At 43.3% G+C, this 229,231-nt stretch overlaps 3 protein-coding genes, 6 long non-coding RNA genes and 1 pseudogene across 12 annotated transcripts; 5 read left to right on the forward strand and 5 right to left on the reverse strand.

Annotated features, from left to right (window-relative positions):
* The first annotated feature begins 756 nt into the window (after window positions 1–756).
* On the forward strand, window positions 757–99,933 carry LOC131901316 (uncharacterized). The gene is made up of 4 exons (XR_009376496.1): window positions 757–842; window positions 57,633–57,749; window positions 98,866–98,966; window positions 99,125–99,933. It is a non-coding gene; the product is annotated as an uncharacterized LOC131901316 (long non-coding RNA).
* On the reverse strand, window positions 12,406–76,759 carry LOC131901317 (uncharacterized). 2 transcript variants are annotated; one of them, XR_009376498.1, is made up of 5 exons: window positions 76,493–76,759; window positions 75,551–75,710; window positions 14,820–14,935; window positions 12,900–13,000; window positions 12,406–12,740 (listed from the first exon to the last, which is right to left on the reverse strand). It is a non-coding gene; the product is annotated as an uncharacterized LOC131901317 (long non-coding RNA). The 2 variants fall into 2 exon arrangements; XR_009376497.1 differs by having other exon boundaries at window positions 76,395–76,759.
* On the forward strand, window positions 27,842–29,085 carry LOC131901308 (olfactory receptor 2L13-like; annotated as a pseudogene).
* Window positions 30,437–30,773, reverse strand: LOC131901311 (small ribosomal subunit protein eS21-like). The gene has a single exon (XM_059252510.1). The coding sequence runs from the start codon at window positions 30,733–30,735 to the stop codon at window positions 30,484–30,486; it is 252 nt and encodes an 83-aa protein (XP_059108493.1). The 5' UTR covers window positions 30,736–30,773; the 3' UTR covers window positions 30,437–30,483.
* LOC131901321 (uncharacterized) lies at window positions 63,900–69,173 on the reverse strand. The gene is made up of 2 exons (XR_009376502.1): window positions 67,656–69,173; window positions 63,900–64,841 (listed from the first exon to the last, which is right to left on the reverse strand). It is a non-coding gene; the product is annotated as an uncharacterized LOC131901321 (long non-coding RNA).
* LOC131901310 (disks large homolog 5-like) lies at window positions 76,757–85,616 on the forward strand. Of its 3 annotated transcripts, none has more exons than XR_009376471.1 (3): window positions 76,757–77,038; window positions 83,770–83,932; window positions 85,110–85,616. XR_009376471.1 is itself a non-coding variant. In XM_059252509.1 (3 exons), the coding sequence occupies exons 1-3, from the start codon at window positions 80,503–80,505 to the stop codon at window positions 85,243–85,245; spliced, it is 432 nt and encodes a 143-aa protein (XP_059108492.1). In that variant the 5' UTR covers window positions 79,544–80,502; the 3' UTR covers window positions 85,246–85,616. The 3 variants fall into 3 exon arrangements, 1 of the variants encoding a protein (XP_059108492.1); XM_059252509.1 differs by lacking the exon at window positions 76,757–77,038 and adding an exon at window positions 79,544–80,635; XR_009376470.1 differs by lacking the exon at window positions 76,757–77,038 and adding an exon at window positions 82,178–83,060.
* On the reverse strand, window positions 99,086–119,728 carry LOC131901319 (uncharacterized). The gene is made up of 5 exons (XR_009376500.1): window positions 119,524–119,728; window positions 118,086–118,246; window positions 113,793–114,026; window positions 110,787–110,919; window positions 99,086–99,318 (listed from the first exon to the last, which is right to left on the reverse strand). It is a non-coding gene; the product is annotated as an uncharacterized LOC131901319 (long non-coding RNA).
* A 6,339-nt stretch (window positions 119,729–126,067) lies between these two features.
* LOC131901318 (uncharacterized) lies at window positions 126,068–130,416 on the reverse strand. The gene is made up of 4 exons (XR_009376499.1): window positions 130,306–130,416; window positions 129,276–129,456; window positions 128,312–128,427; window positions 126,068–126,235 (listed from the first exon to the last, which is right to left on the reverse strand). It is a non-coding gene; the product is annotated as an uncharacterized LOC131901318 (long non-coding RNA).
* A 10,759-nt stretch (window positions 130,417–141,175) lies between these two features.
* On the forward strand, window positions 141,176–142,488 carry LOC131901309 (olfactory receptor 2L13-like). Its single transcript, XM_059252508.1, has one exon. It carries the CDS (start codon window positions 141,357–141,359, stop codon window positions 142,326–142,328), a length of 972 nt encoding a protein of 323 aa, XP_059108491.1. The 5' UTR covers window positions 141,176–141,356; the 3' UTR covers window positions 142,329–142,488.
* A 47,426-nt stretch (window positions 142,489–189,914) lies between these two features.
* Window positions 189,915–200,010, forward strand: LOC131901302 (uncharacterized). Its single transcript, XR_009376469.1, has 3 exons — window positions 189,915–190,082; window positions 197,911–198,073; window positions 199,540–200,010. It is a non-coding gene; the product is annotated as an uncharacterized LOC131901302 (long non-coding RNA).
* The last annotated feature ends 29,221 nt before the right edge of the window (window positions 200,011–229,231 follow it).

Here is a 229,231-nt window from a genome sequence, read left to right on the forward strand (position 1 = left end):
GTGGGCTCCACCCTGTTCTTAGGGGGACAGGACCCCTTTTGACATCAGGGTTTTCAGAAGTAGTTTGAATCTTTCTGGAATTTGGTTACTCTCTGGATTTGGCCTTCATCTAAGTGATGCTGGCTTGGCTACTGAGAGCTCCATTCTTGGGCTGTCTGGGAGTCTGGGACTTTTCAGCCCTGGTGGTACTTGGGCAAAGGAGGCTGGCTGGGGCTCACCATGTTTTGGCGCTTGTTCAGTTACCTCCACAGCCAGGTCCTTCGAGACTGAACTCAGCGGGAGGAAAATGTACATGTGTTGAGACTGAAGAACAGCCTGCTGTGGAAGGAGCAGATTGAACTGCAAGAGTACTGTGAGGAGATGAAGAGGCTCTTGAAGGAGGCCCATGAGATGATCAGTGACTCTTCTGCTGAGCAGCAGCAGGTAAGCTGTGGCAGCGGGGGCAGGTGCCCACCTTCCAACCATAAACATAGAGACACCCAAATAACCATCCTCCCATCCATCCAGACTCCCACCTACATACCATCTAATTGTTGATTTCTGTGATCACTCCTAAGTCGTTCTGGAGAGTTAGCCTCTTGCAAGAAACTGGATAATTGTCAAGCAAACCCTCTTGCTCTGCTAGAAGCTGCAGTACATTCAGAGAGAGCTGGGTCAGTCACAAATTACACACCTACATGTCATTATGATCAGAGGGCTGCTACGCAGGGAGGTACTTTGGGAACAACATAAAGCTTTCATTGATGATGTCAGTCGCCTGTGGCTCATTTGCTTTGCAAGGGTCATGTGAGATCACAGGGAAGAAGGAGCCTTCAAGGACTAGAGCCCAGTGCCAGTGCCAAGTGAGTGGTTCTCATTGTCAACGTTTTGGGTGGCATATGGTCTTCTCCTTTCTTCCTGAATCCCAATGTGTTCTCTTCCTCTTGACAAGTGCTGAATGGTCAGTTTCTCCACCTTGTTCATGTCCAGATCCTGTTCAGTGAATGGAGAGTAGAAATGATGCCTTCCCAGTCATTCATGGAGGTAGATTAAAAAACTGTATTTACATAATTGAATATCATAGGGCCAGGAGAGGTAATGTTAAGTTTAGGGTAAAAAGGCCAAGGAAAGAACTTGACCATGAAGGCTCTGAGACCAGGGCCAAAGAAAGAACATTTTGACCCTGACCTGGGCCAGGAATAAGAATCCTATCAATCTCTGAGCTTGTCCCCAAATCAGTTCACAAAAGTCTCATCAAATCCAGGCCAAACTGGAAAGCTCCACACACCCAAGAAACCCCTTGTATAGACTGCCTTCTGCTCAGTTCCCTGTGGCTTTTCACCAAAGCAGAGGAGCCACCTTCTTGGGGTTTCCATCTCAATAAGTATCTTGTGTGAGTTATGTTGTGTGGTGTGACTTTGTGGAATTTCTTGTCTCCTGATTTCCAGGATACCTTTCAGAGTAGAGCTGTAACACTTGCATTGGGAAACCTCCCCCTACCAGAGCAGAGCTGTTACATTTGCACTGGGGAAACCTTGCCTGCTGGGGCCGAGCTGTAACACTTCTGTTGGGGAAGCCATTCCCCATAAAGCTGTAATACTTACACTAAGTCCCAAGTGGAGGCCTTGAGAAGAAGAAGTGCTTGGAACCTTAGTAGCTCTGAAAGATCAGGGCAGCTATCTTCAAGCTGGGGCACATAAGCCACATCTGGGTCCCCCATCACAATGGCTAGATATGTGCCTCAACACCCACTGCAGTCCCATGGGCCCTGGAAGCCATGCTGGTTTGAAGTACAACCTCAGCTCATATCTGAGGTCGTGCAGGAAAGTCCTGGAGTCCATAGTGCTTAGCAGCACCAAGCCTTGACCATCTGTGTCTAGTACCAAGAGCAACTGAATGGCTGGAACCTTGGTGAATGCCCAAGGGAGTTAATATACCTGTTATTATAATTAGATATCCATGGAACATAAAGGAATCTGCTGAGGGTGAAGTTCAGTAACACTCTATCCTGACAGAGATTTCTCATCTATCATCCTGTGCCTCTTGATGCCCTGTTTCCACTCTGAATGAAATTAAGGAGCTCACCTAGCACAGTAGCTGCAGACTTGATAATTTCTAGATCTCTGCCAAACTAACCCCAGAAATCCTTCTCTGTGACTGCTATTTAGGAACCTAGAGAAGCAGCATAGCCCCATTGTTTCCCAAAGTATCCCAGGTGCTGAGCCCCATTACTGGAAGGCCCAGCTCAAGTCCTACCTCCTCCAGGAAGCTCCCCATCCCCTGCACAAAACTCACTGTACCTTCCCGGAACAGTTATTTCTTGATGTTTTACCCTGAGACAGTTGGCCAGCTTCCTTCTGCCTCTCTCTCTTCTCTAGACTGTCCATTCTCTCTCCCAAGTAGCTTTCTCAGTCTCACCAATGTGTCTTTGTGACTCCCAGAGGCACAGTAAAAACACCCCAAATGGCAGTTGGTGTTTCTTCAACAGTGGTGAAATCAAGAGGATGCTCAGGGCTCTCCAGGGTAGAATAGAATGTTCAGGGAAGGTACTGTTAGGGTCACTGCCAACAGCCTTCACCTACATGCCACTGAGCTCTTCCCTAAATAACCAATAGTTGCCCTTTCCAGGAGCATTCCCATGGGCACAGGGGATACCATTCTGCACCTCCTCCTCACAAAACCAGAGGTCTCTCTCTCTGCCTCATTAGAACCTTTTCATTACTTAACTATAGGGAGATCAAGACTCACTTTTCAAAAACAGCCCAGGGAATGGCTCTTCCCTTCCTAAGATCTCTAATCAATTAGATGAGAAATAAAAGTTTCTAGAAAATGAGGTTAGGAAGTGTACTTGTTTGAACCCAGAACAAATGAGTGACATGAGGTGTACTGTGTCCTTTTAGATGGTGTATTACACTGACAAGCCAAGATTAGCTCTCTCAGGAATACCCGATTCCAGAAGCCAAGGGACAGGACCTGCCCTACACACTGCTTCATCTCAGGCAACCCTGGCACACAGAAGCATACACATTCAGGAAGTGACTGGCAGAAGAGACTCTGCCCTAGCAGGATCTGAAAGCCCAGTGGAGTCTCACCCCACTCCGTGGCTATCAATTCACCCACCCCTTTATAGGTAGGGGGTGTCTCAGAGGTCAGCTGCTTCTTCTGCCTCCCTGCACAAAACAATCTCCTTGGGATGATTCACAGTTGCACAGAATGCAACTTGGCTTCAGAGTCTTCAGTCCTCTTTTGTCAGAGCCAGAGGAAAACTGGTACTATCCACAAGCACTTAGGGAATGCGGTGGGGGGTTTGCCCAAGTCACTTCCTGGATGCTGCAGACCTTCATATTGATGGAAATGTCATGCAGGACAAAACTTAGTCATCAGATTCACCAACACTTCCTCACCCTGTGCTGTCAGGAAAGGGACTGTCTCTGTCCTAATACACTGCCTCTAAAAGCTCTCAGGCTACACTGGAGATCTAGGTTGCCACCCATACAGCTGGGACCTCAGACACCTTAGTACTCACTGGCAGACAGCAATGCTTGGTGACTCTTGCCCTGCTAGTGGTTGTGATATAAAGTATGAGAACCTCAGGCTTTGCCAGGGCAGTTTCCCCTCCCTGTTTTTAGTGCAACAATCCCTAAAGGAATGGAGTGGGGATGAAGAGCAGTGATGGTACTAAAATAGTTCCCCTGATTCCTTCCTCACTCAGAGGGAAAGCAGAAGACCTCCAGCAGAGCAGTCTGTCAGCTCCTGGCTGTGCCAAACTAAACATCAGAAATCCTTGACTCTGGGTCTACTCTTTAGGAACCCAAAGAAGGATAGGCCTATTGCTTCCCAGAGGAGCTGCTGAGCTCTCTTCCTGGGAGGTCCATGTCAAGTCCAACTCCTCCAGGAAGCTCCCAACCCCCTGTCGAGGAATCACAGTGCCTTCCCCTGGAACATTGATTTCTTGCTGTTTTACACTGAGACCAAAGCACACCTTCCTTTGGTGTCTCTCTGATATCTCTGTGCTTTCCATTCTCTCTCTAGTAGCCTGCTCAGTCTTTTCAACATGTCTTCGGTTGAAACACATAGGACAAATGCCCCAAGGGTCTTTGGTATCTGCACAGCACTTGTAATATCAGAGATGATGCCAGAGCTCTCTAAGATACAAGAGACTGTCTGGGGAAGTAATTGCTAATGTCACACCTTACAGTCCTCACCTCCCTGCTAACTATCTCACACCAAACTGACCTGCAGCCAAGGTGCCCTTTCCAGGAGTCTCTCCATTATCATAGCAGAAGGATAAGAGAGAAAGTGTCACCAGCTAGACACAGATGGAGCACTGATTTCTACCAGATCCTGCCCCCTCAGTGAGCTGAAATGAGATGGAGGGCAGGAAGGCCGCAGGGGCTGCTGGGACTGCACTCACCTGTGCCCTCTGAGGACTCCTGAGGCCCGTGGTGCCTTTCAGGTAGAGAATGGGCATCAGGAAAGACTGTGTCTTCTCCAGCACAGCATCCAGGTACTAGAAGTGGTCCTAATGACCCCAGCTATAATCTTCTTTATTTTCCCGACCCCTGGCACCTCCACAGAAGTATCCTGTCAATGAAGAAGGAACTACTTCTGCAGTTTTATAAAGCAGCCAGAGGGAGGTTTACAAACTCTCTCTGATGCCCCTGAAAGTGGTGGCAGGTGGGAGCTTGCCATAGCACCAATAATTATGCTGGACTCAGTTCTGCAACCACTGGTGTGCAAGACAGAAGTTGCACTCCTCTTCCCTACAGATCCAAGCACAGAAATATGACTAGAATATTCTGCTAAAGGTCTAAGTCCCTATACTCTTGCTGTGAAGAGACACCATGACCAAGGCAACTCTGATAAAAGAAAGGATTTAATTGTGGGCTTGCTTACAGATTCAGAGATTTACTCCATTACCGTCATGGTGGCACCAATGCTACCGCAGCAGTAAATGAGAGCTACGTCCTGATCTGTCAAGAGAGAACTTGTCCACCCCTGGCTTCTGAAACCTCAAAGTCCAACCCCCAATGACACACTTCCTCGAAAAATGCCACACATCCTAATCCTTCTCAAATGATGCCACTCCCTGATGACTAAGCATTCAGATATGGGAGCCTATGGGGACCATTCTTATTTAAACCACCACAATATCCCTGTTCCCAATGCGAGATGGAGCTCATCCACAGCATAAGTCACTAGGCATCCCTGGATGGCTCAGATGTCCTATGCATAAAATAGAATGATAATCCTAAACACAAATCTTGTAGGAGAAAGATGCCATGAATTTTTTGGGAGCCACCTGGTACTTCCCCACTCCCTGCTCCCCTCTAACCTCAGTTCAGCTGCCATATAACACACTTCCTCTTACTTTGAGCATTCCAGAGGTCTGGGCACTTTCCTTTTTATTTCTGCAAGGAACCTGTCCTCCAGGCTGGTAATATGCTTACTATTGAAGGTGGTGCAATTGTTACAGCTCTGGAGGGAAAGGTATCCTGACTTGTAGGGTAGTCAGGCTATGCCTGCAAGTGTTATAGCTCTGGAGGGAAAGGTATGCTGACTCGTCAGGAAGTCAGGCCATACCTTCAAGTGTTACAGCTCTGGAGGGAAAGGTATCTTGACTTGTAGTAAGGCTATACTTACAGCTGGGAAGGAAGGAATCCTGTATAACTACAGCTGTGAGGAGAAAGTATACTGACTTGTTGGAAAGTCAAGGTATAATTGAAGCTGGGATGCAGTGGGAGATGGTCTTCTGATCGGATGTAGCAACGTTACTTCCTTCTGAGAGAGAGTCATTACAGATGAGCTCTGCTCTGCCCCTTCCCCCTCAAGAGAGCTTCCCAGCAGAGGTATCCTTTTCTTCTGCTGCTCTGCTCCCCTATATGGTGGTATTTTATTTGTACTGAAATGTGATTTTAATTGTATGTTAATAAATAAAGTTGCCTGGGGGTCAGAACTAAAAGCAAGCCATCACAGAAGCTGGGTGGTTATGGTGCATGACTTTAATCCCAGCACTTGGTAGGCAGAGCTAGGTAGATCTCTGTGTGTTCAAGGATACAGCCAGCATTGGAGACAACACACCTTTAATATCAATACCAAGCATAGAAGACCTCAAGGTCTGTACAGGCAGGCAGTGACTAGAAGGTCATGTGGTTGGGTTTACAACCAATGAGGAGGCAGAACAGAAACTCTATAAAAAAAGACAGACACAGGAAGTGGGTCTCTTTCAGAGAGGTAGGACCACCGCGACAGTGAAGGGTAAGGTGTTTAGCTCTTAGCTATATTGCTCTGACCTCTTGGCTTTTATCTCTGTATTGGCTCTGTGTTTCTTATTTAATAAGACGATTGGTTTCTTCTACACCGCTATGGAAATGTCCCAGCAGAGATATCCTTTTGTTTTCATCTCTGGCCCAAGGTGTTACTTCTGGTTTGCTCTGCCAAAGAAGAACCCGTCCCAGAAATGTAGCAATATGCTCGGGCTCTGACACAAAGTTGTTAATTCTGCCCACTACCAAGGGAGCTTCCCAGCAGAAGTATCTGCTTCTTCTTCTGCGCTGCTCTGCTCCCAAAGGAGCTTCCCAGCAATCAAAAGATCTTCACCTAAAAATCTTTTAAGAAAGAGATTTATTTTTGAAGGAGGAATCCAAGAGATTCCTCTGCAAGTTTGGAGAAGAACAGCTGATAAATGAACAGACATAGGTGCTTAGGGATGGAGTTTTTTTCAGGGAGAAGATATTTCTGCTCAGGGATTGGTTGATTTTCCTGCTCAGGGATTGGTTGCTTTAGTTGGTCAAGGACAGAGTTGGCTCTGGTTTCAGGGCCAAAGTGTGTTTCTTTAACTGACCCTTTTTAGACTTTTGGCTCTAATTTCAGGGCCAGGGTGTATTTCTTTGACTGGCTCTGGTTCCAGGGACAAAGTGTGTTTCTTTGGCTGTGGTTTCAGGGTCAGGGTGTGATTCCTTGGTTCTGGTTTCAGGACTAAAGTGATTATTTCACTGGCTTGGGTTTCAGGGCCAGGGTGTGTTTCTTTTACTGGCTCTGCTTTCAGGGCCAGGGTTGGTTTCTACAAGTGAGCTTCTCCAGAGGTCTCTACACAACAAGTCTTGGTCCTGGCACTCCTCTCTACTGATCAGAAAGAAAAACAAGCTCATAATGTTTGTGGGAAATTCTGACTGTTCCTGGTTATCCCTATGAGGAGAAGCAAAGGGTCTCAGAGCGGGCACACACACAGACATGAGTGATTCTGGAAGCTTTACAACTACAATCTAATACCAATTGCTTGGGAAAACAGTGCTGTCATCCCCTGTCATTTGATTTCTCTGATTTCAAGGATTGTGAACTGAACCTGCTGTCTATGCTTCCATTATTCATGCAGGCAGCTTCTCTCTCCCTGGAATGATGTCTACCTAAGACTGTCACAGCATTCAGAAGGTTGATAACTACTGCCAATGATGGTCTTGGTGACATGCAGATTCCTGAGCTTTGGCCTAGACACTTTGGCCAGGCCAATAATATAATAAGCCTTCTCTGCACACTGTTCACTTTATCAGTAAGACTCCAGAGAGCCAGGGCCACGTGAATCCCCTCTAGGAAGTATCCAAGATGCTTATGACTGCATGTACGCTTGGAGAACATCCCTGACTTACACCTAAGGCTTTCATGTCCAAAGGCCCAGCAATTGTCTCCAAGGCCTTGGCTCTGCTGGGTGGCTAGGGAGGGTTCTGCCTGCTGCAGGATCTCCAGGTTGGTCTATCAAATAAGAGGCTTCAGCTCCCCAACTGCTACATGTTCTGGGAGACAGAACCGGACAGCACACAGGGCCAAGTCAGGGATGTTTCCAAATATTGCTCTGTCAGCTCTCTCTCCACTGTGAAGACAGGCTGTTCTTCATTTTTATTTATATTATTGTCTTAGGGATTGCCTTAGGGAGGGTCTCTTGTAGCCCAAGGTTGCCTCAGACTCTTGATTGTTCTGTCAGTACTTCCCTGGTGCTGAGATCAGTGGCATGTCACCACACCACCATGCCTTTATTGGATGTTCCCTTCAGTGTTATCCTTTGTGCCTGCTGACGCTTATAACCTCCCATAAATGTCAGCTGAATGAAACTATTAAGGGAAGAAAAAGACAGATTGTTAACAGCTAACAATAGTATAAATAGAATGCAGTAAGTGCTAAATGGTAGTGGAATGTGACAGAGACAGCAGGGAAGGAAGGAGGAAGGACATTGTCTCCCCTCTACTGTCACAACATTGTCAATGTTTCCTCACTGAGGGTTGCTGTCCGTTTAGAAAACATCAGAGGTGTGTGTGTGTGTGTGTGTGTGTGCGCGCGCGCGCGCGCGCGCGCGCACTTATTGACATGCACAGATCCAAGTCTTCATCCTTGCTGTATGTGAAACAAACCTTCCAGAACATCCAAAGCCTTTAAGGTCCACTCCCTAGCATCATTCTGACAGCCTCATGTTCTTTCATCCAACATTTGTTTAGAAATCTGGACAGAAACATGGTTTTTCTTCATCATTTCCCCAGAAATGTCTGTGTCACTTGACAAGACTAGGTTGAGAGTTGCCTGGTATGGAATTCTGTTCTCAAAACTTTAATACATTTACTCATCTGTATATTTATATATGTGTTTGCACACATGTGCCAGAGCATTGTTGAGGTTCAATGGACAAGTTGCAGCCATTAGTTCTCTACTCTCACCATGTTCATCCCAGGGTCATACTCAGGAGTGCTAATTCTGTGAATTCCTTGGCTCTGGGTGGTGTATAGACTGCTCACAGCTAAGAGGAATGTGGATGACAACAGAAGGCAATGATAGTGACCTGGACCAAATTTGAATCATTCAGAACATGTCATCCTCATTAGAGGAGTCTGTCAGCGTCAGTGAGGCTCGGCAAGTCTTAGAGACGATCCTGACATTCAGCATAACATATGGGCTCTTGGAGAGAATAAGAGACAATAAATAATTGTTAGCCAGGCATCTATAGAGGATGTGTTGGGGCATTTGGGGAGTAATAAAGGTCTTAGCAAATCTACAAATTCAAGATGACCACATTCTCTTAATCTGTTTTTCTCATAATGATTTGATATTGGCCTTCTTTATTTCTATGGTTCCTTGTTGCCAAACTAAAATAAGAAAAAGTCCAAAATCACTCAAATGGAACACGTAGTAATATATTGATATGAGTGCATCAGATGGAGATATTCTAGCATAAATGAGAAAAGGGAAGACAGTTGTCTTAGTTTCAGTGGGTCAAGCCCTGGCACCCCCAACTACATGCAACTCAGAGAACAATTTCTGGCAGGTTTTTTATTCTTTCTATCAATAAGGTGGGTCCCAGGGATATAAATGCATGTCCCAGGCTTGTCTGCATTACCTTTACCTGCTTAGATATTTTCCAGTCCATCATCAAAGCCACAGATTTTAATAAGCTACATATCTCTGTATATGGTCTCTGTGTATATCTATCCTACTTTGGAAATATTTATCCTCAAAATGTATGTTTGTCACAGTTAACAAAGGGCAAGAATCAGAGATGGGCGAATTTTAAAGCTTCTACAATAACTAATAGTTTGATGTATTTCACTTCATAGGCTGTAACAGTGTGAATTTTCCATCCCTGTCATAAATAATGTACTAATTTTGAACCTAACATATTGCACGTGCTAGGGAAGTATTCTGTCTCCAAGTTGTATTCCTGGCTTGTAACTCCATTCATCTGCTAAGCTACTATAGGGCAGACATCAAGATGAGCTTTAACTGTCAATTTAGCCCTCATAAGAATGGCCATGTGAGTAGCTGACAGAATGCTTTGAAGACTAGGCATGTTTATCTGAGATAGAAGAAGAACCCCAGTCCACATTACACACTCTACACAGTTTAGTCTGAGAAAGGTTAATAGTAAACTGTTATCTCTCTCCACAAATTCAAGGAGAAAAAACAGTGTTAATCTATCTGTAGCATTTATCAAAAGAACCAAAGCTATGCTGAGGATTCACATGGAAGGCATGACTGAACATAGGCTCCTTCCCAATAATTGAAAGATGGACAGGGAGACACATGCCACAGTTCAGTGATTGGTAGTGTAGGATGAATGAAATCTCAGCTGGTTCCAGTGTGTCTACAGGTATTATGTCAGAGTCAGTGAAGAATGAGAAAGTGACCAATGAAAGGAAGGAACTGAAAAGAACCACCTGCTTCTCTGGCTTTAGAGATCTTAAAAGCTATGGTTTGAGAGAAATAGACTTGAATTTACAAGGATAATTGCTTCACATATTAACTCTCTGACTTTCATGAATCTCAGGTCAGATCCATTCCAGGAGAACTTCAGAAGAATAAAGCCCACATCTAAAAGAAACCTTTCCTCAATACACTGTGACTTCTGCTGTGGTGAAAGAGTAGCATCAACCATCCCTCTCCCTTTCAAGCCTTGCAGAGATACACTCTCCACCAGAGGCATGTGGCTTTTGCTGTAGATACCATCCACCCAGATAAATGTGAAGTTTCCACTTAACACTGCTTAGCTGGTGCATCACAGGTATATCTTACCCCATCTCCATCCCCAGGTGAGTCTTAAAAGTCTGCAATTCATCTGATGGGCCTACTCTGCATTGTCATCTAAATGAGAGGTGACATAACTGCTCCAATGCTGACTTAAGAGATGCTGAGTGATGATCCTGAACCCAGGACGACTCTGCTTGAATGCCTGGAATCCAAAGCAGTCTCCCATGCCTTCCTCATGGTTCTGTCCCTACAGTTCTCCAGAAAAATCCTCTTTGGTTAGGTGTAATCCAGTACAACTAATACACTAGAGGCTAGAACGACAAAAGTCAAGTGCAGGGACTAGAGAGATCACTCATCCTTTAAGAGGATGTGTAGCTCTCCCAGAGGACCCAGAAATCAGCTAACAATCTTCTGTGACTCCAGTTCCATGTGGAATCCATTGCCCTTTCTGGCTTCAGTGCAAATTGATTCCTTGTGGTGCATAGAAAACAGGCAAAATACCCATATTCATAAATACAAGTAAACAAATCTCAAAGATTTCCATGCAAAATGAATAGTCAAGGCAACAGCACATTAAAAAGACCACATCTCAATATGTCTTAGAAGGTTACTACCCCTGCATTGTCACTGTCACTGGTGCTGTATTTCAGGAAAAGAAAGGTAGATGTCTATAGATTTCCTGATTTCTTCTATACTCCTGTAACAAATGTTCTCACTTCCTGAGATGCATTAGAAAACATAGGTGTATTTCTAAAAAATCTGATATGAATGATCACGTCATGAACATGTGTGTATCTATTCTCCGTTTTTTGAAGTAGCTAGACATGTGAAGTTAGGTCTTTTATATGGATTTTTTTCCACCATGAAGTGGATATACATGAAGTAGGCCATGGAATTCACACCCAAGATACCATCTTGGTTTGTAACCCTGTCTAGCTGAGAACTCACAGTGTAGCCTAAGCTTCCTGGGACTTGCAGAGATCCACCTCTGTCTGTTGAGTTCTAATGTTACAGGAATGTGAAACCACACCTGACTACAAAGCTACTTTCAGAATGAAGAGAATGTACCACGTTAGCTGTCCCCTATGGGAGAACTTACCCTGTTGGAGCAGGGCAGGAGGGGTGGGGGGAATGTGGTAGGCAGGGGAGGGAGGAGCGATGAGAGTTGGATGTGTGGTTGGTAAGTAAATTCAATAAAAAGTTTAAAGGAAAGAATGAAGAGTTGGAAATTAGTTTTTATTTGTGAAATTACAGAAATTTGACAGAATAGGGCCTTAAAGGGGTGCTTAGTATATCCAGTGTAAAGCTTTAGCAAAATATAAAATCAAAGAGAGAACAAAGAACCAAAAAAGAAAAAAAACAGCAAAACAAAACAAAGAACAACAAAACCTAAATTCATGCAAACTCCAAAACAAACCAAACTATTTACATAAGAAGCTTTCTCTTCATGCAGATGTCCTACACTCTGTGGCTGGCTTTGGACACAAGTTGGAAGACAACCCTGAATTGAAATACCCTCCTCAAGACAAGTGTAGTCATGCCACTTTGGGGCTTCTAGGTTAAGTCCTTGCTAAAGTTGATCTTATGCCATGTTGGCCACTATATGATTCTGTCTGCCAACATGTGTCTGTGTGCCCATTCAAGAGCAAAAAATGACACAGAGAGCATCTGTTACCAAAAGACATAACAGCTCATGGTGACATCCTTCCTAAATCATCTCTCAGAACAATTCACTTCACCATCACATGTGCATGAAATTGAGTAGTTCCCGCACTGGACTGGAGCGTGTCTTTGTGTGGTCTGTCTGGATAGCAGCATGACATCAACACAGTCTCTGTTGACATATCTCCCTCCGCATATGAAGGGCTAATTACTCAGTCAGCTACCAAAAGTTTGTAGCAATAAACTTTCAGAGTAACTATGAGCGGAAACATATTCTCTCCATGTTGTTGTGGCCCTCACTGGGAACACTTGCTGGTAGATGTCAGCTTTCTCTGCATAACTCTTGGTGTTTATTTTTTGAATCTCAAGCATCTTCTTGATGGTTTCTTTATTCTATAACTAGGGAGTCAACAGTCACGTGGATCAGATTATTGATGGATGACCTTCAGGGCAGATGATATTTGCCTCACTGGTGATTTCACAACTAGTAGTACATGTCTTGTTCTGAGGAGGCCTTGATCATAGAGTGGAGAATGTCAGGGTTTCTAGTTGACTATGGATTCCTTCAGCCTCCTCAGTTCTCATAAAGGGTGCTGTGAGAGAAGAAAAGGCAATCAGATCTAAAAACAGCCTTGCTGGATCACTAGCTAGATAAATGCAGGGCCTATTCACACATAGGAAACCAGAATCAAGGAAGAACTCCACCCCCACAAATGCCTTATTGCTGGGGATGGGATGTCATGGTGGCTCACTTGCTTATGACACTTAGTGCTCCTGCTGCAGCAGCTCTGTCGGCAGGAGGCTCTCATCCTGAGCTGTGGAATGTTCCAGCTCATGTTGGAGATTTTCTGACCTAGAGGAGGAAGTTAGTAAGGGCAGAGTCCTGGTGGGAATCCAACACGTCACTTGTCATTCAGTGATATCACAAAAACTCAATTGTGCTGGACAGTCAACACTTATCTTTAGCAGCAGTCATTGTATGTACACCTAAGGAATAAGTGTCACAGAATAGTTGGGCCTTTAATTATTTTCTGCCCTTAACAAGTATCAGATGTTGATATGAGTACTGTATGTACTGTGCTCTAATGAGAAAGAACAGGATTTTTTCCTACAGTATAGAGACATCATCTAAATAAAAGGAGTAGCATATTAAAGTCATATATAATAGCACAGTGGAGATACACAGACTGTTCATGATGAGTTTTTCATCAACTACCTCATTTTTTTCTTGTTCAATTTCTGTTTATTTCTTTCTAGGCAGGGTTACAATATGCATCTCTGGCTGACTAGATACATATTCTAGGATGGCTACAAGAGGCCAGAGATTTCCTTCCTGTGCTCCCAAAGAGCTTGGATTAAAGACATGAACAATCACATACACCTGTCCTTAGTCCTGATTTTAACTGGTATTAATTTATTTTCCTCTCCATGTTGTACAATGCTGTCACAGGTTTGATAGAGAAAACCTTAAAATTCCAAGCTGTGTTCCTTCTTGTCTTTTTTTTGAGGGATTACATGAGTAAGAGTGGTAAAGATCATGATGGGGATATCTACAGAAACAACTGAACCAAGCTCAAAAGAACTCAGGAAATTTAGACTGACAGTTGTGACCTTCTGCATATGGGCGACAGTTGTGGAGCTGGTTGTGTCTGAGGGGCCCCTGGCAGTGTGATCAGGATCTCTTCCTGGTGTATGAACTGTCTTTCTGGATCTCATTACCTATGGTCGGACACATTGCTCTTGCTTGATAAAGTGGGGAGGGGCTTGGTCCTGCCTCAACAGAAAGTATCAGGCTTAACTGTCCTACCATGGGAGAACTTACCCTGTTGGAGGAGGGGGTGAAGGGTCAGGGAAGAAGGTGAGTGGGGTGTAGGAGGAGGGAAGAAAGGAGGATCTGTGGTTGGTATGTAAAATGAATAAAAAATAATTTTAAAAAGACCACCTCACTTTATATACATAGACTTAATACAACTTTGCACCCAGGTAATACACAAGATGGAGCCTGTCATGCTAGAGCAGTATTTCTTGAGCCATGTGTCTGAGAACATTGTCACTGCATGGTCTCTGGCAATAAACAAGAAGAGCTGTGTTATACTTAGGCCTACAGCTGGGAATCTACATCCTGGCACTCTAGAGGAGTCTGTTCCACAACACTCGGTGAAGGTTCAGAGACATCTACCTTGGTTCATCCTGCCAATGACTAAACGTACTATGTCCCCAGTACACTTTACATGGGAAATGCTCAAACAATGAGGACAGCCAGTGTGACATCAAATAGTGACAAGGGTGCAAATCTCATCCTACAGGTACTAATTCTGAATAAAAATGTAATTTCAGTCAGATATGGTGAGGCACACCTTTAAATCCCATCACTTGGGGGGCATAAGCAGTTGGAGCTCTGTGAGTTCAAGGAAAGCCTGCTGAGAACATTCCAGAGAGATCAGAAGGGAGAAATGGGACACAAGTGTACAGACCCAGGGAGTATCAAACATACTGTTTGCTGGACAGAAGTTCTTGTTGATGGGACCAGCATAATACTCTGAGTTCTGAGTTGCTCTACCCATGCTTGGAGCAGGGAGTCTTGCTGATATGCAAAAGCCCACAAAGGACATAGAGCCCAGGTAAAGGGGACCCAATTGGCTCCATACCCCAACTTCAGCCTGGGTTCCTACCTCATCTGGGAGACAGTCAAATGATGCTGCAGCTTTATTGCCAGGTGTTTTTGCTGTGTGACCAGCTCCCTCTGCTTCAGCAGGCTCTGGAGTCTCTCTTCCATTCTTTGCTGCTCCTGTTCAATACAAGTTTGTGTCCTTATTGGAGGGTTGAGTATAGTATAGTCAATACATTCTCACACACACAGAATCCCAAGAGCTTATTGGTCAGTCAGTCTCACAAAATTTCAAGCTCATGGGCACATGAGAAAGCATGCTTGAAGTTCCTAAGACAGAGACTGACAAAGAGAAACCCAGTGGTCTCCTCTAGCTGTCATCCACATGAAATATGCACTGCACTCCCACATGCCTCTATTACATACACACACACACATAAACACACCACGGAGAGACACAAAGAGACAGAGAAAGACGTGACAGGAAAACAACAAAGTGATAGAGGAGTAGTTGTCTTTAAAATAAGCACACCAGCCTTTAAGCAAACTCTCAAAACTCAGCTTTCCATTACTGGGAACTAAAATGGCCTAGGGGAACATACTCTTGAACTAGTGGAGGAGTACTCCACCTGTCCTAATCAGTCCACTGTCATGAGGAAGCACCAGCAGGTAATATGCAAGTACACTTGGGGAAGTAGGAGACTCAAAGGGTGATCCCATTGCAGTCAGCTCCTGTCTGACACCCCTCCGGAGAGGCTAATTGATCTTCTAACCAGTGGTTCTCAGTATGTGGGTTGTGAACCCTTTGGGATCTAAGGAGCCTTTCACAAGGGACACATATTAGATGTCCTATGTAGACATTTACATTAAAATTATTAACAGTGGCAAAATAAACTTAAGACAATGCTACAAAATAATTTTATGATTTGGGGTCATCAAAACAATGAAGCAATGTATTAAAGTATCACAGCATTAGGAAGGTTAATAACCACTGATCTGGAGGCTACTGAATGACAATATGGTGCTTCGAAGAGCTAATAGTCTCTTTAAACCTTAGCAAAACTGTGTAAAGGGGCATAAGTCCAAAGGCTGCTTGCTAATGCTGCTGGCTAAGAAGCAGAAAAACTAGAAGCACATCTACAGACCCTGTAGTTCAGAGACAAAGAAACTCAGAGTTGCCCATTGTACAAGAGTTGGGGTCCCTGCCAAGATAAGCACTTACCAAAGGAAGACTTTCTCTTTGGTCAGTTCAATGAGCTTCTGTGAGGCCTCCAAATTCTCATTCTCAAACTTCTGCAGGTGTGACATGACCTGCTGATGTTCCATCTTGAGCTTTTCCCAGAAAGGATTTGGCCTGTGGTAGGGCCTGGACCCAGAAACAAAGAATTCCATGAATACAGGCCTCAAGGATCACATGAATTCAGTGTGTGTTCTATATTACTGGAATTAATAAGATGCCACATAATGGCTCCTATGTACTGTGACCTCTGGCGGCTTATTACACTTGCTCTTCTGCCCCAGGCCAGCAGAGTCAGGGTGTTAAGAGGGATGCAGCTGGGACTGAATATGCTCCCTCAGGAGTCCTGCACAGCTTGTTATGGAGTTCCCACAAGTCTATCACAGGTCTGGGCCCACCAGAAACTGTGATGTTTCTGCTGTCTTCAAATAAGAGATACTCATTCCAGGGTGCTTATATTGACATGGCAGCTAAAATCACATCATGAGCACATTTCAGAGGATGGGACTCAATATTATGACAGCTTCATAAATTCCCCCAGGGCATTCCCAGTTGACACCAAGGTGAACACACTGCAAAGGGCTATGCTGCTCAAAATGGGGCTCCCAGTACACCATGTAGACAACACATAGATACTGAGACAAGCAACACTTCATGTGCAACCTTAGACCCTTGATTGCAGGGTGAAGAGGGACACATATGCACAAACACACAAACACATAGATACAGAAAGATGGAGGAGAGAGAGAGAGAGACAGAGACAGAGAGAGAGAGAGAGAGAGACGGAGAGAGAGAGAGAGAGAGGGAGAGGGAGAATGAGAGGGGGGAGAAAGAGAGAGAGAGAGAGAGAGAGAGAGAGAGAGAGAGAGAGAGAGAGAGAGAGAAACTGAAAGAGGGAAAGGTGATAAAATGCTCTCATTGAGATGACAAATTAATGCATGCAATTGTGTCATCTTAGAGAGGACCAAGAGCAGCAGACATCAGTACCAGGCCTTGCTGCCACATATTAAGATGTGGTACAAAAACTCTCTAGCCGCTACTAGAAGCATCCAGCACACAATGTCTTTCCAGCAAGTAAAAAAAAATTACAGCAGTCTCACACTAGCCACCACTTGACAGGATCTCTCCAAATGCATGCTTGGAATTCACACACTACTGCTTCAATTCCTGAGTGATTCAGGCCAAAGGCTCTGATTTTCCTTTGGAGGAAGCAGAACAGTCTAATGTCCCCATCTCACTCCTACCCATGTGTCAGGTTTGCTTCAGAGAAGCATTTAGAGAAACAGTGTTGGGCAAAGGGACACCCAACCTCCCAGAAGCCAATTTCTTAGACAAAATAAACTAAGGGTGAAATTGTGGAACCGAGACGGTCACCATAGATTTTGAAACAGTAAATACTTGTTGTCCAAGGATCCTTCGGCTACTAAGATGAGGCGATCTCTCAGATCATTCCATTGAGCGGTCATCTCCAGGAGCTGAGTGGTCAGACTCTCCACCTTCTGCTTCACTTGCTTCTTTGTGAGGCTGGTTAGAGTGGGTGGTGGCTCCTTGGAGGCCCCTGTGGGTAGATGAATGAACAAAAGTGAATATACATTGTGACAAGACATAGAGAATGAACAGGTCACCCTGAGACCTGAGAAGGTGTTTGAGAATGGATGTAAGCAAGCAATTCAGTGACACCCCAAAGAATTTTGTCCTGGACTGAGATGCCCCCGCTGGGCATCTTAGGTCTCCCATCTCTGTGACAGGAGATAGGTGTCTCAGCCAGCTGATTTCCTCTGCTCCTTTAGCACATATTTTAGGTAACTAAGGAGAGAGCTTCCTCAGGCTTATTAACAGCTCTGGACTCTGCATTCAACTTGGCTGCAGGGTTCACTAGTCTGTGGCTTTCAAATGCAAGTAAAATTGACACAGTCCACAAGCACTCAATTCATTAAAGATGCAAAAATATCCTAACAGGTCACACTAAGCACATGGCAAAAATGGAGAAGCCACACAGGGACTGAATATGGTCACCATCCTCACCAAGATGGCTCAGTGACAAAGGAGGGTGCATAGAGCTGGTGGGCTGTAAATAAATGAAGACACTGAGGTTGAAGTACATTGATTACCTGCTTTTTGCTGGGCACAGTTCACTTGAACTTCCTACCCTAATGCTGGCCTTTTTGTCCCCTCTCAACCCCTACCCTCCTGTAGGATTGAAAGACAAGAGCTCCCAGAACAACAGCTTTGGCCTTACTCGCTCCTGTTTTCTGGGACAGACAAATTACTCTTCTGAAATCCTTGAATTTCAGGAGCCATGACAAGCAGGGAAGTCCAGTTGGATCCCAGAGACTCCTACCTCCTGTGTTCCATTATTGGAAGATTCAGCTCAAGCCCAGGTCCTGCAGGGACATCCCAATTTCCTGCCCACAACTTACTGTACCATCTTCTGGACCATTTCTTTCTTGATCGTTCACATTGGAATGGCTGAAGGCCAGCTTGTGTCTGCCTCTCTCTGGTTTCTCTTCCCTCTCCTTTCTCTCCACCCAATAGAGACCTGAGTCTTCCCAACATGTTCATGGCTGAACTGTAAGGGCACTGAACCAACTGTCCAAAGGCAGTTGGTGTTGCTACAACACAGGTGACATCAGATAACATTCTAAAGTCTTCAGGATACAATAGAATGTCCAGGCATGACACACCCCTGATGTCATGGGGAACTGACATTGCCTCCCTGCTAACCAGATCTCCTCATAACTCTTCAGAAGTCAGGTTTCCCATTCTAGGAATCTCTCCTGGGACTCAAGAGAAATGCTTCAGTACCCTTTTGTTCCATAGCCAGAGATTTCTCTTTAATTTTTTTGGAAATGCATCAGTACTTCCATGTGGGAAAGAAAGTGAGTGTTCATCTCCTATTAAAGTATATATCCAGAAGGTAACAGTATTATAGACATTGATGTGAGGTATGATTCTCCACAAGTACCTGCATCTCCTTATAATCAAGAAATGATGGACTTAATGATAATGGAAAGGACACTTTTTAAACACCTTCCCGGTATGGAGCCTACAGAAATTACTGCCAGTAGAGAATATGCAGCTTATTTGATTTAAATTGATGACCAGGTCAGATTGCATTAGCATGTTACATGGGATCTATATATAATCACTACCCAGTACATCATCTTTTAATAGTTTCTGAAAATGCTCAATGGGTATGACCCAAAATTACATTTAAAAATCCTGTAGAGTTTGCTCTTAGTGATTTTACAGATTGTTCTTCAAAAAAACAAGGACCATATATTTTATGCACAAATTCTTCACACTCCTCAAAATGGTTAGTACCATCCCCTGACTGTACAGCTCAACAGTCAAAACTTACTATATTCCATTAGTTTTTATTAGACATTGCTCAGTAATAGGTTACTTTTAACTCACTTCATGTATATATTTGCACATGAAGGATAGAGTTATACTAAAAATGGAAACTGGCCAACACTGATAGAAAAGAATTGTTACAAAAGTATTTTAAATTTTAAAAAAATGTAATGAAGAGATGAAAATCTCTAAGCTCTATCTACTTTGTACTCTAACACATTTTATCTCTACATTTCTTTGCTTCCTAATCTCAAAAAATAATATCTTATGATATAATTTCTTTAACTTTGGATGTGTAAATTCCTGGGGAATGGTTAAAATTTGTAAAATGCATACCAAAAATTAGCTGAAAACTTGCAACAAAAGGTTATCACTTTTAAAATCTATATATAGGCAGCATGTATAAAAGTTATTATTCCTACTGTCCCCTTTGGTTATTATTGTATCTCCTTTATAGACTAAATAGGCAATCACTGCTCCTCAAAATATTTTGGAGAAAGGTAAAATTTAATATCATGAGATATTCCTAAGGAAATATAGGTCTACTCAGGATAGAAGAACCTGACTCAAAAGATGTATGTCTAACCACTTATGTATTTGCAAACTGTTCAACACCAGGAGTCTGGAAAATTTAAATAAGAATCAAATATGTGATTGATAAATTTGGTATATTTGATAAATAAGGCTCTTAAATACCTAAGGTCTATTTATGAGAGCAGAATGCACTTGAAAATAATATATCTAGTCTCTTTGTCTTTCCAAACTTTGTTAATCTTTAGCTCTTTGCATAAACTGAGTCATAGAAACTGTGATATTCTCTAATGGCATACCCTGAACGAGTGAAAAATAAAATAAAGTTCAATTCTGTGGACTGTATTTATTTAAGTTTATATTTGAAGCCGAAGGATCTTAAGTTCAATCCAAATTTTTAAAACTCAAACTCAACAGGGATAAAATTGTAAAATCCTAATCATAAACAAAAGCTTCCTTGTAAACTGTTAAACACAGTTAGGTCATAAAAGTTAATGATAATCACCTCGTAAATAATAAAATTCTTTAAAGTGTTCTAAAACTATGCTTGTAGTCATACAAATTACAAATCTATTTCATTTTACAGGGAAAAGCTTCAGTTAGAATGCTGTTCTTATTTTCAAGATTAGGCCAAAAGCAATGATTAAAAATGAATAAAGTTTGTTTACACAGACTGTTTACCTTGCTGACAGACTTTAGGTTGAAAGAAATAAACCCTCATAGTGTGTTTCAGTGGAACTTCTCTCTATTCCTTTATTTCAGGGAACTTGTTATGCAATCAGGTAAATAAAAAAAATAATAAATTCAATTCTATTAAAACATGGCAATAATAGTGAACTGCTCGATCATTTGTCACAGAAAACATAGAATAAAGAGCTTGCTCAGGAGAAAAGCTAGAAGCAGCCTTGACTCAGGTTGCTGGCAGGAGGCTTAACCAAAGGCTTGGTGCCATGAATTGTCTGTTACTGAGACTGTAGGAGCTTTCCCTGCTTATGCCTGGTCCAGTAATGAATGCATCCAATGTGTACAGTGCTGGCAAAAGAAATTTGGTCTTCTCTTTAACATAAACAATGGAGACAATTTCTTTGTATGTCTTTCAGAAATTAAAAGCAAGAACACCACCCATATTTCTTGTATTTGTGATTACTAAAACTTAATTCTTTTAAATTTTTATTTTTGTATATCATAAGAACTTAAAACAACGTAAACAGGTTTAGCCAGGTTTAAACATAAGAGTGAATTTTTTAAAAGAGTTTTAAAAATATTTCTACTAAATAATATAAATATAATGGCCAACAATTCCAAAATAATTTCATGTTGCTCTAATTCCCTTGGAGGCCAAAAATGGGTGAAACAAAAATGCAATCAGTAGAAGTTAGAGTATTTGGGAGTTTTCATCTAAAACTATTCTTTCTCAGCTGTCAGTATCTAGATGTCTATGCTCAGAATTGGCTCACTACAGGCATGCATGAAGCCTCTCTCTAGCTAATCAGATGCAGAGCACAACCTATGTTTAGCACGGGGCACTGGCACTTCCACAAAAACACAATAGTGTCTTATCTAAAACTTGACTTTGTCAAATAGCTCTTTATGGGTGTTCATTCTAGGAATCCTGTTACAACTTAAAACTGGTAATGGTCCTGATTATACTAGCCAACACCTTCAAGAATTTTACATTTTATGGAATATTAAACATGTTACTAAAATCCCTTACTATCCATAAGATCCAGATGTTGTAAAATGCTGTCTAATAATTAAATGGGCAAGTTTCAAAAATAAAAGGGCAATATTTCTGAACTTAGGTAAAACTACACACAATACTACATTTAGCCAAGTTAACCATTAATTTTTCCACTTTAAAGTATAATTGTTTTCTGCTTCCCTTAAAGCATTTTGCCTTAAAGTATACACCGCCTAAAGGAAATGTTAAGTCAAAAGATATACAAACTGATTGATGGAGAGGGATTAATAATCTAACTGTGAGGCAAGGATATGTTTATATTTTTCTGGGAAATTCATAAAATCCTAGATGGTTTTTGATCTGACCAGGATAGCATCCCTGAGACCACCTAATAACGAAACAACTCAATGTAGACAACAAACCTATGACTGTGGGATGGAGAGTAAACCTATTTTTAACTTGGAGCAAGAGACATCAAGATGGTTTCTGATCACTGATATTTTGGGGTGAAAACAAGGACACTTAAATTACTGAACCAAGAATGATGTTTTATTTCTTGACTTATTACATGTTAACAATAACCTTCTCAAAGAAAGACATATTTTGATAGGAGGGATAAAAGGCACACCTATAATTGGAAGCACTATGATGTTGTTTTGCCATGCTAAGGTTCGTTTGTAAGCATTTATAACCAATCCTAGGAATGGTTACTGGAATATAAAGAGAGGTGTCAAATATGGCCTCTATGATCTGTAAAAATACCATTACAGCAAAATATTAGCAGATACTAATCAAGAGACAGATGAAATGATCAATACCCAAGCAAGGGACCATGACTGGTAGAGTGTACTACTTTATTAAATCTGACTACTACTCACAGTCATGAACACTACACTAGACCTTACTTTGGGAAGCCTACATCAAAGGATTTTGCAGAGCTCTCACCGAGGCTAATTCATTTCAGAAGACACCAGGTAAACATTCCATCATTAAGATTTTAAGAAAAAATTGTAAGAAAACTTTTCCTGATAGAAGGAGCCCTAACTCTTCCTGTCTGGACCTGAGAAAACAGTAGCTGACATTCTGCTCAGCAGGGATCTGAATTCTTGCACATTTTACCTTGTTCACTGGAGTAATAACACTGCTCCTCTGACCAACACTATCATCTTTGTCTACACAGGGGACAACATCACCTCAGTACAGGATTTGGGAAGGCTCTGATCAGTCTGGAGGAGGCAGGAAGATCCTGAACACTCTGGATATCTACAGTTGCTGGTCTATAACCAGGAACAGTGTTTTTTCATTTGATGTCTTTCTTCCACAAGACTTAGTAACAGGTCAAATGATTTTTACCTGTGAAGCACTATGGTGTATCTTTAGTTCTTCTAGTATCAGGTATCCTGAATAGCTGGGTGAATCACTAGGGGCTTACAGAAAATGGCTATAAAGCAAGCAAGAGAAGTAGAAATCAGAGTTATTTGGATTGTAGGAAAGACACCAAATGGCTGAAATGTCTACTGAGGGTGTTCAATGTTCCTAGCTTATTTAAAATTTTCTCTTTCATGTTACTTATAACCATGAAGCATAACAATGATGCTGGGGCAGTGTGAGTATTACTTTTTTATTACTCATATAATTACTCAAACTAGAGTCCATGGGAAGAAGGAGCCTCAATAAGGAATTGTTTGGATTAAGTAGACTTTGAGCACATCTGTTGGAGATTTATAGATCGTTAATTAGATGGAGGTCTCACCCTATAGTATGCAGAACCACTTCATTGCTGGGACCTGAACTGTGTAACAGTGAAGAAGCTGGAGCATATGCAGAGGCAAGCAGGCTGCATGGCTGCATTTCCATCTCTCTGCTCTTGACTGTGGATGTGATGTGACTGAGTTCCTGCCTTGATATCCCCCAAAATGGACTACTACCTGGACCTGTGGGCTAAAATCAATTCTTGTCCTGCTGTGCTTGGGAAATTAATATAAAGAAGATGCTAAGAAACCACTATGTGACACAGGGGTTTGTACAAGTCAGGGAGATGTGAAAGTAATTCATGACATGCTCAACAGCAGCATATCTGTCCAAGAGCAGGAGATCCTGTTTTTTCCTGAACCCAAACCTATCACAGATTTATAAAGAGACACCCATTGACTCAAACAGCATCACCTTGTCAAACAATGGCTCTGGGTAGTGTCTTGCCCTCTCAATTGCTGTTCTAAATTTTTTTGGTTTGTTTCGTTTTTTCCGAGACAGGGTTTCTCCGTGTAGTTTTGTGCTTTTCCTGGAACTTGCTTTGGAGATCAGGCTGGCCTCGAACTCACAGAGATCAGCCTGCCTCTGCCTCCCAAGTACTGGGATTAAAGGCCTGCGCCATCACCGCCCGGCCTAAATTCTTTTCATCTATAAAATAATGCAACATTAATTTCAATATAATGTATTTTTCTATGGGTTTCCTGACTATTAAAATTTGGGGATATGGGGAAATGGATATGAAATCACAGTCCTAGAGATGAATCTCAACCTTATCTATGTCTTTCTTTGGAGGTCAGGAGAAGCTCCTTAAAGGCCAGATCAGGGAAGTACCTCAGCTGCCAGGTATGCTGAGTGTTAGTAATGAGTGGCAATGTGTCCACTAATTACCTTAGGCCAGAGATTAACCCTAGGGTTGATGCACACACATGCCTGTGAAGAACTCTTGGTTGCCCTCTAATTCTGAGCTTCTTCAGCAAGATTTCTGGAAACAGATCTTTGACAAACTTCCTTCTTCAGAAATAAATAGAACTACTTATAAGGGAAAAGTCATTTTGATTTTGTCCTTCTTATAGAACATGTGACAGCCCCTTCTGTGCAACTTCAAAGGACTATAGAGGAGGCTAAGGTCTCGGCCCAGGAACTGCAATAACCATAGTTACAGGGACAGAGTGCAGGTCTGAGGAACAGAGTGCAAAAGCCAGAAGTTCAAGGAGGAGACAGCAGGGACACTCATGAAATGCTCTGTTATCTGGTTGCCATTTTAGCCTCTCTTTATGTGAATTTCTTCCACCTAAAGAAAGGAGGGTGGAGATGGACCATGGAGATAGGTGCTGCAACCAGGAACAACTTGTAAAATAACGTCTTTCATCATTGGGACTTTTTAATGGACACAGAAATATGTCTTCTTAAACTATAGTCCACAAATTGCTAAAGGATTTTGGTTTTGTTTTGCTTTTGTTTTTGCTTTTTATTCTTTTTTTCCAGCTCCCTGCATTCTCTTTCCTTTACCAGCTTATGGCTATTGCTTTTGTTATGTGGATTAATTCACACTTAAGAAGGCAGGAATCACAGAAGTCTCACTCACATGCTCTTTCAATGGTTGCATGTATTAAATATGCAACACATGAAATTTCAAATCTTGGCATTAAATCCTTCTTGAGCAATTTAACCACAGCAGCCATAGTTTACTATTTTGTTAGAATATAAATAATAGAGAGAGCACATACAAATAATGGCATTTTGACGTGATAAGGTGAAGTTCCTGCAAGGATACACACCATGAGTGTGAGCTCTCCTCCTCCCTCTGCTCTATGCCTTCCACTCTCAGCTCAGTCAGGACAAGCCTATCATCAGGAACAAACTCCCAGAAGAATCCCTCACTGAATATACACTCATGAATCAGTCACTTCCACATCAAGAACATGGTTCCAAAGGACAGCAATCACATGAATCAGTCACCATCTCTCTTCCAGTGGGATCTCAGCCCTCAGGGAAGGAACTGAGCCTCATCAACCATTATAAGATTTTCACATGCTACCATGTAACTTCCTAAACTGGGCCATTACTTCCTAAAGCAAAGTGGGTATAGCATTGTGCATAATTCACAGGTAATCTGGACCAGAAAGGATATTGACCTCCAGGAAGCAGGAAGGAATAAAGCACAGAGAGAATAGACACTCGTGATACTTAAACGGATAGGCAGGATCAAAACTCAGGCTTTCTACCCTTAGTGTAGAATCTCTTCTTACTGATTTCAACTTCTGGTGAGGAGTTTGAAAAGAGGGCGAACCACATCTTTCCAAGGTGTTCTACCACCTCCACATGACACAGGACATCATGGCCCACTGAGGAAAACCAGGACAGGAAAGGAAAGGCTTATGCTATTGTTATCTTGTTATTGTTGCTTGAGAGAATCAGAACAGAGGCAGTAGGTATAAATTCATGTCCAGCCACAGGTCCCTTCCCCAAGGGCTAAGAGAGAAGGTGTCACCCTGGACATTCAGGTAGAGTAGTGGCCACTGCCAGATCCTAGACACACTGAGTGAGCTGCAGAGAGAAGAGGTGGGTGGCAGTCCAGGGGAGCCCCAAGGAACTACTACTCACCCATGCCCTCAGTGTGCTGTGGCAGTCTGAAGATGCCCTTCAGGCAGAGAATGGGCAGCAGTTGAGGCTGTATCAGCTTCAGTGAAGTAAGCAAGTCCTGCAATTCATCCTGCCTCTTAGGAGGGTGCACCTGGAGCAGCAGCTACTCTTTGGTGTCCCCAGCCTCCTCATCAAGCTGCTGCCACTTGCCTGGGCTCAGAGTGACCACTGCCTTGAAGCATGGCTTCCACCTTGGTCATGACCTGGGCCAGGGTCTGAGGCCAAATGCCTAGCAGTTCCTGGTGCTGAGTGTCTATACTGTCTGGCCAACCTGCCTCACCTTGTCCGGCTCTGTTGGATGGCACCAGGGCTATCAGAGACCTTGGTGCTGTGGGCTGAAATGGGTGGCTTCTTAGTGTACTGATAGGCCCGAGACAACAGGGGCCATGGGCTGGAGTCTGTGGGCCTGGGTCTCCAGAATTCCAGTGGTGCTCAACATGTACACCCTGGGATCCCAGGCATAGCCAAGATGACTGAAAAGGAAGGAAGATTGGAAGAGGAGGAGGAGGTGCAGAAGACAGAAGGGACCCTGGTGGGGATGGTAGCTAAGTGGGCCTTAATGTGCAAAATCTTACTTAAAAACATACGATAATGTATAATATAGAGCAGCAACAGCAAAATGATGTTTAGAATGATTTCATTTGAGTATAAGATGCAAGGGTCATCTCCTTATTTTCTTGGCTGCCTATAGTGGGTGAGGTTTAAACTCTGTTCATCCCAAATGTCAGCCTACTCCCTGGTTGAATTGGCATAGTTCTAACTATCACTATTCCCAGAACACTGTACAAATTAGGCAGGATTCTGTGTTAGACCTGTGCTTGACCAACACAGCTCTCCCTTACCACCCACAGCAATAATTTCATATATTGTCTTGTTGGAGAAAATGAGGTCTCTTCAATGATCTTGAATTATTGTCATGGTGTTTTTTTTATCATGACAACAGGAACTCCTTGACAACAATTTCCTATTTCCACAATAGCTTTTACTACATTTACTATTTATACTTATTATGCTAGTAACAATTAAATGACTTTCTGTGGGATGTTTTTTGTTCTAATTATTCATAGTTAATACTATCATAAATACTGACAGAAGAGGAAATACTGATAACTAAGAAATTGGTACTTCCTTTTAGCATGGAAACATGTCATTATGAAGGCTTTAAAAGATTGTCAGAGTTTTTGGCCAAACAGCCTATCTGTCATGATAGAACTCTCATCCAGTGACTGGTGGAAGCAGATGCAGAGATCCACAGCCAAGCCCCAGGTGGAGCTCCAGGAGTCCAACAGGCGATAGAGAGGAGGGATTATATGAGCGAGAGATATCAAGATCATGATGGAAAAATGCACAAGGACAAATAGCCCAACTAGTGGAAACACATAAACTGGGAACCAATAGCTGAGAAGCCCCCATGGAACTGGACCAGGCCATCTGGATAAGTGAGACAGTTGATGAGCTTGAACTGTTTAGGAGGCCTCCAGGCAGTGAGACTGGGACCTGTCCTTGGTGCATGAGCTGGCTTTTTGGAACCTGGGGCCTATGCTGCGACACTTTGCTCAGCCTTGGTGCAGGGAGGAGGGGCCTGGACCTACCTCAACTGAATCTACCAGGCTGGGCTGACTCCCTAGGGGAGACCTTGCTTGGAGGAGGTGGTAATAGGGGGTGGATTGGGTGGGGGGAAGGATGGGGGTTGGGAGAAGGGAGGACAGGGGAATTCGTGGCTGATATGTAAAATTAAATTAACTATAAAATAAAAATATTTATTAAAAAATAAAATAAAATGACCATACAGGTATCTCTGAACTGAGAACTTGGCCAGAGACAAGGGGAAGAAACATTCAGTTCAGATTTCAAAATCAATTCATCAGAAGGACGGTTTTGGTTGTAAGAACAATTCAATGCAAGCATTCATTCCAAGCCAGTTCCTCTTTATTCTCCTGTTCTACTTTATATAAGTGCATTTTACTTTCAGGTCACTTTTGAAGAAAGAGAAAGCAATACATTTTCATGGAGAAATGGAATCAGAGCTCACATGATTTCATTTTGTTAGGATTATTACCACAAAATCACACAGGCCTACTGCTTTTGTTGCTCATCATCTCCGTATTTTTTGTTGATTTGCTTGGCAACTTAGCAATGATCCACCTCATTCGTGTGGATCCCAAACTCCACACCCCCATGTACTTTCTGCTCAGTCAGCTCTCTCTCATGGACCTGATGCATATCTCTATCACTGTTCCCGAGCTGGCATTCAACTTCCTCTCTGGCCAGAAAAGCATTACCTTACTGGGCTGTAGAGTGCAATCCTTTTTCTTTCTGAACATGGCAGGTTCTGAGGGCTTGTTCCTGGCCTCCATGGCCTATGACCATTTCGTGGCCATCTGCCACCCTCTTCATTATCCTATTCCCATGAGCAAAATGATGTGTCTGGAGATGATCATAGGATCTTGGACACTGGGCTCCATTAACTCCTTATCACACACAGTCTATCTCCTTCACATTCCTTACTGCCATTCTAGGTCCATTAACCATTTCTTCTGGGATGTCCCTGCCATGTTGCCCCTGGCCTGTATGGACACTTGGGTTTATGAGTACATGGTATTTGTGAGTACAAGCCTGTTCTACTTCCTTTCCTTGGCATCACAGCTTCCTGCGGATGGGTCCTTTCTGTTGTCTTCTATATGCGCTCAAAAGAAGGAAAGAAAAAGGCCTTCACCACATGTTCAACTCACTTAACTGTGGTGACATTTTACTATGCACCATTTGTCTACACTTACCTCCATCCCAGGAGTCTCCGTTCCCCCACAGAAGATAAGATTCTGGCTGTCTTCTACACTATCCTCACCCCTATGCTCAACCCCATCATCCACAGCCTGAGGAATAAGGAGGTCCTGAGGGCCATGACAACAGTCTTTGCGACATTCTCTTCCACAAAAACTTTGTCATTTCCTCTCTACTCATATTTCAGTCCCTGGAGAATGACAGAGTAGTGTTGCCTATTGGAAATGTAATGTGTCCCCCACACATGTCATACCTTTCTGGTGACTTATTACTGGTTAAGATTAAATAGTATGTTCATTATTACACACTATAGCAATTATTCACATGTTTAATTCATAACATTATAGTCAATTATATCAATAACAGAAATTTGGCAATTACTACTCTAATATAATATGACACATTATACTTTATGAGTGTATAAATATTACTGTAAAATGATATTGTAGGCTGATATTGACTTGTTTCTACAAAATCAACATAATTAATTGCTTTGATTATATGTTTTGCTTTCATTCTTTTCATTATTAAAAGTTTATGTATATTGAATATTTAAAAAAGATTGTCAGAGTTTTAATGATTATGATTTGTAAAAAATATTCTGAGAATTGATCTATATCCAACTTTTAAAGTGACAATTAGTCTAATCTTTAAAACAACACTTGGGGTAAACTTCATTTACTCATTCAATAAATAGACTGTGAGTAGTCACTTTCTGCATGCTAGGCCATTACCTAACCAATGAGGTTACAGTGGTAAGTAGACAAACACCTACTGGAATTGAAGTATACATAAATTACAATAAATGAGACAGGCACACAGGTAGACGTGTAGTAGTTAGAGGACAAAAAGCAATTTTTCTGGAAGATGGAAGGAACTTAAACGAGTAGGACCAAGTGGGAGAAGCTAAGAGCATGGAATATCAGCAAAATCGAAGGGAATATAAGAAAAACCTTGTTTAGCCTTGATGCATGTGGGAGGGGCTTGGTCCTGCCTCAACTGAATGTGCCAGGCTCTGTTGACTCCCCATGGGAGGAGCCCTGACACTTTTGCAGGAGGGAATGGGAAGGGTGGGTCGAGGGAAAAACTGGGGGAGAAGCAGAAGGAGGGATGAGACAGGGATCTATGTTTGGCATGTAAAAGGAATAAAAAAAATGTCTTTAGAAAAATACTTTAAAAAAAAGAAATGCCAGACAAAAAAGATTCAAGAACAGGAAGATGCTGGGATATTCAGTGTCACTTCCCTCCAGGGAAAGGGACAGATAAATCCAAGTTCAAGTCAGAGATGAAACAGGAGCCAGATCTATCTGTGTTAGGAGACACTGGTAGGTACTGTGAGTGGAAGTGGAGGCAAGTGGGTTCTTGGTGAGGAACAACAGTTTGACTTCTGTGTGGATGAATTCCTTTAACCACACTCCAAGGCAATGGGCTTCCCTCACATTTGCCAGCTGTGATGATTGTATTTGCATAACACTGCTTTACATGTAAGTAGAAATGGGATCCAACTATGTAAATGATTGTGATACTGAGAAATGCCTGACTATGGCCTTGAGTATAAACCCATCACAATAAAATATGTTCATCATGAATATTATCTCAAAAGAGAATTTGTTTTGTAAGTCAAACATGATTATCTATTTTCAACACATATCACAGTCTTACTTATTCTTTTCTCCTGTCTCTTTTTTTTTTTTCAAGGTACTTTCTCACTTTTATTTATAACAAATATTCCCCGATCTCTTCTGGTCAAAAGTTCTTTGAGACAATTCCATCAGCCTTAGCCAATCGGAGAATAGAGTCATCTGATTCACCCATCCTTCGAATGGCCCCACAGATAGCATAGATTTTAAACTGGCCATTAAACCGGCCTGTGACCCTGTCAACCTCGGCCACATTCATCTGGATGGATGCGTGGTCCTTGGCAGCAATAATGCGGTTGCTCGCGGAGCATTTCCGCGGCACGTACAGGTCCACGAACTCACCGGCGTCGTTCTGCATGTCGAGGCCGTGCCTGCTCACTAGGCCAGCGGGAGCGCAGAAAGCTTCTCCTGTCTCCTTAATAACAGAATCCTAGCTGTGAGTATGCCCACTGTGTCTTTGTAGAGTGGGTTCATTTACCTTGTGCTACAGCAGCAGTAACAACAGCTGTAAACACATGCAGCAGAAGCAGCTTCAGCAGAGGCTGGAGCCTCTGGAGAGGAAGCAGAAGCATGAGAAGCAGAAACAGCAGAAGCAGGAGCAACAGCAACACATGTGGAAGTGGAAACAGAGTCATAAGCAACAGTTCAAGTGTTTCTGTGACCAGAGTTCTCCAGTGTGACCTCTGGTTCATGGAGTCTGTTCTTACTCACTTCTTGAGCCTTTAAGGACAATTTGAGATGTGTTATGTTTCATAAAAAGGGAATGTTACACTTTCATTCATTTTATCACTTGTCAATGCCATGGTCTTGATTTTAGTCCACAAATATCTGTGTATCCCTTTCAATTTTATCATTAGAGACCACTAACATTTTTCAACCTCTGCTTAATGTCTACTTGAGTAAAAGACCCATGGTTTCATAAATCTCAAAAGCAGATATGACCAACTGGTTTTAAAAAAAATCTGTACTTTTTTAACTAACACATTCATTTCCAGCATGATGGGAAGACATATACAGAAAAGGTCAAAATGTGTCCTCTCTAGTCTGCATGACCTGGTTGTTGAACAGCCAGATTGAGAGAATGTGACAATGAAGGGCTTCTAGAAGGAAAGGAACCTCTCCCTTCTGCATTCCATTTATCCTTTCCCATAGCCTTTCACAATTGCCCATTGGGATCCTGGGATAGCAAGAGTGAAGGTGAACTCAAAATGCATGAACAAAGTGTGTCACCAGCTGCTGAGCTGCAAGTATGGATTCTGCCGATGCCTTCTGGCTTCTCCCTCCTTTTCCATGACTGTTAAACTTGTGAGATGTAGACTAATGGCCTGCTCCAGCAATATCGTCTGCTTTGAGTAGGAATATTGTGAACAAAGCCTCAAGAATTCCTTCAAAGCTCTGAAATGGTGCTACCCATCCATTTATGTCACAAAACAGTTGATAGAATTTCCACAATGCTGACTCACATAGGTTACCCAAAAACCCATTCTACCTGCTAAATTGAAGAGGTGTGTTCTCGGGTCTTAGTGAGATCACTTGGTATTTAAGATTCCTTGAATTTGGTTCCTGACACCCAGCAGGGGGCTCATATCTGTCTAAAACTCCAGTCCTGGGGGATCCAGTTCTTTCTTCTGTCCTCAGTGACTTGCACTAGGCTTGCACAGGGTGCAGAGACATATATACAGGGAAATCATTCGCACACAAGCATGCACAACAGTACAATCAAGTGGGAGTTTTACAAACTGACTCAATGCTACTTGGTAGATGAGCAGTCTCCTCTGCTTTTACATAATGTCTCTAGATTTCTGTCAGTCTTCACAACTCAGTCAACATCAGAATTGAGGATCCTATTTTGGCATCAAATACCACATTTGCTCATTTTATATGCTACCTAAAGTTTAAAACAAATACAAAACTTGCCTAAATAATAGAGCCTAAAGTGGTTATAAAACAAAAAAAAGACAGATTACTCCTAAAATAAACACATGGAAGTGTATATACTTGTTAAAAGTACTTAAAGTGTCTTCATTTTCATTGATCTCTAGGAAGTCTTTAATTTCTTTCTTTATTTCTTCCTTAACCCATTGGTGATTCAGGTGGGTATTGTTCAGTTTCCATGAGATTGTAGGTTTTCTGTAGTTTTTGTTGTTGTTGAAATCCAACTTTAGACCATGGTGGTCTGATAGAACACAGGAGGTTATTCTAATTGTTTTGTATCTGTTTAGATTTGCTTTGTGACCAAGTATGTGGTCGATTTTAGAGAAGGTTCCATGGGGTGCTGAGAAGAAGGTATATTCTTTTTTGTTAGGATGGAATGTTCTGTAGATGTCGATTAAGTCCATTTGAGTCATGACATCAGTTAAGTCCTTTATTTCTCTGTTAAGTTTCGATTCGGTGGATCTGTCCAGTGGTGAAAGTGGGGTGTTGAGGTCTCCCACTATTAATGTGTGGGGTTTTATATGTGATTTAAGCTTTAATAATGTTTCTTTTACATATGTGGGTGCCCTTGTGTTTGGGGCATAAATGTTCAGAATTGAGACTTCATCTTGGTGGATCTTTCCTGTGATGAGTATGTAATGCCCTTCTTGATCTCTTTTGATTGATTTTAGTTTGAAGTCTATTTTGCTGGATATCAGGATGGCTACACCCGCTTGTTTCTTAAGACCGTTTGATTGGAAAGTCTTTTCCCAGCCTTTTATTTTTAGGTAGTGTCTATCTTTGAATTTGAGATGTGTTTCTTGTATGCAGCAGAAAGATGGGTCCTGCTTTCGTATCCATTCTGTAAGCCTATGTCTTTTTATAGGTGAATTAAGTCCATTGATATTGAGGGATATTAATGTCCAGTGATTGTTCATTCCTGCTATTTTTTGGTGGTGATGTGTGTGTACTTTTCTTCGTTGGGGTTTACTGCTGTGGCTTTATCTATTGCCTGCGTTTTCGAGGGTGTATCTGACTTCCTTAGGTTGGAATTGCCCCGACCCCATCCCTGGGCACCAGCCACTCCGGGGAAGACCTGCCCAACTTGGCCCCAGGTTCTGCTCACCGGGCAGGTTCCCTTCTAGCCCCACCAGGAAGGATCCCCTTCTCTAAGACCCCTGGCAGACCCTGCAATCTCCACGCCCTGCCCCCACTGGACTGCTACTCACATCACCAGGCAGGCTACCTGGAAAACAGGACCCCAAGAAAGACACAGGGATCGCCCAACGACAGAGAAATGGAATGAGATCTACATGAACAGCCTGGACATGAGTGGGGGTAGTGAAGGGCGAGGGTCCAGGGAAAGAGAGCTTGGGTGAGTGGGAGATCCCAGCTGGATCAACAACAGAGAGGGAGAACAAGGAATAGGAGACCATGGTAAATGAAGACCACATGAGAATAGGAAGAAACAAAGTGCTAGAGAGGCTCACAGAAATCCACAAAGATACCCCCACAACAGACTGCTGGCAATGGTCGAGAGACAGTCCGAACTGACCTACTCTGGTGATGGGATGGCCAAACACCCTAATTGTCGTGCTAGAAACCTCATCCAACTACTGAGGGATCTGGATGCAGAGATCCATGACTAGGCCCCAGGTGGATCTCTGGGAGTCCAATTAGCGAGAATGAGGAGGGTTTATATGAGCGAGAATTGTTGAGACCAAGGTCGGATAAAGCACAGAGACAAATAGCCAAACAAACGGAAACACATGAAATATGAACCAATGGCTGAGGGGTCACCAACTGGATCAGGCCCTCTGAGTGGGTGAGACAGTTGATTGGCCTGATCTGTTTGGGAGGCATCCAGGCAGTGGGACCGGGTCCTGTGCTCATTGCATGAGTTGGCTGTTTGAAACCTGGGGCCTATGCAGGGTCCCTTGGCTCGGCATGGGAGGAGGGCACTGGACCTACCTGGACTGAGTCCACCAGGTTGATCTCAGTCTGTGGGGAAGGCTTTGCCCTGGAGGAGAGTGGAATGGGGGGCAAGCTGGGGGGAAGGTGAGGGGGGCGGGAGGGGGGAGAACAAGGGAAACTGTGGCTGATATGTAGAACTGAATTGAATTGCAAAATAAAAATTAAAAAAAAAAGTACTTAAAGTGGTCATGGTGAATAATCTCAAAGGTCCTATTTAGAGATGAACTTAAAACACTATGGACACATGAATTTGATGGGAGGTTTGTCAACCTTAGATACATTTTTATAGTTCTCTGAGTCATTATTTTCTCTACATTATGCAGTTTATCATAAGACAATAAAAAGGAAACCCCTGTATTTATAACACTTTTTGCATCTCCCTCTAGTATTTAGACAGAAGAGACCACAGTACAGACCTCTAGTTACTTCACCATTCCATACACCAGTTGGAAAACAGAAACAATGAAGTCAATCAAGAAATATTTTCCTCAACTCCTGTGTGGAGGTCCATGACTTTAATGTTAATACTAGCAAGGCAGAGGCAGGTGGCAATTTGAGAGTTCAAGGACAGCCTATTCTACATAGCAAATTCCAGACTACTTAGGGCTATATAACAAAAGGATATTTCAAAAACAAAGAAATCTATATCTAGACATAATTTCTTGAACAGATAAAGTAGCTGATTTCTGTAAGCAGAATACACTTGACAGAGAAAATCTAGGACCAGCTGCTCCACCAATACAAGTGAACTTTCTCTTTTCCCAGAGCTAGGAACCATCCTTATAATCGTCCTGTGTCGTTGTCAACTTGGACTGTCTTGTTGTAATCTTTAATGAAGACAAACATTTGATGTCTTGTTAGAGTTCAGTGGAGAAGAACTGACAGTGTCTCTCTTGGTCCATCAGTTTACACTTTGCATGCTGCCTATACCAGGTAAACCTTACTACTCCAAATCTTGTATTGGTCTGGGCTTAAATGTGTTGAACTGCAGAAATATGGTTACTTTTATATCAGTGTCATGATATGTTTACAAAGTGTGTAAACCACTGCCATTTTGGTTTACTAGATTTACATATGTATTCACTATGACATTTTGTTAGCGATATTTTGGTATGCTGATTTATCATTTGGATAACTTTTTAAAAGAAAATTTTAGTGGGGGGAAAACCACCAAATATTAACAATACCTTGACTAGAGTCACAATTTGTAGTCAACTGATTCCACAAAGTATGTTAACTTTAACTGACTTACTTTGTTACATTCAAATCCTACTTCATTCAAAGTAGTGCAGACTCCACACAGGGTTCTCCAGCTGTTCGTACATACACACTAAGTGACTGCTCATTCATCCACCATCCAGTAAAGCCTTAGAGACACTCCTATCATTTTACATTGAAAGATGACAGGACAACTTTGGACTGTCATTCAACAAGACTTATTCATGTACTACAGACCATTTCAGCACTAGGAGATGGCCTCTTCATAACATGCAGTGTTATATAAAAAATGGTAAAAAATATTTTCCATTTGTACAGGCAAACCCCTTTGGCATTCCAATTATATCAAGCACTAATGAAAATCTTTTCTGGTTGAGAAAGATTTAAGTCAAGTTCCGGCCCTATGAAGGCACTGAGATGATTTCCCCATTATTGCTACATGTCTTTATACTCAATGTCACAATAGATCTGGTCGATTCAGCAACCATTTTTTTTCTGCTGGTTTATAAATCTGGAAGTAGAAAAGCAAGCCACATGTGAGCCAAACTGCAAAGTATGTGGTTGTTCTTTTTTCTCTTTAATTTCTGATGGGCTACAACCATTCTACATTCTAAGAAAAACTCAAAATGCTCCTCAAACTACTTCCAGAGATTCAAGATTGTATGATTTCCTTTCAATACCGGGGTGGTGACACATGCCTTCATTCCTAGCACTTGGGAGGCAGACAGGCAGATGTCTGTGTGTTCAAGACAATCTTGGTCTTCAGAGCCATGTTGGTGATAGTCAGGCCTACACAGAAAAACTCTGACTAAAAAAGCAAAACAAAAGGAAAACACAAACCACCACAACAAAACCTGAATGTGCTTGGTAGCTGCTGGTGTTTGGCTGATTTTTCTAACATTGTTTCAATCTAATCTGAGATCTGAGCAAGTGTTTGGTCTGTTTTCTTCTTCCTGCATCACAGCTGCCCTGTTCTGGAAATTTTGTTCATCCATACAAAAGGTTTGTTGGATTTTATGTGTACAATAACAAAACTTTGTAATTCCTACTGCTGTTGCTGTTGATATTAATGATGATGATGATGATGATGATGATGATGATAATAATAATAATACTGAAGGAGAAAACCCGAAAGGGAAGGAGTTGGGCCACTCCCAAGAGTGTTTGAGTCCAAGGCCTGCAAGTTGGCCTTCTTTGTGCCATCCCAGCCCAGTGCTGCCTGCAGCATGTCTCCCATCCTATAGAGGGCGCCCCCTTGCTTCAGTCCTTGGAGATGGAGAGGTGGGTGAAGATGGGGTGGCTGAGACCTGGGTCTAGGCTGGAGGAATCAGCCTGAGCAGCCTGAGCTCTGCAAGAGCTGTCTTGATCCCATAAATTCTGCATCTCTGGGCATCGCCTTGATCATGGGCAGATGGGACAGACAGGAAGGCAGCTGGAAACCAAAGTTAGGCCAGGGCATGCAGGTCAAGAGAGATTTAGCAGGGGGTAGCACCTTGCATGACATCCCTGCTGTCTGCTGTGGTAGTCAGTAGGACGTAACCATAGCCTCTAATCGTTGGGTCTAGTTGGTCTAGCATTTGATGAGATGCTTGGCCCTGGCCCGAGGCAAAGATTTATTGTCATGGGAGGCCACACATCTGGTTGCTGAAGGGGCACCATGGAGGCACAGCAGGCTGGGGGCACCCAGGGGGCCAAATTCACTGAAATGGAGCAGAAGGAAGAGGTAGATTTGAAACAGGATAAATCCAAGGAGGATGAGCTTGGCGGTGGCATGCATGAAGTAGGTCTAACTAGCAACATGGGCAATTCCAGATCCCTAGGCTGTTGGTGCTGGCTGGACTGGGAGCCTGAGAAACTGAGGCTGTGCTGCACACCAAATGCAGGCCAAAAGCTCACAGGTCTGTGGAGACGCCCCCACCCCACAACTTCCCACAATGGTTCGGGCTGCCACTTGTCTGCTGTCTGGATAATATGGCAGCCTGGACCAGAGGGCAGGAGGTGATCTGTGGAGGGTGTAGAATAGTCTTGAGCCCCATGACCATAACTGTAATAATGCCAAAGCCTCCCAGCACTGGTGTCATTGTGGGCTGTAGCTGATATTACCATCTTCAGCTCTTCTGATATTGGAGCCTCCATCTAACCTGGGTGTGTTTCATTTTGCTTGCTGTCCATCTCCCAGGGAGGTGGAAGCAGAGTGAGGTTTGATTTGTTGTCTAGTGCTCATCCTCAATGCTAGCACAGGACCCACTGAACAGTAAGCACTTTAAACATGCAAGTCAGAAGTAGGACATGGTGGCCCATGCCTTTGATCCCAGCACTCAGAAGGCAGAGGCAGGTAGATGTCTGTGAGTTTGAGGCCTGTTTGTCTACTGAGTCCAGGATAGCCAGAGCCTCATAGTAAGACACAATCTCCAAAAACACACAAACAAAGAAAAAGTGGGTTTGAGAGTTGTATCAGCAGTTAAGAGCACTGGCTGCTATTGTGAAGGATGAGTGTTTAGTTCCCAGCAACCATACAGAGGCTCAAACACACTCTTTCAGCCTCCTCAGGCACCAGGAACACATGCAGTGCTCACACATACCTGCAGGAAAAATATCCGTATACATAAAAAATGAAATAAACATTTAAAAGGGGGAAAATTAAAATGATAAAAATGCAAGTCAGGGCCTTAGGAAATGGCTCAGCATGTAAAGAGTAGCAAATCATCAGCTCTTCCAAATTCTTTTTTGAGCCAAGGATAACCTGGTTTTGAGAGATGATGACAGGTAGATAGATGGATGGATGGGTGGGTGGGTGGGTGGGTGGGTGGATGGATGGATGGATAGATAGTAGATAGATGGATAGATAGATAGAATTATAGGCCTATAATCATAATGAACATATAAACAGAAATTCTCAATAAAATACTTGCAAATAAAGTTCAGGATTACATTAAAAAAATCATCCACCGTGGTCAAGTTGTCTTCACCTCAAACATGCAAGAATAATTCAACATACACAAATCAACATATTTACTACACCACATAAAATGAGTAAAGGACAAAAACAATACAACCCTCTGAATATATGAAAAAAAGCCTTTGTAAAACCCAGCTTTCATCAATGATAAAAGTCCTGGAGAATCTAGGGATATAGAGGATATAATTCAACATAATAATTGTACAAGCCCACAGCATCATCATAGAAAATAGAGAAAAACTCAGAGCAATTCCAAAAAGGAGGAAGAAGAAAAGGATGTTCACTCCTTCCACTCCCATTCAATATAGAACTTGAACTCTTAGCAAGAGCAATAAGACAAGTGAAGGAGATAAAGGGGATACAAATGGAAAGGGAGAAGTCAAAATGTCCTTATTTGCATATGATATGATTCTAAACAAATAAAACTAAAAGTTTATCAGAAGTCCCCTAAGCCTAACAAATAGATTCATAAAAGTGAAAGATTGTAAAATGAACACAAAAAAGTTAGTGGCCTTCCTGTACACCAATCACAAACATACTGACAAAGAAATCAGGGAATCAGTTCCACTCACAAAGGCTTAAAAATGTATGATAAGACATTTTATATAAGCACACTTTAAAAGCATGCTATTAATAAAAAGTGCTATGAAGTACCCAAGAGCAATCCTAAATACATGCAAGACTTTCAAAGCTGATGTTCTGAAAGATGCTAAAGACTTAAATGAATGGAAGTTTTAAAAGTTTTGTGGATAAGTAGGTAATATAAAAGGTCAATTTTGCTAAATTAATAATACTAATGCAATAGATACTGAATTAGAAAATGTGAATACAATACATCACCATTTCTGTGGAACTTCATAATGTGACCATACATGTTCTATTATTGGACAAAGGATAATTTTTAAAGTGGAACAGGCAGGAACATCCAGAGATAATTTTAAAGGGTAAAGTAGGGAAACATGTCATATCAGAGAGAAACATGACATATGAGATTAAAAAAATAAAAACCACTTTAATGGAGATATGTAAGCAGTGGGTGTGATTGATGAAGTAGATATTGCAACAGATTGCAGTGTCCAGATGTTTGTAATTGCTGAAAAAAGTAGCTATAGGCTGGAAGGAGAAGCATGGATATGAGAGCATACCCCGAGAATATGGCAAGTATTCTAGCTAGCTTTCTATTGTTGTAATAAAAGTCCAAAGAGCTAAATTGGGAAAGTGAAGGGTTTATTCATCTCACAGGTTGCAGTCCATCATCAAGGGAAGCCAAGGCAAGATCCCATGGCAGGGGCTTGAAATCACAGAGAATTCTGTTTACTGCTCTGCTCAGCTAGGTTTCCTCTGAGGTTCAGGTTCACCTGCCTAGGAATGCACTACCCACATAGGGCTGAGCCATCCCCCACTGGTTACCAACAAGAAAATGCCAAAGAAGCATGCCTGCAAGGCAGTTTGATGGAGTCAAATCCTCAACTATGTGTCAAGTAGACAGCCAAGATTAGCCATCACAGCAAGTCAGAGGGGGAAAACATAAACCTCGCTTAGTGCAAAGAATGTTGACCCTCCATGGAAAGGATTCTAAGTCAATAGTAAAATTTCAACTGTAGGAAGGATAATTTAAAAAGATTTATGTCAGAAATGAAACAATAAGTCAAATAATTAGTGACAATAAGCCCAAGTCACAAAGGAAAAGTTGGTAAATTTGACTTCTTAAAGTCCCTTCTGGAGGCTGCAGGGTGGACATGGGGAGGAGCTGTTGGCTGACAGCACCTTTGACTATCCTTCCACTGTTTTGGTGGAGGAGTTCTTATCAGAAACCGTACCCTTTACTACAGAAGCTAGGTCCCAAATACAAGACTCAATTACCAACTGAATGCCAGAGCTTATGTTCTAGAGAAATGGAGTCCATTCTGCTTGATGATTTGGGGAAGGCTGCAAACCATTTTCAGAGCCATGGATGTTGAAAGCTTCTAAAGCTGCACCAGGCACATTGTCTATGGTCATTACTCTTGGTTACACATACTGCAGTGCCCATGCTCATCATGCTAGTGTCAGTGGTGAGATCTGTAACATGATTTAACTCTGGAATATGATTTGTTTCCTGTTGATGCTGTCTCCAATCCTGCCTCTTTGACCATCAAAGAAACTTCAAATATTAGTAAATCATTTTTGTTCTTAAAGCAGCTGGAGGCTTCTAGCTCCTGTTTACAATGAAGACCCCACAGAAGGCTTTCCTGGGTTATCCTTTTAAACTGGAGTTTTTCCTTTCTGAGAATGCATGGAGTAAGCAAGATGTGTTCTGGAGGAGTTCGAGTCCAAATTCATGTGGCTCTTCCTGACACCCCACTCTCGAACAGATTCAGTCTGTTATTCTTCTCTTTTTTTTAAAGACAACCCATTTTCTATCTCTTGGACCCTTTTTTATCACAGTTACTACCAGCCATAACATAATGATTTGAATTTCAAATCTAAAATTATAGAAAGAGTCCAGATTGTTTTGTATCTGTGTTTCTAGCTAATCCTCTCCTAAGACTGGTATTTCATCCTATTATAGCCAGACCAAAAAAAAAAAGGCCACTAAAAGTCATCATGACTATGAGATCTACAGGTGACTCAGATGTGATTTTTGATTATTGTCACTCCTTCCTTTCACTCTCTAAGTGAGCCTTTTTCTCATGAGTATTAGTGAAGGGGGAATAAGACTGTAATGATTATTCTTAGTTTTCAGCGTGACTGTATCTGGATTAACAAACAACAAAAAATAGAGGGCACACCTGTGGGAGAGGTCTGCTTATTTTGAAGTATGAAGATCTAATTCTAGTTTGGATCTTTGAGGGATGAATTCACAGCTTTAATTCAGATCTTTAATCCAGGTTTAATCTGGACTACTCTTTTGTTGGAAAGACTTGGAAGAATGGATCTCTTACTCTTTCTCTGAAGCATGAATCTTCAAAGTTCTTATTAGTAAAAACAAATCTGAGCTAGTTATTGGGGTAAATGCTGGAAGATCAGAGAAGCAGAACAAGCCGTAGCTACCTCACCTTGCCATTTCCTCAGCTGATCCTGTTTCCTCAAGCTGGAAGCCTTTGAATCCTCATCCAAATGGATCTCAGCTGAACTGATTCTCAAAATCTTAACGAGCTCAAGTTCCTGGTCCTCACGCCTTATATACCTTTCTGCTTTCTGGGATTAAAAGCTCACTTCCTGGGATTAAAGGCTTGAGTAACCATGGCTGGCTGTTTCTAGTGTGGCCTTCAACTCAAAGAGATCCAGAGGGATTTCTGCCTCTGGAATGCTAGGATTAAAGATGTGAGTGCCACCATTTTCTAGCCTCTGTATCTAGTGGCTGTTCCGTTCTCTAACCCTAGAGAAGTTTAATACAGTGCACAATATTTTGGGGAACACAATACCACCACATTTCCCCTTTTTTGTCTAAAATTAAAAAAGGTTATAACTAATACAAGAAAAACTATCCAATAAGTATATACAATATATACAGTCAAGAATTACATTAACAATATCTAGTTCACCAACATTTGACAGATTCAGACAAAACCTCCATTAATATATATTAACAATGTCCAGTCCAGTAACATTTGATAAACTCAGACAAAAAAATTTCATTACTTATCCTATTTAAAACAAGTAGTTCCTTTTTAAAAGTGGATTCAAAAATTGACCTTTTTATCTTATCATATTCATATCCTCTCTTTTTTCTTTTCATAATAGATTCAGTAATCTACCTTTTTGTCATTTTTATATCTTCCCCTTTTTCTTTTTAGTGTAGATTCAATGACCTACCAATTTATCCTATTATTTCTTCATCCTTTTCCTCAGAGTAGATTCAATGATATACCTCATATCTATATTCTCTTTTTCTTTTTCTTTCTCTTTCTTTTGGCTTTAAGCAGCACTGTTAAGCTGAGATTCATTCTGGATGAGGGCTGAGAGGCATCCATTCTGAGGAAACAGGATCAGCTGAGAAACTGGCAAGGTGAGGTGGCTGTGGCTTGTTCTGCTTCTCTGATCTTCCAGTGGTCACCCTCAATTCCTGGCTCCAGATTTGTTTTTATTAATAAGACCTTTTAAGATTCATACTATATATCACTGCTTGCTGTTAACTTGTTAGCAAAACCATTCCTTGACTGGCATTAAAGCCTACTTACTTCTTTAAGATTCCAGCATATACTGCAGATCAACTGAGTCATCCAGTCTTGAGGAGTGGGCATCTACTGGATTATTGGGCTTTCCATTCACAGCCAGATATTGTTGTATTAGATAGAGCACTGATTGTAAGCCATTTTAACAAATACACTTTCCATAGAGAATCATTGTATTACTTCTAGAGAATGCTGGTTAAGACACCAGGTATGTAGAGAAGACATTCTAGAACAGTTAGGGTCTCATAACAGTCTCAGCTCACTTAAAAATTCCCAATAGTTACCTAAACCATAGCCTTCCCCAGGTGCTTGCTCACTTCAGAGAACTCAACCCTCCTCCTCGATGATCACGACCGAATACCTTGGCATGCTTTATTTTTTCATATTATTGGGTATGGATATGAGGAGGGTAAGTGCCAATTTTAGGCAGTGTTTATAAAGTGAGTGTTCAACACCCCATGGGTGAATTACTGAAAAAATTCTTATGAAGCAGAGAGAAATGTCTAGCTTTGGAAGGAGGATATGCTGAATGACTTCCCCTGTGTCACAGGAGAGACTCCTGCAAAGGAAACCACAGCTTCTGGTCAGTTCATGGAGAAGTAATTAGTAAGGAGGCAAAGGCTTTGCCCCATGACATCAGCAGACCCTTTGCTGGGCATTCTATTATATCCTTGACAGCTCTTGGAATCCCCAGTGATGTCACTAGTGTTGTAGCAACACTGACTGCCTTGAGGTCATTTGTTCAGTGACCACAAGCTTGGCCTCTAGACATGCTGTCCGGACGTAGAAGTCTGTTTGGCAGAGGGAATGGACAGCATGGAGAGACCAGAGCGAGGCAGAAGGAATCTGGTCCAAGGTCTCCCTGGAAAACATGGAAAAAATGGTCCTGGGGAAGAGGCAGTGAGTTTTGGAAGGGGCTGGGGAGCTTTCTGGATATGGTGGGCTTCAGCTTTCCAGGGCTAGGGCTAAAGAATTGGGAACTTCTGGGATGGAGGCACAGAGAAATTAATGAGATTTCTGTACCATGACTGGATTTCACTGCCACTGAATTCCTTTATTTATGTGACAGTGATAATAGGGAAAGGAGAGAACCCTGGAAAACCCTGAGGTTCTCATACATGACATCATAGCCACTAGCAGGGCAGGAGCCCCCAAGTTCTGCTGTCTTCCAGTGACCCCTGAGGTTTCTGAATTACCAGCTGTTGATATCACACAGATCTCCAGTTCAGCCGGAAAGCTGTTAGATTCAGTGGACCTGGACTGAGACTGTCACCTTCTTGCCAGCTGTGGGTGTCCTGGAGTGTCAGTGAGGATGATTTTGTGAATCTGGTGACTATGTTTTACCCCTGCATGGCTTTTCCATTAACAGGAGACTCTGAAGCCTAGAGCAAGGGACTTGGGCCACCCTATACTACCCAAGTGATTATAACAGTAGCAATTTTCTCCATGCATCTGAAAGCACATGGCTGAGGGCTCTGTAGCCAAGGTGCATTCTCTACATTGTGAGTAAACCTGAAGAGGTTGTCCACTGGGTCCTCTTGTGCAGGGAGACAGAGGAGACCAGCTGACTTCTAAGACATCCACCTCCCTATAGAGAGATGGGAAACTGACATCCACAGAGGGGAGACTCAAGTCTGGGCTTTCAGAACCTGCGTGGGCAAAGACTCATCTGTCAGTAACTTTCTGTGCATCTTTCAATGTCTAGCATGACTTGTCAGTGTGATATAACATCTTAAAGGACACAGTTTTCCTCACATCACTCAATTGTTCTGGGGTCCACCAAGTACACTTCTGAAGCCACAGTCTAGACTTCTGGTGAATTGTCAATCCAGACCAAACAGGGTGCTAGTTCTTCATTTCAGGACTGTCAATAAATTCCAAAGTGTGGCTCTGGGAAAGGTCTATGGTAAAGGACCCCTAATAACCTGTCCTCTTGTGCCCTTTGCCGGCCTCTCTCATGCTCCGAAGGATGTTGTAATTTAAGCTGGCTGTGTCACCTTTCCTAAGGGCATGCGCATTGTCACAGGAGGCTCCAATCAAAGCATTTGGCTTTTGTGTACCTCTAGGGGTAGCACCACTGCAGTGACACACTACATATTATCACCATGACTATGACACATTTGATTTTCTGTGAATGCCTTTGTATATCTGTATGGAGCCTCTCACTAGCCATTCATCTTTCCTCAAACCCCAGTGCAGGAATGGAGCCTTACACTTGTGGGAGTGTTTGCTCTTACATCTGAGGGCTCCCTGGAGAACTCTGGTTCTTAGTATCCCCAGGCAGACATGTCACAAGTTGATAAGGTTTTGGTATTTTATGAGGGCTAGAATGTATTCTGCTGATGATTCGGCGTAATTTTCCTCATTGTTTATGAGACTTATCTTTGTTCTGACAGGACACCCACAATCTCCCACCACATCTGCATACTATAACAGCCTTGAGGTTTCTCCACAATGTGCTTGTTTACATCTGGAGACTGATCTTTCCTCCCCACTATCCTGACCTAATACCCTAGCAACCTTTATTTCTCATGTTATTAATTAGAGATCTGAAGAAGTGATGAGCCATTTCGCCATATGTATTTGGAATAGAGTCTTCTAATTCCCGTACTTGAAGTACTAAAAGTATTCTAATGAAGCAGAGACAGAATTATCCCTGGCTTTGTAAAGACGATGTATTGAAGTTCTTTCCTTATGTTTCTGGAAAGGCTCCTGAAAAGGTCAACATGGCTTTTTGTGCATTGCTGAAGAGCTAGTTAGTAGGTAGGTGAGGTCTGTGGAGGTGACCCGAGTAGTCCTTTCTCTAGAAATTCTATCTTATCCTGTAGAGACCTTGATATTCTCTGTGATGTTACCAGTGTTGTTGCAACACCTCATGCCTGTGGGGTATTCGTTCAGTGCCCATAGACATGTTAGCAAGACTGAGATGGCTGCTTGGGAGAGAGAATAGAGAACATGGAGTGACCAGAGGAAGGCAGAAGGAAGCTGGCCTTTGGTCTTAGTGTAAAGTCTGGAGAAAGAAATGGTTTTGGAGAAGGCATAGTGAGTCCTGAGCAGGGGATTGGGACCTTCATGGAGGAGGTGCAGTTAAGCTGGGCCTTCCAGTATGGGGCTCAGCATCTGGGAGCTTCTGGGAAACAATAGGCCTATCCTGCTTCTCCGGGCTTCTTAAGAACAGACCTATATTCAAGAGTCTCTCATGGTGAGTTTAGGAGAGCCATGAAGTATTCAGGCTGCAGCTGCCTTTCTGGGAACTCCTTCATTTCATTCAGACTGGGAAAGAGGGGCAGGAGAAACAGATTTTCTAATGATCTGTCCCTCTCTGGGTAGGGTGTTGCTGTACTTCATCCTAGTGGATTCCTACTGTTTCCATGGGAATCTGATGACAATAAGAAGGGAGGGAAACTCCCCTGGCCATCTACCACAACCTTAGACAGTCAGATGCTTTGGTCCTGGGGAAGTATGATCAGGACTTGGTGCTGCTAAGTTCTAGGCACAACAGGACTTAGCTGCATCACATCACATATGAGCTAACACTGTCATGGAATTCTACATGGCTGGGCTAGCTTACGCCTTCCAGAGTCAGGGGACTGCATTTGGGAGGGAGACACAAGCCTAGCCATGATTCTTGACACTGTAGTGGGGACATTTGGAGTAGCTGTTGGCTGCCAGCAGCTTTAACCTTCCTTGAAGTGTTGTGGTGGAAAAGTTCCCATCAGAGGTCCTTCCCCTTATTACAGAGGCAAGGTCCCAATAATAGCCTGTTACTCATCTGCATGCCAGAGATTATTTTCTAAAGAAATGGAGGAGTCAATTCTGCTTGATTTTGCGGAAGGCTCCATCCCATTTTCAGAATTATACATGTTGCAAGTTTCTGAAGTAGCACCAGGCACACTGTCCAATGCCAGTGTTCTTGGTGACACACACTGCAGTGCCCATGTTCATCATGGTGGTGTCAATGGTGTCAAATCTGGAGTAGTATTTGTATCCTGGTGCTGTCTCCTGAAATCCCACTTGTATGACCCTAGAGAAATTTCAAATCTAAAGGGACCCTTTTTGCTTTGAAAGCAATAGGAGGCATCTAGCTGTTGATGACAACGAAGACCACACAGTAGTCATCCCAGTCCTTTCTGTTTTAGGAAGGAGTTCTTTCCCATCACAGGATGTATGGAGTAAGCAATACACGGTCCGGAGGTGTTCAAGTCAAAATTCACATGGTCTGAGACACCCTCCTCTTTATGACAGATCCAATGTGCTGTTATTTTAGGCCTTTTTTCTTTTTCTTTAAAGAGCACCCCTTTTTTTATCTATGGACACTTTAAAAAAAACACAGTTACTATCAAACAAAACATAATTATCTGAATTTCAAATCTTCAATTATAGAGGAAGAACAGATTCTTAAAGTACTGGGTTTCTAGCTGCTCCCCTCTTACTCAAAAAAACACAAACTGGTATTTCATCCTATTTTAGCCATGCATGGCCATAAAGAGGCCACTGAAAATCATCATGACCATGAGATCTACAGCTGATTCCCATGTACCTGTTGATTATTACCACTCCTTCCTTTCAATCTCTGATGGAACCATTTGCTCAAGAATATTAGTAGATAGGATTAAGAATTTGATGTCTATTTTTAGATGTCAACATGATGGCATCTGGGAATAATATAACCCCAAAATAGAGGGAACACCTGTGGTCTATTTCTGCTTAATTTAATGTAGGAAGAACTACTTTATTGTGGAACTTTGAGGAATGAATTCACACCTTTAATTCAGATCTTTAATCTAGATGTAATCTGAACCGTTCCTTCTGCTGGAAGCCTATATATGTACATGGAAAAAGGAAGCTTTTACTCTTTCCCTGCTTGCTCTCTCCTTGTTAGCACATCCATTCCTTCACTGATATTAGAGCCTACTTCTTTAAGATTACAGCATAATATTGCAGACAGCTGAGACACCCAGTCTAAGGACTAACTACTAGATACTTGGACTTCCCATTCATTTCCAGCCATTGTTGGATTAGCTAGAGAACAGGCTGTAAACCATTCTAACAAATCCCCTTTTAATATAAAGATTCATTTTTATAACTTCTGTTACTCTAGATAATAGAGCAGGCACGGAAAGAGGACATTGTAGAAGAGTTCGGGTCTCATAACTGTCTCAGCTCACTTACAAATTCTCAATGGCCATCTTCCCTTAACCTTAGCCTTCCTCAGGTGCTTGCTCACTTCAGAGAATTCAACCCTCCTCCTCCACATCATCCTGATCTAATTCCTTGGCATGCTTTATTTCTCATATTATTGAGTATGGTTGTTAAGGAGAGGAAGGTCCATTCTTGGGTAGTGCTTATAAAGTGAGTGTTCAACTCTCCATGGGTAAAGTAGTGAAAAGATTCTAAGGAAGCAGAGAAAAATTCCCAGCATTAGAAAGAGGAGGTACTGAATGGCTTCACCTGTATCACAGGAGAGACTCCTGGAAAGAAATCTCAGCTTCAGGTCAGTTTAGGGAGAATTTATTAGCAAGGAGGCAAAGGCTGTTCCTTGTGACATCAGGAGTACCTTCTTTGGGAATTATAGTGTATCCTGGAGAGCAGAGGTCTTGGAATCCCCTGTGATGTCAATAGTGTTGTAGCAACACCAAGTGCCTTTAGGATGTTCATTCAATGCCTATACGGTTTGCCTATAGACATGTTGTCAAGACTTAGGCATCTACTTGGGAGAGAGAATGGATTTTTTGGAGATACCAGAGAAAGGCAGAAGTAAGCTGACCCTAGGTCTCACTGGAAAGAATGGAGAAATCAATTGTCCTGGGGAAGATGCAGTGAGTTCAGGAAAGAGTCTGGGGAGCTTTTTGGATGTGATGGGCTTGAGCCTTCCAGGGTCAATCAGGAACTGGGAGCTTCTGAGAAGCAATAGACCTATCCTGCATCTCTGGGTTCCTAAAAAGCAGATCCAGATCAACGGTTCATGATGGTTAATATGACATAGTCAGGAATTGACAAGACTGTAGCCTTTGTGCTGCGGACCCTCTGATCTCACTCTGAGTGGGGAAGGAGGCACAGAGGAATGTTTAGATTTCAGTACCATCATTGCACTTCACTCCCACTGGAGTTCTTAGGTTGTGTGGCAGCAATAACAAGGACAGGAGAGTGCCCTGGCAAAGCCTGAGCTTGTCTTACTTTACATTGTAGACACTACCAGGGCTGAGGTACCAAGTGCTGCTGTCTTTCACTGATCCCCTAAGATTACTGACTTCCCAGCTGTGGGTGGCACCCAGGTCTCCAGTTCAGCCTGAGAACTGTTAGATTCAGTGGATTTGGAATGACACTGTCCCCTTCTTACAGGATCTAGGTGTCCTGGGATGCCAGTGAAGATGGCTTTGTGAATCTGTTGACTATGTTCTACCGCTCATGGCTTCTCCATTAGCATGAGACTCTGAAGCATCATCCAAGTGATTTGGGCATCCCTATACTACTTGAGTGCTTGTGAGAGTAGCAATTATCTCCAGGATTATGTACAGGAAAGGACATGGCTGAGGGCTCTGAAGCTTGTACATCTTCTGTAGCTGTGAATAAGCCTTAGGAGGCTGTCCCCTAGGTCACCCTGTGCAGGGAGACAGGGGAAGCCAGGTAACTTCTGAGACACCCATCTCCCTATAGAAAGATGCGAGAACTGACATCCACAGAGGGAGAGACTCAAGTCTAGTCTTTCAGAACCAGCTAGGGCAAAGTCTCATCTGTCAGTCACTTCCTGATCACCCTTTAGTGTGTCAGGATTGACTGAGATGAGGTAGTGTGTAGGGCAGGTGGTGTCCATTGATTTCTAGAATTGGTGATTACTGAGATACCTAACCTTGCCTAACATGTTTGTCAGTATGATATAACATCTGAATGGACATAGTTTACCCCACATCACTCATTTCTTCTGGGGTCCACCAAGTACACTTCTGAAGCCACAGTCTAGACTTCTGGTGAATTTTCAATCCAGGCTGAACATGGTGCTAGTTCTTCATTTTAGGACTGTCAGTAAATTGAAAAGTGTGAATTGTGGCTCTGGGAAAGATCTATGACGAAGGACCCCTAATAATCTGTCCTCTTGTGCCCTTCGCCTGACTCTCTCATGCTCAGGTAGATGTTGTAATTTAAGCTGGCTGTGTCCCCTTTCCTAAGGGCATGCACATTGTTACAGGAGGCTCCAGATCAAGGAATTTGGCTTTCATGTAGCTCTAGTGGTAGCACCACAGCAGTGACACACTACATACTATCCCCATGACTATGACACATTTGATTTTCTGTAAATGGCATTGAATATCTGTGTGTGGCTCCTCAATAGCCATTCATCTTTCTTCAAACTTTCATGCAGGAATGTCCCACCATTCTTCATGGGAGTTTTTGCTCTTATGTCTGAGGGCTCCCGTGGGGAACCCTGGTTCTTGTATCTCCAGCCTGACATGTCACTAGTTAATCACACTTTTGGTAGCTATGATGGCTGCAATGAATTCTACTGAAGGTGAGGGGTAATTTTCATCAATTATGGAAGTTATCTTTGTACTGACATGAACCCCCCAATCTCCCACCACACTAACAGCCTTGTGCATCCTCCACAAGGTGCTTGTTGCTTTCAGGGGACTAAACTTTCCTCTCCACCATTCTTACTTAGTTGCCTAGAAACTATTTTTCTTGTGTTATTGACTAGAGGTTTCACGAGTTGGATGAGCCATTTCCTGGAATGTGTTTGGAAGTGAGTCTTCAACTTTCTGTACATGAAATAGTGAATATATTCTAATGAAGCAAAAAGAGATCCCTGGGTTTGTAATGAGGAGGTGATGAAGGTATTCCCTTACATTTTTCAGAAGGCTCCTGGGAAGGTCAGTATGGCTTCCAGTAAATTGCAGAAGATACACTTTGTAGGGAGGTGAGGGCTACTGCTTGTGAACCCAATAGTTCCTTCTTGGGGCGAGATATTGTATTCTGGAGAGCCCTTAGCATTCCCTTGATATCACCAGTGTTGTGGGAACACCAGGTGACTGTGGGGTGATCTTTCCCTGCCCATAGACATGTCAGCAAGACTGAGAAGGCTGCTTGGGAGAGAGAATGAAGAACATGGGAGACCAGAGAGAGGCAGAAGGAAGCTGGGCTTCAGTCTCAGTGTAAAACATTGAGAAATAAATGGTTGGTGAGGAAACAGTGAGTCCTAGGAGGGGGTGGCAGCTTTCTGGAGGAGGTGCAGTTGAGCAGGGCCTTCCAGTAGTGGGACTCAGTATCTGTGAATTTCTGGTAAGCAATGGACTTATCCTGCTTCTCTGGGTTCCCTAAGAGCAGACCCAGAGTCAACAATTTCTGATGGTTAGTTTCAGAGAGACATGAATATTCAAACCTTAAGTGGCTTTTCTGTGAGATCCTTAATCTCATTCTGAGTGGAAAGGAAGGCCAGCATGAGCAAAGTGGTAACTAATTAGGTGTCCTTCTCTGGGTAGGGTGTTGCTGCACTTCATCCTAGTGGATTCCCTCAGTTTCCATGGGAATCTGATGCCAATAAGAAGGGAGGGAAGCTCCTTTGATCATCCATCAAAGTCTCAGACTTTCAGATACTTTGGTCCTGGATACATGTGATGAGGACTTAGTACTGCTATGCTCTAGGGACAACAGGACTTACCTGCACCACATCAGATATGAGGTGACACTGTCCTCCAAATCTACATGGCTGGGCTATCTTATGTCTTCCAGGGCTGGGGGACTGCATTAGAGAGGGAAGCACATGCCTAGCCATGGTGGTTGAGGACAGATACATAAATCATGGGTACTAATTTGAGGATAATTGACCTATTGTGGTTCTCAGTGGGGCCCTAGCATTTCCTCTTCCTGGAGGTTCCTCTTGGGACTAGCATGGATTCTCCTGCCCCTATGCCATTCAAGTGTACAAGTTCACTTTGCTTTATCTTCCTGCAGGGACTACTGGGAAGTCACCAACTCAAACCTCCACCTCCACTGAGCAGGAGCAGCAGATGACAAAGTTGGAGAAACTCACCCTTCAGCTACAGAGTATAACATATGAGCAAATTGAACTGTATGGATTCCTGGCCAGTTATACAGACAAGGATTTGCAGAACAGATAGTCATTATGTGCACTTCTCTGCTGACAATCTTGATCCCACAGTGTGTAGCTAAGCTTTCCTGAGGAACAGGAGACTGAACCTCCAGGGTGTCCTGGTGCCTAAACTAATTTTCCTGAGTGCACAGAATTTGGAACCTGGGTAGGTGTGAGATGGAGACATAGGCTATTCTTATTCATCCAAATGAATAGCAGACCATGTGGCCTGAATCACAGTCTGAGGATAGGGACATTAGTGTGTGAGTTCTCAACATGCATTTCAAGAGGCCTTGGCAGGTGTTGGCTTGTGGGAGATGCTAGGTTCTGTGAGTTTGTGGTGAGTCTTTGTAGTTGACCAACAGATGATTATGTGCTGAAGGCTCCTGGCAGAGCTGGAGGGGCCTGGTCCCATTCATCCATCTCAGTTTGTGGCTAGAAGGTCTGATGTTTATCAGTGGTTCTCCCTTGTCCTCCTCCTTATACTTTGAGGCAATTCCACCTACCTGAATTTCATGGGCAACCTGACTGTATGTGGTGTTTTTGTTTGTGTAGGAAGTAATAGCCTGAAGCTTTTCTTGGCTCCTCCTTATACTCTGAGACAGTGCAAACTCTCTGTATTACATGTGCATTGTGAGTATATGTTGTGTGTGTGTGTGTGTGTGTGTTTGTGTGTGTGTGTGTGTGTTAATGTGTGTGTTTTAGAGGGCACGAGGGTATGTGTGTGTACTCCTTGGAGTCTAGGTTCTGTGGCACAGCCTGAGGATTTGCCATTTTCATGTTTTCCATGGGATGCCAGTGATAACACCAGAGAGCTTTATCTTGGCCACTGTTCTCACTTTGGTGGAACTTTGGAATCCCTTGTGGAGTTTATAAAGCCTTCCTGAAGTTGGGACTCCTCCCTGGAAATACTCAATGTATGCTCTGGTCCTCTGTGTATAAGGAGGAGTACCCAGGCACGGGAATCCCTGTGATAAAGACAGGAAAAATGTCACTATAGGTTTCCGGTGGCACCAGATATGTGGCACAGACTCCTGGGAACTTCTCAGGTAGATAATCTATAGCTCCAAGTTCACTGAGGGTGCTCATGCAGCCCTGGATAACTCTCTTGAACAACCTTCTTCTTCTGTCCTGAGGACATGATAGGAAGTTTAATAAGCACCAGGAGGTCCCAGTGTATAAGTGCCAGGCTGTGGCATCCATGGGGCTGAGGTGTCCAGAACATAGCCTGATTCCATATGATCCTTGTGGCCTGAATTCATGGGGTTCTTTTCTCCAGGGGCCATGCCCTACTACAGGCTGAATTCTTTTGGGATGCTAAAAACGGAGCATAAGCAGGTGATATCGGACTTGCAGAAATTGCCCATGGAGATCAGTGACAGTGTGAAAAAAATCAAACAGCTGATTGAGGAGAATGTATCCTACAGGTATGTGCGGGATTTATCTTGGGAGGGACTGATTCTACCATCTTTCACCCAAAGTGAGGGCTCTGGTTCTTGCCTGTGTGCCTCTTAACAAGCAGTCTGACATGTGGTCCTTGGCTTTGTGCCACTTGAACTCAGTTTTGCTAAGTGTGAAAAGACACTGAGTCCCTCCAAGAGATGTCCTGTCATTTTTGGGAGACCCTTAATAGAAAAATGGTTTGTACCATGAAGAGTGTCAGGTATCCTAGGACCTCTGGAGCTCTGACCAGGGCTTCACAGAGCTGTTTTCCATGTCAGCCATAGACAGAACTGATTCTGGTTGGGGCTTTTTCCCTCATTTTGAGAGTGTTTTCCCTCTACCTGCTGCTGCTTTTCCAATATCATGAACAGTTAAGAACAGGTGTGGACTGCACGCTGTTCTAGAGGCACTGGATACCTTTTGGCATCAGGGTTTTCAGAAGTAGTTTGAATCTTTTTGGAATTTGGTTATTCTCTGTATTTGACCTGCATCTAAGTGATGCTGGCTTGGCTACTGAGAGCTCCATTTGTGTGCTCACTGGGCATCTGGGACTTTTTAGCACTGGTGGTACTTGGACGTAGGTAGGGCAAATGGGGGCTGGCTGGGACACACCATGTTTTTGTGGATTTTCAGTTAAATCCATGGCCAGATCCTCCAAGATTGGACTCATCGGAAGGAGAATGTGCATGTGTTGAGACTCAAGAACAGACTGCTGTGGAAGGAGCAGACTGAACTGCAAGAGTCCTGTGAGGATCTGAAGAGGCTCCTGATGGAGGGTCATGAGATGATCTGTGACCCTCAGCAGGTAGGCAGAGACAGCGGGGGCAGGCTGCCCACCTGTTCAACCATAAACATAGAGACACCCATATAACCATCGACCCATCCATCCAGACTCCCACCTACAAACCATCAAATTGTTGATTTCTGTGATCATTCCCGAGTCTTTCTGGAGAGGTAGCCTCTTGCAAGAAACTGGATAATTGTCAAGCAAACCTTCCTGCTCTCCTAGAAGCTGCAGTACAGAGAGCTGGGTCAGCCACATATCACACACCTGCCTGTCATTATGATCAGAGGGCTGCTGTGCAGTGAGGTACTTTGGGAACAACACAAAGCTTTCATTGATGATGTCAGTGGCCTGTGGCTCATTTGATTTGCAGGGGTCTTGTGAGATCACAGGTAGGAAGCAAACTTCAAGGCCTAGAGTCCAGCCCCAGTGCCAAGTGAGTGGTTCTCATTGTCAACATTTTGGGTGGCATGTGGTCTTCTCCTTTTTTCCTGCACCCCAGTGTGCTCTCTTCCTCTTTCAAGCTCTTGGTTCATAGTGACAGAAGCCTGAGTACCACCTTTTCAGTCCTTTTTCTGTGTGTGGTGCTAGACAATTCTCCCATCCTGGAGCTTCCAGTCTGGAGCTGACTGGATGCCCATAGATGTGGGAGGACTTTGACAAGCTGATTGTTAGGGTGACTGATTTGAGGCTATATGAGTACATTTTCTGCTATCACCTCAACAGAGTCTGAATAACTTGTGTGCTCTCCTAGGAATTTTTAGTCCCCAAGGGATGGATAGCCATGTAGTGGGTGTCAGTTGAAACACCTGATGTGCATATTTTATTCAACTGTTCATACAGCATGATATCCTCTTTATTGTTTTCTGCTCATTCTGATTTCTGTGGTCTGTGTGAGATCTATGCAGGTATGTGTAAATATGTACTTTGGTGTGTGTGTTCTGAGGCTACATAATGAAATCCGTGTTGTCATCTGTTGCTCACTCCCTTATTCCTTTGAGCCCAGGTCTTTCACTGACCCTGAAATGTTCTCTTTGGGTTATTCTAGCTGGCCAGCACTCTTTGGATCTCCTGTCCTCCAAGGTAGACCTTCTGTCTTGTTTTGTCTAATCCAATGTTACACATTTAATTGCTCAGAAAGAGGAAGGACAAATTTGCTTTCTCTTTTGTCTCTTTACTTTAATGTTTTGATGCTAATGTGTTCTCTAACAACAAAAATCAAACAATACAGCTATTTTAAAAATAAACAGTAGGCTTCTTTCCTTTCAGTGCACAGAGCTAACACCACAGGAAATGTCTGGTTTGTCCCTGGCTTCTCAACAAAGAATCCTACAGTGCATCTCCTTGCTGACATTGTGTTGCTGACTATATCATGTGCATGGCTGTGTCTCAGAACATATTCCCTCTCATAGTTGTGCAGAGTGCTGTGTTCCTGAAAAGCACTGCAGGTGATGTCACTGGCCTCCTTCTGACTGACACTGGGCTGAATTCATATCATATGCACTGTCATCTGTTGAAAATTTCCTGGGTGTTGACTGTGGGTCACTTTATTTTTCTTGGGCTATCAAGGTCATCTGTGGAGGAGCAGGATAAGTTTAGTGAAAAGACTATGATGGGTCAACTTGGAACCTGTGGCGTCAGTGAGTTTTGTGATGGATAAAATTCATTCAAGGAAAAGTAAGAGCAGGCCGAGGTAGCAGTGCATTGCTGGGTGTAAGAGCCTTGTAGACAGCATAGAGGACCCACTACCTCACCCCACATCAGAACAGGTGCAGCAGTCTTCTCATTGACCATTTTAGGTTCAGCAAGTATTTTTTTTTTGTGTGTGTGTGTGTGTGTGTGTGTGTGTGTGTGTGTTGCTTTTCTGTGCATCTCTGTATGTATGTGTGTGTGAATTTCTCCTCTGTATGTGTGTTTGTGTGAATACTGTCTATTGCTTACACAGTAGTGTTCCTTTGTGTGTGTATGTGACCATGTGTGGATGAGTGTATATGTGTGTGTGTCCATGTTTCCTGTATGTATAGGGATAAGTATTTGTGAGTAGAGGTGCTAATAGGTCCAGGTGTGTGTTTGTACTGTGGATTTTAAACTCTCTTATTTGTTTTTATTTCTACATATTTATATATTCACTTACTCATCTTTAATGATGATGAAACCAACTTTGTTGAAAAAGTTCTGTGCCCCCTCACTTGTCATCCATCAAATAATATATGCTGCTGCCCATCTTTCCTCATGTCCTCCTAGCTCACTAGAACAAAGGGACAAAAACTACTGTACCTCAATGTTTTTCAGGTATTTTAGAGACAAAAATATTTATCTGCCCAGAAATCCTTGGAGCAAACCAAAGGAATGTGGTACATGAAGGTGAGGAGGAGGTCGCTGTGGCAAATCAAGGTGTCTGAGAGGCAGGATAGCCAGGCTGAGGGTTTTTGTCCTTGTCTGCTCTGGGTGAATGGTGACTGCACACTCAATGGTCAGGTGACTTGCTGTGTCTTCTCTGTATCCTGTTTTGTCCTCATCCACATTGCCTGCTACCACTTGCTTTACCCCTTTGTCTAACCTTGGCTCAGTTAACCTTGGCCTTGGAGCCTGGCCTGCATGTTAGTCCTTGAGAGATTCTGACTTGCAGTGTGCTTCCAGCTGCATCTCAGTCTGGCAGAAGTCCCCTAGCCATGCTGTGGTGTGAGAATGGGGCTGTCTCAGTACACCCCACTGAGGCTCCTGAGGGTCTAAAGCACTCACCATGTGCTGTGTCTGTAACATTCAGTAACTTATTTTCTCCAAAGTTGTTTACTCTGAGTTAAAATCAGCCTCATGGAGGGTTTGCAGAAATGAGAACCCTCAGACATTGCTGGTAATGTAAAATGGTATAGCACAGTGAGAAGCTACACACAAGTCTTCAGAAAGTTGAATTGCAATCCCCAGGTGACCCAGTGATTCCAGAACATGAAGTAGGTGTCCACATAGTCCCAACATAGCTAGGGGACATCAAGGTTTTATCAGCACTCCTTGGAGCAGCCTCCTGATGCCCATCATTCACTGAGTGGAATAGTACACTGTGGTTGAGCTTTTCATGGAATATTGTTCAGCATAAAGTAATACATACAACCATTTGGTACTGACTTAGTCAGCCATTTGTTACTCAAATAATTCCCTGGCACAAACATTTCACAGGAAGGAACTGTTTCTTTTGCATCCTGGCTATGGAGATTTTCTAGTTTCCTGAGATCTTTGCTTTGGGTCCAAAGTGAGGCAACCTGTGGTAAAGGGAGCCCCTTTTGAAGGAAGTTGCTCACTTTGCGGGCAACTGAGAAACAGTGAACAAGACCAGTGGGTTAGTCCATGACCATCCAGTAGTCCTTTGCTGGGGAACATTCCTATACTGCACAGCCTGGGGAACTTCTTAAGCAGACTTTGTTAATGGTCCAGGACCCCAGAGGGCCACCTGTCTGTGCATTAGATCGCAGGACAGACACTTCAGTGACTGAACTGCCTATCTCTCTTGCCTTCTGTGTTATTCTCTCATCCAACAGGTTTACCTTCTTCTCATTAGTATCCCTTGTGGTTGCTCCTTATGTTAGTATTAACTGTGAAGCTAAACATGTTAGTGCATTACAGTGTGCTTGTATGTTTGCATACATGTACTTGTGTGTGTTCATGAATTTGTGTGTGCATGTGAGTGAGCAAGCCTCCACTGAGAACACAATCTTCTAATGAACAGGAGCAAGAGAGCCTGGATGAAAGATTTGAAGGACCTGCTGAAGCAGAAGGAGCTGGTCACCCAGCAAGGGGACTTGGCAGAAAAGCTGCAGCATCACTTCAATGTCTTTGAGATGAGGTGGGAGCCCAGGCTGGGAGGAGTGGTTAGAACCATGTACATCACCTGTCCCTGGATCTCTGTCCTTTTAGGATTCCCACCACCTGAATAGTTCCCAGCCACAGCCAGAGAAAAACCACCTCAGGATATTGTACTGGCCCGGTCAACAAGAACTTCCTTCTCATGTAGCAGATCTTGAGAGAACTGAGGAGGCCAAAGAAGCCACAGATGCCTTGAACCCATGACATTCTATACTCTGAGATCAAGGCTTCATCCTCATGAGACCTTAATAGCTCTGAACTCCCCAGTGAGGAAAATACCAGCTGTCTTCCAGGTGATCCAGCCCCCATCAAAAACATGGGTCTGTTGACTCAGTACTCCTAAAGAAAAGAAAGCATCAAAAATGAGCTTGAGACACAGAAAACCTGAGCCAAGAATTACTTAGAACCCTGACATTCAATAGCAAGTGGCCCCTGTGAGGGGTACTACAACATGGAGGGAAGAGATGGAGTGAACAAGACATTTCCTAACAGTTTAATATCTATGGCTTTGGCAAGCTGACTGTGTTCTCAGCCCTCTCTATGTGGTGTGAAATGTGTCTAGAAAGATTGTTGATGTCAGGTTTTTCCAGACAGACCTCATCCAAAAGCATCATATTTCATTCTCCAGTCCATTGTTGAAGCTGACACCATGTCATGCACCAGTGTTGCTGAAGATAATGCACCAACGAGATCTCCACAGTCCCTCATTCCCCGGGTTAGACACTTTTCCCTCCATATGTAAAATGAGTGGTTATTCTTCAGTTTCACAGCCTGGCCTGAAGTGACTTGTCCTGAGAAAGGATTTACAGAAGGCATCTGAGTCATCTTTGATGTTCATGGGTTCTCAGATGCTGCCCATGGATTTGTTGGGTCTCCAGTAAGCACAGAAGTATCTGAAAGAATCAAATAGAGACCAAGACATTACAGGATCAGCAGTGGGTGATAATTTTTCAAATGCTTCCCAAGGAGCACAAATTTTGCTCTAGAAAATGTCTCATCCTTAGTCTTGGTGAAGGCTTGACCTACAAAGCCTGAAGGAGGCATGGCTATACTAGCTTTGAAAAGGCTTTTTACAATCATGGACTGCCTTCTTACCATGTTTCCAAGCCCAGCCACAGGCGTGGGTCTGTTTTGCTGAATGTACAGCAAGAGAATGCTGCTGACCTTAATTTTTTTTTTTTTTAGGTTTTTGGTTGGGTTTTGTTTGCTTTAGTTTTTTTTTTTTTGATGGGGGGTTCTATGTTATATATTGAGGTTTTGTTATTCATTTGTTCTTCCTTTTGTTCATTTGTTATTTGGGTATTTTGTTAAGGCTTTTCACTGTTTATTGACTGTTCCCTTTAAGCCCCTATTGAGTAATATTACTGTATTTTTATTAATAATAAAGTGATTTTGAACTCTTCTATCTTAGAACCGATTTCTTTGATCAGGTATGTTGTCTCACTCTAGTAGCCCCAGAACCTCCTGTAACATCAGAACTCTGTGTGCCCAGCTTGAGCTACAGAGTGGGTTCTCAGGCAGCCAGGGCTCCACAGGGCTTTGGAGGTGGATGGTGTTGTCATCTCCATGGATTCCCATTGCACGATGGAAAAAGTATCCATACTGTATCCTTGTGGTCATATATTTAGCTATCTCTAACTATAGCATTCTGTATACCCACTTCATGATGTGATCATGTGCACCACATTCATGAAAAGTACAACTGTATTGCTGTAAAGCCTCTCAGGAAATGAAAACATTTACTAAAGGAGTATGAAAGAATCCATGACCTGCTTGCCACCTGGAGCCATGATGATGTCCATGCCTGGTCTGCTGCTAAGGGCCATGTCCTGTCCATGACCCTGACACAGCTGTGGGAGTCTGTGTTGATACCCATGCATCCTCTGTCAGTGAGAGCCTGGCAACCACCTGCAGTTGGGCCACCACATGTGACCATGTTGTTGTCAAAGAGATTTCCCCTCCAATCCCAAGGGGACATTTGTGTCTTAGAAGCCTGTGCTGCCCACTAGGATCATAATGACATCAGGGCAATGGCTGTAACTGAGGGTCATGTCTGGGTTCATGGCCCTGTTGCAGCCAGGTTCTGTGTTGATATCTCAGGCCCCTGTTGCCATCAAAGACAGTGCCTGGAATCTGGGCTACCACCATGGAACATGGTGCTGCTGGGTCCCTGCCAATCTGTGTGACCGTCATTGCCAACCAGAGCCATGGTGACATCCAGGTCTGGGCTACAACTTTGGAACATATCTGGGTGCGTGTTACAAACACAGGCAGGATCTGTTTTCATATCCATGGCCTGTACAGCCTCCAAGGGTCACACAGAGGTACGTGAGGTGTGGGCTGTCACCTAGGACCATGATAATGTCTAAGGTGTGTGTTCCTGAAGGAGCCATACAGATCTGAGTGGCCTGTGCTGTCACAAGGGACCCTGGTGTCCTTCAGGCCTAGGCTGCTGTCAAAGGCCATGTCTGGATCTATGAACTAGCCACAGATCACTTGGTCTGAGTTGATGTCAATGGCTCCTGTTACTGCTGAAGACAGGATAGGGATGCAAAGAGTTAACCCCACCATTTACTGGCCTTAGCCCTAGTGAGAACTAGACCTGCCCCTCACCCACTGCAGTGCTGGGGAGAGTGGGTTCTGCACATGGACTGAGCAGCATAGTAGAGCCAACCCTGTTGGTTCTGGTGTCAGTGAGCTGGCCCTGAGACTGTGAGAGAAGACCTGAGTCTACCCTCTTCTTCTGCCTTATGTTGGCAAGGGTAAAGGAAAGATACCTGCCTCACCTGAGCAAATGCCACCTGCAGCTGGTGGGAGAGTGGGACTTTGGGCATGAGAACAGAAGAGCTGGGTCTGCAGCAACTGGGTTTGTGGGCCTGGTACATCACCTCAGCAAAGCACTAGAGCTGTCCCTTTACTCTGAGTGTGGGTGAGTCAGATTTGAGTGCATGAGAACAGGACAATTGGCCTCTCTCCATTCTGCCCATTGCATGGAGTGAGCTAGGTGAGGCAGTGCTGGAGAGCTTGCCTGGGTGGAGAAGATAAAGGAAAGCTGGCAGTCTGACCATCCCAGGTACCCCCAGCCCAGAACCATGGCTATGAATTATCCAACCCTAACATCGTCTTTATCCATGGAATCCTGGAGCATGTAAATGGCTCAGTTCTGAAGATCTAAAGCTGCAGGATCTCTATGACACAAGGCATCAACAGGATCTCCAAGAAGAGTACAAGTGAAGGTCCATTATCTATAGTGTAGAGAAGCCAGAGAGGCCTGGAACATTTACAAGAAAAGATGTATGGACTAAAGGGTATACTCTGTGACTCACTGGGCCACACTAAAACTTCCTTGCCAATGCTTTTGTTCATTTGTTTTTAATTTTGGGTTTTCAGTTTTTCTTTTAAAATTTCTTTTGTTTTGGGGGGAGTTTCAAAGGCAGAGCTCAGGTGTGTAGGAATAGATAAGGGGTAGAGATAGATTGGGATGCAAGATGTGAAACTATCAGGGAATAATAAAATGTTTAAAATAAAAAAAGAAATTAAGAAAACCAGAGATATCTGGGCATGGTTTCCTTGGAATATAGCATCAGTGATATGAAGACTGCAGAGAGAATGAATTCCAAGGTATGTTGGGACAGGTTTTTTTTTTGTTTGTTTTTTGTTTTTGTTTTTGACGCTTTTGGCTTTAACTAGGAATTTGTGCAATTTTTTTAAAAGATTTATTTCTTTTATTTGTATCTATGGGTGTTTTTCCTGCTGCAGGGCTAAACACCATGTGCATGTAATTCCACAAGCGGCCAGAAGAAGGCATCAGATTCCAACTGAACCTGGAGTTAAATAGGCTTTTTAGCTGTTCTCAAGAGAACCAACTTCTTTGGGAGGGAAACTGCTCAAAATGGAGGCGCCTTCTCTCCAGACCCTGCACTTGACTTTTTTCCTTTTAGTTATGTATGTTGTATTAATTTGAGTGAATCAGCCCCAATCAAAGAGAGAAATTTCAAGAGACCAGTAGGGACAAGCATATGTTGTAAGCATTGTAACTGTCTTAGGATACCAGGCATCCATGCAAGGCGTTGGTGGGTTCAAGATCCTGCTCCAGCATCACTTATTGTCAGAGTTGGAGCAGGTCTCTCACATCTCATCCTGGATGACAATGCAGATTAGGGCCATCTGATGAAATGCAGAATTGAGAAGACCCTCCGGGTGGTAGAGGTGTCGATAGGACTCCCTCTTGATGGTCCAGCTAAGCAGTGTTGGGAGGAAGCTTCACACCAGCCAGAGTGGATGGAGCCTGCAGCAAAAGTGACATGCCAGTCATGAGGAGAATGTCTGTACAAGGTTAGGAAAGGAGAGGGATGGTGGATGGTGCTTTTTAACCATAGCTGATCTCACTGTCCTGAGGAAGGGTTTCTTCCAAGGAGTGATTTATTTTTGTGAAGCTCCCCTGGACCAGATCTGCCTTCTGAGACTGACAGTGAATCAGAGAGTTAATATGTGGAGGAAGTAATCCTGTGGGGTCCCAGACTGGTGTTGTCAATCAAGCATAGAAATAATCTATTCTTTATGAATAAAAGGCATATATACACACACAACATCCATATAGATACAAACCCCATCAATTCCATGGATGATGTGATCAGCAGGAGAGATGGCTCAGTGGGCAAAGGCAACTGCTGCTAGGCCTACAGGCCTGAGTTACTTCCCTAGGACTCACATGATTGAAGGAGAGAACAAACCTCTGAGAAATTGTCCTCTGATCTTCATGTGAGTTGGCATGGCATGGTCATGGTCCACAAAAGCTAATACTTTCTGTTCCTAAGGCTTTCTATTTCTTAATTACCCTAGAATCTTTCCATCTGATGCACTCTTTTAATTATGTTACTCTGCATTCCATTTGGGAGATTTGGGACATTTGCTATTTTACTCTTGTTGCTGTGATGTTACAAGCTCTAAGAAGGCCAACACCAAAGCATCACCTGAAGAATGGTTAAGGAGAGATGGCCACTGAGAACTTGTGACATACCTGATATACAAACTACTCTAGAATGTCTTCTCTGCCTGCCTGGTGTATTAGTCAGGGCTCTCTAGAGTAACAGAAGTTATAAACTGAATATCTCTATATCTAGAAAGCAGATTTTTTTAGAATGACTTTCAGGCTTTGGTTCAGCCGATACAATGATGGCTGGCTATGATGGAAAGTCCAATAATCTAGTAGATGCTTAGTCCACTAGACTGGATGTCTCTACTGGTATGCAATATATGCTGAAATCTTAAAGAAGTAGGCTCTAATGCTAACAAGATGTGCTAACAAGGAGAGAGCAAGCAGAGAAAGAGGAAAAGTGTACTTCCTCCATGTACATCCACAGGCTTCCAGCAGGAGTGGTCCAGACTACATCTGGGTTAAAGATCTGAATTAAAATTGTAACTTCCTGCCTCAAAGATTCAGACTGGAAGTAGATCTTCCTACTTCAAATTAAGCAGAAATCTCCCATAGGTGCACCCTGTATGTTTTGGTCTTAGTCAATACCAGATGTATTCATGCTGACAACTAAGAATAGTCATCAAAGAAGTTTTTCCCTCTTCTCTAATAGTCATGAGCAAGTGACTCCCTTAGAGAGTGAAAGGAAGGAGTGACAATAATCAAAAGGCACATCTGAGTCAGTTGTAGATCCTATGGTCATGATGAATTTTATTGGCCTCTTTATGGCCATGGATGACTGAAATAGGAAAAAATACCTGTCTCTGGTTTCTTGGGTAGGAGGGGATGAGCTAGAAACCCAGTTACAAGTCTCTGGCCTTTCTATACAATTGGAGAATAGACACTGAAATAAGTATGATGTGTCTGGTAGTGACTGTGGTGGAAAGGGGTCTAGAGGGACAAATGGGTCTCTTTAAAGAGAACGGGCGAAAGGCCTCTCACAGCAAACATACTGGACCTGTCAGAAAGAGTGGCCACATGAGTTTGGACTTTAAGTCTTCCAGACCCCTTCTTGCTCACTCCATGTATCCTGAAAAGGAAAGAAAGACAAAAAGAAAAAAAAAACACAAAAAAGCCAAAAACTCTCTTAAACAGTGGGGCTCAGGGAAGACTTCCGTGGGGTCTTCATTGTATACAACAGGTAGAAATCATCAATTGTTTTCAAAGCAAAATGGTTTATTAGGATTTGAAGTTTACTGAGGGTCAAAGAGGCAGGATTTGAAGACAGAAGTAACAGGTAATAAATCATACTCGAGAACCAAGTCATATTCCAGAGCTCACCACTGACACTACCAAGATGAGCATGGGCACTGCAGTGTGTGCCACCAAGAATACTGGCTTTCTACAATGTGCCTGGTGCTGCTTTAGAAGACCGCAACATCCAGGGCTCCTAAAATGGGATGCCGCTTCCCCAAATCATCAAGCAGAATGGACTCCTTCATTTCTCTAGAACCTAAGCTCTGGCAAGCAGTTGCTGACTCAGGTTTGTATTTGGGTCCTGGTCTCTGTAGTAAGAAGTAGGTCTTCTGATGGAAACTCCTCCACCAAAACACTGGAAGGATGGTCAAAGGTGCTGTCAGCCAACAGCCCCTCCCCATGTCCACCTGCAGCCTCCAGAAGGGGTTTCAATAGTCAAAGATACCAACTTTTCCTTTGTGGCTAGGGCTTATTGTCACTCATTATTTTAAGTATTGCTTTGTTTTTCCTCCATAAATTGTATTAAATTACTCTTCCTACCATTGAATTTTCACTTTGGACATAGAATCCTATTCATAGAGGGTCAATTTTCTTTGCAGTAAGCTGAAGTTTATATTTTCTCCTTTCTGGCTTGCTGTTATGGCTGTTCTTGGCTGTTTACTTGAGACATAGTTAAGGAATTGACACCAAAAGACTGGCTTGCAGGCATGTTTCTTTGGCATTTTTTGATTGCTAATTGATGGATGAGGGCTCAGCCCTCTGTAGGTAGTGCCATCCTTAGGCAAGTGAGCCTGGGCCACAGAGAAACGGTAGCTGAGGTGACTAGTGAGCAGCGCTCCTCTGGTTTCAAGCCCCTGTCTTGAGATCTTGCCTTAGTTTCCCTTGATGATAGACTGTAAGCTGTGAGGTGAAAAAACTCATCACGTTCTCAAATTGGATTCTTTTTTTACTTTTATTAAAACAATGGAAATCTATCTAGAACTTGCCATATTCCCAGGACATGCTCTGACGGTCCATCCTTGTTCTGCCAGCCTCTATCCTCTTTTTTTTTCTCCTCTGTACAAAGTTTCTGGACACTGCAATCTGTTGCAATATCTACTCTGACAACCATACCCACTGCTTATGTAACTCTATTACAGTATTTTGTTAGTCAGTTATGACAAGTTTCTCTAATACAGTATGCTTCCCTAATTTTCCCTCTTTAAAATTATCTCTGGATTTTCCTTCTTTTTCCACTTTTAAATTAGTATCCTTTGGCCCACAATAGAACAGTTATGTCAGATTATTAAGTGGGTGATTTATTATTCACATTTTCCAATTCGAGATTTAGAAAAGCAAATTAGAACACTGTATATCTTGGTGTGTGTGTGTGTGTGTGTGTGTGTGTGTGTGTGTGTGTGTGAAGATGGGCATTCATATCATACAGCTGATATATTGTGAGGTCCAATTTTATGACAACCTGACAAAAGCTAGGGTTCCAAGAGGAGGGAGCCATATTTCTAAAATTTTTCACGTGATCAGGGTGTGGGAAAGCCTGTAGAGCATTTTCCTAAGTATTGATTAACATGGGAGGGACCAGCCCATTGTGAGTGGGGTCACCCCTGGTCTGTTGGCCCTGGGCTGTTTAAGAAAGTAGAGTGAGGTTGGGGATTTAGCTCAGTGGTAGAGCGCTTGCCTAGCAAGCACAAGGCCCTGGGTTCAATCTTCAGCTGAAAAAAAAAAAGAAAAGAGAAGAAAAGAAAAGAAAAGAAAAGAAAAGAAAAGAAAAGAAAAGAAAAGAAAGTATGGTGAACAAGCTGCAGTGAGCGAGCCAGTAAGCAGCACCATCCATGGGCTCTGCATCAGCTCCTGCCTCCAGGATCCTGTCCTGTTTGAGTTCTGGTCCTGACTTCCTTCAGTGAGGAACAGTGATGTGGAAGTGTAAGTCAGATAAACGCTTTCTTCCTCAATTTGCTTTAGTCATGGTTTTTCATTGTAGCAATAGAACCCTGACTAGGACACTGTGCATATCAGAGGACATCGTTCAGGATTTGGTTCTCCCCTTACACTGTGTTGAGGCAGGTCTCTCTTGTTTCTAGGATGTACTGTGTACTCTAGTCCAGCTGGCCTTCCAGCTTCCAGACAATTTCCAATCTCTGCCCTACATACCTCTGAGAGGAGTGAAGCAATCACAGATGTGTGCCACTGTTCTGACTTTTTAAGTGAATGCTGGTGTTGAACTCATCAGACTTGTACAGTTTCTTTCTCAATTAAGCCGTATCCCCCAACCCCAGGCCTTGCTGTATTTTAAAAGCAAACAGCTAAAACACCCAAGACAAATGCAGCATTAAGTGACTCATGATAAATGGATGTCTCACAATCAACACGCAGATTTAACAGAGAACTTTCTGGTCCCTCAGAAGCCCCTCAGGTGCCCCATCCAATGGCAATGTTCTTTCTCCCATCAGTAGCAACCACTTTGCTGAGTCTTATAGTCACCTAATATCTTGGCACGAATCTGCTACTGAATCCTCAGGCCAAATGGATGGTGAGATCCTATCTCCAGGAATCCTCTGACTAAAAGCCTTTGAGTCCTCAGCTTGAAAGGCTCTCCATCTGAAAAGCCTCAAGCTGAAAAAAGACTAGTTCCTGTCTCCTCATGCCTTATATACATTTCTTTGCCCAGCCATATTACTTCCTTCCTAGTGCTGGGGTTAAAGGCATGTGATTCCCAAGTACTGGCATTAAAGGTGTGTGCCACTACTGTCTAGCTCTGCTTCTCTCCTAGACTGAATCAATCTCATGTAGTCCAGGGTGACTTTGAACTCTCAGAGATCCAGAAGGATCTATGCCTCCGGAGTGCTCGGATTAAAGGTGTGTGTCACCACTGCCTGGCCTTGCTTTTTAATCTAGTGGCTTGTTCTGTTCTCTGATCTTCAGGCAAATTTTATTAGGGTACATAATATATCACCACACATGACTGTCTTTATTGTCATCAAACTCTAAATCCCGAGTCACTTTCTTATTCTTGAAGTTTACTGTTTTTGTTGTCATAATACTCAGAACCCACACATTTCCTTTCTGTCTCCTATGTCCTTGACAGTTTTCTGGGGTGTGGAGGAACTCTGACTATTTGGTATGTAGTTCCTCATGGTTTAGGTTTTGTGACTGCATGCCCTATCTATGAAGTCTAAAATGTCTGTCATATGTCCTGAGCACTGGCAGCTGAATGGGGATAGGGTTCATATTGCTGGTATAACTCAAGTCCATAACAAGGGTACATACAGGCTGGATGCTGTGCTTTTTTATGAGAAATCCCTGTAATTGCAGTTGGTGAACTTACTCAAAATTGACAAGATGAACAATAAAATTACTCAAATATTTAAACCTATAATTGACATAATTGACATCTGACATTTGGACTTGAACATTTTAAAGTCTTACAATGCTATTACATTTGAGATTTTTCTATATATAAAGAAGATAAAATCTCTTTGTGTTCACATTGATACTTGGAGTTCAAAGCCAGGGCTTTGAATTTTGAATTTTTGGTTCTCAGGGATAAAAGTGATAATAGTATCATAATATTAATATTTTTAGTTTTTAGGCACAGCATATGCATATAGTAACCAAGACAAGGTAAAGTATAAACAATCTGTGTTGTATATCTAATGAAATTACTATTACATCTGTAAAGTGATGTAAAATTGTATATGTGGAAATTAGTATACACACCAATGTCTTTGATTCATCTGTGACTAAAATCAGAATTAGCATCCAAGAAGAGGCCACACTGTTTCAAACAGGACTTACAGGAGATTGTTAGGAAGTTGGTCGTCCAAATGCTCTGTGAACTGAAAGAGTGTTACTGCCATTCAGCCTTTGTCTAGATGAGTAAGGAAGACCTTAAGTAAATATTTATAGTGCCATTTGCCACACAATATAACTTGGATCCATTATTCTGCCTCTTGTCATATTATTGCCCCTAAGCCATCAAAGTCTCTTCACTAAGGGGAGCAAGTACTTCCTCTAATATTTGAAACTGTTTTTAATAGTTTCATGATTACTCAAGAATGGATATTTGATAATAGTTTTGGAATGAGTACTATAGGGAACTGGGCTTGTTTATAGAAAGCTGTAAGGTATGTTTGCCATCTGAGGCTGTACTTGCCATGAATCTATTTTGCTTAGGTAACTGATTGACTCTGATCTCACTCACCTGACATTTTCAAGTAAAGTTAAAAGATGACCTTGTTCTGTACTCATAACAAATACTTATCTCTACCTCATCTTTTATATGAATTACACCAGGTAGCAAAATGTACATTAGCTTTTCCCATAGCAGATGCTACTACTGTGTATAAACTTGATGTTAACTATTATTCAAGCTTCTCTATAAAGACTTAAGAGGTAAAATGATATGCTGGTTTCCTATAGTAAATTACCTGACTTGACTTCTATCTACAATATTTTATCCTATTTTATAAAACAGTTATGCAAATCCAGAAAGCATGGCTTAAGGGAGAGGTTCTCAATTTGTGGGCTATGACCCCTTTGGGGCAGTGCAAGGACACTATCACATGGGTCAAGTGTCAGGCATCCTGTATATCAGATATTTTCAATACAATTCATAACAGCATCAAAATTACAGTTATGAAGTAGCAATGAAGTAATTTTATAGTTGGGGAGGGATCACCATGACATGAGGAACTGTATAAAGGGCTGCAGGGTTAGGAAGACTGAGAACAACTGGCCTAAGGAGAGACGTGTTTATCCTGGTGCAATTCCAGTGAGTTCAATCCCCTCCCTAGCCAACCATCCCCTGCAAAATCAGCAGCCCCTGGCAGCACAGCATCACCTGCACCTTTTGGAGGAAGAGTTGAGTGACTGGTCTTGCAGATGAACTGCCCCAGTCCCTAGGCCTTAGGCCCTGGGACACAACCCATGCCCCACTCCCATCTCAGCCCCAGCAATGAGCCAGCAAGGAAGAGTCCTGCAGCCAAGCCTCGCCACCACAGCTGCCACGCATTGGACCCTGCAACCTCCAAGACCCACTCGCACCCAAGCCCACTGAGTTCATCATCCTGTCCCTGGCCAACCATCCCCCTCAAAGTCAGCAACCCTTAGAGCATGAGCACCAACTGCCCCAACTGGAAGAAGAGCAGTGTGGGATGACTCATCCCTAAAGGGCTTGAGGGACAGCCAGCCCAAACCAGTAATAAAAGATACTTTCTGAGAGCCAACCTGGGTCTGCCTAAGGGCCTTAGCAACAGCAGCTGAAATGTGATCTGGGGATGACCTGGACCAATGAGAGGCAGCCATGTCACACCAGCAGCTGTATATTCATCAGACCTCCCCCCAGGATAGTATGGAGGGCAGATAAGGCTTGCCTCTTCCTGAATAAATTGAGCTTGTTGTTTCAACATCTGTGTCATAGATTCTGTGCCTACTTGGCCCCCTTTCCCAAAGGGATCAACAGCACAGGACCCTGTCACATCTGATGCTTGGCAGCAGGGACCGTTTGTCTCCCTTTCCTCATGAGTGGCGCTGGTTGAGCAGCCACCTTGAGTGGTGTATTTCAGTGAGGAGGCCCCCTACATATTGTGCTTTCAGTACCTTCTCTTTTTCCATCATGAAGTTGGATATTCATGTTGTAGGCCATGTGATTCACACCCAAGACACCATCCCTGTTTGCAACCCTGCCTGGCTGGGAACCCACTAGCCTAAGCCTCCTGGAACTTGCAGAGATCCATCTCTGCCTGTTGAGTTCTAAAGTTAGAGGAATGTAATACCACATCTGACTACTAAAGCTACTATAAGAATGAAGAGTTGGAAATTGCTTTTTTATTTATGAAATTACAGAAATTCGACTCAATAGGGGCTTTAAAAGGGCATTTAGTATATCCAGTGTATAGCCTTAGCAAAATATAAAATCAAAGAAAGAACAAAAGAACCAAAAAGTATCAAACACCAACAAAAACAAAGAACATCAAAACCTGAATGGAAACAAACACAACAGCAAACCAAAACTCTTTACACTAAGAAGAATTCTCTTCTTGCAGATTTAGTGGCACTATCCTATACACTGTGGTTGGATTTGGACACAAGTTGGAAGACAACCATAATTGGCATTATGGTCTCTTCAAGACAAGTGTAGTCATGCAACTTTGGGGCTTTTAGGTTAAGCCCTTGCCAAAGCTGAGCTTAAACTATGTTGACCACTATGTGATTCTGTCAGGCAACATGAGTTTCTGTGCCAATTTAAGACCAAATAAGGACATGGGGAGCATCTGATACCCAAAGACATAAAAGCTCATGATGGCATCCTTTCTAAATAATTTCTCAGAACAATTCACTTCACCATCACATGTGCATGAAGTTGAGTAGCTCCAGCACTCGACTGGAATGAGAATATGATGCTTCCTTTGTGTGGATTGTCTGGATAGCAGCAACACAGTCTCTGTGGACATATCTCCATCCACATATGAAGAGCTGAAGACTCTGTCAGCTAAAAAAAGTTCATAGCAATAAACTTCCAGAGCAACTATGAATGGAAACATATTCTCTCTCTATGTTGTTGTGGCCCTCACTGGGAACACTTGCGGGTAGATGTCAGCTTTTTCTGCACAATTCTTGCTTTTTTTATGTCAAACGTCTTCCCGATGGTTTCTTACTCCATAACTAGAGAGACACATGAATTAGATTATGGATGGACCACTTGCAGGGTGGTTGATATTTTCTTCATTTGTGATTCTACAGTTAGAAGTACATGTCTTGTTCTGAGGAGGCCTTGACTGTAGAGTGGAGAATGTCAGGGTTTCTGGTTGACTATGGCTTCCTTGAAACTCCTCAGTTCTTGCAAAGGATGCTGTGAGAGAAGAAAAGGCAATCAGATCTAAAACAGCTTTTCTTGGTCACTGGCTAGACAAATTGAGGGCCTATTCACACACAGGAAACCAGAATCAAGGATGAACATCCACCCTACAAATGCCATGTTGCTGGGGATGGGATGTCATGGTGGCTCACTTGCTTATGACACTTAGTGCTCCTGCTGCAACAGCTCTGTTGGCAGGAGGCTCTCATCCTGAGCTGTGGACTGTTCCAGCTCATGTAGGAGTTTTTCTGACCTGGATGAGGAAGGCAGTTAGGGCAGAGTACTGGTGGGGTCTGCCATGTGACCTGCCAATCTCTGACATCACAAAAACTCAATTGTGCTGGACAGTCAACATTGAACTTTGGCAGAAGTCATTGTTTGTATCCCTAAGAGATAAGTGTCACAGAATAGCTGGGCCTTGAATTATTTTCTGCCCATAAGTATCAGGTGTTTATATGAGTACTGTATGTTCTGTGCTCTATGAGAAAAACAGGACTTCTTTTGTACTGTCTAGGGACATCATTTAAACAAAAGGAATAGCATATTAATGTCATACATAACAACATAGTGGAGATACACAGACTGTTCATGATGAGTTTTTCATTGACCAACTCAATTTTATATATAGACTTAATACAGCTTTGCAAACTAGACAGCTGAATAAGGTCATGTGGAAAAATCAGCTCTCCTGCAAAATGGAGCCGGTCATGCTAGAGCAACATTTCTTGATTCATGTGTCTGAGAACATTGCCACTGTATGAACTCTGGGAATAAACAAAAACAGCTGTGTTATCCTTAGGCCTACAGCCTGGAATCTACATCCTGGTACTCCTGAGAAGTCTATTCTACAACATTCTGTGAAGGTTCTGAACAATTTTCAGCAGAGACATCTGCCTGACTTCATCCTGCCAATGACTAAACTTATTATATCCCCAGTACACATAACATGGGAAATGCTCAGACAATGAAGAGGGCCATTGTTACATCACATAATGACAAGGATGTGAATCTCAGCCGTACAGGTGATATTCCTGAATAAATATGTAATTTCAGATATGGTGAGACACACCTTTAAAGCCCATCACTTGGGAGGCATAAGCAGGTAGAGCTCTGTGAGTTCAAGGAAAGCCTGCTGAGAACATTCCAGAAAGATCAGAAGGGAGAGACGGGACACAAGTCTATAGACCCAGGGAGTATCAAACATATTGTTTGCTGGATATAAGTTCTTGTTGACAGGACCAGCATAATATTCTGAGTTCTGTATTGGTCTACCCGTACTTGATCAAGGAATCTTGCTGATAAGCAAAAGCCCACAAAGGACAGAGAGCCCAGGTACAGGGGACCCAATTTTTAATTTTCTCCATACCCCAAATTCAACCTGGGTTCCTACCTCATCTGGGAGACAGTCAAATGATGCTGCAGCTTTATTGCCAGGTGTTTTTGCTGCGTGACCATCTCCCTGTGCTACAGCAAGCTCTGAAGTCTCTCTTCCATTCTTTGCTGCTCCTTTTCATTAGAAGTTTGTGTCCTTAGTGGAGGATTGAGTATAATATAGTCAATAAATTCTCACACAAGTACAAGAACACACAGAGGATCCCAAGAGCTTGCTATTAAGTCAGACTCACCAAATTTCAATTTCATGGGCACATGAGAAAGCCTGTTTCAATTCATAAGACAAGAGACTGACAAAAGGAGAAACCTAGTAGTCTCCTCTAGCTGTCATCCACATGAAATATGCACTGCCCTCAAACGTGCCTCTATTTTACACACACACACACACACACACACACACACACACACACACACACACACACCACAGAGAGAGACAGAGAGAGAGAAAGGATGAGACGAAAACAACAAAGTGATAGAGGCGCAGTTATCTTTAGAATAAGCACACCAGCCTTTAGGAAAAGTCCCCAAACTCAGCTTTCCATCCCTGGGAACTAAAATGGCCTAAGGGAGCATACTCTGCTTACTCAGTCTGTGTGGAGGTGGTTAGAGAATTTTTTATTCTTGAACTCAAGTCTGTATACAGCAATCCTCCCATTATAATCACATGTAGCTGTGTGATGAGTGATTGGCCTGTTTCCTCCCTTTGACTACCAGTTCAAGAAGAGTATCAGGGATTGCATGGCAATGACAAAGATTCTCTGAGGAGACTCACTTCCCAGAAATACTAATGCACAGACACAGAATGAACAATTTTATGTCATGAAGTGGGTGGATGGATGGGTGTATAGATGAGGAAAGTGATGAGATAAAGCACAGGTGTCTGGATCGGTTAGGTAGACTGGGTAAGTTTAGGTAAGTAAATGATGCTGAACTTAACTATGACTCAGCTGCCTGTCCTACCTGCTGTTGCTGGTTCTCGAGTCCACGGGTCTCTTCTTGGACCTTACTGAGCACTTGAAAGTCACCCAAGTGGTGCTTGAGCAGGACCCAGTCTTCCAGTAGGTTCTCCTTCTCTTGCCTCAGCATGTCCAACTTCTTTTTCAACTGACTCTGCTCCATCAGGAGCCGGATCTGTAGATCACTGGAAACACACTCCAAATAGTAAGACTTTGCCAGCCTGCACTGTTCACCCCTGACTCCATGCCTCAACAACCCAACCCTATTCCAGGTTCACAGGAAGATGTAAACAAGAACCTTCAACAGTAATCAGAGTGGTACACAAGACCAAAAGCAGAGAACAGCTATTTCCTGCAAGAATCAAACTATTTCTGAAAACCCCTTAAAATAACAGAAAGCAATGCACTTCACAAACAAGAGGAGTACCCCACTTGTCCTAATCAGTCCACTGTCATGAGGAAACACCAGCAGGTAATGTGCAAGTACACTTGGGAAGTGGGAGACCTAAAGGGTTCATAGATCCTATAGCAGTCAGTCCCTGCCTGACAACCCTCTCATGAGGCCAATTGCTCTTCTACCTAACCAGAGGTTCTCACATGTGTGTTGTGAACCCTTTGGGATCTAAGGAGCCTTTCACAAGGGACACATATTAGATGTCCTAGGAAGACCTTTTGATTAAAGTTTATAACAGTAGTAGTTATGAAGTTGCTACAAAATAATTTTATGGTTCGAGGTCATCAAAACAATGAAGCATGTATTAAAGTGTCACAGCATTAAGAATGTTGATAACCACTGATCTAGAGGCTACTGAGTACGACAGTATTGTGCTTGGAGGAGCTAATAGTCTCTTTAACCCTTAGCAAAACTGAGTAAAGAGGCCTAAGACCAAAAGCTACTTGCTAATGCTGCTGGCTAAGAAGCCGAAAAACTAGAAGCAGATCTGTAGACCCTGCAGTCCAGAGACAAAGAAAATGAGAATTGGACATTGTACAACAGTTGGGGTCCCTGCCAAGACAAGCACTTACCAAAGGAATACTTTCTCCTTGGTCAGCTCACATAACTTCTGTGAGGCCTTCAAATTCTCATTCTTGAAATTCTGCAGGTCTGACATGACCTGGCTGATGTTCCATCTTGAGGTTTTCACAGAAAGGATTTGGCCTGTGGTAGGGTCTTGACCCAGAAGCAAAGAATTCAATTAACACAGGTCACATAGCACATGAATGTAGGGTGTGTTCTGTACTATTTCAACACATGAGATGTCACTTCCTGGCTCCTATGTACTCGAGCTCCTAGGTACCTCCAGCTGCTTCTGACATTTGCACTTCTGGCCACAAGCCAGCAAAGGCAGGGTGTTAAGAAGGATGCAGCTGTGACTGAATGAGCTCCCTCAGTAGTCATGCCAGCTAGCTTGCTATGGAGTTCCCACGAGTCTATCACAGGTCTTGACCCACCAGAAATTGTGATGTTTCTTCTGTTTTCAAATAAGAGATTCTCATTCCAGAGTGCCTATATTGACATGGAGGCTAAAAATCACATCATGAGCATTTCTGAGGATGGGATGCAATATCATGAGAGCTTCATAAATTCCCCCAGGGCATTCCTCATTGGCAGCAAGATGAACAGACTGGCAAAGGGCTATACTCCCCAAAATGGGGCTCTTAATACACAATAGAGAGCACATCTAGATACTGAGATAAGCAACTCTTCATGGTCAACCACAGACCCCTGATTGCAGGGTGAAGAGGGACACATATGCAGAAACACACAAACACATGCACAAGAAAGAGGGATGAGAGAGAGAGACATAGAGAGAGAAAGAGAGAGAGTCTGAGAGATACAGAGAGAGAGAGAGAGAGAGAAGAGAAAGAGAATCAGAGACTGAGAGAGGGAAGGGGGATAGAATGTTCTTAGTGAGATGCCAAATTCATGCATGCAGTTGTATCATCTAAGAGAGGACCAAGAGCAGCAGACATCAGTACCAGGCCTTGCTGCCACATATTAAGATGTGGGACCAGGCCTCTGCAGCTGCTACTAGGATCATCCAGCACACAATATCTTGCCAGGCAAGTAATACAAATTACAGCATTCTCACACTAGCCACCACTTGACAGGATCTCTCCAATTTTATGCTGGGAACTCACACACTACTGCCTCAATTCCTGGGTTATGTGATTCAGGCCACAGGCTCTGGTTTTCATTTGGAGGAAGCAGAAGAGTCTATGTCCCCATCTCACTCCTGACCAAGTGTCAGGTTTTGCTTCAGGGAAGCATTTAGAGAAATTGTGTTGGACAATGGGACACCCTAAAGGTGAACCCAGCCTCCCAGAAGCCAATATTTTAGACAAATGAGCTAAGGGTGAAATTGTTAAACCAAGACAGTCACCATGGATTTTGAAACAGTAAATACCTGTTGTCCAAGGTTCCTTCGGTTACTAAGATGAGGCGATCTCTCAGATCATTCCGTTGGGCGGTCATCACCTGAAGCTGACTGGTCAGGCTCTTCACCTTCTGCTTCACTTGTCTCTTTGTGAGGCTGGTTGGAGTGGGTGGTGGCTCCTTGGAGGGCCCTGTTGGTGGATGAATGAACACAAGTGAACTTGCATTGTGACAAGACATAGAGAATGAACAGGTCACCCTGAGACCTAAGAAGGTGTTTGAGAAAGGATATAAGCAAGCAATTCAGTGACACCCCAAAGAATTGTGCCCTGGATTGAGATGCCCCTGCCAGGGGTCTCAGGTCTTCCATCTCTCTGAAGGGAGATAGGTGTCTGAGCCAGCTGATTTCCTCTGTTCCTTTAACACATGCTCATGTAACTAAGGAGAGAGCCTCCTCAGGTTTATTAATATCCCCGGACTCTGCATTCAACTTGGCTGCAGAGTTTACTAGTCTGTTGCTATCAAAGCCAAGATAAAATTGACACAGTCCATAAGTACTAAGATCATTAAAGATGCATAAATAACCTGACAGGTTACCCTAAGCACATGGCAAAAATGAAGAAGCCACACAGGGGCAGAATATGGTCACCATCCTCACTAAGACTCCTCAGTGACAACAGAGGATGCATAGAGCTGGTGGGCCATAAATAAATGAAGCCAGTAGAATGAAGTACATTGATGATGTGTCTTTTTCTTCGCTCAGTTCACTTGAACCTCCTATCCTAATTCTGGCCTTTTTGTCCCCTCTCAACCCCTACCCCCCTGTAGGAATGAAAGGCAAGAGCTCCCAGCACAACAGCTTTGGCCTTACTCACTCTTGACTTCTGGGACAGACAAATTACTCTTCTAGAATCCTTGAATTTCAGGAGCCATGACAAGCAGGGAAGTCCAGTTGGTTCCCAGAGACTCCTACCTCCTATGTCCTGTTACTGGAAGATTCACCACACCCATGTCCTTCAGGAAGATGCCAATTTCCTGCCCTGAACTTACTATACCATCTTCTGGACCATTTTTTTCTTGATGTTTTACATTGAGGCTGAAGGGCAGTTTGTGTCTGCCTCTCTCTTGTCTCTCTTCCCTCTCTATTCTTTCTACCCAATAGACTCCTAAGTCTTCCCAACATGTTCAAGGCTGAAATGTAAGAGCACTGAACCAATTCCCCAAAGGCAGTTGGTGGCAATACAACAGAGATGACATCAGAAAACATTCTAAAGTTTTCAGGATACAATAGAATGTCCAGGAAAGAGACCCCTCATGTCATGGGGAACTGACATTGCCTCCCTGCTAACCAGATCTCCTAATAACTCTCCAGAAGTCAGGTTTCCCATTCCAGGAATCTCTCCTGGGACTCCAGGGAAATCCTTCAGCACCCTTGAATTCTCTGAATGTTTGGAATTGCCTCAGTACTTCCATGTGGGAAAGTGAGTGTTCATCTCCTAATAAAGTATATGTCCAGAAGGTAATTATTATAGAAATGTATGTGAGGTATGATTCTCTACAAGTACCTGCATCTCCTTACTACCAAGAAGTGATAGATTTAATGACAATGGGAAGGTCAGTTTTTATGAGGAAGGGACATCGAGGTCGTGATGGGGAAAAGTACAGAGATAATCAGCCAAACTAGTGGAAACGCATGAACTGTGGACCAATAGCTGAGGAGCCCCATGAGCCTTCACCCAGTGACTGATGGAAGCAATGCAAAGATGCACAGCTGAGGGTCAGGCCGAACTCCAGGAGTCCAATCGATGAGAGAGAGGAGAGATTCTATGAGCAAGGGACATTGAGATCATGGTGAAGAAATGTACAGAGACGGACAGCCAAACTAGAGGAAACACATGAACTGTGGACCAATAGCTGCAGAGCCCCCATGCTACAGGACTAGGCCCTCTGGATATGTGAGACAGTCGTTTAACTGTCTTGTGGGCCCCCAGGCAGTGCAATCATGATCCATCCCTGGTGCAGGAGTGGGCTTTTTGGAGCCCAGTGCCTATATTGGGACACTTTTTGCAGCCTTGGTGCAGGGAGGAGGGGCTTAGACCTGCCTCAACAGAGTGTACCAGGCTCTGTTGACTCCCCATGGGAGACTTTGCCTTGGAGGAGTTGGGAATGGGAGGTGAGTTGTTGGGGGTAATGCTAGGGGACGGGAGGATGGAGGATAGGAGTAATCTGTGGTTGGTAATAGAAAATTTAATAAAATAAAAAAATAAACAACTTCCCATTATGGAGCCTACAGAAATTACTGCCAGAAGATAATATTCAGCTTATTTGATTTAAATTGATGACCACTTTGTAGGGAATAGAGTGTGGGGTCTTACTGAGCTTTCACACCTTTTTGAACTTGGTCCGGGCTCTGTGAATGTCCAGGGAATACATAAAAGTGTTGGTCCCTAGTCCTCTTTCTCTGGCTAGGAATAGCACACCTGTACCCAGGGAAAGGTTCCTGGTCCGATGGGTCCCGTGCCTCTCCTACCAGATCACAGAGGTCAACATACAAGTCTGAAAACCAGGTGTCCTTGGGTTCTCTGGCTGAGGAGCTGGAGATGGCAATGACACCCATTTCTGCATCAAACTACCAGCCCAATCTGGTTCCACGGCATGTGAGGGTTGCTGGAGTGGCCCGCCCCCCTGGGGGGCTCTCATGAGCAGGACCAGCAGGAGCAGGTTGGGCTTCACTTTTGGTGGAGCTTCAGCTTCAGCAGGTTGGAGGGGTGTCTTGATGCCTCCCAGGTCTCGTCCCAGTGTCCTGTTGGAGGGGCAAGTGAGCCTGATGGTTGAGCGTGGGAGTGGTGGATCCAGGCTGCAATGCCATCCACCTTGAGAGCGGTGGGGATGGTCAGGATGACAACGTGGGGCCCCTTCCATCTTGGTTCCAAGGTCCTGGATGGGTGTCTGTGGATCAGGACCCAGTCCCCGGGCTGGTAGCTATGGGGCTTAGGAGAAGAGGAGGATGAATCGATGGCCCGCAATTGGGGCCATATGTCCGCTTGTACTTGGGACAGAAATTCAGACTCTTAATGAGGTCTGCATCCTCCATCTGCACCACCAGTTCTGTTTGTAGACTAGGTGTAAGAGGGGGTGGCTGGCTGTATATGATCTCAAAAGGGGTTAATCCTAGCTTGTAAGTGGAATTCCTTACCCGGAACAAGGCATAGTGGAGGAGAGCCACCCAGTCACTGCCAGTCTCTAAGGCTAATTCAGAAAGGGTCTCTTTTAGGGTCCAGTTCATCCTTTAGACATGTCCAGAACTTTGGGGCCGATATGCTCAGTGTAATTTCCACTCAGCCCCTAATGCAGTAGCTATCCCTGGCTTACTTGTGAGATGAAGGCCGGGCCATTGTCTGACCCAATCAGGTGGGGCAAACCAAACCTGGGGAGGATTTCTTCCAGTATCTTTTTGACCACCACGTGAGCCGCCTCATGTGTGGTTGGGTATGCTTCAGTCCATTCTGAAAAGGTGTCTAAAAAAACCAGCAGGTATCTATATCCATATTTACCTGGCTTAATTTCTGTGAAATCCACCTCTCAGTACGTACCTGGGCAAGTCCCTCTCATCTGAACACAGTTATTACCAGACATAACATAATTATTTGAATTTCAAATCTTCACTTATAGAGAGAGACCACATTGTTTTGTGTCTGGGTATCTATCTAATCTCCTCCTACCCAATAAAGCAAAGAATGGTATTTCATCCTATTTTAGCCACCAATGATAAAAAAGAGGCCACAAAAAGTCATCATGACCATGAAATCTACAGGTGATTTAGCTATGATTTATATTTATCTTCACTCCTTGTTATCACTCTCTAAGGGAGCCCTTTTCTCATGAATATTAGTGAACAGGGGAATAAGAATGTGATGACTATTCTTGGCTGTCAATGTGACTATATCTGGGATTAACTAACAACCAAAAATGGAGGGCACATCTGTGGGAGATTTCTGCTTATTTTGAAGCAGGAAGATCTACTTGTAGTCTGAACCTTTGAGGTAGGAAGTCACACCTATAATTCAGATCTTTAATCCAGATGTAATCTGGACCACTCTTTCTGTTGGAAGCATATAGAAGTCATGGAAGAAGGAAGCTCTTACTCTTTCTCTGCTTGCTCTCTCTTTGTTAGCACATCCATTCCTTCACTGACATTAAAGCCTACTTCTTTAAGATTCCAGCATATACTGGACCTGCTGAGACATCCAGTCTAGTGGAGTGAGCATCTACTGGATTCTTGGATTTTCCATTCCTAGCCAGATATTGTTGAATTAGCTAGAGCACAGCTTATAAGCCATTCTAACAAATACCCTTTCCATAGAGAGATTCATTTTGTAACTTCTGTTCTCTATAGAACCCTGGCTAATACACCAGACATGTAGAGAGGAAATTCTAGAACAGTTAGGATCTCATAACAGTCTCAGCTCACTTACAAATTCTCAGTGGCCATCTTCCCTTAACCTTAGCATTCCTCAGGTGCTGCTCACTTCAAAGAACTCAACCCTCCTCTTTCACATCATCCTGATCTAATTCCTTGACATGATTTATTTCTCATATTATTAGGTATGGATGTTAAGGAGGGGAAGAGTCATTCTTAGGAAGTGCTTATAAACTGAGTGTTCACCTACCCATGGGTAAAGTAGTGAAAAGATTCTAATGAGGCCGAAGAAATCTCTAGGTTTGGAAGGAGGAGGTGCTGAATAACTTCCCCTGTGTCAGAAGAGAGACTCCTGGAAAGGAAACCTCAGCTTCTGGTCAGTTCATGGAGAACTAATTAGCAAGGAGGCAAAGACTGTGCCCCATGACATCAGCAGACCCTTTGCTGGGCATTCTGTTGTATCCTGGACAGCTCTTGGAATCCCCAGTGATGTCACTAGTGTTGAAGCAGCACCAACATTCTTTAGGACATTGGTTCACTGACCACAAGTTTGGCCTCTAGACATGTTATCCAGACTCAGAGGTCTATTTGGGAGAGGAAATGGACAGCATGGAGAGACCAGAGTGAGGCAGAAGGAAGCTGGTCCTAGATCTCCCTGGAAAACATGGGGGAATAAGTTGTCCTGGGGAAGACTCAGTGAGTTCTGGGAATGGGCTGGGGAGTTTTCTGGATGTTTTTAGGCTTGAGCCTTCCAGGGCTAGGACTCAGGAACTGGGAGCTTCTGGGAAGCAAAAGGCCTATCCTGATTCTCTGGGTTCCTAAAGAGCAGACCCAGATCAAGGATCCATGATGATTCGTTTGGCAGAGTCAGGAATTGAAAGGCTGAAACTGCTTTGCTGGGTACCCTGTGCTTTCACTCTGAGTGGGAAAGGAGGCACAGAGGAACTAATGAGATTTCTGTACTACAACTGTGTTTCACTTTCACTGGAGTCCTTTCATTGTGTGCCAGTAATAATGGGGAAAGGGGAGTACCCTTGCAAAGCCATAGGTTCTGATACTTTACGTTATAACCAGTAGCAGGGCAGGATCCACCAAGTGCTACTGTCTTCCAGGGATCCCTAAAGTTTTGAGTTCCCTGTTGTGGGTGGTACACAGATCAGTTCAGCCTGAGAACTGTTAGATGCAGTGGACCTGGACTGAGACTCTCCCCTTCCTGGTAGCTCTGAATGTCCTGGAATGTCAGTGAGGATGGCTTTGTGAATCTAGTGACTATGTTCTGCCCCTGTATGGCTTCTCCATTAACATGAGACTCTGAAGCATAGAGCAAGTGACTTTGGCATCCCTATACTGCCTGAGTGCTTGTGGACAGTAACAATTTTCTCCAGGCTCTGAAAACACATGGCTGAGGGCTCTACAGCCAATGGGCATCCTCTGCAACTGTGAGTAAGCCTTAAGAAGCTGTCCACTGTGTCACACTGTCCAGGGAGACAGAGGAAACCAGCTGACTTCTAAGACATCCACCCCTCTATAGAGAGATGGGAGAACTGACATCCACAGAGGGGGAGACTCAAGTCTGGGCTTTCAGAGCCTGCCTGGGCAAAGTCTCATCTGTCAGTCACTTTCTGAGCATCCTTCAGTATGTAAGGATTAACTGAGATGAGGTAGCGTATAGGGCAGGTGCTGTGCTTTGACTTCTAGAATTGGGTATTACTGAGATAGCTCACCTTGTCTAGCATGACTTGTCAGTGTGATATAACATCTTAAAGGACATAATTTGCCTCATATCACTCATTTGTTCTGGGATCCACCAAGTACACTTCTGAACCCACAGACTAGACTTCTGGAGAATTTTCAATCCAGACCAAACATGGTGCTAGTTATTCATTTCAGAACTGTCAGTAAATTCCAAAGTGTGAAGTGTTTCTGTCGGAAAGGTCTATGGTGAAGGACCCCTAATAACCTGTCCTCTTGTGCGCTTTGCCTGCCTCTCTCATGCTGTGATGGATGTTGTAATTTAAGCTGACTGTGTCACCTTTCCTAAGGGCATGCGCATTGTCACAGGAGGCTCCAGTCAAAAAATTTGGCTCTTGTGTAGCTCTAGGTGAAACACCACAGCAGTGACACACTACATGCTATCCCCATGACTATGACACATTTGATTTTCTGTACATGCCTTTGCATGTCTGTGTGTAGCCTCTCACTAGCCATTTGTCTCTCTTCAAATTCCACAAGCACTCAGGCAAGAATGGAGACTTACACTTGTGGGAATGTTTGCTCCTGTGTCTCAGGGCTCACCTGAAGAGCCCCAGTCCTTATCATCTCCAGCCTGACATGTCACAAGTTGATCACACATTTGCTCACATCATGAGGGCTGGAATGTATTCTGCTGATGATTTAGGGAAATTTTCCTCATTAACTATGAGACTTTCCTTTGTTCTGACAAGGCACCCACAACCTTCAACACACCCACATACTATAACAGCCTTGGGGATTCTCCACAATTTGCTTGTTCACATCAGGGGACCGATTTTCTTCTCCACCATCCCACCTAATACCCTAGCAACCTTTATTTCTCATGTTATTGGTTAGAGATCTGAAGAATTGATGAGCCATTTCATCAGATGTGTTTGGAATAGAGACTTCAACTTCCCATACATGAAGTAGTAAAAATATTCAAATGAAGCATAGAGAAGAGATCTGTGGCTTTGTAAAGACAATGTACTGAAGTACTTTCCTTATGTTTCTGGAAAGGCTCCTGAGAAGGGCAACATGGCTTTTTGTGCATTGCAGAAGAGCTGGTTAGTTGATAGATGATGCCTCATGGAGATGGCCCTGGTAGTCCCTTCTCTGGAAATTCTGTTGTATCCTGGAGAGCCCTTGGTATTCTCTGTGATGTTACCAGTGTTGTGGCAACACCAAATGCCTGTAGGGTATTTGTTCAGTGTCCATAGACATGTGTGTAAGGCTGAGATGGCTGCTTGGGAGAGAGAATAGAGAACATGGACTGACCAGAGAGAGGCAAAGGAAGCTTGCCTTTGGTCTTAGTGTCAAACCTGGAGAAATAAATGGTTTGGTGAAGAAAATGAATCCTGAGCAGGGGATAGCGAGCTTCTTGGAGGAGGTGAACTTGAGCTGGGGCTCAGCATCTGGGAGCTTCTGGGAAGCAATGGGCCTATCCTGTTTCTCTGGCCTTCTTAAGAGCAGACCCAGAGTCAAGAGTCTTTTATGGTCAGATTAAGAAAGCCATGAATTATTCAGGCTGCAGCTGCTTTTCTGGAAACTCCTTCATTTCATTCAGACTGGCAAAGAGGGACAGAAGGAACTGATTGACTAATGAGCTGTCCCTCTCTGGGTAGGGTATTGCTTCACTTTATCCTAGTGGATTCCTACAGATTCCATGGGAATCTGATGCTAATATAAAGGGAGGGAAATTCCCCTGGCCATCTACCAGGACCTCAGACATTCGGATGCTTTGGTCCTGGGCACGTGTGATCAGGACTTGGTGCTGCTAAGCTTTAGGGACATCAAGACTTACCTGCATCACATCAGATATGAGCTGACACTATCCTACAAATCTACATGGCTGGGATACATTATGTCTTCCAGGGCCAGGGGACTGCACTAGGGAATGAGGCACAAGCCTAGCCTTGCTGGTTGAGGACAGAGATATAGATCATGGGTACCAGTTTGAGGATAGCTGCCCTGCTCTTTGAGAGTTTCACTGGGTCTTTAGCTTTTCTTCTTCCTCGGGCTTCTTGGGACTCATCATGGACTCTATTAACCTTAAGCCATTCAAGTATACAAGTTCACTTTTCTTTATCTACCTGCAGGGACTACAGAGGAGGCACCATTCCAAATCTCCACCTCCACTGTGCAGGAGGAGCAGATGAAAAAAATAGAGAAACTTACAAGCCGGCTACATAATATGACAAGAAAGAGAAATGAGCTGCGTGGAATCCTAGCCAATTACACCAACAAGGATTTGATCAACAGGTAGTCATTATGCCCAGTTCTCTGCTGACCATCTTGATACCACAGTATCAAGCCCAGGTTTCCTGAGGAACAGGAGACTGTACATCCAGGGTGTCCTGGTGCCTAAACTAAACTTCCTGAGTGCATTCAAGATGCAGAACATGGACCCTGGGTAGGAGTGAAATGGGGACACAGGCTGTACTGTTTCCTCCAAATGAAAAGCAGAGCCTGTGGCCTGAATCACAGTCTGGGGATAGGGACAGTAGTGTGTGAGCTCTCAACATGCATTTCAAGATGCCTTGACAAATGTTGACTTGGGGGGGGGGGTGCTAGGTCCTGTTAGTTTGTTGTGAGTCTTTGTACTTGACAAGTGGATGTTTGTGTCTGAAAGCTTCTAACAGCAGCTAGGCAGCTCCTAGCAACAGCTGGGGTGAGGGGCCTCGTCCCATTCATCCATCTCAGTTTGTAGCAGGAAGGCCTGGAGCTCCTCAGTGCTTCTTTCTGGTCTTCTGCCTTATACTCTGAAATAGTGACACCTCCCTATATTTATTGGGGATCTTGATTGTATGTGGTGTGTGTGTGTGTGTGTGTGTGTGTGTGTGTGTGTGTGTGTGTCTATGTGCTCCTGAGTGTCCTGGCTCTGTGGCATGGTCTGAGAATTTTACACAGTTTCCAGCAGATGGCACTGCTGAGGCCAGGGAAGCCCACTTTGAGCAGCACGCTTCTTGGGCACTGTGCTCATCTTGGTGGAACATTGGAATTGCCTGTGGAGTTTATAAAGCCATCCTGAAACTGGGACTCCTCCCTGCAAATTCTCATTGTGTGCTCTGGTCCTCTGTGCAGCAATAGACACCAAATATGTGAATCCCTGTTGTGAAGACAGGAGAAATGTCATCATAGTTTTCTGGTGGGCCCAGATATGTGGCACAGACTCCTGGGAAGTTCTTAGAGAGCTAATCTATAACTGTAGGCCCACTGAGGGAGCTCATGTATCCCTGGCACCCCTCTTTGGACCAGCTGCATCTTCTGGCTCGGGGACAGGATGGGAAATTTAGTAAGCAACAGGAGGTCCCAATTTGTAAGTGCCAGGCTGTGGCATCCATTGGGTTGGGGTAGTCCATGACCTACCCTTATTCATGTGATCCTTGTGGCCTGTGTTCATGAGGTTCTTTTCTCCTTGGGCCATGCCCTACCACAGGCTGAATTTTGAGCTTGAGATGCTCAAATTGGAGCATAAGCAGGTTATGTCTGACCTGCAGAAATTGCCCATAGAGATCACTGATGCTTTGGACAAGTGCATGGGGCTGATTGAGGAGACTGAATCCTTCAGGTAAGTGCCTGATTTATCTTGAGAGGAACTGTCTCTGCCCTTCTTTGTCCTTGACCCAAAGTGAGGGCTCTGGTTCCAGCCTGTCTGCCTCTTAGCAAGCAACCTGCCTTGTGGCCCTTGGACTTGTGCCTCTTGGACTCAGTTTTGCTAAGTGTGGAAAAACACTGAGGCCCTATCATCATTGTCCTGCCAGCCTTGGGAGCCTTAGACAGAAAAATGGTTTGCACCATGAAGGGCATGTCTGGCAGCACAGGTTCTCTGGGCACTGGCAGGGGCTTCACAGACCTGGTTTCCATGGGACCTGTAGGCTGAATTTATTCCTGTTGGGACTTCTTCCCTCCTTCTGAGAGTGTTTTCCCTCTACCTGCTGCTGCTTTCCCAATATCATGATCAGTTAAGTGACCCGTCCCGCGGGCCACGTTATTTGATGACACCCGAGGAGGCACCTCCTGGAAGATCAATGGGGGTGAGAGAGAAAGGAGACCAGGCGCGTAAAGGAAGACAAAGTCAGTCTGAGTTGCGTCAAAGTCTCGTTTATTGCAAGGGGAATCAGGCTTATATATGCTAGGAGCTAGGAGAAGTAGATAGGGGTATGGAAAGTTACTAGGAGGAAGTTAGGGTAAGGTAGGGTTCAGGAAAAGGTCTCTTTGTTCCAAGGCCTGATCAACGGACCATGCAGCAAACCATTATGTTTCAGGGAGTAGATCAAAAGGTACATACTGTGGTCTTGTTGAAAAATGGTTGCTATTGAAACTGTTAACGGAAGATTGGGTACACAGCTTTTTCCCATGGGAATCAGTTAGGCTACTTGGCTCCTGACAATTCCCCCTGCTTTCTATAAAAAGGCCAAAGCAGGCTTTGGTCATAAATCGAGAGGGCCCCTGTCTTAGGCTATATGGGGTGCAGTCCTGTCTGGCAACGTGCCATGTTGAGCCGGTCTCTGGCGACCTCTGTACGTTGTGCTCCCAGCACAGGTCCCATACTATTCCCGTCATTGAGTACCCTCTAGCTTTTAGTTATAGGGGTTTTTAGGTTCGTAGGCCACTGAACCTGAGCCTTTCACCTGTTTCAATAGTTTCCTCTCGAGTTTCTGTCCGATGGTTATGTACTGAAACAGTTTTTGATAGGGCCGAATCAATCTGATTTTTGATGAATTGTGTTAGTCGTTGAAAAGCCCAAGGACCAAAGGTGAGGAGGAGAAGGAAAATGATCAAGGGGGCCAGGAGTGTGGGGATCAGAGTAGAAAGCCAAGGGGACCCCTTTAGCCAACCCTCAAACCAATTGTTTTGATTTTCAAAATCATGTTTTCTTTATGCCAATCTTTCTCTTAGTTTATCCATTGATTCTCTAACTACCCCAGTGTGATTGGCATAAAAGCAGCATTCTTCCTTCAAGGCTGCACATAATCCCCCCTTCTTTAAAAATAGTAAATCCAGACCTCTTCTATTTTGTAACACAACCTCAGAGAGCAAGGTTAAAGACTTCTCCAGGGCAGAAATGGATCTTTCTATGGCCTCTAGGTCAGTAGTCATAGCCATTTGTAACTGCATAAGGTGGTTGCTCTGCACAAGGGCAGTAGTTCCTGTACCAACTCCTGCAGCGATGCCTCCAATACCTAACAATAGGGCAATAGTCATAGACACAGGTTCTCGAGTGTATCTGCCTCTCTGCTCAAAGAATTCCATCACTGAGCTTTCTTGATGATAAGTGACACGAGGCCATAACTGGACCATCACACAAAATTCATGGGAATCATTAAATATCTGAGCAGATATGCAAGGGGTCAATCCCGTGTTACAGGCCCAGTAGGACCCGTTGGGTGCTTCAAGATAATAGCTCCCTTTATAGGGTGTCAGAGTTTGTTTACAGAGGTGACAATGGGTCGATGGAATCTTGCCCAAACAAGAACCTTGTCCGGAGACTTCAGGGAGTGTTAGTTTATGTGGCTTAGTCTGACACCTATTGCTCAGGGAAGTGAGGTTATTGGCAGTAGTCTGAAAGGCGATTCCTTCATAATAAGGGGGACTGGAGATAAGGCAGAGTCAGCAACCCAAGGTTCTGTTTGGATTTGTGGCATTTAGGAACAGATAAGCTCCCTGGACCAAATTAAACAATCTGTCTCCTGTTCCTCCAAAAGGAGTAAGGGGAGTGCCATTGCTGGAGTCTACGATGGTAGTCACGGTGCTTGTATGGTAGAGAAAGGTACGAGGATGAGGTGAGGGGGAAGGAGGTGATGGCACCTTTTCATGATTGGAGGGAACTTTTTGGTCAGAGAGAACTACATTGGGTCCTACCGACTTTGGGTACAGGTTTTCTATTGTTAGCAAGATCTTGAAAATGACTCCTTTATCTGTGCCATCAAGATACCAGCAGAGTCCCCATGTTTTTCCTGAGGGCCATTCTCGATTCGCCCTACCCTGAGGGGTGAAGGTTATGTTTAAAGTTAATGATAGCCCGGGATTATAGGCTGTCCCAGTATAGGAGCTAAAGCAAAAATGTCTATTTGTGCTAGGCTTACTGTATCCCCTTGTAACTGAAATAAGGTCCCAAGATGAAGTTGGTTCCCAGTAAGCTGCCCCTGTAGTTTCACAACCCCATTGAGCACAAAAGAAGGTCTCGAATCCCCCACATCTAGCAGCTGTGGCTCGGCTTCTACCATCCTTAGGGCAGACATAAAAGTCAGATTGTGCTAACCTACAACGAGCTGTAGGACTAACACAGCCTGGGGCAGTCATCATAGCAGGGTCATTATCATGGAATGTCCCACAAGGGCTTGTCCAAGTGGTTTTAGGACTGTGAGGAAATTGATTGCAGTTTGGAATCGTTTGAACCCCTGTACCATTTAACTGGTGTTGGCCAATAATAGGTATATCCCAAGAATCCAATCCTGCAGCCAGATGACAGAAGTCAGGAGTGAGTGATGGTCACCAGGAATAGGGAGCATGGTTTGCAGTAACCTTCCAGACCTCCTCCTCCGTTACTGTGAAAATTTGCCAGGTAAGCTTTTTAATAGCATGGGGGCTTTCGTTGGAGATGCAGGAGAGGGGAAGGGGAAAGAGTAGTAAGCAAATGATGAAGCAGGGGTTGGTCTTCCAAGGCTCGTGACGAACAGGTCCTGCCATTGAGATGTCTGTGGCTTCCTTTATTTTCCAAGCTGGAGGCATTTCTGAAAGAAAAAGAGAGAATTTTCGTCTCAGGGTTGTGTCCTGGACATAACAGTTATTTTTTCCTTAGTCTAGGGAGGCAATCTGTGTAGAGTAAGGCTTAATCAGTCTTTCTGGTAGCCAACAAGCCCCATTTTCCTTGGAGTCATAAATACATGCAGATCCCTTTCCCCAGATTATAACTGGATCAGGACCACCCCATATTCCAGTTATTGGATCTTTCCAAAGGGCCTGAGCATATCCTTGTTTGGTTTCTGGGTGCCAGTGTCGCTCAACCGCAGATTTTCCAAAAGCGTCCAATGTCAGAAAATTTAATACAAATAGGGCGTGAGAAAGCAGAGCTTTGTGGTTTCCCTTAAGGGGAAATAGTGTCTCTTGTGAGCTAAGTTTATTAAGAGTATTTTTTAAAGTTTGGTGAGCTCTCTCCATGATACCTTGGCCTTGAGGGTTATAGGATATTCCAGTGATGTGTTTAATTCTTAATTGTAAACAAAATTGTCTAAATTTGCTACTAGTATATCCTGGACCATTATCATTTTTTATACATTTCGGCTGACCTAGCACTGTGAAGACATGTAACATATGATTGATAACATCTTTGGTGGCTTCTCCATTATGAGCGGAGGCACAAATAAATCCACTGAAGGTATCTACAGTAACATGTATAAACTTTAATTTGCCAAAAGAAGGAACATGGGTGACATCCATCTGCCATAGTTGTCCAGGTATAAGCCCTCTGGGGCTTACTCCATAATGAGGTTCAGGTAAGAGCATCAGGCAATTTTTACAGCTTTTTATAATTTCCCTAGCCTGTTCTCTAGTAATTGAGAACCTTAGTCTCAAAGTTTGAGCATTGAGGTGATGAAGGTGGTGCGCCTCACGAGCAGCTGCTACCTGATCATGTTCCAAGTGAGAAATCAAGATAGAACGTATAGCAGAATCAGCAAGTTCATTTCCCTGAGCTAGGGGTCCAGGTAGGCCTGTGTGGGCACGAATATGGCCAACATAAAAGGGTAGCGACCTTTGTCGGATTAATTTTTGTAATTCAGAAAACATTTGGAAGGTGGGAGTAATGGGTTGGATTATTGGGACCATTTCTAAAGCTTGTAAAGCCCCTACCACATATCTACTGTCTGAATACAAATTAAAGGAACCACCTTCAAAATTTTTAAAGACAGCAAGGGCAGCATACAGCTCCACCAGCTGAGCTGACTTAAAAAGGGTTGTCATAACATTCTTTTGGCCATTGAGGACATAAGCAGCTTTACCATTGCTTGACCCATCTATGAAAAACACAGGGGAGTCCGGGATGGGCTCCATTCGGGTATTTTTAAAAAAAACAAAAGAAGTAAGGGAGAAGAATTGTAGGAGTTTGTTACTGGGCATCTGTGTGTCAAGTTTCCCTTCATAGGTGCAGACAAGGATGGCCCAGTCAGGACTAAGGGTGCATAACCATTCAAGTTGCTCTTTATCATATGGCATAACAATAATATCAGGGTCATGCCCAAAGTATCAAGTGGAGGCTTTTATTCCTAACATTATTGATTGGAAAACCAGGGAAGGATAAGTAGGAAGGATTTTTCTTTTAGTAACAGGAAGATGTACCCACAGTAAAGGTACGGACTCTTGCCAAAGCAGGCCTGTAGGGGCAAAATCTGTAGAAAAAATGATCAAATACAATGGGAGAGTTGGGTCAAAATATCCCGTGTGTTGTTGAGTGATGGTCGTTTCAACCTTTTGTAACACCCTCTCTGCCTCCACAGTAAGGTATCTAGGGGATTGAGGGTCGGAGTCTCCTTTGAGGATATCCTCAAGGGGGCGTAACTCTCCCTAGGTTATTTTTAAATAGGGTCGCAGCCAATTGATATCCCCTAAAAGCTTTTGAAAATCATTGAGACAACGAAGTGTATCTTTTCTAATCTGGATTTTTTGTGTATAGAGGAGGTCCGGGTGTAACTCGAACCCTAAAAACAGGAAGGGGTATTGGGTTTGTATCTTCTCTGGAGCTATATGAAATCCTCGGTCCTGAAGTGTGATAATTATCTTTTGAGCTACATTTTGTGTTTTTTTCTACAGATTTCCCTGCTATTAACAAATCATCCATATAATGTATAATATAAACTTCGGGGTATTAGACCCTCACTGGATCGATAGACTGAGCTACATACTTTTGACATAGCATAGGGGAACTGGCCATTCCTTGGGAGTCATTGCTAGGAGCTGGGGAGCTTGGAGTCTCTGTTTGCTATAGTAAGCTTTTTATCAAATAATGTAAATGCCATATTTACCAGATCTTTGACAGGTTTGAGGACCATTATCTATTAAATGTATCTGAGCCAAACAAATCTAGGCCCAATCTTAAAAATATCTCTAAATTTGGTAACAATAATCAGGCCAATTTGTTTTCCTATAAATATATTAGTCAAATATACCTCTCAGTTTTTTTATTTAAATAGAACAGTTTATGTTTTAAACTAGTATCTGAATAGCCAGATGACCAGTATTAACTTGTATTTCTTAACACAAAGGACATGCAAACTCAGACATTCAAAACCAAACATACATGTGGCCACATTTTTCATTCATACCTGTAGAGTAGACAGACATTTTTACAGCTATGACCCTGTGGAGTCTCAATGTAACAGCAGAATAGCAAGACAAAGAAATCTGAAACATATTTCATTTTTTTTATATATCTTAAGTCATTTTTTTAAAATCATTATATAAGCCTTTTTATCCTCAGACCTTTATACCTTGTTTTTACGTATTCTAATAACTTGTATTTTATATATTTTTTAAACATTTTTTTTTATCTTAACCAACAATAATTTGAAACCAATTTTCTTAAGTGATGGCAAGTATTTGTAACCCATTGAACTCAAATGACCAAAACCCATGTAAATTTTTATTTTTCCTGTGGAAACAAAAGCATAATTTTCCCAGTATCTTGAACTGGTAATTTACCATTTCTTTTTAAGCAATACCAGGACAGAGAAGGGTTAACAAAAGAAGCTGCTGGCCGGCAGAAGAGACCTTAAAGTTATCACAGTAAAGGGAGGGAGGGGGAGCAGTGGGCATAGAGCGTGTCCTTGGCTGCCAGTGTTCCTAAAAAAAAGTTTCTGTTAACTCCTCTGACTAAAGTCAGATTCTCTGTTCAGTGTTCACACAGTTTTTGTCAATTGCAGGCAGTCCCCATTGTCCTGTCCAGAGCTCCTGTCTTTGCCCGCCTGTATGGAAAGCACGCACCCCCACCTTCATGAGAGCAGTCAGCTGGCTGCAGTCCTGATAGTAAGAGAGCTAGGGAGGGACAGAGGTGGCCTTTGTTATGCCTCTCTTTCCTCCTCTTCCTTTAGGAAAATAAGGGAGGTTAGTAGACAGAAACAAATAACATTTACACAGACAATCCAAGAACCGGAACATCAGCACTGAGAAGACGGCCTCATTCACAGCTAGTGAGCCCCTCTTGCAGTATGCAAGCCCCACCTGGCAGGAGCTACCTGTTTATCTCAGTTCAGTCGGGGAGTGGGAGTGGGGGACCCAGTTCCCTCTATTGTGGCTCGCACATCCTTTCAGTGGGCTAGGCAAAGGTCTAGTGGAGAAGAAGGGAACTGTCCCATAGCATCCGTCACAGTCAAGTCAACAATGAGAACAATTAATACATTACACACAAGACCAAGGGCACACGGAAAAACTTTGTCCCAACAAAACAACCAACAAAGCTCCAAGAACAGTGACAGCCTGATGTGCTCTGGGGGGGGGAGCGGATAACCCTCCAGGCTCAATCACACCAAAAACAATCCAGACTCGAGGATCTCTGTCCTTGATCATACAGACATCAGGGGCTTCCACATCCCTGTCAGTCAGACATGCACCTTTTTTCTTGGAAGAGAAGAAGAGAGTAAAGTAACAATGATCACAACAAAACATACCAAAAAAAAAACCACAAAATGGCTCTGACAAATTCCCAGGACAAAATACAAAGTGGCACTTCCTCCCACCATGGGGGAAGATACCCAAAGATGCTCCTAAACCAAATCGTCACCTCTGAGGTGGCTTTAGGGCTCTGGGACATCTCCCTTCGCTGCCAGGTTCACTGTCTGGACACGTCTGCCCCAGTGAGAGCCTGCAAAGTACAAATCAAGCCTGCAAAGTACAAAACAAAAGTAACAAGACAGAGAGACACAGACAAGACAGAGAGCGCTCTTACGGGTAGATGTCAATAAACCTCTGGACACTTGGGTGTCAGGCAGGGGGAGTTTGAGAGAAAATCCTCTGCAAGGGCTAGTAAATGTGAAACATGCCCATCTCCCTCTGCTTCCTTTAGAACATCTCTAATCACACCATAAAAACTAAAAAAGGCATCGGGGACATTTTCCCCATCTCTGATTAATTTGTTAATATCTTTTCCAACCTTGTTCCAAGTCAAAGGGTGAATTCCTGGTCCATCAATCACTAACCAGGGACACTTCTCCTCCACATATTGAAAGAACTTTACTAAATCCTTTTTTTTTTAACTCTTAGTCCTCTCTCCCTAAGATTACCTTTCATCTCTATTAAAAAAATAGCCTCTTTAGATAAATTTTTTCCCATTGATCGATTGGACGACACTTACCTCAAGACTCTCCCGTGTTGCACGAGTGATGCGGTCCGGGCGTCTCTACCCTAATTCTCTCCGGGGCCCCTTTTGTTATTCATCATCCGGTAGGTCACCGTGCCTCGAGCCCCACGTTTGGGCGACACTTGACCCGTCCCGCGGGCCACGTTATTTGATGAGACCCAAGGAGGCACCTCCTGAAAGATCAATGGGGGTGAGAGAGAAAGGAGACCAGGCGCATAAAGGAAGACAAAGTCAGTCTGAGTTGCGTCAAGGTCTCGTTTATTGCAAGGGGAATCAGGCTTATATATGCTAGGAGCTAGGAGAAGTAGATAGGGGTATGGAAAGTTACTAGGAGGAAGTTAGGGTAAGGTAGGGTTCAGGAAAAGGTCTCTTTGTTCCAAGGCCTGATCAATGGACCATACAGCAAACCATTATGTTTCAGGGAGTAGATCAAAAGGTACATACTGCGGTCTTGTTGAAAAATGGTTGCTATTGAAACTGTTAACGGAAGATTGGGTACACAGCTTTTTCCCATGGAAATCAGTTAGGCTACTTGGCTCCTGACAGTTAAGCACAGTTGTGGGCTGCACCTTGTTCTCAGAGGCACAGGATCCCTTTTGGCATCAGGGTTTTCCGAAGTAGTTTGAATCTCTCTGGAATTTGGTTATTCTCTGGATTTGGCCTGCCTCTAAGTGATGCTGGCTTGGCTACTGAGAGCTCCATTCTTGGGCTGTCTTGGGGTCTGTGACTTTTCACAGTTGGTGGTATTTGGGGGTAGGAATGGCAAATGAAGGTTCTCTGGGGCTCACCATATTTTGACAGTTTTACAGTTACCTCCACAGCCAGGTCCTCCGAGATTGGACTCAGCTGAAGGAGAGTGTACATGTGTTGAGACTGAAGAACGGACTGCTGTGGAAGGAGCAGATTGAACTGCAAGAGTCCTGTGAGGAGCTGAAGAGGCTCTTGAAGGAGGCCCATGAGATGATCTGTGACCCCTGTGCTGAGCCGCAGCAGGTAAGCTGAGGCAGCAGGGGCAGGTGCCCACCTTCCAACCATAAACATAGAGACACCCATATACCATCCACCCATCCATCCAGACTCCCACCTACATACCATCCAATTGTTAATTTTTGTGATCACTCCCAAGTCTTTCTGGAGAGTTAGCCTCTTGCAAGAATCTGCATAATTGGCAAGCAATCCCTCCTGCTCTGCCAGAAGCTGAAGTACATTGAGAGAGATGGGTCAGTCACAAATTACACACCTACATGTCATTATGATCAGAGGGCTGCTATGCAGGGAGCTACTTAGGGAACAGCACAAAGCTTTCATTGATGATGTCAGTGGCCTCTGGCTCATTTGCTTTGCAAAGGTCATGTGAGATCACAGGGAGGAAGTAGCCTTCAAGGACTAGAGCCCAGTGCCAGTGCAAAGTGCCAAGTGAGTGGTTTTCATTGTCAATGTTTTGGATGGCATGTGGTCTTCTCCTTTCTTTCTGCATCCCAATGTGTTCTCTTCCTTTTGCCAAGCTCTTGGTTCATAGTGACAGAAGCCTGAGTACCACCTTGTCAGTCCTTTTTCTGGGCATGGTGCTGGACAGTTCTCTGGGAGCATCCTGGAGTTTCCAGTCCGGAGCTGCCTAAATAACCATACATGTGGGAGGACTTTGACAGGCTGAGGGTTGGAGTGACAGATTTGAAGCTGCAAGAAAACATTTTCTCCAATCCCCTCAACATAGTCTGACTAAGCTGTGTGCTCCACTAGGAATTTTTAGTCCCTAAGGGATGGATAACCGTGTTGTAGGCCTCAGTAGAAACCCTGATGTGCATATTTTAAATTCAACTGTTCATACAGCATGATGTACTCTTCACTTTTTTCTGCTCACTTCTGAGTTTTGTGGTCTGTGTATAATCTATGCAGGCGTGTGTAAATGTGTACATTGGTGGGTGTGTTCAGAGACTACATAATGAAATTCTGTGTCATCATCTGTTGCTCACTCCATTGTTTCCTTGATCCCAGGTCTTTCACTGACCCTGAAATTTTCTCTTTGGGCTAATCTGGCTGGCCATCACTCTTTGGATCTCCTGTCCTCCAAAGTAGACCTTCTGTTCTGTTTTTTTTCTCATCCAATGTTAGAAGTTTCAATTGCTCAGAAATAGGAAGTATGTATTTGCTTTCTCTTTTGTTTATTTACTTTTACTGCTTTTATACTAATGAGTTTTCTAATAAGTAACAAAAAACAAACAATACAGCTCTTTTAAAAATAAACAGCAGATTTCTTTCCTTTCACTGCCCAGAGCTAACACCACAGGAAATGTCTGTTTTGTCTCTTACTTCTCAACAGAGAATCCCACAGTGCATCTCCTTGCTGACATTGTGTTGCTGACTATATCCTGTGCATGGCTGTGTCTCAGAACAGATTCCCTCTCATAGTTGTGCAGAGTGCTGCATTCTTGAAAGCACTGCAGGTGATGTCACTTGCTTCCTTCCGACTGACATTGGGCTGAATTCATATCATATTCACTGTCATCTGTTGAAAACTTCCTGGTGTTGACCATGGGTCACTTTCTTTCTCTTGGACTATCAAGGTCATCTGTGGAGGAGCCAGGATGAGTTTAGTGAAGAGACTGTGATGGGTGAACTTGGAACCTGTGGGGTCAGGGGGTTTTGTGATGGATAAAGTTTGTTCAAGGAAAAGTAAGTGCAGGCCGGAGTAGCAGAGCCTTGCTGAGTCTAAGAGCCTTGTAGACAGCATAGAGGACCCACTACCTCCACATGCATCAGAAAAGGTGATGCAAGGCAGCAGTCCTCTCACTGATCATTCTAGGTTCAGGAAGTGTGTGTGTGTGTGTGTGTGTGTGTGTGTGTGTGTGTGTGTGTGTGTTGGGGGTGTGATATGTGGTGTGTTGTGTTTTTCTGTGCATCTCTGTGTGTATGTGTGTGTGAACTTCTATGTGTGTGTTTGTATGTGAATACTGTCTATTGCTTGCACACTATTGTTCCTTTGTGTGTGTGTATGTGACCATGTGTGGGTGACTGTATATGTATGTGTGTGTGTGTGTGTGTCCATGTTTCCTGTATGTATAGGGGTAAGTATTTGTGTGTTTGTGAATACAGGTACTTATAGGTGCAAGCCTGTTTCTATGCGTGGAGTTTAACCTCCCTGAGTGTGTGCGTGCGTGTGTGTGTGTGTGTGTGTGTGTGTGTGTATTTCTGCATATTTGTATGTTCACTTACTCATCTTTAATGATGATGGGACCAACTTTGTTGAAAAAGTACTGTGCCCCCTCACTTGCCATCCATCAAATATTGCATGCTGCTGCCCATCTTTCTGCATGTCCACGTAGGTCACTAGAACAGAGGGACACAAGAACCACTGAAACTCAGTGGTATTCAGGTATTTGTAGAGGCAAAAATATTTATCTGCCCAGAAATTCTTGGAGCAAACCAAAGGAATGTGGTACATGAAGTTTGGGAGGAGGCCACTGTGGCATATCAAGGTGTCTGAGAGATAGGATAGCCTGGCTGAGGGTTTGTGTCCTTGTCTGCTCTGGGTGAATGGTGACTGCACACTCAATGGTCAGGTGACTTGCTGTGTCTTCTCTATATCCTGTTTTGTCCTCATCCACATTGCCTGCTACCACTTGCTTTCCCCCTTTGTCTAACCTTGGCTCAGTTAACCTTGGCCTTGGAGCTCAGCCTGCATGTTAGTCCTTGAGAGATTCTGACTTGCAGTGTGCTTCCAGCTGCATCTCAGTCTGGCAGAAGTCCCCTAGCCATGCTGTGGTGTGAGAATGGGGCTGTCTCAGTGAATCCCACTTAGGCTCCTGAGGGTCTAAAGCACTCGCCATGTGCTGTGTCTATAGCACTCAGTAACTGCTTTTCTTCAAAGTTGTTTACTCTGAGTTAAAATCAGCCTCATGGAGGGTTTGGAGAAATGAGGACCCTCAGACATTGCCTGTAGTGTAAAATAGTGTAGCACAGAGCAAAGCCACACACAGGTCTCAGAAAGTTAAACTGCAATCCCCAGGTGACACAGGGATTCCAGAACATGAAGTAGGTGTCTACAGAGAAGCTAGGGAACATCAGGGTTTTATCAGCACTCCTGGGAGCAGCCTCGTGATGCCCATCATTTACTGAGTGGAATAGGACACTGTGGTCAGGCTCTTCCATGGAATATTGTTCAGCATGAAATAATACATAAAATCATTTGGCACTGACTTAGTCAGCCATTTGTTACTCAAACATATCCCTGGCACAAACACCTCACAGGAAGGAACTTTTTCTTTTGGATCCTGGTTATGGAGATTTTCTAGTTTCCTGAGCTCTTTGCTTCCCAAAGTGAGGCAACCTGTGGTAAAGGGAGCCCCTTTAAAGGTAGTTGCTCACTTTGGGGGCAACTGGGAAACAGTGAACGAGACCAGTGGGGTAGTCCACGACCATCCAGTACTCCTTTGCTGGGGAACATTCCTATACTGCACAGTCTGGGGAACTTCTTAAGCAGGGTTAGTTAAAGAGCGAGGACCCCAGAGGGCCACCTGTCTATGCATTAGTTTATAGGATAGACACTTCAGTGACTGAACTGCCTATCTCTCATGCCCTCTGTGTTCTTCTCTCACCCAACAGGTTTACCTTCTTTTCGTTAGTATCCCTGGTGGTTGCTCCTTATGTTAATATTAACTGTGAAGCTAAACATGTTAGTGCATTAGTGTGTGCTTGTATGTGTGCACACATGTACTTGTGTGTGTTCATGAGTTTGTGTGCATATGGTGAGCAAGCCACCACTGAGAACACAGTCTTCTAATGAACAGGAGCAAGAGAGCCTGGATGAAAGACCGAAGGACCTGCTGAAGCAGAAGGAGCTGGTCACCCAGCAAGGGGACTTGGCAGAAAAGCTGCAACATCACTTCAGTGTCTCTGAGATGAGTTAGGAGCCCAAGCTGGCAGGAGTGGTTAGAACCATGTAGGTCACCTGTCCCCGGATCTCTGTCTCTTTGGGATTCCCACCATCTGAATAGCTCCCAGCCACAGCCAAGGAAAGAACATCTCAGGATATTGTACTGGCCCAGTCAACAAGAACATCTCCAGGAAACACTATGTTTGATCTTTAGTGTTTCTGGGGTTGTATACCCCTTACTCCTAACTGAGTTCTCTGGAATCTTCTCAGTTTCGCCTGTGTCTCCCCACAAATCTCCCTATGGCTGTCCTCAGCCTAGCAGGAGGAGGGTTAGTGATGGAGGACAGTGTGTGCTCCTACCACTTTATTTTCCTTCCAGAACATCACCTTTAGAGAGAAGGTATTACCTTTGCACAGATCTGCATGCAGCACACTCCTGCAGATTCCAGGTTCTCTGCAGTGTGTATCTGTTTCCTGTGAAAAGATTTTTCTGTTGTAAGAAGATTTAGGAGTTGAGGATTGAACTGAGGGAGGATTCTGTTCTTTAGTAATAATCAGATCCTTCCCTGCTTTTCTTTTGTAGGCTCACCTAGAGGGTCTACATTCAATTTCCAAGGTTGCTCACATTTACCTGTATCTAATCAGGGCCATGTATAGCTGCCCTGAACTGTTATTCAGTCATTACTACATTTTTTTCTCAAAGTAATATATCTAGACAACTGGAGAAATGTGCTGTATTTTCTTGCCCAGTACAGTGTATTTCTCAGCTCATCTTCTAGCAGATTTTAAAATCTGAGGAAACAATCAAGGCCCAGGAGCACTCTGATCCTTCTCCCTTGGGGAGTGCAGGAAATGACCTCAGCTGAAAGGTCATGCTGGATTGTCCAGCTGACTAGAGCTGGTTCAGGCTCAACAGCTAATATGGTAGGTCCCCACCAGGCCTGTTCCCTAACTGCCTTCCTCCTCTAGGTCAGAAAATCTCCAGTCTGAGTTTGAACAGGCCACAGCCCAGGATGAGAGCCTCCTGCAGACAGAGCTGCTGCAGCAGGAGCACTAAGTCTCACAGGCAAGTGAGCCACCCTTGCATCCCATCCCCAGAAAACATGGTGTTGGTGGGAGACTGGGGGCTCTTGACCTTGGCTTCTAGTGTGAATAGGCCTTGATTTTGTTCTGGCCTGTGGCCCAACCAGGCTGCTTCTGGGTCTGATTGCCTTTCCTTCTCATATAGCAGATATTGGGAAAACTGAGGAGGCCAAAAAACCACAGATGCCTTGAACCCATGACATTCTATACTCTGAGATCAAGGCCTCCTCCTCAGAAGACACTCCTTTAGAGCTGTGAACTCACCAGTGAAGAAAATACCAGCTGTCTTTCAGGTGATCCAGCCCCAATCAGATCTATGGGTCTGCTGACTTAGTCTTCCTAAAGAAAAGAAAGCATCAAAAATGAGCTTGAGATACAGAAAACATGAGCCAAGAATTACTGAGAACCCTGACATTCAATAGCAAGTGGCCACTGTGAGGGGTACTACAACATGGAGGGTAGAGATGTTGGTGAGCAAGACTATTTCTGTCAGTTTAATGTTGATGGCTTTGGCAAGCTTACTGACTTCACTAGCCCTCCCTATGCAGTGTGAAATGTGTCATGGATGATTGTGTTGATGTCAAGCTGTTCCTGACAGACCACACCCAAAAGCATCATGTTTCATTCTCCAGTTGAGTGTTGAAGTTGTCTGCCTTCCTACCATGTTTCCAAGCCCAGCCACAGGCTGTAGGTCTGTGCTTCTAAAATTGCAGCAAGAGAAGGCTGCTGACCTTAATTGTTTTGTTTGGTTTTTGGTTGGGTTTTCTTTGCTTTGGTCTTTTGGGTTTTCTTTGTTATAGATTGAGCTTTTGCTATTTATTTGTTCTTTCGTTTGTTCTTGTTGTTTTGATATTTTGCTAAGGCTGTTCACTTTTTATGTTGACTGATCTATTTAAGACCCTATTTAGTAAAATAACTGTATTTTTATTAATAATAAAGTGATTTTGAACTCTTTCGTCTTAGAAACAATTTCTTTGGTCAGGTTTGTTGTCTCACTCCAGCAGCCCCAAAAACTCCTGTATCATCAGAACACTCTTATGGGCCTTGCTTTTGCTATATACTGAGTTCCCAGTCAGCCAGGTCTACACAGGGTTTAGGATGTGGATATCCATTGTATGTTGGGAAAACTATTGATACTGTATCTTTGTGTCCATATATTTAGCTCTCCATCAAAGATATTATTCTGTATATACATTTCCTGAAATGATCATGAGTACCCAATTAATGAGAAACATAACAGTATTGCTCTAAAGCCTCTCAGGAAATGAAAACATTGATTAAGGGAGCGTTAAATAAATCCATGGCATGCTTGCCACCTGTGGGGCTATAATAATGTCCTTTCCTGGGCTACTGCCAAGGGCCATGTCCTGTCCATGGCCCTGAGGAAGCTGTGGAGGTCTATATTGATATCCATATCTCCTTTTACCAGTGAGGGCCTTGCAGCCACCTGCAGTCTGGGCCACCACCTATGAAAATGTTGTTGTCAAGAGGATATGCCCCCCAAAAGAGCACGTGTGTCTTAGAAGCCTGTGCTGCCACCTAGGACCATAATGACATCTGGGCCAGGGCTGCTGCTGAGGGGTGTGTCTGGGTCCATGGCCCTGGAACAGCCAGGGTCTGTTTGATGTCTCAGGCTCCTGTGGCCATCAAAGACAGTGCAGATGCCTGGAATCTGGGCCACTACCTGAGCTCATGGTGCTGCTGCGGCTAATCCATTCTGAGTGACCTACACTGCCAACCAGGCCCACGGTTACATCCAGGACTGGGCTGCAGTCTAGAATCATGTCTGGGTCGATGTTGCAAAGACACCCAGGATCTGTGTTCATGTCCATGGCCTGTGTTGCCAACAAAGACCACACACAGGGAGGTAGAAGTCTAGGCTTCCATCTAGGTCCATGTTAGTGTCCAAGGGCTGTGCTTATGCTGGGGCCATACAAATCTGAGTGGCCAATGCTGGCACTAGAGACCCTGGTTTCCTCCAGGCCTAGGTTGCTTTCAAAAGACATGCCTGTATCTGTTGCCCTGCAACAGCCTTGTCTGTGTTGATGTCAGTGGCTTCTGCTACCTCCAAAGACAGGGTAGGTTAACACAGAATTAACATCACCCTTCACAAGCTGCAGCACTGGAGGAGCTGGACCTGCCCCTCACCAACTGTAGCAGTCGGGTGAGTGGGTCCTGTACCTGGACCGAGCAGCACATTAGAGAGTACCTTGTTAGTGGTGGTCCAGTGAGCTGTCCCTGAGGTTGTGATAGCAAAAGAACTGAGTCCACCTCCTTCTTCCACCTTGTGTTGTTCAGGGTGAGAGGAAGATACCTGTCCCACCTAAGCATATGCTACCTGCAGCTGGTGGGAGAGTTGGCCTCTGGGGAATAAGAACAGGAGAGCTGGGGCAGCCTCTCACCAACTGCAGCAATTGGGATTGTGGGCTCGGCACCTCACCTGGACAAAACAGCAGAGCTGTGTCTTGTGGTCCAAGGGTGAGTAAGTCAGAAGGGAGGGCATGAGAGCAGGAAAACTGGCCTCTCTCTATTCTGCCTGCTGCATGGGATGAGCTAGCTGAGACAGTGCTGGAGAGCTTGCCTGGGTGGTGAGGTGAGGAAAGGAGGTGAGCTAACCAAACTGTTACCATCCAGACCAGAACCTGGGCTGAGTTATCCCACCCTAGCATCGTCTTCATCTATGAACTGCTGGAGTATGTGAAAGGCCGGGACACATCTATCCAAAGCTACAGGATGTCCATGACTCAAGGCATCAATAGGATATCCAAGAAGAGTACAAGTGAAGGTCCATTATCTATAGTGTAGAGAAGCCAGAGAGGCCAGGAGCACTTACATGAAAAGAAGTATGGACTAAAGAGTACACTGTGTGACTTACTGTGTGACTAAAGTCTCCTCTCCAAGACTTTTGTTTGTTTTTAATTTTGGGTTTTCAGTTTTTCTTTTAAATTTTCTTTTGTTTTCGGGGGAGTTTCAAGGGCAGAGCTCAGGTGTTAGGGAATGTGTTGGGGGAAAGTGGGATTGGGATGCATGATGTGAAGCCAACAGAGAATCAATAAAACGTTTAAAGTAAAGAAATTAGAAACACCAGAGCTATCTGCTGTAGACAGATTAATCCCTCCTGCCTGCCTGTACACAAATAACCTGAAGAGGCTTAATATTAATTACAAACTGTTTGATCTATGGATCAGGCTTCTTGCTAGTTAGCTCTTTCGACTTGAATGAACCTATTTCTGTTAATCTGTGTTTTGCCACATGGCTATGGATAGAACTAGAAAATACCATCCTGAGTGAGATAACCTAGACTCAGAAAGACAAACATGGTATGTACTCACTCATAAGTGGATACTAGATGTAAAGGATAATCAGACTAAAACCCACAGCTCCAGAGAAGCTAGGAAACAGGGAGGACCCTAAGAGGGATGAATGGATCACCTTGGGAAGGGGAAACAGAGGATATCTCAATGAGTAAACTGGGGTTGGGGGGATGATAAAGGATAGGGGATAGGTATTGGTGAAATTATTTAGGCCACTCCACGTAGTTAAAAGGAGATTTATTTAATGGCGTAACTTACAAATTAAGGGATAGGTAGGTCGCGGGGTCTGGGGAAGGTGTATCACAGTCCAGCGGTGTTCTCTGGAGCTCTCCTCTGTCTACCTCCACCATCCAGCGTCCTGGAACCAAGCGAGCGTTCGCCGATCCGGATCTCGGGTCCCCAGGCGCCTCCCTTGGCCCCGCCTTGTAGGCGTGACAGTTGCCGAAGTCTCAATGGGGGTTGGAACTTCCAGAACAAAGCTGGAATGGCTACCCACTACATCTCCCCCTTTTTGTCTAAATAAGAAAGTTCTAACCTAATACAAGACTATATACAAAGGAATGGTTATCAAATATTGTCCAGGAATAATGAGGGATAATGACCTATATAAGATGGAACTACAACCAATGCAAACAATATCAAGCAAGAAACACATATTAAAATCCAGAGAAGTATAGAGCATAGATAAATGGCATGTTACAAAGATCATTCCAAAAGGTGTCCTACCCTAAAGAACCTGAATCTAATACTTAATATGTTCTATCTACTAAGTTGTAACTATAACTGCTAGTCTTCAATCCCATCAAAGACCTGAGAAGGAATATAATGGTACCTGAGAAATGGTAGATGGATGCAAGCAACTTTCGGGAATCTTGCGAGAGTAGACCGAGACAGCTGGCAGCCTGGACAATCACCTAATGTTTCTCAGCATTGTTGGTGCATTCAAATTGGCTACAGGCCTAAAGTATCTGACAGACCATTTTCAGAAGCAGGAATTCTGAAAGACCATCTTACCCTGTCTTGGCAGAGTACAGTGGTCGCTTTCCTTGTGTCCCGCTTGTCCAGAAAGGATAGCATTGCATTTGTTCTGTCAGCTGTCGAGGCAAGGGCAGTTCTTTGCCCAGTAGGCCATTTTGTGCCAAGAAGACAAACTTCCAAATGGAAATGTCTAGAAGCCCAACATTCTCTCGGGATCAAATTGGTGCAGCCAGGAGCAATTGTGTCTCGCATCAACAGAATTCTAAGTTATTTAAATGCCATATTCTCTAGGTCTATGAAGTGTTTGAAGATTACCTGTCCATCTGACCTATGTATCTGTAAATCTGTATAACCTGACTAACGTAACTATAGAGATGACAAGCATAGGTGACTATAAATCTACAAGTCTTATCTACTGAAATAACCTAAGGACTAAGGCTTCCAGTTTTTCTTTTAAATTTTCTTTTGTTTTCGGGGGAGTTTCAAGGGCAGAGCTCAGGTGTTAGGGAATGTGTTGGGGGAAAGTGGGATTGGGATGCATGATGTGAAGCCAACAGAGAATCAATAAAACGTTTAAAGTAAAGAAATTAGAAACACCAGAGCTATCTGCTGTAGACAGATTAATCCCTCCTGCCTGCCTGTACACAAATAACCTGAAGAGGCTTAATATTAATTACAAACTGTTTGATCTATGGATCAGGCTTCTTGCTAGTTAGCTCTTTCGACTTGAATGAACCTATTTCTGTTAATCTGTGTTTTGCCACATGGCTATGGATAGAACTAGAAAATACCATCCTGAGTGAGATAACCTAGACTCAGAAAGACAAACATGGTATGTACTCACTCATAAGTGGATACTAGATGTAAAGGATAATCAGACTAAAACCCACAGCTCCAGAGAAGCTAGGAAACAGGGAGGACCCTAAGAGGGATGAATGGATCACCTTGGGAAGGGGAAACAGAGGATATCTCAATGAGTAAACTGGGGTTGGGGGGATGATAAAGGATAGGGGATAGGAGATGAGAACATAGGGAAACAGTTTGGTCAAGCTGGAAAAGGGATGGAGTGGGAGAGCAATGAAAGAGATACCTTGATAGAGGGAGACATCATGGGGATAGGGAGAAATTGGATGCTAGGGATGTTCCTAGTAATCTGCAAGGATGACCCCAGCTTAGACTACTAGCAATAGTGGAGAAGGTGCCTGAGCTGGCTTACTCAGGTAATCAGATTGGCAAACACCCTAACTGTCATCATAGAGCCTTCATCCAGTAACTAATGGAAGCAGATGCAGATATCCACAGTCCAGCACCAGGTGTAGCTCCAGGAGTCCAGTTGAATAGAGGGAAGGGATGCTCTGAGCAAGGGGCATCAAGATTGTGATGGGGAAAACTACAGAGACAACCGAACCAAGCTAGTGGGAACTCATGAACTTTAGACCAAAAGCTGTGGAACCTCCATGGGACTAGACTAGGCCCTCTACATAAGCAAGACAGTTGAGTAGCTTGGTCTGCTTAAGGGGCCCCCTGGCAATAGGATCAGGATCCATCCTTGGTGCATAAGCTGGCTTTTTGGAGTCTATTACCTATGGTGAGACACCTTGCACAGCCTTGATGCAGAGGGAGGGTCTTGGACCTGCCTCAACTGAATCTATCAGGCTTTGCTGACTTCCCATGTGAGGCCTTACTTTTTTGGAGGAGGGAATGGGGTGGTGGGGTGGTGGGGAGGCTGGGGGAAGGGGAGGAGAGAAGAGAAGAGGATCTGTGGTTGGTATGTAAAATGAATAAGAAATTTTTTTGTGTGTGTGGTTTTTCAAGACAGAGTTTCTCTGTGTAGTTTTGGTGCCTGTTCTGGATCTCGCTCTGTAGACCAAGCTGGCCTCAGACTCACAGAGATCTGCCTGGCTCTGCCTCCTGAATGCTGGGATTAAAGGCTTGTGCCACCACCAACCAAATAGAAATTTCTTAATAAAGTCCTTTAAAAAAGTTTTATGCCAGGGGTTGGTGGCCCATGCCGTTAATCCCAGCACTTGGAAGGCAGAGGCAGGTGGATATCTGCGAGTTTGAATCCAGCATAGTCTATAGAGCAAGTTCCAGGACAGCCAAAGCTACAGAAAAACCCTGCCTCAAAAAACAAACAAAAGAAAGTTCTATAGTTAATATGTAAAGAATATATGTCTTATAAAATGTTTTTAGATAAATTTTAGGCAAAATACGAGTAAGAAATAAACATGCAATGGTTTATGAAGGAAAGTTAAGATGTGATTTATTTGGATTGCAAATATAATAATAAATCTACCAAGTGATGTGCTCATTTAAGGCAAGAGAATAAAGGAAGGGATGAAATATGTTTGAGAGTAATGCATAACCTGCCTACTAGCACTATATGCTTTAATGGGAATATGATTATAGTACAAATGAAGTGCAAGAACTTTTTAAGTGTTGGATTCAAACCTACTGTCTCATACTAGGAAAGTATTCCAACACTGACCATATGAAAACGAAAAGCTTCTGTCAAGCAAAGGACACCATCATTGAAGAAAGAGGCAGGCTACCGAATGGGAAAAATCTTTACTAGCTATACAGCTGACAGAAGGTTGTTGCCTAGAATATTAAAACTAACAAACTAACTAACTAACTAACTAACTAACTATATAAACAAATATCAAGCAAAAGAGCAACCCAATTGGACATTGGTGGTGCATGCCTTTAAATCCAGCACGTGGGAGGCAGAGGCAGATGATCTCTGTGAGTTCGAGGTCAGCCTGGTATACAAAGCAAGTTCCAGGATAGCCAGGGCTACACAGAGAAACTGTGTCTAAAAAAAAGAAAAATGACAACCCAATTTAAAAAATGGGGCTTGGAATGTAGCCAGAAATTTTCCTGTGTCCACTGGGCTCCTGCAGCCACTCAGACCCAAGTAAATACACAGACGCCTATGTTAATTAAAACTGTTTGGACTAAAAGCTCAGGCTTCTTGTTAGCTAGATCTTAAAGTAAAATTAACCCATTTCTATAAATCTATACCTTGCCTTGTGGCTTGTGGCTTACTGGTATCTTTACATCTTTCTTCCTCTATGTCTGACTGGTGACTCATGACTCTTCCAGAATTCTTTTCTCTGCTTGTCCTGCCTATACTTCCTACCTGGCTACTGGCCCATCAGCACTTTATTTATTAACCAGTCAGAGCAACACATTCATAGCATACAGAGCGATATCCACAGCAATGGAACTAAACAGATAGTTCCCAAAACATGTAAACCTAATGGCAGATAAATTTTTTTAAATGTTTGATTATCCTTAGCCATCAGAAAAATACAAGGTAAAACTGTTCTGAGATTTTATCTTACCCTAGTCTGAATGGATAAGGTTTTAAAAATGAAAACAAATGCTGTCAGGGATATGTGGAAAGGTTTTCACAGCTGGTAGGAGTGCAAACTGGTACAGCCAACTGTAGAAATCAGTTGCAGCTGTTCCTTTGTCAAAAAGCTAGAAATAAATCTACCATGTGAACCAGCTATACTCCTCCTGGGAATAAACCCAAGGGTTCTCTATCTCACTACAGAGACACTCACTCATCCATGTTCATTTGCTGCCTTATTCCCAATTGCGAGAAGAAGGTAAACAACCTAGATGTTATCCATTAACTGGTGAAAAGGAAATGAAAATGTGGTATATTTACACAGGGGAATTTTAATTAGTTGATAAAAGTAAAGTCATAAGTTCACAGGTAAATGGATGGAGCTAGAAACAGCCATTCCAAGTGAGGTAACCAGACCCAAAAAGACAGTACTGCATGCTTTCTCTCATTTGTAGATACTAGTGATAAATATTTACATATGCATGTTTCATTTGGAATACCCATTGAGGTCAGTATTGAACTGACTCCTAAGGACTTGCCTGTCTCTTTCATTAGGTCCATAGATTTGTGTATCTATTAACTCTCATCAGAGCAACTTCTTTTTGTAGTAGATGGTAATTGACAGAGACCCACAACTGGCCTCTGCCAGAACGCTGAGTCCTAAACAAAACACCTATCTGCCATACTCCCTCCCAAGGCTCAGGTGTCACTGCAGAGGAAGAAACAGAAAGACTATAAGAGCCAGAAGCAGTGGATAACTACGAGGAAGCAGTGTTTTCTGGACAAAACAGGGTAGTGGCACAACTGACCTCAACAGCAGTCGTGTTAGCATGTGCAAGACCTGTGTGAGCTCAAGCCAGAGAGGAGCCCAGCATGAAGAGGGAGGTGAACCTGAAGTCCCATCCTAGCCAAGGAGTTACTGACAATCATTGCTGCTGGAAGAGGGTGAGCCAGTTTTCTTTAAGGGTGTATGTAGTCCCGCATAGGTAGACCAAATCCAGTTGGTGGCAACACAGATTTGACTGGATGGAATTTAAAGATAAAATGAGGACACAAAATCGAGTAGGCAGGGAAGAGCAGTAGGATATGATCAAAATACAGTGTATGAAATTCTCAATGCACTAAATAAAAGTGCAAACCTAGACAGATTTCTGAAACATTTAAAGTAAAATCAGAAGAGATGAAAAAAATTCCAAAATTCAGTTGTTCTTGTACACACATTTTTAGCTACAGAAATATGGTGTCTTTTTTATTTCAGTCACCTGACTCACTACTTTGAGGTGTGTAAACCACTGACTGAACTTTGGGTTTACTAGATTTAGAAATATGACTAATATCAAATTTCCAATTACTTGTATTTTTGTTTACATGCATCAAATATTATTTCCACCCTAAAGACACCCAGTGCCCTCATTACTACTGCTGTTGTTATTATAATTTTGTGTCACTGTTAGAATTCTCATTCCTGTTAAAACCATGGTTGGTTTAAGGTCTGTTATTTCCATTGTCTAAATTATTTGTGTGTGAAGCTTGGAAGACTACCAAGGGTATTCCTGAGACTAAGAGAACAGGAAGGTGAATGGGCATGTTCAAGACTGGGTTCTTCCATCTGGAAACTCTTGGCATCACCAGAGAGAGACTTTCCATGTTCATCTTTCTCCTCATCGTGACATAGAGCACTTTTCAAATTAGTGTTGTGTGTGTTGTTCCTCCAGAGGTACTAGGTAGTGGTTCTTCATCAGAAGCATCAGATTCAGAGTTTTCAGTATCTTCTTTCATCCTCTCCTTTAATCTTTCTCTGAAGTACTAATTAAGAAATGAATACTGTGTTACAACTAGATGGGTCAGTGTTTCTTTGAGTCCTCAGAGGGAAGCTGGAAATGGACAGTTTTATATTCTCAGTCAGGTTTAGTTTTGTCTTGGTTGAGTTACTTTCTGCAGATAGGAAAGGTAGAATGTACATTTGTTTGGTTATACTCTCAACATTTATTTTTGGTTCTGTTGTGGGGTACACGTCTTCAAGCCAATCTTTTTGTTTAGTAGTCACCAGATATTGACACAGAAAAAAGACAACAATAATTTAATAGTTACATGTTCTCATAAATGTTTAGCTACTCACAAATTACTGGCCTGTCATTAAGAAGTGGAAACAGTCACATCTAGTCCTCAAAGCTGTCATCTCCACATCAGAAGGCTTACTTTAGAAGCTCAGGCTGTGACTTTGTCTGGTGAGTTCCCCTCATCAACTCCACCTCTCCCCTCTGCCATATTCACACCCATAGGCACAGGTCAGACCATGGCTCACAGTTTCTTTGCTTGGTGTAGGTTCAGTCAAGAAGAAAATGCACCAGGGTTATCTGGCCTACCTCCTGTCCCAGAGCTCTGGCATTGTCCCTATCTCAGGGAGGCTAGAATCTTACAGCAGACACACCACCAAAGAGAGAAGTCTGCCTGCTCAGAGATTAATGAAATAGAAACAAATAAAAGAACAGAAAGAAACAATGAATCTAAGAACTGGTTCTTTAAGAAGATAAATTAATAAACCTTTGCCCAACGAACTGAAAGAACGAGAGAGATGAATAGGGAAACATTACAACAGACACCAAGAAATTCAGAGTAATAAAGGAATGCTTTCCAAAGCCTGTGTTCTGGAGATGGAGAGGTGCCTCAGCAGTTAAGAGCACTGGCTGCTCTTCCAGAAGTTATGGGCTTTCATTCCATTCCTAGTACCCGTATGGTTGCTCACAACAGTCTGTAATTCCAGTCCCGGGGTAATCGATGCCCTGGTCTGGCCTCCATGGGTACCGTATGGATGTGGTACACAGACACACCAGGCAGGTAAAACAAAAATACATGTAAAAATAACTAATAAATTAAATGGCCAAATTTATTTTTAAAACCTCTGCTCCACTAACTTGGAAAGTCTAATTTCCACATTCATTCAAACCACCAAAATTTTAAACCAAAATGAGATCAACAACCTAAACATAGCTAAACAAATGAAAAGATTCAAACAATGATTAAAAAACTTTCTGACAAAACAAAGTCCAGGCCCAGATGGAGTAACAGCAGAATCTCACCAGACTTCAAAAGACTTACAGTCAATCCTAATTAAATAATTTAAAAAAAAACAGACACAAAAAAGTCCTTTCAAATTGCTTCTGTGAAACCAGTAGTACTCTTATACTAAAAACCAGGAAAAAATACAACAAAAATAAGACTACAGAAATATAATAAGATAATACATATACAATAAACAGTAATCTTAGAAAATGAGTAGCCTTATATATATATATCATGCTCAGAAAGACATAATGGAAATACTCCTATTCACAATAACCTCAAGAAAATATGTCTAGGAACAAACCTAAGCAAGAGGCCTTGTTAATGAAAACATTAAGACACCGAAGAAAGAAAATGAGGAAGATATGAAAAGATACAAAGATCTCTCATGGTCATGGATGGAAAGAATTTAATATTGTGAGAAATGGCTATTTTACCAAAAGCAATCTACAGATTCAATGCAATTCCAGTTGAAATTCCAGTGGCATTCCTCACAGAAATTGGTGAGGCGGTCTTAAGACTCATATAGAAGCACAAAAAACACTGGACAGCAAAAGCAATCCCAAGTAAAAAGTACAGTGCTCGGGTGTCACAATACATGATTCCAAGTCATAGTGCAGAGGTATAGTAAAAAATCCTGCATGCTACTGTCACAACAGCAAGCTCATAGATCACTGGAATAGAAGAGAGAAAGTGGTTATAAGGCCATACAACTAAAGACACATGCTTTTAAAAAGACACCAATACTACACATTGATGTAAAATTGGTACAAAGATTATTGGGGAACCTGCCACTTTTGGATTGTATTTGAGGCCTGTTCCATAGGTGGGAATTCATGCCTGAAACTGTAAACCTGGCCAAAAGCCCATGGCTTGGGAGTCACGGGTCCTAAGGGAAATCTAGTCCTGTTATTTTGCTCAGTGGACATGTTCTCAACCTGCTTCCTAAATATTCATGAATATTCACATTGAAGAGTACTTTTCAAATTAGTGGGGATTTCCATGGAGTGTGTTTTTTCTTCAGAGGTACTAGGTAGTGGTTCTTTTACAAGACCAACATAAAATCCAGTTTTTCCAGAAAGCCCACAAACTACCTTTGTTGTTTCATGTTTGATGGGGCTGTCCAACCCAGTGTATACTTTTCCTCCATCAACATATAGTCACTCTTGTCCCCAGGAGGAAATCTTGGAAGTATAGATTCTCTATCAAGTATCTTTATTGCTGGGTCTGGAGATGAGAAGATGGTTGATTAGTTTGATTGGTTCATTACCAGACATTCTGTTGTTGCTTTTATTTGGAAGTACCTACCTTCAAAAAGACTTAATCCTTAAGAGTCACGCTGTATAGCCATAGTAAAAATATAAACAAATTAGTATTTGACAGTTAAATATCTCTACATATGCTTAGCTATTCACACAAGGCTCCCATTGAGAAGCAAGAATAATTTAAATTAGCCTGGAATAGGGACAAAGTGCATACTAACATAACAACAGATTTTGGATAGAAGTAAACACACCTAAGTATATGTTAAGTTTAATAAACAATAAATTAGATGATTTTTAACATGGCAAAGCAATCCTTGTGTTAAAAGATTTTACCCCACTCTATCTGAAATGTGAGGCAGAAGAAGCTCTTTGAACTTGGCAGGAGTCCCTAAACTGAGACTACATATTTAAGGCACCAGGAAGGAACGCCTCTTCCTCAAATCTAACACACTGGCCACCATGTCACAGTGCTCATAACTTAGACCATCCAGTTAGTGTCTCAAAGTTGATCACACCTTCATCTAATCAGGAAATTATACAAATGAAAGCAGAAAGGCTATGCAGAAAAAGAAATTGGCCTTGAGTTGAAACATATTTCTGAAAATAAAAATTTCCTTGAAGTTACTACAGATTTTAATAGTTTATGTTTATCAAATGTTTCTATGCTATAGGGTTTTTTTAACCTAACTAAGAAAAACTTTAAATCTGTATTGAAAATTTGAGGTAATATCAAATCTGCTTGTAGGATTGAAAAATGAAACAAAAATATGTCTTTGACATACATTTGCATTTTTAGGATTGATTTTTAAAAGTATGCATGTGGGTATGTGTGAATGAGTACAAGTGCCTTGGAGGCCTGAGGTGCTGCCTTCCCTGAACCTGGAGTTCCAGGAATTTGTGAGTCACCTGCCATGGGTGCAGGAAACAGAACTTGGGTCCTCTGCAAGAACAGTGTGTGCTCTTTCCCTGTGAGCCATCGCTCCAGCTTTTCACTTGATGTCTTTAATAACCTAAACACATGCTAAAACTTCCTTCTTCAGTCAGCAGGGATGGAGGACAAGATGGCTGCCAATGGACAGGTTGTTTGCTCTGTCCTTACCTAAGACATCATTGGCTCAGATGGTGGGTTTGATTTCTTTTCTTTTTAAAAGTCCTTGAGATCTATCTTCCTGCGAATTCTTCCCTTGGCCAACAATTACTAATTTGATCAGATATAGTAGCTAATATTAATTTGGAAACCAAATTGAATTGGGCATAAAAGAAAGAACATTTGAAGTTGACTTCTGACAATATAAAAGTCACAGTTAGTAACAGTTTCATTCATTAGGTGTGATAATTGTGTCTAATCTGCCCCTTTCTTTCCTAATGTTGAAGTTAGATGCTTCAACGCAATTAACTAGTTGCAGTGGAGATCAGAAACTGGAGTAAGAAAGGTCTGCAAACAAGGCAATCTCTTCTGCTTGCTCTATACCTTCTGAACAGAGTTTAAGACAGAAAAGATGGCTGTTTCTTTTCTAGTTGCTGTGACAAAAATGTGACAGAAATTAGTTAAATGAGGAAGGCTGATGGCTGCAGGGAATTTCAGTCAATTACAGTGTGGAGGGCAAACAGGGTAGCTTGGTCTGTGGCAGTGGTCTGTTGTTTCTCACGTTGTGTTAGACCAGGAAGCAGACCACTCAGAACTGGTACTAGAAGTGGTGATGGCCATTAAGACCCAACACAAGCAACCTTCTTCGGCTAGCTAGGTCATGTCCTAAAGGCTAAACCATCTCCCAAAGTCAGAACCAATTGTTAAAGCACATGAGCACCAAGCCCCTGTATGTTAGTGTAAAAATGTTTTTAGTCAAAGTGTATCAGAGGGCTAGTGAGACAGCTAAGTGGATAAAGGCACTTGCCAGAAAGATTGACAACCTGAATTTGATCCCTGAGACTGACAAGATGGGAGGAGAGAATTGACTCTCAAAAATTATCCTTTGACCTCCACACTTCTGCAATGATATAAATGTACATTTACTTCCCCCTTCTCCCAAATAAATTGAGACCAGAGTGTACTTGAACTCCCAAAGACCCACCATGTCTCCCGAGTGCTGGGATTAGCATGCCCAGCCTCCTTATTGCTGTTCTTACTACCTACATAGTCTCTGGACTTCAATTGTAAAACTAGCAAGCTGATGATGCCTGGGCCCCAGGAACTTAGCAAGCATCCTGAGACTGGCTACTTATTTCCACTTGTAATATCTTGGCTTGCACCCTAATCATTTGCATCTTCAGCATTCATTCTGGGAGCTGGATGGGTGGCTCAGCCTTGAGAACACTTGTTGTTCTTGCAGAAGACCCGGGATCGATTCACAGCACCCACATGGGAGATGACAACCATCTGTAAGTCCAGTTCAAGGAGATCTGATGTCCTCTTCTGACCTCTGTGGGCAGTGGGCACACACATGGTGCACAGACAGAATGCAGATAAAACATTCATCCACATAAAATGAACAAGTCTCCAAAAACACAAGCATGTTACTCACTTTCATGTTGACTGTAATTACTCCAGGAGTCTAATTGTTTATTCTCTATGCTTTAATGAGTTCTCCTGACTTGTGTTAAAAGTATGTTTACTTTCTGAGTTTTTATTTCTATGGTCTAACTTATTTTCACTTATACCATAGATGGTGACTGGCAAGAGTGTCCCTGGAAGTGAGGGTGTGAAGGAGGGACAGGATACGTTTGAGGCTGGACTCCTCTTTTCTGACACCATCTGCAATACTGCAGACATGGACACACAGATGCAGCTTTCCCCTCCCAAGCAAATATGTTACTTTTCAAGTCAGTGGGGATTACCTTTAGGGGTGTTTGCTCTTCAGAGGTATTAGGTAGAGGCTCTCCCTGAGGACAAACTTTAACTTCCGGACTTCCAAAAAGTTTTCGAACCCTCCTCTTTAACCTCTTCTGGCGAGCTGGCTCCGATCGATGTAAATACTGTGATGTAGTTTGATCAAGAAACAGACACTGTTTCTTGTCCACAGAAATATATTCTCTGTCATTTATCTTCATTTCTGGGTCTTTAGATATGTTCTGCAATGGAAAGGGTGAGGATTGACTTTTTGGTTTGGTTCTGAAATTAATATTTTAGTTTTGAGGTGTATGTTTTCAAAACTACTTTATTCTTTAGTAGTCACAGGGCATTGACATGCAAACAGTAGAAACTAATAATTAACAATGAAATATCTTCAAATATGCTTATCTATTCACAAATTACTGGGATATCAAGAAGTATAAAATGGTAGCTAGAATAAGATAAAGTCATGAAGTAAAAATCTTGGCCTTGCTATTGTCATTTAGACTAAAATTGATTCACTATGTTTTAACAATTCTAAATCTGTATAAGATGATTATTAATATTAATAGCCCCCTTCATCGATCTTTCTCTTCTTCCAAGGTTGAGAAGTAAAAATGCACCTTATTTTCACTTATATTTTCCTTTTATAAATAAACACTGATTGAAATATTAGTGTTATCCATATCATTGTACCTGTGAAATTTGTTTACAAAAACCCATTTGTCCATTTATTCACATTAAAAAAATCATTAAAATGCAACTTATAATTCATGCACACCCTCATGCTAGGACTCCAGGTTATACACTTCAGATATCCTAACCTTTATCAACTCATAGCTTTCAAATACCTTTAATATGCATATGCATGTGTCTAATTAAACCCTTCTAATGGGACAAATGTTAGAATATATACATAGATGACATGTAAGTGTATATTATTTTATAATGTAAAAAAAAGAAATTAAAATTTTAATATATGGTACTTGAATCTTCAGTTCCAGAACTAATGGCATGGGGAAACACATACTATTTAACTAGATGAAGACTTTTAAACATACATTTAGTGGAATCATATAAAAACCACAGTGCCACTTCTTCACGATGTAAATTTTGATGAATAGATTAAACGTGTCTAAATTTCCACAACTTCTTGTTATTCTAAATACAGAAGCAAAGACAGAAATAGAGGAGATGCTCTCATTTATGATCCTAAAATAGGAGTGTCCAAGGGAAGATAAGCTTTACCTGCTTTGAAGCTGAAGATAAAGGCACCTGGGAGATTCCCTGATCGCTAAAATAACTAACTGGACCCATTAAAACATATTTAGGTGTATTGCCACCATAATGTTTTAGAATCACTCTAATGTGTGTTTATTTCTGCAAATATCCTTGGTCAACCACCAGATATCTGCTCTTATGGGAAAATACTGCATTTAGTATTCCTCTCACTATTGCTTCCAGGTCATTTTCTTGTTCAGGCACCACTACCTACAAGGACTTACTGCTCACTTATAATTTACTTGAGGACAGTAAACAAACAATGTCCCAAATCAATCTGTGCAGAGGGGCAGGAGATGCACTTCAGATCCAGGACCATGGGGCCAAACAATCCAGCTCTCAGGACAGTAGTTGTCTAATTAGTTCTAAAGGGGTTATAATAACATAGACACTTTACAAAATGGCTGTGGTGACTCTAAGTCACAGCAGGCATTGAGCACATTGTATTGTGTCTGCTTCAAGGTACACTCAACACTATTACTTCCTTGTCTTGGGATTCACAATTACTTCCTGTATTTTTAAACTGTATTCTTACCTGGATAAAGACTTCTGTTTGGTAATGTTGTCCACTTCTAAAGGTAAATGAAAACTGTATAACAATTATAGAAAATTGTAACTATGAAAATGATAGCGTTAATGTTTGTTTTACTTCAGCTGTCAGTTTGGCCCTTTTTCAGGTATTGCTTCACTATGAAATGTGAAAATCCTTTTAACATTCATATGAAAAATCATTTACTAAATATTCTGAATCCTTATTATGACTTCCTGATGTACCTTACATTAGGAATTTTCAAAACATTTGTGCTTCAAGAGATGATTATGATTGGTGACTGCTTTCCTTACAACTTTTTCTCATGTTGAAGACATGGGGAGAGTTTAGCCCCTGATTAAAACAACAACACCCCAACACATTCACACAGGGAGAGGGAGAGAGGTAGTTCTTCTACATGCCTTGTTGTGATGACTGTAGTAATGGATGGTTTTCTATCTACATGCTCATGTAGTTAATAGTCCCATTTCATCTGTCCTCCTTGCTCTTAAAGCAACACAGCCTTGTCTTGTTCATGACAGTGTGTTGGCATTTCATTGAGACTGATGTTCTCTCCTAAGAGGTTGGTTTGGTAGACCATGAAATTGATTTCTGCCTCCAAGCATCCCTCTCTAGCATCCCAGAAGCCACCACATTTTTTTGTATTTTCAAACTACCTTTTAAATAATCCATTGACAAATAAATGCTGAAACCACCACCTGGCTGTTTTTGTGTTCAACAAGCATTTTTGTGTAATTCTGAGTCCTTGTAACTCAAAATCTGTCCCAAAATTTACAGGAGGACAATAATTTCCTTCAGTACCAGGCCTTCGTGAGTACAGTTAAGAGATCCAGATTCCAGGATCTGTTGTTAGTAAACTCCAAGACGACAGCTTCATTTTATCTTCCACTTTGGAATTCACTACTGCTGAGGATCTGGTACACTGGCCTTTGAACTTACTCTTCAGAATCATGTCGAAAAGGTTACTGTTGAATGAAAGCCCAAGAGAGCCTTGAACCTAGCCTTTCCTTTGCTCCCAGTCTTTTCAGCAGCTAACTCACCTCAAAATCATGAGTTCAGTGATGTCTAATGTTGTGTGTGTGTATGTGTATGTATGTACATGTGTATGTGTCTGTGTATGTGTTTGTGCCTCTATGTGCTGGTTGTGTGAGATTTCCAGCTTGTTCTTGTATGTGACCCACAGGCTAGCTCTCTGGGGGAACTTCCAGGGATTTCCTGTCTTCATCCCCAGTCTCTCAGTAGACTCCTTCAGACACAGATGCACCCTAGCATGAATATCAGGCCTTATGTTGCTTCCTGATACTCAAGCTTGCTTCCTTACAAACAAGTGGTAAATTTTCTAATGACTGAACCAAATCATAACCCTATATGTTTGTCATGATTTCACACTGTTTCAGGTGTTAGAAGTTTCCCCATATGCTTCAAAATTGTAGCCTCTACCAATTTTCATGAAGCTTGTAATTAAAAAAGAAATAAATGTAGACACAATTGGCTAAATAGGCCTGCCTCCCAACATGATGTCCTAAGTTCAAAATCCAGAACATAAATGGTAGAAGGAAAGAAGCAACTCCCTGAATAGGTCCTCTCATCTAAATACACACACACACACACACACACACACACACACACACACACACACACTGACACAGAACCACATACTGGTCTTCATAAAAGGAGTTCATCATTTCTGACACTGAAGCAAAGGGAATCCTCAACAGACTACCAACATTCTTGTACATAAACACTAAACCTTGACACAAGCTCCTTAATCCTCTTAACATCTGTCCAAACTGAGAACTAAATTACCCATTCTTTTAAAAACTGTCCTGTTGCAAGACTGTCTGTCTTCAAGGACATCTCAGCCTATTGCTTTCTCACTGACTCATCAGCTGAGGGGCACACTTACCTAGACAGAACCACAGCTTGGATATCACCATTGTGTCTAAGGACACATAATACAAATCACATTCACTCTCATTGCATCCACAGTATGGCTTTGACCTTGTTACCGTCTGATGTGTCCTTTTTCTTTTTCACTCTCTCCTATAATTCCCCCTTTACTATCCTAATACCCACCATCCCTACTATGAGACACTCTACCAAGAACCATCAGCACACAATCACCTGCTGTTCAAGTACAAAGACTCAACATAAACTCACAACACCCTGCATTTCTCACAAGTCAACACCTGTCAAGACATCTTGAAATGCATGATGAGCAATCACGCACTACTGCCCCTATACCCAGACTATGATTCAGGTCACATGCTCTGTTCTTCATGAAGCAGAACAGCCTGTGTCCCCATCTAACTCCCACCCAGGTATCAAGTTCTGCCTCTCAGATGCACTCAGAAAAGTTAGTTTGTGTGTGAGGACACCAAAGACGTCATCCTCCTGTCCCTGAGGAAAGCTGGGCTGGACACAGTGGTTTCAAGTCAGTTAACAGAGAACTAGGCATAATGACTACCTGCTGTTCAAATCATTATTAGTATAATGGTCCAGGATTCAATGCAGTTCATTCCTCTAACAGGTCATCATCTGTAGCTGATTGGTCATTTTCTCCACCTTGTTCATGTCCAGATCCTGCTCAGTGAGGGGAGAGTTGAAATGATGCCTTTCCAGTCATTCCTGGAGGTAGATTAAAAAAGAGTATTTACATAATTGAATGTCATAGTGCCAGGAGAGGTAATGCTAAGTTAATGGTAAAAGGGCCAAGGAAAGAACTTGACCATGAAGGCTCTGAGACCAGGGCCAAGGAAAGAACATTCTGACCCTGACTTGATTCCAAGCCCATGACCTGGGCCATGAATCAGAATCCTATCAATCTCTGAGCTTGCCCCCCAATCAGTTCACAAAAGTCTTATCAAATCCAGGCCAAACTGGAAAGCTCCACACTCCCAAGAAACCCCTTGTATAGACTGCCTTCTGCTCAGTTCCCTGTGGCTTTTCACCAAAGCAGAGGAGCCACATTCTTGGGGTTTCCATCTCAATAAGTATCTTGTGTGAGTTATGTTGTGTGCTGTGACTTTGTGGAATTTCTTGTCTCCTGATTTCCAGGATATCTTTCAGAGTAGAGCTGTAACACTTGCATTGGGAAACCTCCCCCTACCAGAACAGAGCTGTTAAATTTGTACTGAGGAAACTTTGCCTGCTGGGGCAGAGCTGTAACACTTCTGTTGGGGAAGCCATTCCCCCTAAAGCTGTAATACTTACACTAAGTACCAAGTAGAGGCCTGGGGAAGAAGTGCTTGGAACCTTAGTAGCTCTGAAAGAACAGGGCAGCTGTCTTCAAGCTGGAGCACATAAGCCACAGCTAGGTCCCCCACCACAATGGCTAGATATGTGCCTCAACACCCACTGTAGTACCATGGGCCCTGGAAGCCGTACCGGTTCGGGGTACAACTTCACCCCATATCTGATGTGGTACAGGAAAGTCCTGGGGTCCATAGTGCTTAGCACCACCAAGCCTTGACCATCTGTGTCTAGTTCCAAGAGGAATTGAATGGCTGGAAGCTTGGTGAATGCCCAAGGGAGTTAATCTACCTGTCAATAGCATCAGATATCCATGGAATATAAAGGAATCTACTGAGGGTGAAGTTCAGTAACACTCTATCCTGACAGGGATCCCTCATCTATCATTCTGTGCCTCTTGCTGCCCTGTTTCCACTCTGAATGAAATTAAGGAGCTCCCCCAGCACAGTAGCTGCAGACTTGATAATTTCTAGATCTCTGTCAAACTAACCCCAGAAATCCTTCTCTGTGTCTGCTATTTAGGACCCTAGAGAAGCAGCATAGACCCAATGTTTCCCAGAGGCTCCCAGCTGATGAGTCCCATTACTAAAGGCCCAGCTCAAGTCCTACCTCCTCCAAGAAGCTCCACATTCCCTACACAAAACTCACTGTACCTTTCCCTGGAACATTTATTTCTTGATGTTTTATCCTGAGACAGATGACCAGCTTCCTTCTGCCTCTCTCTCTTCTCTAGGCTGTCCATACTCTTTCCCAAGTAGCTTTCTCAGTCTCACCAATATGTCTTTGTGAATTCCAGAGGTACTGTACAAATGCCCCAAATGGCAGTTGGTGTTGCTTCAACAGTGGTGACATCAAAAGGATGCTCAGGGCTCTCCAGGGTAGAATAGAATGTTCAGGAAAGGTACTGTTAGGGTCACTGCCAACAGCCTTCACCCACATGCCACTGAGCTCTTCCCTAATTAACCAATAGTTGCCCTTTCCAGGAGCATTCCCATAGACACAGGGGATGCCATTCTGCACCTCCTCCTTACAAAACCAGAGGTCTCTCTCTCTGCCTCATTAGAACGTTTTCATTACTTATCTGTAGAGAGTTCAAGACTCACTTTTCAAAAACAGCCCAGGGAATGGCTCTTCCCTTCCTAAGATCTCTAGTCAATTAGATGAGAAATAAAAGTTTCTAGGAAATGAGGTTAGGAAGTGTACTTGTTGGACCCCAGAACAATTGAGTGACATGAGGTGTACTGTGTCCTTTTAGATGGTGTATTACACTGACAAGCCATATTAGCCAAGATTAGCTCTCTCAGGAATACCCGATTCCAAAAGCCAAGGGACAGGACCTGCCCTACACACTGCTTCATCTCAGGCAAACCTGACACACAGAAGCATACACATTCAGGAAGTGACTGGAAGATGAGACTCTGCCCTAGCAGGATCTAAAAGCCCAGTGGAGTTTCACCCCACTCCGTGGCTATCAATTCACCCACCCCTTTATAGGTAGGGGGTGTCTCAGAGGTCAGCTGCTTCTTCTGCCTCCCTGCACAAAACAATCTCCTTGGGCTGATTCACAGGTGCACAGAATGCACCTTGGCTTCAGAGTCTTCAGTCCTCTTTTGTCAGAGCCAGAGGAAAACCGGTACTATCCACAAGCACTTAGGGAATGGGGGGGGGGGCTGTGTGCCCAAGTCACTGCCTGGATGGTGCAGACCTTCATATTGATGGAAATGTCATGCAGGACAAAACTTAGTCATCAGATTCACCAACACTTCCTCACCCTGTGCTGTCAGGAAAGGGACTGTCTCTGTCCTAATACACTGCCTCTAAAAGCTCTCAGGCTACACTGGAGATCTGGGTGCCACCCATGCAGCTGGGACCTCAGACATCTTAGGACTCCCTGGCAGACAGCAATGCTTGGTGACTCCTGCCCTGCTAGTGGTTGTGATATAAAGTATGAGAACCTCAGGCTTTGCCAGGGCAGTTTCCCCTCCCTGTTTTTAGTGCAACAATCCCTAAAGGAATGGAGTGGGGATGAAGAGCAGTGATGGTACTAAAATAGTTCCCCTGATTCCTTCCTCACTCAGAGGGAAAGCAGAAGACCTCCAGCAGAGCAGTCTGTCAGCTCCTGGCTGTGCCAAACTAAACATCAGAAATCCTTGACTCTGGGTCTACTCTTTAGGAACCCAAAGAAGGATAGGCCCATTGCTTCCCAGAGGAGCTGCTGAGCTCTCTTCCTGGGAGGTCCATGTCAAGTCCAACTCCTCCGGAAGCTCCCAACCCCCTGTCGAGGAATCACAGTGCCTTCCCCTGGAACATTGATTTCTTGCTGTTTTACACTGAGACCAAAGCACACCTTCCTTTGGTGTCTCTCTGATATCTCTGTGCTTTCCATTCTCTCTCTAGTAGCCTGCTCAGTCTTTTCAACATGTCTTCGGTTGAAACACATAGGACAAATGCCCCAAGGGTCTTTGGTATCTGCACAGCACTGGTAATATCAGAGATGATGCCAGAGCTCTCTAAGATACAAGAGACTGTGAATTAGATACAATACAATAGATAATGGAATTATTTTCTCTGAATTTGTCAAATACAAATGAACTAGACATTGTTTAGGTATTTATTACTTGTATATATTGTATATAGTTATTGTACTTTTGTATATAGTTTTTCTTATGTTAGTTATAAGCTTTTTTTTCCTTTTTATTAAAATAGAAAAGGGGAAATATGGTGATATTTTACTTTTATTAAAATGTTATTTGTATGTTAATAAATAAAGTTGCCCAGGGGTCAGAGCTATTAGCAAGCCATAGGAAAGCAGGGCAGTGGTGGTGTATACTTGTAATCCCAGCACTTGGTATGCAGAGCTGGGTAAGTCTCTGTGTGTTCAGGGATACAGCCATTATTGGACACACATGCCTTTAATCTCAATACCATGCAAGGAAAACCTGGAGGCCTATACAGACAGGCCGTGATGAGGCGGTCATGTGGTTGGGTTTACAACCAATGAGAAGGCAGAACAGGAACACTATATAAAGACATTAAGACAGGGGTAGTGGGTTCGGAGAGGTAGGACCACTGCAGGAGGAAGGGTAAGGTTTTAGCTCTTAGCTCTGACCTCTTGGCTTTCTTCTTTGCATTGGTTCTGTGTTTCTTATTTAATAAGAAGGTTGGTTGCATCTACAAATGGCGTCCAACCTGGTGGCAAGAGTTTCCACCTAAAAACCTGAAGAAAAAAAAAGATTCTAAGACAGAGCTAAAAACAGTTCCTAATTGTCTCTCTCAAATGAGCAGCAGCTGCCAGTTTGAGCTACTGGTGGGTTCCTAGCACGTGTGCTTGACCTGCTGCCCCGTATGGCGGGAATGAAGCTTCTGCAAGTGGCACATTAAGCTGCATGGTGGATTTAGACTTTGCTAGCACAAAAAAAGAGGTTTCTGGGCTACCCACTGCTTGGCTAAAAGCATAGACCCCCGATAGCTCCCAGAGCTGGTGGTAAACGTAGCCATAATGGGAAGCTGAGGTGGGCGGAGCCAGCAGCCACAGCTGCTGCAGTTTAAGGCAATAGATTCACAATAAGACAGATTCAGATGTAATAGTTTACAATGTGTGTAAAAGATACGTAGGCTTGAAAGAGACAAAAAAGTTGATATATAGAGTTATAGAAACAAATACATAGTTTTAAAAAATAAAGTCATTAAAGAGTCAGTAAAGGTAGTATTAAAAATAAGCCACGTAAAAATGGATATTACACAGAGAATCTGGATTGTGTTGTCTTTGGGACTTTTAACTGCAGAAAAACATTTGATTGTAAAAGCTGTTGAGTTATGCCAAAATGTATATTTTAAAGGTACCTTGACTTCAAAATTTGGATATAAGGATATGTTGCTTTGGAAAAGAGTCTCTTTTGTTCCCACAGAAAGCCAAAGGCTATGGATTTGTTCCAGATTAAAATACATCAGGTTTGACCAGCCAAGACCCCCTGAAAGATCTCCGATGACACCATGGCCCAGATGATCCAACATCCAGAATGGTTTGAAGGCATCTGGCTCAGACAATACAGCCTCATGGACTATTCCATAATGTTAAAATTTTGTTTCCCCATAAGATACAGCGCCCCCCTCCAGCAGGAAGTAGTAAGAGAAGCTACGCCCAAATTCCCAAATGATATGTAATTTTACTTTGTTAAGGTTAAAAACCTTCCTTTTTGAAAAAAAAAAGGGGAAAGTGCTGTGTGATGTATGGCAAATGTGTTACTGATTAATCAATAAAACACTGATTGGCCATTGGCTAGGCAGGAAGTGTAGGTGGGGCAAGGAGGAGAATAAAGCTGGGAAGTGGAAGGCTGAGTCAGAGAGACACTGCCAGCCACCACGATAAGAAACAGCTTGTGAAGATACCGGTAAGCCACGAGCCATGTGGCAAGGTATAGATTAAAGGAAATGGATTAATTTAAGCTATAAGAACAGTTAGCAAGAAGCCTGCCATGGCCATACAGTTTGAAAGCAACATAAGTCTCTGTGTTTACTTGGTCGGGTCTGAGAGGCTGTGGGACTGGCAGGTGAAAGAGATTTGCCCTGACTGTGGGCAAGTCAGGAAAACTCTAGCTACACTTGTGGTGCATAGAAAGCAGGCAAAATACCCATATTCATAAATACAAGTAAATGAATCTCAAAGATTTCCATGCAAAATAAATAGTCAAGGCAACAGCACATTAAAAAGACCACATCTCAATATGTCTTAGAAGGTTACTACCCCTGCATTGCCACTGTCACTGGTGCTGTATTTCAGGAAAAGAAAGGCAGACAGCTATAGGTTTCCTCATTTCTTCTATACTCCTATAACAAATGTTCTCACTTCCTGAGATGCATTAGAAAACATAGGTGTATTTCTAAAAAATCTGATATGAATGATCACGTCATGAACATGTATATATCTATTCTCTGCTTTTCAGATTAGCTAGACATGTGAAGTCAGGTGTTTAACATGGATCTTTTTCCATCATGAAGTGGATATACATGGAGTAGGCCATGCAATTCACACCCAAGATACCATCTTGTTTTGTAACCCTGTCTAGCTGAGAACTCACAGTGTAGCCTAAGCTTCCTGGGACCTGCAAAGATCCACCTCTGTCTGTTAATTTCTAATGTTACAGGAGTGTGACACCACACCTGACTACAAAGCTACTTTCAGAATGAAGAGAATGTACCAGGTTTAGCTGTCCACCATGGGAGAATTACCCTGTTGGAGGAGGGCAGGAGGGGTGGGGGGAATGTGGTAGGCAGAAAAGGGAGGAGCAATGAGAGTTGGATCTGTGGTTGGTAAGTAAGTTTACTAAAAAAATTAAAGGAAAGAATGAAGAGTTGGAAATTATTTTTTATTTGTGAAATTACAGCAATTTGACAGAATAGGGCCTTAAAAGGGTGCTTAGTATATCCAGTGTATAGCTTTAGCAAAATATAAAATCAAAGAAAGAACAAAGAACCAAAAAAGAAAAAAAAAACAGCAAAACAAAAGAAAGAACAACAAAACCTAAGTTCATGCAAACCCCAAAACAAACAAAAACTATTTACATAAGAAGCTTTCTCTTCATGCAGATGTCCTACACTCTGGCTGGCTTTGGACACAAGTTGGAAGACAACACAGAATTGAAATACCCTTTTCAAGACAAGTGTGGTCATGCCACTTTGGGGCTTCTAGGTTAAGTCCTTGCCGAAGTTGATCTTATACCATGTTGGCCACTATATGATTCTGTCTGCCAACATGTGTCTGTGTGCCCATTCTAGAGCAAAAAATGACACAGGGAGCATCTGTTACCAAAATGCATAACAGCCCATGGTGACATCCTTCTTAAATCATCTCTCAGAACAATTCACTTCACCATCACATGTGCATGAAATTGAGTAGTTCCCACACTGGACTGGAGTGAGAATATGATGCTTCTTTTGTGTGGTCTGTGTGGATAGCAGCATGACATCAACACAGTCTCTGTTGACATATCTCCCTCCACATATGAAGGGCTGAGGACTCAGTCAGCTACCAAAAGTTTGTAGCAATAAACTTTCAGAGTAACGATGAGTGGAAACATATTCTCTCCACGTTGTTGTGGCCCTCACTGGAAACACTTGCTGGTAGATGTCAGCTTTTTCTGCATAACTCTTGGTGTTTATTTTTTTGAATCTCAAGCATCTTCTTGATGGTTTCTTTTTTTTTTAATTTTTATTTTGCAATACAATTCAGTTCTACATATCAGCCACAGATTCCCTTGTTCTCCCCCCTCCCACCCCCCTCACCTTCCCCCCAGCCCGCCCCACATTCCAATCTCCTCCAGGGCACAGCCTTCCCCACAGACTGATATCAACCTGGTGGAATCAGTCCAGGTAGGTCCAGTCCCCTCCTCCCAGCCAAGCCAAGGGACCCTGCATAGGCCCCAGGCTTCAAACAGCCGACTCATGCAATGAGCACAGGACCATGGTCCCACTGCCTGGATGCCTCCCAAACAGATCAGGCCAATCAACTGTCTCACCCACTCAGAGGGCCTGATCCAGTTGGTGACCCCTCAGCCATTGGTTCATATTTCATGTGTTTCCGTTTGTTTGGCTATTTGTCTCTGTGCTTTATCAGACCTTGGTCTCAACAATTCTCGCTCATAGAAACCCTCCTCATTCTCGCTAATTGGACTCCCAGAGATCCACCTGGGGCCTAGTCATGGATCTCTGCATCCAGATCCCTCAGTAGTTGGATGAGGTTTCTAGCACGACAATTAGGGTGTTTGGCCATCCCATCACCAGAGTAGGTCAGTTCGGACTGTCTCTCGACCATTGCCAGCAGTCTGTTGTGGGTGTGTCTTTGTGGATTTCTGTGGGCCTCTCTAGCACTTTGTTTCTTCCTATTCTCATGTGGTCTTCATTTACCATGGTCTCCTATTCCTTGTTCTCCCTCTCTGTTGTTGATCCAGCTGGGATCTCCCACTCACCCAAGCTCTCTTTCCCTGGACCCTCGCCCTTCACTACCCCCACTCATGTCCAGGCTGTTCATGTAGATCTCATTCCATTTCTCTGTCATTGGGCGATCCCTGTGTCTTTCTTGGGGTCCTGTTTTCCAGGTAGCCTGCCTGGTGATGTGAGTAGCAGTCCAGTCATCCTTGTTCCACATCTAGTATCCTGTTATGAGTGAGTACATACCATGTTTGTCTTTCTGAGAGTGAGTCAACAGACATGGATCAGACACAGGGCAGATGATATTTGCCTCACTGGTGATTTCACAACTAGTAGTACATGTCTTGTTCTGAGGAGGCCTTGATCATAGAGTGGAGAATGTCATGGTTTCTAGTTGACTATGGATTCCTTCGGCCTCCTCAGTTCTCATAGAGGGTGCTGTGAGAGAAGAAAAGGCAATCAGATCTAAAAACAGCCTTGCTGGATCACTAGCTAGATAAATTCAGGGCCTATTCACACATAGGAAACCAGAATCAAGGAAGAACTCCACCCCACAAATGCCATGTTGCTAGTGATGGGATGTCATGATGGCTCACTTGCTTATGACACTTAGTGCTCCTGCTGAAGCAGCTCTTTCGGCAGGAGGCTCTCATCCTGAGCTGTGGATTTTTCCAGCTCCTGTTGGAGATTTTCTGACCTAGAGGAGTAAGTTCGTAAGGGCAGAGTCCTGGTGGGGATCCACTATGTCACCTGTCATTCAGTGATATCACAAAAACTCAATTGTGCTGGACAGTCAACACTGATCTTTGGCAGTAGTCATTGTATATACACCTAAGGAATAAGTGTCACAGAATAGTTGGGCATTGAATTATTTTCTGCCCTTTACAAGTATCAGATGTTGATATGAGTACTATGTGTACTGTGCTCTAATGAGAAAGAACAGGACTTTATCCTACAGTATAGAGACATCATTTAAATAAAAGGAGTAGCATATTAAAGTCATTTATAATAGCACAATGGAGATACACAGACTGTTCATGATGAGTTTCTCATCAACTACCTCATTTTTTTTCTTGTCCAATTTCTGTTTATTTCTTTCTAGGCAGTGTTACAATATGCATCTCTGGCTGAATAGATACATATTCTAGGTTGGCTACAAGAGGCCAGAGATTTCCTGCCTTTGCTCCCAAAGTGCTTGGATTAAAGACATGAACAATCACATACACTTGTCCTTATTCCTGATTTCAATTGATATTATTTTATTTTCCTCTCCATGTTGTACAATGCTGTCACAGGTTTAACAGAGAAAACCTTAAAATTCCAAGCTGTGTTCCTTCTTGTCTTTTTTAGAGGGATTACATGAGTAAGGGTGGTAAAGATCATGATGGAGATATCTACAGAAACAACTGAACCAAGCTCAAAAGAACTCAGAAAATTCAGACTGACAGTTGTGTGCTTCTGCATATGGGGGACAGTTGTGGAGCTGGTTGTGTTTGAGAGGCCCCTGGCAGTGTGATCAGGATCTATTCCTGATGCATGAGCTGTCTCTCTGGATCCCATTACCTATGGTTGGACACCTTGCTCTTGCTTGATAAAGTGGGGAGGGGCTTGCTCCTGCTTCAAAAGAATGTATCAGGCTTAACTGTCCTACCATGGGAGAACTTACCCTGTTGGAGGAGGGGATGGATGGTCAGGGAAGAAGGTGAGTGGGGAGTGGGAGGAGGGAAGAAACGGGGATCTGTGGTTGGTATGTAAAATGAATAAAAATTAATTTTAAAAAGACCACCTCATTTTATATACATAGACTTAATAAAACTTTGTACCCTATAATACACAAGATGGAGCCTGTCATGCTAGAGCAGTATTTCTTGAGCCATGTGTCTGAGAACATTGTCACTGCATGGTCTCCGGCAATAAACAAGAAGACCTGTGTTATCCTTAGGCCTACAGCTGGGAATCTACATCCTGGCACTCTAGAGGAGTCTGTTCCACAACACTCGGTGAAGGTTCAGAGACATCTACCTGGTTCATCCTGCCAATGACTAAACGTATTATGTCCCCAGTACACTTTACATGGGAAATGCTCAAACAATGAAGACAGCCAGTGTGACATCAAATAGTGACAAGGGTGCAAATCTCATCCTACAGGTGCTAATCCTGAATAAAAATGTAATTTCAGTCAGATATATTGAGGCACACCTTTAAATCCCATCACCTGGGAGGCATAAGCAGGCAGAGCTCTTTGAGTTCAAGGAAAGCCTGCTGAGAACATTCCAGAAAGATCAGAAGGGAGGGATGTGACACAAGTGTACAGGCCCAGGGAGTATCAAACATACTGTTTGCTGGACAGAAGTTCTTGTTGACGGGACCAGCATAATACACTGAGTTCTGAGTTGGTCTACCCATGCTTGTAGCAGGGAGTCTTGCTGATAAGCAAAAGCCCACAAAGGACAGAGAGACCTGGTACAGGGGACCCAATTGGCTCCATACCTCAACTTCAGCCTGGGTTCCTACCTCATCTGGGAGACAGTCAAATGATGCTGCAGCTTTATTGCCAAGTGTTTTTGCTGTGTGACCAGCTCCCTTTGCTTCAGCAAGCTCTGGAGTCTCTCTTCCATTCTTTGCTGCTCCTGTTCATTACAAGTTTGTGTCCTTATTGGAGGGTTGAGTATAGTATAGTCAATACATTCTCACACAAGTGCAAGCACACACACAGAATCCCAAGAGCTTATTGGTCAGTCAATCTCACGAAATTTCAAGCTAATGGGCACATGAGGAAGCCTGCTTGAAGTTCATTAGACAGAGACTGACAAAGACAGAAACCCATTGCTCTCCTCTAGCTGTCATCCACATGCAATATGCACTGCACTCCCACATGCCTCTATTACACACACACACACACACACACACACACACACACACACACACATACACACACATACACATACACACACACACCACGGAGAGACAGAGAAAGGCGTGAAACGAAAACAACAAAGTGATAGAGGAGTAGTTATCTTTAAAATAAGCACACCAGCCTTTAAGCAAACTCCCAAAACTCAGCTTTCCATTCCTGGGAACTAAAATGGCCTAGGGGAGCATACTCTTGAACTAGTGGAGATGGTTAGAAAAATTTTTACTCTTGAACTCAGTTCTGTGTATAGCAATCCTCTCACCATAATGACATGTAGCTGTGTGATGAGTGATTGACCTGTTTCTCCCCATTGACTACAGGTTCAAGAAGAGTATCAAGGATTGCATGCCAATGACCAAGATTCTCAGAGGAGACTCACTTCTCAGAAATACTAATGCATAGACACAGAATGAACAATTTCATGTCAGAAGTGGGTGGATGGATGGGTGTACGGATGAGGAAAGTGATGAGATAGAGCACAGGTATGTCTGGATGGGTAGATTTTGTAAGGTTACATAAGTAAATGATGCTGGACCTAACTGTGACCCAGCTGCCTGTCCCTACCTGCTGTTGCTGGTTCTGGAGGTCACTGATCTCTTCTTGATCCTTACTGAGCACTTGCAAGTCACCCAAGTGGTGCTTCAGCATGACTCAATCCTCCAGTAGGTTCTCCTTCTGTTGCCTCAGCATATCCAATTTCTTTTTGAGCTGACTCTGCTCCATCAGGAGCCGGCTCTGCAGATCACTGGAAACACACTCAAAACAGTAAGAACATGTCAGCCATCTCTGATCACCCACAACACCATCCCTCAACAACCTAACCCTATCCCAGGTTCACAGCAAGATGTAAACAAGAACCTTCAACAGTAATGACAGTGGCACTCAAGGCCAAAAGCAGAGAACAGTTATTTCCTGCAAGAATCAAACTATTTCTGAAACCACCCCCCCAAAATAACAGAAATTCATGCACTTCCACAAACAGGAGGAGTACTCCACCTGTCCTAGTCAGTCCACTGTCATGAGGAAACACCAGCAGGTAATGTGCAAGTACACTTGGGGAAGTAGGAGACCCAAAGGGTGCATAGATCCCATAGCAGTCAGCTCCTGCCTGACAACCCTCTCGTGAGGCCAATTGTTCTTCTAACCAGTGGTTCTCAGTATGTGGGTTGTGAACCCTTTGGGATCTAAGGACCCTTTCACAAGGGACACATATTAGATGTCCTATGTAGACATTTACATTAAAATTATTAACAGTGGCAAAATAAGTGTAAGACAATGCTACAAAATAATTTTATGGTTTGGGTTCATCAAAACAATGAAGCAATGTATTAAAGTATCACAGCATTAGGAAGGTTAATAACCACTGATCTGGAGGTTACTGAATGACAATATGGTGCTTGGAAGAACTAATAGTCTCTTTAAACCTTAGCAAAACTGAGTAAAGGGGCATAAGTCCAAAGGCTGCTTGCTAATGCTGCTGGCTAAGAAGAAGAAAAACTAGAAGCAGATCTACACACCCTGCAGTTCAAACACAAAGAAAATTGGTGTTGGCTATTGTACAACAGTTGGGGTCCCTGTCAAGATAAACACTTACCAAAGGAAGACTTTCTCTTTGGTCAGCTCACTGAGCTTCTGTGAGGCCTCCAAACTCTCATTCTCAAACTTCTGCAGGTCTAACATGACCTGCTGATGTTTCATCTTGAGCTTTTCCCAGAAAGGATTTGGCCTTTGGTAGGGCCTGGACCCAGAAGCAAAGAATTCCATGAATACAGGCCTCAAGGATCACATGAATTCAGTGTGTGTTCTATATTACTGGAATTAATAAGATGCCACATAATGGCTCCTATGTACTGGAACCTCTGGCTGCTTATTAAACTTGCTCTTCTGGTCCCAGGCCAGCAGAGTCAGGGTGTTAAGAGGGGTGCAGCTGGGACTGAATATGTTCCCTCAGGAGTCCTGCACAGCTTGCTATGGAGTTCCCACGAGTCTATCACAGGTCTGGGCCCACCAGAAACTGTGATGTTTCTGCTGTCTTCAAATAAGAGATACTCATTCCAGGGTGCTTATATTTACATGGCAGCTAAAATCACATCATGAGCATTTCAGAGGATGGGACTCAATATTATGACAGCTTCATAAATTCCCCCAGGGCATTCCCAGTTGACACCAAGGTGAACACACTGCAAAGGGCTATGCTGCTCAAAATGGGGCTCCCAGTACACCATGTAGACAACATCTAGATACTGAGACAAGCAACACTTCATGTGCAACCATAGACCCTTGATTGCAGGGTGAAGAGGGACACGTATGCACAAACACACAAACACATAGATACAGAAAGATGGAAGAGAGAGAAAGAGAAAGAGAGAGAGAGAGAGAGAGAGAGAGAGAGAGAGAGAGAGAGAGAGAGAGAGACTGAGAGAGGGAAAGGTGATAAAATGCTCTCATTGAGATGACAAATTAATGCATGCAATTGTGTCATCTTAGAGAGGACCAATAGCAGCAGACATCTGTACCAGGCCTTCCTGCCACATAAGATGTGGTACAAAACTCTCCAGCTGCTACTAGAAGCATCCAGCACACAATGACTTTCCAGGCAAGTAAAAAAAAAAATAACAGCATTCTTACACTAGCCACCACTTGACAGGATCTCTCCAAATGCATGCTGGGAATTCACACACTACTGCTTCAATTCCTGAGTTATGTGATTCAGGCCACAGGCTCTGATTTTCATTTGGAGGAAGCAGAACAGTCTATGTCATAATCTCACTCCTGCCCATGTGTCAGGTTTTGATTCAGGGAAGCATTTAGAGAAATTGTGTTGGGCAAAGTGACACCCAACCTCCCAGAAGCCCATTCCTTAGACAAAATAAACTAAGGGTGAAATTGTGGAAACGAGACAGTCACCATGGAGTCTGAAACAGTAAATACCTGTTGTCCAAGGATCCTTCGGTAACTAAGATGAGGCGATCTCTCAGATCATTCCATTGGGCCGTCATCACCTGGAGCTGAGTGGTCAGGCTCTCCACCTTCTGTTTCACTTGCTTCTTTGTGAGGCTGGTTGGAGTGGGTGGTGGCTCCTTGGAGGCCCCTGTGGATTGATGAATGAACACAAGTGAACGTGCATTGTGACAAGACATAGAGAATGAACAGGTCACCCTGAGACCTGAGAAGGTGTTTGAGAAAGGATGTAAGCAAGCAATTCAGTGACACCCCAAAGAATTTTGCCCTGGACTGAGATGCCCCCGCTGGGCATCTTAGGTCTCCCATCTCTGTGACAGGAGATAGGTGTCTCAGCCAGCTGATTTCCTCTGCTCCTTTAGCACATGTTTTAGGTAACTAAGGAGAGAGCCTCCTCAGGCTTATTCACAGCACTGGACTCTGCATTCGACTTGGCTGCAGGGTTCACTAGTCTGTGGCTTTCAAATGCAAGATAAAATTGACACAGTCCACAAGCACTCAGGTCATTAAAGATGCAAAAATATCCTGACAGGTCACTCTAAGCACATGGCAAAAATGGAGAAGCCACACAGGGACCGAATATGGTCACCATCCTCACCAAGATGCCGCAGTGACAAAGGAGGGTGCATAGAGCTGGTGGACCATAAATAAATGAAGATACTGAGGTTGAAGTACATTGATGACATGCTTTTTGCTGAGCACAGTTCACTTGAACTTCCTACCCTAATGCTGGCCTTTTTGTCTCCTCTCAACCCCTACCCTCCTGTAGGATTGAAAGGCAAGAGCTCCCAGCACAACAGCTTTGGCCTTACTCGCTCCTGATTTCTGGGACAGACAAATTACTCTTCTGGAATCCTTGAATTTCAGGAGCCATGACAAGCAGGAAAGTCCAGTTGGTTCCCAGAAACTCCTACCTCCTGTGTCCCATTACTGGAAGATTCAGCTCAAGGCCAGATCCTGCAGGGACATCCCAATTTCCTGCCCACAACTTACTGTACCATCTTCTGGACCATTTCTTTCTTGATGGTTCACATTGGAATGGCTGAAGGCCAGCTTGTGTCTGCCTCTCTCTGGTTTCTCTTCCCCCTCCTTTCTCTCGACCCAACAGAGTCCTGAGTCTTCTCAACATGTTCATGGCTGAACTGTAAGGGCACTGAACCAACTGTCCAAAGGCAGTTGGTGTTGCTACAACACAGGTGACATCAGATAACATTCTAAAGTCTCCAGGATACAATAGAATGTCCAGGCATGAGACACCCCTAATGTCATGGGGAACTGACATTACCTCCTTGCTAACCAGATCTCCTCATCACTCTTCAGAAGTCAGGTTTCCCATTCTAGGAATCTCTCCTGGGACTCAAGAGAAATGCTTCAGTACCCTTTTGTTCCATTGCCAGAGGTTGCTCCCTGATTTTTTGGAAATTCCTCAGTACTTCCATGTGGGAATGAAAGTGAGTGTTCATCTCCTATTAAAGTATATGTCCAGAAGGTAACAGTATTATAGACATTGATGTGAGGTATGATTCTCCACAAGTACCTGCATCTCCTTATAATCAAGAAATAATAGACTTAATGATAATGGAAAGGACACTTTTTAAATAACTTCCCAGTATGGAGCCTACAGAAATTACTGCCAGTAGAGAATATGCAACTTAGTTGATTTAAATTGATGACCACGGCAGATTGCATTAGCCTATTACATGGGATCTATAGATAATCACTACCCAGTACATCAGCTTTTAAGAGTTTCTGAAAATGCTCAATGGGTATGACCCAAAATTACATCTAAAAATCCTGTGGAGTTTGCTCTTAGTGATTTTACAGATTGTTCTTCAAAAAGACAAGGACCATATATTTTATACACAAATTATTCACGCTTCTCAAAATGGTTAGTACCTTCCCCTGACTGTACAGCTCAATAGTCAAAACTTACTATATTACTTTAGTTTTTATTAGACATTGCTCAGTAATAGGTTACTTTTAACTTACTTCATGTATATATTTGCACATGAAGGATAGAGTTATGCTAAAAATGGAAACTGGCCAACACTGATAGAAAAGAATTGTTACAAAAGTATTTTAAATTTTAAAAAAATGTAATGAAGAGATGAAAATCTCTAAGCTCTATCTACTTTGTACTCTAACACATTTTATCTCTACATTTGTTTGCTTTCTAATCTCAAAAAATAATATCTTATGATGTAATTTCTTTAAGTTTGGATGTGTAAATTCCTGGGGCATGGTTAAAATTTGTAAAATGCATAACAATAATTAGCTGAAAACTTGTAACAAAAGGCTATCACTTTTAAAATCTATATATAGGCAGCATGTATAAAAGTTATTATTCCTACTGTGCCCTTTGGTTATTATTGTAGACTAAATAGGCAATCACTGCTCCTCAAAATATTTTGGAGAAAGATAGAATTTAATATCATGAGATATCCCTAAGGAAATATAGGTCTACTCAGGATAGAAGAATCTGACTCAAAAGATGTATGTCTAACCCCTTATGTATTTGCAAACTGTTCAACATCAGGATTCTGGAAAATTTAAATAAGAATCAAATATGTGATTGATAAATTTGGTATGTTTGAAAAATAAAGCTCTTAAATTCCTAAGGTCTATTTATGAGAGCAGAATGCACTTGAAAATAATATATCTAGTCTCTTTGTCTTTCTAAACTTTGTTAATCTTTAGCTCTTTGCATAAACTGAGTCACACAAACTGTGATATTCTCTAATGGCATACCCTGAAAGAGTAAAAAATAAAATAAAGTTCAATTCTGTGGATTGTATTTATTTAAGTTTTATATTTGAGGCTAACGGATCTTAAGTTAAATCTTCAATCCAAATTTTTAAAACTCAAACTCAATGGGGATAAAATTGTAAAATCCTAATCATAAACAAAAGCTTCCTTGTAAACTGTTAAACACAGTTAGGTCATACAAGTTCATGATAATCACCTTGTAAATAATAAAATTCTTTAAAGTGCTCTAATTCTATGCTTGTAGTCATAGTAATTACAAATCTATTTCATTTTACAGTGAAAAGCTTCAGTTAGAATGCTGTTCATATTTTCAAGATTAGGCCAAAAGCAATGATTAAAAATGAAGTTTGTTTATACAGACCATTTACCTTACTGACAGACTTTAGGTTGAAAGAAATAAACACTCATAGTGTGTTTCAGTGGAACTTCTCACTATTTCTTTATTTTAGGGAACTTGCTGTGCAATCAGGTAAATAAAAAAATAATAAATCCAATTCTATTAAAACACGGCAGTAATAGTAAACTGCTCGATCATTTGTCACAGAGAACACAGAACAAAGAGCTTGCTCAGGAGAAAAGCTAGAAGCAGCCTTGACTCAGGTTGCTGGCAGGAGCCTTAACAAAAGGCTTGGTGCCATGAATTGTCTGTTACTGAGACTGTAAGAGCTTTCCCTGCTTATGCCTGGTCCAGTAATGAATGCATCCAATGTGTACAGTGCTAGCAAAAGAAATTTGGTCTTGTCTTTAACATAAACAATGGAAACATTTTCATTGTATGTCTTTCAGAAATTGAAAGCCAAAACACCACCCATATTTCTTGTATTTGTGATTACTAAAACTTAATTCTTTAAATTTATATTTTTGTATATCATAAGAACTTAAAACAACGTAAACAGGTTTAGCCAGGTTTAAACATAAGAGTGAATTTTTTAAAAGAGTTTTAAAAATATTTCTTTTTTTTAAAGATTTATTTATTTATTATATATACAGTGTTATGTCTGCAGGCCAGAAGAGGGCACCAGATCTCATTATGGATAGTTGTGAGCGACCATGTGGTTGCTGGGAATTGAACGCAGGACCTCTGGAAGAGCAGTCAGTGCTCTTAACCTCTGAGCCACCTCTCCTTAAAAATATTTCTACTACTAATAATAATAACCTATAATTGGAAGCACTATGATGTTGTTTTGCCATACTAAGGTTCCTTTGTAAGCATTTATAACCAATCCTAGGAATGGTTACTGGAATATAAAGAGAGGTGTCAAATATGGCCTCTATGATCTGTAAAAATACTATTACAGCAAAATATTAGCAGATACTAATCAAGAGATAGATGAAATGATCAATACCCAAGCAAGGGACCATGACTGGTAGAGTGCACTACTTTATTAAATCTGACTACCATTCACAGTCATGAACACTATACTAGACCTTACTTTGGAAAGCCTATATCAAAGGATTTTGCAGAGCTCTCACCGAGGCTAATTCATTTCAGAAGACACCAGGTAAACATTCCATCATTTAGATTTTCAGAAAAAATTGTAAGAAAACTTTTCCTGATAGAAGGAGCCCTAACTCTTCCTGTCTGGACCTGAGAAAACAGTAGCTGACATTCTGCTCAGCAGCGATCTGAATTCTTGCACATTTTACCTTGTTCACTGGAGTAATAACACTGCTCCTCTGACCAGCACTATCATCTTTGTCTACACATGGGACAACATCACCTCAATACAGGATTTGGAAAGGCTCTGATCAGTCTGGAGGAGGCAGGAAGTTCCTGAACACTCTGGATATCTACAGTTGCTGGTCTATAACCAGGAACAGTGATTTTTCATTTGATGTCTTTCTTCCACAAGACTTAGTAACAGGTCAAATGATTTTTACCTGGGAAGCACTATGGTGTATCTTTAGTTCTTCTAGTATCAGGTATCCTGAATAGCTGGGTGAATCACTAGGGGCTTAGAGAAAATGGCTATAAAGCAAGCAAGAGAAATAGAAGTTAGAGTTATTTGGGTTTGTAGGAAAGACACCAAATGGCTGAAATGTCTACTGAGGGTGTTCAATGTTCCTAGCTTGTTTAAAATTTTCTCTTTCATGTTACTTATAACCATGAAGCATAACAATGATGCTGGGGCAGTGTGAGTATTAGTTTTTTATTACTCATATAATTACTCAAACTAGAGTCCATGGGAAGAAGGAGCCTCAATAAGGAATTGTTTGGATTAAGTTGACTTTGAGCACATCTGTTGGAGATTTATAGATTGTTAATTAGATGGAGGTCTCACCCTATAGTATGCAGAACCACTTCATTGCTGGGACCTGAACTGTGTAACAGTGAAGAAGCTGGAGCATATGCAGAGACAAGCAGGCTGCATGGCTGCATTTCCATCTCTGCTCTTGACAGTGGATGTGAAGTGACTGAGTTCCTGCCTTGATATCCCCCAAAATGGACTATTACCTGGACCTGTGGGCTAAAATCAATTCTTGTCCTGCTGTGCTTAGGAAATTAATATAAAGAAGATGCTAAGAAACCACTATGTGACACAGGGGTTTGCACAAGTCAGGGAGATGTGAAAGTAATTCATGACATGCTCAACAGCAGCATATCTGTCCAAGAGCAGGAGATCCTGTTTTTTCCTGAACCCAACATGTGTTTCCCTATCACAGATTTATAAAGAGACACCCATTGACTCAAACAGCATCACCTTGTCAACCAAAGGCTCTGGGTAGTGTTTGCCCTCTTAAGTGCTGTTCTAAAATTTGTTTTGCTTTGTTTTGTTTTTCCGAGACAGGGTTTCTCTGTGTAGTTTTGTGCTTTTCCTGGAACTTGCTTTGGAGATCAGGCTGGCCTCGAACTCACAGAGATCAGCCTGCCTGTGCCTCCCAAGTACTGGGATTAAAGGCCTGCGCCATCACCGCCCAGCCTAAATTCTTCTCATCTATAAAATAATGCAACATTAATTTCAATATAATGTATTGATCTATGGGTTTCCTGACTATTAAAATTTGGGGATATGGGGAAATGGATCAGAAATCACAGTTCTAGAGATGAATCTCAATCTTATTCTATGTCCTTCTTTGGAGGTCAGGAGAAGCTCCTTAAAGGCCAGATCAGGGAAGTACCTCAGCTGCCAGGTATGCTGAGTGTTAGTAATGAGTGGCAATGTGTCCACAAATTACCTTAGGCCAGAGATTAACCCTAGGGTTGATGCACACACATGCCTGTGAAGAACTCTTGGTTGCGCTCTAATTCTGTGCTTCTTCAGCAAGATTTCTGGAAATAGATCTTTGACAAACTTCCTTCTCCAGAAATAAATAGAACTACTTATAAGGGAAAAGTCATTTTGATTTTGTCCTTCTCCTTCTAGAACATGTGACAGCCCCTTCTGAGCAACTTCAAAGGGCTATAGAAGGAGGCTAAGGTCTCGGCCCAGGAACTGCAATAACCATAGATACAGGGACAGAGTGCAGGTCTGAGGAACAGAGTGCAAAAGCCAGAAGTTCAAGGAGGAGACAGCAGGGACACTCATGAAATGCTCTGTTATCTGGTTGCCATTTTAGCCTCTCTGTATGTGAATTTCTTCCACCTAAAGAAAGAAGGGTGGAGATGGACCATCAAAATAGGTGCTGCATCCAGGGACAACTTGTAAAATAACGTCTTTCATCATTGGGACTTTTAATGGACACAGAAACAGGTCTTCTTAAACTATAGTCCACAAATTGCTAAAGGATTTTGTTTTCGTTTTGTTTTTTGTTTTTGCTTTTTATTCTTTTTTCCAGCTCCCTGCATTCTCTTTCTTTTACCAGCTTATGGCTATTGCTTTTGTTATGTGGATTAATTCACACTTAACAAGGGAGGACCCACAGAAGACTCACTCACATGCTCTTTCAATGGTTGCATGTATTAAATATGCAACACATGATAATTCAAATCTTGGCATTAAATCCTTCTTGAGCAATTAAAACACAGCAGCCATAGTTTACTATTTTGTTAGAATATAAATAATAGATAGAGCACATACAAATAATGGCATTTCGACGTGATAAGGTAAAGTTCCTGCAAGGATACACACCATGAGTGTGAGCTCTCCTCCTTCCTCTGCTCTATGCTTTCCACTCTCAGCTCAGTCAGGACAAGCCTATCATCAGGAACAAACTGCCAGAAGAATCCCTCACTGAATATACACTCATGAATCAGTCACTTCCACATCAAGAACAGGGTTCCAAAGGACAGCACTCACAGGAATCAGTCACCATCTCTCTTCCAGTGGGAACTCAGACCTCAGGGAAGGAACTGAGCCTCACCAACCATTATAAGATTTTCACATGCTACCATGTAACATCCTAAACTGGGCCATTACTTCCTAAAGCAAAATGGGTATGGCATTGTGCATAATTCACAGGTAATCTGGACCAGAAAGGATACTGACCTCCAGGAAGCAGGAAGGAATAAAGCACAGAGAGAATAGACACTCGTTATACTTAAATGGATAGGCAGGATCAAAACGTAGGCTTTCTACCCTTAGTGTAGAATCTCTTCTTACTGATTTCAACTTCTGGTGAGGAGTTTAAAAAGAGTACGAAACACATCCAAGGTGTTCTACCACCTCCACATGACACAGGACATCATGTCCCACTGAGGACAACCAGGACAGGGAAGGAAAGGCTTCTGCTATTGTTGCTTGAGAGAATCAGAACAGAGGCAGTAGGTATAAATTCATGTCCAGCCACAGGTCCCTTCCCTGAGGGCTCATAGAGAAGGTGTCATCCTGGACATTCAGGTAGAGTAGTGGCCACTACCAGATCCTAGACACACTGAGTGAGCTGCAGAGAGAAGAGGTGGGTGGCAGTCCAGGGGATCCCCAAGGAACTACTACTCACCCATGCCCTCAGTGTGCTGTGGCAGTCCGAAGATGCCCTTCAGGCAGAGAATGGGCAGCAGTTGAGGCTGTATCTGCTTCAGTGAAGTAAGCAAGCCCTGGAATTCATCCTGCCTCTTAGGAGGGTGCACCTGGAGCAGCAGCTACTCTTTGCTGTCCCCAGCCTCCTGCTGCCACTCAGAGTGGACTCAGAGTGTCCACTGCCTTGAATCCTGGCCTCCACCTTGGTCATGACCTGGGCCAGGGTCTGAGGCCAAATGCCTAGCAGGTCCTGGTGCTGAGTCTCTATACTGTCTGACCAACCTGCCTCACCTTGTCTGGCTCTGTGGGATGGCACCAGGGCTATCAGAGACCTTGGTGCTGTGGGCTGAAATGGGTGGCTTCTTAGGGTACTGATAGGCCCCAGACAACAGGGGCCATGGGCTGGATTCTGTGGGCCTGGGTCTCCAGAATTCCAGTGGTGCTCATCACGTACACCCTGGGATCCCAGGCATAGCCAAGATGACTGAAAAGGCAGGAAGATTGGAAGAGTAGTTGGAGGTGGAGAAGACAGAAGGGACCCTGGTGGGCATGGTAGCCAGGTGGGCCTTAATGAGCAAAATCTTATTTAAAAACATACGATAATGTATAATATAGAGCAGCAACAGTAAAATGATGTTTAGAATGATTTCATTTGAGTATAAGATGCAAGGGTCATCTCCTTATTTTCTTGGCTGCCTATAGTGGGTGAGGTTTAAACTCTGTTCATCCCAAATGTCAACCTTCTCACTGGTTGAATTGGCACAGATCTAACTATTACTATTCCCAGAACACTGTACAAATTAGGCAGGATTCTGTGTTAGACCTGTGCTTGACCAACACAGCTCTCCCTTACCACACACAGCAATAACTTCATATATTGTCTCGTTGGAGAAAATGAAGTCTCTTCAATGATCTTGAATTATTGTCATGGTGTTATCTATCATGACAATAGGAACTCCTTGACAACAGATTTCCCATTTCCACAATAGCTTTTACTACATTTACTATTTATACTTATTATGCTAGTAACAATTAAATGACTTTTTGTGGGGTGTTTTTTGTTCTACTTATTCATCGTTAATACTATCATAAATACTGACAGAAGAGGAAATACTGATAACTACGAAGTTGGTACTTCCCTTTTGCATGGAAACTTGTCTTTATGAAGGCTTTAAAAGATTGTCAGAGTTTTTGGCCAAACACCCTAAGTGTCATGATAGAACTCTCATCCAGTGACTGGTGGAAGCAGATGCAGAGATCCACAGCCATGCCACAGGTGGAGCTCCAGGAGTGCAACAGGCGAGAGAGAAGAGAGATTGTATGACCAAGAGATATCAAGACCATGATGGAAAAAGCACAGTGACAAATAGCCAAACTAGTGGAAACACATGAACTGTGAACCAATAGCTGAGAAGCCCCCATGGAACTGGACCAGGCCCTCTAAATAAGTGAGACAGTTGATGAGCTTGAACTGTTTAGGGGGCCCCCAGGCAGTGGGACCAGGACCTGTCCTTAGTGCATGGGCTGGCTTTTTGGAACCTGGGGCCTATGCTGTGACACTTTACTCAGCCTTGGTGCAGCGAGGAGGAGACTGCACCTGCCTCAACTGAATCTACCAGGCTGGGTTGACTCCCCAGGGGAGAACCTGCCTTGGAGGAGGTGGTAATAGGGGGTGGATTGGGTGGGGGGAAGCCGGGGTGTTTGGAGAAGGGAGGACAGGGGAATCCGTGGCTGATATGTAAAATTAATTTAATTATAAAATAAAAATATTTATTGAAAAATAAAATAAAATGACCATACATGTATCTCTGAACTGAGAACTTGTTGGCCAGAGGCAAGGGGAAGAAACAGTCAGTTCAGATTTCAAAATAAATTCAACAGAAGGGTGGTACTGGTTGTAAGAACAATTCAGTGCAAGCATTCATTCCAAGCCAGTTCGTCTTTATTCTCCTGTTCTACTTTATATAAGTGCATTTTACTTTCAGGTCACTTTTGAAAAAAGAGAAAGCAATACATTTTCATGGAGAAATGGATTCAGAGCTCACGTGATTTCATTTTGTTAGGATTATTACCACAAAATCACACATGCCTACTGCTTTTACTGCTCATCATCTCCATATTCTCTGTGGCCTTGCTTGGCAACTCAGCAATGATCCACCTCATTCGTGTGGATCCCAAACTCCACACCCCCATGTACTTTCTGCTCAGTCAGCTCTCTCTCATGGACCTGATGCATATCTCTACCACTGTTCCCGAGCTGGCATTCAACTTCCTCTCTGGCCAGAAAAGCATTACCTTACGGGGCTGTAGAGTGCAATCCTTTTTCTTTCTGAACATAGAAGGTTCTGAGGGCTTGTTCCTGGCCTCCATTGCCTATGACCATTTCGTGGCCATCTGCCACCCTCTTCATTATCCTATTCGCATTAGCAAAATGATGTGTCTGGAGACGATCATAGGATCTTGGACACTGGGCTCCATTAACTCCTTATCACACACAGTCTATCTCCTTCACATTCCTTACTGCCATTCTAGGTCCATTAACCATTTCTTCTGGGATGTCCCTGCCATGTTGCCCCTGGCCTGTATGGACACTTGTGTTTTTGAGTACATGGTATTTGTGAGTACAAGCCTGTTTCTTCTCCTTCCTTTCCTTGGCATCACAGCTTCCTGTGGATGGGTCTTTTTTGCTGTCTTCCACATGTGCTCAAAAGAAAGAAAGAAAAAGGCCTTCACTACATGTTCAACTCACTTAACTGTGGTGACATTTTACTATGCACCTTTTGTCTACACTTACCTTCGTCCCAGGAGTCTCCGTTCCCCCACAGAAGATAAGATTCTGGCTGTCTTCTACACTATCCTCACCCCTATGCTCAACCCCATCATCTACAGCCTGAGGAATAAGGAGGTCCTCGGGGCCATGACAAGAGTCTCTGGGACATTCTCTTCCACAAAAACTTTATCATTTCCTCTCTACTCATATTTCAGTCCCTAGAGAATGACAGAATAGTGTTGCCTATTGGAAATGTAATGTGTCCCCCACACATGTCATACCTTTCTGGTGACTTATTACTGGTTAATATTAAATAGTATGTTCATTATTACATAGTATAGCAATTATTCACATGTTTAAATCACAACATTATAGTCAGTTATATCAACAGAAATTTGGCAATTACTATTCTAACATAATATGACACATTATACCTTATGAGTGTATAAATATTACTGTAAAATGATATTGTATGCTGACATTGACTTGTTTCTACAAAATTAACATAATTAATTGCTTTGATTATATGTTTTGCTTTCATTCTTTTCATTATTAAAAGTTTATGTATATTGAATATTTAAAAAAGATTGTCAGAGTTTTTAATGATTATGATTTTTAAAAAAAATTCTGAGAATTGATCTATATCAAACTAGTAAAGTGACAATTATTCTAATCTTTAAAACATTACTTGGGGTGAACTTCATTTTCTCATTCAATAAATAGACTGTGAGTAGTCACTTACTGCATGTTAGCCCATTATCTAACCAATGAGGTTACAGTGGTAAGTAGACAAACACCTACTGGAATTGAAGGATACATAAATTACAATAAATGAGACAGGCACACATATAGACGTATAGTAGTTAGAGGACAAAAAGCAAATTTTCTGGACTGTAGGGGAAGATGGAAGGAACTTAAGCGAGTAGGACCAAGTGGGAGAAGCTGAGAGCATGGCATATAAGGAAAATGGAAGGAAATATAAGAAAAGCCTTGTTCAGCCTTGCTGCATGGGGGAGGGGCTTAGTACTGCCTCAACTGAATGTGCGAGGCTCTGCTGACTCCCCATGGGAGGAGCCCTGACACTTTTGGAGGAGGGAATGGGGAGGGTGGGTCGAGGAGAACCTGAGGGAGAAGCAGAAGGAGGGATGAGACAGGGATCTATGGTTGGCATGTAAAAGGAATAAAAAAATGTCTTTAGAAAAAGACTTAAAAAAAAAGAAAAGAAAAGCCAGACAAAAAAGATTCAAGAACAGGAAGATGCTGGAGTGTTCAGTGTCACTTCCCTGCAGGGACAGGGACAGAAAAATCGAAGTTCAAGTCAGAGATGAAACAGGATCCAGATCTATCTGTGTTAGGAGACACTGGCAGGTACTGTGAGTGGAAGTGCAGGCCAGCGGGTTCTTGGTGAGGAACAGCAGTCTGAATTCTGTGTGGATGAATTTCTCTAACTACAGGCCAAGGCAATGCGCTTCCCTCACATTTGCCAGCTGTGATGATTGTATTTGTATAACACTGCTTTCCATGTAAGTAGAAATGGGATCCAACTAGGGAAATGATTGAGATACTGAGAAATACCTGCCTATGGCCTTGAGTATAAACCCATCACAATAAAATATGTTCATCATGCATGTTAGCCCAAAAGAGAATTTGTTTTGTAAGTCAAACATGATTATCTATTTTTAACAAATGTCACAGTCTTATTCTTTTCTCCTTTCTCCTTAATAACAGAATCCTAGCTCTTAGTATGCCCACTGTGTCTTTGTAGAGTGGGTTCATTTACCTTGTGCTACAGCAGCAGTAACAACAGCTGTAAACACATGCAGCAGAAGCAGGTGCAGCAGAGGTTGGAGCCTCTGGAGAGGAAGCAGAAGCATGAGAAGCAGAAACAGCAGAAGCAGGAGCAACAGCAACATATGTGGAAGTGGAAACAGAGTCAGAAGCAACATTTGAAGTGTTTCTGTGACCAGAGTTCTCCGGTGTGACCTCTGGTTCCTGGAGTCAGTACTTTTTCTGTTCTTGAGCCTTTAAGGACAATTTGAGATGTGTTATTTTTCATAAAAAGGAAATGTTACATTTTCATTCATTTTATCACTTGTCAATGCCATGGTCTTGATTTTAGTCCACAAATATCTGTGTATTCCTTTCAATTTTATTGTTAGAGACCATTAACATTTTTTAACCTCTGCTTCTGCACTCCATTTACCCTTTCCCATAGCCTTTCACAATTGCCCATTGGGATCCTGGGATAGCAAGAGTGAAGGTGAACTCAAAATGCATGAACAAAGTGTGCCACCAGCTGCTGAGCTGCAAGTGTGGAGTCTGCAGATGCCTTCTGGCTTCTCCCTCCTTTTCCATGACTGTTAAACTTGTGAGATGTAGACTAATGGCCTGTTCCAGCAACATCATCTGCTTTGAGTAGGAATATTGTGAACAAAGCCTCAAGAATTCATTCAAAGCTCTGAAATGGTGCTACCCATCCATTTATGTCACAAAACAGTTGATAGAATTTCCACAAGGCTGACTCACATAGGTTACCCAAAAACCCATTCTACCTGCTAATTTGAAGAGGTGTGTTCTCGGGTCTTAGTGAGATCATTTGGTATTTAAGATTCCTTGAATTCAGTTCCTGACACCCAGCAGGGGGCTCATATCTGTCTAAAACTCCAGTCCTAGGGGATCCAGTTCTTTCTTCTGTCCTCAGTGAATACTAGGCTTACATAGGGTGCACAGACATATATACAGGGAAATCATTCACACACAAGCATGCACAACAGTACAATCAAGTGGGAGCTTTACAAACTGACTCAATGCTACTTGGTAGATGAGCAGTCTCCTCTGCCTTTACATAATGTCTCTAGATTTTTGTCAGTCTTCACAACTCAGTCAACATCAGAATTCAGGATCCTATTTTTGCATCAAATACCAAATTTGCTCATTTTATATGCTACCTAAAGTTTAAAACAAATACAAAACTTGCCTAAATAATATAGCCAAAATTGGCTATAAAACAAAAAAATAAGACAGATTACTCTTAAAATAAACACATGGAAGTGTATATACTTGTTAAAATACTTAAAGTGGTCGTGGTGAATGATCACAAAGGTCCTAGTTAGAGATGAACTTAAACCACTGTGAACACATGAATTTGATGGGAGATTTGTCAACCTTAGATACATTTTTATAGTTCTCTGAGTCATTTTTTCCTCTTCATTATGCAGTTTATCATAAGACAATAAAAAGGAAACCCCTATATTTATAACACTTTCTGCATCTCCCTCTAGTATTTAGACAGAAGAGACCACAGTACAGACCTCTAGTTACTTCACCATTCCATACACCAGTTGGAAAACAGAAACGATGAAGTCAATCAAGAAATATTTTCCTCAACTCCTGTGCGGAGGTTCATGACTTTAATGTTTGTACTAGCAAGGCAGAGGATGGTGACAATTTGAGAGTTCAAGGACAGCCTATTCTACATAGCAAATTCCAGACTACTTAGGGCTATATAACAAAAGGATATTTCAAAAACAAAGAAATCTAAATCTAGACATAATTTCTTGAACAGATAAAGTCGCTGATTTCTGTAAGCAGAATAGAGTTGACAGAGAAAATCCAGGACCAGCTGCTCCACCAATACAAGTGAACTTTCTCTTTTCCCAGAGCTAGGAATCATCCTTACAATCGTCCTGTGTCCTTGTCAACTTAGCCTGTCTTGCTGTAATCTTTAATGAAGACATACATTTGATGACTTGTTAGAGTTCATGGAGAAGAACTGACAGTGTCTGTCTTGGTCCATCAGTTAACACTTTGCACGCTGCCTATACCACGTAAACCTTGCTACTCCAAATCTTGTATTGGTCTGGGCTTAAATGTGTTGAACTGCAGAAATATGGTTATTTTTATATCAGTGTCATGATACGTTTACAAAGTGTGTAAACCATTGCCATTTTGGTTTACTAGATTTACATATGTATTCACTATCTACATTTCAATTCGTGATATTTTGGTATGCTGATTTTTCATTTGGATAACTTTTCAAAAGAAAATTTCAGTGGGGGGAAAATCACCAAATATTAACAATACCTTGAGTAGAGTCACAATTTGTAGTCAACTGATTCCACAAAGTATGTTAACTTTAACTGACTTACCTTGTTACATTCAAATCCTACTTCATTCAAAGTAGTGCAGACTCCACACAGGGTGCTCCAACTGTACCTACATACACACTAAGTGACTGCTCATTCATGCACCATTCAGTAAAGCCTTAGAGACGCTCCTATCAATTTACAACCTTTGGACTGTCATCCAACAAGACATATTCATGTACTACAGACCATTTCAGCACTAAGAGATGGCCTCTTCATAACATGCAGAGTTATATAAAAAATGGTAAAAAATATTTTCCGTTTGTACAGGCTAACCCCTTTGGCATTCCAATTATATCAAGCGCTAATGAAAATCTTTTCTGGTTGAGGAAGATTTAAGGCAAGTTCTGGCCCTATGAAGGCACTGAGATGATTTCCCCATTATTGCTACATGTCTTTATACTCAGTGTCACAATAGATCTGGTCGATTCAGCAACCATTTTTTTCTTGCTGGTTTATAAAGCTGGAAGTAGAAAAGCATGCCACATGTGAGCCAAACTGCAAAGTATGTAGTCGTTCTTTTATCTGTTTAATTTCTGATAGCCTACAACCATTCTACATTCTAAGAAAAACTCAAAATGCTCCTCAAACTACTTCTAGAGATTCAAGATTGCATGATTTCCTTTCAATACTGGGGTAGTGACACATGCCTTCATTCCTAGCACTTGGGAGGCAGACAGGCAGATGTCTGTGTGTTCAAGACAATCTTGGTCTTCAGAGCCATGTTGGTGATAGTCAGGCCTACACAGAAAAACTCTGACTAAAAAAGCAAAACCAAAGGAAAACACAAACCACCAGAGCAAAACCTGGAACGTGCTTGGTAGCTGCTGGTGTTCAGCTGATTTTTCTAACATTGTTTCAATCTCATCTGAGACCTGAGCAAGTATTTGGTCTGTTTTCTTCTTCCTCCATCATAGCTGCCCTGTTCTGGAAATTTTGTTCATCCATAAAAAAGTTTTGTTGGCTTTTATGTGTACAATAACAAAACTTTGTAATTACTACTGCTGCTGCTGATGATGATGATATTGATGATGATGATGATGATGATGATGATGATGATAATAATAATAATACTGAAAGAGAAAACTGAAAGGGGAGGGGTTGGGCCTCTTCCAAGAGTGTTTGAGTCCAAGGCTTGCAAGTTGGCCTTCTTTGTGCCATTCCTGCCCAGTGCTGCCTGCAGCATCTCTCCCATCTTATAGAGGGCGCTCCCTTGCCTCAGTCCTTAGAGATGGAGAGGTGGGTGAAGATGGGGTGGCTGAGACCTGGGTCCAGGCTGGAGGAATCAACACTGTTGAGGAGCCTGAGCTTTGCAAGAGCTGTCTTGGTCCCATAAATTCTGCATCTCTGGGCAGCCCCTTGATCATGGGCAGATGGGACAGACAGGAAGGCAGCTGGAAACCAAAGTTAGGCCAGGACATGCAGGTCAAGAGAGATTTAGCAGGGGGCAGCACCTTGCATGACATCCCTGCTGTCTGCTGTGGTAGTCAGTAGGATGCAACCATAGCCTCTAATTTCTGGGTCTAGATGGGGAGGCATTTGATGAGATGCTTGACCCTGGCCCAAGGCAAAGACTTATTGTCATGGGAGGCCATGCATCTGGTTGCTGAAGGGGCACCACGGAGACACAGCAGGTTGGTGGCACCCAGGAGGGTAAGTTCACTGAAATGGAGCAGAAGGAAGAGGTAGATTTGAAACAGAATAAATCCAAGAAGGATGAGCTTGGCGGTGGCATGCATGAAGTAGGTCTCTCTAGCAACATAGGCAATTCCAGATCCCTAGGCTGTTGGTGCTGGCTGGACTGGGAGCCTGAGAAACTGAGGCTGTGCTGCACGCCAAATGCAGGCCAAAAGCTCACAGGTCTGTGTAGGTGCCCCCACCCCACAACTTCCCACAATGGTTTGGGCTGCCACTTGTCTGCTGTCTGGATGATATGGCAGCCTGGACCAGAGGGCAGGAGGTGATCTGTGGAGGGTGTAGAATAGTCTTGAGCCCCTTGACCATAACTGTAATAATGCCAAAGCCTCCCAGCACTGGTGTCATTCTGGGCTGTAGCTGATCTGACCATCTTCAGCCCTTCTGACACTGGAGCCTCCATCTAACCTGGGTGTGTTTCACTTTGCTTGCTGTCTGTCTCCCAGGGACGTGGAAGCAGTGTGAGGATTGATTTTTTGTCTAGAACTCATCCTCAATGCTAGCACAGGACCCACTGTACAGTAAGCACTTTAAACATGCAAGTCAGAAGTGGGACATGGCATCCCATGCCTTTGATCCCAGCACTCAGAAGGCAGAGGCAGGTAGATGTTTGTGAGTTTGAGGCTTGCTTGGTCTATAGATCGAGTTACAGGACAGCCACCGCTACTTAGTAAGACACTATCTCCAAAAACAAACAAACAAACAAAGAAAAAGTGAGTTTGGGAGTTGGATCAGCAGTTAATAGAAATGGCTGCTATTGTGGAGGATGAGGGTTTAAGTCCCAGCCACCATAGTGAGGTTCAAACACACTCTTCCAGCCTCCTCAGGCACCAGGAACACATGCAGTGCTCACACATACCTGCAGGAAAACACCCATATACATAAAAATGAAATAAATATTAAAAAAGGAAAAAAACAAAAATTAAAATAATATTCAAATGGAAGTCAGGCACTTACGAAATGGCTCAGCAGGACTTGTTTGTTCAAGACTTGTTTCACAAACCTGGACACCTAAGTTCAATCCCCAGAATTTTCTTAAACGTGGAGTGAAAAAAAAGAGACTGAACAAAGTTGTCTTTCTGATCTCCACATGTGCTCATATACAGAATAAAAATTTGTAAAAGTACGAAAGAGAAAAGAAATTTTCAAAAAGTAACCTAAAACAACTGTCAAATCAGATTGTTGGTATGGCTCTATGATAAAGATCATGGAAGGGCCTGTTTCCATTCTCAGCACCAAAAATAAGGCACACTAAAATGTGGAAGGAAGTGAATTCAAGCTCCAATTCCCTTTAATTTAGCATCAAGGTGAGGGTCCTGGAGCCCAGAAGACCTACCTAGAATCCCTGCCTAATTGTCCGAGGTCTCTATATTGTCCCTCATCGGACCTGGAGCCAGGATCAGGTGGCCACTTTGCTGCAGAATCCCCCTAATCAAGGATACAGAAACCTGAAGCCTCTTATCCTTGAACTTTTCATAAAGGCCCCTTTTCAATATTGCCAGAGAGGGTGCGTCATAGAGCTGGATCCAGGACAATATATAGTGACACTTCTGCTCTTTTTCCCCTCATTTCTGTCTGAAAACCTGGCCCCCAACACAATAATCAGAGCCAAAAGCTTCTAGCATAGACCACTATGATCAGCCTCTCCGTTTCCTTCTTCACCTGTTTCTTGGTGAGGAGGGTTGGGTGGGATGATGGCTCCATTGCAGTCTCTGTGGGTAGATGAACACAAGTGAACTTGCATAGTGACAAGGCATAGAGGATGGACAGACCACCCTGAGGCCCAAACAGAAAGATCATGTCTGGAACCAAGTGACAACCCAAATATTTGGGCCAGGCTGAGATCCCTCCTCTGTGGACCTTAGCTCTCCAGTCACTCTGTACAGATGTGGCTGTGTAAGCAGTCAGGGATTTCCTCTGTGTCCCTACACATGCTTCAGGGGAACAAAGACCACCTCTTCAGGAGTATTCACAGAGGCACAGGATGTAACACAGTCCAAACCCTGAAGCCTGCCTGTGGTTTCAGAAGCCAGGAGAAAAATGGCACAATGCACAAGCACTCAGGTGTTGTGCTCCAGCTCCTCTGCCCCATTATTGAAAGGACCAGCTCAAGCCCACCTCCTCCAGGAAGCTCTCCATCTCCTGCCCAGCACTCATTGTTCCTTCTCCAGAACCATTTTTTTTTATCCTGTTTTACTCTGAGACTGAAGGCCAGCTTCCTTCTCCCTCTCTCTGGCCTCTGGACATTCTCCAATCTGTCTCCAAAGCAGACTCCTCAGTCTTGACAGCATGTCTAATGATGTGCCCTATAGGCACTGAAGGAATGCTCTAAGACAGCTGGAGTGCTACAACACTGTGAGATCACAGGGGATGCCAAGAGCTCTCCAGGATACAATGGAATTTCCAGAGAAGGGACTGCTGATGTCATGGGGAACAGCTTTTGCCACCTTGCTAACTCATTTTCCCTGAACTGACCAGAAGAAGCCCAGGTTCACTTTCCATGAGCTTCTCTTGGAACATAGCAGAATCCATTCAGCAACTCCTCCTTCCAAAACCAGAGTTCTCTTAGCTTCACTGGAATGGCCATAGTACATCCCAAGTTGGGAACTTAGCTATACTATCCAAACACTGCCCAAGAATGTCTCATTCCTTCCTCAGTATACCTCAATTCATCAACATGAGCAATTAACTACTATTGAACCACAGATGATACCCCAACTCCTTTTATTCAGAGTTCAAATTAGGATGGAGTTCAGACACTTATATTCCTGATGAGTACCTTGGTATAATGACCAATGCCCAGATTTGTTATAGGACTGGGTGTAGAAAGGCAAAGTGTTGCTGTAAGTAAGAGGTTCTGCCCAAGACCTCTGACCATAAGAGACTTTAGAGGAACCACTCCTCTTCTTCCTCAAGACTGCTAATGATGGTGTACAGTCTTCATCTGGGAGCCACAGGCTACAGAGCCCTTCAAAAGGGACTCACATTACTAGGAAACTACAATTTTCTGTTTCCTTTACTTTTAAGGCAGTTAAATTCAAATAGACTGTGCCTAGCCAGGGCCTAGCCATCCCACCCTGGACCTCACATCCTAGGTGCTTTTCCAGGAATGCTTTGAAGCTGGTTTTCTTGGTTCTACAGCTTCTGGTTTCAAAGTAAAATAACAACAAACACTGTATATCTCTCAGACAGAACAAATAAATAACAGTAATGTGTTTACATGAGTTCATCAGTGGCAAATCAACCCTGAGGAGTGGGAAACCAGGACTGTGACCTGGCCTCTGTGGACCTAGACAGAGGGAGGAGCAGGCTCATGTTAGCATCCTCTGCAGAGACAGAGTGAGGTGGAATGGACACTTACCAGGCTGAACCACCGTCCTGAGCCCCTGCAAGTATGGTTACAAGCAGACTCCTAGTTAACATTCCAAGGAGCTCTTGCAGAGGCCATGGTCTTTGTCTGACCCTGTGCACCATTTAAGGTGAAGCATGCATCTGTCCAAGGGATGTGAAGTTCTTCCATTCAGCAGTTGACAGGACAAGGAGCCATGTTCAGGAATGGTGACTTCCTGCCATAAAATATGTGACAAAAATAATGTAGAATTCACCTGTGTGAAATATCAAAGGCCCTTCTGTGTGGTTTTGGTTGTATGTTAACCTTATGCAACAAGCTTGAAGAGCTCAGTTCCTATATTCATTGGATTTATGATGATGATGCACATGGAAAAGCCTGCAACCATCCTGAACAGAGGTCAGAGAGCTGGATTCACAGAGTGGAGGGACATGACTGAACCAGGATTGCAGACTTGGGATCTGAGGTCCAGCTCTACCACATACCACCTGGCTGAACCTGGCTCATCATTTTCCCTCCCATGTATATACCCTAGGGGGATGGCCAAGGAGCACTGTCTCTGGAATGACAGTGCCTGTCTCAGACCAGCAGGTCACCAGAAGTCAATTCAGCTCAAGCCAGTTCTCTGCAACAGGAGGAAAGATCAGGAGATAGACAGCCTTTGAGAGAGTGCTTAGGCAGCAGGATCCCTGCACATGGTCAGGAGATGGTGACTTTGCCACCTGCATTCCTTAGCTTAGTGCCCAGAAGAAAAGATGTCAATGGGGCTGGAAGTGCAGGACCAGGGGCAGCTGTGTCCTTATCAGAACACTGAAAGGCAGAAGGACTTCCAGAAGGACTGGGGATGTCCTCCACTCCTGGCTGCAGTTCAAGTCTGTCTTTTTCTTTCTTTCTTTCTTTCTTTCTTTCTTTCTTTCTTTCTTTCTTTCTTTCTTTCTTTTTTTCTTTCTTTCTTCCTTTCTTCCTTCCTTCCTTTTTTCTTTCTCTCTCTCTCTTTCACTTTTTTCTTTCTTCCTGTCTCTCTGTCTTTCTATTTTCTTTCTTTATTTCTTTTTGTTATTTTTGGTTTATAGAGACAGGGTTTATCTATGTAGTCCTGGCTCCTGTAACTACCTCTGAAAACCAGGCTTGCCTGGAATTTAGGGATCTTTCTGCCTATGCCTCAAGAGTTCTGGGATTAAAGGTGTGGGCAACCACTACCTAGGTACAGTTCAAGAGTCTAAGGCTCTATGCTAGGACTGTGATTCTACAGGAAGGAAGCAGGAGGTAGATGCAGGAGGTTGATACCAAGGACAACTCCAGAACAGAGAGGCAAAGTGACAAACTAATCCAATACACAGTGAGATCTAACCCTGGACTAGAGTGCTCCACACAGAGAGACAGGGGACATTTCCAAGTAGTGTGGCCGACAGAGGCTGTACCCAGGCTGCAAAGGTGTTGTTGGTGGATGCTAGGATTCAGTCCTGGTGTCTGACATGTATACTCTGGCTTGTGCATGGGCTTCTATCATTCTAACCCTCCTCACTTTTCTTATACTTCACTTTGGTGTGGTTTTGAAGACAGGGTCTCACTGGGTAGACTTGTCTGACCTGGAAGTTGCTATGTAGAAGAGGCTGCTCTGAGCTCACAGAAATCTGCATGCCTCTGCCTCCTGAGTCCTGGGATAAAAGGCATCCAATACAAGGCCTGGATTTTCCATTTTACCTTCTCTCTCTCTCCATCTTCCACCTTTGTCTCTCCATTTTCTGCCCTTCATGGCCCTTAAAATGATGTCCAGTGCCTCACTAGGAAGCAGGACCGCAGACTACCCTACTGCTATACTTGGAGGCTCTTCCACTGTCTAACTTCTGTCAAGCCTGGATAAAATGTAGGCTGTTAGTCTATGTGGCCAAGTATAGCTTCAAGGACTAAAAGGTCTCCATTGGCTCAGAGTCCATATTTTCTTTTTGGAACTGAAGAACTGTCTGCACTGAAAAGAGATCACAGAATGGGGAGAGGGAGGGCAGGGTGCCTTAGCTGGGCTCTGAAGACAAATAATCCATTCATCCTTTAAGCCATAGGTCGTCTACACTGCAAACCTACCACATACTCAGTCTTTCTTGCCCAAAGTAAGCAGCATCAAAGAGATGGTCAGTTATCTTCTCAAAGTAGGCCAGCATCAACACACTCTCCTTCATGTTGGCCAGGCCAAACCTGGTAATACCCAGGACTTCACCCTGTGCCAGGGAAGATGGTCAGATGTGTCTCAAGTTGCTCAAGGAAGTTCAAAACCAAACCAGGAGACATTATCCCAACACCAGAACCAATAGGAACAGCCAGGCAGCTATTTGTGGCACCACTAAAAGCAGGTGGTTCTTAGTGCAGCTTCATAGCCATTGGGGCTTGATGATCCCAAGGACAAGGAGCCTGTCTCTTGTCAATTGTACCCAGATGCTGTGCCACAGAATTAAAAGCCTGAGTTTTAAAAGGGGAGTTGCTTCTCCTTTCCTATGATCATTAAGCTGATACTAGAAACAATTTAGCTAATTCAAGAAACGAGCAAACATACAAGAGATCCACACAGGACCGCCACTGTCAATATCTTATCTTGTGAGGGAGGACTTTGTGAAGTCTCCCCTGAGGATTTACAGCCAGGTAATGGCTGTTGGGGGTGAGGACAGACATACTCTTCAATGTTGTAAACACTGGTGAGGTGCTCATGGTCCAGTATATTACATGTCCCTCAATTCTACCACTGCAAGCAGCCCTAATGACAATCATTGGGTCATTAAAATAGGCATTCATTCATTCATTCATTCATTCATTCATTCATTCATTCATTCGTTTGTTTATTGGCCTTAAGATAAGAAAGTACAGCATTTCACTCTGGTTTTGAGAAAACCACCAGAAAGGGAATTTTTTTTTCTTTTTTGATTAGCGTGCCCTGGTGCACTCTATGCAGGTGCCAGTAGGTGGCGGTGTAGCAGGAGGTCGCAAAGCAGAATGTGCAAAGCCTCTCTAGAGGGACCCCGTGGCAGAAGAGGAAGCGGCATGTGCGGCGCTCTATGGTGGCCGAGGGACAGCGGCTGCTCTCTGAGCTCTAAATCCAGCAGTGCCCGGGAAGCTGCAGTGACAGTGGTTTCTGTAGTCCGAGCCTGGAGAAGGGCGCCCAGCAGCTGGCACCATGGTGAGGGAGCAGTTCCGGGAGACGGATGTAGCTAAGAAAATGTAAGACGCGGCTGGGGGTGGAGGCTGGGGTCCCGGGTCCCAGAGGGTTCCAGGTGAGGGTCAGTTGTGAAGGGAGTGAAGAAAGAAGTTCCAGGATGGGATTTCAGATCTTTCGGGGTCCCTGCACTGTGGTGGAGAAAGTGGGACGGACTGAGGAGTGTCAGAACTGGCGTCCTGAGCCAGGATGCCACCTCCCGAAGCCCCGCGCTGACTTCTCTCAGGAACTTTTCCCTGGCACGAGGAGACAGTGTGTGCTGACCCGAGGTTGTCAGCTGTTATGCCCAGATCGTGTGCCCAAAGAGACCACTGAAGACCATGGATGTCCAGAATGCAAAAGTAAAGTTTATTTCTGTTACAAGCCGTGAGGCAGGGAACTCATCCCAAACACTCACTTGTAGCTGTGAGGCTGGGAGGAGCTCTCCTTTTTTTGTAAGGCTAGCTCTTAAAGGCAAAGACCACCTAATTAATTCCACCTCAACCCCCTTCCCTCTCCCTGAAAGAATTAAATGTTAGAAAGAAGAACGATCACCAGTCTCAGACCCCCCAAACCCTCAGCCTCAGCAGAACGTTAGAAAGAGGAACAAGCACCAGTCTCAGACCCCCAAACTGTTAGCCTCAGCAGAAATATTCTTATGATATTTCTTATGGCATCAGCAGAATAATCTTGTGATATTATCTGGGTCTAGCAGAACATCCTGTGGCTATTCTAGGAAGAAAGGCAGCCCCCATGGAAAGTCCCCATAGCTATACTCCCCGTCCCTGGCACTGATTTTTAAACTAGCCAATTATGTATTGCCCTGAATGCTATGCTAATTTTGTGGGTTTTGCCTTTAAAAGATGCCTGCAATTATTTTTCGAGGCTCCTCTCACTGAATAGTGGAGGGGGCCCGTTTGTGCAAACAATTAAATAAAGCCTCATGCTGATTGCATCAACTGGTCTGGAGTCCGGGTTTCTGGGGCATCCACTGGAGAGTGTAGTGCCCTGAGTCTGGGGTCTATCATCTCCACTTAGTATCAGTTCCTTTTTTTCCCAGTCTTTGATCTTTTGTCTGTTCAGCAACTATGTCAGGAGTTTTAAGAGCTGTCTCTGGAGTTGGGATATTTTATGGCCAATTAGTCCCACCAGGTGGCTGAACATCCTGACTTTGTAGTTGATATCACCATCTGGGAACCTGAAACTAGCCTGAGTTTTATCTACACTAAGATATCCTGGTTTAAGCTTCTGTTTGTCTGTAGGGAATAGAGTGTGGGATCTTACTGAGGTTTCCCATTCCCCCCTTTCTTTGTTCCTGATGGGGCTCAATCATGGGCCCCTAACTACTTCTAACTCAAGGGATTCTTCTTTACCTTATTCTTCAGGGTTAGCATACAGCTTGAATCCAGTCGTGTCCACCAGTGCATACCCTCTCTGCGCCATGAGCTGGATTGTGTATAGTCTTTCCCCCATATATTGGAGAAGTTTATTTATGACATAAGGCCTGAACGTGATGGCCACAAAGAAGAGTATTAAGGGTCCTATGAGGGATGAGACCAGAGTAGTAAGCGAGGGGGACTGGGAGTACCAGCCCTTGAACCAGCTCTGAGTGGCTTCATGTTCTCTTTTTCTTTTTGCTAACACCTCTCGTACTTTGGCCATTGATTCTTTTAGGACTCCTGAGTGGTCTATGTAAAAACAACACTCTTCCCCTCATGTGGCACATAACCCCTTATCCTTTAAGAAGATAAGATCTAGCCCTCTCCTATTCTGTATAACCACCTCTGCCAGGGAGGATAGGGAGTCCTGGAGGTGCAAGATAGAATTTTCTAATTTTTCTATGTCTTCATTGATGGAGAGACGGAGGCTGGAATAATGCTGCTGTTAGTTATTAGGGATGCCACCCTGGTCCCCAGCACTGCCAGGCTAGCTCCCAACAGCACTGATAAGGTAAGGGCTGTAACTGGCTCTCTTATAGTGGCCAGGATTGACAGGCTCAATCAAACTATGTATGATATAATTTGATACAATGTATGACAGGGGCACAAGTCTGACTAATAAACAAAACCCCCAGGTTTTATCGAGGACCGAGATATGTGCACATGGAGTCAGTCCAGAAGAACATGCCCACCAACTATCCTCTAAGGGCAACAAGTAGCCAATCTTATTTCCAAGTGGCTGGGTATAATTGCAGTGAATTTAATATTCTAGTGTGATCCGTCCCACGCATAAACCCTGGCCCTCTACCTGTTGGGGTGTTAGGGAGGCCTTTGTTTGCCAGTGGCACTGTTGGGGGTCAGCAGTAATGCTATATTTGTGTATTACCGCTACTCCCTCATAAAAAGGGGGTTGTGCATCATAGCAAAGCCAACAGGAGGTTGTTAAATTAGGCCTTGAGGCATTGAGGAACACAAAGGACTTCTGCAGTAGGGAGAACAATGGATCCCTATCCATCTGCCTGGGAGGAGGTTGGGTCCTCCATAGGGAGTCTATGTGGTTAGATTCAGTGGTGGTATAATCTAGAGGCTTTTCAGTAATGCTGTGTCCCTCAGGCACAGTATGACTTGGCAGAGGAGGGAGGGGGTTGGGTTCCTGGTTCAGTATCGTGTTGGGTCTCACTGCTGTTTTTACGGGGGACAAAGTGTGCCGGATAGTGAAAGTGAGTTCGGGATCATGCCCAGAACAGTACAGCCGTAGTCCCCACATTTTCCAGTGGTCCAATCAGCCCTCTTTCCCTCTTCAGTGAACTTAATTATTAAGGAGTCACAACGACCTCCAGGGGTTGCCCAGGGGTGATTGGGGAAGCATTCCTTGTCATAGCAGGGGCCACAGTCCACCCATCCTGTGCCTTTCCGGCATTTTCCAGTTCCTGGCATATTCCTATCCCCCCAACTCACGGTAATCAAGTCAGTTTTTATCTGTGCCTCCCATCAAATATATCCAGTTCTTACACAGTCCCAAGTGGCACAGTAGGCTAGCCCTGGGCCCCCACCTTTTTTAACTTGGTCCCTGCTCTGTGAATGTCCAGGGCATACATAAAAGTGTTGGTCCCTAGTTCTCTTTCTCTGGCCAGGAGTAGCACACCTGTACCCAGGGAAAGGTTCCTGGTCCGATGGGTCCCATGCCTCTTTAACCAGTCATAGAGGTCAACAAACAAGTCCAGGAACCAGGTGTCCTTGGGTTCTCTGGCTGAGGAGCTGGAGTTGGCAATGACACCAGTTTCTGCGTTAACTACCAGCCAAGTCTGGTTCCACCGCACATGAGGGTTGCTGGAGTGGCCCGCCCCCTGGGGGGCTCTCATGAGCAGGACCAGCAGGAGCAGGTTGGGCTTCACTTTTGGTGGAGCTTCAGCTTCAGCAGGTTGGAGGGGTGTCTTGATGCCTCCCAGGTCTCGTCCCGGTGTCCTGTTGGAGGGGCAAGCAAGCCTGATGGTTGAGCGTGGGAGTGGTGGATCCAGACTGCAATGCCATCCACCTTGAGAGCGGTGGGGATGGTCAGAATGACAACGTGGGGCCCCTTCCATCTTGGTTCCAAAGTCCTGGACTGGTGTCTGTGGATCAGGACCCAGTCCCTGGGCTGGTAGCTATGGGGCTTAGGAGAAGAGGAGGATGAATCAATGGCCCGCAATTGGGGCCATATGTCTGCTTGTACTTGGGACAGAAATTCAGACTCTTAATGAGGTCTGCATCCTCCATCTGCACCACCAGTTCTGTTTGTAGACTAGCTATAAGAGGGGGTGGCTGGCTGTACATGATCTCAAAAGGGGCTAATCCTAGCTGGTAAGTGGAATTCCTTACCCGGAACAAGGCACAGGGGAGGAGAGCCACCCAGTCACTGCCAGTCTCTAAGGCTGATTTAGAAAGGATCTCTTTTAGGGTCTGGTTCATCCTCTTGACTTGTCCAGAACTTTGGGGCCAATATGTGCAGTGTAATTTCCACTCAGCCCCTAATGCAGTAGCTATCCCTGGCTTACTTGTGAGATGAAGGCTGGGCCACTGTCTGACCCAATCAGGTGGGGGAAACCAAACCTGGGGAGGATTTCTTCCAGTATTTTTTTTTACCACCATGTGAGCCGCCTCATGTGTGGTTGGGTATGCTTCAGTCCATTCTGAAAAGGTGTCTAAAAAAACCAGCAGGTATCTATATCCATATTTACCTGGCTTAATTTCTGTGAAGTCCACCTCCCAGTACGTACCTGGGCGAGTCCCTCTCTTCTGAGCTCCTTTTTTCCTTTTATCTTGTAGGAGTTTACCAATTGGCAAGCCTTACATTCTGTTATAATTTTGTCAATAAATTGATAGGCTTGACAAATTTTTAAGGGGTACCCAGAGATCAATTCTCTCAGCTTCCGAGTCCCTAAGTGAGAAGTCTGATGGATATTCTGGAGCATACATTTTCCTGAGTAGGCTCAGGAGAAGCACTTTTCCTGTGAGTAGCTACCACCATCCATCATTTTTATATGCTCTCTCTACCTGAGAATCCTAGGGTTCCTCATCTGAATTATAATGTGGTGTGGGGGGGTAAGCCGTGGGGGTCTGGATCTGCCATAACAGGTAGAGCCACTGTGATCTCTAATAAGGCTGCTTTCTTTGCTGTCTGGTCCTCCAGGTTGTTCCCCTTTGACACGGCATCTGTCCCCCTCTGGTGGCCTGGACAGTGTGTTACTGCAAGTTTCTTTGGGAGACATAGTGCTTTTTAGCAAGTCCAATATCTCTTGTTTATTTTTAATAGCCTTTCCTTCAGCAGTGAGCAGCCCCCTCTCCATGTATATTGCCCCATGGATATGTAGTGTAGCAAATGCATACCGACTATCCATATAAATGTTAATCATTTTGTCATTGCCCAGGTATAGGGCTTTAGTGAGTGCTATCAGCTCGGCTTTCTGGGCTGAGGTGCCGGCTGGTAGAGCTTCTGCCCAAACAATCTCACAGGTGGTGGTCACTGCAGCCTCAGCATACCTGTGTGCATTTCATACAAAGCTGCTCCCATCCATAAACCAAGTCTCTTCTGCATCTGTCAGCAGTGTTTTGTGGAGATCAGGTTGAACACAGTGTACCTGGGCTAGAATCTCAGCACAGTCATGGAGAGGGGTCTCTAGGTCTGGGTCTGGCAGCATGGTGGCTGGGTTTAGAGTGGTTGGTGCTTGAAATGTTATTGTGCTTGGATTTAAGAGCAGGGCTTGTTAATGAGTCACTCTGGCATTCCTCAGCCATCTATCGGGGGGGGGGGGGTGCTTTAGAACTGAATCTAAGGCATCGGGGGCAGCCACCATGAGATTCTGCCCCAGGGTTAGTTTATCAGCATCTTTGACCAGCAAAGCCATGGCTGTGATGATGCACAAGCATGGGGCCACCCCGCAGCTACAGAGTCCAGTTTCTTTGATAGATAGGCAACGGACCTCCTCCATGGCCCGACATTCTGAATTAGCACCCCTTTTTCCACCCCTTTTCTTTCATCGATATAGAGGAGTAAGGGCTTCTTGATGTCTGGGAGTCCTAGGGCTGGAGCTTCCAGCAATTTTCGCTTGATGGTGTCAAAGGCAGTTTGTCCCTCCTTATTCCAAGTCAGAATCTGTTCCTTTGTGGCCTTGTAAAGGGGACGAGCAATTTCAGTGTACCCTGGAATCCAGAGTCTACAGAACCCCGCAAATCCCAGGAACTCTCTGACTTGTCTGACTGTTTTAGGTACGGGTATCTTTAACACCGTTTCTTTTCTGGTCTCTGACAGCCATCTTTTTCCTTGTTTTAATACATACCCAACGTAGGTTACCTGTTTCTTGCAAATCTGGGCCTTTTTCACAGAGGCTCAATAGCCTAGTGTCCCTAGTGTTCTTAGAAGGTCCTTTGCTCCCCTGAGGCATTCCTCTTCTGACTTAGTGGCTATCAGTATATCATCTACATATTGTAGGAAAGAGATATGGGGGTGCCGGGAGCAATACTCACTTAGGTCTTCATGGAGGGCCTCATCGAATATGGTGGGCGAATTCTTGAATCCTTCTGGCAGCCTCTTCCAGGTCAATTGCCCGCTTATTCCAATATTTGGATCATGCCACTCAAAGGCAAAGTAGCCCAGGCTGCTCGGGGCGAGTGGAAGACTAAAGAAAGCATCCTTTAAATCCAGAACAGTATACCATTCTATGTCTCGTGGGAGCATACTTAGCAGGGTATATGTGTTAGGTACTATGGTGTCGATGTCTATTACCCTTTTGTTGACTTCCCAGAGATCTTAGACTGGGAGGTAGTTATTTGTTTGTGGTTTCTTAGCCAGTAGGAGGGGTATGTTCCATACAGACTGGACAGACCATAAGAACCCCTCTTGCAGAAGTCGCCTTATGTGGGGGGTGATCCCCTTCTTGGACTCTAAGGTCATGGGATACTGGCAGACTTCTAAGGGTCTGCATTAGCTTTGAGTTCCACATATATTGGAGTACAATGTTTGGCCAGCCCCATTCCTTGCGTTTCGGCCCAGACAGTTGGAAACTCTCAGAGCAGGATGCCCGTACTTGGGCTGGGGGCAGACTTTTGCCTATGAAGGTGGTATTCCTTCTCCAAGGGCATTGTTTTGTTTTTTTTTTGTTTTTGTTTTTCAAGACAAGGTTTCTCTGTGTAGCTTTGCGCCTTTCCTGGGACTCACTTGGTAGCCCAGGCTGGCCTCGAACTCACAGAGATCCGCCTGGCTCTGCCTCCCGAGTGCTGGGATTAAAGGTGTGCGCCACCACCGCCCAGCTTCCAAGGGCATTGTTAAAAACACTCCAATGGCTTTTCCATCTGGTTGTTCAATGTGGGTCCCTGCATCTGTGAAATGGATCTGTGCTCTCATATTGGTGAGCAAATTATGACCCAGCAAGGGGTATGGACATTCACTAATAACCAGGAACAAGTGGGTTACCTGTCACACTCCCAAGTCCACCATTTTTTTGGGTAGTCCATTTATAAGGTTTGGTGCCTGTTGCACCCTGCACCCAGGTCTGTTTCCCTGATAGGGGGCCCTCAGGTGTCAGAAGTACTGAACTTTCTGCCCCTGTATCCACCATGAATTGGATAGATTTCCCCTCCACTCTCAGGGTTACCCTAGGCTCGGGAGGGGAGCCAAGCCCCATCTCCCCTAGTCACTGTCTTCTTCCAGGGTGGTGAGGATAGGAGTATGCTTCCCTGGCCCTGCTGACCTGCCTCTTTTATTCCTGTTCTTGGAGTACTCTTTAGCTCAATGTCCTTCCTTACAATATGCACACTGGTTCCTCCCCATAGAGGAAGAAGGAAGTCGAAGATAGTAGCTGAAAGAGAGAGAGAGAGTAAAGTAACAATGACCACAATAAAACACAAAATGACTCTAACAATTTCCCAGTTCCAAGTACAAGCTGGCACTTCCTCCTGTGGTGGGGGAAGATACCCAAAAACACTCCTAATGGGTCGTCTAATGAACAGGAGAGGCTACTGGTCACTTTCAAGAGGAGGCTGCTGAAACCAAACTGTCACCTCTGAGGTGGCCCCAAATGGCTCGGGACCAGGGGATCTTTTGCCCAAATTGGGGAACGAGACATCTCTCTTTCCCTCCAGGTTCACTGTCTAGACACATCTGTCCCAGTGAGAGCCTGAAAAGTACAAATCAGTGGACCAGTACAAAACGAAAGTAACAAGACAGAGACACAGACAAAACAGAGAGTGCTCTTACTGATAGATGTCAATGGACCTCTGGACCCTTGAGGGTCTTGGTGGGGTCTCTGGGTTTCCCGGTTAGGGAAACAAATGTTATGCCCAGATTTCGTCCCCAAAGAGATCACTGAAGACCCAGGATGTTCAGAATGCAAAAGCAAAGTTTATTTCCATTAAAGCAGCACAGCAGGGAACTTGTCCCAAACACTCACTCCTAGCTGTGAAGCTGAGAGGAGCTCCTTTTTTTTTTTGTAAGGCTCGCTCTTAAAGACAAAGACCACAAAATTCACTGCCCCTCAACCCACCTCCCTCTCCCCGGTTAGTATCAGTTCCTTTTTTCCCAGTCTTTGATCTCTCGTCCTTTTAGCAACTATGTCAGGAGTTTTATTAGCTGTCTCTGGAATTGGGATATTTTATGGCCAATTAGTCCAGGTGGCCGAACATCCTGACTTTGTAGTTGATATCCCCATCTGGAAACCTGAAACTGGCCTGAGTTTTGTCTACACTAAGATATCCTGGTTTAAGCTTCTCTTTGTCTGTAGGGAATAGAGTGGGGGTCTTACTGAGGTTTCATAAGCTAGAAAGTGGGTTCACAGCAGCTAGGTGGCAGGCTGAGATCCAAGCTGCTGTTCTGGGCCCTCTGCTTCACAGCTTAATTATTAAACCATAGACCTTCCTTATGAGTTTTCACTTTGTTTGTTTTTAAGGCAGATCCATTCATTTTTAAGGAGCACGACAGAGTCCTGAGGCCAGTGTGAAGCACTAAAAATTCCGCATGAATGCAGCATTTGCTGCTTGGTCTAGTGGAGAGTAGTCAAATCAGCCATGGTTGCGGCAAATGCAATGACACACAGAGGGGATAATGGGAGTACACGTAACGTGGTGCTCAAACATACCTGCTGGAACAATACCCGTATACATACAAAATGAAATAAATATTAAAAAGGGGGAAAACAAAAATTAAAATAAGATACAAATGCAAATCAGGGGCTTATAAACTGGCTCAGCAGGTAAAGAGCAGTAAATCTTTTTTAAGTCAGAGATACCCTGGTGTTGAGAGATGAAGACAGGCCAGTAGGTAGATGGATGGATGGATGGATAGATAGATAGATAGTTGATAGAGAGTAGATAGATGGATAGATAGATAGAATTATAGCCCTATTATCCTGATGAACATATAAATACAAGGTTTCAATAAAATATTTGCAAATCAAGCTCAGGATCACATTAAAAAAAACATCCACCGTGTTCAAGTTGTCTTCACCTCAAACATGCAAGGATAATTCAACATACACAAATCAACGTATTTATTACACCACATAAAATGAATGAAAGACAAAAACAATATGACCCTCTGAGTATATGAAATGATTATATGTCAATGATAAATGTCCTGGAGTATCTAGGGATATAGAGGATATGTTTCAACATAACAAAGTCATTATACAACAAGCCCACAGCAGAATCATGCTAAATACAGAAAAACACAAAGCAATTCAAAAAAAAGAAGGAAAAAATATTCACTCCTTCCTCTCCTATTCAATATAGTACTTGAACTCTTAGCAAGAGCAATAAGACAACTGAAGGAGATAAAGGGATACAAATGGAAAAGGGAGAAGTCAAAATGTTCTTATTTGCATATGATATGATTCTAAACAATTAAATCTTAAAATGTATTAGAAGTCCCTTAAGTCTGATTAATAGATTCATAAAAGTGAAAGGTTGCAAAATTAACACACAAAAGTCAGTGGCCTTCCTGTATACCAATCACAAATCAGGGAAATAGTTCCACTCACAAAATGCTTAAAAATATATGACAAGACATTTTATATAAGCACACTTTAAAAGCTTGCTATTAAATACAATATACCACCCTTTCTAAGGAACTTAATAATGTGTCCATAAATGTTCTATTATTGGGCAAAGGACAATTTTTAAAGTGGAACAGGCAGGAGCATTCAGAGATAATTTTAAAAGGGTAAAGTAGGGAAGCATGATATATTAGAGAGAAACATGATATATGAGATGGAAAAAAATAAAAAAATACTTTAACAGAGAAATGTAAGCAGTGGGTGTGATTGGTAGAGTTGATATTGCAATAAATTTCAATGTCCAGAAACTTTGTGATTGGTGAAAAAAGAGGCTACAGGCTGGAAGAAGGATGGACTATGAGAGCATGCCCCGAGAATATGGCAAGTGTTCTAGTTAACATTCTATTGTGATAAAAGTCCAAAAAGCCAATCTGGGAAAGTGAATGGCTAATTCATCTCAAAGGTTGCAGTCCATCATCAATAGAAGCCAAGGCAAGATCCCAAAGCAGGTGCTTGAAATCACACAAAATGCTGTGTACTGCTCTGCTCAGCTAGCTTTCCTCTGAGGCTCAGGATCACTAGCCTAGGGATGGCACTGCCCACAGAGGGCTGAGCCATCCTCCATCAGTTAGCAACAAGAAAATGCCAAAGAATCATGGCTGCAAGCCAGTTTGATGGAGTCAAATCTTCAACTGTGTGTCAAATAGACAGCCAAGATTAGCCATCACAGCAAGCCAGAAGGGGAAAACATAAACCTCAGGTTACTGTGAAGAAAACTGGGATTCTACGTTCAAAGTGAAATTTCCATTGTAGGAAGAAAGATTCAATATGGTTTATGGCAGAAGTGAAATAATCAGTAAAATGATGAGTGATTATAAGCCCAAGCCAGAAAGGAAAAGTTGGTAAATTTGACTATTGAAGACTCTTCTAAAGGCTGCAGGGTAGCATGGGGAGGAGCTGTTGGCTGACAGCACCTTTGACCATCCTTCCAGTGTTTTGTGGAAAGGTTCCTATCAGAAATCCTACCCCTTACTACAGAGACCAGGTCCCATATACAAGCCTGAATCATCAACTGCATGCCAGAGCTTATGTTCTAGAGAAATGGAGGAGTCCATTCTGCTTGATGATTTGGGAAAGGCTGCATCCCATTTTCAGAGCCATATATGTTGAAAGCTTCTAAAGCAGCACCAGGCACATTGTCTAATGCCAGTATTCTTGGTGCCATACACTGCAGTGCCCACACTCATGATCCTAGTGTTAGTCCTGAGCTCTGTACAATGATTTAACTCTGGAGTATGATTTGTTTCCTATTGCTGCTGTCTCCAAATCCTGCCTCTTTGACCATCAGAGAAACTTCAAATCTTAATATTCCACTTTGCTTTTAAAGCAACAGGAGGTTTATGACTGCTATTTACAATGAAGACCCCACATAAATTTTTCCTGGGTCTTCCAATTTAAATAGGAGGTTTTTCTTTCTCAGAATGCATGGAGTGAGCAAGATATGGTCTGGAGGAGTTCAAGTCCAAATTCACATGGCTCTTTCTGACAAGTACAGTGTGTTTGCTTTCTTCTCTTTTCTTTGAAGAAAAACCATTTTCTATCTCTCAGAACCTTTCCACCACAGTTATTACCAGACATAACATAATTAATTAAATTTTAAATCTTCAGTTATAGAGAGAGACCACATTGTTTTGTGTCTGGGTATCTATCTAATCCCCTCCTACCCAATAAAGCAAAGAATGGTATTTCATCCTATTTTAGCCACCCATGATCAAAAAGAGGCCACAAAAAGTCATCATGACCATGAGATCTACAGGTGATTTAGGTATGATTTATATTTATCTTTACTCCTTGTTATCACTCTCTAAGGGAGCCTTTTTCTCATGAATATTAGTGAACAGGGGAATAAGAATGTGATGACTATTCTTGGCTGTCAATGTGACTATATCTGGGATTAACTAACAACCAAAAATGGAGGGCACATCTGTGGGAGATTTCTGCTTATTTTGAAGTAGGAAGATCTACTTCCAGTCTGAACCTTTGAGGTAGGAAGTCACACCTATAATTCAGAACATAAATCCAGATGTAATCTGGACCACTCCTTCTGTTGGAAGCATATAGAAGTACATGGAAGAAGGAAGCTCTTACTCTTTCTCTGCTTGCTCTCTCCTTGTTAGCACATCCATTCCTTCACTGACATTAAAGCATACTTCCTTAAGATTCCAGCATATACTGGACCAGCTAAGACATCCAGTCTAGTGGAATGAGCATCTACTGGATTCTTGGATTTTCCATTCCTAGCCAGATATTGTTGGAATTAGCTAGAGCACAGCTTATAAGCCAGTCTAACAAATACCCTTTCCATAGAGAGATTCATTTTGTAACTTCTGTTCTCTATAGAACTCTGGATAATACACCAGACATGTAGAGAGGAAATTCTAGAACAGTTAGGGTCTCATAACAGTCTCAGCTCACTTACAAATTCTCAGTGGCCATCTTCCCTTAACCTTAGCGTTCCTCATGTGCTGCTCACTTCAAAGAACTCAACCCTCCTCCTTCACATCATCCTGATCTAATTCTTTGACATGCTTTATTTCTCATATTATTAGGTATGGATGTTAAGGAGGCAAAGAGCCATTCTTAGGCAGTGCTTATAAACTGAGTGTTCAACTATCCTTGGGTAAAGTAGTGAAAAGATTCTAATGAGGCTGAGAGAAATCTCTAGCTTTGGAAGGAGGAGGTGCTGAATGACTTCCCCTGTGTCACAAGAGAGACTCCTGGAAAGGAAACCTCAGCTTCTGGTCAGTTCATGGAGAACTAATTAGCAAGGAGGCAAAGACTGTGCCCCATGACATCAGCAGACCCTTTGCTGGGCATTCTGTTGTATCCTGGACAGCTCTTGGAATCCCCAGTGATGTCACTAGTGTTGAAGCAGCACCAACATTCTTTAGGACATTGGTTCACTGACCACAAGTTTGGCCTCTAGACATGTTATCCAGACTCAGAGGTCTATTTGGGAAAGACCAGAGTGAGGCAGAATGAAGCTGGTCCTAGATCTCCCTGGAAAACATGGGGGAATAAGTTGTTTTGGGGAAGACTCAGTGAGTTCTGGGAATGGGCTGGGGAGTTTTCTGGATGTTTTTAGGCTTGAGCCTTCCAGGGCTAGGACTCAGGAACTGGGAGCTTCTGGTAAGCAATAGGCCTATCCTGATTCTCTGGGTTCCTAAAGAGCAGACCAAGATCAAGGATCCATGCTGATTCGTTTGGCAGAGTCAGGAATTGAAAGGCTGAAACTGCTTTGCTGGGTACCCTGTGCTTTCACTCTGAGTGGGAAAGGAGGCACAGAGGAACTAATGAGATTTCTGTACTATAACTGTGTTTCACTTTCACTGGAGTCCTTTCATTGTGTGCCAGTAATAATGGGGAAAGGGGAGTACCCTTGCAAAGCCATAGGTTCTGATACTTTACGTTATAACCAGTAGCAGGGCAGGATCCACCAAGTGCTACTGTCTTCCAGGGATCCCTAAAGTTTTGAGTTCCCTGTTGTGGGTGGTACACAGATCAGTTCAGCCTGAGAACTGTTAGATGCAGTGGACCTGGACTGAGACTGTCCCCTTCCTAGTAGCTCTGAATGTCCTTGAATGTCAGTGAGGATGGCTTTGTGAATCTAGTGACTATGTTCTGCCCCTGTATGGCTTTACCATTAACATGAGACTCTGAAGCATAGAGCAAGTGACTTTGGCATCCCTATACTGCCTGAGTGCTTGTGGACAGTAACAATTTTCTCCAGGCTCTGAAAGCACATGGCTGAGGGCTCTGCAGCCAATGTGCATCCTCTACAACTGTGAGTAAGCCTTAAGAAGCTGTCCACTGTGTCACACTGTCCAGGGAGACAGAGGAAACCAGCTGATTTCTAAGACATCCACCCCTCTATAGAGAGATGGAAGAACTGACATCCACAGAGGGGAGACTCAAGTCTGGGCTTTCAGAACCTGCCTGGGCAAAGTCTCATCTGTCAGTCACTTTCTGCGCATCCTTCACTGAGTCAGGATTAACTGAGATGAAGCAGTGTGTAGAGCAGGCACTGTCCCTTGACGTCTAGAATTGGGTATTACTGAGATAGCTCACCTTGTCTAGCATGACTTGTCAGTGTGATATAACATCTGAAAGGACACAGTTTTCCTCACATCACTCATTTCTTCTGGGATCCACCAAGTACACTTCTGAAGCCACAGTCTAGACTTCTGGTGAATTTTCAATCCAGACCAAACAGGGTGCTAGTTCTTCATTTTAGTACTGTCAGTAAATTCAAAAGTGTGAAGTGGGGCTCTGGGAAAGGTCTATGGTGAAGGACGCCTATTAATCTGTCCTCTTGTGCCCTTTGCCTGACTCTCTCATGCTCCAAAGGATGTTGTAATTTAAGCTGGCTGTGTAGCCTTTCCTAAGGTCATGTGCATTGTCACAGGAGGCTCCAGTCAAGGAATTTGGCTCTTGTGTAGCTCTAGGTGAAACACCTCAGCAGTGACACACTACATACTATCCCCATGACTATGACACATTTGATTTTCTGTACATGCCTTTGCATGTCTGTGTGTGGCCTCTCACTAGCCATTTGTCTCCAAATTCCACAAGCACTCAGTCAGGAATGGAGACTTACACTTGTGGGAATGTTTGCTCCTGTGTCTCAGGGCTCACCTGAAGAGCCCCAGTCCTTATCATCTCCAGCCTGACATGTCACTAGTTGATCACACATTTGCTCACATCATGAGGGCTGGAATGTATTCTGCTGATGATTTGGGGTAATTTTCCTCATTAACTATGGGACTTTCCTTTGTTCTGACAAGGCACCCACAACTTTCAACACACCCACATACTATAACAACCTTGGGGACTCTCCACAATTTGCTTGTTCACATCAGGGGACCGATTTTCTTCTCCACCATCGTGACCTAAAACCCTAGTAACCTTTATTTCTCATGTTATTGGTTAGAGATCTGAAGAATTGATGAGCCATTTCATCGGATGTGTTTGGAATAGAGACTTCAACTTCCCATACATGAAGTAGTAAAAATATTCAAATGAAGCATAGAGAAGAGATATGTGGCTTTGTAAAGACAATGTACTGAAGTACTTTCCTTATGTTTCTGGAAAGGCTCCTGAGAAGGGCAACATGGCTTTTTGTGCATTGCAGAAGAGCTGGTTAGTTGATAGATGAGGCCTCATGGAGATGACCCTGGTAGTCCCTTCTCTGGAAATTCTGTTGTATCCTGGAGAGCCCTTGGTATTCTCTGTGATGTTACCAGTGTTGTGGCAACACCAAATGCCTGTAGGGTATTTGTTCAGTGTGCATAGACATGTGTGTAAGGCTGAGATGGCTGCTTGGGAGAGAGAATAGAGAACATGGACTAACCTGAGAGAGGCAAAGGAAGCTTGCCTTTGGTCTTAGTGTAAAACCTGGAGAAATAAATGGTTTGGTGAAGAAAATGAATCCTGAGCAGGGGATAGCGAGATTCCTGGAGGAGGTGAACTTGAGCTGGGGCTCAGCATCTGGGAGCTTCTGGGAAACAATGGGCTTATCCTGTTTCTCTGGGCTTCTTAAGAGCAAACCCAGAGTCAAGAGTCTTTTATGGTCAGATTAAGAAAGCCATGAATTATTCAGGCTGCAGCTGCTTTTCTGGGAACTCCTTCATTTCATTCAGACTGGCAAAGAGGGGCAGGAGGAACTGATTGACTAATGAGCTGTCCCTCTCTGGGTAGGGTATTGCTTCACTTTATCCTAGTGGATTCCTGCATTTTCCATGGGAATCTGATGCTAATAAGAAGGGAGGGAAATTCCCCTGGCCATCTACCAGGGCCTCAGACATTCAGATGGTTTGGTCCTGGGCACGTGTGATCAGGACTTGGTGCTGCTAAGCTTTAGGGACATGAAGACTTACCTGCATCACATCAGATAAGAGCTGACACTGTCCTACAAATCTACATGGCTGGGATACATTATGTCTTCCAGGGCCAGGGGACTGCACTAGGGAGTGAGGCACAAGCCTAGCCTTGCTGATTGAGGACAGAGACATAGATCATGGGCACCAGTTTGAGGATAGCTGCCCTGCTCTTTGAGAGTTTCACTGGGTCCTTAGCATTTCCTCTTCCTCGGGCTTCTTGGGACTCATCATGGACTCTATTAACCTTAAGCCATTCAAGTACACAAGTTCACTTTTCTTTATCTACCTGCAGGGACTACAGAGGAGGCACCATCCCAACTCTCCACCTTCACTGAGCAGGAGCAGTAGATGAAAAAAATAGAGAAACTCACAAGCCGGCTACATAATATGACATGCGAGAGAAATGAGCTGCGTGGAATCCTAGCCAATTACACCAACAAGGATTTGAACAACAAGTAGTCATTATGCCCCGTTCTCTGCTGACCATCTTGATACCACAGTATCAAGCCCAGGTTTCCTGAGGAACAGGAGACTGTACATCCAGGGTGTCCTGGTGCCTAAACTAAACTTCCTGAGTGCATTCAAGATGCAGAACTTGGACCCTGGGTAGGAGTGAGATGGGGACACAGGCTGTTCTGTTTCCTCCAAATGAAAAGCAGAGCCTGTGGCCTGAATCACAGTCTGGGGATAGGGAGAGTAGTGTGTGAGCTCTCAACATGCATTTCAAGATGCTTTGACAAATGTTGACTTGGGGGGGTGCTAGGTCCTGTTAGTTTGTTGTGAGTCTTTGTACTTGACCAGTGGATGTTTGTGTCTGAAAGCTCCTAGCAGCAGCTGGGGCAAGGGGCCTCGTCCTATTCATCCATCTCAGTTTGTAGCAGGAAGGCCTGGAGCTCCTCAGTGCTTCTTTCTGGTCTTCTGCCTTATGCTCTGAAATAGTGTGTGTGTGTGTGTGTGTGTGTGTGTGTGTGTGTGTGTGTGTGTCTGTGTGGGTCTATGTGCTCCTGAGTGTCCTGGCTCTGTGGCATGGTCTGAGAATTTTACACAGTTTCCAGCAGATGGCACTGCTGAGGCCAGGGAAGCCCACTTTGAGCAGCACTCTTCTTGGGCACTGTGCTCATCTTGGTGGAACATTGGAATAACCAGTGGAGTTTATAAAGCCATCCTGAAACTGGGACTCCTCCCTGCAAATTCTCATTGTGTGCTCTGGTCCTCTGTGCAGCAATAGACACCAAGATATGTGAATCCCTGTTGTGAAGACAGGAGAAATGTCATCATAGGTTTCTGGTGGGCCCAGATATGTGGCACAGACTCCTGGGAAGTTCTTAGAGAGCTTATCTATAACTCTAGGCCCACTGAGGGTGCTCATGTATCCCTAGCACCCCTCTTTGGACCAGCCGCATCTTCTGGCTCGGGGACAGGATGGGAAATTTAGTAAGCAACAGGATGTCCCAATGTGTAAGTGCCAGGCTGTGGCATCCATTGGTCTGGGGTAGTCCATGACCTACCCTTATTCATGTAATCCTTGTGGCCTGTGTTCATGAGGTTCTTTTCTCCTTGGGCCATGTCCTACCACAGGCTGAATTTTGAGCTTGAGATGCTCAAAATGGAGCATAAGCAGGTGATGTCTGACCTGCAAAAATTTCCCATAGAGATCATTGATGCCTTGGACAAGTGCACGGGGCTGATTGAGGAGACTGAATCCTTCAGGTAAGTGCCTGATTTATCTTGAGAGGAACTGTCTCTGCCCTTCTTTGTCCTTGACCCAAAGTGAGGGCTCTGGTTCCAGCCTGTCTGCCTCTTAGCAAGCAGCCTGCCTTGTGGCCTTTGGACTTGTGCCTCTTGGACTCAGTTTTGCTAAGTGTGGAAAAACACTGAGGCCCTACCATCATTGTTCTGCCAGCCTTGGGAGCCTTAGACAGAAAACTGGTTTGCACCATGAAGGGGATGTCTGGCAGCCCAGGTTCTCTGGGCACTCGCAGGGGCTTCACAGACCTGGTTACCATGGGACCTGTAGGCTGAATTTATTCCTGTTGGGACTTCTTCCCTCCTTCTGAGAGTGTTTTCCCTCTACCTGCTGCTTTTTTCCCAATATCATGATCAGTTAAGCACAGTTGTGGGCTGCACCTTGTTCTCAAAGGCACAGGATCCCTTTTGGCATCAGGGTTTTCAGAAGTAGTTTGAATCTCTCTGGAATTTGGTTATTCTCTGGATTTGGCCTGCCTCTGAGTGATGCTGACTTGGCTACTGAGAGCTCCATTCTTGGGCTGTCTGCGGTCTGGGACTTTTCACAGTTGGTGGTATTTGGGGGTAGGAATGGCAAATGAAGGTTCTCTGGGGCTCACCATATTTTGGCGGTTGTACAGTTGCCTCCAATGCCAGGTCCTCTGAGATTGGACTCAGCGGAAGGAGAGTGTATATGTGTTGAGACTGAAGAACAGACTGCTGTGGAAGGAGCAGATTGAACTGCAAGAGTCCTGTGAGGAGCTGAAGAGGCTCTTGAAGGAGGCTCATGAGAAGATCTGTGACCCTTGTGCTGAGCAGCAGCAGGTAAGCTGAGGCAGCAGGGGCAGGCGCCCACCTTCCAACCACAAACATAGAGACACCCAAATAACCATCCACCCATCCATCCAGACTCCCAGCTACATACCATCCAAGTGTTGATTTCTGTGATCATTCCAGAGTCTTTCTGGAGAGTTAGCCTCTTGCAAGAATCTGGATAATTGTCAAGCAAACCTACCTGCTCTGCTAGAAGCTGCAGTACATTGAGAGAGCTGGGTCAGTCACATATTACACACCTACATGTCATTATGATCAGAGGGCTGCTATGCAGGGAGGTACTTAGGGAACAGCACAAAGCTTTCATTGATGATGTCAGTGGCCTCTGGCTCATTTGCTTTGCAAAGGTCATGTGAGATCACAGGGAGGAAGCAGCCTTCAAGGACTAGAGCCCAGTGCCAGTGCAAAGTGAGTGGTTCTCTTTGTCAACGTTTTGGGTGGCATGTGGTCTTCTCCTTTCTTCCTGCATCCCAATGTGTTCTCTTCCTTTTGCCAAGCTCTTGGTTCATAGTGACAGATGCCTTAGTACCACCTTGTCAGTCCTTTTTCTGGGCATGGTGCTGGACAGTTCTCTGGGAGCATCCTGGAGTTTCCAGTCCGGAGCTGCCTAAATGACTATACATGTGGGAGGACTTTGACAGGGTGAGGGTTGGGGTGACAGATTTGAAGCTTCAAGAGAACATTTTCCCCAATCCCCTCAACATAGTCTAAATAAGCTGTGTGCTGCCCTAGGAAGTTTTAGGCCTCAAAGGATGCATTGCTGTATTGTGGGTCTCAGTTGAACCACCTGATGTGCATAGTCTAAATTCAACTGTTTATTCAGCATGATGTCCTGTGCATTGTTTCCTGCTCACTTCTGATTTCTGTGGTCTATGTATGATCTATGCAGATGAGTCTAAATGTGTACGTTGGTGGGCGTGTTCAGAGGCTACATAGTTAAATCCCATGTTGTTATCCATTGCTCACTCTCTTATTCCTTGGAGCTCAGGCCTTTCTCTGAACCTAAAATTTTCTGTTTGGGCTAATCTGGCTGTCCAGCACTCTTTGGATCTCCTGTCCTCCAAGGTAGACCTTCTGTCTTTTTTGTTCTCATCCAATTCCTACAAGTTTCAGTTGCTCAGAAAGAGGAAGGATGTGGTAGCTTTCTCTTTCTTCATTTACTTTTATTGTTTTGATGTTAATGTATTTTCTAATAAATAACAAAAGTCAAACAATACAGATGTTTTAAAAATAAACAGTAGGCACAGAGCTTAAAACCACAGGAAATGTCTGGTTTGTCTCATTGTCTTCACAACACAGAATCCCACAGTGCATCTTCTTGTTGACATTGTGTTTCTGACTACATCATGTGCATGACTGTATCTTAGAACAGATTCCCTCTCATAGCTGTGTAGAGTGCTGCATTCCTGAAAAACACTGTAGGTCACTTCACTGGCCTCCTTCTGACTGACATTGGGGCTGTTTTCATATCATATGCACTGCAAACTGTTAAAAACTTCCTGGGTTTTGACCATGGGTCACTTTCTTTCTCTTGATCTAGGCAGGGTCTTCTGTGGAGGAGCCAGGGTAGGTTTAATAGAGAGACTGTGATGGATCAACTTGGAACCCATGGGATCAGTGAGTCTTGGGATAGATAAAGCTCATGAAAGTAAAAGTAAGTGCAGAACAGGGTAGCAGAGCCTGGTTGAGTCTAAGAGTCTTGTAGACAGCAGCATGGACCCACTCCCCTGCTGCAGACGACTTTCTGAAAGGCAGCCTTTTCTACCTGGCTATTCTGGGATCAGAAATGTGTGTGTGTGTGTGTGTGTGTGTGTGTGTGTGTGTGTGTGTGTTTGTGTGCTGGGTGTGAGCTGTGTGATGCATTTCTGTACATCTCTGTGTGTGTGGACCTATATTTGTGTTTTTAAGTGTCTCTGTCTGTGTCTGCCACCTCTTGTGTGCATGATAGTGTCACTTTGTGTGTGTGTGTGTGTGTGTATGTGCTCATGTCTGGTTGTGTGTGTCTATGGTTCTTGTATGTATAGGTTTAAGTGCTTGTGTGTGTATGTCTGTGTGTATGGATGCTTATATGTGCAAGTATGTGTTTGGATGCATCAATATGTTCACTTTTTTGTATGGGAAACATCTTTAATGATGATGGAGTCCAACTTTGTTGAAAAAAGTACTGTGCACACTCACTTTGCATCCATCTAATATTATATGCTGCTGCCCATCTTTCCACATGTCCACCTAGCTCACTAGAACACAGGGACAGAAAAACTACACTAAGTCAATGGTTTTCAGGTGTTTGTAGAGGGAATAATATTTATTACAAGAAAAGTCTTGGGAGCATACCAAAGAAATATGGTACAGGAAGATGAGGAGGAGACCACTGTGGCAATCAAGGTGTGTGAGAGGCAAGATAGGCTGACTGAAGATTTGTGTCCTTCTCTGCTCTGCATGAATGGTGACTGCACACTCAATGGTCAGGTGGCTCACTGTGTCTTCTGGTGCCCTGTCTTGTCCTCATCTGCATTGCCTGCTACTACTTTCTTTCCAACTTGGCTAACTTTTCTCAGTTATCATTTTCCTTGAAGGTAGGACTGGATTTTATTTGTTGAGGGATTCTGACTTACAATGTGGTTCTAGCTGCATATAAGTTCATCAGAAATTACCTAGCCAGGCTGTGGTATGAGAATGGGGCTGTCTCAGTGCACACCATAGGCTCATGATGGTCTAAAGCACTCACCACATGCTGTAGCACTCAGTAACTGCTTTTTTTGAAATTTCTTCATTCTGAGTTATAATCAGCCTCATGGAGGGTTGGGATCAGTGAGGACTCTCAGCCATTGCTGGTGGTATAACATGATATAGCACAGTGAGAAGCCACAGACTCTTCTTCAGAAAGTTAAACTGCAGTTCACAGGTGAACCAGTGATTCCAGAACATGAAGTAGGTGTCCAAGGAGAAGCTAGGGGACGTTAGTGCTGTAGCAGCATTCCTCAGAGTAGCCTCAAAGTAGAAACTATCTTGATGTCTACATTCACTGAGTGAAAAAGTACAATGTGATTGAGCCCTTCCATGAATCGTTCAGCATGAAATAATACATGTAATCATTTGGCCCTGATCAGCCTTTTGTTGCTCAAAGAAATCCTTGACACAATCACATTACAGGGAGGAATTGTTGATTTTGACTCGCTGTTGTGGAGATTCTCTAGGTTCCTGGGCTTCTGGGTTTTCTAGTTTTCTCTGACGTGAGGCAGCCTGTGGTAAAGGGAGTTCCTTTTGGAGGAAGTTGCTCACCTTGGGGCCAACTGGGAATTAGTGAATAAGACCAGTGAGCTGGTCCAGTTGTCCTGTGCTGGGGAACATTCCTATACTGCACAGCCTAGGGACTTCCTAAGCAGGGTTGGCTAACCAACCAGTACCGGAGAGGTCCACAAGTCTGTGCATTAGTTTCACAGGAGAGGCACTTCAATGATTGAGCTGCCTGTTTCTCATGGCCACTGTATTCTTCTCTCATCCTACAAAAGTTAATCTTCTTCTCAACAGTATCCCTGGTGATTGCTCCTTATATTAACATTAGCTGGGAAATTAAACATGTTACTGCATTAGAGTGTGCTTGTATGTGTGCACACATGTACTTGTGTGTGTTTATGAGTTTGTGTGCATATGGTGAGCAAGCCACCACTGAGAACACAGTCTTCTAATGAACAGGAGCAAGAGAGTCTGGATGAAATACTGAAGGACCTGCTGAAGCAGAAGGAGCTGGTCACCCAGCAAAGGGACTTGGCAGAAAAGCTACAACATCACTTCAGTGTCACTGAGATGAGGTAGGAGCCCAGGCTTGGAGGAGTGGTTAGAACCATGTAGATCACCTGTATCTGGATCTCTGTCCTTTTGGGATTCCCACCATCTGAATAGCTCCCAGCCACAGCCAGGGAAAGAACACCTCAGGATATTGTAGTGGCCCGGTCAACAAGAACTTCTCCAGGAAACACTATGTTTGATCCGTAGTGTTCTGGGGAGTGTGTATCCCTTATTCCCTTCTGAGCTCTCTGATATCTTCTTAGTACCTTGTCCCCTGTGTCTCCCAACAAATCTCCCTATGGTAGTCCTCAACCTAGCAGGAGGAGGGTTAGTGGTGGAGGACCATGTGTGCTCCTGGCACTTTATTTTCCATCCAGAACATCACCTTTAGAGAGAAGTTCCTACCTTTGCACAGATCTGCATGCAGCACACTCCTGCAGATTACAGGTTCTCTGCAGTGTGCATCTGTTTCCTGTGAAAAAATTTTACTGTTGTAAGAAGGTTTAGGGGTTGAGGAGTTGAACCTATGCAGTTTTGTATACTGAAGGAATAATCAGATCCTTCACTGCTTTTATTTTGTAGGATCCCTAGAGGGTCTATATTCAGTTTTCCTCTGTTCACCTGGTATCTAATCAAGGCCATGCCTATCTGACCTGAACTGTAACTCAGACATTGGTAAACTGTTATTTTTCTAAATAATGTATCTAGACAACTGGAGAAATGTATCCACTTTCTTGCCTAGCACAGTGTAATGCTCAATTCATCTTCTAGTAGATTTTAAAAGCTGAGAATAAAATGCAGGCTCAGTTATACTCTGACCCTTCTCCCTTGGGGAATGCCGGGAATGACCTCAGTGGAAAGGTCATGCTGGACTGTCCAGGTGACTAGAGCTGGTTCAGGCTCAACAGCTGACATGGAAGGTCCCCACCAGGCCTGTTCCCTAACTGCCTTCCTCCTCTAGGTCAGAAAATCTCCAGTCTGAGTTTGAACAGGATGAGAGCCTCCTGCAGACAGAGCTGCTGCAGCAGGAGCAATAAGTGTCCCGACAAGTGAGTCACCCTTGCATCCCATCTCCAGCAAATATGGTGTTGGTGGGGACCTGGGGGTTCCTGACTTTGGCTTTCAGTGTGAGTAGGCCCTGATTTTTTTTAGCCTGTGGTGCAGTCAGGCTGCTTCTGGTTCTTATTGCCTTTCCTTCTCACATAGCAGATCTTGAGAGAACTGAGGAGGCCAAAGAAGCCAAAGATGCCTTGAACCCATGAAGCTCTCCACCTCAGATCGAGGTCTGCTCAGAAGACATCCCTTATAGCTGTGATCTCACCAGTGAGGCAAATACCATCTGACCTCCAGGTGATCCAGCCCTAATCAATAGGTCTGTTGACTCAGGATTCCTGAAGAAAAGAAAGCATCACAAATGAACTCAAGACAGAAAAACCTGAGACAATAATTACTGGGAACCCTGACATTCAACAGCAAGTGGACCCTGTGAGGGCTACAACAACATGGAGGGTAGAGATGTTGGTGAGCAAGACATTTTCTGACAGGTTAATGTCGATGGCTTTGGCAAGCTAACTGAATCCTCAGCCCTCCCTAGGTGGAGGGAAATCTGTCATGGAAGACTGTTGATGTCAAGCTGTTCCTGACAGACTACACCAAAAAACCATCATTTTTCATTCTCCAGGCCAGTGCTGAAGCTGACTCCATGTCCTGCACAAGTGTTGCTGAGGATAATGCACCACAGAGATCTCCACAGTCCATCATTCCCTGGGTTAGACATTTTTTCCTACATATTTAAAATCAGTGGTTATTTCTCCATTTCTCAGCTTGAACTGAAGTGACTGGTCCTGAGAAAGGATTTATAGAAGACATCTGAGTTACTCTTTGATGTTTCTTGGTACTCAGATGCTGCCCACATATTTGTGGGGTCTCTAGTAAGCACACAAGAGTCTGTATGCTGAAAGAATCAAATAGTGACCAAGACATTACAGGATCAGCAGTGTGTGATAATTTATCAAAAGCTTCCCAGAGGGGCACAAAGAATGCTCTAGAAAATGTCTCATCCTTAGTCTCGGTGAAGGCTTGGCCTACAAAGCCTGAAGGAGGCATGACTATACTAGTTTTGAAAAGGCTTTCACATTCGCTGACTGCCTTCCTACCATGTTTCCAAGGCCAGCCACAGGCTGTAGGTCTGTGCTGCTAACTGTGCAGCAGAGAATGCTGCTGGCCTTAATTGTTTTTTGTTTGGTTTTTGGTTGCTTTGGGTTTTTTGTTTGTTTGTTTTCTTTGTTATAGATTGAGATTTTGCTATTTATTTTTTCTTTCTTTTGTTCTTGTTGTTATTTGGGTATTTTGCTAAGGCTGTTCACTGTTTATATTGACTGCTCCCTTTAAGCCCCTATTGAGTAATATTACTGAATTTTATTAATAATAAAGTGATTTTGAACTTTTCTGTCTTAGAACCTATTTCTTTGGTCAGGTGTATTGTGTCACTCCAGTACCCCAGAACCTCTTGTAACGCCAGAACTCTTGTGTGCCCTGCTTGGGCTACAGAGTGGATTCCCAGGCAGCCAGGGCTACACAGGGCTTTGGATGTGGATGGTGTTGTCAACTCTGTGGATTCCCATTGCTTGATGGAAAAAGTATCCATACTGTATCCTTGTGGTCATATATTTAGCTATCTCTAACTATAGCATTCTGTATATCCACTTCATGATGTGATCATGTGCACCACATTCATGAGAAGTACAACTGTATTGCTGTAAAGCCTCTCAGGAAATGAGAACATTTACTAAAGGAGTATGAGAGAAATCCATGGCCTGCTTGCCACCTGGAGCCATGATGATGTCCCTTCCTGGTCTGCTGCCAAGGGCCATGTCCTCTCCATGGCCCTGACACAGCTGTGGGAGTCTGTGTTGATACCCATGCAGCCTCTACCACTGAGGGCCTGGCAGCCACCTGCAGTCTTGGCTACCACCTGTGGCCATGTTAGAGTCAAAGGGATATGCCCCTAAATGGGACATATGTGTCTTAGAAGCCTGTGCTGCTCCCTAGGAGTTTAATGACATCAGGGTTGTAGCTATTACTGAGGGTCATATCTGGGTCCATGGACCTGCTGCAGCCAGGGTCTCTGTTGATATCTCAGGCATCTGTTGTCATCAGAGATGCTTGGAATTTGGGCTACCACCATGGGACATGGTGCTGGTGGGTCCTTGCCAATCTGTGTGACCTTCAATGCCAACCAGAGCCATGGTGATATCCAGGCCTGGGCTACAACTTTGGAACATGCCTAGGTCCATGCTGCAAACACAGCCAGGATCATTATTCATATCCACAGCCTGTATGGCCACCAAGGGTCACACAGAGGTATGTAGGGGTCTGGGCTGTCACCTAGGACCATGATAGTGTCTAAGTTGTGTGTTCCTGCAGGAGCCATACAGATCTGAGTGGCCTGTATTGCCACCAGGGACCCTGGTGTCCTCCAGGCCTAGGCTGCTGTCAAAAGTCATGTCTGGATTAACAGACTTGGTCTATGGTGATGTCAGTGGCTCCTTTTACTACTGAAGACAGGATAGAAACTCAAAGAGTTAACCCCATACTTCGCTGGCCTTAGCACTAATGAGATCTGAACTTGCCCCTCACCCACTGCAGTACTGGGGAGAGTGGGTTCTGCACCTGGACTGAGCAGCACAGTAGAGCTGACCCTGTTGGTTGAGGTGTCAGTGAGCTGGCCCTGAGGCTGTGAGAGCAGAAGAGCTGAGTCTACCCTCTTCTTCTGCCTTGTGTTGGCCAGGGTACGGGAAAGATCCCTGTCCCACCTGAGCAAATGCCACCTTCAGCTGGTGGGATAGTTGGACTTTGGGCATGAGAACAGAAGAGCTGGGTCAGCATCTCACCAACTGTAGGAACTGGGTTTGTGGGCCTGGTACATCACCTCAGCAAAGCACTAGAGCTGTACCTTTACTCTGAGTGTGGGAAAGTTAGATTTGAGTGCATGAGAACAGGACAAAGGGCCTCTCTCCATTCTGCCCATTGCATGGGATGACCTTGGTGGGGCAGTGCTGGAGAGCTTGCCTGGGTGGAGATGATGAAGGAAAGCAGGTAGCTTGACCATCCCAGGTATCGCCAACCCAGAACCATGACTATGAATTATCCAACCCTAACATTGTCTTTATCCATGGACTGCTGGAGCAGGTAAAGGGCCCAGTTCTGAAGATCTAAAGCTGCAGGATCTCTACGACACAAGGCATCAATAGGATCTCCAAGAAGAGTACAAGTGAAGGTCCATTATCTATAGTGTAGAGAAGCCAGAGAGGCCAGGAACACTTACAAGAAAAGATGTATGGATTAAAGGGTGTAATGTGTGACTCACTGGGCCACACTAAAACTTCCTTGCTAATTCTTTTGTTTGTTTGTTTGTAAATTTGGGTTTTCAGTTTTCCTTTAAATTTTATTTTGCTTAGGACAGAGCTCAGATGTGATGGAAAGGATAAGGGGAAAAGTTGGATTGGGATGCATCATGTGAAACCAACAAAGAATAATAAAACATTTAAAATAAAAAAATAGAAAAACCAGAGATATCTGCCTCTGGTTTTCTTAAAATATAGCATCAATGAAAAACCAGACTGTGGACAGAACAAATTCCAAGATATGTTGGGACTTTTTTGGCCTTAACTACGAATGGATTCAATTTCTTAAAGGTTTATTTCTTTTATATGTATGAACATTTTGCCTGCAGCAGGGCTGCACACCACATGCATGCCATTCCACCAGAGGCCAGAAGATGAGATCAGATTCCACCTGAACCTGGAGTTACAGTGGCTTTTTAGCTGCTCTGTTGGTCCTTTGGGAGAGAAACTACTCAAAATGCAGCAGCCATCTCTTCAGACCCTGCACTTGACTTTTGTCCTTCTAGCCATGTGTGCTGTATTAGTTTGGCTGAATCACCCCCAAGCAAAGAGAAATTTCAGGAGACCAGTACAGACAAATACATGATGTAGGCATGCTAATTGTCTTAGGATGTCAAGCATCCATGCAAGGCGTTGGTGGGTTCAAGATCCTGCTCCAGCATCGCTTATTGTCAGGGTTGGAGCAGATCTGTCACATCTCGTCCTGGATGACAATGAAGATTAGGGCCATCTGATAAGATGCAGAATTGAGAAGACACTCCTGGTGGTGGAGGTGTGGATAGGACTCCCTCTTGATGGTCCAGCTAAGCAGTGTTGGGAGGAAGCTTCACACCAGCCAGAGTGGATAGAGCCTGCAGCAAAAGAGACATGACAGTCATGAGGAGCATGTCTGTACAAGGCTAGGAAAGGAGAGGGATGGTTGATAGTGTTCTTTAACCACAGCTGATCTCACTGTGTCCTGAGGAAGGGTTTTTTCCAGATGAGTGCTTTATTTTTATGAAGCTCCCCTGGACCAGATCTGCCTTCTGAGACTGACAGTGAATCACAGAGTTAATGTGTGGAGGAAGTAATCCTGTGGGACAACAAATTGGTGCTGTCAAACAAGGGTAGAAAGAATCTACTCTTTATGAATAAAGAACATAAACACACCAAGCATCAATACAGATACAAAGCTTATGAATTCCATGGATGACATGATCAGCTGGAGAGACGGATCAGTGGGCAAAGGTAACTTCTGCTAGGCCTACAGACCTGAGTTACTTTTCTAGGACTCACATGATTGAAGGAGAGAACAAACCTCTGAGAAATTGTCCTCTGATCTTACTACGAATGTAGGTACATGGTCATGGTCCACAAAAGCTAATACTTTCTATTCCTAAAGCTTTCTATTTCTCATTTACCCTAGAATCTTTCCATCTGAGACACTCTTTTAATTATATTACTCTGCATTCCGTTTGAGAGATTTGGGACATTTGCTATTTTATTCTTGTTGTTGAGATGTTACAAGATCTAAGAAGGCCAATAGCAAAGCATCACCTGAAGAACGGTTAAGGGAAAGTGGCCACTGGGAATTTATGACATAGCTGAGACACAAACTACTCTAGAATGTCTTCTCTACATGCCTGGTGTACTATTCAGGGCTCTCTAGAGTAACAGAAGTTATAAAATGATCCTCTCTATGGAAAGAATATTTGTTAGAATGGCTTACAGGCTAATAGCTAATCCAACAATATTTGGCTATGAATGGAAAGTCCAAGAATCCAGAGTCTGGCAGCACCTGACTGGACTAAGAGGAGAGTCTTTATCTTCATACTCGAATACCTCAGTCCCTAGGTATACCCTGCACCCCTACACTACCATCCATTGCAGTTCTGGTTTCAGTCCAGTTGGCAGACAGACCTCCTGCACACAGGTCAGTCTACCACCATCCCACATCAGACCCTGTAACCCAAGCTCCACCTCCCCCAAATCCCACCCACCCGCGGAGCCTGCACCTGTTCCCTGAGACAGAGCCTGTCAGCACCTTACTGGACTAAGAGGTGAGTCTTTATCCTCATACCGGAACACCCCAGCCCCTAGGCTGCACCTGTTCCCTGAGACAGAGCCTGCCAGCACCCGACTGGACTAAGAGGCCATTTGGCAGGCAGAACTCCTGCAAACAGGTCAGACTACCACCATCTACCACATGCTAAGACTGCAGATACTCCCTGAGACAGAGCCCACTAGCACCAGTTGGACTAAGAGCTGTTCCCTGAGACAAAAATTCCATCAGCATCGACCAGACCAAGAGCCCCCACTGGATCAAGAGTATCAATAAGACCAAGAGAGGCTCCCTCAGACACAGACACCACTTGCAGCAAATAGAGAAAGAGATGGGTAGACGCCAGTGCAAAAATACAGTCAACAACATAAAAACCAATATGGCTCCATATCCAGAATCTGCATCAGCAAGACCTGAACATCCCAACACAGAACAAACAGAAGATATCTACCATAAAATGACTTTAGGAAGATATTAGAGATCTTAAAAGAGGAAATGAAAATTTTCCTTAAATCAAGGAAAAGTCAAACCAAAAGTAGGAAGAAATTCAGTAAGTCCCTTGAAAGCCAAGAGAAAGCAATTAAACAAGTGGGGGAAACAGTTAAAGATTTGAAAAATGGAGACATTAAAGAAGACACAAACTGAGGTAATGCTGGAAGTGGAAAATCTGAGTAAACGAATAGGAACTACAGATGCAAGTATAACCAACAGAATGCAAGAGATGGAAGAGCGGATCTCTGGCATTGAATACGGTAGAGGAAATAGATTCATCAGTCAAAGAAAACACTAAAGCCAACAAAGTCATGACCCAAAATGTCCAGGAAATTTAGGACACCATGAAAAGACCAAATAATAAAAGGGATAGAAGAATACCAACTCAAAGGGACAGAAAATATATTCAACAAAATCATAGAAGAAATTTTTCCCAACCTAAAGAAGGAAATGCCCATAAAATACATGGGGTCTGCATCAACTCCTGCCTCCAGGATCCTGTCCTGTTTGAGTTCTGGTCCTGATTTCCTTCAATGATGAACAGTGATATGATAGTGTAAGTCAGAAAAACACGTTCTTTCTCAACTTATTTTTAGTCATGGTTCTTCACTGAAAACAACAGAACACTAACCAGGACATTGTGCATGTCAGAGGACATCATTCAGGAGTTGGCTCTCCCCTTCTACCATGTTGAGGCAGGTCTCTCTTGTTTCTAGGATGTACTGTGTACTCTAGTCCAGCTGGCCTTCCAGCTTCCAGACAATTTCCAATCTCAACCCTACATTACTCTGCCGTGAGTGAAGGAATCACAGATGTGTGCCACTGTTCTGGGTTTTAGGTGATTTCTAGGGGTTGAACTCAACAGACTTGTACAGACAATGTGTGTACTAGTATCCCCCAGTATTTGCAAAGCCCTTGCTTTTAAAACTTAAAACATTTTGCAAGTCCAACTTCCCTTAGAAAAAAAGTCTCTTAATTGGGTCTGGTAAAAACAAACCAAAAACATTACATATTTTCTTACACCACAAGGGAAGAATGAGCACAGAAATATAATATTCAGATGGGAACATTACTAAAATCCAGCTTTACTTATTAAATCCCTACAACCCAATATCCAGCATCTGAAACAAATATGTTACTGGAAGTTTCTCTAGTCCCACTGAGCCCCTTATAAAATAATCACTCAGAGGCTTGATATTAATTACAAATTATATGGCCTATGGCTCAGGCTTCTTATTAGCTAGCTCTTATAACTTAACTCAACCCATAACTATCAATCTATGTATCACCATGTGTTCCTTGGCTTTATTTGCTTCCCATTACATGTTGCTCCTTGGGCAGTTGGCTAATGTCTCTCCTGCCTCTGCTTTCTCCTTTCCCTATCTCTCTTGGATTTTCCCACCAGGCTCCATCCCATTCTGCCATAGACCAATGCAGCATTATCTATTAACCAATCAGAGAAACACATATGCACAGTATACAGAAAGACATCCCACAGCACTCATGTGATTGATCTTCTGGGCTCCAAATGGATGGAGCATTCCTCCCTCTCCAGTTCCACTGCTTGCAACACATGCAGTGCAGCTTTTCTCAGGGTTAATCTGGCTCCACTCCATATCTGTGCTTCCCCTAGGTAGATGGACCGTGGTCTTGCCATCCACAATATTCTATGGCACTCTTTTTACCTCCTCTTCCACAGGGTTCCCTATGTCCTGAGGAGTCTGATTAGAGAGGTCCAGTTTAGGGTTGAGTGTTCAAGTTCTCTTCCTCTCTGCATATTGTCTAGTTGAGGGTCTCTGTATTTGTTCCCATCTGCTGCAGGAGGAAGCTGCTCCTATGATGGCTGAGAAATGAATTGTCTATGAGTATAGCATGATGTTGTTAGCAATCATTTTATTACTATGTTCCTTAAGATGAATAGTAGTATTTTGTTTTCCCCATAGACCCTAGCCTATCTAGTCTTAGGTTCTTGGCCAGCCAAGCAGTGCTGCGTATGCCTTTCCTGTCAGGGAATGGGCCTTTAATCAAGTCAGGTACTGGTTGATTACTCCCACAAGCTTTGTTCCACTACTGTACCAGCATATCTTGGATGCAGTCACCATTCTAGATTGGAGGTTTTGTAGCTGGGTTGGTGTTTACCTTTCTCCTTTGATAGTGAGCAGAGTACTCTTCAGTGCCATGAAATCTAGTCCATAAGCGATGAAGACTCTAGGGAGACACTAGCTTGATTTCTCCATGTTCAAGGAGTTGTGTCATTATCATCTTCAGGAACCCCACCTTCCTGTCAGTAAATGGAGAGCAACTAATAGCTTTGCAAAACCTTGGGTTGTTTGGGATCACCATTGGACACCTTTCACCTACAACTTGACTAGATGTAACCCATTGCCAGTATTGCAAGTTTCATTTGGTAACAAGAGATATCCAGTTGGGGCTTTGTCTCCCCACACTTTGGTTTCTGTTTGTTTTGTTTTTGGTTATTTGGTTTTTTTTGTGCGGGGCTGTTTCATCTAGATCCCTTTCATATATGTATATATTTTAGAGTGGTTCTACTCTATTAGGTTTCCATAAGATCCCTCAAATCGCCCTTAATTTTATCTCTCCCTCCCTATATTTATTTGCCCCTTCTTCTCTCTCCCTCCTCATTTGACCATCCAGTTCCAAACTTGATTCCTCATCCATCCATAACAATCTATTCTATTCCCCCTTTATGGACATTTCTCCACCCCCCTAGGCCCTTTCTCTATACCTAACCTGTGGTTATACAGATTGTAGCTTAATTATCTTTGACTCAACAGTTAACATCCACATGTAAGTGAAAACATACCATATTTGTCTTTTTGGGTCAGGGTTAGCTCACTAAAGATGACTTTTTCTACCTCCATCCATTTACCTGCAAATTTCAAGATTTCCTTTTTCTTTTTTAACTTCTTTTTTAATATCCCATTGTATAAATGTACCTCATTTTCTTTATACATACATCTGTTGACAAATACCTAGAATGTCTCCAATTTCTGGCTATTATAAATAGAGCAACAATGAACATGGTTGAGCAAGTAAGTGTTTCTGTTGGAGGTAAAGCATTCTTTGGGTATATGCCAAAAGTGGTGTACTGGGTCTTGATCAATTCCCAGCTTCCAAAGGAACAGCCACACCTATTTCCATAGTGGCCGCACAAGTTTGCATACCCACCAGCAATGGGTGAGTGTTTCCCTTGCTCCCCATCCTTGCCAACATTAGCTGTCATTTGTCTTATTAATCTTATCTATTCTGACTCACGTAACATGAAATCTCAAAATAGTTTGATTTACATTGCCCTAAAGACTAAGGATACTGCACCTTTTTAAGTGTTTCCTATACTCTAGAATTTCCACTAGTGAAACTTCTCTGTTTAGATCTATAGCTAGTTTTTAATTATGTTATTTATTTTCTTGATACACAGGTTTTTTTGTTCTATATATAATTTGTATATATATTAGCCTTCTATTGGATATATAGTTGATGAAAACAAAACCTTTTCCCATGTTGTAGGCTGCCATTTGAAACAAAACACTATTAGTGGCAGAACAGATAATGCTCTGTGGGTGAACCCACGAATTGACAGACACATTGAGGTTATCAAAATCCATTAATGTTATGTAATAAAATATCCCTATATAATAATTCATTTTTACAATAATAATTTAATGAATATACTTTAATATATTTCTACTTGTTTGAGAAATGCATAGGATGCATTTTGAAATTATTCACGACCCAATTCCTACCATTTTGTCATCCCAAGTCTGCCTCTGCATCTGTGATGCCCAATTTATATCTTCTTCATTACATTAATTTTTAATAACCCCAGGGGCAGACTCTTAAAGAAAACTGACCCAATTTGCCGGAAGCCATTACTGGTCCAAAGCTTATCAGTTAGGAATAGGGTCTCAAGGACCCTTCCCATTCCATGCTTTAATGTTGACTGGCTTGATATTGGACAATGACCACAACACCTGTGAGTCATGGCCAGAAGACACTGTTTACTGTAATCCTCCCTGACCTCTGGCTCCTACAGTCTTTCTAACTCATCTTCCATGATGGTCTTTGAAACTTGTGGAAAGGGTGTGATACAGATGTCATTAAATATGACTAAAATCAATGAAATAAAAACAAAAATCTGAAGATACAGTGAAACAAAGAGTCAGTTCTTTGAAGACGTTAACAAGATGGGCACACCTTTAGCCAAAATAACCATAAGGAAGAGGAGGATGAAAATAATGAAACAAAGGAGGAAAAAGGAGACATGGAGGGAATTTAACCCTTTAAAAATTTACACTCCACAAAACTGAAAAATCTTTTTAAAGAACTGATGAATTTTTAGATATCTGTAATCCACCAAAATTATATCAAAATAACATGAATGGTTTAAATAATTGAATATTAATTAATGGCATAGGAACCATAATTAAAAATCTCCCAACAAAAGAAGTCCAGAGAAGGACAAATTCAGTGTCAAATTTGAACAAGATATTTAAAGCAAAACTAAAACTCCACAAAATAGTCCATGAAATAGAAAAAGAAGGAACTCATTCAAATTCTTTTTTTTAAGCCAGACATACCCTGGTATTGAGAAAGGAAGACAGATAGGTAGGTAGGTAGATAGATAGATAGATAGATAGATAGATAGATAGATAGATAGATAGATAGAGATAGAGAGAGAGTAGATGGATAGATAGATAGAATTATAGGCCTATTACCCTGATGAACATATACATACAAATTCTCAATAAAATACTTGTATATCAAGTTCAGGATCACATTAAAAAATTCATCCACCATGGTCAATTTGTCTTCACCTCAAACATGCAAGGATAATTCAATATACACAAATCAACATATTTGTTCCACCACATAAAATGAATAAAGTACAAAAAGAGCATGACCATCTTTGTATATGAAAAAAAGGCCTTTGTTAAAATTCAACTTTCATCAATGATAAAAGTCCTGGAGAATCTAGGGATAAAGGTGATATAATTCAACATAATAAAGTCATTGTACAACAAGCCCACAACAACACCTTGCTAAATAGAGAAAAACTCAGAGCAATTCCAAAAAGGAGGAAGAAGAAAAGAATGTTCACTCCTTCCACTCCTATTCAATATAGAACTTTAACTCTTAGCAAGAGCAATAAGACAACTGAAGGAGATAAAGGGGATACAATGGGAAAAGGAGAAGTCAAAATGTCCTTATTTGCAGATGATATGATTATAAACACATAAAACTAAATATTTATCAGAACTCCCTTAAGCCTGACAAATAGATTCATAAAAATGAAAGATTGTAAAATTAACATACAAAAGTCAGTGACCTTCCTGTATACCAATCACAAACATATTGACAAAGAAATCAGGGAAACAGTTCCACTCACAAAAGGATTAAAAGTGTATGACAAGACGTTTTATATAAGCACACTTCAAAAGCATTAATAAAAAGTGCTATGAAGTACCCAAGAGCAATCCTAAATACATGCAAGACCTTCAAAGCTGATGTTCTGAAAGACGCTAAAGACTTAAATGAATTGAAGTTTTTAAAGTTTTGTGGATAAGTAGGTAATGTAAAAGGTCAATTTTGCTAAATTAATAATACTAATGCAGTAGATATTGAATTAGAAAATGTGAATACAATATATCACCCATTTCTGTGGAACTTCATAATGTAACCATAAATGTTTTTTATTGGGCAAATGACAATTTTTTAAGTGGAACAGGCAGAAACATCTAGAGATAATTGTAAAAGAGTAAAGTAGGGAAGCATGCCATATTGGAGAGAAAGATGACATATGAGATAAAAAACACTTTAATGGAGATATGTAAGCAGTGGGTGTGATTGATAGAGTAGATATTGCAACAGACTACAGTGTCCAGAAAGTTTATAATTGTTGAAAAAAGAGGCCACAAGCTGGAAGGAGAAGGATAGATATGAAAGTGTGCCCTGAGAACATGGCAAGTGTTCTAGTTAGCTTTCTATTTTTGTGATAAAAGTTCAAAAAGCTAATCTGGAAAGTGAAGGGTATATTCACCTCACAGGTTACAGTCCATCATCAAGGGAAGCCAAGGCAACATCCCAAGGCAGGGGCTAGAAAACCACAGAGAATGCTGTTTACTGCTCTGTTTAGGTAGCTTTCCTCTGAGGCCCAGGATCACCTGCACACCCACAGAGGGCTGAGCCATCCTCCATCAGTTAGCAACAAGAAAATGCCAAAAAAGCATGCTTGCAAGCCAGTTTGATGGAGTAAAAATCCTAAACTTCCTTTAAGCTTAACCTTCACTTAACTGTAGCCTTCCCCAGGTGCTTGCTTATTTCAGAGAACTCAACCCTCCTCCTCAATGATTATGACCGAATTCCTTGGCATGCCTTTTCATATTACTGGGTATGGATGTGAGGAGGGTAAGAGCCAATCATAGGCAGTGTTTATAAAGTGAGTGTTCAACTCCCCATGGATGAATTACTGAAAAAAATTCTTAAGAAGCAGAGAGAAATCTCTAGCTTTGGAAGGAGGGGTGCTGAATGACTTCCCTGGTGTCACAGGAGAGACTCCTGGAAAGGAAACCACAGCTTCTGCTCAGTTCATGGAGAACTAATTAGTAAGGAGGCAAAGGCTTTGCCCCATGACCTCAGTAGACCCTTTGCTGGGCATTCTATTGTATCCTGGACAGCTCTTGGAATCCCCAGTGATGTCACTAGTGTTGTAGCAACACTGACTGCCTTGAGGACCTTAGTTCAGTGACCACAAGCTTGGCCTCTAGACATGCTGTCCAGACTCAGAGTTCTGTTTGGCAGAGGGAATGAACAGCATGGGGAGACCAGAGTGAGGCACAAGGAAGCTGCTCCTAGGTCTCCCAGGAAAACATGGAAAAAATGGTCCTGGGGAAGAGGCAGTGAGTTTTGGGAAGGGGCTGGGGAGCTTTCTGGATGTGGTGGCTTCAGCTTTCCAGATCGAGGGCTCAAGAACTGGGAACTTCTGGGATGGAGGCACAGAGGAATTAATGAGGTTTCTGTACCATAACTGTGTTTTACAGCCACAGGAGTCCTTTACTTATGTGCCAGTGATAACAGGGAAAGGATAGTACCCTGGAAAACCCTGAGGTTCTTACTCTTGACATCATAGCCAATAGCAGGGCAGGAGCCCCCAAGTGCTGCTGTCTTCCAGTGACCCCTGAGATTTCTGAATTACCAGCCATTGATGGCACACAGGTCTCCAGTTCAGCCTGAGAGCTGTTAGATTCAGTGGACCTGGACTGAGACTGTCCCCTTCCTGGCAGCTCTGGGTGTCCTGGAGTGTCAGTGAGGATGGCTTTGTGAATCTGATGACTATGTTTTGTCCCTGCATGGCTTTTCCATTAACATGAGACTCTGAAGCCTAGAGCAAGAGACTTCGGCATCCCTACACTACCCAAGTGATTATAACAGTGGCAATTATTTCCATGCATCTGAAAACACATGGCCGAGGGCTCTGCAGCTGTGAGTAAGCCTTAAGAGGCTGTCCACTGGGTCCTCTTGTGCAGGGAGACAGAGGAGACCAACTGACTTCTAAGACATCCACCTCCCTATAGAGAGATGGGAAACTGACATCCACAGAGGGGAGACTCAAGTCTGAGCTTTCAGAACCTGCCTGGGCAAAGACTCATCTGTCAGTCACTTTCTGAGCATCCTTCAGTGTGTCAGGATTAACCAAAATGAGGTAGTGTGTAGAGCAGGCACTGTCCCTTGACGTCTAGAATTGGGTATTACTGAGATAGCTCACCTTGTCTAGCATGACTTGTCAGTGTGATAGAACATCTGAAAAGACATAGTTTGCCTCACATCACTCATTTTTTCTGAGGTCCACCAAAGTATGCTTCTGAAGCCACAGTCTAGACTTCTGGTGAATTTTCAATCCAGACCAAACATGGTGCTAGTTCTTCATTTCAGGACTGTCAGTAAATTCCAAAGTGTGAAGTGTGGCTCTGGGAAAGGTCTATGGTAAAGGACCCCTAATAATCTGTCCTCTTGTGCCCTTTGCTAGCCTCTCTGATGCTCCGATGGATGTTGTAATTTAAGCTGGCTGTGTCACCTTTCCTAAGGGCATGCACATTGTCACAGGAGGCTCCAATCAAAGAATTTGGCTTTTGTGTAGCTCTAGGGGTAGCACCACTGCAGTGACACACTACATATTATCCCCATGACTATGACACATTTGATTTTTTATGAATGCCTTTGCATGTCTGTGTGTAGCCTCTCACTAGCCATTCACCTTTCCTCAAACCCCAGTGCAGGAATGGAACCTTACACTTGTGGGAGTGTTTGCTCTTTGTCAGAGGGCTCCCCTGGAGAATTCTGGTTCTTAGTATCCCCAGGCAGACATGTCACTAGTTGATCACCTTTTGGTATTTTATGAGGGCTAGAATGTATTCTGCTGATGATTCGGGGTAATTTTCCTCATTGATTGTGAGACTTATCTTTGTTCTGACAGGACACCCACAATCTCCCACCACACCCACATACTGTAACAGCCTTGGGGATTTTCCACAATGTGCTTGTTTACATCTGAAGACTGATCTTTCCTCCCCTCCATCCTGACCTAATACCCTAGCAACCTTTATATCTCATGTTATAAACTAGAGATCTGAAGAAGTGATGAGTCATTTCACCAGATGTGTTTGGAATAGAGACTTCAAATTCCCATACATAAAGTAGTAAAAATATTCTAATGAAGCAGAGAGAGATCCTGGCTTGTAAAGAGGAGGTACTGAAGTTCTTATGTTTCTGGAAAGGCTCCTGAGAAGGTCAACATGGCTTTTTGTGCACTGCATTAGAGCTAGTTAGTAGATAGGTGAGGGATGTGGAGTTGACCCTAGTAGTTCTTCCTCTAGAAATTGTATCTTATCCTGTCAAGCCCTTGATATTCTCGGTGATTTTACCAGTGTTGTGGCAACACCACATGTCTGTGGGGTATTCGTTCAGTGTCCATAGACATGTTGGCAAGATTGAACTGGTTGCTTAGTAGAGAGAATAGAGAACATGGAGAGACCAGAGAGAAGCAGAAGGAAGCTTGCCTTTGGTCTTAGTGAAGAGCCTGGAGAAATAAATGGTTTTGAAGAAGGCACAGTGAGCTTCATGGAGGAGGTGAAGTTTAATTGACCTTCCTGTATGGGGCTCAGCATCTGGGAGCTTCTGGTAAACAATGGGGCTATTCTGCTTCTCCGGGCTTCTTAAGAACAGACATAGATTCAAGAGTCTCTCATGGTGAGTTTAGGAGAGCCATGAAGTATTCAGGCTGCAGCAGCCTTTCTGGGAACTCCTTGATTTCATTCAGACTGGCAAAGATGGCCAGGAGGAACAGATGGACTAATGATCTGTCCCTCTCTGGGTAGGGGTTGCTCCACTTCATCCTAGTGGATTCCTATAGTTTCCATGGGAATCTGATGCCAATAAGAAGGGAGGGAAACTCTCCTGGCCATCTACCACAACCTCAGACATTCAGAAGCTTTGATCCTGGGGAAGTGTGATCAGGACTTGGTGCTGCTAAGTTCTAGGGACAACAGGACTTACCTGGATCACATCACATATGAGCTCACACTGTCCTCGAATTCTATATGGCTGGGCTAGCTTATGCCTTCCAGAGTCAGGGGACTGCATTAGGGAGGGAGACACATGCCTAGCCATGGTTCTTGACAATGTAGTGGGGACATTCGGAGTAGCTGTTGACTGCCAGCAGCTTTAACCTTCCTTGAAGTGTTGTGGTGGAAAAGTTCCCATCAGAGGTCCTGCCCCTTATTACAGAGGCTAGGTCCCAATACAAGCCTGAGTTACTCATCTGCATGCCAGAGATTATTTTCTAAAGAAATGGAGGAGTCAATTCTGCTGGATTTGGTGGATGGCTCTATTCCATTTTCAGAATTATACATGTTGCAAGTTTCTGAAGCAGCAACAGGAACACTGTCCAATGCCAGTACTCTTGGTGAAACACACTACAGTGCCCATGCTCATCATGGTGGTGTCAACTCTGGAGTAGGATTTACATCCTGGTGCTGTTGCCTGAAATCCCACTTGTATGACTCTAGAGAAATTTCAAATCTAAAGGGACCCTTTTTGCTTTGAAAGCAATAGGAGGCATCTAGCTATTGATGACAATGAAGACCACACAATAGTCATCCCAGTCCTTCTTGTTTTAGGAAGGAGGTTTTCCCATCACAGAATGTATGGAGTAAGCAATACATGATCTGGAGGAGTTCAAGTCAAAATTCACATGGTCTGAGACACCCTCCTGTTTATGACAGATCCAATCTGCTGTTATTTTAGTCCTTTCTTCTTTTTCTTTAAAGAGCACCATTTTTTATCTATGGGCACTTAAAAAAAACCACAGTTACTATCAAACGAAACATAATTATTTGAATTTCAAATCTTCAATTATAGAGAAAGACCAGATTCTTAAAGTATTGGGATTCCACCTGCTCCCCTCTTACTCAAGAAACCACAGACTGGTATTTCATCCTATTTTAGCCATGCATGGCCATAACACAGCCACTGAGAGTCATCATGACCATGAGATCTACAGCTGATTCCCATGTACCTGTTGATTATTGCCACTCCTTCCTTTCAATCTGTGATAGAACCATTTGCTCAAGAATATTAGTAGATAGGATTAAGACTTTGATGTCTATTTTTAGATGTCAACATGATGGCATCTGGGAATAATATAACCCCAAAATAGAGGGAACACCTGTGGTCTATTTCTACTTAATTTAATGTAGGGAGAACTATTTTATTGTGGAACTTTGAGGAAAGAAGTCACACCTTTAATTCAGATCTTTAATCCAGATGTAATCTGAACCACTCCTTTTGCTGGAAGCCTATAAAAGTATATGGAAGAATGAAGCTTTTTAATATAAAGATTCATTTTTATAACCTGTTACTCTAGAGGCCTGATAATACATCAGGCACATAGAGAGGACATTGTAGAAGAGTTTGGGTCTCATAACAGTCTCAGCTCACTTACAAACTCTCAATGGCCATCTTCCCTTAACCTTAGCATTCCTCAGGTGCTTGCTCACTTCAGAGAACTCAACCCTCCTCCTCCACATCATCCTGATCTAATTCCTTGGCATACTTTATTTCTCATATTATTGAGTATGCTTGTTAAGGAGAGGAAGGTCCATTCTTGGGCAGTGCTTATAAAGTGAGTGTTCAACTCTCCATGGGTAAAGTAGTGAAAAGATTCTAAGGAAGCAGAGAAAAATTCCCAGCTTTAGAAGGAGGAAGTACTGAATGGCTTCACCTGTGTCACAGGAGAAACTCCTGGAAAGAAATCTCAGCTTCTCGTCAGTTTAGGGAGAATTTATTAGCAAGGAGGCAAAGGCTGTTCCTTGTGACATCAGGAGTATCTTCTTTGGGAATTCTATTGTATCCTGGAGAGCAGAGGTCTTGGAATCCCCTGTGATGTCAATAGTGTTGTAGCAACACCATGTGCCTTTAGGATGTTCGTTCAATGCCTATACAGTTTGCCTATAGACACTGTGTAAACACTTAGGCATCTACTTGAGAAAGAGAATGGATTTTGTGGAGATACCAGAGAAAGGCAGAAGGAAGCTGACCCTAGGTCTCACTGGAAAGAATGGAGAAATCAATGGTCCTGGGGAAGATACAGTGAGTTCAGGGAAGAGTCTGCGGAGCTTTCTGGGTGTGATGGGCTTGAGCCTGCCCGGGTCAATCAGGAACCTGGAGCTTCTGAAAAGCAATAGACCTATCCTACTTCTATGGGTTCCTAAAAAGCAGACCCAGATCAAGGGTTCATGATGGTTAATATGACATAGTCAGGAAGTGACAAGACTGTAGTCTTTGTGCTGGGGACCCTCTGTCTCACTCTGAGTGGGGAAGGAGACACAGAGGAATGTTTAGATTTCAGTACCATCACTGCACTTCACCCCCACTGGAGTCCTTAGATTGTGTGCCAGCAATAACAGGGAAAGGAGAGTGCCCTGGCAAAGCCTGAGCTTGTCTTACTTTACATCGTAGACACTAGGAGGGCTGAGGCACCAAGTGCTGCTGTCTTTCACTGACCCCCTAAGATTACTGACTTCCCAGCTGTGGGTGGCACCCAGGTCTTCAGTTCAGCCTGAGAACGGTTAGATTCAGTGGACCCGGACTGAGACTGTCCCCTTCCTACAGGATGTAGGTGTCCTGAGCTGCCAGTGAAGATGCCTTTGTGAAATGTTGATTATGTTCCGCAGCTGCATGGCTTCTCCATTAACATGAGACTCTGAAGCATCATGCAAGTGATTTGGGCATCCCTATACTACTTGAGTGCTGTGAGAGTAGCAATTATCTCCAGGATTATGTCCAGGAAAGGACAAGGCTGAGGGCTCTGAAGCTTGTGTATTTTAGGTCACCCTGTGCAGGGATACAGGGGAAGCCAGGTAACTTCTGAGACACCCATCTCCCTATAGAAAGATGTGAGAACTGACATCCACAGAGGGAGAGACTCAAGTCTAGTCTTTCAGAACCAGCTAGGGCAAAGTCTCATCTGTCTGTCACTTCCTGATAATCCTTTAGTGTGTCAGGATTGACTGAGATGAGGTAATGTGTAGGGCAGGTGGTGTCCATTGACTTCTAGAAATGGTGATTACCTAACCTTGTCTAACATGGTTGTCAGTATGATATAACATCTGAATGGACATAGTTTACCCCACATCACTCATTTCTTCTGGGGTCCACCAAGTATACTTCTGAAGCCACAGTCTAGATTTCTGGTGAATTGTCAATCCAGGCTGAACATGGTACTAGCTCTTCATTTTAGGACTATCAGTAAATTCAAAAGTGTGAAGTGTGGCTCTGGGGAAGGTCTAGGGCAAAGGACCCCTATTATCTCTCATTTTAAGCACTTTGCCTGCCCTTCTAATGCTCAGATGGAGGTTGTAATTTAAGCTGGCTGTTTCACCTTTCCTAAGAGCATGTGCATTGTCACAGTAGGCTCAAGTTCAAGGAATTTGGCTTTTGTGTAGTTCTAGGTGAAGAACCACAACAGAGACACACTACATACTCTCCTCATGATTATCACAAATTTTGATTTTCTGTAAATGCCTTGCAGTTCTCTGTGTAGCCTCTCAATAGCCATTCATCTTTCTTAAAACTTTAATGCAGGAATGGCCCATCATTCTTCATGGGAATGTTTGCTCTTGTGTCTGAGGGCTCCCCTGGAGAACTCTGGTTCTTAATATCTCCAGCCTGACTTGTCACTAGTTAACACACTTTTGGTATCTACAACGGCTGGAATGAATTCTGCTGAAGTTCAGAGGTAATATTCATCAACTATGGGACTTATTTTTGTTCTGACAAGACACCCCCAATCTCCCACCACACGAACAGCCTTGCACATCCTCCACAATGTGTTTGTTGCTTTCAGGGGACTGAAATTCCCTCCTCACTATCCTTACTTAGTTACCAAGAAACCTTTTTTTCTTGTGTTATTGACTAAAGGTTTCACAAGTTGGATGAGCCATTTCCTGGGATGTGTTTGGAAGTGAGTCTTCAACTTCCTGTCCATGATGTAGTGAATATATTATAATGAAGCAAAAAGAGATCCCTGGTTTTGTAATGAGGAGGTGATGAAGGTCTTCCCTTGTGTTTTTGGGAAGGCTCCTGGGAAGGGCAGTATGGCTTCCAGTGAATTGCAGAAGATGTAGTTTGTAGGTAGGTGAGGGCTACTGCTGGTGAACTCAATAGTTCCTTCTCATGACTAGCTATTATATTCTGGGGAGTCCTTGGCATTCTCATGATATCACCAGTGTTGTGGGAACACCAGGTGACTGTGGGGTATTCTTTCACTGCCTATAGACATGTTGGCAAGACTGAGAAGGTTGCTTGGGACAGAGAATGGAGAATATGGGGAGACCAGAGAGAGGTGGAAGGAAGCTGGCTTCCATCTCACTGTAAAACATGGAGAAATAAATGGTTCTGGGGAGGGCACAGTGAGTCCTAGGTGGGGAGCTTTCTGGAAAAAGTGAAGCTTGAGCTGGGCCTTCCATAGTAGGGCTCAGCATCTGTGAATTTTTGGGAAGCAATGGACTTATCCTGCTTCTCTGGGTTCCCTAAGAGCAGACCCAGAGTCAACAATGTCTGATGGTTTGTTTTCAGAGCCATGAATTTTCAAACCTGAAGTGGCTTTTCTGTGAGATGCTTAATCTCATATTGAGTGGAAAGGAAGGCCAGCAGGAGCAAAGTGGTAACTAATTAGGTGTCCTTCTTTGGGTAGGGTGTTGCTGCACTTCATCCTAGTGGATTCCATCAGTTTCCATGGGAATCTGATGCCAATAAGAAGGGAGGGAAACTCCCATGACCATCCACCAAAGTCTCAGACATTCAGATACTTTGGTCCTGGATACATGTGATGAGGACTTAGTACTGCTAAGCTCTAGGGACAATAAGACTTGCTTGTACCACATCAGGTGTGAGGTGACACTGTCCTCCAAATCTACATGGCTGGGCTATCTTATGCCTTCCAGGGCCAGGGGACTGCATTAGAGAGGGAGGCACATGCCTAGCCATGGTGGTTGAGGACAGATACATTGCTCATTGGTACCAATTTGAGGATAGCTGCCCTACTCTTTGGGGCCCTCAGTGGGTCCCTAGCATTTCTTCTTCCCGGGGCTTCCTCTTGGGACTATCATGGATTCTCCTGGCCCTTTGCCATTCAAGTGTACATGTTCACTTTCCTTTATTTTCCTTCAGGGACTACTGGGAAGTCACCAACCCAAACATCCACCTCCACTGAGCAGGAGCAGCAGATGACAAAGTTAGAGAAACTCACCCTTCACCTACAGAGTATAACATAGGAGCAAATTGAACTGCATGGGATCCTGGCCAGTTATACAGACAAGGATTTGCAGAACAGGTAGTCACTATGTGCACTTCTCTGCTGACCATCTTGACCCCACAGTGTGTAGCTAAGCTTTCCTGAGGAACAGGAGGCTGAACACTCCAGGGTGTCCTGGTGCCTGAACTAATATTCCTGACTGCACAGAATTTGGAACCTGCGTAACTGTGAGATGGGGACACAGGCTATTCTTATTCATCCAAATGAATAGCAGACCATGTGGCCTGAATCACAGTCTGGGACATTAGTGTGTGAGTTCTCAACATGCATTTCAAGAGGCCTTGGCAGGTGTTGGCTTGTGGTAGATGCTAGGTTCTGTGAGTTTGTGGTGTCTTTGTACTTGACCAGCAGATGATAGTGTGCTGAAGGCTCCTGGCAGCAGCTGGAGGGGCCTGGTCCCATTCATCCATCTCAATTTGTGGCTATAAGGATGATGCTTTTCACTGCTTCTCCCTTGTCCTCCTCCTTATACTCTGAGGCAGTTCCACCTCTCAGCATTTCATGGGCATCCTGGCTGTATGTGGTGTGTTTGTGTGGGGGAAGTAATAGCCTGAGGCTTTTCTCAGCTTCTTCTTATACTCTGAGACAGTGCAAACTCCCTTCATTTCTTGTGCATTCTGAGTATATGTGGTGTGTGTGTGCATGTGTGTGTGTGTGTGTGTGTGTGTGTGCATGTGTGTGTGTGTTTGTTTGTATGTGTGTGTGTGTGTGTTTTAAAAGGCATGAGGGTGCGTGTGTGTACTGGAGGTCTAGGGTCTGTGGCAGGGCCTGAGGATTTGTCATTTTCACATTTTCCAGGGGATGCCAGTGATGACACCAGCCAGTGATGACACCAGGGAGCTCCACTTTGAGAAGCTTGGCCACTGTTCTCACTTTTATGGAATATTGGAATCCCCTGTGGAGGTTTTTTTTTTTTTTTTTGGTTTTTCGAGGACAGGGTTTCTCTGTGTAGCTTTGGAGCCTGTCCTGGAACTCACTCTGTAGCCCAGGCTGGCCTCGAACTCACAGAGATCCTCCTGCCTCTGCCTCCCGAGTGCTGGGATTAAAGGCGTGCGCCACCAACAACTGGCCCTGTGGAGTTTATAAAGCCTTCCTGAAGTTGAGACTCCTCCCTGGAAATACTCAATGTATGCTCTGGTCCTCTGTGTATAAGGAGGAGTACCCAGGCATGGGAATCCCTGTGGTAAAGACAGGAAAAATGTCACCATAGGTTTTCCATGGCACCAGATATGTGGCACAGACTCCCGGGATATTCTTAGAGAGATAATCTATAGCTCCAAGTCCACTGAGGGTGCTCATGCATCCTGGATAACTCCCTTGGACAACCTTCTTCTTCTGGCCTGAGGACATGATAGGAAGTTTATTTAGCACCAGGAGGTCCCAGTGTGTGTCAGGCTGTGGCATCCATGGGGCTGAGGAGTCCAGAACATAGCCTGATTCTATATGATTCTTGTGGCCTGTGTTCATGGGGTCCTTTTCTCCAGGGGCCATGCCCTACAACAGGCTGAATTCTTTTGAGATGCTGAAAAAGGAGCATAAGCAGGTGATGTTGGACTTGCAGAAATTGCCCATGAAGATCAGTGATGGTGTGAACAAGGTCAAACAGCTGATTGAGGAGAATGTATCCTACAGCTATGTGCCTGATTTATCTTGGGAGGCACTGATTCTGCCATCTTTCTCTTTCACCCCAAGTGAGGGCTTTGGTTCTTGCCTGTCTGCCTCTTAGCAAGCAGTCTGTCATGTGGTCCTTGGCCTTGTGCCTCTTGGACTCAGTTTTGCTAAGTGTGAAAAGACACTGAGCCCCTCCAAGCAATGTCCTGCCATCCGCAGGAGACCCTTGATAGAAAAATGTTTTGTACCATGAAGAGATTGTCAGGTATCCTAGTACCTCTGGGGCTCTGACCAGGGCTTCACAGAGCTGGTTTCCATGGTAGCCATAGAGAGAACTGATTCTGGTTGGGGTTTTTTCCCTCCTTTTGAGAGTGTTTTCCCTCTACCTGCTGATGCTTTACCAGTATCATGGACAGTTAAATACAGGAGTGGGCTCCACCCTGTTCTCAGGGGGACAGGATCCCTTTTGACATCAGGGTTTTCAGAAGTACTTTGAATCTTTCTGGAATTTGGTTACTCTCTGGATTTGGCCTGCATCTAAGTGATGCTGGCTTGGCTACTGAGAGCTCCATTCTTGGGCTGTCTGGGAGTCTGGGACTTTTCAGCACTGGTGGTACTTGGGCAAAGGAGGCTGGCTGGGGCTCACCATTTTTGGCGCTTGTTCAGTTACCTCCACAGCCAGGTCCTCCGAGATTGGACTCAGCTGAAGGAGAGTGTACATGAGTTGAGACTGAAGAACGAACTGCTGTGGAAGGAGCAGATTGAACTGCAAGAGTCCTGTGAGGAGCTGAAGAGGCTCTTGAAGGAGGCCCATGAGATGATCTGTGACCCTTGTGCTGAGCAGCAGCAGGTAAGCTGAGGCAGCGGGAGCAGGTGCCCACCTTCCAACCATAAACACAGAGACACCCATATACCATCCACCCATCCATCCAGACTCCCACCTACATACCATCCAAGTGTTGATTTCTGTGATCACTCCCAAGTCTTTCTGGAGAGTTAGCCTCTTTCAAGAATCTGGATAATTGTCAAGCAAACCTTCTTGCTCTGCTAGAAGCTGCAGTACATTGAGAGAGCTGGGTCAGTCACATATCACACACCTACATGTCATTATGATCAGAGGGCTGCTATGCAGGGAGGTACTTTGGGAACAACACAAAGCTTTCATTGATGATGTCAGTGGCTTGTGGCTCATTTGCTTTGCAAGGGTCATGTGAGATCACAGGGAGGAAGCAGCCTTCAAGGACTAGAGCCCAGTGCCAGTGCCAAGTGAGTGGTTCTCATTGTCAACGTTTTGGGTGACATGTGGTCTTCTCCTTTCTTCCTGAATCCCAATGTGTTCTCTTCCTCTTGACAAGTGCTGAATGGTCAGTTTCTCTACCTTGCTCATGTCCAGATCCTGCTTAGTGAGGGGAGAGTAGAAATGATGCCTTCCAGGCCTTCATGGAGGTAGATTAAAAAACTGTATTTACATAATTGAATATCATAGGGCCAAGAGAGGTAATGCTAAGTTTAGGGTAAAAGGGCCAAAAACAAAACTTGACCATGAAGGCCCTGAGACCAGGGCCAAGGAAAGAACATTTTGACACTGACTTGATTCCAAGCCCATGACCTGGGCCAGGAAAAAGAATCCTATCAATCTCTGAGCTTGCCCCCAAATCAGTTCACAAAAGTCTCATCAATCCCAGGCCAAACTGGAAAGCTGCACACCCCCAAGAAACCCCTTGTATAGACTGCCTTCTGCTCAGTTCCCTGTGGCTTTTCACCAAAGCAGAGGAGCCACCCTCTTGGGGTTTTTATCTCAATAAGTATCTTGTGTGAGTTATGTTGTGTGATGTGACTTTGTGGAATTTCTTGTCTCCTGATTTCCAGGATACCTTTCAGAGTACAGCTGTTAACACTTGCATTGGGAAACCTCCCCCTACCAGAGCAGAGCTGTTACATTTGCACTGGGGAAACCTTGCCTGCTGGGGCAGAGCTGTAACACTTCTGTTGGGGAAGCCATTCCCCCTAAAGCTGTAATACTTACACTAAGTCCCAAGTAGAGGCCTGGGGAAGAAGAAGTGCTTGGAACCTTAGTAGCTCTGAAAGAACAGGGCAGCTATCTTTAAGCTGGGACACATAAGCCACATCTAGGTCCCGCACCACAATGGCTAGATATGTGCCTCAACACCCACTGCAGTCCCATGGGCCCTGGAAGCCATACCGGTTCAGAGTACAACTTCACCCCATATCTGATGTGGTGCAGGAAAGTCCTGGGGTCCATAGTGCTTAGCACCACCAAGCCTTGACCATCTGTGTCTAGTACCAAGAGGAATTGAATGACTGGAACCTTGGTGAATGCCCAAGGGAGTTAATATACCTGTTATTATAATTAGATATCCATGGAACATAAAGGAATCTGCTGAGGTTCAGTGAAGTTCAGTAACACTCTATCCTGACAGAGATTCCTCATCTATCATCCTGTGCCTCTTGCTGCCCTGTTTCCACTCTGAATGAAATTAAGGAGCTCCCCTAGCACAGTAGCTACAGAGTTGATAATTTCTAGATCTCTGCCAAACTAACCCCAGAATCCTTCTCTGTGTCTGCTATTTAGGAACCTAGAGAAGCAGGATAGACCCATTGTTTCCCAAAGTCTCCCAGCTGCTGAGCCCCATTAATGAAGGCCCAGCTCAAGGCCTTCCTCCTCCTGGAAGCTCCACATTCCCTACACAAAACTCACTGTACCTTCCGCTGGAACATTTATTTCTTGATGCTTTACCGTAAGACAGATGACCAGCTTCCTTCTGCCTCTCTCTCTTCTCTAGGCTGTCCATTCTCTTTCTAAGTAGCTTTCTCAGTCTCACCAACATGTCTTTGTGAATCCCAGAGGCACCGTACAAATGCCCTAAATGGCAGTTGGTGTTGCTTCAACAGTGGTGACATCAAGAGGATGCTCAGGGGGCTCTCCAGGGTAGAATAGAATGTTCATTGAAGGTACTGTTAGGGTCACTGCCAACAGCACTCACCTACCTGCTACTGAGCTCTAATTAACCAATAGTTGCCCTTTCCAGGAGCATTCCCATGGACACAGGGGATGCCATTCTGCACCTCCTCCTTACAAAACCAGAGGCCTGTCTCTGCCTCATTAGAACCTTTTCATTACTTATCTGTAGAGAGTTCAAGACTCACTTTTCAAAAACAGCCCAGGGAATGGCTCTTCCCTTCCTAAGATCTCTAATCAATTAGATGAGAAATAAAAGTTTCTAGGAAATGAGGTTAGGAAGTGTACTTGTTGGACCCCAGAACAAATGAGTGACATGAGGTGTACTGTGTCCTTTTAGATGGTGTATTACACTGACAAGCCGTGCTAGCCAAGGTTAGCTATCTCAGGAATACCCGATTCCCGAAGCCAAGGGACAGGACCTGCCCTACACACTGCTTCATCTCAGGCAATCCTGGCACACAGAAGCATACACATTCAGGAAGTGACTGGCAGATGAGACTCTGCCCTAGCAGGATCTGAAAGCCCAGTCTCACCCTACTCCGTGGCTATCAAATCACCCACCCCTCAGAGGTAAGCTGGTTTCTTCTGCCTCCCTGCACAAGACAATCTCCTTTGGCTGATTCACAGTTGCACAGAATGCACCTTGGCTTCAGAGACTTCAGTCCTCTTTTGTCAGAGCCAGAGGAAAACTGGTACTATCCACAAGCACTTATGGAATGGTGGGGGGTTCCCAAGTCACTTCCTGGATGCTGCAGACCTTCATATTGATGGAAATGTCATGCAGGACAAAACTTAGTCATCAGATTCACCACCACTTTCTCACCCTGTGCTGTCAGGAAAGGGACTGTCTCTGTCCTAATACACTGCCTCTAATAGCTCTCAGGTTACACTGGAGATCTGGGTGCCACCCATGCAGCTGGGATCTCAGACACCTGAGGACTCACTGACAGACAGCAATGCTTGGTGACTCCTGCCCTGCTAGTGGTTGTGATATAAAGTATGAGAACCTCAGGCTTTGCCAGGGCAGTTCCCTCTCCCTTTTTTTAGTGCAACAATTCCCAAAGGAATGTAGTGGGGATGAAGAGCAGTGATGATACTAAAATAGCTCCCCTGATTCCTTCTTCACTCAGAGGGAAAGCAGAAGACCTCCAGCAGAGCAGTCTGTCAGCTCCTGGCTGTGCCAAACTAAACATCAGAAATCCTTGACTCTGGGTCTACTCTTTAGGAACCCAAAGAAGGATAGGCCTATTGCTTCCCAGAGAAGCTGCTGAGCCCTCTTCCTGGGAGGTCCATATCAAGTCCAAGTCCTCCAGGAAGCTCCCAACCCCCTGTCGAGGAATCACAGTGCCTTCCCCTGGAACATTGATTTCTTGCTGTTTTACACTGAGACCAAAGCCCACCTTCTTTTGGTGTCTCTCTGGTATCTCTGTGCTTTCCATTCTCTCTCTCTAGTAGCCAGCTCAGTCTTTTCAACATGTCTTTGGTTGAAACACATAGGCACTGGACAAATGCCCCAAGGGTCGTTGGTATCTCCACAACACTGGTAATATCAGAGATGATGCCAGAGCTCTCCAAGATACAAGAGACTGTCTGGGGAAGTAATTGCTAATGTCACACCTTACAGTCCTCACATCCCTGCTAACTATCTCACACCAAACTGACCTGTAGCCAAGGTGCCCTTTCCAGGAGCCTCTCCATGATCATAGCAGAAGGATAGGAGAGAAAGTGTCATCAGATAGACACAGATGGAGCACTGGATTCAACCAGATCAACCCTCAGTTGAACTGGGTTCAACCCTCAGTGAGCTGAAATGAGATGGAGGGCAGGAAGGCTGCAGGGGCTGCTGGGACTGCTCCTCACTTGTGCCCTCTGAGGACTCTTGAGGCCCATGATGCCTTTCATGTAGAGAATGGGCATCAGGCAAGACTGTGTCTTCTCCAGCAGAGCATCCAGGTACTAGAAGTGGTCCTAATGACCCCAGCTATAATCTTTATTTTCCCAATCCCCTGGCACCTCCACAAAAGTAACTTGTCACTGAAGAGGGAACTACTTCTGCAGTTTTATAAAGCAGCCAGAGGGAGGTTTACAAACTCTCTCTGATGCCCCTGAAAGTGGTGGCAGGTGGGAGCTTGCCATAGCACCAATAATTATGCTGGACTCAGGTCTGCCACCACTAGTGTGCAAGATAGAAGCTGCACTCCTCTTCCCTACAGACCCAAGCACAGAAATATGACTAGAATATTCTGCTAAGGCAACTCTGATAAAAGAAAGGATTTAATTGTGGGCTTGCTTACAGATTCAGAGATTTATTCCATTACCGTCATGGTGGCACCAATGCTAATGCAGCAGTAACTAAGAGCTATGTCCTGATCTGCCAAGAGAGAACTGGACTACCCCTGGCTTCTGAAACCTCAAAGCCCAACCCCCAGTGACACACTTCCTCGAAAAATGCCACACATCCTAATCCTTCTCAAATGATGCCACTCCCTGATGACTAAGCATTCAGATATGGGAGCCTATGGGGACCATTCTTATTTAAACCACCACAATATCCCTGTCCCCAATGTGAGATAGAGCTCATCCTCATCATAAGTCACTAGGCATCCCTGGATGGCTCAGTTGTCTTATGCATAAAATAGAATGATAATTCTGAACACAAATCCTGTAGGAGAAAGATGCCTGGATTTTTTGGGAGCCACCTGGTACTTCCCCACTCCCTGGTCCCCTCTAAGCTATGTTCAGCTGCCATATAACACACTTCCTCTTACTTTGAGCATTCCAGAGATCTGGTTACTTTCCTTTTTATTTCTTCAAGTAACCTGGCCTCCAGGCAGGTAATATGCTTACTATTGAAGGTGGTGCAATTGTTACAACTCTGGAGGGAAAGGTATCCTAACTTGTAGGGTAGTCAGGCCATACCTGCAAGTGTTTTAGCTCTGGAGGGAGTGGTATCCTGACTTTCAGGAAGTCAGGCCACACCAGCAATTGTTACAGCTCTGGAGCGAATGGTATCCTGACTTGTAGTAAGGCTATATTTACAGCTTGAAGGGAGGAATCCTGTATACCTACAGCTGTGAGGAGAAAGTATAATGACTTGTTGGAAAGTCAAGGTATAATTGAAGCTGGGATGCAGTGGGAGATGGTCTCCAGACAGGATGTAGCAATGTTACTTCCCTCTGAGAGAGAATCATTACAGATGAGTTCTGCTCTGCCCCTTCCCCCTCAAGAGACCTCCCAGCAGAGGTATCCTTTTCTTCTGCTGCTCTGCTCCCCTATATTGTGATATTTTATTTGTACTGAAATGTGATTTTATTTGTATGTTAATAAATAAAGTTGCCTGGGGGTCAGAACTAATAGCAAGCCATCGCAGAAGCTGTTTGGTTGTAGTGCACGCTTTTAATCCCAGCACTTGGTAGGCAAAGCTAGATAGATCTCTGTGTGTTCAAGGATACAGCCAGCATTGGAGACACATGCCTTTAATCTCAATACCAACCATAGAAGATTTAGAGGTCTGTACAGCCAGGCAGTGACTAGGAGGTCATGTGCTTGGGTTTACAACCAACGAGGAGGCAGAACAGAAACTTTATAAAAAAAGACAGACACAGGAAGTGGGTCTCTTTCAGAGAGGTAGGACCACCGCGACAGTGAAGGGTAAGTTTTTTAGCTCTTAGCTATTGCTCTGACCTCTTGGCTTTTATCTCTGTATTGGCTTTGTGTTTCTTATTTAATAAGACGATTGGTTACTTCTACACCGCTATGGAAATGTCCCAGCAGAGATATCCTTTTGTTTTCATCTCTGGCCCAAGGTGTTACTTCTGGTTTGCTCTGCCAAAGAAGAACCCCTCCCAGAAATGTAGCAATATGCTCGGGCTCTGACACAAAGTTGTTAATTCTGCCCACTACCAAGGGAGCTTCCCAGCAGAAGTATCTGCTTCTTCTTCTGCGCTGCTCTGCTCCCAAAGGAGCTTCCCAGCAATCAGAAGATCTTCACCTAAAAATCTTTTAAGAAAGAGATTTATTTTTGAAGGAGGAATCCAAGAGAAGAGCTGCCTCTGCAAGGTTGGAGAAGAACAGCTGATAAATGAACAGACATAGGTGCTTAGGGATGGAGTTTTTTTTAGGGAGAAGATATTTCTGCTCAGGGATTGGTTGGTTTTCCTACTCAGGGATTGGTTGCTTTAGTTGGTCAAGGACAGAGTTGGCTCTGGTTTCAGGGCCAAAGTGTGTTTCTTTAACTGACCCTTTTTAGACTTTTGGCTCTAATTTCAGGGCCAGGGTGTATTTCTTTGACTGGCTTTGGTTCCAGGGACAAAGTGTGTTTCTTTGGCTGTGGTTTCAGGGTCAGGCTGTGTTTCCTTGGTTCTGGTTTCAGGACTAAAGTGATTCTTTCACTGCCTTGGGTTTTACGCAAGGGTGTGTTTCTTTCACTGGCTCTGGTTTCAGGGTCAATGTTGGTTTCTATAGGTGAGCTTCTCCAGAGGTCTCTACACAACAAGTCTTGTTCCTGGCACTCCTCTCTACTGATCAGAAAGAAAAACAAGCTCATAATGTTTGTGGGAAATTCTGACTGTTACAGGTTATCCCTATGAGGAGAAGCAAAGGGTCTCAGAGCAGGCACACACACAGACATGAGTGACCCTGGGAGCTTTCCAACAACAACCTAATAGCCATTGCTTGGGAAAACTGTGCTGTCATCCCATGTCATTTGATTTCTCTGATTTCAAGGATTGTGAACTGAACCTGCTGTCTAAGCTTCCTTTATTCATGCAGGCAGCTTCTCTCTCCCTGGAATGATGTCTATCCAAGACTGTCACAGCATTCAGAAGGTTGATAACTACTGCCAATGATGGTCTTGGTGACATGCAGATTCCTGAGCTTTGGCCTAGACACTTTGGCCAGGCCAATAATATAATAAGCCTTCTCTGAACACTGTTCACTTTATCAGTAAGACTCCAGTGAGCCAGGGCCATGTGAATCCCCTCTAGGAAGTATCCAAGATGCTTATGACTGCATGTAAGCTTGGAGAGCATCCCTGACTTATACCTAAGGCTTTCATGTCCAAAGGCCCAGCAATTGTCTCCAAGGCCTTGGCTCTGCTGGGTGGCTAGGGAGGGTTCTAGCTGCTGCAGGATCTCCAGGTTGGTCTATCAAATAAGAGGCTTCAGCTCCCCAACTGCTATATGTTATGGGAGACAGAACCGGACAGCACACAGGGCCAAGTCAGGCCATGTTTCCACATATTGCTCTGTCAGCTCTCTCTCCACTGTGAAGACAGGCTGTTCTTCATTTTTATTTATATTATTGTCTTAGGGAGGGTCTCTTGTATCCCAAGGTTGCCTCAGACTCCTGATTGTTCTGTTACTACTTGCCTGGTGCTGAGATTAGTGGCATGTCACCACATCACCATGCCTGGTAGCTCATCTTTATTGAATGTTCCCTTCAGTGTTACCCTTTGTGCCTGCTGACACTCATAACCTCCATAATTGTCAGCTGAATGAAAATATTAAGAGAAGAAAAAGAGATTGTTAACAGCTAACAATAATATAAATAGAATGCAGTAGTGCTAAATGGTAGTGGAATGTGACAGAGACAGTAGGGAAGGAAGGGGAAAAGACATTGTCTCCTCTCTACTGTCACAACATTGTCAATGGTTTCTCACTGAGGATCTCTATCCATTTAGAAAACATCAGAGATCAGTGTGTGTGTGTGTGTGTGTGTGTGTGTGTGTGTGTGTGTGTGCGCGCTTATTGACATGCACAGATCCAAGTCTTCATCCTTGCTGTATGTGAAACAAACCTTCCAGAACATCCAAAGCCTTTAAGGTCCACTCCCTAGCATCATTCTGGCAGCTTCATCTTCTTTCATCCAACATTTGTTTAAAAATCTCAAGGGAAACATGATTTTTCTTCATCATTTCCCCATAAATGTCTGTGTCACTTGACAAGACTAGGTTGAGAGTTGCCAGGTATGGAATTCTGTCCTCAAAACTTTAATACATCTGTATATATATATATATATATATATATATATATATATATATATATATATATATATATGTGTGTGTGTGTGTGTGTGTGTGTGTGTGTGTGTGTGTGTGTGTTTGCACACAAGTGCCAGAGCATGGTTGTGGATCAATAGACAAGGTACAGCCATGAGTTCTCTGCTCTCACCATGTTCATCCCAGGGTCATACTCAGGAGTGCTAATTCTGTGGATTCCTTGACTCTGGATAGAGTATAGACTGCTCACAGCTAAGAGGAATGTGGATGACAACAGAAGGCAGAGGTGGTGACCTGGACCAAATTTGAATCATACAGAACATGTCATCCTCATTATAAGAGTTCATCAGCGCAAATGAGGCATGGGAAAGCCATAGAGACAGTCTTGACATTCACCACAACATATGGGCTCTTGGAGAGAATAAGAAAGAGACAATAAATAATTGTTAGTCAGGCATCTATAGAAGATGTGTTGGGGCATTTGGGGAGTAACAAAGGTCTTAGCAAATCTACAAATTCAAGATGACCACATTCCCTTAATCTGTTTTTCTCATAAAGATTTAATATTGGCTTATTTATTTCTATGGTTCCTTGTTGCCAAACTAAAATAAGAAAAAGTCCAAAATCACTCAAATGGAACACATAGTAATATATTGATATGAGTGCATCAGATGGAGATATTCTAGCATAAATGAGAAGTGGGAAGACAGTTGTCTTAGTTTCAGTGGGTCAAGACCTGGCACCCCCAACTACATGCAACTCAGAGAACAATTTATGTCAGATTTTTTTTATTCTTTCTATCAATAAGGTGGGTCCCAGGGATATAAATGCATGTCTCCAGGCTTGTCTGCATTACCTTTACCTGCTTAGTCATTTTCCAGTCCATCATCAAAGCCACAGATTTTAATAAGCTACATATCTCTGTATATGGTCTCTGTGTATATCTATCCTACTTTGGAAATATTTATCCTCAAAATGAAAGTTTGGCACAGTTAACGAAGAGTAAGAATCAGAGGCGGGAGAATTTTAAAGCTTCTACAATAACTAACAGTTTGATGTATTTCACTTCATAAGATGTAACAGTGTGAATTTTCCATCCCTGTCATAAATAGTGTACTAATTTTGAACCTAACATATTGCATGTGCTAGGCAAGTATTTTGTCTCCAAGTTGTATTCGTGGCTTGTAACTCCATTCATCTGCTACAGCTACTACAGGGCAGACATCAAGATGAGCTTTAACGGTCAATTTAGCCCTCATAAGAATGACCATGTGAGTAGCTGACAGAATGCTTTGAAGACTAGGCATGCTTATCTGAGATAGAAGACGCACCCCAATCCACATTACACACTCTACACAGTTTAGTCTGAGAAAGGTTGATAGTAAACTGTTATCTCCCTCCACAAATTCAAGGAGAAGAAACCATGTTAATCTATCTGTAGCATTTATCAAAATAACCAAAGCTATGCTGAGGAATCACAAAGAAGTAAGGCGTGACTGAACATAGGCTCTTTCCCAATAATGGAAAGATGGACAGGGAAACACATGCTGCAGTTCAGTGATTGGTAATGTAGGATGAATGAAGTCTCAGCTGGTTCCAGTGTGTCTACAGGTATTATGTCAGAGTCAGTGAAGAATGAGAAAGGGACCAATGAAAGGGAGGAACTGAAATGAACCACCTGCTTCTCTGGCTTTAGAGATCTTAAAAGCTATGGTTTGAGATAAAGAGACTTGAATTTACAAGGATAATTGCTTCACATATTAACTCTCTGACTTACTGTGAGTCTCAGGTCAGATCTAGTCCAGGAGAACTGCAGAAGAAGAAAGCCCCCATCTGAAAGAAACCTTTCCTCAACACACTGTGACTTCTGCTGTGGTGAAAGAGTAGCATCAAACATCCCTCTCCCTTTCAAGCCTTGCAGAGATACACTCTCGGCCAGAGGCATGTGGCTTTTGCTATAATACCATGCACCTAGACAAATGTGAAGTTTCCACTTAACACTGCTTAGCTGGTGCATCACAGGTATATCTTACCCCATCTCCATCCCCAGGCGGGTCTTAAAAGTCTGCATTTCATCTGATGGGCCTACTCTGCATTGTTGTCTAAATGAGAGGTGACATAACTGCTCCAACTCTGACTTAAGAGATGCTGAGCGATGATCCTGAACCCGGGAGCACTCTCTTTGAATGTCTGGCATCCCAAGTAATCTCCCATGCCTACCTCATTGTCCTGTCCCTACAATTCTCCAGAAATGTCTCTCTTCGGTTAGGTGTAATCCAGTCCAACTAATACACTAGAGAGGCTAGAAGGACAAAAGTCAAGTGCAGGGGCTGGAGAGATCACTCATCCTTTAAGAGGGTGTGTAGCTCTCCCAGAGGACCCAGAAATCAGCTAACAATCTTCTGTGACTCCAGTTCCATGTGGAATCCATTGCCCTTTCTGGCTTCAGTGCAAACTTATTGTTTGTGGTGCATAGAAAGCAGGCAAAATACCCATATTCATAAATACAAGTAAATGAATCTCACAGATTTCCATGCAAAATAAATAGTCAAGGCAACAGCACATTAAAAGACCACATCTCAATATGTCTTAGAAGGTTACTACTCCTGCATTGCCACTGTCACTGGTGCTGTATTTCAGGAGAAGAAAGGCAGACAGCTATAGGTTTCCTCATTTCTTCTATACTCCTGTAACAAATGTTCTCACTTCCTGAGATGCATTAGAAAACATAGGTGTATTTCTAAAAATCTGATATGAATGATCACGTCATGAACATGTGTGTATCTATTCTCTGTTTTTTGAAGTAGCTAGGCATGTGAAGTCAGGTGTTTAACATGGATCTTTTTCCATCATGAAGTGGATATACATGGAGTAGGCCATGTGATTCACACCCAAGATACCATCTTCATTTGTAACCCTGTGTAGCTGAGAACTCACAATGTAGCCTAAGCTTCCCGGGACTTGCAGAGATCCACCTCTGTCTGTTGAGTTCTAATGTTACAGGAGTGTGACACCACACCTGACTACAAAGCTACTTTCAGAATGAAGAGAATGTCCCAGGTTTAGCTGTCCCCTATGGGAGAACTTACCCTGTTGGAGGAGGGCAGGAGGGGTGGGGGGAATTTGGTAGGCAGGAAAGGGAGGAGCAATGAGAGTTGGATCTGTGGTTGGTAAGTAAATTCAATAAAAACTTTAAAGGAAAGAATGAAGAGTTGGAAATTATTTTTTATTTGTGAAATTACAGAAATTTGACTGAATAGTGCCTTAAAGGGGTGCTTAGTATATCCAGTGTAAAGCTTTAGCAAAATATAAAATCAAAGAAAGAACAAAGAACCAAAAAAGAAAAAAACAGCAAAACAAAACAAAACAACAAAACCTAAATTCATGTAAACCACAAAACAAATCAAAACTATTTACATGAGAAGCTTTCTCTTCATGCAGATGTCCTACACTCTGTGACTGGCTTTGGACACAAGTTGGAAGACAACCCTGAATTGAAATACCCTCTTCAAGACAAGTGTAGTCATGCCACTTTGGGGCTTCTAGGTTAAGTCCTTGCCGAAGTTGATCTTATACCATGTTGGCCACTATATGATTCTTTCTGCCAACATGTGTCTGTGTGCCCATTCAAGAGCAAAAAATGACACGGGGAGCATCTGTTACCAAAAGACATAACAGCTCATGGTGACATCCTTCCTAAATAATCTCTCAGAACAATTCAATTCACCATCACATGTGCATGAAATTGAGTAGTTCCAGCACTGGACTGGAGCGAGAATATGATGCTTCTTTTGTGTGGTCTGTCTGGATAGCAGCATGACATCAACACAGTCTCTGTTGACATATCTCCCTCCACATATGAAGGGCTGAGGACTCAGTCAGCTACCAAAAGTTTATAGCAATAAACTTTCAGAGTAACTATGAGCGGAAACATATTCTCTTTCCATGTTGTTGTGGCCCTCACTGGAAACACTTGCTGGTAGATGTCAGCTTTTTCTGCATAATTCTCGGTGTTTATTTTTTTGAATCTCAAATCAAACTATCTCAATCTTGATGGTTTCTTTATTCCATAACTAGTGAGTCAACAGACACATGGATCATATTATGGATGGATGACCTTCAGGGCAGTTAATATTTGCCTCATTGGTGATTTCACAAATAGTAGTACATGTCTTGTTCTGAGGAGGCCTTGATCATAGAGTGGAGAGTGTCAGGGTTTCTAGTTGACTATGGATTCCTTCAGCCACCTCAGTTCCAATAAAGGGTGCTGTGAGAGAAGAAAAGGCAATCAGATCTAAAAACAGCCTTGCTGGGTCAGTAGCTAGATAAATTCAGGGCCTATTCACACATAGGAAACCAGAATCAAGGAAGAACTCCACCCCACAAATGCCATGTTGCTGGGGATGGGATGTCATGATGGCTCACTTGCTTATGACACTTAGTGCTCCTGCTGCAGCAGCTCTGTGGGCAGGAGGCTCTCATCCTGAGCTGTGGATTTTTCCAGCTCATGTTGGAGATTTTCTGACCTAGAGGAGGAAGTTAGTAAGGGCAGAGTCCTGGTGGGGATCAACCATGTCACCTGTCATTCAGTGATATCACAAAATCTCAATTGTGCTGGACAGTCAACACTCATCTTTGGCAGCAGTCATTGTATGTACACCTAAGAAATAAGTGTCACAGAGTAGTTGGGCCTTGAATTATTTTCTGCCCTTAACAAGTATCAGATGTTGATATTAGTACTATATGTACTGTGCTCTAATGAGAAAGAACAGGACTTTTTCCTAAAGTATACAGACATCATTTAAATAAAAGGAGTAGCATATTAAAGTCATATATAATAGCACAGTGGAGATATACAGACTGTTCATGATGAGTTTCTCATCAACTACCTCATTTTTTTCTTGTCCAATTTCTGTTTATTTCTTTCTAGGCAGGGTTACAATATGCATCTCTGGCTGACTAGATACATATTCTAGGATGGCTACAAGAGGACAGAGATTCCCTGCCTGTGCTCCCAAAGAGTTTGGATTAAAGACATGAACAATCACATACCCCTGTCCTTTTCCTGATTTTAATTGATATTATTTTATTTTCCTCTCCGTGTTGTACAATGCTGTCATAGGTTTGATGGAGAAAACCTTAAAATTCCAAGCGGTATTCCTTCTTGTCTTTTTTAGAGGGTTTACATGAGTAAGGGTGGTAAAGATCATGATGGGATATCTACAGAAACAACTTTACCAAGCTCAAAAAAAATCAGGAAATTTAGACTGACAGTTGTGACCTTCTGCATATGGTCGACAGTTGTGGAGCTGGTTGTGTCTGAGAGGCCCCTGGCAGTGTGGTCAGGATCTATTCCTGGTGCATGAGCTGTCTTTCTGGATCCCATTACCTATGGTCAGACACCTTGCTCTTGCTTGATAAAGTGGGGAGGGGCTTGCTCCTGCCTCAACAGAATGTATCAGGCTTAACTGTCCTACCATGAGAGAAATTACCCTGTTGGAGGAGGGGATGAAGGGTCAGGGAGGAAGGTGAGTGGGAAGTGGGAGGAGGGAAGAAAGTGGAATCTGTTGTTGGCATGTAAAATGAATAAAAAAATAATTTTAAAAAGACCACCTCATTTTATATACATAGACTTAATACAACTTTGCACCCAGGTAATACACAAGATGGAGCCTGTCATGCTAGAGCAGTATTTCTTGAGCCATGTGTCTGAGAACATTGTCACTGCATGGTCTCTGGCAATAAACAAGAAGAGCTGTGTTATCCTTAGGCCTACACCTCGGAATCTACATCCTGGCACTCTAGAGGAGTCTGTTCCACAACACTCGGTGAAGGTTCAGGGACATCTACCTGGGTTCATCCTGCCAATGACTAAAGGTATTATGTCCCCAGTACACTTTACATGGGAAATTCTCAAACAATGAAGACAGCCATTGTGACATCAAATAGTGACAAGGGTGCAAATTCCACAACACTCGGTGAAGGTTCAGAGACATCTACCTGGGTTCATCCTGCCAATGACTAAACGTACTATGTCCCCAGTACACTTTACATGGGAAATTCTCAAACAATGAAGACAGCCAGTGTGACATCAAATAGTGACAAGGGTGCAAATCTCACCCTATAGGTACTAATCCTGAATAAAAATGTAATTTCAGTCAGATATGGTGAGGCACACCTTTAAATCCCATCACTTGGGAGGCATAAGCAGGCAGAGCTCTGTGAGTTCAAGGAAAGCCTGCTAAGAACATTCCAGAGAGGTCAGAAGGGAGGAATGGGACACAAATGTACAGACCCAGGGAGTATCAAACATATTGTTTGCTGGACATAAGTTCTTGTTGACGGGACCAGCAAAATACTCTGAGTTCTGAGTTGGTCTACCCTTGCTTGGAGCAGGGAGTCTTGCTGATAAGCCAAAGCCCACAAAGGACAGAGAGCCCTGGTACAGGGGACTCAATTGGTTCCATACCCCAACTTCAGCCTGGGTTCCTACCTCATCTGGGAGACAGTCAAATGATGCTGCAGCTTTATTGCCAGGTTTTTTGCTGTGTGACCAGCTCCCTCTGCTTCAGCAAGCTCTGAAGTCTCTCCTCCATTCATTGCTGCTCGTGTTCATTACAAGATTGTGTCCTTATTGGAGGGTTGAGTATAGTATAGTCAATACATTCTCACACAAGTGCAAGCACACACACAGAATCCCAAGATTTTATTGGTCAGTCAATCTCATGAAATTTCAAGCTCATGGGCACATGAGAAAGCCTGCTTTAAGTTCATAAGACAGAGACTGACAAAGAGAGACCCAGTGGTCTCATCTAGCTGTCATCCACATGAAATATGCACTGCACTCCCACATGCCTCTATTACACACACACACACACACACACACCACGAAGAGACAGAGAGAGACAGAGAAAGGCTTGAAACGAAAACAACAAAGTGATAGAGGAGCAGTTATCTTTAAAATAAGCACACAGGCCTTTAAGCAAACTCCTAAAACTCAGCTTTCCATTTCTGGGAACTAAAATGGCCTAGGGGAGCATACTGTTGAACTAGTGGAGATGGTTAGAAAAATTTTTACTCTTGAACTCTATTCTGTGTATAGCAATCCTCCCATCATAATGACATGTAGCTGTGTGATGAGTGATTGACCTGTTTGTCCCCATTGACTACAGGTTCAAGAAGAGTATCAGGGATTGCATGCCAATGACCAAGATTCTCAGAGGAGACTCACTTCTCAGAAATACTAATGCACAGACACAGAATGAACAATTTTATGTCATGAAGTGGGTGGATGGATGGGTGTATGGATGAGGAAAGTGATGAGATAGAGCACAGGTGTCTGGATGGGTAGATTTTGTAAGGTACATAAGTAAATGATGCTGGACCTAACTGTGACCCAGCTGCCTGTCCCTACCTGCTGTTGCTGGTTCTGGAGGTCACTGATCTCTTCTTGATCCTTACTGAGCACTTGTAGGTCACCCAAGTGGTGCTTCAGCACGACCCATTCCTCCAGTTCTCCTTCTCTTGCCTCATCATATCCAACTTCTTTTTGAGCTGACTCTGCTCCATCAGGAGCCGGCTCTGCAGATCACTGGTAACACACTCCATATAGTAAGACCATGTCAGCCACCTCTGGTCACCCAAGACTCCATGCCTCAACAACCCAACCCTATCCCAGGTTCACAGGAAGATGTAAACAAGAACCTTCAACAGTAATGACAGTGGCACTCAAGGCCAAAAGCAGAGAACAGTTATTTCTTGCAAGAATCAAACTATTTCTGAAACTCACCTCCCAAATAACAGAAATTCATGCACTTCCATAAACAAGAGGAGTACTCCACCTGTCCTAATCAGTCCACTGTCATGAGGAAACACCAGCAAATAATGTGCAAGTACACTTGAAGAAGTAGGAGACCCAAAGGGTGCATAGATCCCATAGCAGTCAGCTCCTGCCTGACACCCCTCTCGTAAGGCCAGTTGATCTTCTAGCAAGTGGTTCTCAGTATGTGGGTTGTGAACCCTTTGGGATCTAAGGAGCCTTTCACAAGGGACACATATTAGATGGCTTATGTAGATATTTACATTAAAATTATTAACAGTGGCAAAATAAACTTAAGACAATGCTACAAAATAATTTTATGGTTTGGGGTCATCAAAACAATGAAGCAATGTATTAAAGTATCACAGCATTAGTTATTAGTGAATAATAACCACTGATCTGGAGGCTACTGAATGACAATATGGTGCTTGGAAGAGCTAATAGTCTCTTTAAACCTTAGCAAAACTGAGTAAAGAGGCATAAGTCCAAAGGCTGCTTGCTAATGCTGCTGGCTAAGAAGCAGAAAAACTAGAAGCACATCTACAGACCCTGCAGTTCAAACACACAAAAAAAATGAGAACTGGATATTGTACAACAGATGGGGGTCCCTGCCAAGATAAGCACTTACCAAAGGAAGACTTTTTCTTTGGTCAGCTCACTGAGCTTCTGTGAGGCCTCCAAATTCTCATTTTCAAATTTCTGCAGGTCTAACATGACCTGCTGATGTTCCATCTTGAGCTTTTCCCAGAAAGGATTTGACCTGTGGTAGGGCCTGGACCCAGAAGCAAAGAATTCCATGAATACAGGCCTCAAGGATCACATGAATTCAGTGTGTGTTCTATAGTACTGGAATTAATAAGATGCCACATCTTGGTTTCTATGTACTGGGACCTCTGGCTCCTTATTACACTTGCTCTTTTGGCCAGCAGAGTCAGGGTGTTAAGAAGGATGCAGCTGGGAATGAATATGCTCCCTCAGGAGTCCTGCACAGCTTGCTATGGAGTTCCAATGAGTCTATCACAGGTCTGGGCCCACCAGAAACTGTGATGTTTCTGCTGTCTTCAAATAAGAGATACTCATTCCAGGGGCTTATATTGACATGGCGGCTAAAATCACATCATGAGCATTTCAGAGGATGGGACTCAATATTATGACAGCTTCATAAATTCCCCCAGGGCATTCCCAGTTGACACCAAGGTGAACACACTGGGGAAGGGCTATGCTGCTCAAAATGGGGCTCCCAGTACACCATGTAGACAACACCTAGATACTGAGACAAGCAACATTTCATGTGCAACCATAGACCCTTGATTGCAGGGTGAAGAGGGACACATATGCACAAACACACAAACACATAGATACAGAAAGATGGAGGAGAGTGAGAGAGAGAGAGAGAGAGACAGAGAGACAGAGAGAGACAGAGAGAGAGACAGAGAGAGAGAGTCAGAGAGAGAAACTAAGAGAGGGAAAGGTGATAAAATGTTCTCATTGAGATGACAAATTAATGCATGCATCTTAGAGAGGACCAAGAGCAGCAGACATCAGTACCAGACCTTGCTGCCACATATTAAGATGTGATACAAAAACTCTCCAGCTGCTACTTGAAGCATCCAGCACACAATGTCTTTCCAGGCAAGTAAAAAAAAAACATAACAGCATTCTCACACTAGCCACTAATTCACAGGATCTCTCCAAATGCATGCTGGGAATTCATACACTACTGATTCAATTCCTGAGTTATGTGATTCAGGCCACAGGCTCTGATTTTCATTAGGAGGAAGCAGAACAGTCTATGTCCCCATCTCACTCCTGTCCATGTGTCAGGTTTTGCTTCAGGGAAGCATTTAGAGAAATAGTGTTGGGCAAAGGGACACCGTGAAGGTGCACCCAACCTCCCAGAAGCCCATTTCTTAGACAAAATAAACTAAGGGTGAAATTGTGGAACCAAGACAGTCACCATGGGTTTTGAAACAGTAAATACCTGTTGTCCAAGGATCCTTAGGTTACTAAGATGAGGCGATCTCTCAGATCATTCCATTGAGCGGTCATCACCTGAGCTGAGTGGTCAGGTTCTCCACCTTCTGCTTCACTTGTCTCTTTGTGAGGCAGGTTGGAGTGGGTGGTGGCTCTTTGGAGGCCCCTGTGGGTAGATGAATGTACACAAGTGAACGTGCATTGTGACAAGACATAGAGAATGAACAGGTCACCCTGAGACCTGAGAAGGTGTTTGAGAAAGGATGTAAGCAAGCAATTCAGTGACACCACAAAGAATTTTGCCCTGGACTGAGATGCCCCCGCTGGGCATCTTAGGTCTCCCATCTCTGTGACAGGAGATAGGTGTCTCAGCCAGCTGATTTCCTCTGCTCCTTTATCACATGTTTTAGGTAACTAAGGAGAGAGCCTCCTCAGGCTTATTAACAGCTCTGGACTCTGCATTCAACTTGGCTGCAGGGTTCACTAGTCTGTTGCTATCAAAGCCAAGATAAAATTGACACAGTCCACAAGCACTCAGGTCATTAACGATGCATAAATATCCTGACAGGTCACTCTAAGCACATTGCAAAAATGGAGAATCCACACAGGGGCAGAATATGGTCACCATCCTCACTAAGATGCCTCAGTGACAAAGGAGGGTGCATAGAGCTGGTGGGCTGTAAATAAATGAAGACACTGAGGTTGAAGTACATTGATGACCTGCTTTTTGCTGGGCACAGTTCACTTGAACTTCCTACCCTAATGCTGGCCTTTTTGTCCCCTCTCAACCCCTACCCTCCTGTAGGATTGAAAGGCAAGAACTCCCAGCACAACAGCTTTGGCCTTACTCGCTCCTGATTTCTGGGACAGACAAATTACTCTTCTGGAATCCTTGAATTTCAGGAGTTTTGACAAGCAGGGAAGTCCAGTTGGTTCCCAGAGACTCCTACCTCCTGTGTCCCATTACTGGAAGATTCAGCTCAAGCCCAGGTCCTACAGGGACATCCCAATTTCCTGCTCACAACTTATTATACCATTTTCTGGACCATTTCTTGATGGTTCACATTGGAATGGCTGAAGGCCAGCTTGTGTCTGCCTCTCTCTGGTTTCTCTTCCCTCTCCTTTCTCTTGACCCAATAGAGTCCTGAGTCTTTCCAACATGTTCATGGCTGAACTGTAAGGGCACTAAACCAACTGTCCAAAGGTAGTTGGTGTTGCTACAACACACGTGGTATCAGATAACATTCTAAAGTCTACAGGATACAATAGAATGTCCAGGCATGAGACACCCCTGATGTCATGGGGAACTGACATTGCCTACCTGCTAACCAGATCTCATAACTCTTCAGAAGTCAGATTTCCCATTCTAGGAATCTCTCCTGGGACTCAAGAGAAATGCTTCAGTACCCTTTTGTTCCATAGCCAGAGGTTGCTCTCTGATTTTTTGGAAATGCCTCGGTACTTCCATGTGGGAAATAAAGTGAGTGTTCATCTGCTATTAAAGTATATGTCCAGAAGGTAACAGTATTATAGACATTTATGTGAGGTATGATTCTCCACAAGTACCTGCATCTCCTTATTATCAAGAAATGACAGACTTAATGATAATGGAAAGGACACTTTTTAAATAACTTCCCGGTATGGAGCCTACAGAAGTTACTGCCAGTAGAGAATATGCAGCTTAGTTGATTTAAATTGATGACCAGGGCAGATTGCATTAGCATGTTACATGGGATCTAGAGATAATCACTACCCAGTACATCAGCTTTCAAGAGTTTCTGAAAATACTCAATGGGTATGACCCAAAATTAAATCTAAAAATGCTGTAGAGTTTGCTCTTAGTGATTTTACAGATTGTTCTTCAAAAAACAAGGTCCATGTATTTTATACACAATTTCTTCACACTCCTCAGAATGGTTAATACCTTCACCTGGCTGTACAGCTCAACAGTCAAAACTTACTATATCCCATTAGTTTTTATTAGACATTGCTCAGTAATTGGTTACTTTTAACTCACTTCATGTATATATTTGCACATGAAGGATAGAGTTATACTAAAAATGGAAACTGGCTGACACTGATAGAAAAGATTTGTTACAAAAGTATTTTAAATTTAAAAAAAATGTAATGAAGAGATGAAAATCTCTAAGCTCTATCTATTTTGTACTCTAACACATTTTATCTCTAAATTTCTTTGCCCCCTAATCTCAAAAAATAATATCTTATGATATAATTTCTTTAACTTTGGATGTGTAAATTCCTGGGACTTGGGTAATATTTGTAAAATGCATAAAAAAATTAGCTGAAAACTTGTAAAAAATGGTTATCACATTTAAAATCTATATATAGGCAGCATGTATAAAAGTTATTATTCCTACTGGCCCCTTTGGTTATTATTGTATCTCCTTTATAGACTAAATAGGCAATCACTGCTCCTCAAAATATTTTGGAGAAAGGTAGAATTTAATATCATGAGATATCCCTAAGGAAATATAGGTCTACTCAGGATAGAAGAACCTGACTCAAAAGATGTATGTCTAACCACTTATGTATTTGCAAACTGTTCAACATCAGGAGTCTGGAAAATTTAAATAAGAATCAAATATGTGATTGATAAATTTGGTATATTTGATAAATAAGGCTCTTAAATACCTAAGATCTATTTATGAGAGCAAAATGCACTTGAAAATAATATATCTAGTCTCTTTGTCTTTCCAAACTTTGTTAATCTTTAGCTCTTTGCATAAACTGAGTCATACAAACTGTGATATTCTCTAATGGCATACCCTGAACGAGTAAAAAATAAAATAAAGTTCAATTCTGTGGACTGTATTTATTTAAGTTTTATATTTGAGGCTAAAGGATCTTAAGTCAAATCTTCAATCCAAATTTTTAGAACTCAAACTCAACGGGGATAAAATTGTAAAATTCTAATCATAAACAAAAACTTCCTTGTAAACTGTTAAACACAGTTAGGTCATACAAGTTAATGATAATCACCTTGTAAATAATAAAATTCTTTAAAGTGTTCTAAAACTATGCTTGTAGTCATAGTAATTACAAATCTATTTTATTTTACAGGGAAAAGCTTCAGTTAGAATGCTGTTCATATTTTCAAGATTAGGCCAAAAGCAATGATTAAAAATGAATGAAGTTTGTTTACACAGACCGTTTACCTTGCTGACAGACTTTAGGTTGAAAGAAATAAACCCTCATAGTGTGTTTCAGTGGAACTTCTCACTATTCCTTTATTTCAGGAAACTTTCTCTGCAATCAGGTAAATAAAAAAATAATAAATTCTATTAAAACATGGCAGTAATAGTGAACTGCTCGATCATTTGTCACAGAGAACACAGAACAAAGAGCTTGCTCAGGAGAAAGGCTATAAGCAGCCTTGACTCAGGTTGCTGGCAGGAGGCTTAACCAAAGGCTTGGTGCCATGAATTGTCTGTTACTGAGACTTTAAGAGCTTTCCCTGCTTATGCCTGGTGCAGTAATGAATGCATCCAATGTGTACAGTGCTAGCAAAAGAAATTTGGTCTTGTCTTTAACATGGAAACATTTTCATTGTATGTCTTTCAGAAATTGAAATCCAAAACACCACCCATATTTCTTGTATTTGTGATTACTAAAACTTAATTCTTTAAATTTATATTTTTGTATATCATAAGAACTTAAAACAATGTAAACAGGTTTAGCCAGGTTTAAACTTTGTACAATTCACAAAGCTAAAATTTGACAAGATAAACAGAAATGGAGGATGCACACATACAGGACTGGCTTTAAAAGTGGTGGTATTCTCTATGGGCTTAAAAAATTGAGTGCAAGTTATAGAAACATTCTGGGGGTCAGAGGCATATTCTCCATACCCGCACTGATCATGCTGAGAAGAACAAAGAAGTTCATGCACTCCATAACTTCCTCCCTGAATCATGACAATAGGGGCTGTATTGTGCAGCTTCCGTTTATGCCACACAGCATCCATTTATTAAACGGATTCATGCGCTGGTCCTGCAAGAATAGCCCTGTCTTCCTGTCTCCTTTGATATCCCCCTTTTCAAGGGGGCCACTCATACCAGGTGAGAAAGTAAATCTTTGTACTTTATCAGCCCATCTGACAATAGTGGATTGGCAGTCTGTCCAGGGCTAGGGGTCGCCTTCATATGCTCCCCAGCAAGTATGACCCCACTTGGCTTGCTTAGGGGGTGTATAAGTATTATTAGGCAAGGTGATATTATAGGTGAGCATAGTGCCATTCAGCCAGATAACAGCTGTAGTATAACTATGTTTCAGGGTAAAACAGTCATTCCCATGGCTAATTTGCTGTTGCTTAATGCCTGGGACATAATTTTTATCTCCGTTAAACCACCCATAAAGGCCTTTGGTCAGGGGAATGCAGTCTCCAGATTCATCTATTTGAAAGCACAGGGATCCTTTTTCAGGGAAACTACGATTCTCTCCTAGAGGCATTCGTTCCAGATCCAAATACAAATAAGGGAGATTAATAGCATTATTAGAAGTAAACAGCCTAGGAAAAACCTGTGCATCATGTTGTACTGGCATTGGTTTCGGGAATGCAGACAGGATCCCCCATCTCTGTTCCATCTTCCCTGGCTGTGGACTCAGCAGGAACATCAGGCATGTTTGCAGAAGCATCTTCCTGAGACTGCGTCAATTGTGCTTTTCTCACCAATCTTTCCAGTACCCAGATTGGATCTTGTTGACCCTGTGGGAAAACACAAACAGAGTCTCGTGCCCATGCAAGCACGGGATCAGGTCCATACCAGATACCTGTCAAGGCATCTTTCCATTTTACCATCCCTTTAGAGGGACTGTGCTGACATTGATGTCTATCTGCAGCTGAACAGTTTGATCCATCCAAATTTAAAAAATTCAAGGTAAATAATGTAAGAGAGAGTCTATCCTTAGGGGTACGGCTATGGCTTATTCCCCCTTTTTGTTTTTGAAGCAGTTCCTTCAAGGAGCGATGTGCATGCTCCACAATGCCTTGACCCTGGGGATTATAGGGCAGGCCATGTACAAGTTGAACATCCATTTGACGGCAGAAGGAGGCAAACTTGTGGCCCGTGTAAGCAGGATTGTTGTCTGTTTTTATTTGTTGCGGTTTGCCCCACGCTGCCCATGCCTCTAGGCAATGGGTGATTACGTGAAATGCCTTCTCACCTGCCATTGGGGTGGCGTGGATGACTCCAGAACAAGTGTCAACAGAAACATGGACATATTTGACCCGTCCAAATTCAGAGATATGTGTAACATCCATTTGCCATATTTTCAGAGGGAGCAAACCACGAGGGTTGACTCCTAATGCAGGAGGGTGCTGAAAAATGACACATTAAGGACAATCTAGAACTGCCTTACATGCATCAGTATGTGAGAGAGAAAACCTTTGTTGTAATGTTTTAGCATTAACATGATATTCCTTGTGGTATTCTTGTGCTTGTTGCACTGCTGAGGCCACAAACATCCACTCTTGCCTGGTACAGAGGTCTACAACATTGTTGCCCTCAGCTAATGGGCCTGGTAGGCCAGTATGAGCACGAATATGTTGTGCAAAGAATGGATTTTTCTGCTGCCAAATCAGTTGTTGCAATTGGCAAAAAACCGACTGTGTGGGACTGGAGGATATAAGAGGCCCTGCACATTCAAGAATTCTTAAGGCATTAACAACATAGCAGGAATCTGATACCAAATTAAATGGAAATGGACAAACCTTAAAAACTTCTAGAGCAATTAAAAATTCGACCTACTGAGGTGCACCCGGTAAATATTGGTGCTTCACAGGCTCCCCTGAGCCCAACATATAGGCCCCGCAACCTGTTTTAGATCCATCAGTAAAAACAATGGTGGCTCCGGGAATTGGCCTGGAAGCAGTTATTTTAGGAAAGACTACAGGATGTTCCTTAAAAAAATTCAAAAATGGATGTTTTGGATAATGGCAATCTATATGCTCCACATAGCTACAGCGCAATATGGCCCAATCATCAACAGTAGCACATAAAACTTTCACCTGATTGACATCATAAGGTACAATCAGCATTTGCAGGAAGTTCCAAAATATTGCAAGCACTGCTGAATACCTTGCTGGGCAAGTAGTGCCACAGTTGTGGGATAATATTCAATGGATTTTGCGGGGGAAATTCTAGTGTAAACCCACAATAAAGGTCCATCCTGCCATAAAATACCGGTGGGCTGCAAAAACGTGGGCAGAATGCATAATACAATTGTGTTGGGATCTCATACTCTCTGAAGAAAGGCTTCCTGTAATCTATCCTCAACTTTGCATAGTGCTTCACGTGCTTCCGTGGTTAACTGTCTAGGGGAATCCAAAGCTGTGTCACCTGCTAATGTATCATAAAGCGGCTTTAGCTCATAATTTGCCATTTTTAAACTGCCTCTTATCCAATTTATATCCCCTAATAATTTTTGAAAATCATTTAATGTACATAAATGATCTTTTCTCAATTCTACCTTTTGAGGCCTAATCTGTTGACTGGTAATCTTAGAGCCTAAATAAGTAACCACCTGATCCTGTTGTACCTTCTCAGAAGCAATGTACAACCCTTTAGTTCTTAACACTGTCCCTAAAAAGTGATATGCAGCTTGCAAAACATCCTTTTCTTTTGCTGTGAGGAGGATGTCGTCCATATAATGGACACATCTAACAGTAGGGAAGCGGGCCCTTAATGGCTCTAGAGCTTGTGCTACAAACAACTGATACATAGTAGGGCTGTTGGCCATACCTTGTGGTAGGACAATCCACTGATATCTCTTATCTGGCTCTTCATGATTAGTAGATGGCACTGTAAATGCAAATCTTTCACTATCCTTGTCATGCAAGGGGATGGAGAAAAAACAATCTTTAATATCAATCACAATAATGGGCCAGTTCTCTAGTAAGGCTGATAATAATGGAAGACCTCTCTGTACAAGCCCCATAATATTCATCTGGTCATTTATTGCTCTAAGATCATGCAACAATCTCCATTTCCCTGATTTTTTCTTTATAACAAAAATAGGTGTATTCCAAGGAGAAAGGGAAGGTTTGATATTTCCCTCTCTCAACTGCTCTTCCACTAGCTGCCTTGCTACTAGCAGTTTCTCGGAGGAAAGTGGCCATTGAGGAACCCACACTGGTTCCTCTGTTTTCCAGGATATGGGAATTCCTTCCTCAATGGCCCCTAAGAAAAACCCAGCCCTTGCCTGGGCTTTGTAGGTGTTGCCTGTATTGGCTCCTTTCTCCCTTGTAAAAACTTTCCTAATCCAAAATTGGGATGGCATCCCATCTTTTTTATAATATCTTGAGATTCTTTGGAATACTCATTGCTTAATTTGAAACCCATAGACTTCATGAGGTCCCTCCCACAAAGGAAAACTGGAAGCTCAAGGACATAGGGTTGCACAATGCCGGAATGTCCTTCTTCATCATGCCAATTTAGCAAACTTGCACTAATATTAGGAGTGCTAGCATAACCCAGTCCTTGTAATGTCTAGGAAGAAACTTGTATTGGCCAATCCCGAGGCCAATCTTTGTTAGCAATAATACTGTGGTCCGCTCCAGTATCCAAAATTCCCATAAGTTTAATACCGTTAACAGTTAGTTGTAATGTAGGTCTCTGATCTAAATCCAGTGATAAGAATGTGAGATCTGTCCCTGATGACCCAAATCCTTTGTCTCCTCTTTCTTTGTCATAAGCCGGGTGGGCACCATGCAGACTGGGGAGTAAAATAAGTTGTGCAATTCTATCCCTTGGGGATATGGCAGTAATTCCTTTTGGTGACTCTACCATAATCTTTACTACTCCTGTGTAGTCAGAGACAATCACCCCTGGATGAATACGCAATCCTTTCAATAAGGTAGATGATCTCCCTATTAACAGCCCTACTGTTCCTGGGTCAAGGGGGCTTTGAAAATCAGACTCTATTACTTGTACCCCCATTTGCAGAGTTAGTACCAGTATGGCGGTGGCACGGAGGTCCAATCCTGCTGAGCCCGCAGTAGCTCTCGGCGGTGCTTGGGATGGCGAATGGAGGGCCACTGCTCCAGAGGGGAGTCCTGTCTTGGGGTCTCCATTGCCCCATATATTTGAGGGCCCTGGGAGCGTGGGCCCCACTGGCCATTTCTTGGAAAGCTGTCTACCACAATGGGTTGCCCGTTTATATCTTTAATGGACTGGCATTCATTAGCCCAGTGCCTCCCCTTTCTGCATTTTGGGCAGAGCCCTGGCTGAACGCTGCGCTGGCTACTTCCTTGTTCTTGTCTACTACCTCCCCCTAGTGGGCAGTTGCATCTTATATGTCCTCTTTTCCCACATTTAAAACAAGCATCTTGAGTATTACCTCCTTTTTTCTGGGAAAACTGAAGGACTGCAGCTGTCAGACCTACATTGGTCAGAGGTCCTCCTAATTCCCGGCAAGCCTTCATCCAGGCTTCCAACCCCCTGGTCTTATATGGGGTGATGGCGGCCCTGCACACCTTTGTACACTGCTTATATATTAGCTGCTTTATTAGGGGCATTGCAGCATCTGTGTCCCTAAAAATTCTACCAGAAGCCTCTATCAAGTGAGCCACAAAATCTGAAAAGGGCTCCATGGGACCTTGGAGTATCTTGGTCAAATTGCCACTCACTTCACCTTTGTTAGGCAAAGATTTCCAGGCTCTGATGGCTATTTGATTAATTTGAGTATATACATTAGGAGGGTAAGTAGTTTGTTGATTGACATATCTGCCCAGACCAAGCTACATATCAGCATCCCATTGCAGGCCTGTGTTGTGGTTGGCCACCACCTGCTCATTAGCAAATTCAATAAAGAAGGCCTTCCAGTCTAAATACTGGCCTGGACTAAAACAGGCACGGGCAAGATTCATCCAATCTGAGGCAGTAATGCATTGTCTTTGCACAGTCTCAATCTGAGTAAGTGTAAATGCAGCGCTAACACCATAACATTTTACAGACTCCGCTATAGACTTGACAAGTTTAAAATCCAAAGGTTCATGATATCTTTGATTCTGATTATCTACAAAAACAGGACAAGCTACCTGCATTTCTCTCCTAACTTCCCTCCACAGTTGTGGGTGAAGGCTGCTGCTGACCTGCAACACTCCGGGAGCTGCCGCAGCCTCAGGGTAAGGGGGAGGAGCGGGGGGGGGGGAATTATGGACCCATAATCCTGTTTTCTTTTGTTTTTTTTCTCACCATGTTTTTAATCTTTACCTTTTGTAATGATCTAACTAGAGACTCTACCTCCTCCGAACCGAAAGAAGAGTCAGTAGACTCGGGGTCTTCAAGGTCTGATAGGGAGGGATAGAGTCGTGTCTCCTTTCCTATTGTCTTTTTACTGCCCTTGCATTCTACAGACTCTGCCTTGTCAGATCTCTTCTCTTGTAATTGTTCTAAAGTGGCTTGTCTGTTTTCCAAAGCATTGCTACACTGCTGATTCTCTAAACAGTTATGTACTAATTTCCAAACTGGTCTCACCCCTGGTTTCACGGTCCCCTGTTCTGCTGCAAATTCCAAGTCTCGTCCCAATTTTTCCCAGGAGGACACTGTGAGACTCCCAGAAACAGCGAACCTTGGGGGCCACGACATCGCATTCCTCTAAGAATCTTTGTAAAGTTCCCTTCTTTAAGTCTTTTGTAAGAAGCAGCTCGTTGAGAGCCAAAAAAAATTGGGTGCAAGGAGGAAGTGCCCATCCTTGTACAACCCTTTCTTTTTAACCTAAGGGGTTTCTCGGAGCCTTTGCCAAACAGCCCCAGTTTTATCACTTTCACTTTTGCTCTTCGCGTCCGCAGAGAAGTAACAGCCAAACTAGTTTCGTTTCAATTTATCCCATCTGCCTCTTTTCGACAGCTCTGTGAATATCCGCTCTTTTCGCGGCTCCCCAATTAACCCGGCAACTTACCAGGTATACCTACCCTGACAGCAAGAAGTTCTGAGCTCCCTCTCTTCAAAGAGCTTTCCCCGTACGGGCCACCAATTGTTGCACCCACCTCGACCAGAAAGGAAGACACAACACCGAGCTTTTCTTCAAAGCTGATTTATTCAGGCCCTTTTCTTTGTTCTTCTTTGTTCTTCTACCCCTGGGGAGAGCCAGCCCCAGCCTTATATAGGTCTCAGTCCACCAGCCACCATACGCCACATGGGATTCCTGGATAGGTACACGTATGCCTTAGCAAGTCAAAATCTCAAACCAAGCCAAATAAGGTATTGCTTAGCACAAAGAGCACTCGCCACCGGGAGGGTGGGTGGCGGAAGCCAGCTCCATCTTAAGGGTGCAGCTTCCAGAGGCTCTCTAAACTTTTCAGTTTTCTAAGCAGAGTTGAAATAGATAAGGCCCATGTGTGTAGGAAGCACAGTTCTTTTGTTCTGAGCAAGCTCACTGTTCTGGCCCACTAGGAAACACAGTAGAGTAGAAGACTGCTCTTTTCAAAAAAGCAGAATGTGTTTCTTGTAAGGCCAGCTAATGTTCGTTTCCCAATAACAAACAGAGTTGAATCACATGTAGTTTCTAGTCCTATGAGCAAGAGTTGCTTTCTGGTAAGGAAAGTCACAATTGTGCTCGCCCAGTCACGCACAGTGGAAATAGCACTGGCGTCTTTTCCTAGCAAGTACAGTGTATTGGACTGAAGAGAAGCTACTGTTCTTGTCAGTTTTCTAATCAGAGTTGAATTAGATATGGCCCGTGTGTAGGAAGCACAGTTCTTTGTTCTGAGCAAGCTCACTGTTCTGGCCCACTAGGAAACACAGTAGAGTAGAAGAGAGCACTTTTCTC

Source organism: Peromyscus eremicus, unplaced genomic scaffold, assembly GCF_949786415.1.
Source record: "Peromyscus eremicus unplaced genomic scaffold, PerEre_H2_v1 PerEre#2#unplaced_71, whole genome shotgun sequence".
Taxonomy (NCBI): Eukaryota; Metazoa; Chordata; class Mammalia; order Rodentia; family Cricetidae; genus Peromyscus; species Peromyscus eremicus.

Coding starts and splice junctions, on each gene's coding strand:
- LOC131901311 (XM_059252510.1), bottom strand. CDS start 30,735: ATGCAGAACGACGCCGGTGAGTTCGTGGACCTGTACGTGCCGCGGAAA.
- LOC131901310 (XM_059252509.1), top strand. CDS start 80,503: ATGTTATCCAGACTCAGAGGTCTATTTGGGAGAGGAAATGGACAGCAT. Junction 80,636..83,769: donor GTTGTCCTGGGGAAGACTCA/GTGAGTTCTGGG, acceptor ATCTACCTGCAG/GGACTACAGAGGAGGCACCA. Junction 83,933..85,109: donor AACAAGGATTTGATCAACAG/GTAGTCATTATG, acceptor GCCCTACCACAG/GCTGAATTTTGAGCTTGAGA.
- LOC131901309 (XM_059252508.1), top strand. CDS start 141,357: ATGGAGAAATGGATTCAGAGCTCACGTGATTTCATTTTGTTAGGATTA.